This window comes from Lepisma saccharinum, chromosome 10, assembly GCF_977018435.1.
Source record: "Lepisma saccharinum chromosome 10, izLepSacc3.1, whole genome shotgun sequence".
NCBI classification, from domain to species: Eukaryota; Metazoa; Arthropoda; class Insecta; order Zygentoma; family Lepismatidae; genus Lepisma; species Lepisma saccharinum.
The window spans coordinates 28941732-29220918 of record NC_139238.1 but is presented as its reverse complement, the minus strand read 5'-3'; the positions used below and the strand labels follow the sequence as shown (position 1 = coordinate 29220918).

The window sequence follows — 279187 nt, the reverse complement described above, 5'->3', positions numbered from 1 at the left end:
TGGCGTCGCTCGGATCAAAATTATATTCCGGCGGGAAAGAGGGAAATCCGTTAGCCGCGTGTACAGCTTTATCCCTTTTGAGAGCGAAGGAATATCTTCATAATGGATTGTTCCTGTTTTCCTTGCGAATTAATTCAGTGAGCTCCCAGTTTCTGGGTTTGGCTGTATTTTTTAAAAAAGAGTTTTTGTTCTGTTGGAGATGACACCCTGAGTGGAGTTGAATGTTGTTATCGTCATTAATGCCCACTGAGGGTTATTTATTCACTACAGATCACACTCGTTTCTCAGTTCAGTAAAGGGCAATGGTTACTGAATAAGCCCATTCATTGGTCCCAGCAAACACGTCACTCCGTATCACACGACACGTCAGGGATATGCATGGGCGTCGCTAGATTTCTTTTCAGAAACAATAATCATTATTGCTATGGTTATAATTATTATACAATAATAAGTATTATAAACGAATACAAATAATTCAATTTTATTCATTTGACTTTGATACTCGATCCAACAGATGCGTGAATATCCAGCACAACTGTTTTCCATTATTTTTTTACGTTTCATACAGTTAGTGTACTGAAATTCATAGTTATTGAACTTAGTTATTAACTTTTACCCACCTCGTTCAAGTAAAGGCTATATAAAAGCTATGGTGCATGGAAAAAACATCATAAAGTTTATATTGTATGACCTCTCACTCACATAAAACTATATTTTTTGGAATTTTGGAAACTGTAAAATAATTTATTATTTGAATTGAATGGCAGAATATGAAAATATAACATGGTTTCTGTATTTTACACTGAACTGTGTCCATCTAATGAAGTTTTTACTTTGGTCATTCTGTTCGAAAACTAATTAAATGAACTTCATTTCTTTCATTAACAATAAAAATAACAAGTTTTCTCCATTTTTGTAACTTGAAATGAAATATGCCAATTTCTAGGGGGGTCGACGGATCCATTCGACCCCCCCCCCTTCCCAACGACCATGGCGATCAGTGACGTGCACTAAGGAGTAGCTAGTCTAGCAGAGATAGATCAATCAATCTCACATATCGAATTATATTCAAATCACAATATTTATTGTCTTGTTAAAGCCACAGTTCATATGCAACACTTTTTTTCCCACGCGCTTCTCGTCCATCGGTGTGATCCGCGGGCAAAACTGGCTGGATACCCTAGCTCGCTCTTCTTGCGCCTGACCAGTATCCAGGTAGAAACGGCCGGCCCAAGGAAAAGGAAGATTTCTACCTCTACCTCCCTTGCCCCCTCGCCCCCCGCTGCAATAGTTGAAAGCCCAGGCTTTCAGGTCCCCCAGTCTATCTCCTATAGGACAGATAGGGGATTGGTTTCTCATAATTTTTTTGTAAATCCTCTAAAGAACACAGGCTAAAATTTTCCGCAGTACTTATGTGCTTTGTATTTACACAACCTTTTATACGTTGTACAATATGTACGTATGTATAATATGGGATGTAGTTTTATTATTTATTAAATGGGAACGTGTTATGTGCAGACAATAATGTTATGCTTTCTTTCTTTTTTTCTTTTTCAAATATGGAATATATCATGATTATATTACAAATATGTGCTCAGGCTCTCTCTCTCTCTCGTTTTAGTAGTGTTTTATTTAAATATACTACTCTTTGCCTCTAACAATCATAAATACGGATGTATTTATTTGGGCAAGAGAACGCGTGTTCATACTAGTAGACCTAGTGGCCCGGTACCAAGTCATCAATTGGCGCTCGAATCATCATTTGGCGCTCGATCGCCTTAATGGATTTCTCTCGTAAGGCATGTGTTGCCAACTCCTTACCCGAAAAAATCACCAAGATTATGACGCTCGTCGTAGCTTTTTATGATGTACATTTTGAGGGCAGAGTTGGCAACACTGTGGGTTTACTGTAGCCTTTTATGAGGGGGGGGGTTTATTGCTTTCTGTTTGCATCTGGCAACACTACCGTAGATTGACAGTGTTGTTAACCTACTGGGTTTTTCACTGTAAATTTTCATCAAAGGGCCTGAGGGGGTCCATGTATTTTTTATGTCTGGCAACACTGTTGGGGGCCTAGTGTTGGCGACACTGTGGGTTTACTGTAGCCTTTTATGAGGGGGGTCTATTGCCCTCTGTTTACATCTGGCAATTTTATTGGATGTTTTGTTTGAGGCTCGTTGGTGTTACCTACCCATCCGAAGAAAATTCTACTATATGATTTTTCACTGGCTAAGCTAACCTACAAATAGGAGTTGGCAACACCGACGAGTCTTGAATTATTATTTGAGGCTCGTCGGTGTTGCCTACCCACTCTACAAAAATTCTACTATATGATATTTTGAAACTTTTGAATGCAACTTATCGTAATTTTCCAACTGTGGGACCAAATGTTTATAAATCGTGACTTTTGTAAACCTCTTTCGGGAACAATGTGTCGCACACACACACGTGCGCGCGCGTGCCTGTATTGTGACGCAAGCAAACAAAAAAAACTTTGCGTGTCATTACAAAAAAACACTTTGACCGTATTCTTAAATAACTAACAAAAACAATGAATCTTTTTGGCTTCCGCAAACAGATCAACATGGAGACTGCACCACCAAATTCCAATAACCTCTTACCTTCCGTGTTACCTAAACTCAACGGTCTGTTGATCATTCACCTCAACAGCATTTGGACGAAACTGAATGACGATGTGGGCAAGATGTTTTATGTTTTTAATAACAATTTACATTTCTACGAAATTCCGATCGACGGGAAACTTCAAATCACCGTGAATCCGGAAAACGCAGGCGAAATCAAAATTTCTACCGGCAAGAACATTTTTCGAATCAAGCACGACAAGATGCTTTCTAACATTACGTACGATGTGTCTGCAGGAGATTATTTTTACATGGAACTCCTCGGAGATTACGACAAACTCATTCCTCTCTTCGTAGAATTACGAATCGTCTATCCTATTATAAATAACCGTTAACCAAAAATGCCTAACGACATTTTCGGCAACACCAAGCGTGTAGACCACGCAGAAGAGATTCTCATGTTGGATATTCGAGTTAAGAAGTTGAGGACCGATTTGATCGCTTTGCAGGAAACCTTAAACAAAAGTTTAGAGTCGGAAATCGCTACGCTCCAAACGCAATGTCTCGACCCCATTCTGAAAATCGATTCCGAACTGAAAACGCTCATAAAAAATTATGTCGACGTACCTTCTTACGACAGCGTTCAAAATATACAGTTGAGCGTGGATTCGCTTCAAAATGATTTGGCCAAATTACAGCAATTTCAATCGAAAAATGAAGATTTGGAAAAATTGAAACTCGAAATCGAAGAACGAACTTCCGCAATAGAAAAGAATTTCTCCGAACTTCAAACCGTGGTGAACGATATAGACGCAGAACGCTTGCATGTTGTTGTTTCCAAATTACAAGAAGAATTCACCAGCACGTTGGAAGAAATTAAATCCAAGTTGCAGACTTTGGAAGATACAATGACGAACCTACCATCGTCGGACGAACTGCAGGTCATCGGTAAAAGCGTCGCGAACATAAAAATTCAATTGGAGGCCTATCAAGATTTCGAACACATTCAAACCACCATCGCTACGCTTCAGGCGTCCTTGGAATTGATCAACGAAGAAATTAAAAATATTCACGCTGAAGCGAGAGCGTTGACGAGCATTCAAGACACGTTGAGCACGGTTCAGCAGAAGATCGAATATTTAGAAAATTTGAACGTCGAAACGAATCTCGCTCATTTTCATCACGTACTCGACAACATACAGGGTGACTTGGAATCGTTACGGACGAGCGTACCTTCGAGCGAAGATTTGGAAAAATTGAAAACGGCGGTGACGGCACTATCCGATTCGAGCGACATCAAAAGTTCATTGAGCGATCTCGAGAGTAAAGTGGCCAATCTCCCCACCTCCAAAGAATTGCACGTTTTGAAAAGAAACATATCTCGAATGCTGAAACGACTAGAAACGGAAACGGCGAACGTGGAACAGATTCGAGACGAAATTAGTTCGCTGGTGTCGACGCTGCCCACTTCGCAGAGCGTCGCCGACCTTCACACGCAGTTTACAGAGATGCGAAGCATCGTGAACGATCTTACCGAGAAGAGCTCGAAATTGAATCAAGTCGAGAACCTTCAGAACATCGTCGTCAACATCAGAGATCAAGTTGGAGTGCTGGAATCCACGCAGGAATCGACGCTGGCCTCTTTCGGTGCCAAGTTGCAAGAACTCAACGAAAACTACAAGCAGTTGAACGTGGAAGTGAAAATCAAACCGTCGTTTTCTACCGTAACGGATACCATAGTCGAGCATTTGCTGCCCATCGAAAATAAACTCGGACAAGTTCACAGTAATCTGCTCGGCGTCGACACTAAATTCGCTAAACTGCATTTTCTGCAAGCCATCGAAATCAACAGCATACCCAATCAACAGAGAATCTCCACGTTCGTCGAAGGTAACAAACTGTACATGTTGCATCCTTATCATCCGTACTACAAGTTTCTCCTCGATGGCACGATTCAGATAAACGAATTTTCGTACTGGTCTCACGGTAGAAAAGCTAGCGTTCCCACCATGACCTTGATATCGAATCGTGGTGTCCAGAAAGCAGGAAACATTCCTCTGGCACGTTGGAACGAAACGCGCAACATATATGAAATACACGAAGACGAAGATCTCACCGTTTTCGACGTGAGTGCCGGCGATAAGCTGATCATTCAAAACACGAGCGAAGTGCCACCCTCTTTGAATCCCATCACGCTGGTGCTTCTCTTGAAACGTAATCTCTAAACAAAAAAATGTCTAGGCAGGCCATCGTCGAAGAATTGCATAAACCTGCACGCCGTAACTACGAACGTTTGGCTGTGGTAACCAAGGGCATCGACGACCTCTGGCAAAGCGACCTCGTGGAGATGAGTAGCGGCAATTTGAAAAACGTGCATAAATGGAACAAGGGCAACAAGTACCTCCTCACCGTCATAGACACGTTTTCGAAATTCGCATGGGCTCTACCTTTGAAAGCCAAAACGGGAGCATGCGTCACGGAAGCATTCAAGACAATTTTTCGCGAAAGCGGTGGCAGACGACCACGGTTTCTGCAAACGGACAACGGTAAAGAATTTTACAACGCCGTATTCCAAAAATTTATTCAAAAACATGGCATTCGACATTATTCGAGCTTCAGTCACATCAAAGCCAGCATCGTGGAAAGATTCAATCGAACCTTGAAAACACACATGTGGAAACGATTCACGCTTCGGGGAAATTACAAATGGGTCGACATCCTGCCGGAACTCGTCGACACCTATAATGATACGGTACACAGAACGATAGGCATGAAGCCAGCCGACGTTACCAAGTCCGACGAGCAGCGTTTAATTTCTACAGTTTACTGTCCAAAGTACACACCCACGACAAAAAAAGCTAAATACAAAATTGGAGACCAGGTGAGGATCAGCAAATTCAAACGCACCTTCGAGAAGGGATTCACAAAAAATTGGAGCACGGAACTTTTTACCGTGGTTCGAGTTCTACCCGGAAACCGACACACGTATATAATAAAAGATAGTAGCGGCGAGATTTTGAAAGGAAGATTTTACGAAAAGGAACTCTCTAAAACAAAACACCCCGACACGTACCTCATCGAGAAAGTATTGCGTAGGAAAGGTGACAAACTGTTTGTCAAATGGCTGGGACTTCCAGAAAAAAGTTGGATCGACGCGGACGAAGTGATCTTGTGAGTACGTGGAACGTGGTGAAGCGTCTACCGGATCCGGAAAGTCAAACGAAGAAAAAGAACGGCGAGTTGCTTCCCGACAGCATCCGCTGTCTGATCGTAGGTCCTTCGGGGTGTGGGAAAACGACACTGCTCGTGGACAATTTTCTCCTCGCACCGAATTGGTTAAATTGGAAGAACAGGCACCTGTACGTGTTCTCGAAAAGTTTGGAGCAATCCAAATACCAGCAACTGATAAAACTGTATGATGGTCTGGACATTGCAACATTCGCCTCGGAAATAAAACCGCTCGACGATTGTCGTGAAAATTCAGTCGTTGTGTTCGACGACGCCATCCTGGAAAATCAAAATGAAATTCGCAACTTTTTCACGCAAGGTCGTCACAAAGGAATGGATTGTTTTTACCTAGCTCAAACGTTTTCCAAAATTCCAAAACAGTTAGTGCGCGACAACGCCAATTTCATATGTTTGTTTCGTCAAGATCACACCAACCTCAAGCACGCGTACGATGACTACGTAGGCGGAGACATGAACTACAATCAATTTTCGGAAGGCTGCTCTACTTGCTGGAACGGTGACGATTTCGGATTTGTGACGATCGACATGACGAGGAAACCCAACGATGGAAAATACAGAAACAAAATCAACGACTTTCTAAACGTTGCGACGTTGTGAGAAACGACGTGTATAAATAACGTCATGACGAAACGAAAAATCGAAGACGAAAATCTCAAGCTTCGCGATTACCTCGCGAAACGCTTCAAAGGTTGGAAATCCGAGAATCGCGGATTCTACGAAGAGAAGAAACGTCAGGATCAACCTGTGATCGATGCCATCAGCAGTCTAGGTAAAGAAATTAAAAGTGTCACGGAACAAAATAAAAATTTGATTAATGAACTCGTACCGCTCGCAGCTAAAAGTTACGCCGTACCCACGCCTATTTCGAGCATTCCTTCGACGCCGTTCGAACTGAAGAATGCACCGGCACGACGTCGAGCCATAGGCAGCACGTCGTCGTCTTCGGATAAAATCGAGTTGGGGCCTTTGGCACGAGACTACCTGAGCACGGGGAAATTCGACAAGGATGAAGTGTTCGGATTGTATCCCAGCATGGAAACCAGCGAAGGCGGCGGTGTGGTGTGGAAGATTGGGAAATCGAAGGTGACCTTCGAAGGCAACGACATTAAAGTCAATTTAGGCGACAAGGATAGTTGGAACAGGTATCCGGGTACGGTTGGACTGTGGGAACTCGTCGCCAAAAAGCAGCCGAAAGATTACACCGACGAAGATTACCAGAGTTACAAGGAAATTCTGATCATGACGGATGCCTTGTACCAGAACAACGACGCCTCGCAGAATAGGGTGAAATCGAGCAGCGGCGAGAAGTACAGGAATCTCATCAAACCGATTTGGAACCAGGTCAAAACAGGCAGCGGCGTCAAACGCTACAACACGTTACCCAAAGAATTCGTTTGGGTGGACGACGTTAGGAAACTCGTGGACCGATTGTTGGTGATAGCCGGCGAAGAGAATGCAGGCAACCGTAATTTCTACAACGAGAAGGTTGGCATCGTGGACATGATCAGCACGAAACTTTCCAACTTCATCGTGAACGACGACAAGGGCATAGGTTACCTGATCAAAATCATCAACACGCTGCCTCCGAAATTTTGGAACGTGGCCGAAGGAAAGGGACTCGTGAACGACATCATCAACAAGTTACCTTTCGAGATGCATTTACCTGGCTACCAGTACTGCGGACCGGGTACCAAACTCGAGAAAAGATTGGAGAGAGGAGACAAGGGTGTGAATCTGTTGGACGCCGCATGCAAAGATCACGACATCGCCTACAACACCACGCAGACGGATCTGGACGCACGTCACGAAGCAGACAAAAAATTGGAGCATGCAGCTTTCGAAAGGTTCGTGAGCAGAGACGCATCGCTGGGTGAACGGGTCGCCGCACTGGGTACCACCATCGCCATGAACACGAAACAAAAATTGGGGTGGGGTATATAAATAACATACCGTAAAAAAAAACTTGATATATAAATAACACACATCGTAAAAAAATAATCTTCGGTATATATAAATAACACACATCGTGAAAAAAAAACAATTAAATTTCTCTCTAACACTCTGACAACTGAAAAAATGAGCGATCTCCAAGCATTAAAACAAATGCTAAATTTGTCAGTCGAGTATGTAAAAATTCAGGAATTGGAAGTCGACAAACCTTACACGATAACTTCCGGTTCAATCGTTTCTACCCAGTATGGTCCCAAGGTACGCCTGTTGCTCAACGCACAATACAGTCTATTTTTACCAGATCGATACGCTAACATGTTATCCGACGAGAAGCTATCTATTTTAATCGAGAACAAAACTCGAATCGTGTACAAGGGGACAAAGGAACTTCTTGGCAAGAAAACGAAGCACGTAATAGAATTTGTGTAACGACTGCGAGGCCTTGAAAATATATAAATAACATACCGTAAAAAAACTACACAAGAAAAAATCTCAGAATATATATATAAATAACATACCGTGAAAATAACACATAGAGCGTCAACATGAAGCCCAAGGGTGTCGTGTACCAGATACCATACTCCAATCTGAAAAATCTAGGTGCCCTCGATGGGTTACTCACCAAGAAACAACGCGAGAAGAAACGTTCTTGCTTGTCGAAAGGACACGGAATGAAATTGCTGCTCAGCACACCTCAATTGAAAAGATTGCAGCGTTCGCGGAAACAGCAAAAGGTCGGAGGTTTCATATTCAGCATCCCGGCCATCCTAGCAGCATTGGGGGCCGTTGGAAGTTTGGCCGGTGGAAGTGCCGCCATCGCGAAAACCGTCATCGACTCGAAGAAGAACAAGGCGGAATTGGAAGAACAGAAACGTCACAACCTGGCCATGGAGAAGAAAGGAGGAAAGGGCGTGATGAAAAAGTTTAAAAAAAAGAAACAGAAGCACTCACCAACCGAGACATTGAATCTCTGATCGAACCGTTACGAATCAAACACTTCAGAGGAGTTTTCATGTCCGACTCGTTACCTTCAACCGTCAAAAGAAGAGAATGCGGAGTAGTCAACTTGGACGGTCAAGAAAATCCAGGCACGCATTGGATATGTTACCACAAAAATGATGATAAAGCATTTGTTTTCGATTCTTTCGGAGGTGTTCCACCTACAAATTTAATTTATTATCTGAAAACGAGCAAAACCTCTATATACTACAACGACGAACGCATTCAAAATTTCGGAGACGTGAACTGCGGTCATCTCTGCCTCTCTGTGCTCGCGTTTCTCTCTAAAATAAATAACCCTACGATCGAGGATTTCCAGAAAGTACTGTGGAACCTGAAACAGCATCACTAGGATGGGCGTGTTCCATCTCACGAGCGAATCTTCAATCTTGAAACTCACGCTGCACGACGACATCGTCTATCCTAAATCCGTGGCTCTGCGTGCATTCTACAGCATGTACCTCATACCTAACGTCACGCAGCACAACAACAAAATTAGCGTCGGAAGCGAACACATCGTCGTCACGCCAGGACAATACAATCTTTCCACTTTGCAAGCTCAGTTACCCAAAGGCACATACCTTTCTCAAAATTCGGTCACTCACAGAGTGGAAATCCTATCCGCGACGGAGACCGTGGACCTGGGCACCATGGGAGAACTTTTAGGTTTCGAGAACGACACCAAACTCGAAGCTGGCATCAAGCACGTAGCAACCAACATTCCTAAATTCTTGGCCATAGAGACTCTGAACGTACACTGCAACGTGGCGGAAGGCATGATCACGAAATCTTCGGACGGATTACTGGGAAGTCACAAGCAGACGGGAATCATAGCCACTTTCAAACCAAGTTCCGAGTTCATGGAACCGATCATCTACACGCCCTCTTCGCCGATCTATTTTCCAGTATGTCGCAACCGCATAGACGACATAGAGTTGGTGGTGACGAACGAGAAAGGTGACGTGGTGGATTTCGCAGGTGCCACTACGACGGCCATCGTGGAGATCAACGTATAATAAATAACCATACATGTAAAATGGAGCAAATCGAAAGTTACGAATTGCAATCTTTCCCTCCCAACCGTCGCACGTTCGCCAATCTGAACGAAGCGAACAGGGAGATCGAATACGACGTGGACGTAGGCGACGGGTTTATTCATCCTCACAGAGCGGACCTCTACCTTCAATTCGACGTGGTGAAGAAAGAAAGCGGAGACGCGTTTCCCGCAGCAGCAAACTTGATACTCGTGGACAACTTCGTGCCTCACCTGTTCTCGCAGGTGGAGGTGAGGAAACACAACACCGTCATCGACAGAATAGATTATCCAGGCATCACGTCGACGGCAGTGGGAACGTTGAAATTATCCAAAACGGACGCAGCGTACTACCAGGCCGGGGGATTCGAAGCCGGGACCAAAATATCGACGAAAAGTCACACGGTGCTCTTTCCCATGCGTCTGCTGCCTGGTTTCTTCTCGGACTACAAGGAGATCATGTGGAAGGGAGGACTGAGGATCACGTTTCGAAGAGCGGCCAACGACAACGACGCACTGATGCGATACGCTACTTTGGGTCCGGACGGCACCACGCCGATAGCCAACACTTTACCCGAAGCAGCGAAATGCGTCATCCAAAGCATGGAATTGAGAATGCCGGTGGTGGAATACGAAACGAACTACGCCCTCAAGTACAAAGCGGAGATCTTGAAAAATCCGCAGGTGCCGATTCACTTTCACGGTTACCAGTGCGTGCAGAAGATGGCGTCGGGAAGTCACATGGAATTCGACGTGACGACGCAGTTCAACAACATACAGTTCGACATGCCAGATTTCGTCGTAGTGCTCTTTCAGACCGGACGCGATAACGATCAGGAAAAAGATTCCAGCAAGTTCGACGACTGCAAGATCAAGAACGTTTATCTGAAGAACGGTAGGAACGAAGTGTTCCCGCGCGAGAATTACAACCTCGACATGACCAAAGACGATTACCTCAAACTTTACGAAGCTTACACGGCTTACAAACGCGTGACCGAGGGAAGCGTGGACGTGTACTACGCGCCCAGCGAATTCAAAGCACGGAGACCCATGACCGTCATCAACACATCTAAGAGGAAGCAAGTGGTGGTCAACGATCGTACCAACATCAAGATCGTCTGCGAGTTTCACGATGCCTTGCCCGAGGATACCCTGTGCAGTGTCATTCTTATTGCAGAGAAAACATTTGTGTATGACGTCAAGAATGAAAGAGTGACTGAACAGTTTTAAATAAATAAAAAAAAAATAGCACACAATAAGAAATGTGGAATTTTATATATATAAGTACAAATTGCAATTAGCAGTTTCCAGAAGTTTAATTTTGCTGTGCCATGCATGCATGTAATCGAGGAAGTGGAAGTAAATTAAAATTGTTTTTTCTCGCATTGCCTATTACTTTTTGTTGCACTCTGGGCAGGCCTTACTAGTTTGGAGGCGATAGTGGCCCCACGGAAGTGTATGGACCCCACATTCAAGAATACACCTCTTGTCGTCGTGTGCATCCAGAGCAACTTTCCTGACAATATTAGTTGTAAGCACATGATCGACGCTTTGGATACGATGCTCTTTTTGTAGAATGGGCGATTTTGTTCTGAGGCACTCGAGGTAATCCTCAAACTTGAGGTGCTCCCGAACCACTTGCCTGCTTACACCCTTTGCCTTTTTTGTTACTGAACCCTCAGCCCGGATCGCATAGGCTTTGGCACGAAGTCCAGCAAACTCCACAATCACATCCCCGTCTTTCTCGTCCTTGAGTTTGCCGGGTATTTTTTTGTTCCGGGGCAGAATTCCATACCGGTTTAGCTGGGGATAGCCCGATGTGTCGAAGAGCTTGACAAGAGCTGGAACTTTGGCCATATCACCATACGCATCGGCCGTGCGAACATGGTACACCAAGCTGTCTGTGTCTGTGTAGAGGAGCGAGATATTGTGGTTGTAGTGTGCACGTAGTATGCCGTAATATGTCTCGAACATGCACAACTTGCTCAGATCCAAAACTGCAGCTCCCACATAGATGGGCTTGTTGAGTAACACCTTGCCCCGGTTCATGTGAATCAGAGACATCTGTTCGTTGTAAATTGTTCGAGACCTGAACAGTGGGCTTGCAACAAGTCGACGACACTGTGTTTTCTTCGTCACCAACCTCACATCAACGCGATTTCGCACATTCTCCATGGTCTTCCCAAATACCGCATTGTTCATTAATTTGAAAAAATCGCGATCAAGTTCCGAAGTGGCATCAGTGCGATGTTTGGTGTTCAGTTCGATGTACGGCTTCAACCATGGAGACTGCCTGAACAAGAGCACGCCGTAAACTGCTTTGACCGAGACCCCTTGCTGCATTAACCACTGGAGGTTCCGGTAGTGTAGCACATAACGCTTTTTGGGCTCCAAGTCCATGACGAGCTTCGGTTGATCCGAGCCAGGTGGGCACTTCAATTCCGGAGCAGGCGAAAGGTCACAGAATGTATCCTGCAGCTTCTCGGGGAAGTCGAGGTCCACCTCGGCAAAAAACCCAAACTCGTCGCACTCTTTTTCGATGTCGAAGTTGGAGGGGTCAGCCCACTCAAACTGTCCTGTTGGGAGTGGCTGCATCATGGAGTGCCCGTAAAGATTATTCACGTCAGTGTACATGATGTAGCTTGATGGTTGGGAGGGGTCGTAACCAGTGGCCATGTGGGGATTGTTGGCGTGTGCGAAGCGTTGCGACACTTGGACCATGCCGCCCCGGATAGCTCTCTCGATGAAAAGCATGATATCATTATCGGTGATAAGTGAAAGTTTAACTTTAGTCAGCAGGAGCATGGCCGACCATGCCAGTCCAGGAAGGCTGTAAAAATATACAGGGTCCAGGTTGTAAATGTTTATCGCAGTCGCCCGAAACGCCTGGAACACATCGGCAAGAAGCGTCACATCAAGCTTCAGGTATGCATCGTGGTAATCACCGAAAGTTCGGCAACCCAACTCGACCCACATAGACTGAGCATGCTTGTACTCCTCGTCGGTAATACCAGAACCTCTCAGCTGGCTGTAGAACTTATCCTGGGGAGGCAGCAACTCTTCTTCGAACTTGGAAGGGTCTGTGACGTATTCGTAGGGGTAGACCCCTTTACGTCTGATGAGTACGACATCTAAGTTCGGGAAACTTGATGTGGTAATGGCTAGTTGGTCGTCTCTGAGCTTCCCAGCAAGAGCATCGAGGCTTGCCTGGAGGAACCTCAGAGAGTCGAGGAACCGAAGCTCGATGCTCTTGCTTGAGTTGGGGATCGGCACCCACTTGCTGATGCTAATATAACGCTCCTCGTTCTGCGCCAGGACATTGATTCTCGCATTGTCGTACCCTAGATGTGTAACCAAGTGATGGAAATCATATCCCGAGCCATTGTGAAAAAAGACCGGTATGAAGCGCGGGTCCCTGGCTCTCAAGTTACATCTGTTGCACCACGGGCCAATGTAGCTTCCGGTCCCATAATGGTCATGGTGGTGGACCTTTTTGTTATCGTCAGTGAAGACCGAGTTGCAAACAGGACAATTTAGAGCCATTTCGTGCTGATGCTTGTCTTCCGGAGACAGAGGCAGCATGGGCTTGGGGGCCAGCAGCACCTTCCCTATCTTGATGGCTTCCTGTTGCATTCTCTCCAGGAAGTGTTTGACCGGGTCGGGACCGCGATACACATAGGGCTCGGAGGCAATATGTTGGTCTCGCCACACCACAACATAGGAGTAACTCGAGGCCTCGTGGATTTGGAAAGGAATGGTAGAGGATGTTTCGGGGTTGGGCTCGCAGTTAGACAGAGGTTGAAGAAAGGCCTCGAAGTCTGCTACAATATAGGCAGGATGCTTCACCATAGCACTGTGCATGCGAAAGCACTCTACTGCACCAGGTTCGGGCAGGATAATTCGTGCAGGCTCGTTGGTACCACAGTAGAACATGTGGCGAGCTAGCTTCTCAGCAGCAATGTTGGGACCTCTGATGCGCCGGTAACCCTGCTGTTCTCGATTATTAAATGTAGCCAAGCACCTGCGACACACCTCGACGTGGTGACTATCACTGCTCCGTTGGGTCGAAACAAGCCGAGAGAGGGAACGGATAAGGGTGTAATGGTGATGGGTCTCGTCCTTGATGAGCAGGAGGTTGATTTCTCGTACCTCGTTGTTGTTGCTCACGTTGCTCACCCGGATGGGGTGGACCTCATTTTCATTCTCGGTGAGACCGTAAACATTGATGGCTAATTGTAGGCCCAACAAGTCACGAGCACGAACCTCAAACTTGCGAATATGCGAGACTTCTACAGGGTAGGCAATCCCGGCCATTGCATCCTCCAGTTCCGACTCATACTGCGTGTAGTGGTTAACACGGCATGGACTGTTTTTCCAGTGAACAGGGTGCAATGCTGCCAGCACCGACCAGAGGAAGCATTTGGTGTCTTTGTTCTGAATATTGAGAACAGCTTTCCTTGCTTCAACCTCGGGTGGCAGGGCAATATAGCTAGACCCTGCCAGTGGCAGGAACTTGCTAAGCGTCAGACAAAGTTCGTGGGGGTCGCCACACAGCGAACCGCCCGAGCCTTTAGCCTGATGCTCCTCGTGCTTTGCCACAAACTCCTCGACAAACTTGTCGTAGATGCTGTCGAGGTCAGTGATATCTGCCTGATGCAGTGTTTTTGCTTTTGTCGCATGGAAGAATTTATATATTTCATCAGATGGTTTCTTATACTTGCAGCATAGCACAGCATAGAATTTAGTGGAGTATGTAGCCAATGCATCGTTGAGGATGGATATTATCTTAGCTCGCTCGCTCTCCAGAAAACTACGCACATCGCAGAAGCTGTCTGATGTTATGTTAAAGTCTTCTAATAAATGCTCAAATGCAAATTGGTCTGCTTTCTTCGCCAGCTTGACGCGTTTGGCAGGTGGCGATGCATCGAGGGAGGTTACTTCTACCTTTCGCTTGGAAGGTTGCGGTAGAGATGTTCCAGTGCTCTTGCAAGTAAGCTGGTGTCGCTTGAAGTTGGCAATAGATTTATTTTTCCCACACTTAGAGCACAGTTTGGTTGCACATATTCGCTTTCCCGGCACACAAGTACGACAGTGCCTTTGAAAATGTTCACTTGACATAGCAATTTGGCACGTAGGGCAATTTTTTACAGAACGCATAATGCAGAGATTTTTTGGGGGTATGTTATTTAATACCAAATGCTGTGCAATGCAAAATATAATTGCTCACTTTTTTTTTAACTATTTTCTATGACCTTATTTGGGTTTTTTTCGCCAAATTATATGCTTCTAGTCTCCTATACAATACAATATACGTACAATATTGTCAACAGTATTATATTTGAACAGGTCGCTTGTCACCTAAACACTACAGCTCACAGGTCGGGAAAATCTGACATGAAAGCAGATAATACGTTTATGCCTTATTTATATGTAATTTTCACGGGGCGTTCAATATTGTCAACGGTATTATATTTGAGCGCGTCGCTTGTCACCTAAACACTACAGCTCACAGGTCGGGAAAATCTGACATGAAAGCAGATAATACGTTTATGCCTTATTTATATGTAATTTTCACGGGGCGTACAATATTGTCAACGGTATTATATTTGAGCGCGTCGCTTGTCACCTAAACACTACAGCTCACAGGTCGGGAAAATCTGACATGAAAGCAGATAATACGCTTATGCCTTATTTATATATAATTTTCACGGGGCATTCAATATTGTCAACGGTATTATATTTGAGCGCGTCGCTTGTCACCTAAACACTACAGCTCACAGGTCGGGAAAATCTGACATGAAAGCAGATAATACGTTTATGCCTTATTTATATGTAATTTTCACGGGGCGTTCAATATTGTCAACAGTATTATATTTGAGCGCGTCGCTTGTCACCTAAACACTACAGCTCACAGGTCGGGAAAATCTGACATGAAAGCAGATAATACGCTTATGCCTTATTTATATATAATTTTCACGGGGCATTCAATATTGTCAACGGTATTATATTTGAGCGCGTCGCTTGTCACCTAAACACTACAGCTCACAGGTCGGGAAAATCTGACATGAAAGCAGATAATACGTTTATGCCTTATTTATATATAATTTTCACGGGGCGTTCAATATTGTCAACGGTATTATATTTGAGCACGTCGCTTGTCGCCTAAACACTACAGCTCACAGGTCGGGAAAATCTGACATGAAAGCAGATAATACGTTTATGCCTTATTTATATATAATTTTCACGGGGCGTTCAATATTGTCAACGGTATTATATTTGAGCGCGTCGCTTGTCACCTAAACACTACAGCTCACAGGTCGGGAAAATCTGACATGAAAGCAGATAATACGTTTATGCCTTATTTATATATAATTTTCACGGGGCGTTCAATATTGTCAACGGTATTATATTTGAGCACGTCGCTTGTCGCCTAAACACTACAGCTCACAGGTCGGGAAAATCTGACATGAAAGCAGATAATATGTTTATGCCTTATTTATATATAATTTTCACGGGGCGTTCAATATTGTCAACGGTATTATATTTGAGCACGTCGCTTGTCGCCTAAACACTACAGCTCACAGGTTGGGAAAATCTGACATGAAAGCAGATAATACGCTTATGCCTTATTTATATATAATTTTCACGGGGCATTCAATATTGTTAAAAGCGTTAGTTTTTGTAGAGCTCTCTTTTTCCATCTTTCCTCTATACAGTAAAGTTGTAGAAGACACAATTAGCTAACCTAGCATACAACATACCTTCCTAATTAATATGGATATTGTCACACATTCCTCTTATTTTATACTGTTGTAAATGGAAAAGATTATGTACGGTAAATGTTTTGTACATTATAGGGAAAAAATGCAAAATATCCCCCAATTTTAATTCGATCCACCTCTGAATCGAATTTTTACATATTCTCACGCCACCACATATTGTCCTATTTGCTTCTTTTACTTGCCTTGCTTAATTAACTCTCGCTAATTAGCATTTTTTTGGAAGATGTCAACTAGAACAACATATGGCGGTATGAGAAATATGCAAATCAAAGAACATTTTAGCAATATATGGGCCCTAGCAATTAGCTTCGTCGACTAAGAGTACTCCTTCAAACATCTTCAGCTAGATCGTATTACTACGCGAGGACGTTTAAAATTTTTGGGTGTTGAAAAAGTTTGACGCTACTTTTTATTTCTATTGTTTGCTAATAGATGGCGCTAATAGTACCCCCTCCCCTGCCCTCTCCCCTCTTCTCCTCTGCTGTATGACAAATAGCACAAACATAAAAATCAAGATTTTGGAGAGCAAAACATAAAATTTGCATGCATCTGATATCGAACCGGGAACTTTTATCTTTCGGGGAGTCAACATTATTTTTTTACTCAGTCGTCATATAACATAAACACACGCAAAAATTCACATATGCTTTTATTATTTTGTGTTCGGTAAGTACAAGTATATTCTTACATAAATTATTGTTTAATTTAATAAATTGTAAACTTGGAGCCTGCTATACTAACACTCCTTCTGTATTTCATTAAACTATTGAAAGCGAATGTTGCGTGCATGCGGAAATAACACAGAAAAAATAGCGGATGGAAGCAATTTAAAATCACTGGGGCAAGGTCAGTATTACGAGAGCGTAAAAAAACATGTGCTTCCATTCAACTTCGAAAAATAAGAATGAATGTGTGCATACAGAACACATATGCTTTCTTTTCACAGTTGTAAAATCATATAAATTGTACATGAGGTAAGTTACGGGAAGGCTCTCTCAATTAGGTACAAGTATTGTACAATTAGGTACAAATTGTTGTACAATTATTTTCCCCAGTTGTCCAGTTGGAGTTGGGGGGCATAACACTGGTACTATTTGTAATCACAGTACTTACTCATGTATTTTGTTTAATATTTTATTTTAAATTCACTGTCAGAAACTAGTGTTACCTACTCTGTTGGTTGTCACTGTCAAGCTTCCAGTATTCGTACAGCGTAAAAAGCTATAACCCCCTCTCAAAATATATACATTGTATACGCCAAGATGCTCAATAGCCTAGCAACACATCATGAAAAAACATGCCAAGAGGACCCAGTTGGTTTATAAGTCAGTGCTGCCAATTCCTATTTGTAGGTTAGCTTAGCCAGTGAAAAATCATATTGTTACGATATAGTAGAATTTTTGTAGAGTGGGTAGGCAACACCGACGAGCATCAAATGATGATTTCAAGCCTCAAATAATAATTTCGAGCCTCAAAAAAAAGGAACATCCAATAAAATTGCCAAATATAAAAAGGGGGCAATAGACCCCCCTCATAAAAGGCTACAGTAAACCCACAGTGTCGCCAACACTAGGCCCCCAACAGTGTTGCCAGACATAAAAAATACATGGACCCCCTCAGGCCCTTTGATGAAAATTTACTAGTGAAAAACCCAGTAGGTTAACAACACTGTCAATCTACGGTAGTGTTGCCAGATGCAAACAGAAAGCAATAAACCCCCCCCCCTCATAAAAGGCTACAGTAAACCCACAGTGTTGCCAACTCTGCCCTCAAAATGTACATCATAAAAAGCTACGACGAGCGTCATAATCTTGGTGATTTTTTCGGGTAAGGAGTTGGCAACACATGCCTTACGAGAGAAATCCATTAAGGCGATCGAGCGCCAAATGATGATTCGAGCGCCAATTGATGACTTGGTACCGGGCCACTAGGTCTACTCATACTGTTGTTGGTTTGGTTTATTTTACTTCGCTTTTCTGCCACATTTGGTTATCGCGAAAATGAGGATTGAGTGATGATATGATGAAATTGATGAAGGGACCTCATATGAACAATCCAGGCCAGGACTCGAACCAGTGATGAGTGCGCATTCTTGTCCTATGTGTTGCAGGGAATAATGAAATAATTTGGAATGAAAAATGTATCTCAGAACTCAAAAAGTCAAATGAATATCATTGAAGAAACTACAAAAAAGTGTGCTGTGTTTTGTTACCTGTCACCAAATCAACCAACCCTGGGGCAATGGTTATCACAGCACGCTACGACACCAGGAGTTCCGGGTTCGAACCCCGACCTGGCCATGGGTGTTCTTTGTGTTTGTCCCTTCATTAATTTTATTGTATCATCTTCGCAATTAACCAAATGTGACTAAAAAGCGACGCTAAGTAACAAAAATGAAATCAAATCATTGATTGATTGCTCAATTTGCTTTATTTAACTTCGCTTTTCCACCACTTTTGGTACGATAAAATTGATGAAGGGACACACACAAAGAATACCCATGGCCAATCCGAGATTCGAACCCAGGATCTCTGGCTTAGAGTCAAATCAAATCGTTTTTTATTTTCGAATGTGGGTGGGGGTTACGTGTACTTTATTCTAGTACTCATTCATAATTTTGCAATCTTTTTCTGTTATTGACATTCTTCTTTTTTGTAGGAATACTGGGCCCTAAAGGGGGAAGGGTGTGACCCACACCACCCCCCCCCCTTGAGCACGCCACTGACTGCTACCCCAAGTGTCGACGTCATCGCACGTCACTGATGGCGATATGAACAATTCTTCACAGATATTTGATTTGATATTAGGCAGTGTGAAATAGGTACTCGTTGCTAACATTTTTTCCATTCTTGCTAGCCTGAAAGTTGGGAGATAAGGATGTTATCGCGACGAGACAAGACTTCTCGGTCTCGTCTCAAGTTCTAAATGCTTGCCTCATTCTGGTCTCAGTCACTAAGGGTGCTTTGAGACCGAAGCGACAGGCTACAAGCGACATGTGTTGCTTGAAAGCGATTCCCAAGGGAGAGCTTTTACACAGACGCGATAAGCGACACACGCGATGAATGCTTGCTTGTAGATTGAAGCGACCCGTGTCGCTTGTCGCTTCGGTCTGAAATATCGCTCGGTGATAAATGCAACTTTTCGAACCGTGTCGTTCGGTCTGGACCGTTTTCTCATTGGCGTGGATCGTGTTACCTCTGTCTGTTCGCGCATGCGCGGTGAATGCTTGCCTATAGAGCAGTGGTTCTCAATCTTTTTTTCAGTCCGGGACCCACCTTGAAGGATATTACACTTCATGAGACCCATACGCATGGGCGTCGGCAGAATTACTTGCACCCAGTTTGTAATCATATTTTTGCTAACATCTAGTACTTTAAGAAGCCCTCTTTTACGCTTGATTAAATAAATTACACATACTTCATTCTAGAAAAGTAAATATGTAATTTAAAATACTCATTTACTCTAGTCCAAGCCAACATTTAACTAAACACACATGCTGTGAAATTGATGAGTATGTTGGGTTCGATGATGGTTAAGTCATAATTCTGATTGTGCGCCAAGTATATATTTCTGTACTTGGTTTTCACTTTAATGAGAGATGAAAATCCCTTTTCACACAACTATGTGAGAACGACATGAACAGCTGTAATGCTTCATCTGAAAGTTCAGGATACTTATCTCTTAAAGATATCCAAAACCTTGTTAAGTCTGAATCTAAAAATTTAGTTTTTATGCCGGAATCACAGCTGATATCACACAGTTGTTTTCTTAGTTTTACTATTAGGATTTTAAGACATAGTAAATACATTTTCGAACCCGACTTCGCGACCCACTAAACGCTCCCTCGGGACCCAGTAGTCGGTCGCGCCCCATAGGTTGAGAAACAACACTACAGAGTGAAAGACCCCATGTTCTCTAGGGGGGTGGAAAAGTCCAGTTTTACGAATCGGCTATAAGGGAACCGATTGAGTAACTGGGGTTGGCATTCTTACGTTTTTTGGGCAAGACGGGAGACCTTGGAAGGTTCTCTCGGTGCCGGTAGAGTGGCTGTGGCTAGGCCTGTGGCTAGCGGCCACGGGTCAACCATTTATTTCATGGAACTCATGCAGTCTTTGATTCGTTTGGTGACAAGCCAACGCTTAGTTTTCGGTAGACATTGCTATTGTTTGTCCTTAGAGAAGCATCTTTCGAGCCACGTAAAGGCAGAAATTTCGTAATCGTATCCGAGTGGATTAAGGGAAGCGTTTATTATCAAGTATGCCTCTACCCGTTGGTGAAAAGCCAAGTACTTTGTTGCGCGAAATTATTAGTTTAAAATTGTAGATTCGACACTGTCAAGGTGTCCGTATATTTAGCTTTAATCTGGGATTAAAGGACAGGGGGTCAACTGAATCGACACAGTCTTATCAGAATTTCAAGAATAGCGCATAATTAGTTCTTGTAATTTCAAACAAGTTCAGTCTCTTTTTGCGTGGCAATTTTTATTACAAACAAGAAAGTGAGGGAATTAGAGAAACATGTCATGTATTCAAGTGACAAGCTTGATACATTTTTGAACTGGTACTGCTGGTCTAGGCCAGCGTACGAACCTCTCTTATATATATTATTTCAGATGAGAATTTCAGTGTTTTAATCAAAGAGGATCATGTTCTTTTTATGTGGGGGTTATGTCTTATGTAATTCTTTGTATATATTAATAAATGAAGTAAATAGTCTTGATATTTATAAACTGAACTTCTGGGCTATCATTCAAAGATAAAAGAACATAGTTCTTCCCTAATATCCATGGTAAAGAATATGGTAGTTATTCAACCTTTTATTTCGATTGAACCGTTTTGTTAGTTATTGAGAGTGTAATGCAACTTATTTGTCTGGGGAACTAACGAAAACAAGTAACAGGTCGAGCCAAGGCAGGTTACTCTCTCCCAAATAAAGCATAACATTGTAAATGAAGAACCTGGAACAAAACCGAGAATATCGGACACTAAGTCTCGTCTCGTCTCGTTCTCCTCTCGATTTTTTACAAGCTCGTCTCAAACTGTGCACCATCCCTATTGAGTGGTTGCAATTAAAACTTTGGATTAGCTCAGGTAACCAAGATAAATCTACTGATTGATTAATTTAGATACGTAGGGAGAAAATATTGTCATTTACTAATCGAATATTCATTGTTGGTTATTACAGGGAGGAGCGATGACTTAGTTGTAGATGTCACCTTTTTTTAGACGCCAAAGATATACCACTGTTTACGCTTATGTTAATTTACTTATTGTTAGTTCCCCGACCTTACCTTACTCCGCCCCTGACTCAGGTGTTATTTCTGGCTAGACTATATTCCGCAATGCCAAACTTTATTATGAACGGCTCCACCAGGCTGCGTTGCGTGCAAACTTCTCGGCCAGTTCCAAATCCAATATAACTTCCTTCTCCTCTCTGCTGAACTTGCTTATTGAATTATCGGATTCTCACTGGATCGTCAATTGTTTTGCGGAAAGGAGAATCGTAAATTATAAGCGGTTTTGGCAACAGCTGAGTGGAATGGAAGAGAATTGAGCGAGAACAGAGAGAGGTAGTGACGTTTTATGAGTGTGTGTGTGCGTTTTTATGATATCATATGATATGACTGGAGTAATGTAAATAAAAATACAAGACAAACAAACTTGTAAGTTAACCATCTTCACAACAGAGGAATCCTGAAGCCACACCCCTAGCTCAAACACTGTTTCCACTGCTCGAAACATATTTTAAACTCGTCTTCTCAGTATACTGTATGTAATGTTATTATTAAATTATGAGAAGGTTTTCAGTTTTGGTAAGAGAAGAATAACGTGGAGCAAAATCTGGTGAATTGGATGGAACCTGCTGGGTGTAAAGCTTCACGGAAAATGCTGCACAAGAAAAATCACAGGCCAGCTGCGTCTCTCAAGAATGTAATCAAACCATGACCTAATGGAGCAAATTCATAATGCGCATTTTCAGTAGAATGTAACCAGGTACGTATCTAGGAATAATAATAATAATAATAATAATAATAATAATGTTTAATTTAAAATAATTAAATTAAATCAAATTAATACTAATTACAATACATCAATTAATATTATATTATTATTATTACATGATTAGGTAAAAATACTGTATAGAATAGAGATATAACAGCGCATATTCATTACTTAGCTTACCTGTATTAAAGATCGGGATAATTTACATATAAACAAGTGGCATGGTAATGAAATTGATGTCAAATAGACGAATAATTGAATATTTATCGAATAACAAAAATGATGTTACAAGTAGTTGGAAAAAAGTAAGTTTCTGATTAATATCTTATGCATATTATTTTGAGTAGTAGTGTACATAAATCTTCTTTGTAATGCCATTCAAAGCCGTATGATGCCAAAATAATCCTTGCCTTCTAAAAAGTTCAGAGGAAATTAATAACCATAGATTATGCAACAAATATTAATATTTTCATTACTTAATTTTAGTTCTTGGTCAGTCTTTCGGGGGGGGGGGTCCGGACCCCTGGACCCCCCTAAATAAATATGTCCTACCTGTCCTTCAAAGCCGTATGATCCCAATATCATCCTTGTCTTCCAATAAGTTCAGAGAAAATTAAGCAACAAATGCTAAACGAGTATATTTTCATTTAATTTTCGTACTTCATGAGTCTTCGGGTGGGGAGGGGGTCCGGACCCCCAAAATACGTTTTCCCTGTTCTTCAAAGCCGTATGATCCCAATATAATCCTTGTCTTCGAATAAGTTCAGAGGGAATTATACCACAAGCCTAAACGAGTATATTTTCATTTAATATTTGTACTTAATAAGTCTTTCGGGTGGGGAGGGTGGGGTCCGGACACCCAAAATACGTCCTTCCTGTTCTTCAAAGAACATTCTTCAAAGGAAATTATACAACAAAGGCTGAACGAATATAATTTTCATTACTTAATTTTAGTATACTTGATAAGTCTTTCGGGGGGTCCGGACCCCCTGGACCCCCTAAATACGTCCTTGGATGTAACCATCATCTGGACAATAATTACCGCGGCAAAATGGTGCTTCTCTCCACCACTATACATTGCACCATGCCATGAAGACGTATAATGAGTGTGGAAGAATATGTGTTTGTACCCATTCTCAAGCTTGGCCTAGAGAGAATAATGTAATCTACGCTCCCCAGGGTTGCTGACATTAATTAGAGGCTAGGCGAACACCAGAGCTGCTTATGTAGGAATATTAACTGTAATAATTCCACCCGAGATCACTCACAGTGTGAATCAAACCCGGGTCTTTGCGACTTTCGAATATTTTATTTAATGTCTCGCATCATGTCCGTACGGTCTAATGCGTCATTCTTTGGGCTCCGGTTACAGGACGCGCAGAGGTTCGAATCTCCTGGGTGAAGCGTAACAACTTTTCTCCTGAGATTTCGGCCTGTGTATGGAACAGGTGGCCACCCATTATCGTGAGGTAATTGGGGAGCTACGAATGAGTAGCGTAAAACGGTCACGAAAACCTGCAACGACTATGGGTTCGTCAAGTTGACCAAACGTAACCCCATAACTGGTTGGATTATCTACCGCCTTGGCAGGAGGCCGGCAGTCGGTAGGAAGGCTCTGGCCCTCATGGGCTGTTGCACCACGTTTCTTTCTACGATAAAATTATCAATAGCGTGAGATTTAGACACTACAATATATGGAGGAGTTCATATGTTATGTAATAGATTATTCTTTAACTACACACATGCGGACATGGTGATATTTTCTTCCAATGAATTTAGATGATGCTTGAACAAACTCAAATTAAAAATTCTGGTGGGGGTGACAAGCGATACGGTCCCATCCAGTCTATAAAAAAGCATACAGTGCGCATGCGCTACACGATGCAGAGTAAACGGTCCATCCCGAGTGACACGTAAGCGACAAACGACACGTTCGGTATGGAAGGTCGCTTTTTTTTTTTTAATTGGTTTCCAATCGACACGTGTCTCTTTTCGCTTATCGCATGTCGTTTGGAAACCAACCATCGGAAATAAATGCAACCTTTCGAACCGAAGCGACACGATAAAGCTGCACGTGTCGATCAGACTGGGCCGTTTTCTCAATGGCTTCTTATAGACTGAAGAGGGATCTATATCAGTGGCGTATCCTGGATTTTCATAAAAGGCATGCTGTACGTACACATTTTTTTTAAAACATAGTATATATTATGGAATGGGGGATAGCATTATACGTATTCAGTAGTTGACGATTTACACATTAACATTACTAAATATTGCATAACGTATAAAGTAATGAAATATGGATAATACAGTTCAAAACTCACCAGGTTTGATGTCTGATGTGGAAGTCTTCATAAAATTATAAAATCACTTGATATTTATAAACAGTTTATATTTACATTTGAGATTCACAATTTAGGTTTGTTTCGCTTATGCAAATAACATTATAGTAGAGTCCTAAATTACAATCAGATATTCAGGAACAAAAGACCAGACTTAATTAAAATAATTTAAATGTAAATTCTGCTCTTCTGTTTTGAGTGGTAAATTCCCTTATAACATCTTCGTAAAATGAGGGCAATGCTTTAATTTTCAGAAGCAGCTCTTATTCAATGGATAATATACCAAGCGCACTTAATCTTTCTTGTGATTGGGTTGCTCTAATCTAATTATTAATTCTTCTTAATGCTGTAAAGATCGTTACACTGATGTAGTTGAAGCTGGTATTGATAAAATGAATGTAGCCAACTTGTAAGTTTCACTCATAATGTTATGAATATTGTTCGTGTTCATGTATGGTAATAGTTCATGTACAGGTTTATTTTCAAACTTAGGGGAAGAATAGAGCAATCAACTCATTCTTTAGTTTTACAAAGTCAAATAATAATAATAATCCTGTATCACACCCTCTGTTTCATTTTACGTCATTTTTAAAAAATATTTCGGGAAAATACTGCACTAAGCCATGTGGAACTTTAAAAGAAGCCCAGAAATAAAAATAAACCAAACTTTAAACTAAATGTGCATTGCACTGTACCTCCAAGGAAAAAAAAATGAATCGCTGCCACCTCTTTGTTCAACGAAACAACAAGCAAACTCTTCTCTGTAGCTGTCACCTCACAGCATGCAGCCAAAGCGATATTCACGCATTGTGAAGGGGAAGAAGCGGAAGGGGAGTGAAGAAGCACGGGAGCAGCGCTTGCCCACGTTAAAATCTTCCTTCGCTGATGCGGTACATCGGACAGCTTGCTCTGCGACGACATTAATGAGCATTTCTACATTCTAATTTCTTCATATAATTAGCTCTCTAGACTTCTTAAACTCGAAGGTTCATGGCTGCAGCAACACAGGCCTTCCATCTGTCCCTATCCTAAGCAAGATCTGTATACTCTTTTCCATCTTTTCCATCAAAGTTTTCCCTCCATCTTCGTCTTGGCCTTCCTACAGGTATCTTACCATCAGATTTCCCAACAAGAATCCTGTAAACTCCTCTTTCCTCTCCCATTCGTACCACATGGCCTTCCCACCTAAGTCTTCTTGATTTAATTATTCTAATAATATCTGGACATGAATACAAATTATGTAGTTCTAAATTATGTACCCTAGCTTCTCCACTCACCTGTCTCCTCATCCCTTTTAGGTCCAAATATTTTCCTAAGGATCTTATTTTCAAATACTCTCAATTTATGTTCCTCTTTCAATGTAAGGGACAAAGTTTCGCACCCATATAATACTACAGGCAAAATTACTGTTTTGTATATTTTAACTTTTAGTTTCTTAGATATTAAACGATAAGACAAAAGTTTATGAATAGAAAAGTAACATGCATTTCCTAAATTAAGCCTACTTTTTATTTCCTCTATAATATAATTTTCATTTGTTAATATTATTCCTAAGTATTTGAATTTGGAAACTGGTTCAAATGAGTTGTTATCAATAATTAGATTTTGATTATTACCTAACACTTGGTTTCGGCCTGTAAGCATATATTTAGTTTTCTCTTTGTTAACTTCCAAACCTATCTCTTTAGCAGTTTTGAAAAATATTTTAGCATTATTCTTAATTGTATTTATATCATCCCCTAATAAGTCTACATCATCTGCATATGCTAACAACTGAGTCACACCGTTTAATTTTAGTCCTTCGTTAGTTTCTTTTATCTTTTTAACAGCATATTCTAAGGCAAAATTAAAGAGCAATGGAGATAATGTATTTCCTTGTTTTAACCCATCATGAATTGTAAATTTGTCAGACACATTAATACCAACACGAATTTTACTTTCTGTTTCACTGGTGCATACTTTTATCATATCAACAATCTTCTTAGGTATTCCAAACTCGACTAATATATTATATAATTTATCTCTTTTGACCGAATCATATGCTTTTTTGAAATCAATGAATAGCTGATGGACATTTTGATTATATTCCCACTTTTCTTAAGTGTCTGTCTCATATGAAAAATTTGATATGTAGTTGATCTGTTACGTTTAAATCCACATTGATAATCACCTATAATTTCATTAGCATATGGGGTTAGTCTTGTTAAGAGAATGTTAGATAATATTTTATATGTTGATGAGAATAGAGAAATTCTACAGTAATTATTGCAGTTCATTTTATCACCTTTTTTAAACATATGAACAATTATGGATTATTTCCACTGTTGAGGGATTTCTTCTTTATTCCATATTAAACAAATTGATTTATGAATTTGACATATTAACGAATTTCCACCATATTTAATTAACTCAGCTGGTATTAAATCAATTCCAGGTGCTTTGTTATTCTTTAGGCTCTTAATAGCATCTTTAAATTCAGTCAAGTTAGGTTCTGGAACTAAAGGTTCTGCTGTGTGTACTTCATTTACTTCTGATTTATCTCCTACATGAACATTTAAAAGGTCATAAAGTAGTTCTTCCATCTATTTAAAATATCACTTGTGTCAGCCAAAAAGTCACCGTCTTTTTCTTTTATGAAGTTTACTTTAGGTTGCCACCCCTTTCTAAATTCATTTACAGCTTTATATAAATCTCTGATATTTTTTGTTTTTGCTGTTTGTTTCAATTTCGTTAATTTTGCTTTTCAAGTAATCTCTTTTTTTTACTTCTAAACGTGCGGTTAACTTCTCGCTTTATTCTATTATAATTGTTTAGATTTGTATCAAGAGAGTTATTTAACCACCTAAGTCTAGCCTGATTTCTTATTTCTGTTAGATTATGACATTCATTATCAAACCATGGCTTACTTTCTCTTGGTTTATGGTATCCTATACTTTCTTTAGCTGCTATTTCTATTGCATTACGTATGTGCTCCCAATTCTTATTTACGTCTGTTTCATTTATATTTTCATCATCATTTAAGTCCTGCAAAACATCAAATTTATTTGACAATTTAATTTGGTAATCTTTCTTAATTCTTTCATCAGCAAATTTTGCTGCATTAAATTTTATAACTTTTAGATTTTGTTGCTTATGATTTATCACTGTGAGTCTTTCTCTTAATTTAGCAATTACTAAATAATGGTCACTGGCACAGTCAGCACCTCTATGTGTACGAACGTCAATTATACTAGTATGCCTTCTCTTATCAATGAGAATATGATCTATCTGATTATGAGTTTTACCATCTGGAGAAGACCAGGTATATTTATGGATATCTTTATATTTAAAAGTGGTACTTTTCACAATTAAATTCTTTTGAGGTTGCAAAAGTAATCAATCTTATATCATTATCATTACTTAATTCATGAAGACTTTCTTTACCAATCGTGGGTTTAAATGTCTCTTCATTGCCAATCTGTGCATTACAGTCACCTAACAGAATTTTCATATCATACTGACAAAATTTATCAAAGACCTCTTCTAACTCTGCATAAAAATCATCTTTAGTATTATCACCTTTATCTTTATGTTTATTAAAATAATTTTACACCACCTACCCTGTAAAACTGCATATGATATCCTATCATTAAAAAATTCTACTGTTTTAAGGGCTGAGATAATTCTATTATTTATGAAGAAGCCTGTTCCAAAATTATGATTTTCAGTACCACTATAGAAAAAAGTATAATTTTTAGTTTTACAATTCCCTTCTCCTGGCCACCTAACTTCCTGGACAGCTACTACATCTAATTTATACTTAACTATCTCATTAACTGTACACTGAAATGCCCCAGGCCGGTAAAGGCTCAGAACATTCCAGGTGCCTAATTTAATATCCTTATTTCTAATGTAGATCTTATCCTTAGTCCAGGGACCTCCCAAAGTAGTCCCCACCCGGAGATCCGAATGGGGGACTATTTTACCTCCGGAATATTTTACCTTGGGAACATCCATGGCCTCATATTGCTGATTCTTGACATGTCTTTTTACAGTGCAGAGTTGTCAGCTCAACGCCTAACCCCCAATATGAATGGAGGACCGCACCCAAAAAAAAAGGTTTCTGGACCTTATTTCAATGTTTTTACTAGAGGTGACTGAAAAGTTTTGAGCCTCAAAGAAACCAAGGAAGATACAGATTTGACAATGCTTATATTTTAAAGCGAAATTCCGCTTAGGGGCTTCACACTTGCTCCAGTGGTGTTGAAGCATCTTTATCTCATTGGAACACAACTCTTCGTGTTGGAACCATAAGACTCCTCCATGGTTTCAATGATGACACTGTCTTTGGCAAACTAAACTGGAACCCGCAGTCATGGATTGTTGCCATGGCAATCACTGAGATGTGTGCGGGAGCATTGTCCTGGTGCAAGATGTTACCTCTGGTCAGATTCTTGGCCTCTTTTAATGGCTTTGCACTCTGAGACCTTTCAGTAGGTCAGAGTAATACCCGGGTGGCTACTCACCTGGAATTCCTTGAATTCTGGGAATATGCGTGAATTACTGGCAGGAAGTATGCGTGAATTCTACGTAAAATTTTCTCCGTAGACGTGAAAAATTCCAACTTTTATTAATCCAAATGAATTCATACATTTACAAATGCTCCAAGGCAAGTTTTTCACCGTTTATATTTAATTTTTATCGAGGAAGGAAAATAAAGTTGCGTGGAAAATGAAACAGAATTCTCTCAATCCATTTACTTTGTAGTGTCCTTTGTAGAACAATCTAACTGACAGGCAGTAGATTATTGCAAGTTAAGATATCTTGAAGTTGATTACGTAAATTTGAGTTAAATTCTTATACAATTAGCAATTTTTCGTAGATTAGTAAATCCCGCAACATTTGATACTTGTAGATTAGGCACACACAGGAGATGCACTACATAAAAATTTTCAGCGAAAAATGCAGGCTCGACCTGTGTCTCTGGCATACCGTCCCATTGCTCTACCCACTTTTTTTTTTTTTTTTTTTTATTTTTTTTTAAAAGGAAAGCCCCTATGCGGAAGCTTCCCCCATCACACTTCATTCACTCATATCATTTCATTCATATTTCAATTTCAAGACTTTTCAGGACAGACAATCACAAACATCCATGGCCGAGCCGGGAATCGAACCCGGGACCCCTGGCTTCCCACTGAGCTACCGAGCCGCCCTGGCCTCGCCTGATTTTTCGCTATCGCTGTTTTGCCTGCATGAAATCGTCTCTGCCAGTTCTACCGCAACTGGATCTGTTGCCTTTGAAACTCAGTAGACCTTGATGTTGCATGGTTCCTCCCAGCGTAGAGATGTTAATTATCATTAGTAATTTCTTCATATATGAGAAGTATTTATTTTACACGAGAGCGCTCAGCTAAGCTTTTATTAGATTTCTTGCATCTGAAGTGAAAAAGGTAATACTCCCTCTGTCCCATAATTATTGTCCGGTACACTTTTGTTTGTTGTCCCATAATAATTGTCCAATAGGCAAACTGTGACATTGGTGTATACAGAAGAAGAAAATTAAACACGGGAATGAGTCATACAACGTTATTACTCAAGGATCAGTACAAATTGGCCGATCAAGTATCCAAAAGAACATAAATAAAAAGTCACCATTTTGGCATACCGGACTATAATTATTCCTTTCCCACAATTGACGCATGCACCCAGAATACGCCTCTGGCTCTATTGCTTTTGCTTACCATTTCGGTGCGAACTAGCTTGTCGCGTGTCGCTTCGGTCTGAAAGCTTCTTAGAAGTATCAAAACCTACCTCAAATGTACGTAATCTTTGACCACACGACATTGCCGGGACTGACCTGCATGTAATCACCTTGCAAACGGACATTAAAAACAGAAACACGAATTCAATCAATCCCGTGGTCTAATTTCACCACAACAAATTCGTGACCGACTCTTTTTTCGGTGCCTGGCAGGGCGCAAGCTCCTCGCAGTGCAGCTGGGACAGAAATTTCCGCTCAATTAATCGATCTGAAGCGCACCCCCCACCCCCTTGCTCCAAGATTGCGTTTAATTTTCTTTTTATAGCAGTCGTTCAAAGATAAGGCGCCAAGTTCCAGAAGTTTCGTAGTTGAGGGCGAATCTCCGGGATCTAAACTTAACCCACTGAGGTTGTAATCTTGGTGTTGATCACGAACCCTCTCAGCATTGAGGGGGAATTTAGGTTTTCCGCCAGAAAGTTTCCACGGGTGAAGTTTCGAGGTTCGGAAATGAGACTGTAAACGGAGCTTATACTGCACCACCTCTATAAATTTGTAAAATTTTACCAGGAGTTTTGGAGGAGGTTAAAATGATGCTAAACTTTTGCCTTTACATCTCAGTACAGTTTTTACGTGAATTGGTTTACAAGTAGAAACTTCGTACATTTTCTGTTAAACTTAAAACCAGGGATCTATTACCTACAGGAAGTAAAGTGTGTAGTTATATATAGAGCTCGAAAGTTGATGACGAATCATCTTTTCTTCTGAGCCTTGAAAACATACTAAACATGATATCAGTAAGTTTCCCTTCGGTTAGAACCAGAAAACATTATTTCTTTTTTTGCATTTTTGGTCTTTGTTACTATTAGGTTATTTTTCAGTATTTTTTGCCGTCTTTATTTCATTTTTCTTGATTTTTGAGCAGGGTTGGCAAAATTTGTGTTTCTTAATAAAAGAAACAAAACAAACCGTTCTTTTTGTTTTAAACATGTTTTAAATGTTTTAAACAGCGTTTTAAACAGCAACCAAAAAATGTTTTAAACAAAAAACGTTTAAAACAGTGCCAAGAAGGCTTATTTTCTAAGAATAATGATTAAAAAGAATATCTTAATCATCCAAGGATGGGCTGTGTTCTTATTATAAAGTAAACGCTTCACTAAGTTCCTAAAATACATATTTATGTTAGTCTTAAATCTCGCATGTTGGCTGTTAGAGAATCACCTTCAACTAATCCACAGTTGCCAGGTCCCACTCATTTCATGTGGTAGCTACTGTGTTTTTCTTTCTTTTTTAAAAAATATATTTTATCGTGAATGCAACTGACATTAACAACTATGTGCAGTAGGTTAAGTGAGGAACAAAACTGTTTCATCCACATAGTATTTAATTTTAAAAGTGTTTTAAACATTTGTAAAAGAAACAGTCAGGTGTTTTAAACAGACATCACGATATGTTTCTTTGTTAATTGATGTATGATTTCAGATTTATATGCACAATAAACAAAATGACACGGAATGAATTAAACGGTAAAGTTACAAAACGCAAATAAACACAAACTATCAAGCATCAAGTATCAGAATGTGTTTTAAACAAGCCTGAAAAGAACATGTTTAAAACACTTTGTTTTAAACATTTGTGAAAAAAACAAAGCCGTGTGTTTTAAACGTTTAAAACAAGTTGTTTAAGACACTTTTGTTTTAAACATGCCAACCCTGTTTTTGAGGCATCTTTTCTTCTTCTTCACTTGTTTCATGAATTTTAAATGCATTTGCTAGCGTAACTTGCATATTTAAATTTAGTTCGCCATTAATCGAAAATATGGTCAATGGAAGCGTACAATACCACAGGGTAGTGTTCTAGGACCTCTCTTGTTCATATTATTCGTCGACGACCTTGCCGACCACCTCACAGTTCCCACTAGTAATTACCTTCATTTCGCGGATGACTAAATTTTCGGAGACATTCCCACTAACGCCGATACTCATTTACTACAGAATGACATAACAACATTTACTTCCTGGTGTCTGACATGGGGCCTTACATTACATCCTGAAAAGTATATCACTCTCACAATCTCTCTCAAGAAGAACCAGTTAAAATCATCTTACTCCATCTCTGGCAATAACATCCAAGCAGTATCTTCTCACAAAGACTTAGGCATTGTTTTCGACGAAAAGCTCACATTTCAGGAACATATTACAGTCACCACAAAGAAGGCAATGCGTCTCTTGGGTTTACTGTACCGTTTCTCAGCCCTCACTTTATACTTCAAGTCATTATTCATTTCCCCAGTAATAGAATACTGCTCTCCCGTCTGGTCCATGGCTTGTCCAACTCAGCTCTCTAGAATCGATTCAGTCTTTCACTTCTTCCTGGCTATAGTTCGTTATAGGGTCCCCTCTTTACTCAATTGTTCATCTCCGCATCTCTTGTCTTTTGTAAACTTACAGACTGCATCTCAACGCCGTTTGCAGAATGATTTTAGTTATATATACAAAATTGTCAATGGCAAAATTTGCTGCAACACACTCCTTGAGGAATTCCACTTTCGTGTACTCATGCGCAAAACACGTAACACAAGCTTATTTTACACAAAGAAACAAAGACTAAAAACTCAATAAAGATCTCTCATTTACAGACTTGCCACACAATTCAATGATCTCTCCTCAAGTATGGATATATTTTCCTCCGAGCGTGCCTTTCGGTATTCTATTAGAAGAAACGTTTGTAAATAATATCAAGTAGTGCAATCTTTTACTTATTTTTTGTTAATTTGCTATTCATTTTTGTGTTATTTTGTTATTTTTAATTATTATTATTGCTATTATTATTTGCTTTTTCATTATTGACAATTTCAGTGTAAAATGGCATCCTGTGCTGTATCTGAAAATTTCTCAATAAATACTAAATAAATAAATATTATTTTAACTGAAATGTTTGGCAATGCATTAAGTAATTTATTGAGCTAAATTTATTTTTCCACCGACAAACTTACAATACTTTGCGTGAAATCTACTTTGAGGTTCCCTTGGTAGCCTCTATTATCGTTTTAATGTGTGGTTTTAAAGAAAGATTAGTCACAATGTTCAAAAAAATATATAATCTGATGTATACGAAACATAAAGATGTTGGCCGAGGACTGTATCGTGGAAGGTACACTCTGAAAGAAGATGAATGACGTACAGAAACATTTTGCGGTGTACTTTATGTAACCTTGAAGTAAAAATAAAGAAAACAACATTAGCACATAATTGCTTTTATTCCTGTTGGTTCAGCAGTTTAAACCACTAAACAACGGGTTTTATCGAATTGAGGACTAAAAGTGGTAACCGTTGTAAGTGCCAAACGCGAAAGTGTTGGGAAATCGCATCGTTCCGTACGTACATCAGCCCGTAAGAACGTGCACACTAGTGACCTCTTTACACGCCCTTTGAACTACTTAGAGGGCTACCAGCCACATTTCACGTTTACCACATTATAAAGCATTGCACATTTCTCAGTTTAACGTGGATTTGAATTATTGTGGCACTTACAGCGTTTACCAATTTTAGTCTTCAATTATTTAACTGCCCTCTTGTAATTTATGAAAAAATCAAGCTTTCATTTTCAGAGCGAAAATTATTTTTAGGTTATTCTTAAAGAATTTTAAGGTTATTTGACATTCTTTAACCGATCCCTAGATCAGTTAAAACCTGCACTATGTCATCATACGCGTACCATAGTGTTCGAATGGACAAACATTTGCTGAAGGGCGGAGGGTCTCTTTCTCGTTTAGTCTTCTTCATTCTGAAGTGATGTGCGCTTGTAATTAAAAATAAGCACCTCACAAATAATTATTAAAATGTACATATCATGAAAATAACCACAGTAAGGAACTGCCACCTTTGGCTAATCGTTAAGATGAGGACGAGTAATGTTATGATGAAATGATACTCACCCAGGCAGGGACTCGAACCCGGTACTCATATTGTTGCCTATTTCATTCATAAGTGGCTAATTAGAAGTTAACTGCTGTTTGAGTGCGTAATGCGGGAAAATGATGAAAACTCTGTTGCTGTTCATCAATTTTAGTATCTATTTTGTTTGCCGATCTTGAGAGTTTTCTAGTGCCTATAGATCTTCAGCCTAGTAATAACTAGATCTCGGATTTTAGGTTTTTAACCTATTTTTTTCCTTTGCAGGTAAATAAGAAATAACAAGTTACGTCAGTGTTTCATTATAATACGCAACAATTGATGAAATCTTATAGTGCCTAAAATTACTTATTTTGCTTAGTATAGAACGTATTGTAGGTTTTTGCGCCCAAATCGAAACTTCTTTAAAGTTTTTTACATATATTTTTTAAGGTTTTACAGAATGTTTATATCATGCAGACTAAATTGTTTGAAACACACACTCAGTCAATTTCATATTAACAAGTAACCTTTGCTAACAGCAGAACTGTTAGTTGATAAATTTGAAATTGATGCATGAAAATGAAAATTTGGTTAGAAAATTAATATTTGGTGGTTATATACGCCTATTAAAAATTCTTACGATTCCTCTGAAATTTTTGTTTCTCACAATTGTACCTAATCAGTTTTATTCGGGAATTTTGAACCATTTTAAGTTTTTTGGAAACCTCAGGATATTTTTAGTATAATTTTTCTTACAACCTACTTTCGGATTTTTAGAACCTATTTTAGGATTTTTAGAGCCTAAAAATTCGAGATCTAGAAATAATATTTTTACGGGTTATTGTTATTACACGGAATAGACGTATACCTATTGCAATACACAAACCTTTGATCCACGAGGACCCTTTGTGATATATTCTACATATTTATGCCTGGTTGGAGACTGGCAGTGGATGCTGCAACTTAAAATCTTGGAGAGAAATCAGATGGACAAAGGATAGGAGGCGGCCCCTCGTTACACACAAAAAGATGATTGCTTCTGAAAATTTAGCCAATTTAGGTCATTGACCAGCCTGTTCCACGCGTGGAAACAGCTGTGCAATGTTCATGTGTCGAAATAGATCTCGGAACTGATTCGTCCTGCTTATTATATTTCGAGCTGGCTGCCCACATAGCTGTATCTTCTACTTAAAGGCGTTACATCACAGTGAACTAGGCAACCAACTAGAAACACTCCAACTAGCTACCCAACTTTTTTCTGTGCTAACTAGATGGTGTCCTCACAGGAGTAGCTAATCAGAACCAAGGACCAACATGTTGTTTGCACAGCGCGATGATTTGTTGTAGGGTGTCCTTTATATACAGCGTAATATATAATATATATACGTATACGTATATAATATATATATATGGACCTAAGAAGGTCAATCACATCAATAGCACCAGTAGCTATATGTCCTTGCAATATCCAAAAATTAAAGGTTTAAGAAGAAAATTAAAAGAACGAGCTAGTAATTGACTCGAAAGAAAATATGGTAATCAACATGATCCTTTATAAACTCAGGTATGTATTCATACATTCGTTCATTAAAAAAGATTTTGTTCAACTAAATACGTCAAATATTAAATACACTTGTAATAATAAAGAGTTTCATAATCGGCTAATAACATCTGCCGTGTACATATCTCATTGCCATGAATACATTCCTAGATATTAATAAACACTAATGTACCTTATTTTCTGCTTTTCTATATCGAGCAACGGACAACAATAACGCAACTAACACTAAAAAACCACAAACAAATTCGCATTTCCTTGCCCAACTAACATATTATCTTCATATGATCAAATTTTCTCTCTGACTAGATGTTATCACTGCATCTAGCAGAGAGGCAAGTTGCAATTAGAACATGGTCTAGTCACATGAGAAACCAGTCTAGCAGCTCTCATTTCCAGCCCGCTATCAACAAGGACGTATTTAGGGGTCCGAACCCTCCGAAAGCTTAAATTGAAAATTAAATAAGGAAAATACTTAATTTATTTTGTAGGACATCTGTTTTTACACAAATATTAGTGATTTTAACTACATATAAGCCAGATAAGGAATACCTACATTACTTTCTTTATCTGTTCATTTAATAACAATAATAATTATTATTATAGTTGACCCATTTAATTATAATTATTATTATTTTAATCTTAGTAATATATTGATTATAAACGTTATTATTGATATCATCATCATCATCATTGTAAGAGCACGGTAGTCTATAGATCGTCGGTAGATCGTCTGACTGCCACGTGGGAGACCTGAGTTCGATTCCCGGGGTGAGTTATATAAGATCGGAAATTTTCCGGCCTTGTCCCCGCATAAATCTGCTCTGGGGCTCATCCATACTCAAATCAATGGGTACCTGGGTGGGTAAAGGTGACCGGAGCGTGGTGTTGATCACATCCAAAAATGACCGAGTTCGAGAATGTGTGGGGCCCAACCCCCTCAGCCCCTGTATGTTCCTTCATGGCACGGTGCTATATGTTCGGGGAACTTTACCTTATTATTATTATTATTATTACACTTGGTTTGGACCTCACCCCCCCCCCCTCGGATATTTTATTAGAGATACGTGCCTGGCTATCAAGTCCAGCGCCAATAAGGTCATTCCAGTAGAAAATCCAGTTCCATGTGCCTTTGCACTCGTCCGTCATCCTCAACCTGCAAAAATTCTCAACAGATGGCACTGGCGACGCTATACAAGGCGGTATAAATCGTGGCGCTCTGGATCGGTTCTCTACGCTACACGACTGTGGACCGTCGCAGCACGATCACTTATTCATGCGGGCAGATGAATAATTCGGGCACCGGGAAAAGAGAAACGTCGCAGAGGGGAAGGGGGGAAAAGGGGAGGAGGAATCGGCGACAGCTGACAAGAAACGCCACTTCCCTCCCTCCCGCTTGCATGGCATTAAATTCGGACTAATTGACGGACGAGGGTCGCTTGCTTCCGGGGGTAAACATAACTCCGGGTGTTAATATTTACGTCCTCGCGCGTGCGCGCTGCCAAAGTTGCAGCATTGTTTGGCGGGAAGTGCATTACGATTTAACCACGCGCACGTTCAAACCCACAGGGATGGAATTTTTAACTTTCGAAAAGTTTCCCACTAACATTTCGCGAAATGCTCGTTACCAGTGGCCACTGGCGTAAGTAGGATTTTTTTTTCGGAGGGGGTGGAATTGTAAAGGCGGGTAGTACAGTTCCGGACATTTCACTTCTGGGTTGCAACGACCCTATTGAAGTAAGCCCTCGATGACTGACCATCAAGCGCCTTGTATATAGACAACCCAACCTACATTGCAGTTCTTCGGCTTGCATACCAATCACGGCTATACATATCAGTAAATTGAGCAGTGATGCCAAGGTACGAGATGAAGATTGTCGGACGTAATGTCTCGTGTTCTCGACATGGATTAATACTCGATCACGTTATGCTCCTTTATTTAATGTTGTTTGGAAACGATCGTGACGGACTTGCTTTATATGTTTACTGCTTGCATTACTGCAAATTCTATATTTAACAATTATATTAATACATTGAACGAAAATAATACGTAGAACAACATCCAACACACGTGCACACTACTCTTCTTACACACTTGCACGTGAAAACATACACACAAACAAAGTTTTAACTTCCAAATGTCCAAAGAACAGTAAATGGTATGGACCGTACAGTTTGTCTCGCAAGAATGATGGAATGTATATTACGAGATTTGCGAGGCAAGATCCTAGAATATTATGCTGACGATATTATTGTCATAAGTAAGGATTTTGAAACTCATTTACGTGATTTACGTACTGTTTTTGAACGTTTGATAAAATTCGGGGTGACAGTTTAAAAAAAAAAGTACATTTATGACTAAAGAAATTAAGTTTATCGGTTTCTTAATTAAATATCATAAAATAGAAATAGATCCTGAAAGGACTGAAATAATTAAGAATTTACCACGTCCCAAAAATTTACCTGCATTGCGACGTTGTCTAGGGTTTTTCAATTTTTTTCACACGAGCTTATTTCACAAAACAACACCGTTCCAATGGAAAACTATTCATGAAAATAGTTTTAATCAAATTAAAAGGTTATTTATGGAAAATGCAATTTTGTCAATTCCAGATTTTGAAAGAACGTTTGTATTAAATACTGATGCGTCACTTAAAAGTTATGGGGGCTGTTTGATGCAACCGGATGATGATGGGATACTCCAACCAGTTGCATTTTTTTTCTGAAAAGATACCAGAAAATTCCAAAAACAGAACAATTTATGAGCATGAATTAAAATATCTTGTCCTTTGCTTAGAAAAATTTTCATATTATCTGAAACACAAGAAATTTGTACTAAGGGTAGATAACATGGCATTATTTCATATGTTAAGAAAAGCCCAAAAAATTTCCAAATTTGCCAGGTGGGCAGAATTTATATCTGAATTTAAATTTGACTTGATCCATATATCTTCTAGTCGCAATATGGTTGGTGACTTTTTAAGTCGTCTATATGATCAACGTGACTTTGAGTGTGATGAATTATATGAAAAAGAAATTCCTTCAACATATTTGTCACTTTGGAATAATAGTACACTAATTGACAATATTCGTGAAGAACAAAAAAGAAACTCTGAAATGGATTGCATAAGATACAGGTTCAAAAATTAAAAGTTCCAAATTGTATTGTGAAAGATGACATAGTCTTTAAGTAGTGTAAAAGTATATACTATAAACTCGAGAAATGATGAACCCCTCTCAGGCAGATTTGGCTACACTTAAAACAAGCTCAACATGCCCATATGAGCTTTTTGCTCAAGTGTGGAACCCCGTCTAATCCAAGATTTTTGTAAAAATGCCCTCGGGAAGTTCCTGTGAAATGATGAGCCCCCTCAGATTGATTTGTCCACACTTACAAAAGGCACTTCTGTCAGATTGTTGTCCATAATCCTGTCAAAAATATGCCCCTCTTGATATTTTTTTTGCCCACACTTAAAACTAAGCCAAACGTATTAACACACACACACACACACACACATACACCCACACCCACCCACACATATTTACTTCCGGTCCACTTCCGGTTTGCCTACTTCCGGTCCACTTGTGGCCTATTTCTGGTTTATTTATATTGCATCATGTTTTGCAACAAATTATTACCCAATATTAAGCAATAAATTATTAGACATGTGTTATATTCTGATTGGCTTATTGTTTCAGATGTTTTCAATGCGGTCTGTGCTTAGGCTATATAAAGAGATTTTGCATTGCATATCAGCCAGTATTGTGAGAATTGTTGAAGAGTAATGGTGTGTTGTTGCAGTGCTGCTCATATTTTTTTAAACACAAAAATATTGCAGATTTGTATAAATTGAATTACAAATCTATTTGATTTAATAGACAGAATTTTTGACAACCTGTCATAGGTTTATTAAGTATAGAGTTTTGATTTGAACCCCAAGAAATTTTATATAAATACCAAAGCCAAAAATATTAACACACACACACACACACACACAAATCACACTGCTGAACCCAACTGATATTTTTTATTAAGCATAGAATTTTGATTTGAACCCCAGGAAATCTTATATAATAAACAACAACAAAAATGCCAAATCAAAAATATTGTAATCAATGCAATAAGAATATAACCAGCCCCAATTGGGCCAGGCATCAAAGGAATTGTAATCCAGACAAATGCAGGACTCCCACAAAAATATGCCCTAAATGCCATAGAAAATATAATCTGGAATATTTCACATATAAACATAAAGGTACTTGTTCTGCACAGTCATCAACATTGCCCCCACAACCATCTACATCTGGTCTGAAAAGGAAGCATGAAACACCTGTTAATGCTAGAGCAGCAAAGCAGCCACGCTATGAACCCATCCATAGCAGTTTTGCTGGCCAACTTAGGGATTACCGGTTTGTATCAGAGCAAAAATGTGGTATTAAGAATTTTTTGAACAGTATAAATCCTGATTTGCAGGCAATTCTAAATGCACAAAATGGCTCTTATAAGCTGTCCCTCAAATTGTTTACACAATATAAGAAGCCAAATGGCACAAAATTTACACAGCCCCACATAACAGAAACTGTACCGGCATATTCAAATGCAAATTCAGACAAAATAATAAGCAGTTTGATAGATCAATTGAATATTAAATACTCTGAATTTGCAGCAAAAGAGTCTGGATGGAGCCTATGCGGTTCTCCACACAAGCTCTATGTTAATATTTCTGAATTCAGCCCATTACAAGGTTCCACTCATGTGCCTTTACCTGCCAATATTAAAAACAAACGAGCCGTGGTTAACATAGAAAATACCGACCAGAAATGCTTTTTGTGGTGTATTTTAGCTGCTTTGTTTCCAGTTTTAAGGAATCCTGAGAGAATAAGTTATTATAAACAGCATGAACATATTTTTAATGAAGCAATGGAGGGTTTAGAATATCCAATGTCTGTTCAGAATATTGATAAATTTGAAAAAAAAAGCCAGGGATATTAATGGTAAACAATTATCTATTAATGTATTTACTTGTTCTACTGGCCGTGGCAATTGCTTGATAGATCCTCTCAGAATCAGTACATTTGATGATGATTCTGCTGTTCCGATTGATCTGCTCTTAATTGAAGAGGATGGCACATATCATTACACTCTGATACATAATCTTGAAGCTTTAGTCAGAACACAACTAGACAAAACTCATAAAATATTCAAGTTGTGCAGAAGATGTTTGTGTGTATTTGATGGTAAAAAAAATAATAAATGGGGTTCGGGAAGTGAATGCAGAAATTGCTAAAAACAAGTTAATTGAGCATCTGAAATACTGTGGCAACCATAAACCTGTTCATATGGTGATGCCTAATCCAAGTGAAAATGCCAAATTCAAAAAATTTGAAGCCTTGTTGGAACACCCAGCATATATAGTCTGTGATTTTGAATCTAACCTCAAACCTCTTGCATTCTGTAGCCCAGATCCTGATGAATCTTCAAGTACATCATACCAGTTACATGAACCTTCTAGTTTTTATTATGTGATTGTACAGGATGGTGTTGTTAGTAAAGAAAATGTATACATGGGAGCAGATGCCATCAAAAAATTTGCAGATGAAATAGAAAATGAGTGCCATGACATAGTATCTAATGTCTTATTAAAATCAAAACCCATGTTGCCTTTAACAGAGGATCAGATTGAAGATTTCAACAATGCAGAAAAATGCCCGGTATGTGATTGTGAATTTTCAGATGCAAATATCAAGGTGAAACACCATTCCCATACAGATGGTAAATTCTTAATGGCCCTGTGTAATAGCTGTAATATTAAGATCCAGAGACCAAAACTTGTTCCCATATTTTGCCAGGGTGCATCCAATTATGATTTTCATCATTTGATCAGGTACGAGGGGTTTGACAAGCAGAATTTAAATATTTTAGCTGAAAATAATGAAAAATATATTGCTATTAGCAAAATAATTAAAGTTAATGGTGTTCCTATTCACTTAAGATTTCTTGATTCATACAGAATTTTATCGGCTAGCCTGGCTACACTGGCCACTCAATTATCTGATGATCAATTCAAAATCACATGTGCTTTGTTTCCAAATCAGGACCTGAAATTAATTAGGCGGAAGGGTGTATATCCATATGATTATGTTACAGATTTTTCTAAATTTGATGAGTGTTCTCTGCCACCACAACAAGAGTTTTACAGCAAAATCAGAGGATCTGTAATCACTGATGAAGATTATCACCATGCCCAGTTGATGTGGAACAATTTAAAATGCCAGACATTTGGTGATTATCACAAGGCTTATTTAAAACTTGATGTGACCCTCTTAGCTGATATACTGCAGGCATTTAGAAAATCTTCCATGCAAAATTATAAGCTGGATCCAATGTATTTTTACAGTGCTCTGGGCCTAGCATGGTCTGCAATGTTTTTAAACACTAAAATGCAATTGGATCTGATCCAGGATCAAGATATGTATCTGTTTATGGAACAATGTATAAGAGGAGGCATGGCGCAATGTTCTCAAAGATATGCCAGAGCAAATAACAAATATATTCCTGATTATGATCCAGCACTGCCATCAAATTATATACTGTATGTGGATGCCAACAGCCTCTATGGTTATGCCATGATGAAAAAACTGCCATATGCAGGGCTTGAGTGGGTTGAAGATTTCAATATTGAAGATCTTAAGGATTTTGATGACAGTAACTATGGCCTGTTCTTAGAGGTTGATCTGACAATTCCAGATAATTTACACAACACATTTTCTGATCTGCCCCCAATTCCTGAGGTTAAGTGCTCACCTGGCTCTAAACAGAAGAAATTGATGATGACTCTAGAGCCGAAACAGGATTATGTCATATATTACAAAAACCTCCAGTTCCTGATGAAACATGGTGTTCAAGTGACCAAAGTTGGAAAAGTTTTGAGGTTCAGGCACTCAAGATGGTTGAAGCCATATATTGATACAAACACAGAGCTTCGAACATCTGCATTGAGCCAATTTGATAAAACTTTGTTTAAATTGATGGTCAATTCAGTGTATGGCAAAACAATTGAAAATGTCAGAAAACATATTGATGTTAAAATAATTACTGACCCCAGCCGGAGCAAAAAATTGATTGCAAAGCCCAACTTCAATTACAGAAGAATTTATGATGAGAATATGGCACTTTTCAACATGAAAAAAACAAAGATTAAGTTTGATAAGCCTATTTATGTAGGGGCTGTGATATTGGAATTGGCCAAATTACACATGTTAAAATTGTATTATGATGTGTTGAAGCCTTTTTATAAGGATCGTGTAAAACTGATGTACATGGACACAGATAGATTTGTTCTTGATATTCAAAAAGAAGATGTTTATCAAGATATAGCACAGCCTGAATTGTTTAAATATTTTGATACCACTGAACATTCAAAAATTAAACACGACAACAAAAAGGTGCCTGACAAGTTAAAAGATGAGACACTTGGTGATGTTATTGTGACATTTGCTGGGTTAAGGGCCAAGATGTACAGTTTTGAAACATGTAGTGGCGCTGTTGCCAAAAAGGCCAAGGGCATTGGCAAAGTGACTGTGGACAAAGAATTTGAAGATTACAAAAATTGCCTCAAATCATGTAGCACAATCAGAACATCAGAATCCAGAATTCAGAGTGTGGATCACTTGTTGACTAGCAATATTGTAAGAAAAGTGGCTCTGGACCCACATGATGATAAGAGATGCATTTTATCATGTGGCATACATACTCTACCATGGGGTCATTGTGATTTGAAAAGTGGCAATCAATGCCCAATTACAGAGCATGATTTGAAATAAATAAACATGCCTATGAACTTATTTGGGTTCAAAAAACAGGCTATTAAGGACCTGCCAACACCACAACCCTCTTCTGATATAATATCTAAACTAAGTGCTTTGTTAATTATTCATCTGAACAGCATACTTACAGATGTTGATGATGAAACAGGTAAAACATTGTACATATTTAACAATAATTTAAATCATTACCAATTACCTGTAGGTGGTCAATTGCAATTTATTACAACCCCTGAGGGTAATGTCAAGATTTCAATAGGGAGAAATATTTATAGAATTAAGCACTCAAACATGATTTCTGGCACTGTATATACTGTTTCTGCTGGTGACTGTTTATATATTGAGGTCCCGGGATCATATGACAAGCTTATACCTTTTTTTATAGAATTAAGAATTAGATATTCAATAATAAATAACCACTAAAACAAAATGCCTAATGATATATTTGGCCATACAAGGCATGAAGATCACAGTGATGAGATTCTGATGCTTGATGTCAGAGTCAAGAGATTAAGAAGTGATTTACAAGCTTTACAAACCACACTCAATGCCAGTCTTCAACTAGAAATTACAAATTTACAATCACAATGCATGGACCCTCTTCTTAAAATTGACTCAGAACTCAAATTATTGCTTCAGAAATATACTGACCTGGCAACATTGGATAATTTTCAAAGTTTAGAAGAAGCTGTAGCAGCTCTTCAAGCCAAATTTAAGACCCAGGCCACCAACTCTGAGCAATTGAAACAGCAATTGGAAGAGCAGATAAATAATGTCCAGACACAGCTCCAAACAATTGTCAAAAGCATAAAATCACAAGAAGATTTTGATCTAGTGATTTCCACTCTAAAAGAACAGATTCAATCACTCCAAATACCTAATCTGGACCCCTTGAACAATGCCATAGCCGAGGTTAAAGAAAAAATTGAGACACTTGAAAATTTTATGAACAACTTGTCATCTTCTGATGCTTTGAGTGCAATAACTCGGAGTGTTGCCAACATTAAGCTGCAACTTGAAACATATGAAGATTTTGGAAAAATTCAAAGTACCATAACCCATCTTGAGGGTACAATAGCAGCAGTGCAAAGTGATTTGACAAATGTACAAGAATCTCTAGAATCCCGCCTGCCTGGTATTGTAGACACACTTGTCAGTGTCCAGCAACAGATCACAAAGCTTGAAAACCTCAACACTGAATCTGAGCTATCTCATTTTCATCACTTGATCAATGATATCCAAACAAAACTTGAAATTTTACAACAATCAACACCCACTCAGGCAGATATAGCCCTGCTCCAAAATGCTATGCAAAATGTGGCTGATGCTTCTGAATTAAATAATGTGAAATTGGCACTTGAATCTTTGCAAAATACTGTAACAAATCTGCCTACATCACAGGAACTTAAAAATATAAAGAGGGCAGTGAATCGCATATTGAAATCAGAAGATATCAAGAATATCCAGACAGAGATCAAACAACTCACTCAGACAGTGGCCACTCTACCAACCAATCAACATATTAATGAACTGCATGCCCTGTTTGAGGATATCAGAAGACAGGTCCATGATCTTACTGCTCAAAATTCAAAATTGGCAGTTATTGAAAATTTGCAACAAATTGTAGCTAATATCAAGCAACAGCTAGGGACCATGGAATCCAATCAAGCAAATGCTCTGTCTGTTTTTGCCACCCAGCTTCAAGAGATTGTGCAACAATACAAGAAACTTGTTGTGGACATAAAAATCAAGCCAGGCCATGATGATGTTGTTAGGACCATCAATGAGAACCTTGAATCTGTAACAAGCAGATTGCTTACAGCAGAAAAAGAAATAACCGGCATAATCGAGAATCCAAAACATACAGTAATTCTTGAATTGTACAGCATCCCCAACAAAGAATATGATTCACCATTTACACCAGGTGGCAAAATATATATGCTGTCCCCTGCACAATTTTATTACCAGTTTTTTGTTGGGGGCACACTGAGATCAATCAAGATCAAATATTGGCTTCAACCACAGGCACACCACTACCCCACCTTATCAATAACAAATGCTGACAACAAACCAAAAATCACCAGTGTAGAGTTAGAGGATTTTACAGATCCCAATACATTAGAAACATCTTATGCTGAAGATGAAGGCTCTCTGGAATTTCATATACAAATAGGAGACAAACTGTATTTAGAAAATCCTGTAGTATCAGCTGCTGAACACCCCATAGTTGCAATATTCTTGTTTTCATATTATGTCTAGACAAATTATTGTTGATGAATTACACAGACAAGCCAGACATAATTATAAGAGACTGCCAGTAGTCACAAAAGGCATAGATGATTTATGGCAGAGCGACTTGATTGAGATGGCAAGTGGACAGCTGAAAAACTTAAACAAAATCAACAAGGGCTACAAGTATCTACTCACTGTAATAGACACATTTTCAAAATTTGCCTGGGCTGTGCCACTCAAATCCAAGACTGGAACATGTGTTACAGAAGCCTTCAGGACAATCATCAATCAGAGTGGAAGATCACCGCGATATTTGCAAACAGATAATGGCAAAGAATTTTATAATTCTGTGTTCCAACAATTTATTAAAAGCCAGTCAATAAAACATTACTCGAGTTACAGTGATCTCAAAGCCATAATTGTAGAGAGATTCAACAAAACCTTAAAAAATCTTATGTATAAACAATTTACACTTCAAGGTAATTATAAATGGCTTAATATTCTTCCAGAACTTCTACATAAATATAACAACTCGGTCCATTCCACAATCAACATGAAACCCTCTGAAGTAACTTCATCTGATGAGCAAAAATTGATCAGGACTGTTTATTATCCTAGATACCAGCCAACAACAAGAAAGGCCAAATACAGGGTGGGTGATCAAGTAAGAATCAGCAAATATAAGCACTTATTCAAAAGAGGCTTTACAAGAAACTGGAGCACTGAATTATTTACAGTGGTTCAAGTTAAACCTGGGACCCTTAACACATATATAATAAAAGACCACCGAGGAGAAATTCTCAAAGGCCGGTTCTATGAAGAAGAACTCAACAAAACTAAACAGCCTGACACATATCTCATAGAAAAAATCATCCGCAGAAAAGGCAACAAGTTATTTGTCAAATGGCTAGGACTTGCAGAACACAGCTGGATCGATGCAGACAAAGTGATAATATGAGCACCTGGGATGTTATAAAAAGGCTGCCAGAACCTGAACAGCAGATTAAGAGAAATGGCAAGTTGCTGCCTGAAAATATTAGATGTCTTATTGTTGGGCCATCAGCTTGTGGTAAAACTACACTAATGATTGATAATTTTTTATTGGCACCCAACTGGTTAGACTGGAAAAACAGGCACTTGTATGTCTTCTCTAAGAGCTTGGAACAATTAAAATATCAGCAGCTGATGAAGCTATATGATGGATTGGATATTGCCACTTTTGAATCAGATGTTAAGCCACTCCATGAATGTCTCGATAATTCTGTTGTTGTGTTTGATGACATTATACTGGATAATCAAAACAAGGTTAGAAATTTCTTTACACAGGGCCGACACAAAAACATTGATTGCTTCTACCTGGCACAGACTTTTTCAAAAATACCGAAGCAGCTGATCCGAGACAACAGCAATTTTATATGTGTGTTTCATCAAGATCATACCAACCTCAAACACATACATGATGAATATGTAGGTGGGGTCTTGAGCTACAATGATTTTTCCAAGTTTTGCAGTAGGTGCTGGAACCAGGACAGTTATGGGTTTGTCACAATTGATATGACAAGAAAACCCAATAGTGGTAAATATAGAAATAAAATTAACAATTTTCTAGACATTGAAACATATATAAATAACCATGAAAAGGCGAATCATTGATGATCTTAAATTAAGAGATTATCTTGTAAAAAGATTTAAGGGATGGAAATCACAGAACCGAGGAATTTATGAACAACACAAACAAACAGAACAGCCTATTATTGTTGCTATTAGTGAATTAGGTAAAAATATCAAAACTGTTACAGAGAAAAATCAAAATTTGATCACAGAGCTTGTACCTGTAGCTGCTAGGAACATATTAGATTATCCAATCACCCCACTTTCCAGTATTCATACACCTAGTCCTGTTGCTCCTCGAAGAATTGAAGCTACTCTGGATCCTATTGAATTGGGTCTTCTTGCTCAAAAATATTTAAGCACACCTAAAGACAACAAAGATGAGGTCTTTGGCTTATATGCTGACACAGAGCTTGATGGTAGCATCATACATAGAAATGGCAATTTCAGAGTAACATTTATGGGAGATGATCTCATTGTATATTCAGAATCTCATCTTGGAGAAAAAGGTGGTTTTGTTAAATATCCCGGCACACCTGGGTTTTGGGAACTGATGACTAGGAAAAGGCCTGGCAGCTATACAGATCAAGATTATGAGCACTACAAAGAAATATTAATAAAATCAGATGCTCTATACCAGAACAATGATCCCACACAAAAAAGAGTCAAGTCTAGCAGTGGAGCAAAATACAACAACTTAATCAAACCCATATGGTCACAGATCAAGACTGGCAGTGGAATCAAACAATACAACACCCTGCCTAAAGAATTTGTCTGGGTTGATGATGTCAGGAAACTTGTAGACAGGTTATTGGTGATAGCTGGGGAGGAAAATGCTGGCAACCACAATTTTTACAATGAAAAGGTTGGAATTATGGACATGATAAGCACAAAATTGTCTAATTTTATAGTGAATGACACTAAGGGGATTGGATATCTTATAAAAATTATTAATACTCTAGCACCTAAATTTTGGAATATTTCTGAGGGCCGGGGGTTGGTTAATGACATTATAAACAAGCTGCCATTTGAACTACACATTCCAGGCTATCAGTATTGTGGTCCCGGTACAAAATTGGACCATAGATTAAACAGAGGTGATCCTGGTGTTAATCCCCTAGATGCTGCTTGTAGAGACCATGACATAGCATACAACACACATTCTGATCTAGACAAGAGACATGTTGCAGACAAGAAATTAGAAGAGGCTGCATTTGGTAGATTTGTAAGCAAAGATGCTTCTTTCAGTGAAAAAATAGCAGCATTGGGGACCACCATAGCTATGAACACCAAACAAAAACTGGGGTGGGGGCTGTGAATATGTATATAATAAACCTACAATGAAGGCCAAGCGTGTTATGTATCAAATACCTTATGCAGGTCTTAAATCTCTTAAAACTATTGATAGTCTTTTAACCAAAAAGCAGCGCAAGAAAAAAAGCTCTTGTATTGCCAAGGGCCATGGTATGAAATTGTTGCTTAGTACCCCCCAATTAAAAAAATTACAACAATCTAGAAAAAAATCACATGTGGGGGGTTTCATATTTACTATCCCGGCCATCTTAGCAGCACTTGGGGCTGTTGGGAGCTTGGCTGGGGGATCAGCTGCCATAGCAAAAACAGTAATAGATGCCAAGAAGAATAGGGCAGAATTAGATGAATTGAAGCGCCATAACCTGGCCATGGAGAAACAAGGCAAAGGTGTTAAGAGAGCCATGAATAAGTTTAAAAAAACAAGAGCCGCTTACAAACCAAGATATTGAAGCTTTAATCAAGGCACTGGGCATCAAACATTTTAGAGGTGTGTACATGTCTGATTCTTTGCCAGAGCAACCACTCAACAAAGAGTGTGGCATTGTTAATTTGGATAAGTACAAAAATCAGGGCACTCACTGGATTTGTTATCTGAAATATTTAAACAATGAGGCATTTGTGTTTGATTCATTTGGAGGTGATCCACCTGAAAATTTAGTAAAATATCTAAAATCAACTAATCTTTATTACAATAATGCCCGTGTTCAAAACTTCAAAGATGTTAATTGTGGACATTTGTGTTTATCTGTTCTTAGATATATGTCTCAAATAAATAAACCATCAATTGAAAATTTTCAAAAGGCCCTGTGGTATCTGAAACATCATGGGGGTATTCCATCTCACCAGCCAAATTTCAATATTGAAACTCAAATTACATGATGATATAGTGTATCCCAAAACAATAGCTCTCAGAGCATTTTATGGCATGTACTTGATCCCTAATATTACACACCACAACAACAAAATTGCAGTAGGGGATCAAAAAATTGTCATCACTCCAGGGCAGTATAATCTGTCCACTCTAAATGCTCAATTACCCAGAGGTATAGTATTAACTCAAAATTCTGTCACTCACAGAGTAGAGATTGTATCTGCTACAGAAACAGTGGATCTGGGTACTATAGGAGAGCTGTTAGGCTTTGAGAACAACACAAAACTTGAACCGGCCATCAAACACACTGCTATTAATATACCTAAATTCTTAGCCATAGAGACTCTAAATATTCACTGTAATGTGGCTGAGGGTATGATCACCAAATCAAATGGCATAGGCACTCACAAACAAACTGGCATCATTGCAACATTCAAACCTAATTCTGAATTTATGGAGCCAATCATCTACACTCCATCCCCAACATTATATTTTCCTGTGTGCCATAATAGAATAAATTACATTGAGTTGATGGTCACTAATGAAAAAGAAGAATTAGTTGATTTTGCTGGAGCCACAACAACTGCAATCATAGAGATTAATATTTAAATAAAAATACATACAAAAAAAAAGAGAAAATATTGAGAGTTATGAGCTACAATCATTCCCCCCAAACAGGAGGACATTTGCAAATTTAAATCAACCCAACACAGAGATTGAGGTTGATCTTGATGTAGGGGATGGCTTTATACACCCCCACAGAGCAGATCTATACATCAAATTTGATGTTGTAAAGCTCGATGGAACAGATTATCCGGCAAATTCAAATATAAGATTGGTAGATAATTTTGTGCCGCATCTGTTCTCTGAAATTGAGATCAGAAAGCATGGTGTTGTTATAAACAGAGTGGATTATCCCGGCATTACCTCCACAGCTTTGGCCACACTAAAATTATCCAAAACCGAGGCTTCTTACTACAAAATAGGTGGATTTGAGGCTGGTGATAACATATTATCCAAGAGCCACACAGTGCTGTTCCCTATGCGCCTGTTTCCAGGATTCTTCTCAGATTACAAAGATATTATGTGGAAGGGTGGTTTAAGAATCACATTTAGAAGAGCTGCCAATGATAATAATGCTTTGATGAGGTACAGTACATTAAACTCTACAGGGGAAGTTCTGCCCAATACCCTACCTGATGAAGGCAAATGCATTATTCAGACTATGGAGCTAAGAATCCCAGTTGTTGAATATGAAGCCAGTTATGCTCTTAAATACAAAGCAGATATAATAAAAAAATCCACAGGTTCCTTTACAATTTTATACATATCAGTGTGAACAGAAGCCTGCCGCTGGTACTTATTATGAGTTTGATGCTACAAATTCATTCTCCAGTATACAATATGACATGCCGGATTTTGTGGTGGTATTGTTTCAGACTGGAAGACACAATAATCAGGAAAAAAATTCAAGTAGATTTGATAACTGCAACATCAAGAACATATATCTTAAAAATGGCAGAAATGAGGTATTTCCTAGAGAAAATTATAATTTAGACATGTCAAAGAATGATTTCCTTAAATTATATGAAGCATTTACAGCATACAAAAGGGTCACTACTGGCAATACTGACATGTATTACACACCAGATGAATTCAAAGCACAGAGACCCATGTTTGTCATCAACACTTCAAAAAGGAAACAAGTTGTGGTTAATGACAGGACAAACATTAAAATTATCTGTGAATTCCACGATACACTCCCTGATGACACCATATGTAGTGTTATTCTCATAGGGGAAAAATCATATGTTTATGATGTAAGAAATGAGAGAGTCACAGAACAATTCTAGAAGATTTACATTATCTTAATACTAGATATGCAAGTTGAGCCTGGTGCCCAATTGAACTTAAACCGGAAGTGGACCGGAAGTGGACCGGAAGTAGGCAAACCGGAAGTGGACCGGAAGTAAATATGTGTGGGTGTGGGTGGGTGTGTGTGTATGTGTGTGTGTGTGTTAATACGTTTGGCTTAGTTTTAAGTGTGGGCAAAAAAAATATCAAGAGGGGCATATTTTTGACAGGATTATGGACAACAATCTGACAGAAGTGCCTTTTGTAAGTGTGGACAAATCAATCTGAGGGGGCTCATCATTTCACAGGAACTTCCCGAGGGCATTTTTACAAAAATCTTGGATTAGACGGGGTTCCACACTTGAGCAAAAAGCTCATATGGGCATGTTGAGCATGTTTTAAGTGTAGCCAAATCTGCCTGAGAGGGGTTCATCATTTCTCGAGTTTATAGTATATACTTTTACACTACTTCTTTAAGAAAACAAAAAACAAAAATATGTCATTTAAAGTCCTTGTTCCAAAACTAATGATTAAAGCATTGGTTGATTTCTATCATAGAGGGAGATTATTTCCGTAACATCTTTGACAGTTATGCATTTGAAGCTTCGGGACGAGTCACAACTCTGGAAGCAGACAATTAACCAAGCGAGCCGCTGACGTAATCTCAACCCAGAACCTATCGCTAAGCCCCTTACTCAGGTTCCATACGCCCACTAGGTTCGCTAGACAGACTCGCGCAGCCCGCTGGAGATGTTCCGAAATTAATTCGACTCTACAAGTGCGTTAGGAGGAATACATAGAAATTGGTCCCGAACCCTGAAGAAACTGCAAAGATTTTATACTTGGGACAACATGTTAAATTATGTTAAACAAAAAGTAATGTCATATCCAATTTGTCAGAAGGCAAAATAAACTAACGTATCTCCTGCAAATGTATTAACTTCTGAAGTTATTAAGAAGCCTTTAAAGCGTATTTGCTGTGATATTGTGGGAGTTTTGCCTTAATCACTTTTGTATAAATACATTCTAGTAGTTGTAGATTGCGCAACTCGTTTCGTTTGGTTTCAACCTATACGGAAACTTAACGTCAAAAATTATAGCTGATCATCTGTTAAGATATTTTCTGCAATTTGGGTGGTGTGCTGAAATAACCACCGATAATGCAAGTTACTTTACATCAGAATATTTTGCAGGATTCTTATATGGCAGTGGTATAAGACATATCACTATCGGTGCTTATAATCCTCGTGCAAATTTAGCTGAAAGAATTATCAAGAATTTGAAAAGTTCCTTGAGATGTTTTTGCTATGATAATCACAATTCATGGTTCAAATATTTATACTATATTCAACTTGGACTTAATTCTATTTGGCATCAAGCCCTTAATCTTACTCCATTTGGTAACGTTAATCTGAGTGAAAAATGGAATAAGGCAATTCACAAGATAAAATTAGAATGGATTAAAAGAAACAGGCTATATCAAAGAAAGTTTCAAATACCGAAGTATAAAATACATGATATAGTTTTGGTAAAAACTTATCCAAGGTCTTCATTGCTAGAAGATAAGACAAAGTCATTGTCATTAGTTTACGAAGGCCTATACAAAATTGTTAAAATGCTAACCGAAAATAGTGTTCTTCTGGAAGATCCTGATGATAATACTAACATAAGACGTTGTCATGTAGATCAACGGAAACCATATATTGAATATAATTAGTTGGAAACCAAAATGCCATTTGTAATTTCTTCTTCTTGGGGAATAAATAGAAGAAACAAATTAAGTTTTTGTAAGAAATTAAAGGAAGAGGAAGTTAAAAATAAATGGGTATTATAATTTTGTAATGTCAAATGATGCTGGTATTGAATTTTGTTTCCTTCAGGAACATATCCTGGAGATTCCAATTGTGAAATGGAAGACCGTAGCCATAAAGCCTTACTCCAAAATCGACAGACATGGAAAAGTCGACACCTACCATTTATACCATCTGTCTGCGATCAACAATAAGGACTGGCCAGAAACGATTTACACTTCAATATTATTCTTCCATTATTAAGGTTTCATTAATGTTTGCATATTATTTTTTCGAGGGTCTCGCTCGCACTAGGTCCATGTTCTTGATTTCAAATGGGGGTAGGGGGGAAGTGTATGGACCGTAGTGCGCGCGTAGCTGTCATATTGTTATATTTCTGTTTCATTTGTGCCAGATTGATGGAGTCATTGTTAATTTTGCCACCAGAGGTCAATAGAATCGGTTACGCAATGACGTAATAAGGAAGCCTCGGTGCGACCTCGCAGCCCTTCAGGCAGCGCATTTTGGATTCTGACCCAGAGAGAGGAAGTTGTTTTCCTCAAGGTAGACACTTTCTGAAGGTGTCCGAGGAACCACGATATGGAGGAGAAGGATAAGTACTTTCCGTAATGTTTTAAGTTCCGAACTTGCACTCACTCACTCAATTATATTTTGTTCATCATCTTTCTCGTCTATACTACGTGAAGAAGTGACTTGACAGTCAAAAGACAGATTTAGTTCATTATTATTAATTAGTTAAACTAATATCCATCAAACTGGCCCAAGTGATAAGACAATGTTTATTTCAGCGAGTTTATCATCGAACAATCTTTGTTTATGCAGTCAAATTGTGCTGGCACATTATGTCAATAAACTCGCATAATTTGGAACAGTGTTGTATCTGTACATTCGAATAGCATAGCTGCCCCATAGCTAATAAGTAGACCTTTAAGGCGGAAATTTCCACTGCGCGCTTACTTCAAGGTTCGTATACATTAAACAAGCCAGTTTAACGTGCATAATGGAAAGGACGATATGTGAAACATGGGGTTTCTCACAGTAAGAATACGTCTATTTTTGGCATGCGTTATCTGTTAATAGACAATAAAACGATTATATGAGAAATAAAGATGCATTTTGTTCTCTACCAGTGAAGAAGTGTGTTGATTTCCAGGCATTTGACATAAGGACACATATCAGCCGGGAAGGTTCCTGCCACGGTTTTTGGGGATTTCAGAGATGTTATTTTAATTGATTATTTTCATGACAGAAGAACAGTGAATGCTGCATCTGACTGTCGACTCCTGGAAAGTGCTAAGGCAGCTTATCGGACCAAACGACGTGGCACACCCATCACAAATGCCCTGCTGCTTCATGGCAACGCCAGACCTCACACAGCTGCTGCAATCCGTGACAAACTGGAGGAAATTCATTGGACACCACTTGAACATCCTCCATACAGTCCAGACTTATCTCCCTATGATTACCATTTGTTTAGGCCACTAATAGAAGCACTGGGAGGTAAGCGGTTTGAGGATTATGCAGGAGTGGTGGAGTTCGTGTGCAACTGGCTGCGCACACGTAAGTTGACTTTCTGGGATAATGAGATTGCCAAACTCCCTATCCGCTGACAAAAATGCATTTCAGTTGCAAGGAGCTATGTAGAAAAGTACTGCATTTATTTTGTATTGTATCTTGTTTCAATAAATTGTGAAAATAAATTGCCGTTTATATTTGATTCAGCCTCGTATATCTATGAGTACCCCGCTAGACATTTGGCCGACACCACGTAAGTTTTTTTCAAATTTTACTCATCTTTCGAAAAACCGTTATGATATTCCAAAATCTGAAAAATTGCATATGCTTAGAATTATCAATAGTTTAATAGACTTCCGTAGCCACGAATCTATTGAGAATATCTAAGCAACAGCGAAAGCAAACCACACGAAGGTTCACGTGAATGTTCCAGAAGAATAGAATGTCATATCAGTTTTTCGAAAAGAGAGGAAAATTCCAAAAAAGCTGACGTAGTCCAAGTTCCAGCCGAGCCTTAAGGACACAATTTCCGATTCTGACTCTTTTCGGAAATTTTTCTTCGGATGTACATGGTCCTTACGGCGATTTTAAAAACAAAGTGCAATATTTAAGAGGAATTTGCCACCTCCGTGGCAGTGGCCGATCCCTGGTGGGAGCTCAAAAATGAAACGGACCGCGTTGAGCTTTTGGTGCTAAAAAGATGTCATTGTCGAGGGAGTGGACCTTCTTGAGCTTGGGCTGGAATTGCGTTTAAGGATTGAATAAAAAATTGTTAATTTATGAGTGAATATTTCTTGTTTAATAAAATAAAGCATTTAAGTTATAGGCCTATGAATATACAGAGAGAATAAAATGAAATAAATAAACATTTAATGAAAACCGTTCCCTTGTTCCATCATATATTTTTGTAAGAATATACATATATGAAGAAAACTTACTTGTATATTATGTATCATAAATATAACTAAGAAATTTTATATATTTATTTTATTACAATTAACGATCAATGTATGTAATTCGATTGCGAGAAAATTTCCATCAGAAAGTAACCGACTGTTACTTTTGAAGTACCAGTAACTGTATTGGGTTACTTTTCAAAATAACTTTCCAAACCAGAGAGTGAAATCATTGAAGACTGGTTGGGTAGAAAGATCTTAATTTACAGACACACACGTATACGTATATTATTAACTATATAAAGGTGTTTATTTATTACTTTTGATTGGCAAACTAATTCCTTTACTAATTGGTTCAAAATGTCAATAAATTGCTAAATAGTTGAAATTGTTTTAATTTATTTTTTGCCTATATTATATTTCATACTTATATTTGTCTTGCGTAGTTGTTTTATTTCTATTTAGCACATTTCTTTATTGGTGTAGATCTCTCTTGAAAGAGAGAAAAAGAGGGGGGGAGAAAGCATGCAACACTCACAAACAAACACAGATATTATCCTTCGTTCTCTGTATGCCTTTTCGATTATTTCTTAGCAAAGTATAATTGAAGTTTAATAAACTAATTGCTTATCTTCGTTCTTGTAACGAACTCTTCTCTGAAAATTTTTGGTGGGGGATTTTTTTGGACATAATATTTGGTGGGCGGAAATCCCCCAGGTTTTCGCACTATGTTCCAAACACTGACATACACACGAGGTCGGACAAAGAGAATTAAAGAGTTGGCGAGAGAGAGAGAGAGAGATAAAGTTGAAATCCCGTCTGTTTCGAGCCCAGCCAGAGATTCCGGACAAAGCTTTCCCCCGCTGTTTCGTCTCGCTTTGCTGTTTCTGCCAAAGACAGCAGTTTCCTTCTTCCCCTCACCTTCCTTTCTTGTTTTAGGGCGTACTTGAAATTTCCATTCTCCGTCTTCTGACTCCGCACTCAATCGATTAGGGTCCCGTGGTGACACGAATAAAAGAAAAGTGGAAGAGCTCGTTTCTCCATTTCTATTTCTCCCCCATCTCCGCCCTGTCGTCCCCTCTTTTTACACTAAGCTTGTTATTTTCCTCTCCTAGTGGACTCTGGTGGCGGGTTCTTGGAAATCTCATGAGGCTTGTAATACGTACCAACTAACTCACAGCTCCATTTCATATGCTTACTATATGCAGAGGTAGTGTTCGGGAAGTTACTTTCTAAAAGTAACTGACTTACAGTTACTTGGTTCAAAAAGTAACTAAGTTATACAGTAACAGTTACTAAGTTATACAGTAACAGTTACTCATTCCAATAAGTAACTGTAAGTCACTTTCTGCTGAAAACTTTCTTGCAAACAAATTACACACAGTCAGTGATCATCAATTATAATAAAAGCAACACTTGACAGAGATACTTTCACAAATGGTTGATTATATTGTATTTATTATTTATTAATATGTTGTATGTATCCCTATATGGACATACATATGTGTGTGTGTATGTATAATGTAAATATACTGTATATGGATGAGCTTATGGATGTGTGTCTATTAATATGTGTAGCGTATGAATTTATATCATTATTGTTTCTATCCTGTTATGGTTATACACTCATCACAAAAAGTTTGGAATATTGTTGTATTAGACATTTGGTGATTAGCACAGACTTGGAATGCAACAACACATGGTATCTGTCTGTCTGCTGGATGTTCTTGTTTTCGCAGACATATGCCACCGTGCCTATCACCTATTGCCTAGCAATATTCCAAACTTTTTGTGAGGAGTGCATTTATTCTGGACAAATCTAAATTAAAAAAGTATGTATTCATGAGAAATGTGAGATTAGACTATATTCTCTAATGATAATATTGGTTGTGGATTTATGGATAATGTATAATATATATTTTATGTGAGCACATCATTACCCTCCGTTTATAAGTAAACTTATGTTGTAGTCATTGCTATGTAATTATGTATGCATAGTATTTTACTTATCTAACTTATATTCATATTTACATTATTTATGTTATATTAATGCCTCTGTAATTGGAGATATCCTTTCTCTGTAGATGGCAAATAAATAAATAATATAAATTTAAGGTAATCCTTTCGCTACAAGACTCTGTAAAATGCTAGTATCTCAAAGGTCATGCATTTTAATTAGAACATACATATATGAATACATAGCTTCATTCATGATAAATACGTATTGGACGATTCTGGAGAAAATGATCCCGAAAGTTCTTCCGTGGAAAAATGGACATGGGTGGAATGCTGTTGCCTATGGCACTAACGGCTAAGCACATCGTTACCAAGGTGCCCCTCTCATGAGAATTAATTCCTCCAACTTGCTTGCTTCCCTTTGGTGCGACTATCTTGTCTGGATTAGGGGCTGTTGATATGCCTGTTTCATCGACATTGCAGATGTCTTGATGTTCGAATTGATATTGCTCCAAAACCTTCGATAGGTTAAAAAAAAAAAAATCTCTTTATTAAAGTTCATAGCACGCGACTCTGGGGTCCTTATTGCTAAAGTAGGATTTATCTTTATAAATGCGGTAAACCAGTCTGCACCAACCATTTGACGATCTGACCAGGACTCTGGAACCTTACACTGATTTTGGTTTGCATATTGGTAGGCTGTCTGACTTCTTTTGGGGTGAGTCCATGAAATATATTTGCACATGTCTTTATATACTCAGTTAACTGGGTCTCCATGTAGGTAGAGAACACTTTATTGTGTGGTTTATAACCCATTACAGGATTCCCCTTTTCTTGTCTCCTCTTAACAAAACGGGTCAATGTCACGTGACAAATATTGTGCGCTTTTGCTGCATGTCGGATTGAAACATTGCTTTCCAAAACTAACTTTGCATCTTCTTCCATCTGGTCTTGTGAAGGGCCTCGTTCGGTAGTTCTTTTTCTGTCTCTCACCATTCTGAAACATACAGAATGTAATAACTCAGGATGGTTGAACAATGTTTTTTATTAAAATGCAAGTGAATATTTTACATAAGAAACGCATAAGGCGCAATTGTAACAGTGTTACAACTGTCCCGGTTACATTTGTTACATTTGCCCCATCCTGACGCCATATTGTTTGCTGTCTTGCAGCTACCAAGCCCGGCACCAGAAATTGATCACAACCATCTTAACAAATACATCAAATACTGTGTATTGTGATGATATATACAAACCTTGATCAGACGACATAGCGAAATCACTATTAAACAATAAAAAGGAACCTTATGTTTTTACTCACGTGTTGAGCCGGAACAACCGCTAAGTAAGCACCACCGCCACATGAGTCACTCCCAACTGACGTCTTCTTTCTACAGGTTTGAATAGTTTTAAAAAAAAACCTCACGAGAGCAGCACAGTAGCGATTGTTACATTTGCCCCGTGTTACAATTGACCCCGCTCTCCCCTACTTTGTGGTGTTTGCTAACAGATGAAAAGGAACTTGAGTGTGGTGACATTGTCTGAATGCATGAAGAGCATTAACGGAAATGTGTTAATTGTGGATACTTAAAAAATGTAGCAAAGTTGGACTTCAATCGTTTGTGAAGATGTAGTAGGCTAATATACTAATAACTTTTGTTAGTGAAATATACAAATCATATTTATTCACAAACATTTAAACCATAATGCAATTTGAAAACAATGTTTCAGATTAATTCATTTTGTTATTTACATGGAGTAGGATCACTTTCCGTGGAATGCCTCACATGTGTTTTATTTATATTTTTGGTGTAAGTCTTCATATAATTATATATTTACAACAAATATATGTTAGACTTTGCATGAATGATTTTAATTCGATTTTTTTTACTCTGCCGGCCACGGTATACTTTGCATATGGTGGCAACACTTCCACTTGCACCCGTTTGTTTCACTTCCATTTCAATCTCGGCAAGATCCTCCGCCTCGATTGATTGATTCGATTAATTCTACTTCGCTTTTCTGCCACTTTCGGCAAATGGCGAAGAAGATGAGGATGAATGATGATAAAATGAAATTGATGAAAGAGCAGTCACAACCACACACGGACAAGACACAACACAATCCCCGCACAGGATTATGGTGGCTGCGAGTCCAGACGCCACGCCCGACCCTGTGGCCGAGTGGTTAGCACATCGCGCTGCGACGCCAAGGGTCCCGGGTTCGAATCCCGGTCGGGTATGGTTGTTTGTGAATGTCCATTCATCAATTTCATCATTTCATCACTCATCCCCATCTTCGCAAATTAGCCAAGAGGCACAAAACGCGAAGTAAAATAAACCAAATCAATCAATCAATCAATCAATCAATCCAGACGCCAGAACCTCGTTGTTATGCAAAATGCAGTCCAGCGTGATGAAACCAATCATTCTGTTGTAAATTGTGATAATTTATGGTGCAGTTGGCATGATGTTTTCTTTATTGGATATGTGTTTCCTAAAATTCATTTTGATAACTACATTATTCTTTAATTTCTACCATAGTGATTAGCCTATCATTATAAATATTCTACATTAGAATTCCTAAATGAAAAAAATAAAACCACACACCTCTTTCTCTCTCTCTCTCTCTGTCTATCTACTGCTTCATTGTAACTTGCAGTTTACATCAAAGCAATTTCCCCTCCGAAATTACTTTTACAGTTACTTTCTGCTGAAACTTACAGTTAATTCAACTATATTGTAATATTTACGTATGCGTTGTTCTATCGTACCTCACAAAACTAGCATAATCATGTACATCAATCTCAACATCCGTGCGTGAATGTCCTGCTCAGAAATGTTTAGTATGTGTGTGTGTGTGTGCCTGTGCGTGAATGTGTTTTTTTCTCTCTTTCTTTTTTATGTATTGTCTTGATTTTTTAAAATCTTGTCTTTGTTCTTTCCTTGTAACCATTTTTTTCTTTTTTCTTTTTATTGTATTTTCTTATCTTTTTTATGATTTTGTTTATGTACACCAGGTAAATGTCAAACAGGGTTAGGTGGGAGAACAGCCACAGGTAGTGTTGCTCACGGGACGGGACATGTCCCGTCTCGTCTCGTGTCTCGTCTCGAAAACGAGACGAGACATGAGACGGGACAAGCCTTTTGAAATTCGAGACGGGACGAGACGGAATGCCTTTCTCGTCTCGTTTTCGAGACGAGACACGGGACGGGACGGGACGGCTTTTGAAAAGTCTCGTCTCGTCTCGAATGTCTCGAAAAAATAAAAGCAAATTTTTTAATCAGTTGCAAATACTTGTTTGCTTGGAATAAAGTATTTCAATTAGAAACGTTGATAAGCGTGTATTAAGTCAAAATAAGAAGACTATTCTAGAGAGATTAATGAATGAATACCTAAACTTATTTCCTATACTCTTTCGAAACACAGCGTTACTCCCCATTTTTTTTAAAAAAAATATTCCAGGTTAATAACTTTATGTTACGATAGTACTCCAGATACTAATACAATTCTGAATAACTTCAAAGGGTGTACAGAAGTGATTGTTATTAGGAAGTAGGAAAAGCATTGTAGGAAACATGGCAGTACAAATTGTTAAGGAGTTGTTGGGAAAGTTATTAAGGAGTCCAAGATATTAGCAAGACTAAGAGAAAGAGATAATTAGGGACAAATAATCTTGCATTATCCCACTCCGAACAGCTGAGAGCTAAAGAGGAGGAGAAAATACGGGAAATATGGAAAGAAGTAATTTGGTGATTTTAGTGTTTACCATGACAAGATTTTACCACATGATTATTTGCACGGGTTGCGAAATTATTAGAATGTTATGGACATTTCGGATATGTCTTTGTTGAGATAATTCTTGTTGTTTACCTCAGGCATTCTGCAGGTGGTTGGATTCGATTTCTTTACGTCCGTTTGAAGATTATTTCCAATGCTTTTTTTTTCTTTATTTCTTATTTAAGGAGAATACTATTCCTTGGATTGTAATAACGAAATACTGAGGCTGATATAGAATAGATTTAAAATGAAGGAAGTGCACTAAGTTCTGTATAATCGTCGTAGAAGGAAACTTTGTTCTATGAGGGGACTCCCCGATGGTACAGTGGTAGCATCGTCGCCTTGTAATTAAGGGTCCCGGGTTCGATACCCGGTGAGGGCACATTGTGATTTGAATCCCACTTTAAACAGTGGATCCAGTCCCGATTAGCCTTTCTGTAAATCAGATGAAGGAATGTTGCAGCTGTTCTTTTTATTCTGTAAATTTAGCCTTCAAGTTTATGAGCAAAACACATGTAGTATCTACTGTCTACATTTTCACTCGTTATTAAACACATTTCACAAAGTAGTTTTATGGAACTTCAGAGGGAAGCTGACAGCAATGTCAGGGTGGCGGGAGCTTGTTTACGACCAGGGTATATTCCGAGACTATTTTTCGCCTTTCCCCACTGACAGAGGTTTCGCTTTGAACAATGGACACCGTTGCTTCAGGGGGCAAACACCAAACATAGGGCGAGGTTGACCTGCAGTAGCGGGTAAGTGCCATAAATTCAGGCCTAAAGTAGGAATGAAAGTTGATGCAAGGGAGGGGCATTAAAAATTCTGTAATTTGGTTTGCTTGCTGACAGGAAGTTTTGCAGGAAAAGCTGAAAAGGAAAACGGCAGACTTTGAATGAAAGAGGGACAGTGAACACAAGTTCTTTGTATTATTCGCCAACACAAGCTTCCATTTAGAAGGTGAGGCTATCAGCAGCGAAGTTATTAGAGGGTTGGAAGCAGTGACGACGCCAGAGGGGGCAGGGGAACGCCCCATGTCAGACACTTCGCCCCCCAACTGAAGTTAATTAAATATCGAATAATAAGAGAGTTCATTTATAAGAGTATGACGATTTTCACCTTTTCAAAGTGGTGTATTCTGCATGATATCACTTTCCTGCTTATAATACCAACTTGATTAACAAATATTAATTTGCTTCGTCCAAGATTCGAGCGCCGACCTGGGCATAGGTGATTTCTCATTCATTTATGTCCCGTAATAGCCGAGATTAACCTAAGTTTTAACCAGTCTTAAGAACTGGGTAAAAGTGTTGAATGTGGGTGGTTCTAAAACATCACGAATATTTTCAGAACCACAAGACATCATCTGTAGTACGGGCAAACTATTCTAATCGTGTTCGTTAGTGACAACGCTAATTATTAAAAGACATTCAAAGTTGATTCAAGATTTGGTTGATTGGTTGATTTGGCGTTTGAAGTCCATTTTATGCACAGTAAGGCTAATCGAGACTGGACCTACGGTTTGAAGTGCATCCACTGGGTATCGAACCCAGGACCAAAGGTGATCGGAGAAAACCCGTCACTACATGTCAGTTGTTGTGGATTCATCTCGGATTCTTACTATTCAGGGACTTGAATTTCGAGATGATGAGCCTGAGGAAACCTTAACAAAGGGGATTTCTTCGATAATCTTGAAACTAATGAGGGGATATTATTTGGAAATGTATTGAACGTGAACCTTGAAATGCAAATTACACTTAAAATTCGATTCAAAACATATCGCGGGCAGGTAAAAGAACGCTTATTAGGATTTGCCACTCTTCAATGATTAGATGCAGGTTCGCTCTTTCTCGTACATATCAAAATCGAAGAACTTCTTCCCACGAACTCCATAGGTGCCTGTAATTGGGTAGCACAGACATACGTTGGAGTGGTAGAGTAAGAGTAAGTATTGCCAGGGTCAGAATATTTCTTGAATTATGAGATAACTGTAACCTTTGTCTGATTTGTTATCCTGTGATAACATTTCCCTGAAAGGTGAAACACAAATTTTGCCCAAAACTCTTCAGCGTTACGAAGATGGTTGTCCTTAAAATCTTTGAAAAGGCTTGCTCGAAACAGGATGCTGGATGCAAACTGCCTCATTTGGCTGTTCTTGCCATTGAGAAGAAATGTCAAGTCCTGGACGTACCAAAGGTGCGCAATGTGTTCTCCAAAGCACATAGAGCAGAATTCTCCTACAGGAGAATTGCACTTCACTAAGTGCCTCACATTGTTTCTAATACTTAAGAAGATTCATTTCTCCCAATGTCACGTTTATTTTGCAAGAAAATTAAACTCTTAGAAGCATTATTTTCATCATTTATATTATTATCTTATAACTTAAATATTTATATCAGTAGTTTCATCTCAAGAAAGACGATGAATTATAAAATTATGAATGTCTTTCAATACTGAAATAGGCCACTAGAGACAACGCAACTTACCAAAAAAAATAATTAATCTCTTTATTAAAACGAATCATGTGGAGATAAATTCGTAATCAAGAAGTAAATTTAGGCAGTAAACGTCCACTCTAAATAAAAGACACACACAAAACACCATACATGAATATAATAATAATAATAATAATAATAATAATTATTATTATATAAGTATATATATGTGTAGTGTTTTCGGGCGTTTTAATGTGACTGCTCCCTTACAATATTTTGTTGCCAGCCTTCCCCCCCCCCCAATTTCCCTGGCGCCGTCACTGGTTGGAAGTAAATTTATTAGGACGAGGAAAGTAACATTCGCTGTTGACAGTGTTGCACCAAAGGACGTGATATGTGCTACTGTTTGTATAAATGATAGGAAATTTAAGCAAAAATTTATAATTGTTGAGACTTGAGAGTTGTTTCCTTCATTTGATCGTAGGAAGAGGTTTTCTGAGACAGAGTGGGATTATTTTACACATACATGGGAAAGGGTGGTTGTTTAAAGATAGAGACGTATTTCGCACATTTTTTAAAAGTTCACATAAAACGAGAATTTAGCCTTACTGTTATGAAAAGAAATAACGCAGTACGGGGAAGTAATAACTTCACATTTTTCGCACCTGGTGGGATGCAACACAAGAGTATTGCAGGAAGTCTATGAACGAAGATGAAGAAGGATATGTGAAATTTGACTTACCCGCGGGTGAATTAGTTTATTCTAATATTCTTAAGGTTGATATTGTTGTTTTTTTTAAGTCCACTTGATTCGCAAATAGGCTAAATCGCGAACCTACAGTTTAAAGTGCGATCCAATCCACTTTGTGCCTCCATTGAGTATCGACGCGAGGACCCTTCATTACAAGACCTCGACGTTATTACTACGACATCGGGGAGGCACCCAATTTACACAAATATGTTGATTCAAATAACACGTTATATGCATAATCTGATAATGATGCACTTTGGGTGCATCTAAACATATTTTTTTCAACTATAGCATGTCTAAAAGAATCATTGAAGTTAGGATTTTTATAACTTCAGGAGGCACGGCTCTGTAAACGTGCGATATAAAATTAATGCAGGTTTGCCTTCCATACGTGGTGGTTTTGTCACGTTTCTTCGCTTCGTAAAACACACACTTTTGCAGGAAAGGCTTCTTGCATCCTCCTGGGGCCTTGCTCTAGCTAAACAAAAAATATATTTGTTTAGCATAATCGAGGGTTACATATTCCTGCCGAACTTAATAGAAAACAAGGATTCTATTGGGATCATACTGCTTTGAATGACAGTATCAATGAAGTTTTATGTACGCTACTACTTATAATAATGAGCATAAAATATTAATCAGGAACTTTATTTTTCGTCAACTGGATGTAACATATTTTTTTGTTATTCAGCAAATATTCAATTCATCACCTTTTTTGACATTAATTTTCTTGCCAGGACAGCTGTTTTTATGCAGATTTTGACGATCTTAACTACACGTAAGCTAGATATTAGCTAATATTTGTGCTCTTATATTACTATTCTTCTACCATCTTTGTAACATGTCATGCAATAACAATAATAGAATTGATTAATTTACATATTCAAGTGAATAAACCTATGAATTATATTAATGCATTAATTTAAACATTTGCTTAATTGTTGTCGTTAATGTTATTAATATTATTATTTTCTGAAACACTTGGCTCAGACACCCTCCCCCGACATATATTTCTAGATGCGTGCCTGCCGAAGGATAAATTAGATCAAGCGGTGGTGGTACCGGACTTAGAGGCTAAAGGGAAAACAAAGAAGTATGTGCGTCATAAGCTGAGCATAAGAAACAGCACAATATCACAAAGAAACACTTGTTGAAACTTATGTCATAGAAGATGTTTAACAATATTAAGAACAATAAATGCTTTCTATTTGTAATATACTAAATATTGAAATTTTAAATAGTCTTTAGTGTTCGTACTACACATTCAAAAACTTTTTTGTTGCTCCCCAGCGCCAAGCTTAGAATTTAAAGAAAAAATGTACATTTTCATAGTGCACGAAAGTTCGACCTTCATAAAGAAAGATGTCTATTGGAAAACATTTCAAGACTTCCAAAAGGTATAGCAGTAATGAAAAAGAGCACTCACTTATACCGTGTTTGTTACAACCTGTCCTGCTTCCCTCGCTAGCTGATTGCTGGCTTTTCTAGCATAAACCAAGCGGTGTTGCTGTTGAAGACCGCCTGAACTCCGTGCTGGGGAAAGCCAAAGCCAGGCAGCAAATTAAAATACGCAACGTGGCAACAACGTCTACGTAAGCTCCTCTCTTCTGGCTTCCATTCGCTCCTCGCTGCCCAGCAGACGACTTTTTTCTCGTTTCTCATTGGCACCAAAACTGTCGAGCGATCGCTAGCGCGGGAAACGGGACAGGTTATAACAAACTTGGTATAAATGTACGATGGATAGACAGTTGTATGAAGCGAGAAAAACCACAATGTAGATTTCATAAGATACCTAGCAATCAGTAACCAACAAACTGCATTTTTAATATTAATGTCCTCATAATTAACGAACCTTATTTATTCTCACCACGCAATGGGTAAAATATTTGGAGCTTTATCCCACTTTCCGGAAAAATATTTCGTGTTTCTGCTACTTTTGACTTTTGTTGGCATGATATCCCGGATCACTTTTACGAGACGAGACGGGACAAAACGAGACGAGACGAGACAGAACCCTTCGAGACGGGACACGAGACGGGACAAACGAATATTTTCGAGACGAGACACGAGACGAGATAGCATTTTCACGAGACGGGACGGGACAGACCAAAGTCTCGTCTCGTCTCGTCTCGTGGGCAACACTAGCCACAGGCTGAACCTCGCCCTTTAATAAAGAAAATTTGAATTTGAATTTGAATTTGAATTTTCAAGTACCAGTAGCTGTAGCTGAGTTACCTTTTAAAAGTAACTTTCCAAGCCAGGCTGTGAAATCATTGAGGATTGGTGGGGGGAAGGGAAATGATAAGATCTTGATTTACACACACACACACACAAAGAGAGAGAGAGAGAGAGAGAGGAATGTTTCGTTGGAAATAGTATACCTAGCGGTAATTAATGTTACTTTCTGAGCAGAATTAAACATCTTGCATAATAATTTGTAATATAATTCCCATTCTCTCGCCTTTAGAAAGTTACTGCTGATAAGGGATGAGCCCCCCCCCCCCCGCCAAATTAAAATTCTGGCTACGGGGCTGCATCCAAGCTGCGATTTTACTCCGCTGAGATGTCAAACATGGCATTGTTGATTGTAGGACTGTTCTGTAAATAGGTCTAAAATGTTATCTCTATTGTCAACAATGATAATTTACTGCCGGGCATGGTGCGGTAGTTTCCACGTGCCGCTCTGTTGCTGAATATTAAAATCGAGTTAAACTTACAAAATGTTTGTAAATTACAGCATAGAATTACATTTTACTGGAACTATTAATGTATTTGCAGTTTTGCTGAAGTATTATGTATGCCTAAACTCTAATTTTGATATCAAATTGAACACAAAATCAACTTAATTCTAAGTTAAATTCTAAAATTAAAGTAGAGGTCTAAGAAAATTAAGATTTGCACTTGCACAAAGATTCGGAGGAAAAATACTAATTTTCACTACAAACGTACATATGATTGATTGATTGATTTGCTTTATTTTCCATCGCTTTTGGCTAATTGTGCCACTTTTGGCTAATTTGCGAAGATGGGGATGAGTGATTATGATGAAATTGATGAATCGACACTCACAAACATCCATGTCCAGGCCAGGATTCGAACACAGGACCCCTGGCGTCGTAGCGCAAACGTGCATATGATAAGAGCAATAATAGACACTGGTTAACACTAACACTATATTTTAACTGAGTTTAATTCGAACATTGCTTATTTAAACATTATATAACAAACTTATGTTAAACAAAAAATCAATGTTTCATTATTTCAGATGGTATTCCTTTAATTCCAGTACTGCATTCTTGAGAACTCGAAAACAGAATAAGAATGAATAGCAACGTTTCTGTATTGCCAACGATATATAAGCATTATTCTATCTAAAAGAAAATGCATAACGATATAGGGCTACTTATGTATAGGAATGCTCTAAAGTTAACTGAATTGAACTGGGACCCTAGAAGTATGATGTAGTGGCCTGTAGTTTAGATATAAAGTGGGTAGGAAATAATTATCCATCCAGAGGGCAAGGGCGTATTTACGGGGGCGTGCAGGGGGACCGGATCCCCAGGAAAGACTTCCCAAGTACTCAAAATCAAATAATGAAAATATACTTGTTTTGCATTTATTGTACGTACAATCGAAGGTTATTTATTTTCGCTGAACTTACACAAAGGCAAGGATTATATTGGACTCACGCGGCTTTGAGTGACACTACTATTTATGATAATATGCATAAAATAATAATCAGGAACTTTACTTTTCATGAAATAAACTTTTTTTTTACTTTTTTTCCTTAATTTTCTTGCAGGGTAGTTGCTTTTATACATATTTTTGCAATATTAACTGATTAAATGATATCAACCCTCCTTCAAATCTCACCCTGGGTATAAATCTCATTCTCAGTTCTACAGATTTCCTTCTTTTCACAAAGATTTGGCCTTCTGGTAGAACAATTATTGCTTTCGCACTTGAAATCTGGTATTAGTAAATAACAGAAATAAGTGGGGCAGGATTATAGTCTCAGAGGGGAGGAAATTGTCATTCCCAGGTTGGAAACAAATTTAGAAATGTGTAGCCTGAGAGAGAAAATACAGAGGGGAAATTGCCTGCTTAGCCCTTAAATTCGATACTACGCACAGGCCACAAAGTCTCAATCATATCCGTGGAATGTTACAATGTCTCGGTTTCTATGACGTATCTGTCTTATGTCTGCTGTATGGAATGTGGCTATTGTCTTGGCACCCTGGAACCCTGGTGACGTAAATGGCTTCGTGTTTCTCCCAGCGTAGAACTGAAAATTCCATTACATTCTGTCTTGCTAACTCGATTGCGCTGGGCCTGTGCTCTCATAACAGCTACGATATTGCAAATTCTCAAATTACATCTGCTTAGAATTCCTTCCAAACGACGACCCTGATTTAACGGTGACAAGAAGATATCCATATTATCTAGACGACAGCTACAAAGTAAACCACACGAAGATAAAACTTGAATGCTCTAGAAGAAATTATAACCGGACGCAATTTCAAAATTCAGAATACCATATCGGTTTTTCGAATAGAGAGGAATTTTCGAAAACAACTTTGTTCTCGGTCCATAGTTACCTTAACTTCTGGTCAAGTCTATCCGAAGGTTTTAATTTGTTAGTTTTTAAAAGGTTAGGAATTAGCATTGAATTGGACAAATGTATCCCAAGAATATTGATTAAATTTTGGTTCTTACAATCCAATGACAAAGGAAGGGGTACTCGTACGCACTGATTTATTCGCACACCCCCATATACTCCCTAACCCCTCCTCCAAAATTTCGCAGAATGTCAATTTTTCTACCTTGCCCTAATTTGCCTTTCCACTCTACTAAGAACGCCCTTGCACTCCGTAGATGGAAACACTGGATAATCCCTTGCTTGTATACTGTAAAAAAGTTGACTGGAGAAATGACGACCTACGACAGCTTTTAAAAATATATTTATGGTGCATGCAACTGTAATTTATAATCATTATCTATCTTTAAGCATGATAACATTAATGCCTCGTTTTCGTAAATTTACAGGTAGACAGCTGAATTTTAACTGTAGAATGTAATTTTTACGGTAAGTTCTACAGGGGCGTAGCTGTACTGGCTTCCCACCAAAAGAGCAGACGACAGTAGGGAGCTGTGTCAGCGAAAACCAACCGCGCCGTCGAACCGGCCGTCGACGTTGCCAAAGCTGCAGCACACCTGTTGAAAGGGTCAATGACCTGTGAATGTTGTGGCTTTCTCCCTTTACTGGAGCTGTGTGGCTCAAAATAGAATGCATACGCGACATGCAAGGTTTGCTTGTAGCTGTGTTTGTTGTAATGCTAGTGTTTGTAGAGCGGATACAAGGGAGACGGTGGTGAAATTCCAAAAATAAATTAAAAAAAGCACAGTGCAAAAAAATCTTTCTATATAGAAAGCACTTCTGGGGTGAAGCAGACTGTATCCATGGACGTCGCCAGAAATATTTGTGTGGGGGGAGGATTCATGCCATTGATGGAACTTGAGTAGTAAAAATAGTAATAATAATTATTATCACGGTTATGATTATTATTATTATTATTATTATCATCATAAACTAAACAATTTTTATTCCAATTTTTTTATTATTATTATTATTATTGCTATTGTTATTACTATTATTATTATTGGGAACACTATTCTACTTTATCAACTTGATGACAACATCTGCCAACTATTTTGCATTATCTTTTACATTGTTATTGTGTTTTGTTTTTAACTTTTGCACACCTCGTTTAGACGAAGTTTCAAAAGTGAGACATTTTAGAGAGATTTCAGACCAAAGCGAAACGCAACACATGCCGCTTTGGAACGAGCCAATCAACAACAACGTTTCACACCGTAGCGGCATAACAGGTCGCACAAACCTGCGTTGGATTGGTGAAATCCTTGGTGTTGTGTGTCGCTTCGGTGTGAAATCTCCCTTAGTCTTAAAGTTTATGCTGATTGATCTCTCACAAAGAAAGCTGGAAAGAAATGCTTGGAAGGCCATCCACAACTTGGTGAAGGGATTTCTTGTCCACAAGAGAAGTGAAGCTCTTGATGATCAAGTTAAGACACTAATTGATAGATATAGAGCACTGGGCTGTAGAATGTCTGTAAAATTACACATGCTTCATTCGGATCTTGATTTCTTTTGGCAGAATTTGGGAGAGATAAGCAAAGAACACGGCGAACACTTTCAAAAGGAATTCAATACATGGAAGGCAGATAGCAGGGAAGATGGGACTGTGCCATGATGGATGATTACATTTGGGGATTAGTTTGTGACGAAGGGGAAGGGAGTGTTTCCCAAATAAGACAACGAACAACAAATATTCACTCTTGAGCATGTTGTCACATAAGATGAACTAAATTAAGGGACTGATGTGTAATATTAATGCATTCTGTTCATTTCATTGTTTTGCTTTAGCTATTTTTCATTGTTATACTGTTCATTATATATGTAATTTACTGGGTACTGACTGTACTGTGTTTGTAATTTTATGTTTTTCTACATAATACATATGACATATAGACTACACGTTGCACTTTCAATAAGAAGTAATAAACGACCCATATTATCCAAAAAAAAACTGACATTGCAGCAAAACCAATGTCATATTCGTGTTCAGCGGGTCCAAATTATGAAAATAAGACTGAAAAATATACATAAGCAGAAAGTTCATGAAAATTTGTAGACTAGTGTTATTGCAAATTTCCAATGGTACGTTCTGCCATCGCGGCAAGGTTAGGCAACACACACAACGTTATGCAAGATAGTGCGCATTTCAGGATATACATAGCTGTCCCATTTTCATTGCCGGTGACTATACCTAATCAGTATTTTTCAAGAATTTTGAACAATTTTAAGGTTTTTTTAACCTACTTCAGGATTTTTTGAGCCTAACTTAAGAATTTTAGAACCTATTTTAGGATTTTTAGAGCCTATTTCAGGGAACTAAAAATCCGAGTTCTCGTTATTCCTTCACCCCATAGCAATGTGCGACTTCCAAGACCATCAGTTGAGTTTCAGACACCCTGTATGCGGGGGTCTGCAGCAGACTAATGGGGTAAATGACGAGGGGTAATAAACCAAAGGAGAAAGACGCGCTTTCTCAGACGAGGCCTCTAATCCTGTCTCTGGAAGGCTCCCATCACTCCTCGGGCATCCTCCTTCTGAAATCTCAGCCGATGGACCAAGAGAGCGAAGAGCCGTCCAAGATTGGGAAAAATCGATGTTTTAACCCGAAGCAAGGGGGCAAGAAGTGGCCCCCTCCCCCGTTTTATTCCCCGGCAATAAATTCATTTCTGTCAGGGGACGGAGGGAATGGACAGCCCGGGATCCGGAAATGGAGTTTTATTGCAGCGAGGGACAGAGGGGATGGCAGGGCAGTGGCTTTATGGTTAATTTGTCTTCCCAGATGAAAGTTTTGCTCTCTCCCCCCCCCTAAAGAAAACGATGGACAAGAAACCCTACACGCACGAGCAACGTCTCGGAGTGGGTTTTCTGCTCAGACACATGCAAAAAAATAAAGCATAGTGGAGGGATAGATGGGACGCGACCCTTTCAATAATCCAAACTAACGTATCAACCTTATAGCTTACCAGTGCCTTACAAGAAACTTACTTACCTGAGGGGGCTTAGCGACCACACATTTTTATCACTAAACTTCAAGGAACCATTTTGTTACCGAATCCCTTCTTCCTTTATTGTTTATACATGTGCCAAGGACGTATTTAGAGGGAGGGTCCAGGGGGACCGGACCCCCGCCGAAAGAATTAGAAAGTACATAAATTAAATAATGAAAATGTACTTGTTCAGCATTTGTTGCATGATCAAGGGTACTATTAATACTTATTATTACTACTACTTTGTATGCATAAAATATTAATCAAGAACTTTACTTTTCGTCAGCTGGATCTAACATCCGTTTTTGTTATTCAATAAATATTCAATTCCTTATCTATTTGACATTAATATTGTTACCAGGGCAGTTGTTTTTATACAAATTTTGGCGATATTGAATTCACGCAATCTAGATAGTGAATACGTGCTATTCTTATACCGTTTTTCGATGCAATAATAACAATGCAACATTAATTAATGTACATACTTTATTAATATTTTAATTTAAACATTATTATTATTATTATTATTATTTCTGAGACATTGGTTTCGACCCCCTCCGAAATATGTTTTCAGATACGTGCAGTAATATAATAATTACAAAAATTACAATCATTAATGAAAAACAACAAGTTATTTCCTGTCTGAGTGTCACACACATTTTTATCATTGACTGAAACTAAAAAAAAAAACTGCCTCACTGCTTTTTTGTTTTATTTTGTTTATATAGAATAATACCAAAAAAAAATATCAATTATTCACTGTCACTTGCATGGGTATCATGGAACACACATCCGAAAGGGGCTGCTAGAGTTATCGCGCGAATTTTGCCTCCTGTGTACGATACCTTTATGATTTTATGAAGAAAATTAATACATTGGCATTGGTAACACCCTGGGGAATAATGTTATTTATCTTCAATTTTTTAATGAAGATGTACACGGGCCTAACAACTTCCCCCATCCTCCTCGAGTGAACTTCGATTAAGTACATGTAAGATAATGGTGTTTTATACCGAATGTCACCCCCAATAATTCAACGAAACAGTGATAGCAGCAGAAAAAATGAGTGGCCATAATACTGTACCATACACAACATGTACAATTTGGGCTTAAAAAAAGATAATTTGTTTGTCGATGCGTCAGCACTCAGATTATTTGCACCTGTCGCATTACCCGTCCAGCCTCTTACCGTAGCTGAAACCAATATCTGCCTCCGAGGTCTAATATCTGAAGACGTAAAGGGGACAATCAGCACATATATGGACAAAACACAGAACAACACACAACTATACAGACGATTATAGTGGCCGTAGGTCAGGTGCGGATCCACGAGGAGTGCGATAGGGGCGATCGCTTCTCCCCAGTTGTTTTTTTTTCCGGATATATTTTTTATGCCTAACTTTTTTCAATACTCAGCTGTTCTGACTTTTATCACAAAGTTTAACAGTTTTGAGAATATTTATTTAAAGTTTGATTTAGGCCCACTTTGTTCTCATGATAGACTAATCGGAACTGGACCTACAGTTTAAATTTGTGTCCGAATCACAGTGTAAGATGAAGTCAGTCATGAAGCTTTCCTGGCAATGAATGATGAAAAGATTCTCACTTCTTCTTCTACCCTGAAGATGAGAGTGGTATTAGCTCTCGAAAGCTTGGAATCTTTTCCACAACTCACCTGGTCTATATCCCGAGAGACTCTTTTCACAGTGTAACATGCCTCAAAAGTGGATCGAACCCGAGATCACTGCAGAGAATGTGTTTTTGTTTGTTAGTTTATTCGTCTTACTCCTTATATCTCATCGTCCAGATTACCGTGACAATGAGAGGAATTATGATAATAACGACGTACAATAATAACCATCTATTCCAGCCTTGGACATACGTTACGTATATACTGTAATCTACTGTACCACTAATCTCTAGAACTTAATTTGTTCCTGCCGACAGAATCCTATATTGTTTATGTAACACTGAAGTAAGCCCTCCTCCACCCGCATACATTCAAGGGTATGCGCTTGTTGTCCTGGTGCCTTAGAATATACCAGGATGTCAGTTCCTATGAATTTCAACGGTTCCCCAAACTTTATTTAACTATTTGTTATGTGAGATTACAAATATAATACATATAATAAATACATATAATCAAAAGGAAATATTGCATGTCTAGACACAAGTGTGCAATATATTACATGAGATACATTTTCTGTTCTGGTGGCGTTCGTGAGTGACGCTTTGATCTAATGTTTAATTGTAGAGTGACATTAGTGACATTTTCAATAATTATTCCAAGATTTACATTACATTTATAAAGTTTACAATTACATTTATAATTTTTACATTAGTGACAATGACAGTCACTAATGTAAAAATTATAATTGTTCCTGTGTTTAAGAAAGGTGATAAAATGAACTGTAATAATTACCGTGGAATTTCTCTACTCTCAACAACATATAAAATATTATCTAACATTCTTTTAACAAGACTAACCCCATATGCTAATGAAATTATAGGTAATTATCAATGTGGATTTAAACGTAACAGATCAACTACATATAAAATTTTTCACATCTGACAGACACTTGAGAAAAAGTGGGAATATAATCAAAATGTCCATCAGCTATTCATTGATTTCAAAAAAGCATATGATTCCGTCAAAAGAGATAAATTATATAATACACGTATATTAGTCGAGTTTGGCATACCTAAGAAGCTTGTTAATATGACAAAAGTATGCACCAGTGAAACAGAAAGTAAAATTCGTGTTGGTATTAATGTGTCTGACAAATTTACAATTCATGATGGGTTAAAACAAGGAGATGCATTATCTCCATTGCTCTTTAATTTTGCCATATAATATGCTGTTAAAAAGGTAAAAGAAACTAACGAAGGACTAAAATTAAACGGTGTGACTCAGTTGTTAGCATATGCAGATGATGTAGACTTATTAGGGGATGATATAAATACAATTAAGAATAATGCTAAAATATTTTTCAAAACTGCTAAAGACATAGGTTTGGAAGTTAGCAAAGAGAAAACTAAATATATGCTTACAGGCCGAAACCAAGTGTTAGGTAATAATCAAAATCTAATTATTGATAACAACTCATTTGAACCAGTTTCCAAATTCAAATACTTAGGAGTAATATTAACAAATGAAAATTATATTAAAGAGGAAATAAAAAGTAGGCTTAATTCAGGAAATGCATGTTACTTCTCTCTTCATAAACTTTTGTCTTCTCGTTTAATATCTAAGAAACTAAAAGTCAAAATATACAGAACAGTAATTTTGCCTGTAGTATTATATGGGTGTGAAACTTGGTCCCTTACATTGAAAGAGGAACATAAATTGAGAGTATTTGAAAATAAGATCCTTAGGAAAATCTTTGGACCTAAAAGGGATGAGGAGACGGGTGAGTGGAGAAGGTTACATAATTTAGAACTACATAATTTGTACTCATGTCCGGATATTATTAGAATAATTAAATCAAGACGACTTAGGTGGGCAGGCCATGTGGCACGAATGGGAGAGGAAAGAGGAGTTTACAGGATTCTTGTTGGGAAACCAGATGGTAAGAGACCTGTAGGAAGGCCAAGACGAAGATGGAGGGACAACGTTGAGATGGACCTAAAGGAAGTCGGTAGGGATGGAAAAGAGTATATAGATCTTGCTCAAGATAGGAACAGATGGAAGGCATGTGTTGCTGCAGCCATGAACCTTCGGGTTTAGGAAGGCTAGAGAGTTAGTTAGTTAGTTAGTTAGTGACAATGACAGTTTGTGAGTAATAACAGTACGCGATTAATTACAGACCAAGACATATATTTCCCACCAAGCTCAAAGCGTCACATCGACGTCGGTAATATCTAGATAAATTAACTTTAACAATTTCCCAATTTGAGTAGTTACCAAAATACAATTCGATATAGATGATGTGTTGTGAATTGATTATTAGTTCTTAGCATTTTAGGCAATTGTAATATTTATTACTGATTGTTCCATGTTTTTAACTTGGTGCCATCAATTATTGGCATATTGTAGGTTAATGAAGCAGGTGTGCAGTGTACCGAGGCGAGTCCCAATTTCGACTGTTCTGGTGTTCCAGAGCAGTTTTCCGTAATAACTGTGTTTATAGAACACAGTCCAAATCTAGGGTAGAATTGATTCTCGATGTGGTGGGGTACTCGACTGAAATTCGCCCGTACCAACTGTAACTTCTGCTTCCGCCACTGCCGTAGGTCCAAGCGCTAGAGCCTCGATGGCCTGGATGACTGCAGTTACAGGGTGAACTACTACGAAAGCTTGACATTTGGGTGTCTTCTCAAAAGGTCACCCCTCACATCCCATTCGTCACTGTTTTAAAAAAACTGTACTGTAGCTGACTTACTTTCCGAAATGAACAATCGTAACAAAGTTACTTTGAGAGTGGAGTATGAAAAGTAACTTTCCGAATCCTGCTACTTTAGGTTCTTGACTCAACTCGTACGTGTTTCGGCGTCGTCCCTGCGACCACGTGTGCAACGAATCAAAGCGCAGCTGAAATCCCCCTTGCGCATGAGGCGAATGCAACCAGAGAAGGAATCGTCGCATCACGTACTGGAGACGCGCAGGAGATGATATCATCAGAAACCTCTGCGAGCAGCTGACCACTGATGGGATGCGTAACCTTGACTACAGAAAATTACCCGGGTCTTCTGTTTCTCACGGTCGAAAGCTGCGGCAAATGACGACGGAGCCCTTGAACGTTTCCGTTTCTAGCTAAACGGTAGAAATATTGTACGAGGAGAAATTTCTGGCTACCAGTCGATGTTGCTATGCTTCCTATATTTTGCTTGATATTCGTGGGTCTGCGGAAAAAGTTGGTGAAGCCCTTGAACAATTTCTTTCCCAGCAAATCGGTAAAAATATTATACAAAGCTAAATTTCTGGCTAACACAGTCAAAAGTAAATTTACAAATATGTTCACAAGTATGACTCATTTGTCATTTGTGAAAAATTAAAGGTTATACGTAAAGTAATTTTATGGTTCATTTTCAAACTATTTTAGGTCTTCTTATAGTTTATTGGCTTCAGTTATTTTTGGTAGATGGTGAAGGCGACATTATTTTTCTGCGTAGCCAGGGGCACAGCCTTACGAAGACAAGGTCAAGGTGAGCAATATCTAATCTGTGACGTGCTAATTAATCTCTGCGACTTGAAGCACAGATTATATGAATTTCTCCACGCTCTTTGCTCACATGGCTTGTTCAAAACAATCTCTTGAATTCTGTTGAAACCATCGTTCCTGATGGATAATCTTATCTAAAGGTCATACACACATTTTAACAATTGATTCCCTTTTGATAAACCAAATGATGGACTATGCTTCCTGACTCGTTATTCCCATCGTAGAGCGATAACTGCGATATTGTAGTTATCGAAATGTGATTTGTTCTCTCAAGGTCTCTTCTTCGCAGCAGTACCAATCAAAACTATATTCAGCTATTAGTCCAGTCAATGAAGCGAAAGAAAGATCCAATGGCGTACCTTTGATTCAAATACATTAAAGTTTATATCTTTGCGAAAACTTATGAATTAGACTACAACTCTTGTTCCAAACAATTTCCTGTCGCTTAATTTATTCAAACGTTACAACTTCAAAAAGTGCCGAATGTGTGAAAAGTCACGCAACTGAAATTTTGAACGTACGTAACTTTTGTAGAAAAAGTGATAGAGGCGTGAAACTTACACTGGGTATTAACTTTGTCTGTGTGGATATCTTTTAAACATTAAACAAGAAAATCATATGAACGTTCAGCATGAAAAGTTACTAAGGTGTAAAAAAAAAGTTTCTGTACGAATTAAAAAGAAACATGGATAAAATACATCTGTGGAGTTGCTTGCAAATATTTTAAGTATATCGATGGTCTGTGTGGATAGTTATCGAAATTATAAGAGAACGATAATCTTTTGCGGATTTTATGCATTACAAACATTTTAAGGGGTTGTCCTCTGTCCTGTTTGTTGAGCGCTTCTTTACAGCCTCAGCTTCTAACCTATAGGTAAGGGGATTTTAGTCCCAAGGAAGTTTCTAATAGGCAACCTTTATTTTCTTTTAGGGGCCTGTCTTTAATTTTGTTTTAGTTAAGGGGCATGACAGGCAAAAATAGCACATGTGCCGATGTGTCCATACTATCAGAACCAATCAATAAATCAATATCCATAACAGTTACTTATGTATGGGAATATCAGAGCTCAACTGTAGGCATGAGAAATGTATGTGAGTGTGTGTTTATATGTTCATGACTGTGATAGGTTAATCTATATATTCTTTGTTGAAGGCAAATAAATAATTTTGAATGATTATTTCTACTATTCAATTTTATATCAACGACCCGCCCCCCCCCCTCTTCGCAGATATCTACCGAGGTCCCTGAAATCAGGGATTTATCCAGAATTTTAATCTGATGGTATAACGTCGTTCTTCAGGGCCTGTAAAGGTAAATTTGATAAATTTGATGTCAAAATGACCATGCACAGTGTCTTCGTGAAAAAAATAAGATTTTTGAAAGAATTACATCTATTTGGTGGGTTGGGGTGAAAGGATAAATTTTTGCATGAGATTAAAATTGTTCACAAAGACCCAATTTATGGTCATTTTCGCTCTAAATAAACCCTCCTTCTTAAAATCTTATTAACCTATTAATAAGATTTATTTTATTATTATTATTATTATTACATGTGAATAACTTGGTTCGTACTCCCCTCCCAAAAAATATATCTTAGATATGTGCCTGCACCTGACGTGAATAATGTAGCACATCGCGCTACAACGCCAGGGGTCACAGGCAGGCACGTATCTAGAAATATGTTTCGGGGGGGGGGTTCCGAACCAAGTGTCTCAGAAATATTAATAGTAATAATAATAATAATAATAATAATAATAATACTAATGCTTAATTTAAAATAATTAAAATTAAATCAAATTAATACTAGTTACAATACATAAATTAATATTATATTATTACACGAATAGGTGAAAATACTGTATAGGAATAGAGATATAACAGCATATTCATTACGTAGCTTAAGATCGGAATAATTTACATAAAAACAAGTGCCCTGGCAATGAAATTAATGTCAAATAGACGAATAATTGAATATTTATTGAATAACAAAAATGATGTTACATGTAGTTGGAAAAAGTAAGTTTCTGATTAACATATTATGCATATTATTTTGAATAGTAGTGTGCATAAATCTTCTTTGTAATGCCATTCAAAGCCGTATGATCCCAATATAATCCTTGTCTTCCAATAAGTTCAGAGGAAATTATGCAACAAATGCTAAACGAGTATATTTTCATTTAATTTTCGTACTTAATGAGTCTTTCGGGTGGAGAGGGGGTGGGGGCTCTGGACTCCCAAAATACGTCCTTCCTGTTCTTCAAAACCGTATGATCCCAAATTAATCATTGTCTTCCTATAAGTTCGGAGGAAATTATACAACAAATGCTAAAGGAATATATTTTTCATTACTTAATTTTAGTATTTGATAGTCTTCCCCCTAAATACGTCCTTGGTCCCAGGTTCGAATCAGGGCCTGGGTGTTCCTTGTGTGCCCCTTCATCAATTTCATCATTCATCCTCATCTTCGCGCATAGCCAAAAGTGGCAGAAGTGCGAATTAAAAAAAAATAGCATATCGATCAATCAATCAACTGACGTCAATGAAGTTAAGAAACTGAGTTTTTTAGTTTTCTGGAGATATTTATTCCCGGTTGGAAACACTGCCACCGATAACTAAGGACTCCAGAGGGGCAAGGGAGGAGGCCTCGCGCTGCGCACGCGCTCCTGTGTCCAGTGAATGAACTGCCTCCCCTCCGTTCCCCACGTCCCGCCACGCCAAGTAACGTGCCGAGGCGCCGTGGTGTGGAGTCCGCAATCAGCATCCTTCGGCCTGCAGACCGCGAGTGTGTGTGTGTGCATGTGTGTTCCGTGGAAGACAGCTGACGTGTTTTCTTCGCCGTCCGTTTCGGCAGACGCCGGTTTCCTTTCGAGTTAAAAGGAACTGAAGAATTGCATTTCGGATGTCCCAGTCGGACGTCGGTGGTTGGTGTTTCTTTGTTCGCTGATTTCTGGAACGCATTCCTCGGAAGCAGGAGCTTGGGACGAAGCCCGTGACAGACCGCAAGGGCAGCTGTGAGAGTGAAAGGTAAGTTCCTAATCCATTGTCCGTCCTTGGCACAAGGACAGTAGCGCCAACCTTTTGTAAAACATTGGGTAGGCTGAACACTGAACTCTTTATTTGTTTTACAATTCTATGCAATAATATGTCATTAGTAGGCTGAGGACTTACCCTAAAATGCCTTTATGTTCCGTGGTCAGAAAATGTAGACTTTTACTAGTGGCGTGCCCAGGATTTTCGAAAAGGGGGAGGGGGTTACGTATATATATATATATATATATATATATATATATAAAGTTCCAGTACTGAAATACCATTTTATACTGAAACTGTAGCAACAGGAAAGCAACAACAGCATTCACAACAAAACAAGACAATTCAACATGGCACAGAAAAATTTAGATACAAGTACATTCTTAACGATTGTCGGAAACTGCGTTCTGACAAGAAAATTTCAATATATCCAAGCATGTTATTATATAAGCGGGGAAGCATATGGAAAAGAGACCGCTGTAGAAGGAAGAACCATTGTAGTGGGAATGTGGAAGAGCTTTTTTTTTTTAGTAGTCAGCCTACATTTTGCCATCTTTCCCTGCCTTTCATGTTCTATTTTTTTTTGACTGGGCCAAAGGTGGAGTTATGACCCCCCTACTTGGGTTGGTTGGTTGATTTGATGTTTTAAGTCCACTATATGCACAGTAAGGCTAATCGGGACTTGACCTACAGTTTAAAGGGGGATCCGAACCACTATGTGCCTCCACCGGGTATCGGAACCCGCCTACTTGGGAACACCACTGACTTTTACCTTTAAAAACCCTTTCAGGCAATTTCTGAGAGGAATACAAGAATTTCCAGTGGCTGATCTATTTGCCTATTTTAGTCAGTCATAATTGCCTATTTCCTTTTCAGTCCCTAATTAGGGAAAATTATGAAAAATATGTCGATACTTATCAGTTTTAATGCCTATTATGTACTCGTATTTTTTTGTGCTTTTTACCCTGCCTATTTTATGAGGGTTTTAAATTTAAGCCCTTGCCCTCTCTTACTTTCCTAATAACGATAATCAGGATATTATGTAACTTTATATTATAGTACGTATTCCCCAAAAGGTAAAAGATGAAGCTAGCTACTACCCCTCTTTCCCCCGGCACATGGCAACATGCCGTGTATGCGTATGGGGAATGTGGAGATAGGGCTCCACACATTCATAATACAGGCCATTTGTGGAGGTGATGTGATCAGCACCACATTGCCTGAAAATTTTTTACCTGGAATCAGCCGCACCGGGGAGCTTATTTACAAACCTGATAGTGCTGCAGAACCAGAGGTATATAAAGCTTTCTTATTGGCTGTGTGCACCGGAAGTGTTTATGTTCCGTGTCGATTGTTCCTTGTTTCTTCGTATGGAAAAATAAGACTCGTGATTATATAGTAATAAAGTTTGTAATCAGATTGTCGAAATTATGTTAAGAAATATTCGTTTATAAAATAAATATAATGTTTAAAATGATATACGTTGAACATTCATAATTTCTCAATTGTCATTGGAAGTTACAATGTTTGCACTGATGTGACTTTAAATAGAAAAATCATTCACTTCAAGAAGAGTTCTGATTTCTGTCTTCTAACACATTGATTTAAATAATTGTTCTAAAACATCAACCTTAGTATAAATGGGTTTCTTATCTTGTTGGAATGGATATTTGAAATCTACACTGTTAATTTGAACCCTGCCATCTAGCGTTGACTTGAAGGAACGCTGCATCAACTTCCGGAATGGCAGCCAATCAGAAGCCAAATATCGCTGGAGGTTCTACAGTACTATAGGGTTTGTAAATACGCCCCCGGAGAAAGAACCCGGTCTCCCGCGTGGCAATCAGACAACCTACAAAGTGTCATTTGCAGGAGGGTGTATGGGTAATTTTAGTTCCAAAATGAACAAAAATTGGGCTTCTGTGAACAATTTTCAGGGTGTTGGAAAATTTGTGTGAGGGTTGTTTGGGCATCCCCTTTATAAAACCACCCAGAGTATATATCCCCAGCTAGAACTTGAAGCAAAAATTCTCATCCTTTTCCTCCTGTACATCTTTCTGTTTATCTTATTCTTCTATCCTTTCCCTGTTCTTTTTTTCGTTCTATTTCTCTATTAGCTGTTTCTCCTTTATATTCCTCTATGCTCCAATTTCTCCTCTACGTTTTCCTGTTTATCTCCCTTTACCACTCTTGCACTGTTCGTGTTCTTCATCTCAATTGATTTTTCCCATCTGTATTTTCTGTATTCTTTTTTCTATCTTGATTTAATCTTCCTATTTTTATTTGGCGTCGCTTTTCATCCACTTTTGGCTAATCGCAACGAATGAGGATGACTGATGATATGATGAAGGGACGCTCACAATGAACACTCGGACCGGGCCAGGATTCGAACCCGGGACCCCTGTTATTATAATTCGGTAGATACAGGTACTTAGAGATGGTACGATGGGCGTACATGACCGGCACGTAACATTACTTTCTTTCAAGCTTTGTTAATTAGTACCTTAAAATCCAAATATTTACACATGAAACAAAGCAATTTAGATTTAGGCTAAATTATCGTGTAACTCGCATCCTAATTCACCGAAGTCTCGATCAAGACGAGATCCTGGAACAACAAGGTCTCGTTCTCGTATCGGTTATTAAGCAGTGGTTCCCCGCTCTGGTTTCAACTTCGTTAGGCTATAAAACAGTGCAACTTCTTTATTTTGAAAGGGAAAAAGTTGCTGTTCTGATCGGGTCAGACTGGATCAGTTGACCCACGCCGACAAATACAAAGTCTAGGACGGTTATCTGAAAGGCAATTTTTCATAATGGGAATCCAATAGGCTCGGAAGACTTGTATTGGTTACCGTCTTTTATGAAGAAAAGGTGGGGATATTCTAAACCATGCCCGTAGCAAATATTGAAAGGTAGTCACATCACACTAGTCAGAGGAATTTAAAATAACAACAGGAGTTAAACGGGGAGATATACTATCACCATAGCTATTTATAATCTTATTAGATGAAGTAATACAGGAATGCCATATAAAAATGAAACAATTTCATGTAGGATACTGGAATATGAAATCAATTAAACTAACAGAGCTCATATACGCTGATGATATTATACTAATAGCTAATACACAGGCTAGTTTACAATATAACCTAAATATTCTTAATGAAGAATTAAAGAAAAAGAATATGGAAATAAATATAGAGAAAACTAAAACAATGATAATTAGCAGAGAAAAGACAAAACATAAGATTAAATTGAATAACAAAACTTTAGAACAAGTGACAAATTTCAAGTATCTTGGAGTAATTATAAACAGTCAAGGAAAAGAAGAGGAAGAAATAAGAGATAGAATCATGAAGACAGGAAAGCTATATCAAATGATAAATAGGGGATTTATAGGCAAAAAAGAAATATCTACCCAAACAAAATTCACTGTATATAAAACAATTTATATACCAACACATATAGCAGTGAAAATTGGACAATGACTGGAAAACACCTGCAAAGTGTACAAACAATGGAAATGAGGTACCTTCGAAGAATAAGTGGGAAAACCAGGAAAGATCGGATAAGGAATCAAATCATTCGGCAATCTTTAAATGCTCAGCCACTACAAGAAACAGTTGAACGTAATCAACTCAGATGGTTCGGCCATTTGAGCAGAATGAGTGAGACGAGACTGCCAAAGCAGATATGGGAAGCACGTCCACAAGGAACAAGACCAAAAGGAAGACCAAGAAAGACATGGAATATGAGTGTTAAAGAGATTTTGGAGAAACGAAGCATAAGATGGAAAGAGGCACAGGAAAAGGCGTTGGACAGAAACGTCTGGAGAGCTCTCTGTAACCCCTCGACACCGGCAGGTAGAAGAGGACGCGACTAAGTAAGTAAGTCACATTAAAAAAAAAAAAAAAAAGATTAGTCTTAAAGGGTTGGAATCGTGTGAGTCATGATTACAGGTCACTGTCGAAATGTTTGAATAGGTAGATAGGGGTGGAGGAGAAATAAGAATGTTCCAGAGAGAGCGAAACAGAATAAAGGAATACGCGGAAAACAGGAGAAAATATGTAATAAAAGGAATAACCAACAAGAAAAAGTAAGCTAGATTACAGAAATTCTGAGTAAGCTCTTATCCCGAAATGACACACCCAAGCGACACGTGGACACGAACGTTCAGAAATAAATGCAACCTTTGGTAGCGGAGTGACACGACAAGCTACACGTGTCGCTCGAGCTTGGTGATTTTCACAATGGCGTGTATTGTGCTGTCTCGGTCTGTAGTTCGCACATGTTAAGAGAATGTTCTTGTACGTACGTACATACAGACTGAAGAGGCCCATGTTGTTTGTCACTTCGGTCTGATTGATTCATTGATTTGGTGTTTAAAGTCCACTTTATGCACAGTACGGCTAATCGGGACTGGACCACAGTTTAAAGTGGGATCCGAACCACTATGTACCTCCACCGGGTATCGAACCCGGGACCCCTTGATTACAAGGCGACGACGTTACCACTGCGCCATCGGGGAGGCCTACAAGCGTCACGTTTCTCTTGGAAACCAAAATTCAGAAATACATGAAACCTTTCGAACTGACGTAGCATGATAACTTACTTGCACGTGTCGCTCAGATTGGGCTGTTTTCACAATGGCGTGCATTATGTTGTTGTGTCGGTCTGTTGTCAGGTGTCACTTGTCGGTTGTCACTTGTAAACGAACCTTCATAAATAAATACAACTTTACGTACCGAAGCGACACCACAAGCTGCAAGTGTCGTATGCCACTTGCATGTCAACCGGACTCTGTTTTTTCCAATAACATCGGCCTGGTACCTTGTCGTTTGTCTCAAAGTTCCCTTAGAAGTAGGAATTTGAATGTTGTTATTTAGCGTTGCTTTTCTTCCACTTTTGGCTAATCACGACGATGAGGATGAGTGATGATATAGTGAAATTGATGAAGGGACACTCATAGAGAACACCCAATGCTGGGATTTGAACCAGAGACCCCTTGCGTCGTAGCGCGCTGTGCTAACCACTCCGCCACATAGGTCGGAGAGAAAGAAGAAAAACTGGAAGAAATAATTAGAGATTAATAAGAACTTAAGATTTTCCTCATTCGACCTTTCCTTCGACCCCTATGACACCTTCCGTTGGCACCCATAAATGCCAATATATCTGCATCTATAACAACCTTACGTGAGGTTTGCTTCACAAAAGAACCCTACGGCAGCCGCAGGAAGTAGCAGTGACCGAATTGTCATTGAACGGTTCACATTTTCAATTAAGACAATGACGTTGTTTTTAAAATGAGTTTGTTACACAAATAACACCTGCAATTTCCTCGGGCAAAGAGACGAGCGTCAGTCGTATTATGTTCAAAAACAAATTTGTCCATGAGTGAGGTCTCGCCTTTGTTACTAACCTGAAGCGCGTTCCACAAGACCATTGCGAGGTAGTGACTCAGCTGTTGATTATAAATAAAATCATTTCCTGAAAAGCAGGAATTCCTATTTAGTAATGAAGGACACTTAAATTTTGAAGCAGGTTGGTGAGTTTAAAACTATTTGCTTTAAACTTTTTACACCACACTGTTTTTACGACCAAAATATAGTGAAATGTTCTGGAAATCCTTCGATTGAAGGGTTGCTTAGAATAGAACGAAATAAAATTGAAAATGTTAATGCTATTGAAAATTTTAATAGTAATATAATTAAGCCTTGTTTCCATATTAAAATTAAATTCATCCTGGAAAAAAGGTTCCTGGACCGAATTGAAATTCATCCGGATAAAAGGTTCATGGACCGTATTTAAATTGATCATGAAAAAAGGTTCCTGGACCGAATTGAAATACGTTACATATAAAAAGGTTCTTTACGGTCCAGAACCAATTTACGCTAGCTGATCTTTCTCTCCTGGACCGGAATTGACTTCATTAATAAGTATATTAATAGAAAGCAAATACTTATATGTAATAAAATAAAACCATTTCAATTATTTTGTATTGACATATTAAATATTTAGTGATTTATTTTTGTAAAAATAAAAAATAAAATAAGATCTCCCCCAAGCAGTCTCCAATAATTGCACACCCTAGAAAAGATCTCCTTCCCCAGCAGTCTCCAATGATTGCACACCCTAGAAAAGATCTCCCCCAGCAGTCTCCAATGATTTCACACCCTAGAAAGCTGAGGCTGTAAAGAGGCACTCAGCATACAAATGGACAATATACAGGACAACGCACAGCTCCAGACGGAAGTACACTGGCTGTGGGTCCAGGCGCCAAAGCCTCGTTAGGTTGCAAGAGTGTAGTTACCTGGGTGAAGTGAGTGGAAGAGTATGACATTTGGGTGTCGTCTCACTCTCAGCAATCTTTGACCACACAAGCAGAGCCCGGACGAGATTCCCCCACTTCGAGCACTGATTGATTGATTTGCTTTATTTTACTTCGCTTTTTGTGCCACTTTTGGCTAATTTGCGAAAATGGGGATGAGTGATGATATGATGAAATTGACAAATGCACACTCACAAACATCCTTGCCCAGGCCAGGATTCGAACCCGAGACTCCTGGCGTCGCAGCGCGATGTGCTAACCACTCCGTCACGGGGGCGGCACTGCTCAGGACACACCCATGTGGAGGTCATCCACATGCCAATCGGCACCTCCCCCGGAACAAAATCGTTAATACGCCACTGACACGAGATCATGCTTGGTTGTTGGAAGCCTTTGGGGCACCAGCGGCTTCTGTACAATTTTTGTCAAGCGGTAAACGATTCGGCGCTTTAGGCAAACCGACATTTTGTAACTGTGTTCCTTGTGGGTATACATTTCTTCGTTTTTGCACGAGGTAATTAAGTTAATGTGCACGTTGACCCAGAAGTAATTGTTGCAAAAAACAGCAGAATTTCCTCGTTGCCTCGATTAAAAAAGAAGCCGAAGGAGGTAGCTTACGCCATTAGAGGTTTATGACTTAACAGCTTTTAATATGTGGAAATTGTTTATCGTTACCTTTGTAAGTAGGTAGCCCCCGTTTTTTTATCTTGTTTATCTTGTAGAGTTCAATGCTCATTAAATCTATACTTAGTTTCTTCAAGCAATAAAAGAGAAGACAACAATAAATGTTACAAGCTGCAGGCTTCAAGCATGGCGGATTCACTTAGCTACTTTAACTAAGTGCACTCGAGATAATTCAAAGAAACTATATCTTGAAAGCATGCCCCAGTCAAAAACGAGCCATTTTCGTCCAGAGGCAGTGGAGAATAAGACGCTTCAATCGCCTTGAGAAGCATTGTGTGTAACCGTCTAATAGTTTAGCAGCAGTCCACCAGAGGTATCTTACTTTAGACGTTGTTCTTTTGTCGTTCAAATGCATTGTTATAAAGATGAATGAATGAACTCGTTCCTTCCTGGAAGTTCTGTTATTGTATATTTGCTTCGGACTGTTTTGAAACCGGTTTTTAAGCACAAAAAAGATGTAAATTGTCAATCTGTCATGCCTGTTAAGAAACGATGTAAGCACAGCTGTCGTTTGGCAGAACTGGCGATCGTGACCCGACTCCCGTACATAGGCGTGCGCAGACCCTCTGATTAAGGGGGCAAAAGCCTTGATGAAAGTTCAGTCGGGAAAGAAAAATCTCATTTTATCTCACTCTTTTAGTTTTATGCCATTGATGGGTATACATATGTGTGTATATAAAACATATTATTTAAATACATTACACAATCAATTCATCCGCCCCAAAATAAATTGAAAACAGTATTGATTTAATAGCACGCAAATAATTCCATGGGATGCCATGGCATTCTCTTTTACAATTTTTCTCATTCAGATCGTTCGGCGTAGAGGGATATCTCTCGCAGCCCCCTAGCTTCTACTGCTCTGAACTTGACAATACTGTAAGGAAAGCAGATATTACGAGCGAAGGGAGCAAGAACATTTTATGAAATTAATTTATATTTGTATAAAATTTGAAGTCGAGTGGGCAATTGCCCCTCTCTGACCCCTGCAGGTGCTCCTGGCTGTCTGGAAGAAATAATGCAAGAAAGACGTGAAAACTAATTCCATCTTCAGTATCCTTTTGTTCTGTTACTCTTAGATTCTGCTAATCTTACATTCTTTTACTTCAATGTTTGCCCCCCTAGAATTGATTTCCTTCTAAAGTTGGGAGAAGGCAATGCCCCCCCCCCTGTCCCCTTGTGGTTGCACAACTGAACCAACTCCCTTTCCCCGTAGTTGCTTCGAACTTTCATCGGCTTCAAAATACTTCATTTTCTTTAAGAGTATAAAATCGTTTAATAACAGCAATAAGATTCCTCTACACTAAATTTCTAAGGGAAAGTATTATAATATAGGGGCATGGAGCGTCTGGAAGGAGGGGCAAAAATGGCCACCCCTCCCCCTTTGAAAACGAATGTCAACCTAAAAGTATATGTTTTACACATATAATTTGATTTCAGTCATAGGAATTTACATTAATAATGAAAATTACTATTAATAACATTGTGCGCACGCCTATGCTCCCGTAGATGCAACTTTCAGGGAAAGTCCTCCCGCCAATTACATTAAAAAACTTAGAACCAATCAGAAGCAGCCTCTCGTTTACTGCTTGGAAGTAGTTTCGCGCTTGACCAGAGGTGGCGGCACTGTGACATGCTTCGATATATTGGGGGGGGGGGGGGGGGGGTATTTGGTAATCTACTTGTCTTTTTCGCTGCATCGTTTTTGTTCAAGTTGTAACAATAAGAGAAACACCTCGGCCAACTAAAGTGGACAGTAATTTGTTTAATCTTCTCGCTGTCACCGCTACGAAAATGTTCACCTCTCTTGTGCCCGAGTGCCCCCATGTTGTCCTATTTATAACTTCCCCCCCTCTTGCTTCGTTGTAAAAAAAAAAGGGGGTGTAAGGGGTACCTTCCACGTAGGGGCCCAAAAGTCAACCTCATTTCCACGTAGTACACCCTGGACTGTAGACTAACGAGGCTCTGGCGACTGGCACTATGGCCAGTATAATTTTGTATGTGTTGTCCTGTTTTTTGTCCTTGTGTGTGCTGAGTGCCCATTTACAGCCTCAGCTTTTAACAGAAGTCAGAAGATTTTAAGATTTTAGTTATGCAACGTTAGAGTTGTCATTTGTAATGATAAGGGGCTGGCCCTCTATAATGTGACGGGTGCAAAATAGCCTAAGTGCTGACGCACCCAAAATTTTAAGTTCAAATTCAAAAATTCGTTGTCAAAAAAAAATCTACAAGATTACGTCTCTCCTTTCGCTGTGTACGGTTCTTCCCATCATGATGATCAAACACTTGGCATTGAATAAAGGTAACATATGCTGAAGAACGCCGAACATTTTGGCAACGCAGGGGCAGCGCACAACTGATTGCATCGCCTACGTCCTCTTTGCTTGCCTAGGGTTGAAAATTTGACGGAAGCACGAGAGGGTGTGCTACTGATCCCAGTGAATATACAAAAGGAGAAGTGGAGTGGAAAAATGAGTGATCAACTCGTCATAGATATGCTAACTCATTCCATGATTTTGTGATAAAGTATTTATCTCACAATCACAGTCCCACGGTCCCATTGAGTACTTATCTGAATGTTTTATCCTATATCATCGTTGGTGGCTAGGGACAATTGGAAGATAGCTCTGTGTCGTTTCCACCTCTTTCTATCTGACAGGTGCAACTACAATTGATTAGATTATGCAGTACGAAGTCAAGCCAGGAAATGAGTCATAAATAGCTATAAAAATATAACTAAAACGGACGCAAACTTGGGAAATCTTTTAATTCTACCATACTCATATATATCGCCCTATTTATTAAGATAATCCCCACGGATATTGGTGCATTCTTATTTCATCGATTTGCTATTTGCCCATACCAGCTGCATAAACGTCTCCAACTCAGCCGAACTCATGTTCAACTACTTTGATATCTGGACACTCACCGTAAGGCCTGCTTTACACGAAAGCTTTTATTAACATTTTTGCTAGCATAAATGCTTCCAGAAATATCTTATAGCATTTTTATAGCACACAATACTTTACAAGGAAGCATACGTTAGATAATACAGCACGAAAGGCATACGAGTTACGCGCTTTCCATTTAATAACTAATAAACTTAAAGAGAAAGAGATGCAATTTAAAATAAAAAAAATGTTATTTAATTTGAGATATAGTGTAAACAAACTGAAACTCTACATATACTCTTTTGGTAACGTTAAGTAACCACTAACCTCGCCTACATATTGAGATATTTCTGTTCATGGGACAGCGCCGGTGTTTACAATTGAAACAACTAATTTATTCTTCCGTGCGTGTACGTTATGCACTATAAAGTATGTGTTTTGTCAGCGCCATTAATTTGTACCTAAATCTCGTTCGTAGGAAACGTTATTCCTCTCGGTTGAATAGTTATCGGTTTTTAAAAATGTGAAGTGGTACATTGTTTACATCGCACTGGACCGCCACTACATCTGCACTTGTGACGTACAGCTCGCTTCTGATTGGTTATGCTACGCGAGATGCTAAGAAAATAAGACCAATTCTATCTGTGAAATATGTCGCATGGTATGGCATCAAAATGCTATAAAAGTTTTTCATTTTACACGGTAGAATTCGATCGTAGCATAAATATTAAGAAAAATGCCAGGGAAAATGCAATACAGCACGTAGTCCTTCCGTTGTGCACTTTTTGAGCCGCCATCTTTGATACGGAGCTGCGCTTGCGCAGGCAATTAGATAGCTAACCTATCATCAAGCTGGGATGTACTGTCATCTACTGAGGACTTTCGAAACTGCTAACCACCATTATCAGTTCCTCAATAAGTGTTTGTAACCTGTAACTGTGTGCATTTACCGACTTTCCCTCGTAGGAGTTGCAATTCGGACGTGAATGTTCCTGGTTTAAACTTACTCAGGATCTTGAGATCAAGCATCGCAGGCACATAGGTCGAGTGGGCGAGGATGTGTTTTAAAAGTTGGGGGAAATTTCAGTCATAGTTTGTTATGTTAATTGCCTCTAACATGAAATTCTGATTATTGTAATTTTGAAAAGTATGGAACCATTTATGCTTTGGATTACATGGTAGATATGAAGATGTAAGCTGGTTCCTGTATTTGACACATATATTTTTCTATCTAACGCAGTTGTTACTTTGGTTATTCTGTTCGAATGCTAACTGAACTTTATTTCTGTTATTAACAATAAATATAAAAAAATATTAGAATCTCTCGGGCTATCGACCAGGTGAGTTCTGGTAAGGTTTCCAAACTTTCGAGAACTCTAACGTCATCATCTTAATGGTCGATAGCCCGAGAGAATTATTTTCTTCATTAGTCGCCAGGAAATCTTCAAGACTTACTTAAAAAATAACGTTCTTTTTTCCCTTTTTTTGTTACTTGAAATGACGATGCCAGTTTCCAAGTTCGGAACCCACTTTATACTCTAGATCACGTCCTGATTATCTCACCTGTGCTTAAAATGGACTTAAAACCAAAACTCAAGCTGAAGGAAATTAGAGCAAAGACTGAATCTCAACGGGGTTTCTTGAAGAGGCAAGGCGTCGAGTAGCTAATTCCAACAATAATAATAATAATGCCCAGGTAGATGCCCGTAAGTAATGTATAATGGAAACTGTAAATATTCAGTGATTTAAATTATCATGATGATGAGAATTGTAGTTTAATAATAGTTTACGGTAGTCTAAATATACGCTAGACAAACGTGTTACAAAATACTGTAAATCAAAGGCCGTGTATGGTGGCCCTAATGACCCTCTTCTCGACCTATGCTGGGAAGAGCGTTGACATTGGGGGTCCACATCGAGAATCTCCTCACGTATTGTCTCACATCGACGTATCTGCTCGCATCTTGGCAGCGGACCTTAAAGCACAGGACACGTATAGTGAGATGCTGTTAGTATTGGGCATCTTAGGGGACGGGAGGCGTTCGCCCCTTCGTCTTCTCCCAGAGATAGTATTCAATTCAGGAATGAATGCAACCTTTCTAACCGAAGGAACACGACAAGCTACGCGTGTCGCTCGTACAGTTTCATTTTCTGAATAGTGCGCGTCGTATCGCTTCGGTCTGATGTAAGCGCATGCGCTGTGAATGCTTGATTACAGGCAGAACGGTACTCGTGTTGCTTGTCACTTCGGTGTGAATTCTCCGTGTCGCTTGTAGCCTGTCGTCTCTCGCTTCAGTCTGAGGGAGTTATCAGACCAGACCATGAGGCGACACGGGAACTTCCACTGTGTAGAAAAGTATTCAATGTGCATGCGTGATCAAGAGACCGAGACGACATGATGCACCCTATCGGGATATTTCAGACTGAAGCGACAGACAATAAGAGACACGTGTCGCTTGGAAACCAACCATTAGAAATAAATGAAACCTTCCGAACCGAGGCGACACAACAAAACTGCATGTGGCGCTCGGACTGGGCCCGTTTTGAGAATATCGTGCATCGTATCGCCTCGGTCTGTTGTTCCCGCATGAGCAGTGAATGTTTTGCTTTAGACTGAAGGATCCTTTTTCGCTCATGGCTTGCCGCTTCGGTGTGAAAGCTTCCGTAGAGAAAGCTGCCCAATGTGAGCGACACGCAGGCCTCCCCGATGGCGCAGTGGTAGGGTCGTCACCTTGTAATCAAGGGATCCCGGGTTCGATTCACGGTGGAGGCACACAGCGGTTCGGATCCCACTTTAAACTATAGGTCATGTCCCGATTAGCCTTACTGTGCAAAAAGTGGACTTAAAACACCAACTCAACAACATCAAGCTTATTAAGGTTAGTTTCCAAGTAACGCATGTCGCTTTTCGCTTCGGTATGAAATATCGATCCCTTGATCTGTACATGTTCTCTGCAAGCCTCACATCAAATATTCAACCTTGAATGCACCCGTCATCATCTTGCAAGGTCTTCTTCATTTGTCAGCCCAGACATAACTCCCCCCCGGAGTGAGCTGTGACATGCAACGCCCTTTAACCGAATGCACACAGCGGCGACACGTGACACAATCGAGAACTTCCGGAGACGCAAGTGTACTGGAACATGTCGCAAATCACGTTTACCTTATTTTTCCTAGGAAGCCTGGAGACTTGACTCAAGTGTGCGGTGTGCAGGAAATTCCAGGAAAACGAGGAAATGTGTAATGACGAGGCGATGCGGGTAATTAAACTGCGTGCGATGTTCACGCGAAGAGACACTGGCGTTCGCAGAGGGGGAGCTAAAGGGGCTACAGCCCTCTCCGAAATTTTGAGAAAATCAACATTTTAGAATGAAAGCCGTGAAGAACTTTGGAAAAACCTGAATGGTAATGGAAAATTGCCTTAAAACGACCGCGAATTGCCATTTTTTTTTTTAGAGTGGAAGGATTTTAAAAAGTTTTAATACGAAATATCTTATTGTGTATGTCGCGCCCTAGAAAACAGCTACGCATTATTCACCTTTACAATTCCAGCACCTCCTGAAACAAAATCCTGCGTACACCAGTGCGAAGAGACAAGGGTGTGAGAGAAGCCAGAGTCAGCCGTTGTGACAGGAATGGTTCCGAGATCGAGTCGGACTTGTAAAAACGAGACGGGCACGAGAAATTACCTTCTGAGGGTTCTCCGTACGAGACCGAGGCAGGCTGTAAAATCTAAACGATACCGAGAGAAATACAAACTTCTGTAAAATCCATTCCAGACCCAAGAACGAGACAAACCTAATCGAGACGAGAACGAGATGGATCTCTGTAAAATCGAGACGATACCGAGAACGAGACAAACTTCTGTGAAATCGAGACCGAGAACGAGACAAACCTTTCTAAAATTGACGAAACCGAGACTTTGGTGTGACATTTGAAAATTTAATCTAAACCAAATTTACTAAACTATGCGACCTTTTCAGACATACGGAGCGGATATCCGCCAGATTATTTATAGATGGGTCATATTTTGTTTATAGCAATTCCGAGGTCAATCGATTTGCGACAGTTGTGAGCTTGTGCTACGTGGTTGCGTGTATTCAGGATAAATGGCGTCGAAACGAGGTGTCAGCCGGAAGAAAGTTATCAAGAAAAGTTGTTTGCCTTAATAATCTCTATACTCTATGGAATTGGGTGTGGTGACTTTATATACCTTTAATCTATTTCAGTCTTCTCCTATCATTATTTTCTTTCTTCTTTCCCTGTTTGTCTATCCTTTCCTTCTTTCTATCTTTCTTTCTCCTTCTCTACTCGTTCTTTCTTCCAGTTTTCCTCTTTTGTTTGTTTATTTGTTTGTCTGTTTTTCTCTCTTTGTTCATTAAGAAACTGTCCCTAGTTTCATGATTTCTATTCGTTATGAAAGTTTGTGCGGTGATTGATTTGCTTTATTTTACGTCGCTTTTCTGCCACTTTTAGCTAATCGCGAAGATGAATGATGAAATTGATGAAGGGACACTCACAGAGAGCACCCATGCTCAGGCCAGGATTCGAACCCGAGACCCCAGGCGGCAGTGGCGTGTTCAGGATTTTCTAATGGAGGGTGGCCATATACTTATTTTTAGGGCTGAGCTGATACCACTTTGAACCGATACCGATGCCGATACTCTCACCGATACCCACCGCGATACCGATGCCGATACTCTCACCGATACCCACCGATACCGATGCCGATACTCTCACCGATACCGATGCCGATACTCTCACCGATACCCACCGATACCGATGCCGATACTCTCACCGATACTCTCACCGATACTCTCACCGATACTCTCACCGATACTCTCACCGATACCGATACTCACCGATATCCATCGATACCGATACTCTCACCGATACCGATACTCTCACCAATACCCACCGATACCGATGCCGATACTCTCACCGATACCCACCGATACCGATGCCGATACTCTCACCGATACCCACCGATACCGATGCCGATACTCTCACCGATACTCTCACCGATACCGATACTCACCGATATCCATCGATACCGATACTCTCACCGATACCGATACTCTCACCAATACCCACCGATACCGACGCCGATACTCTCACCGATATTCACCGATATGATGCTTGAAAACTGTAACAATTAAAAGTTGCTCAAAATATATTTTAATGTTAGTGATTCCACTCTAATAATAATTATATACATCAGAATATTAAATTACATATTATTTTATCCCAAAATTAATTTTTTTCACGCAAAACTTGTGACGTTTTTTGAAAAAAACAATTTTGCATAATTTCCAGGATAATTAAAGTGTCGCACGACATTTTGGTCTTTCGCGGAGTCCTTAAAAATGCCGGAAAAGTATCGGCAGATATCGGAAAACAAATTGCAGACGATATTTTCCGATACCAATACCACTGATATCGGCATCGGCTCAGCCCTACTTATTTTAGTAGTAAGTGAGCCATCTGTTCTTGCCTTTGACGTACCTTTTTTTATGAATACTGGGACAAAGAGGGGGGTTATGACCCCCCACCAATCACCCACTTGGGCACGCCACTGTACTCTGATGTGGTATGGAGTCGTAGCTTGTGTGATTTCTCTAAGGGGCAGGGGTTGTCAGCGAAGTTCGTTAACCACTTTTAGACCTCCCCTCCAAGGATATTAACAGTTGCGAAGTGAGCAAGAAGACAAGAAGGTTGGTTATCGAGCGTTTCTTTCGTCGACGAAAAATTGGGTGAAAAGGCCACCAGTGGTTGGCCGGGTCTCGCGTCATTGAGGTCAGCCGTCATAAATCCCCGGGTCGGCCTTCGCATTTAGAGGCCGAAATCACCCGGACTCTCCAATTTTAGAACTACGCTCGCAGTGTGGCACCGTTCGATTTTTTTTTCTTATTTTGGTAGCTCGTCGACAGTGAAATATTGCATATTAAAAGAGGCAGGAAGATATGTTCATTAACAACAACTCCTCACTATGTTTGCCAAATTTCAAGAATGAATTTTCGGGAGATTTCAAACCCATTAAATCAAAATGTTCTGGAAGACTAATGTCGTGAATATCAGGTATCAGAGGCGGCGATTGGGCTCCAAAACTGGGGGGGGGCAAGGGCAATTTACTTCCCCTCTATACATAAGGTTTAGCATAGTGCGAGGGCAAAAGTAGCAAAAAGTGGGGGGCCCACGCCCCTTCCTAATCGCCGCCACTGTCAGGTATTATCTGTTTGTGGTCTTGCTACTGTGAATACAAAATTGAATCAACTTTATCAACCAAAATTTGTAAGTGAACAAAACAAAATCAATATACAGATGCAGACTCTTCTGAAACCTGTAACAAAAATCATCAAAATGAAATGCCATAAATTTATTTGAATCAAAAACTAAATTTAAAAATTAGCGTTTGAAACGCACTTAATCCCCACTGAACTAAATCTATAAACTGAAGCAAAATTGGGTGAAAAGAAATACGTGTCTCGAGACTGACGCAACTTTGTTTTCTTGTTTTTTACAGATAGACGCTTTGGCGCAACAATGTGTTTAAACGTTCTATTTCTCCCCTCTCCCATTTGCTTAAAAAAATGACTCATTTTTCACGATCTTCATAATATTGTGAAGTGTAGTTTTTTGGTTTGCAATGGCATTTTTTTCTTCTCTCTGTAAACACACACTAAACAAAATTATTACAATACTAACTCTCCTCATTCCGGGAGATAACAAAGTTTCTCCGGGAGAGTGGGTTCGATTCCGGGAGACTCCCGGCCATTCCGGGGAGGGGGTTGGCAAGCCTACTTTTCATCGAAAGGTGCTTCTATTTTGTTTATTTCGTATCACTCTTTACGTGTCGCGCCAGGAAGTCTTGACTGTCACGCGGAAGACCTGGGTTCGACTCCCGAGGCGGGTTATTTTAAGTGGAAATTGTTCCAGAAGTGTCCATGTGGTTCTGGGGTTCATCTAGCTTCTAATAAATGGCTTCCTGGGGCATTCCTTGAGGGTAAAGAGTGCCGAAGCGTGGTGGTGATCACATCATCTCCTGTATAGCCGAGAACGTGTAGGGCCCTCCCTCCTTACCTCCATGTTTCTTCATGGTTAGCTTTACCCAGGGACTGGTCCCCCAAACGTCTACGTGACTCAATAGGCCATATTGGGATATATGTTAACCTCCGAACATCATGGGCGTATCCAGCGGAGGGCAAAGGGGGAGGATATTCTCCCATGGAAAATTGGTTGCGCAAAATTGTCTGCAATGGCAAACTTTCTAATTCCGTTTCAATTATCTTGACCGCCCATTTGAATGCCAATTTTCGTCAAACATTAAAATGAGAGTTGCGCTTCTAGCTGGAAATAAAAAAAAGAAATGTTTAAATTTGTAAATATTAAAAATAATGTATTTCCCCCCTTGGGAAAACGCCAAGTATGTTCCTGTCTTTACTTTTTTAAGTGGCCTCCCCGATGGCGTAGTGATAACTTCGTCGCCTTCTAATCAAGGGGTCCCGGGTTCGATACCCGGTGGAGGCACATTGCACTGTTGTTTCGGATCCCACTTTAAACTGTAGATCTAGCCCCGATTAGCCTATCTGTGCACAAAGTGGACTTAAAACAACAACTTAAACTTTATACAAGTGTTTGGGACAGATTAGTGTATGTATTATTATTTGTGTTATCAATGTGTGAAAATTTGTGTATCTTAAGTATTCATTATACTTGTCGCCACTAGGTGGCAGGACAGTGCAGACTCTGCTTCGGAGACTGTGCAGGGCGTGGTACTTACCGGGAAATACCCGTACTGTACGAGAACAGCGAGAGACATTGCTACACGGTGGGTACTCCATTCCAATGTAGTCCAGTGTCAGTGTACATTAAATAGTGTATATAATCAGTCCAGTGTTTAAATAAGAAACGCAACATTTTATGGTCATCTCCGGGCAGGATTAGTTTACCAATCTCTGTGAGATATGACGTGTTACGCATCAGAACAAACGTCTCAAGACTCGCCCGCCATGGAAAGAACGAGTGCTTTCGCGCGGTATCGAAGTGACTTTGTATGCAGTGTTCCAGTTACAGATGTGTACTGACATTCGTACTTACGTCAATATATGGTTGCATGTTATGTGCTCAATCGTAGAACTTTCTGTGTCACAGTACTTATTACGTATTACGTGTAATTTTCAATCATAACCGTTACGCGTGTGGTTTGAACAGACATTCCGTATTGTTATATCGTGCGTACGTCGAGTGTTTTGTTACAAGACCGAATTATACACGGTTGTATTCAGTGGACAATCAGTTATCTGCTACGATAACTCATCACGGGACTGAGTATCATAAATTTGGACAGTTTCAAGCCTCCACTACAGTATCCTGCTGTCGGCTGAAGTGACGTCATCGCCAACACCCAGGGAAGCTACAGGTCAAGGTCAGTAGTTAGCTAGGCTCGCACCATATTTTGTTTACTCTTTCCTCACGTACTATTTCCTACACATCTTGCCCTCTTTCCTTCGCGATGGATGAAGAAGAGAAAAGAGTGTTGATACGCAAGAGAGCTGGATTTAGGGGCCAGTTAACACGAACACAAGCATTTGTTAATTCCTTTGAAGATACGGGGGAAGTTCAAGAAGTAAGGGTCCGTTTACAGAATTTAACACCTTTGTGGGGAAAATATGATGACGTTCAAACACTTTTAGAAGTAGAAGATATAAACGAAAATCATGAACCTCACAGGGAGGATTTTGAAGAAGTTTACTACAAGGTACGGGGTAAAATGGAATCCATTATAGAGAAACATAAACAAGCACAAGCAGCACCTACAGATTGTTCGGATGTTGTAAACAATGCTTCATCATTAGGCACCAAGCACATCAAATTACCCACGGTATCTTTACCCACGTTTCACGGTAATTATCAGGATTGGTTAGCATATTCAGATGCATTTCAGGCTATGGTTCACACAAATGACAATATTCCTAAAATACAGAAATTCCACTACTTGCGTTCATCATTGGAATCTGAAGCAAGAACACTTATAGATACTTTGCCCCTGACTGATTCAAATTACGATATTGCATGGCAATTGTTGAAAGATAGGTATGAGAATAAACGACTGATAGCAGCAAGTCATGTCAATAACATCTTGCATGTGAACGCAATTAACAAGGAAAATGCCACAGAATTACGTCAGTTCATTAATGACATCACCAGTAACTTAAATGCTCTTCGAGCCCTTGAATTACAAACACCGTTAGAAGATGTTATTTTGATACATTATTTTTTGGCTCAACTTGATTCTCACACAAGAAGGGAATGGGAATTAAGCCATACCGATCAGTCGTTCCCTACACTAAAGGAACTGTTCACCTTTCTAGAACAAAAATGTCAAGCTTTGGAATCAATGAAGTCTGTTCACGTAAACAAAAATGTCAATGAACACAAGGTTAGCCCTAAACAGAAACACATCCGTCAGTCAAATTCTTACCTGACAACTACAAATACACAATGCTATTTTTGTAAATTAGCACATTCCTTATATTCATGCAAGTCTTTTGCAGGCGCAAGTCTGAAGCAGAAACAAGAGTGTGTGCGCAACAACAAACTTTGTTACAATTGCCTCAGATCGAATCATAATTTAAGAAACTGTACTTCAGGTAATTGTAGACGCTGTGGATTGAAACACAATTCACTGTTGCATCCAGACGAAGGCGGTAAACGAGGAGGTCCTCTAAGACAAGACCAACCAAGGAATGACTCACCAGACACGAGGAATGAAGGTGCAAGGACAACTTCAGTACAATCTTCATACTGCACATTTAAGAGTAAACCTAGATCACACGTTCTGCTATCAACAGCTTTAGTAGAAGTTATCGATTCTAGGGGACAGCAACATACATGTAGAGCTCTCCTGGACAGTGGGTCTCAGTCAAATTTCATCAAGGAAGATCTTGTTCAGAGACTACAGTTACGAAAGCAGAAAAATCATATTCCAATCAGAGGAATCAATAATGTTTCATCGGAAGCCAAGCACAGTGTAGACATTCAGCTGCGCTCAAGAGTGTCAGACTTCCAGACTTCACTTACTTGTCTGATACTCCCACGCATCACAGGGAACGTACCTTCTCAAGTTATTCATCATGAACATTGGAACCTACCAACCGACATTGAGTTAGCAGATCCAGATTTCTACATACCAGAAGGGATAGATCTACTAATTGGATCGGAACTTTACTTGCACTTACTTCTTCCTGAAAGACAAACGAGAGATGAAAACTATCCAGTTCTTCAAAATACTGAATTAGGTTGGATTTTACCTGGTCGGATGGAACAGCCTGTACAACCTAGTACACCCACAGTAGCATGTTTTGTGCGCATGGAGGATAATTTGGATTCTCAATTACGGCGTTTTTTCGAGTTGGAGGAAATGTACTTGAAACCAAAAACAGCTGAAGAAGTAGCTTGTGAAAACCACTTCAATCAACACACCACCAGAGATGAAACAGGGCGTTTCATTGTTCGTCTCCCATTTCGATCAGATCATACAGAGCTAGGACATTCATACAACCAGGCATTATTCAGATTACATCAGTTAGAGAAGAGGTTTCAACAACAACCAGAGTTGAAAGAGGAGTACGGCAGAATAATCGAGGAGTATGAAATGTTGGGACACATGAAGCTAGTACAACCAGATCTAAATGAAGATGATGACTTGTCATACTATTTACCACATCACCCAGTATTCAAACCTAGCAGCAGCAGCACGAAGACCAGAATTGTTTTTGATGCATCAGCAAAAACAACAAATGGAGTCTCATTAAATGATATACTGATGGTCGGTCCAACCACACAAGACGATCTTCAGTCTATAGCTCTTCGCTTCAGAACGCACAAGGTTGTATTTACGGCAAACGCCGAGAAGATGTTCAGACAAATTCTGATTCATCCAGATGACACTAAGTTTCAACGCATACTTTGGAGAAAATCTACAGATATGCCAGTACAAACGTTCGAGCTCACAAGAGTCACATTTGGTTTGGCATCATCACCATTTTTGGCGACCAAAACATTGCAGCAGTTAGCTGAAGAGGAAGCAACCAAGTTTCCGAATGCATCCAAAGTTTTACAACAAGATGTTTACGTTGATGACCTTCTCACTGGAGCCAACAGTATTGAAGAAGCTAGACAATTGCAAGGAGAACTAATCGATTTATTGAATTCAGCAGGATTCACTTTGAAGAAATGGTGTTCTAATCATCCAGAACTTCTTGAAGCAGTACCAGCTACTCATAGAGAAATGCAACTACCATTTCAGTTCGACAAGGGAGCAAGCGTTACGGCTTTAGGCCTCACGTGGGATCCAGTCACCGATAAATTGCAAGCAAATAACAAGGAGATAGTGTCATGTTTTGAAGACAACATCACTAAACGACAAGTAGCTTCTATTGTCGCATCAATCTTTGATCCTTTGGGACTAGTGAGTCCAATAGTAATTTCTTACAAGATATTTCTACAACAATTATGGTTCCATAACATGGAATGGGACGATAAGTTACCAGATAAGCTCAACATGGAGTGGAAACGTTTGTTTCAACAGTTACCAAACATTAATCAGATACAAGTTAACAGATTTGTGCTAGTTCAAGGAAAAGTGGTTGACATTCAACTCCACGGATTTTCAGATGCATCGCAAGTTGCATATGGCTGTTGTTTGTATCTTAGATCAACAAATGAAAATAGTGAAACCACTGTACATTTACTTTGTTCACGTTCGCGTGTGGCACCTATAAGAAGGATCACTCTTCCTCGTCTTGAATTGTGCGCTGCCTTGTTGCTGGCGAAACTAACACACAAGGTGTTACAACTACTACAATTGGAAGTCAGTAGAGTCAATCTATAGACCGATTCGAAGATCGTACTGGCATGGCTTGCATCACCTGCAAGACGATGGAAAACCTTTGTAGCGAATAGAGTTTCACAAATTCAAGAATGTACTAAGCCTCAGTACTGGAAACATGTAGTGTCAGCACAGAACCCCGCAGATTTAATCAGCAGAGGGACAAATGTAGACTCACTACACACCTCTCAAATGTGGTTTCATGGCCCTGATTGGCTATCACTTCCAGCAACAGCATGGCCTTCGAGTCCAACATCGTCAAGGGATGATGACTTCGAACTCGACGAACTTGAAGAACAAAGAACAACTACAGTAAGTCTAGTCACAAATGCACCAACAATAGAATTTATCAGCAGATTTTCGTCGTTATTGAAACTTCAAAGAGTGATTGCATATTGTTTGAGATTTCTACACAATGCGAGGAACAAACAAGAGAAACACATAGGATCATTGTCAGCAAGTGACTTAAGATCAGCATTGCATACTTGCATTAGAAGCGTGCAACACGAAGTTTATGGCAAGGAAATACGAGAATTGTCTTCTAACAGTCAGGTGTCAAAGGATAGTCAACTTTTAGACTTGCATCCTTTCTTCGATGACAAGCAAGTACAGCCGGCAGCCGACGAGAAGATCGCTGAATGAAGGGAGACGGGGCACAGAGGGAAAGGGAGGGTCAGGTTCATTTGCAGAATTTAGGGGTGGTTGGAGGTGGTCGGGGAGAAGGAAGTCTTGTTTTCTTCTTGGCGGGTCATTGTCAAGCTGACGAGAAGAGTTCTGGCGGAAGAGCACCTCCCCCACGCGAAAGAGTGGAGTCGCCTGGCAGTACGTCACACCTCTTCTGCCAGCGCTCTTCTCGTCGGCTGCCAGCTGTACTCAGAGTTGGAGGAAGACTTAGACACTCGCAGCTACCATATGATAGCAAACATCAAATCATATTGCCACCGAAACATCATTTAACTGAATTGATCATTCTTTCAGAACACCACAGGCTATTACATGCAGGACCGCAACTCCTTATATCTTCATTACGACAGGAGTACTGGATACCAAGAGCCAGACAAGTGGTCAGAGCTATTCTGCACAAGTGCCTCATTTGTTTCAAATTAAGAGCATCTATTTTCAACCAACTCATGGGACAATTACCACCATCCAGAATACAGTCCACTAGACCATTTCTAAACACTGGAGTTGATTACGCTGGACCAGTTATCATCAAGCCGTCAATCACCAGAAGCAAATCAAGGTTGAAAGCATATGTAGCAGTATTTGTATGCTTTGCCACCAAGGCTATACACCTAGAATTGGTCGGAGATCTCAGCACCAAGTCATTCATTGCTGCTTTGCGAAGATTTACGGCACGCAGAGGAAAATGTTTGAACTTGTACAGCGATAATGGAAGAAATTTCGTCGGTGCCAATCGTGAATTACAAGACTTGAAGAATTTATTCCAATCATCAGACTTCAACAAGTCTTTAGAAGACCATGCAGCTCAGGAAGGATTCAAATGGCATTTTCTACCACCCAATAGCCCAAATATGGCTGGACTTTGTGAAGCAGGAGTGAAGTCCATGAAGCATCACCTGAGGAGAATCGTAGGGAACTCTGCTCTCACTTTCGAAGAACGTGAAACACTCTTAGTTCAAATCGAAGCCTGTCTTAACTCCAGGCCCCTCACAGTATTGTCACATGACCCTACAGATCCCAGTTTTATAACCCCTGGCCATTTCCTTATTGGTGCACCCCTAACTAGTTTTCCTGAGCCTAGCCTAACTTACATCAAAGAATCCAGTTTATCCAGATGGCAGAAATTGCAGCAGATGTACCAACAACTATGGGACCGTTGGTCAAAGGACTACTTGCATTCCCTGCAGCAGAGGACCAAGTGGAACACCCAAAAGAAGAATTTGGAACCAGGAACAGTGGTTTTAGTGAAGGAAGATCACCTACCTCCACTTACATGGAAACTTGCTATAGTTGAACAAGTGCATCCTGGTGCGGATGGACTAGTACGTGTTGCAACTGTTCGCACTTCATCTTCAACTTATAAACGTCCAGTTAACAAACTAGTGCCTCTTCCAATAGATCATTAGTTGTACTTTTGTTGATCGACTCGATCAAGAGGGGGGACTATGTTTGGGACAGATTAGTGTATGTATTATTATTTGTGTTATCAATGTGTGAAAATTTGTGTATCTTAAGTATTCATTATACTTGTCGCCACTAGGTGGCAGGACAGTGCAGACTCTGCTTCGGAGACTGTGCAGGGCGTAGTACTTACCGGGAAATACCCGTACTGTACGAGAACAGCGAGAGACATTGCTACACGGTGGGCAACTCCATTCCAATGTAGTCCAGTGTCAGTGTACATTAAATAGTGTATATAATCAGTCCAGTGTTTAAATAAGAAACGCAACAACAAGAAATAGAAGAAACGCACGACTATATTTCAGCGACCAGAAGGGCTTATAGCCCGTGGACAGACGGACTTCTTGAAAAAGTGACACAAAGTTCACGATGGGGGTTCATTTCGTGATAAGTGGAAGACCTTTCGGAACGCGTCGCTACAGAGAAGGAAAACCAGGGAACACACACATAAAGCAAAGACACGCATTCCCCCCTCCCCCCTTTCAGCATCAAAAAGAAAGGAGAGAAGAGAGAGTTGTCGGTTCATCTCCAATCATTGCCATGACAACGGCTGAGGTGTCGACAGGACCCTGACAATACATCCTTTCAAGCTATACAAACACCATTCAGAGATCGCCGGCAACTGCGTCACACTAACTCCTGTAGGGCCAGTAGCGCCAACCATTCGAATACGTCTCTAGGGCATCTAGTCATCGCTCATTTAAAATTCATTGATTGATTTGGTTTGCCACTTTCGCAAATCGCGAAGATAAGGATGAGTGATGATATGATGAAATTGATGAAGGGACACCCACAAAGAACACCAACACCCTGGCCGTGGTTCGAACCACGGAGCCCTGGCGTCGTATCGCGATACGCTAACTACTCCACCACGATTTATATATTGTGGTGGGGCAATATGTAAATAACATGAAATTTGTTCTAAAGATTATTATTGATCTTAAGAAAATATGTATATTAACCCGGCATAGCTCATACAAATACAAACACAAGTATTAAATAACCTTCATGTATCTTATGGCCATAAGTAAATGTTTGTTGGGATCCCTTACCTTTTATTGTCACTTATGCGATGCACTTCCTTACACACACTGCTCCTAGTTTAGATTGAATGGGATGGCTGTGGTTCGTTGTTGAAGGGGATAAAAGAGGACTGTTCACGGCTTCAGGTCAGGCTGGCTGATGTTCCGGTCACATAGTGTGATCCTATTCATGTATTGTTCAGTAACCACACGGAAGTAGTTCCATTTACACAAAATTAAAACACAGCTCTTCTTGCTGCATTGTGCTGTCAGCTGTCACAAATCGCACTTCACCTACTTTGGTGGCTGATGCTCTTGCGACATGTTGTGATTAACACGGGGAAGTAGCTCGAATTACACAGGAACAAAACACCGCTCCTTCCGCTGCACGGTGCTGCCAGCTGCTCAACAGCCACACTTCAAAATACTTTGGTAACGTGTCTCCTTGAATCGCTGCATGCCATACGCAAAGTTTAGCCACACTTCGAAATACAGCTCCTCACTTCTCACCTCCATATCCTTGTGTCCCGTCTTTCCACAAAGACGCTCAAACTTCCCCTGTCTTCTTCCAATGTTGCCGGTTTTAGCCTTGTACAGTGGCTCTAACACACACACACAAACACACAAATACCCAAAAGGAAGAGAAAACTAAGAAAAGAAAAAAAGGACACCCTAGCCAGTGTAACTTGCCTGAAGAGCCCGGTTCTCCCTTTCGCCATGCCAAGCAAGGGACTGGGTGCGACTTTGAAAAAAAAAAACTAGTATACTAACTGATAAAAGAAAAACGAAAAGCCAAAATTATAAAATAAAAAATAAAAAAAAATAATAAATTTAGGGTGGCACTACAATATTTATTTATATATAATACAAATTTATTTATCCCAGTCTTGTATTAGACAGGAAAATAATGAATTCTAACTATACTGTAAAATCTAACAAATTTTAATAAATGTGATCGTGAATGTCACCAATTAGCTTAGCGACTCCGAAAACTATGGATTCGACACTAATCTAGATCATTTGTGGCATTTTTTCCCACCCCCTCTCACCCCCCCATGCCAATATGTGATGAACTTGGAGTTGAACCGCATTGGGAGTGTCACGAAAACTATGGATTCCATTCGCAACACAGCCTGAATGTTAGACAACCCGAGAAACACTATCGTTGTTCGGATTGCATAGAGTCACGGATGTTTGTTTGTGCTGAATTTAATATTGGTGGTTCTCGATTATTTTTACATGTCACCCTTTCCGACCCAACCCCTAGTGGTGCCAGGGGTGTCTTAACCGAACAGTATTTATTTCCAGATTGCAAGTGATACGTGTACCAAGTTTGGTTGAAATTGCTCCAGGCGTTCGAGAGCAAACAAACACACACACATATCCATTTTTATATATATAGAATTGGAGATAATAGTTTGTATTGAATTTTATGATAATGGCGTGGGCCTCATAGCCTACCATAAATTCCTGCAATGCCCATAGTTCCTACGCGTACGAATTATAGACCGCATTTATTGATGCAGGGGCGATTTTTTTTTGGTAAAAACTTTAAACTGGAGGTGATTTTTTAAATGGAGAAAAATAATGCTAAAAATATATTTTCTAGCTCTTCTTAAATGTAATATGGAAGTAATATTTTGAACCCAACGATTTTATTAGAACCAAGCGAATGAATATTGTATGTACAGTTACCAGCAATAAAAATGAGACACCATCCTGAAATAACTGGTTCCCTACAAGGTGCTATGTGTGTTGCCTAACTCTACGGCGATAAAAGGAATGTAATAGCAAATTTACAATGAAAACTTGTAGAGTTAGGCAACACACATAACGCCTTGGAGGGAAGTGAGTTTTTTAGGATTTAGGTGTCCCACTTTTATTGCCGGTGACTGTACATATGGGAAGTTGCCGGGGTGGTCCAGTCTAGGTATAGGACGTCTGTCTGTCACGCTGGAGACCCGGGGTAAGTGATTTCGGAAGTTTTTTTTCTCACTAAGTTGACTCTGAAGTTCACCCAGCCTCTCAGATTATATTTTTCATTTGTTAATGTTACTCCTAGGTATTTGAATTTATAAGCTGGTTCAAGTGAATTATGTATAATTAGGTTTTGTTTGATTGATTTGCTTTATTTTACTTCGCTTTTCTGCCACTTTTGGCTAATCGCGAAGATAGATTAGTTACCTTGTAATTGTGAGGGACATATAGTTTGTGTTTATTTTTCCTATCTCTTTATTGAATAGCCGGACTTCGTGGCGGAGTTGTTATCTCAGCGCGCTAGGATGCCAGAGTCTCTGGTTCAAACCCCCTGCATGGGTTTATGTGTGTGTATGTTTGTTCCGGCATAACTCTCGAACGTCTGGAGCAATTTCAACCAAACTTGGTACCCGTATCACCCTCATCTTCACTATTAGCCCAAAGTGTCAGAAAAGCGAAGTATAATAACATACCAAATCAATCAATTAACCTTTTTTTAAATAAATTTTTACATTTCCGTTAAGGTCTAGGCTACAATGGTGACAGCTTGTCCTTGTTCTGCCTTGGCTTAAGATTTGGTTTTAAGCCAACTTTATGTACATGAAGGCTAATCGGGACTGGACCTACAGTTTAAAGTGGGATCAGAAACACTTGTGCTCCTACCAGGTACAGGCTCGTACCCCTGGCACTGACGTCAGGCCCCTTGACATTAGGCAAAACTATTTTGTGTAATTTGTTTGCAGTGAAGAATGAAAATGTAGACAACAGATATTATTTTGCTCATAACTTTGGTGAAGGATAAATTCAGAGAACGTGGACAACAGCTAATACATTTCTTCGGAGAAGTGTAAGTAGCGGCAAGTATTTAGGAGATTCTCTTCTCTAGACTCTAGACAGTTGTTGCACAGGGGAGCTTCTTTATCTGTACCTTCGCTGTCCTTGTTGCAAGCTGTGACTTTGAAATAATCATGCAAATTCCCTCCGCATCTGTGTCAAAGGTCAACAGCTCCCAAGATTTCGGAACGAAGGGAAGTTTCATTGCTTCGGCCGGGGGTGGAATGTACTGTAGGCACTATGATTGAATATTGTGCATTTTTTCCTTGTGTCATATAAATATCTGTTTCATCAAAAGTAGTATAGTGTGTGCAGACAACACTTCAAAAATCGATGTTTTAAAAGATATAGAAAAAAAATGTAGTATTTGTATGATATTTCTAAATTTTTTATAACTCATTAACCCCCCACCCCCAAACACATAATTTATTTGTAATCTTGAATTTTATTTTATTTTAATTTTAATCTGTACGTTTTGGGATTAGGTGGTAGACCAGCAACAGCGGAAACTCTCCCAGCAATAAAGTCAATTCAATTCAATTTACCTTCATTTAATACTCTTAAACTTTTGAAAATAGGACTTGGTTTACAAAGCCGCCCTGATAACTCGCGAGCCCCCCTGGATATCAATTCTAGCTACGGGCCTGACCAGGTATCGAACCCGGGACCCCATGTTTACAAGACGACGACATTACCACTACGCCGTCGGGGAGGCCGTGCTGCTTTGGAGACTGCATCTACATTTTACAGCAGATCCAGAGTTCGAGTCCCGGCATCATGTTTGCTTATGAAGCTTCATTCATGAATGCATTTTATTTGCATTATTCTTGACATATCTACAAGGTAGACATGAAAAAACTGCTTGACTCTTTTAAGGACATTTTACACGCATCTCTGGGGGTATCTCCCAAACACAGCTAGCAACACTGGTCAAGGGAGACATTCTGCTGCAGTGAAAAAAAAGCTAGCTTTTCCAGAAAACGTCTGGCATTTTCGTCTCGGCGCTTTTCAACCGAGGAGGCATTCTACGCCAAGAGACCGCGACAGGTAGACTTGACATTAGGAAAAGCTCCTGGGTAAGGCTTTTGTGAGGAGGCCGTTGTCATGCTGAAGGCCAATTCAAGAAATACCAGTCTTTCCTCTGTCCTACGCCTTTTGTGTTCGCCGAATCTCCTACTCGCCATTCCACAAAGTCAGGTACTCTGTGGCTCATATTTGGTGAAAGAAACCTCATTTCTGTTTTTTGCTTGTTTAAAAAGGCCTTTTCATACAGTCTTGAGGACATCAATACAACCGTTTTATCTGAAACCCTCCACCATTCCTACCACGGCCGTCGTTAGTGGGGATAGGGGAACACGTCCCCTCAGTAATCCGTAAAAATGCATTGTATATATGGATGATATTGGATTATAATATACCTCAGAGGTAACGACACTTTTTCCCACGTTTTCCTAGAGAGGGGAAGATGGGGTCTATGCTTTCGGCATTGCCACAAGTTTGTACTTCAGTACCACAAATAACTACATTTGGTAAATTTGTGCAATCAAAGGAAACAAGCCGCCGGCCAACTCCTTACAGAAATCAGCAATGACTTCGCCCTCAGACAAGATTGAGAGGAAGACGAAGATCGGAGTTTTTGTTTTTTGAGTCTTAGGACCGCTTTAGACGTAAGCCCTTTTCATAACATGTCTGCTACGATCGAATTATACCGTGCAAAGTGTAGAAATTTGTTCATTTCGATACCGCAACATTAAAAAACAGGAACCTGGTTATGCTTTCATGTTCTACCATATAATCCAATGGATAAATTCTTCCACAGTTTCCAAAATTCCAAAAATTAGAATTTTATATGGGAGGTCACACGACATAAACTTTGTGGCTAAAATTCCCCCCTAATTTTTAAAGCTTTTTTTTTAAAAAAAAACGGGGTCTGTAAGAGTTAACAAAATATTATAACTATGCATTTCTGTGCACTAACTGTATGAAATGTAAAAAAAGTAGTGAGAAATCAATTGAGCTGGGTATTCACTCAAGTTTCTCCGAGGATATAATAATAATTATTATTATTATAAATTTGGACAAAGATTAGTTCATTTTATTAGTTTATAACAGTTATTATTGGATAACGATAACTAAAACCATGATAATTATAGTTATTGTTTTTATTATTCTGATTATTCAAGTGTATCAGTGGCCTGACCCTCTACAAATATTCTGGGGACACCCATGTCTCTATCTATAAGTAATCATGATGGTAGGTCTTTTCTACAAAGAAAAGTTACTTTAGTTTTCAAATATCACACATACTTGCTCACCAAAGTCTCGAACGTAGACTGCCTCTTTATATCTCAAAGGATCGGCTCTGCTTCATGTCCCGGCTTTATAAAACCGCCATCCCTAGGTAGGTAGATACAGGGGTGCCCATCCCCACTAAGACCCTAGACGCAGTCTCCCCCCCCCCCCGAAATTCGTTCATCATAATCTTCCCCCCAAATGATTTTGACAAATATATAGGAACTGATTTTAATTGTAATGCAATAGCCTGTCAAGTGGTCGACAGTTTTATCTTAAAAAAATTGTAAATTTTCGACACGCAGAAAGCTAGCACGTTGATTGGTTAGATAATTTGAAATGCCAGAAAATTAATTCTGTACAAAGAGTGTTTTTGGGACGGGGGATAAATGTTGAAAAGCCCGGAAGTTAATGATAATATTGAAAAATCCATCATTTTGCCTTTTCCCCGAGTTTTTTTCTGCTTTCATTTGAAGAATTTAATTTTCTAAAAATTTTAAGAGCTGCAGCACCATCAGCTCCCCCCTCTCCAAACCCTGCGTACGCCAGTGGGGCACAACAAATATTCGTACTGCTGTTGTCTTAACCAAAACTGTTTTGTTCGTGTGACTGATTCAATTACTGTTTCATACACAGAGCCGTAGACTGGTGCCTACTGCTGCAAATGCTTCTTCTATGCTTAGTGTTTCACAGTCAAAATTTTCTGGATTGTATCTCAAATGCAAAATTCACTTCGTGCGACAAGTTACGTTATTTACTATTTGTATCGGGTTATTTCCAAAGCGTACTATGTAATATATTTAGTAAAATTGTTACAGTGTAGGGAATAGACAATGCAGTAGTATATCTAATAGAACAACGTCAGACCTCCCCGATGGTGCAATGGTAGCGTCGTTGCCTTGTAATCAAGGGATCCCGGGTTCGATCCCCGGTGGAGGCACATAGTGGTTCGGATCCCACTTTAAACTGAAGGTCCAGTCCCGATTAGCCTTACCGTGCATAAAGTGGACTTAAAACACCAACTCAATCAATAATAAAAAAAAATCGTTAAACTAATGCACCTGCAGGAAGAAATCGCACGGAGCAAGTCCTGTGAATAGGCTGGATCGGGAATAAAATTGAAACAAAATTTGTGCAATTATGTCATTGCGACGCTCGATTTGTGGGATTTTCTGTTGAAGAACCACTTTTTGGGCTGCTGGGAAAGTGATCTATTGACATAATGACCTGCGGTGTCATATCCTGAAAAATGATTTGCGAACGAAGCGAGCAGAATTTTTTTTACATTTATTTCTTTGCAAACTTACAAGAATATTAAGTTGATTTAATTTAGCGTCAACATTTTCACAGCGCGCCAAAAACAAGAAGAGTGCATCACTAAGAAATATCTCTCTCTCTGAGTGGAAAAGTGGTACAATATCACGTAAATGGTAAGACAATTCAAAACTCTTAATTACTTTTTCGTATATAATACAGGGTGAGACAGTCAAACGGGCAGATTAAAAAAAAACCACAAAAAATAGAGATAGCAAATATCGTATTTATTTTTTGAACGTGAATGTACTGTAGATGAATTGAAATTACTAGTGTACCTGAAAAATTATCATTTTTTTTAATATGGTGTCAGTAAGATGGCGTCCTTGGTTTTGCACACATTCTCGGAGTCTCAGAGCAAATCCTCCCATGACGTGGCGTAGTCTCTCCAACGGAATGTTGTGGATCTCTTACCGAATTCGCTCCTTCAAATCATCCCTGGTTCTTGGAGGGTTGTCCTTGAATACTTTGGATTTGAGGTAACCCAAAAGAAAAAAGTCAGGAGCCGGCAAGTCGGGTGAACGGGCAGGCCACGGAATATCGCCGAATCGGCCGATGAGACGACCAGGAAATGCGAGTCTAAGCACATCCATAGACACCCTGGCAGTATGGCTAGTTGCACCATCTTGCTGGAAGCATGGAGCACGCGGGGGTAACTGAAACTCTCGAGGAAAGCGTGTTGATCTCCAACAAAACTATCCGAGTTTTTGTAATACGCCTTTACAGCAATGTGTGCAACACCAAGAAGACACCATATTCAAAAAATGAACATTTTTCAGGTACACTAGTAATTTCAACTCATGTTCAAAAAATAACTAATATTTGCTCTATCTATTTTTTGTGATTCTTTAAATCTTCCCGTTTGATTGATTGATTGATTGAATTAAAATTTCTGGGTGCGTCGGCACTTAAGGCCATTTCGCACCCTTCTATTCTTCCCGTTTGACTGCCTCACCCTATATTATGACAATAAAAGGGAACCAAGAAAATTATCTACCATCATGAGTAAAAAATAATACAGGTTTTCAGGAGAGCGCCCTGTTCCCCCATCCTTCGATTAGCCATTGCGATTTGCGAGTAACACTGCGAGTGAAGCGAAAAAGAAAATTTTTAGGGTTTTTTATTTCGAAACTAATAATACTAATACTAGTCAATATTGTTACAAGGGATTGAGACCTTTACTCCTTCGAAATTTTTCTCTTTTTGCGGCTTCAGCACCTACTTTGCCTCTTGGCATCTGGCGGCATATTTCCCCTTTCCTTCCTCCGTAGTTAATGCTATGTCATCCTCGTTATTCTAAAGTAACATCGCCAGGGGTCCCAGGTTCGAATCCTGACCTGGGCATTGATATTTGTGAGTGTCCATTCATCAATTTCATCATATCATCACTCATCCCCATCTTCGCAAATTAGCCAAAAGTGGCACAAAAAGCGAAGTAAAAATAAAGCGAATCAAATCAAATCTAAAGTGACAGAAAAGTGGCGTAAAATAACCCATGGACTTCTTGTTTAGTAGTCGGTGCTATACGTATTTTACTTCCTTACTTTTTCATGTATCCAATGTTTGTTTTAGAAGTGAAGGTACAAAGGCCGCTCAGCGAAAAATTCAGAGTACAATCCACTTGATACCATACGATTTCCAAATGGTAGAGAAAAATTACAACCTAAATAATGCTCATCATACGAATTTTATACCAAATGGCTAAATATTGCTCCCCAACCACAACTTTAAAGTTCGATTACCCCTTACTATAGAAATTCTGTACCAATCTAAAACTTAACATTGATATCTGGATATTCCCCCTCGAGAGTTCCCCCCCTTCATCTTAATGCTCAATCACCCCCAGTAGAATTCCCGTGATAATTGATAGTCAAGAGTTTTATAGTGTTCCCCCCCAAAAAAAATTAATGCTTATTCTCCCCACAAGAATTCGCCTGACAATTTAGAACTTGGCGAGAACTTGGCACTGACCCCCCCCCCCCAAATAATACTTATTACTAGAGGCACATCTTTTTTGGCAAATCAAAAAGCAAAATTTCGGTACAAAAATAATTTCGGGTTCAAAGGCTGTAAATAAAATAAAATTTCGCTGTTATAGCGGTAAAAAAGTGGCATATAAAATGACATTTTGGTTTTAAAATTTTGAATATAATTCCAAATTTGATTTCAAAACTGTAGTTATTACACAAAATAAACATATCCCTTCTAATAACACATTTATGTTGTTATTATGTTGTTAAGTTTATTCCTGTATAAAGGGATCAATTTTTGATTTGGTTGGTTGATTTAGTCCATAAAGTCCACTTTATGCACAGTATAGCTAATCGGTACTGGACCTACAGTTTAAAGTGGGATCCGAATCCACCGCGTATCGAACTCGGGACCCCTTGAATTACAAGGCGACGACGCTACCACTGCACCATCGGGGAGGCGAGGCGGTCCATTTTTGCTTCTCAAATATTTACAGCAAAATTAATCAATTTTCCGTGAATTGCATAACTCACAGGATAATTCTGACTTCAGTTGGTGTCGCGTCGGTAAATGAACTCTAAATTTCGTGTTTAAGAGTTCATTACGCATTTTGCAGTTCATTTATTATTATTTGGTGACAAAACAGGGTAGGAAAATGCACCTCACACCTTTCAGAAACATTAAAAATTAACATTACAATGTGTTATTACACATTTCGTGTTTTCGTCAAAAACGAAATATGCATGCCTCTACTTATTACACATCGCGTAGCAATATAGGAAGTTCAGCTTCTGTTCAATGCCGAAATTTTTATTCCGTCAAATTTGCACCATCACAAAAAATGCAAATGAACCCCCCCCCCAAAAAAAAGTTGGGGGGACACAACCTGCGTCCACCAACCCGCCCTTTGGCATCCCCGGGTAGATATTCTGGGAAATAAGTAATGATCGAGAGGCGCAAACTAAGCCAAGCTGCGCGCAACAATGTTGCACCCTGCGTTCATGTTGCTGTCAACATTGTGGCTAAGTCATGTCTTCATGGACCGTGGGCGTCAGATGGCTGGAGATCACCAGCAGATGTTCGTGACCGGGCTGCTATTTCCAGTAGGCTCATGTGGGCGGAAACCATTTCCCCATCTAATGAAGTGCCAGGAAGGAGACCATCATTCCTGTCTGTCACTCGTGCTTTTCGATCGATGCTTGCTTACACAACCCCGTGCCATGCACCCGATGCTGTTGAACCCCGGGTTTGTTATTGGGTTCTATTTCTTGCGAGGGTGACGTTAGTATTTTGGTTACGTGCACCTCCATGGTTGCTGAGCTTCCTACAAAGACGATCTATGTGCTTCGTCTCGAATCTTGACACGTGAGATATTGGGGAATATACCGCCCCTGAACCCCTCTTTGAGCACAGCACTTTTTTTACATCATATTTTCACCAGTCAGTCGAGCAATTTCATACTCCAGAGTCAGTTGTGTTGACTGCCTGTATTGCCAAAAGGTTTCGAAATCGCTTGTGTCAAAAACATTTGGTAGATTCTCCTCTGCCCCTTCCACCTTTCTATCGGCTCATTAGTCGTGAACAAGGTTCCATGGAGAGCCGACTGGGGGCTCTGTAGGACTGCCAGGTCAAGAAAAGGGAAAAATACTTTTAAAGAGTAAAAATAATTCATTAATTTTCGGAATAATGATGCAGTAAATGAAAATATCAAAAAGTGATTATCTAGAAGTACCGTTTCTCAGTCCTCAGGTAAAATTTGAAGTTTTTTTGACGACTAGTTCTCAAGATAATCGTGACCAAAATTACCCCGTAAACTTACACAGACTCGACGAGGAAGATGCTCAAACTTTCGCCAGGGCATGAGTTCACCTTAATGCTCAGATAAGCTAATCGGTTTGGAACTGGACCTACAGTTAAAGTAGGATCCGAACCACTGCATCATGTGCCTCCTCTTTGGATCGAACCTGGGGTAGAGTGAGTTTATTTTCATAACATCTCTAGCAGTTATGCATTTGCAGATTAGGAGCGAGTAGCAACTCTCGAAGCATCCAATTAACAAGAGAGCTGCTGACGTCATCTGAACGCAGCACCAATCGTTAACCCTCTTGCTCGCGCTGTGCACTGCAGATAGAGAGCAGCTAATTACAATAAATTTAGTTAGTCGGCCTACGTGGTAAAGTGGTTAGCACTATGACGCCAGGAGTCCAGGCTTCAAATACCGGCCTGGGCGTGGGTGTTCTTTGCGAGTGTCCCTTCATCAATTTGATCCTCATCGTTGCGATTCGCCAAAAGTGGCAGAAAAGCGAATTAAAATAAAACAAATCAATCAATCAATTTAATTACATATCGGAATTAAAGACCAATTCAAAAATATTAGTGGTTTATTAGTATTATACGTAATTTGATACCTATCATGTTTCTCCTGAGAAATTTGATACACCCCCCCCCCCAGAGGAAAGTGGCTGCATTCAACACTGGTAACTTCAGTCTCGATTAGCCTACGTGAACATAAAGTGGACCTAAAATAACTTTTGAACCAGAGAAATTTTCGTGTCGCAGACAGGTCCTGAGAAACCTGAGACTATCGAAGCTGCTTTCGTAACAGATGTTATTACCTCAGTTGAAATCTATTTTTAGCGCTAAGGTTCAATTTGGCAAGGTCACGGTAAATCAATTCTTTCTTCCCGCTGCGACGCTATTTATACACTGCACTTCAGCTCTCCCAGTGGAGGGGCGATTTCCCATGATGCACCGCATGCACCTCTGTGCACTCCGTTCTAGCATCCAGTGCAGTGTTGCCAACTGAGGGAAAGTCCCAACGCGGTCCAGGTAAAAGGTATCGACCGTCGCTTTTTTTCTTTCTTTCCATGTCGATTATTTTACTTCGCTTATCTATTTCTTGGGTTATTAGCGACGATGAGGATGAATGATGAAGCGATTAAATGAATTATGGGACAAAGTCATGGGCATGGGGAAGGGGCAAGAAGAGCCATACTCACCTGGAAAATGAATGTAAACCTAAATGATTTGACTTGATTTTTGCTATATAGCATCGCTTTTCTGCCACTCTTGGCTAATCGAAACGATGAGGATGAAGAGACACTCACAAAGAACATCCATGCCCAGCCTGGAATTCGAAAGCGGAAACCCTTTCGTCGTAGCGCACTGTGCTAACAACTCGCGTCAACTTAAAAGAAACATTTCACACACAGTGTGCGAATTAAACTTTTTGGTGGGGGGAAGGGGGGATGCCCACTCAGTGGCGTATTTGTGATTTCATTTCGGAATGTTTTTTTGGGGAATTCAAATTTGTATACGCTACCTGTCCCTAAACGTAGCCTAACTATTTATTGCCTTTCAGTTCTAAGTACCCTTAAAACAGTGGTTCTAATCTAGGACATTAAATCTATAACATTAGCACGTAATTTAAGAACAGTATATTTACGTTCTTAGAAAACTCGAACTCGTACACAGAAGAGCTATTGAACTAGTAACACCAAGAAAACTTACCAAACTTCTATTTCCGGATGTGCGGTGAGATATGCAATTTACCTCCAAAGCTGACGAAATCATAACTTGCCATGGCGGTAGATTTTCGCAGCTTATTAAACAACTAGCTGATTACCCGGCGTTGCCAGGGGTATTTATTTATCCCAATCTTGTATTAGACAGGAAAATAATGAATTCTAACTATAGTGTAAAATATAACAAATTTTAATAAATGTGATCGTGAATGGCACCAATTAGCTTAGCGACTCCGAAAACTATAGATTCGACACTAATCTAGGTCATTTGTGGCATTTTATTTTTCACCCCGTCTCACCCCCCATGCCGATAGGTGATGAACGTGTAGTTGAACCGCATTGGGAGTGTCACGAGAACTATGGATTCCATTCGCAACACAGCCTGAATGTTTGACAACCCGAGAGACACTATCGTTGTGCTGATTGCATAGAGTCGCGGATGTCTGTCTGTGCGGAGGTTCTCGATTATTTTACATGTCACCCCTTCCCACCCCACTCCTAGGGGGTGCCAGGGGTGTCTTACCCCCACAGTATTTATTTCCAGATTGCAAGTGATAGTGTACCAAGTTTGGTTGAAATTGCTCCAGGCGTTCGAGAGTTATGCCGGAACAAACAAATATACACACCCACACACACACACACATACATCCATTTTTATATATATAGACAGATAAATAAATAATAGAGAAGAGATGGACAGAGCAACGGCGCTAGTATGGGAGCTTTTTGTAAAACCGGCCTCCCCGATGGCGCAGTGGTAGCGTCGTTGCCTTGTAATCAAGGGGTCCCGGGTTCGATACCCGGTGGAGGCACAAGTTGTTCGGATCCCACTTTAAAACTGTAGGTCCAGTCCCGTTTAGCCATGCTGTGCATAAAGTGGACTTAAAACACCAACTCAACTCAACTTTTTGTAAAACCTGTGACGCGAAGTAACATTCAATTGTTTTAAATCTTAAATAACTGTTTTGCCGAATGATTTTTTTCAGTGGTGTTTCTTCCATAGTTAAGAAGATTCCATTTTCCTTGAGGGGGGGATAAAAACATCCCTGGTAGGGATTTATATAAAAAATCTTCTGCCCGGAATAAAAGTTTATGTGGGGGGAGGGGGGATCCCCGGCATCCCGCCGTTAATTCGCACATTGTTCACACCGTAATTTTATTTCAGTCACATTAACGTTAAAAATTGAAAGGAGCTGATAATTACAAGTACGATTGGCACAGGTTACCGCAGAAACTTAAGCATTTTGGGGGATGCCCCCCCCCCCCCACCTTTGCCTTACGTGGCCTCCACTTGGAAGAAATGCTGCGCACGTCCATTTCTTATAATATAGATTCACCAACCCATCTGAACCCTGGAGCGGGACCAGTGGCGCTAGTGTCGCTAGTTAAAGTTACGGAGAAGCCTGTAGTTCGCATATTTTCCGAAGTTTCAGAAAGCTTGGTGGATCTATATACCCAGAGACCTCCGTAGCGTATATTACAATGTGTATATATTAATAGACATGTTAAAAATTAAACAACCCTTTGGTAGCAGGTGAACAATTGGGTCGAAATACAGGTCGTCTATGTGGAACTACAAGTATATTCAGTTCGCGCGTATTTGTGGTTCGCGTGTCTAGCCACCTCGGTTGCCGAACGCGTTGAGCCGTCGCATTATGATCACTCCATTTTAGGTGCCAGGTTCGAGTCCTGCCCTGGACAAGGGTGTTTCCATCAATTTCATCTTATTATCATCCATCCATACCAAACGATAACTGGTGACGACGAGGAAGGGGATACCAGTTAAAGTTCGAGTCCTGATTCGAACGCCACTTTACTTCAAAGAAAATTCCAAAAGATCAGTTTCCCTCTGACAACCGTATGTCAAGTCCACGTGGAGCCCAGTATATCCTCCCCTCAAACCTTTCCCACCAATAGCGTCCGCTGTAGGAACTGACAGTATTTGTCAAGTCCACGTGGAGTAAACGAGATGTTGCCAATTCTGTTTCTTTAGAGATTCATACCGTGAGGTTGCGGTTATGTTTGCTATGTTGTGTTATTGTGCTGTGTTCATTTTTTTTATATCTACAATGTGGAGACCTTGGGAATGTAACGTAGTCACAGTTCGTGTTGAATGTCTAAACAGTGCAGGTAAATGTGACAACAGCGCATCTAAGAAAAACATGCGGATCGAAACCAGATACGCGTCCAGTCGGCTTCCTCTCGAGCTGTGTCAAAGATACCGAACTGGCGTTCCAATCAGGACCTGAACCATGTGAAAGAATGAATATATTTTACGAAGTGGGGTTGCTACACTGAGGGAAGCTAGCTGCAAATGCAAAATCCCACGATTCAGCTTCACGTGTAATAAAGCAGGAAAATAGGACCAGGCGTTCTTTGCTTAGAGTGCGAATTTGCTCTGCGATTTACTGACGTAAAGGTTTTTTTTTCCCCGTTGGGTAGAGCACGTTTGCACAAGGTAACTTGATGTTACCGCTCAGCTATTTTGTCTCCCTTATTCTAGAACATTTCCCCCGACACGCAAGTTGAAAGTACCCCGCACTCAACCTCGCACTGCGTTTAAAAAGAGACAATTACCTAATCTTTATGGCTCATGCAGTCATGGATCTCTTTCTCTTTGATATAAACTCTACATACCCATTCCGAACCGCTGCATTTCCTGAAAAATAACTGTCAATAAATCTTCTGTAATAATATTGATTCAGACAAGGTGTAGTTTTAGTTACTCGGCTGTATTTGCACTTAACGTATTTTACATCCGGTTCTAACTAAGCAAATACATACATGATGCACTGATGGTATAAAGAAGAAAACGCAGAACTAGAGTTAGAGCACACTGCCTAGGAGACCAGTAGCAGCAAACTTTAATAATAACATACTTCTTTATCTGTAGGGTTTTTCACTAGAATATTACAAATACATCTATATGTGGCCTTCAACAGGATGAGGCAGAAATTTAAATTTGGCGCCATACCGACAACTTAGCAGGTGGCGTGGTGAAACACACATCCCTGAGTACAGCGGTTTAAAGCCCATCGAGTGTTTGCTAGAAAAGTTCTGTTGAAAGAATGACCCCACTACTGCAACTCAGCGTGTTTTTCGACGAAATTTTGACATCGGAAGGAATGGAAAGGTTTCGACACGCCAAATAATATTGAATTGGGTTACACATTTCAGGACTACTCCATCCACTGTCAGTAAAAGGCTTCTTGATCGCCCTCCGGTTGTACGAACCGGATAACGTGTGCCGAGTTACAGAAGCATTTCAGCGTTTCCACAGCAAACGCTCCATGCTCTTCCTACCAACGCTGCATGATGACTGAAGGCTGTTTAAACCGCTCTATTCAGGGATGTGTATTTCACCAGGCCACCTACAAAGATGTCGATGTGGCGCCAATTTTAATCGTCTAATTGTTTTTGCCCCACCCTGTATGACAGCTGGAAATGCAACAACAAAACCAAAGCTCCCATGTGTCAAGATCTGAATTTATGCTTACTTCTAGACAGTGGCGACGATTGGCTGCCAAAACCGGGGGGGGGGGGGGGGGCAAAGACAGTTTACTTTCTCTTGGTAGACACACACAAGCTTAACATTATAACAGGTCATAGTGCGAGGGCAACTGCCCCCCACGTCCCCTGTATCGCAGTGGCCCATGTCCCCTGTATTGCAGTCACTGCATGATTAAATGAATAATATAAGACCACGTATTCTGACAAAGATGCGGGAAGGACAAGCTCCAAGAAATAGTCTCTGTTAGAACTTAACGTGAAATTTACATTATTTTAAAGTTCAAATTTAGCGTAGCTGTAAAAGACGGGACACGACCGTCTTTTATTTAAATTTGAATATTTTATCTTGTGATAATGATAGCTGTTAAAATTAATTTGATTAATTATGCAATTGCCTTAATACTTTTTAACGGTCATGATATATTTTTTAATGTAGTTGGATGGTGGTGGGAATTGACAGTCTTAGACCGATATTTCTCAGTCGACGTTTTACAGTTTATTTATTACGAAATCAAGATTGTTAATGCTATAGAGTAATAACTTTTCGATGTGAGATTTTGAAGCCGACGATTAAATTTTTACGGTAGAATGTACATTTTATGGTAATTTCTATTAGATATTTACCTTACCTTAGCAACTGGCTCTACAGCTCTGGGTGAGCTTTGTCCTCCTGTACTATCAGCCTCCAAGCATCTCGGTCCAATATCTTCTCCCTCCATCCATGGACTCCCATTCTTTGTAGATCTTGTACGACACTATCCCGCCATCTTAGTTTGGGTCTGCCTCTTCTTCTTGTGGAATACATTCTCTCATACATGATTCTTCGCGCATTCTATCCTTATTGTTTCGACTTCTCCAAAAATCTCCATCCTTGATTGGTCCATATATTTTTCTGATTCTTCTTCTTTCTGTTTTCCTTAATTGATGTTCATCTTCTAAACTCATTGTCCATACCTCAGCACTGTAAGTTATTACCGGTCTTATAAGCATTTTGTAAATCAATAGGTTTGTATATCTACTAATTAACTTGCTTTTTAGTAATTGTTTATTGGCATAATATGATTTGTTCTCTGTGTTTATTCTTTCTCGAATTGTATGATGCATATTATTTTGGTCATTTATCGTCATCCCAAGATACTTGAAGTTTGTTACGGCTTCGAATTTCTTGTCATCTATTGTAAATTGGTGGGAACGTTTTTTACCTTGTTTTGCTGTCAGTAGTATGAATTTGGTTTTGTTCATGTTTGTCTGTAACCCAATTTTATTTGCTTCTTCTTCTAATGTTCTGTAAGTTCTCTTTAATTCTACTTCTGTTCTGGATATTATAACTACGTCGTCCGCATATGCGTTAATTTGGATAAGTTTCGTAAATATTGTTCCTCTTTTGTCTATTTTGCTTATTATTCCATGTAGTGCTATGTTAAATAAGCATGTAGATAGCCCATGTCCTTCTTTTACTCCTGTGTTATATTCTGTTAATTCACCCATACCGCTCCATATTTTGGCCTTGAAATATGTGCGTTGCAGTGTCATGTTTGTTAATCTAATCAATTTCTTAGGTATTTGTAATTCTGTCATAGTTTGCATTAATTTAGGCCTTTTAATACTATCAAAAGCACTACGAAAGTCTATGAATAACATATAGAGATTTGTATTATGTTCATAATGTTTTTCCATTGTTTGTCTTATTGTGAATAATTGATCTATGGTGCTTCTAACATGATACCTCTATAATTACTACATTCTGTTTTGTCACCTTTCTTGTGTATTGGGCACAATATTCCATTATTCCATGCTTCTGGTATGTGTTCTTCTTGAAGCATGGAATAATGTAATATTGTTATTTATTTATTATTAGATATTTGGGCAGTTTTTAATATGTAGAAATCCGGGATGGTAATTATTATGTATTTGTTTCAATATTTCACGCAACGTTAAAAGAAAATGTCTTTAAATAAAGGTTTATCTAGAAATACATAGAATAGAATGTCTTCGTTGGTTTATCAGTTTTGAACTCATTTCTGGCACAATGTTGTCGAGATCCAATCGAGTTTGTTAGATGCACCCACAAACTTGTGATGGATGCAGTATAGCCTACCTGTGATGACGTATACATTATCATTTTGGCAAATCAAACGGGTACGTGGCACGCATCCCTTTATCATTTTCAACAAATCAAAAGCATAACACGACAGCGTCTAGAACTTGAAACGTGCCGAGTTGGTCATCGCAATCCCCTCTCAAATTGGATAGGAACTGGCGGAGAGTATCATGTATGATTAAAAGACACCGCCCTGCTTCCATGTCTCGTTAAAGCTAACGCATTGCAATCATGCTTCTCGATCTTCTTTTTTCTTTTTTTGTACACGTCGTTTTACTTTCCTCTCCAAGGATTGTCGTGAAATCAGCTCCACCTGTTATCTGGAGCAGTGTTGCCCCAACCAGAGAGCTATATTTCCCTTTTAGAGGTGCAAAATTCCCGTTTTTCGTTGAAGGTTTCCTTTCCCTTCTTATTAGATTTGATATTTGTTATGTAGCGTCGCATTTCTGCCACTTTTGGCCAAACGTGACGATGAGTATGAGATATGATATGATGAAATTGATGTAGGGGCACTCACAAAGAACCATGACCAGGCCGGTATTTGAACCCCGGACCCTTTGAGCTGTAGCGCGTTGTGATAACAACTGCGCCACGGAGATTGGCCCTTCTTATTAGAAAAAATGAACCCTGTGATTACATAACTTCAAAACACCAATAATAATAATAATAATAATAATAATAATGATGATATCATTAGTTGATCCATAGAAAACTCCAATTGGTATAAATAATAGCCTTCCCGATGGCGTAGTGGTAACGTCGTCGTCTTGTAATCAAGGGTGATGAGACACAATAAAAGACAATTAAAGACTCGTAATTGATATCCAGTTGTAGATGTGAAAGTAAAACAAAATACGAGAAATTGTTTACAACAGGCAGCATTATGTTTCTTGGATAATGGGAATGCATTATCAAACTTAATACATTAATTGTGGTTCGTATTTGTATTTTTGTCATTTAGCGTCGACTTGCTGCCACCTTTCAGCTAATCGCAACGAGAGGATGAGCATTTATGTAGCTAAAACCTTCAAGGCCCAGGTGCTTGTCATTATTTTGCCATAGTATTTTTACGACATGAGGACGGTATTATAATCATGAATTCAATACAAACGGTGGTGATAATCCTTTTTTAAGTCCCTGTTCAGGTTAAGAAAGCAGGAAACTTGCAAAATCCACATAATGTGGATCAAAACAAAAACAACTATGAATGTATTCTTAACAGATCGAATATTCAAGAAATAAGTAATAATGTATATTCAGCACAGTTAATAATAATAATATCTTGTAATACACTCCTCACAAAAAAATTGGAATATTGTTATATTAGGCAATAGGTGATAGACACTGTGGTATATGTCTGCGAAAACACAATAACGTCCAGCAGACAGACAGACAGGCAGATAACAAGTGTGTGCCTACGACCTAATGCTTAACATAGCAATATTCCAAACTTTTTGTGAGGAGTGTATTATCAGATATTATTATTATAATTGATTATTTCATATTATAACGCTGGATTTGGGCCCCGGTCGGACACCGAGCGTTTGTATTGGGGAAGGATATAAATTTACGCAACAAAAGAAATATAAAATTATTTCACCCTTCAAAGAGCTTGAATCCAATATGCGAGACGAGATTTTCAAATTTCCATACAATATTTGATAATTTTAATAAAATTTATTTTTCTTTCGCGCCTAACTTTCCCCTCACCAAGGCAAAATTTCCCTTCGTGTGACAACACTGATCAGCAGATGGCAACTGATAAGCGAAGGCTTAATATATTTCGCCTGTCGAAGAAATTCCACACTGAGCACGAAATCCGTCCACAGATAAAGAATGCAAAAAGAGTGCGCACACTCATCATTTATAGAGAAGTGACAGCGAAGTCGTTAGTGCGCGCGTTGTTCACCGCGGCGCTGTAGTCGCTGTAAGGAACTCCCTGAACTTTAATGTAATGCATCCACTTAATATTATCGAGAAAGCTACATGTTAAGTCACTTTTTTTAGAGGGGAGGGGAGGTGGGTTTAGCCCCAAGCGGGCGCACTGTATATGTTTAGCAAGAGACTGATGGTTTTTAATAGAAGTGTTCTTGTTGAACAAATTGAATGAGATAAAATACTTAACTTATTTTTTTATTCCGCCTTTGAGTCCATTGTAGAATGATGCTACGTGATTGTGACATGTTAGAAATGCACGTGCAACCGAGGAAAACTAAGGTGTGGTCATTGTTGAAATTCTATGCACGTTCTGTAATGCTGAATCCCCTAAAGCTTACAGGTTGTTGAGCACTTTCTGCAAATCATTACGGCTTACATAAGAGGCTTGTTGGAGGCATGCAGTGGGTGTCATCAGTATGGGATGACAAAGTAATCATGCACCCAATGTGCATTTTTTTGTGCTTGGGGGAGGGGGCCATTGAGAAGGTGACGGTTTCTACGAACTACAAACTTTTACAACAATATTTTTTATAACACGAATCAGTCATATTATTGAATAATTACAACATGCATGGATGAATGCACATAGTACACCTATAGAGGTAGCCCCTTCAGAAATTTTGAGAAAATAAAAATTTTCAAACGAAAGGAGTGAAGAACTCGGTGTGGGGGGAAACCAAAGTGGTAAATGCAAACTCTCCTTAAAATTACCTTCGATTACAATTTTTGTCTTTGAACAACTTTTAAAACGAAGTATATGAAATATATTATTGTGTATCCTGCCCTTCCATAGAATGCAGCCGCCTCTACATTTCCGGCCCCCTCTGAAAAAAATCCTGTTTACGCTATAGAGCGACCACAAGGGGAAAAAACCCTTGGACGAAAAGTCCCCGCGCAGTTTTCTTCCGTTCAGTTCGGCCCATAAGGAAGCATGGTCCACTCTCCTCCTCCCCTCCACACGGTAGTATGGTGCACAGGAGTCGCGGGTCTGCGCAGGTTTCCTTGCTTGTGGTTCCACTATAGTGGTGATAGCACCAGAAGTGGCAAGAAAAAGCATCCCCCTAGTCCGCCCTTCTCATCGTTCTAACTAAATAAGTGTTATTTAGCCTAAATATGTCTTTTCGTATGGTGTTTTAAATGCGGCGGCCCCGAACGATCTGTAATAGATGATTACCTTGTACCCAAGATACTGCTCTACCAAGAAGAGAAAACCTTCAATCCTAAATGAGCGAAGGGAGTGTGGGTGATGCAATCAGTTGCTTGCCATGTAATCCTGCTCCTAGGATCCAGATATGTGTTTGTATCATTCCACAGATTTATAACTTCGGAAAAATGTACACAGTGAAAGCAGAAACGTAATATTTAACGTTGTTGATTTTATTTTGACAAAGAAGCTAAGGAAGTTATAAATATGTGGAAACTCTGGCACAAATGAAGGGGTGACTGCGACAGGAGAAAACATGACTGTCCACTTTACTTCGCGAGTTAGCCGCAGTGTGTCTCTTTGGTACTATACTGTGCAGTAAATGCAAGAAATGTGGTAAAATTAATTTTCCTCGCTTGTGATCTGACAAAATCAATAAAGTTTTACCGCAAATATTGAAATAATTGTGAATAGCAAGAATTTTGTCATGAAACTGGGGTAAATTTATGCTGGAAAACCTGGAATTCTATGTGATTTTCGTTTTGGCTCGAAAGTGCCCCAACTTTAAATATACGCCAAGAAGAGGGGCCAACGTTTGCACAGTAGCGTGAAATATCGTGAAAAATCTCGACCTCACAAAGCAGCCGTTTTTTAATCCGTGCCGGGAGATATTAAAAGGTCGCAAAAGAGCCAACTCTCCGCTCCACGGACATGAGTTAGGAGAAGCACGCTATCTTCTCTCCGGGAGTCACGTTCCTGGCCACACGGCAGCAATTATCGAGTTTTAAGACGTCACAAATCAGCTAAAAAGGAAATTTACGGCGGCCATGAAAAAAACGAAAAGCCGGGAATCGCAGGTAATGGTTACGCGGCAACAAAAGTAAATTATGTCTCAGGAGGCAGTTTGCACGCGTTTTGCATGTTTACATCTGCGGTTACCTCAAAGGACCTACCTTTCGTGCCGCTGAAGGAAATATAGTATTTTTTTTTTATTTTCAGTGTAATTTCGCGTGTGGTTGCCGCTGAAATTAGTATTGTTTACACGTAATAATATGATATCGGCGTGAAGTTAGAAGTATTAGGCAAGAAGTTATATTTCAGTATCATCGAAAGCTAACCAAGTTAAGGGCGGTATCGGGAAGACACAAGAATGGCAGTCTCGATGTTGTCTCGAGTTGTAAAAGCCTGTCTCGTTCTCGATTTCGAAGATACATTCTCGGCCTCGTAACCCCCTCCCCCCCCCCCACACACACACAACGTATAACATATCACCGCTCCAAGTTTCACGGCATATAGAGTTCCTCAAGACAAACGCAGTTTCTTATTTTTCTGTTTGATGCCTCGTTTTGACGCTACAAACCATAGAGCAGTGGTCTTCAACTCGCGACCCCCTGGCTGTAATTTAGCGGCCCGCTAAATCTCGTAATGAAATATGAGAATACAGTGAACTCAAAATATGTGAAAGAGTCAGAATTGTCTATTCTGTGCAATCATGCCATATTGACTGCCTTCTATTCGATATCCCTTACGCCTCCGAACAGCTTTTTTCCAAAATGAAGAATGTGGAGTGAAATCAAACATGAAGAATCACTTGACCGACACACGTCTTCAAACTGTCTGCTATAGCAGCCTCATCAAACTTCAAAGCAAATATTGACATGATGGTGGGATAAAAAAAAAATTCTTCTCATTGAAGGAGTAAGTGACAATTCTTATGCATGAATGGTTAATGTGCTTTTTTCTTAACAAATATCATACAACCTTGTTTCATTATGCAAAAGCAAATAAGTTGCGTTTCAGTGACTAACCTCAATTCAGAACGTGACAGTGATCTTTGCAATAGTTACGTTATTCTCTCACAAGAAAAATAGTACAGTAAGTGAATGTGTATTGAACAACTGAAACCATGCAGTTATTTGTAAAGGTGAACGTGTGACCCGGAATCTAGACGCAGCACAGGGTCATACTTGCCACTAATTTATTGATTTTTGTAATTGCTATAAACGAAATAGTTATCTATAAATAATCAAGTGTATATACATTTGTTAAATTTGAAGAAGTTGCATTGCAAGGTAAATTTGGTATTTTGGCAACTTTATCAATATCGTACGATAGTTTTGATCTATGTAACATCCATAGGCGTGCGCACCGGGGGGTGCCTGGTAACTCCCTAATATGTGCTCAAAAAATGAGAAATAAAGAAACTACCATTAAAAAAAATACCTGTAGATACATAGTCTTATATTTTATTATATTTATTGGAGTTGGTCATTCTGTACGAATATTGCTTTTCAATTGTTTACTTTCAGTTTAAATACAGTAAAACCTCGTTAATCCGGACTTCGCTTAATCCGGACAGGCAAAAGGCAAAGGAAAAAAAGCAGAATGCAAGGTTTTAAATGTGGCTAGAAGTCGACAAGAAAACTTCCCAAAGAAAAGGTAGCCAACCACTGATGAAATTCTGTTTCCCGCAGACTTTGTACTATAGCCTACTGTATAGTGTATTTAGGCCTATGCCCTTTAAATACACCATAATAAACGTGTTTTGTTGCTATGAACGGAGTTATAATGCACTTGCTACTGTTCTTTTAGGCTATTTCAGTTAATCGGGACTTTCGTTAAACCGGTCAACTTATCCCCCATTAGTCCGGATTAACGAGGTTTTACTGTAATATAAATATCCTCACAATAATGGGAAAACATCTAAAAGTGATAAAACAAATACTCAAATTATAATGCTAAAATGTTATCTTCATATGCCTAATAGGTTGTGTGAAAAATGGAACATTGAGTTACGACAATTACGCTAACATTGTCCAGATACGCAATTGACACTCCCCTAAAGGCATTTCCAAATAAATTAGTTTACGCGCACAACTCTTATTATTATTCGGTTACACACGACTCTTCCTTCCTTACACTGGGGACGTGCATGTAATCATGAAAGCAGTGACACAACGCAAGAGAACCAAAGTACACGGGGCCTCCCCGATGGCGTCGTCGCCTTGTAATCAAGGGGTCTCGGGTTCGATTCCCGGTGGAGGCACATAGTGGTTCGGATCCCACTTTAAAAACTGTAGGTCCAGTCCCGATTAGCCTTACTGTGCATAAAGTGGACTTAAAACAACAAATCAATCCAATCCAAATCCAAAGTACACGTGCATAATGTACATACAGTCACGGACAGTTATGGGATGTAACGATCCCATTGATTTCAATGGTATCGTTACAACCCATAACTGTCCGTGACTGTACAACATAGGATCTCAAGTCTATTTGTTGTGCTTCAATTTATTTCGCGAGTTTGTCTCAGATAGGTTTAACGGATAACCGCCCAGTTAGAGGCAATTCTGTTTGCAGCACGGCGACGGTTAACTTTCGTAGCGAGTAAAGAGAAAAAACTCGCTCACTTTAATTTTAACCAGCGTAAGACCCTTGTAAACAAGAACTAGAGATTTATACATCTACATACTTCAGCTTTTACAGATACTTTCTCACATGTAAAAAGTAGTAATTTATGCTTCTAAGCACCACCTTACCGCTAACGGGTTACAAAGCAATATTTATAGCCTACGTAAAATACGAGTCCTGCGAAGTTAAATACCTAGAAGAGGCTGCTTGTGAGAAGAATACGGTGCGTGCATTTCTAATAACTCCTGATCAACGCTGTAGACCGGCGCTTCCAGGTAGCAGAAATGAAGATTTCCTTTTCTTTCGAGTGTTGCGAGTCTTTTAGCTTAGTCAACACAGAAGTTGGTTTTGTGTTTAATCACAATCCTTACAGTACTTTTTGTACTGAGGTAGAGTTGTGTAGGTGGTGGTGGGGGGGGGGGGGTAAGCATAGGCGTGCGCAGACTTATTTATTTGGGTGTGCCTGAAAGGGAGTTTCGATTGTCTGGACAATGTTAACCTAATTGTCTTCACAGAAACTACTACAGGATGTCTACCAAAATTCATGACTTTTTCTTGACCTCCCCCTATTTTCTTAACATTTATTTAATCGCCACTTAAGAAAATAAATATTTTTATTCAATGAAAACCCTTACCATAAGGCCGGTCAAGATGAAAACTAAAGCTGTACTTTAACAATAGATTTAAACTTGCTTTAATTATTATTAATGCATGTAAAAATTAATGCTTCAGACTTTGTCCTGGATGGGGAATGGCTACATTACTTTATTTAATATTTTTACAAGGTTTCACGCATACAAGAATGTAACTTTTAAGAAACAAGTGAACAAATCTTAACCACAACTCAATACAATTTTAGATTTCCAAATATTCAATTTTATCAAATCCCAGTACAGGTATGCAACAATTTGAATTCACTATATTGTACTCCCTCTGTCCCATAATTATTGTCCGGTACACCGTTGTTTGTTGTCTCATAATAATTGCCCGACACTCAAACTGTGACATTGGTGTATACAGAAGAAGAACATGAAACACGGGAATGAGTCAATACAACTTTATTATTCAAGGATCAGTACAAATTGTGCTTTCCATCTGCCTCTTCGTCTGTCATTCCTATACTACCATTTTGGCATACCGGACTATAATTATGGGACAGAGGGAGTAAAAAATAGCAAAAGTTCTTAACTACAAACACAATTTCTTGACTTTCATGACCTATATATTGATTTCTTGACTTTCTCTTGGCTTTCTTGACATTCTCGACTCGTAGACACCCTGTATTAGGTACATGAAGATGAAATTTTAACATTATAGTCTCTGAGTATTCCCTATCACTTTAGGACAGGTCTTCCTATCATTGACGATATTTATATAATTTAAATAATGAGAGTAAACAATTGAAAATCAGTATTGGTACACAATAGACAACTTTTCTATTTCTTGTGGACACGATTTCGATTGCTACCTCAATCTTCATGTTATGCATAAATGTAAATAATGTAGAGGCGCTCTATGTGATTTATAAAGTGAAAATATCTTCTTACTGATTATTGTAGTAAACAATATCGCATTGTTGTGAAGAGAGGGGGAAGCGAGGGAGACGTCCATCTCAACGAAACGAAACGCCTTACTTTTTTTTTAAAAAAAATATCATTTTTATTATATTAATGTTACTTTCCACATTTTTATTTCTACGGAACACATTAGGAGGTGTGTCTGAGGGTGAAAGAGAGTGTGAGGTGAGGGTGAGGGAGAGGGCGAACCGCGAGGGTGAGGGCGAGAGAAGTTGTTTGAAAAATGAACACCTCTGCTCCTTGCTCAGTTTACATCCCAAACTATAGCGGTAACATATTTGTATATGTTTCAGCTCTAACTTCGTATGAACTTCCTATGTCGTCTTCATCAAGGCCATGGTAAACACTTTTTGGACGCAAGCCATGTTCATACACGCATCTGCTTGTGCACGCACAAACTATAATCCTCACTTACTGCTTGCTCCTTGAACCAATGATGAATTCAGGGGGTGGCCATGTTCACTTTACCTTTTTTTCATTCACTTTAATTTAACATAGAACGTATTTTCCCCTTTCTTTTTTTCCGTAGTAATAAACACTGATTCAGTCCTTTTTATAATCAAAAGTGAAAATAATGAACGAATTTAAATTATCGTCCGTTTTGATAACTGCTACATTAAGAAGTGTCCTCCTCCGTGGCCATGCGGTCTAAGGCTCTGTGCTTTGGGCTCAGACTGCGGGACGGCATGGGTTCGAGTCCGCCTGGGTTCATTCTCTGAGTTTTCGACCCATGTATAGGACCGGTGGCAACCCACCATCGTGAGGAAATTGGGGAGCTACGAGTGAGTAGCGTAACCCGATCACGGAAATCTCCTATAACGGCTGACGATTCGACGTGCTTACCCACGTCACCCCATTACCGGTTGAAGATCTCCACACCTCTAGGTGGAATTGTGGGAGGGAGACTGGCAGTCGGGAGATTTGCCTAGGCCCTTCAAGGGCTGTAGAGTCACGGGGGGTTAATATTATTAAATTAAGAAATATGATGGATTAGGATACGATTCAAGCTTCTGTGAAGGTGTCAACTTCTGAGGGGGAAGAGTGACCTAATGACCTAAAAATTTTACAAAATATGCACTGTAATTTGAAAAATATGCCCTTAAAACTAGACTGTTTCAAACATCAATATCTAACTTATGCTGAAATATTTTCGTATACATACTGTTTTTAGTTCACTTTATTGGCTCTGATGAGTTGAAATGCACAATGAACACTAAATTTTCAATTAAAAATTAAAAAGATTTTGTTGCAGTCAAAAAAACAAAAAAAAACGAGTGAACATAGAAATGAAAACGAATCCACTTGGAAAATGACTGTATGTTTCTTCAAAAAGCGAAAATATGCTGAATATGACCGAAAATCCATCAAAATATGCTTTATCACGTAGAAATGGCCAAATATGCCAAAATATGCCCTTAAAAAGCACCATAATTCAATTAGTTTCTTCACAATATGAATTTATATATATTTAGGGAACACATCACCCTTACCAAAAGAAATATGCTAAGTTATGAAAATCCTAGCCATACTAATTACACTTAATTTAATTTACATATCAGAAGTAAGGTGTAATTTAAAATATTAGAATTGTTTTATTGGTATTATAATTTGATGACTATGAGACCCCCCGACACTGTTCGTATTAAGCTTTTTGCTTTGAGGGGGATGCCCACTCAGTGGCGAATTTATGTTTTCCTCTCGGGGGTACCTTTTTTTCCTTTTTGAAAGGGGGGAATGCAAATTTGTATCTGTTACCAGTCAGTAAACTAAACTATTAACTGCGATAGGAAATTGGTTCGAACCTAGGTCATTACATCTTGTGATAGCATTTAAAGGTATTTTGGAAACCAGTACATTTACATTCAAAGAAAACACAAACTCGCACACAAAAAGAGCTATCGAACTAGTAACACTGACAACTTGAGTAAATTTCTATTGCCAAATTCAAACTCCATGTCCATCTAATCTACAGAGTGATCACAAAGTCCCATTACCCCCTATCGCGTGTCCACATCGTCATAGATGGTCGCATTGTATTAATGTGAGATATGGCAGAGGACAACTCGGAGGTAGTGTGACTATTCGTTATGATTTAGTCCAGAGCGTCTGTGTGTACACAATCGTTTTCATAACAGAGTACGATTCTCCGCCATGTACGATGGGAAATTCTCCTCAACATTGCTGACGTGATGGCAGTAAATGCACGTCGAACAGCATCCTTAAGTTCGTCAACTGTCTCGTAACGTGTGGCAGCAACCTTCTGTTTAATGAACCCCCATAATGCATTGTCGCAAGATGACAGATCAGGACTTCGGGGTGATCACCCCAAAGGCGCAGGCAAATGGATAGCACCACGTCCAATCCATGTATCAGGAAATACCTCATTGAGATATTCCCTCACGGCAATAGCATAATGGGCTGGTGCTCCATCTTGCTGGAACCATACACGACCGAGCAGTCCCTGTTCTTGCAGATGTGGAATAAACCAATCACGTAACATGGTGAGATACGACATTTGATTCACAGCACCGTCAAAGAAATATGGACCCACAAAGTGGGTTGCAGACATTGCAGCCCAGATCATGACATGAGGTGGGTTGTGTTCAAGTTGTTCATAAAAATGTGGGTTTTCTTTACTCCAGAAATAAATGTTTCTCGCTTTTGCACTGCGATATATCGCACACTCGTCCGAGAAAAACACTTTACCCCTTGAAGGAAGAGTTGTAAAGACATCGAGCATTCGCCCACAAGCCTGATGACGTTTTTGCATGTTATTATCACTCAATTCGTTTACAAACGAAGGTTCAAATGCTTTTAACTTCAAATCCTTCTTCATATGTTTTTGTAATGTCGAGTATGGAACTCCCAATTCCTGTGACCGCTTACGAATGGACTTTTTTGACGAACGTTCGACAGACGCTGGCCGCTGCAGCCTCCACACACGTTTCCAGTCGTGTTGATGGTCGTCCTGAGCGGGGCTTATCTTTTATGAAACCAGTTGCAAAGAGCTTTTTCTCCCACCGTAAAATTGTTGGTTTTGGTGGGGAAGGTTTCTGAAACCTTACAGTGGAATCATGCTGAATATCTCCAATTGATTTTCCTGTATGGGGTCGTTCGTGAGCCCACGTGCTCATGACGATGCTTTCCTCCATGGTGTAAGTGGACTCATCAGCCATGATTTAGATGTAGATCCTGCAACAATAAGAAACAACAATTCATTAACATCTGTGTAATACATAGGGGGTAATGGGACTTTGTGATCACTCTGTACATACAAGTTTCTTGCGAACACTTTAATACTTGTAATATATCAGCACTATGCCACCGAAACTTAAATGAAAAACAACCTGCTGTTGCCGCGGCTGGGTGAAGCTAGTCAGTTTCAGAAAGGTGTTTCTCTTTAATCCACAAGGCTGCATACTTTTTTCCAGGTTTTTTATTTTTCATGACTGGACCATTAATGGATATGGTATACTATATGCTTTCAATCTCATTTTCTTTGAAGGGGATAAAACATCCCTGGCAGAGATATAAATAATTCTCCTCTGGTGGGGGTGAAATTTTCTTGGGAGGGGGCGATCCGTGGCAGCTCCCTCGTTAATTCTCACACTGTCCCCGGAGGAAAGTGGCTGGATTGAACATTGCCTTGAACACCTTTCCCACTCCCCCTGATAAGAACCGCGATTGACTCCACAAGAGTAAGGCGAAGGGTAATGATTGATCGTCTTGACAGGAGATAACGCCTTTGAGTACCTTGGGAGAAACTACGCAGATGGCTGTGCATATCCTGGTCATGCTTTCGAGACGAGATGTTTGCAGAGTTGTCACACACCCAGAGAAAATCTAGCGTAAAGTTCAAGGTCCATTAATAACCTGCGTGCGACAGCATAACACATCCGCTTCTCTTGTTATCTACTGTTAAGATGTGCGAACGGAAAAACGTTAACACGTGGCTGTGATGTAAATGAATCTACGAGGGGAAGTCAGTAAATAGGTTACAAACTGATGTGAGATAGCTGAAAATAGTAGTGATTAGTTTATAAAGACGTCGGTAGGTGGCAGCATAATCCTCACGATATTCAGTTAGCAGTCGCTAGCAGATACACTCATGGGTAGCTCAGTTTAAAAATGGCGACCCGTACTCGATGGTACGGGTGGAAGAGATAATTCGAGCCAGTGGCACAGGAACGGGGGGGGGTTACAGGGGGTACATTGTACCCCTCAAATTTTTGAAGGGGGTACTGTACCCCCTAAATCCGTAAATCCAGTTGTACCCCCTGTACCCCCCCTTTTAGATAAATTGACAGACGCAAGGGGGTACTGTTGAAAGAACCAATTTTGAATTCGCTCAATAAAAAAAGTGTATATTGTTTATGACTTATAAGCATTATCTTCCTTACCACATAAATTCGAACCATTGTAAACTTATTCTATTGCATTGTGCTTGCTACTAGTTAGTTCATTGACCTGTGTTCTTGGAAACCTCTTTAAGGAGATGAAAATTGTTTAAAATGTGTGTGGAACGATGGAATCAGATAATATTTACTCTCAGGAAATCACGCTGTAGACACGGCTCTTTTGCGTAAGGGGGTACACTTTTCTAAAGAAGTGGTCGCATGAAAGCAATGTATTGGGGATCTAAGGAAAGAAGAAGAACGAACTTCTAAACGATTTCTCTAATCTCGCATTGAGTTGTAGAAATTGGTAGATTTTGGATTGGATTCACAAGGTCTTTGAGGTAAAGGTAAAAAGATAAAGTGTTCCCCTGTGCTTAGCACCACGCCATGAAGGCATATAGGGGGTGTGGGGGTAATGTGGGAATGTTTGATTGATTCATTTGGTTTATTTTACTTTGCATTTCTGCAACTTTTGGTTAATCTCGAATATGAGGATGAGTGATCATGTGATGAAATTGATGGACACTCTCAAATAACACCCATGCCCAGGTCAGGATTCGAACCCGGGACGTCTGGCGTCATAGAGCGCTATGCTTACCACTCCGGCACGGAGGTGGGAATGTGTTTTGGATTTTCTTTGTTTGCGAAAATTTTTAACTGTGACACGCACATTTGTAATATAATTAAGCCTTGTTTCCATATTTAAAAACACTAAGTTGCTGACCAAGGCAATTTATTATCTTAATAATAAATTGCCTTGGTCAGCAACTTAGTGTTTTTAGACACGCACATGATTTTGCTTACATGAAAGTTCACCTATTCACATAATCGAGGAATTTACATGTGACCCTAAAGCACACGCGTGTATCTACCTTCAATACCACTACATACGAAAAGAAACCTTGGTGGCTCTTCATATTGTCCACCAAAGATTGAAAGGAAGAAAATACTTTCGAGCGTATGGATTTCCTTGTTTGCTTTGAGATCTGAAGGATTTCGGTCTTGTACATGTAAAGATAGTACTTTTAGTGCTTGAAGAGTGCCATTAGGTACAGACCATAATATATTTCAAATATATGCATTTGTCAAATGTTTTACAAACATTCCAAAGTTGGACCTCTTACGAGTTGATCGGGAACCATCTCAACTAAGTATTTATTTTTATTTTTAACACAACACCCTATAGATGTCTGAGAAAATAACGAATGCATGGCTTCTAAAAGGCATTGGATGTGGTACACATCTACATAAATTGTTTAAAGATATTCTTATATGTAGCTAAGGGACTTGAAAATTAAAATGAACTGAACTGAAGTGGAAACTTATGACTATGATTCATATAATAATACGGTTTCCATATCCATTGGGTGGGATATGATAATTCCTGGTTGGGATGGCTCAAGATAGAGGAGGGGGAATCCTCATCCCCCTTAATCTCACCCTGCATTTAAATAAATAGATGTATCTTTATTCACAATTTTCACATTTCGAACACCTTATTTTCCGTTCCGTTAAATTCAAAATGAGCACAATACAAAGTCCAGAGCTTTACATGTTTCGCAATTGTTATCTGGTCTTAAAATATGTTTTTAAAATAACCATAAATTCTAAGTAAATCAAAGAAATTAAAATTATTTATGCAAATTTTGCATTAAAAATAGGAAAATCATGTGCGCTATTCTAAAATAGAATATTTCCAATGCCTTTACATTTACCTAGGTATAGGTAGCTGCGAAGTGTGTGTGTGTGTGTGCTGAATTTTGTACCCCCCACAAATGAAAAACGTTCCTGCGCCACTGATTCGAGCTGACAGACGAGTGACGATAGACAGAATAGCAACTGCAATGGGATGTTCTCATGGTTCATCCTGCATGATCGTTTGAATTTCTGAAAAGTGTGGCATGGGTGTTCTTTGTGAGTGTTCCTTCATCAATTTCATCATATCATCGCTCGTCCTCACCTTCGCGATTAGCCAAATGTGGCAGGAAAACGAAGTAAAATAAACCAAATCAGTCAAACGAGTTTGCCGGGGTTTTGTCATCTTGATTGTGATGTAAGTACCAGCCGTATTATCTAATGGAAAGAACACACAGTATATTGCTTATACAATTTCAGGTGCGCACATCTCCGTTTCAAGTTGTGTGATCGCGGCGTAATACACACTTGTCGCCATCCTGTCAACGGAACACTGATGAAGTATCAACTTGTCACCACCTGTCAGCACATTGTCGCAATCATTTCTCTCGCTCCACCCATGAACAACCCGCATGTTTCTCTCTTGACCTTGGAATTAACTTTCACAACAACCGAGTTACACGGGTATAATAATCATTAGTGATGGTTGACAGTGAGAAAGGCAAGAATAGACACCACGCTTGGTACAGTTTACTCACCTAAAGGATTGAATTACTACACTGTATGCAGTTCCGGATCTATAAACCGCGAAACCTCGCAGTGAGGGAGGATGGGGGGTATGAGCAAGTCTTTAGGGGGCCCCTTGCCACGCACTTTACATACTCAAATATGTGTATGTACAACAATGAACGTAGTTACTTGTCCAGCACCGCAGAGCACAGAAGAAAATGCCACCGAAATATTGTTAGGTGATTAGATCGATTGATTGACTTGGTGTTTTAAGTCCACTTTATGCACAGTAAGGCTAATCGGGACTGGACCTACAGTTTAAAGTGGGATCCGAACCACTATGTGTCTCCAACGGGTATCGAACCCGAGACCCCTTTATTGTAAGGTGGAAAGATTTGTTGTTCATTTAAAGTTGGCTAAGAAGATGCAATAGTTTTTGGCTAGTAACTTTTGTTTAGTGCTTCATACCACTAACTCCACTAACTGAACATTAATTTATTTCTAACCGCAAGTGTTTCTTCCCTATAGATCTGTAGTGTGGAATTAGGATTAGAGATTCTACTGTGCGGGTCTTACTACATGGCGGAGTAAGGGACGAAAATCCCGTACCTAGAACGAAATTACTGCTTACTTTGGAGGCCCTCAAACCTGTTTTGCTTACCCAAACACTACAGAGAACCTAATGCATGACGAACTGATAGCAAAATCATGACCAATTTCAGAAATATTATGAAACAGGTTTTGGTCCGTCATTACCAGTTGAATTGTTCCCTCTTTAAACAGCTCAGTGATTCATCGAAAAGTTTCATCTCCACATGATTTTACAAAACTTCTGTATGAAAAGTACAGATATCCCGCCCTCCGTGGCTGACTGGTTAGCACAGCGTGCTACGACGGCTGTACCGGGTTCGAATCCGGGCCTGGGTGTTGTATGTGAGTGATCCTTCCTCAGTTTAATCCTATCATCATCCTCATCGTCGCGACTAGCTAAAGTGACAGAAAAATGTAAAATTGCTATGGCGTAATTACGGAATTTTATGTCATATTTTCTTTTGCATATCTTGGTAATTTTTTTGACGCCATAAAAACCTTAGTCCTTATAATTGTAGTTCCTTACTATGACAACCCGCGAACTGTAACAGACGGATTAAAACATCTAAGCTGACGTTCCTGATGAAATCAGGAGGATAACACGGTGAAAAAAGATAAGAAATTCATGTTGTCGAAACTCAATACAGAGACTACCCCACCTTTTCCTCACCCGATAAAAGCTCTGGATTTAATCCAAGGCAGACACCACTCGACAAGGAAACCTACTTCGGGATCTAACTCAACACGGAACTTCCGATGTAGATCGCGGCTTCGTCCATTCAGTTTTTTCTATCCCCCCCTCTCATTCCCTCCCCCGTTTGGGAACAAGTTTCTTCCATTATCCGTGCCCATTGTAACTTGCGAATTATTGACACGTGCGGATAACCTTGTTAGGGATTCTCTCTGTTGTGATCATTTTTTTACCTTTTTTAAAAACTCCCCTCTTGGTGATGCTTTAAAAAATCACTAGCCGTGAATGAAAAATCACGCCCACTGCAGTGAGTGCTTTAACGTAAGTACAGCAAAATGCGATATTTAAAGTGATCACTGTTCTTGTCACCATCACGGGAACTGAACAGTGAATGACATCATCTTCAGGCACGTATCTAGAAATATATTTCAGGGGGATGGGTAATAATAGTAATAATAAATGTTTGGATTAAAATAATTATATTAAATAAAGTAAATACTACTTAAAATATATAAATTAATATTATATTTTTATCACACGAATAGGTAAAAAGACTGTTTAGGAACAGATATAACAGCACGTATTCATTAAGTAGCTTACCTGTATAATTTGTATAGAAACAAGTGGCATGACAAATAAGTTAATGTAAAACAGCTGCAAAATTGAATATTTATTGAATAAGAAAAAAGGATTAGATCCAGTTCGCAAAAAGTAAAGATCCTGATTAATATTTTGTGCACATTATTAAGAAGCGGAAGTTGATGACCTAAAAAATATAGGTATATGACCTACAGAATGTCCTAAAAAATTAGGAAAAATGACGTAAGAAATGCAAAAAATGATCATTAAATTTATGAGTTAAAAATTGAAATGAAAAGGAAATTAAACAAAATGCAATCTTTCTTTAAAAAAAGGCAACAGATGATATCACATGCACATTCAATTAAAATATGCAACGAGGATTTCCAATGGAAACAAACGAATAATTTTAAAACAATTTAATGAAAAAGTCGTAGACACTGAATCAAAAATATTACCAAAATGGAAGAAGTGACAAAATATGACTAAACAATACACCGAATATTGCAAAAAATGCCGAAAATCGGGGAAAATGACCTAAAACCTGAAAATTGGCAAAAAATGCAAACAAAATGCACTTTAAAATTACCTTTTTTGGGTTCTAGACGAAGTATAATATTGTGTGTATCTAATGGGCATCGTGTCAGAGATGTCAAAAAAAAAGATGACATTTCATCAACTTCCGCTCCCTACATATTATCAATGGTGAACTCTGAAGACGCCCAGATGTCAACGTATCTTCTACGTAGTACACCCTCGCAAGGGGGTAGGGAGCTTATGGGACTACAGCCCATTCCGAAATTGTGAGAAAAACAAAGATTTTCAAATGAAAGCAGTAAAAAAAACTCAGGGAAAACGAAAGCAAACGCCCTGTAAAATGACCCTCGATTACCATTTTTATCTTTGAACGACTTTTAATGACCTAAAAATCACCAAAATATGCAAAATAAAATATGCTCTTATGACCTAAAATTTACAAAATATGCACTATAATTTGAAGAATATGGCCTTATAACTGGACTGTTTCAAACTTCAATATCTAAATGCTGAGATATTTTCACATACGTACCATTTTCAGTTAAATTTGTGAGCCCTGATTAGCAATGCACAATTAAATTTTCAAATAAAAAATGAAAAAGATTTTGCTACAGTCCAAAGAAAAAAGACTCTCGAGTAAACATGCGAGTAAGAACGAATCCACTTTGAAGATGACTGTATATTTCTTGAAAATGCAAAAATATGCTGAATATGACCGACAATCCGTCAAAATATGCTCTATCACGCAGAAATGGCCAAATATGCCCTTAAAAAGCACCTTAATTTTATTAGTTTCTTCACAATATGAATTTCTATGTTCTGGTAACACATCACCCTTACCAAATAAATAAGCTAAGTCATAAAAATCCTAGCCTTACTCATCATCATTCATCCCCATCATCGCGATGAGTCAAAAGTGGCAGAAAAGTGACGTGAAATAAAACCTAAATCCAAATCCAAATCCAAATTCCAATCTCATTCTGATGTCAGTATGAAACTACGTTCTAATGATTGATTGATTTGCTTTATTTTACTTCGCTTTTTGTGCCACTTTTGGCTAATTTGCGAAGATTAGGATGAGTGATGACATGATGAAATTGATGAATGGACACTCGCAAACATCCATGCCCATGCCGGGATTCGAACCCGGAACCGATGGCGTCGTAGAGCGATGTGCTAACCACTCTGTCACGGGGGCCGGCAAAACTACGTTCTAAAGAAGTCTTTTAAAACACTAATAAAAAACTGTAATTGCATTGTGTCAGATATTTTTGTTTTTGTTTCGGGTGTTCCAAATATTTTTGCGAGTAATTTCAGTTTTTTTGTTTGTATAAGTCAAACAAGTTTTTGTGAAAGAAATGTAAACATGTGGTGCAGTTTCCTGATTTCCTATATGCTGCTCTCCCTACCGACAACAGCAAAGATAACAACACAGATACGTTTATCTGTGATGATAATAGTAGGCAAATTGCCCATCGTTATTTTCATTCCTTATTCTACATCCTGCGTTGTTTCAAGAAAATGGAATGTTGATGCGAAGCAGATCTTGTCCTCTGCTTATTAATGTTTTTGCTTCAATTCACAATCACATTGTGGAAAGCAGACTGAATAAACCTGGTGGTGGACACTTCGTCAGTGATTAGAAGTAACTAGTTCCTTGAAACAGAGTTGCAAGTAACAGTTACTATCTGAGGAATTATAACTGTAACTATACGTACTTTTAAAAGTACGCAGCTGTAACTGTAACAGCCATTTCTTTTCAATGGAAGTAACGTTATCAACAATTACTGTTATAGTTACTTTACGACACTTAAATTCTTAAATTGAAATTGTGTAACGTGGGGAAGAGCTAAATCTGGCAACTCTGTTTCTGTGTTTTCTCTGGATGCTAAAGCAAAATAATTTTCCTGGAATCTCCTAGGCAAGGAAACTAGGCTCCGTTCCATGCTAAATTTAAAACATCCATACTTTATTGCAATTCGTTATTATAAGTTACACTCTAAGACTTCAATTTAATGTTCTATGACATCATTTATTTGTTATAATAATATAAATATTAAACATGTAAGTTTTCATATGTATATTTTATTACAATGGATGATCATTGAGTGAGTGACATTAGTTTGCAAAATAAAATCCAGCAGAAAGTAACCGTAAAAGTAACTAAAAGTAAGTGTAGTTACTTTTAAAGAGTAACTTTCGGAACTGCACTTTGCCTATTATTTTTGCCGTTGGGTGTACAAATTATATAGGCTACTTATTTCATGTTTATTTTTCTTACTTTCAGATTCCATTCCTGCATCAAGAAAATTTCAGAATGCAACTAGACAACCAGTCAACATAAAGGCACCATCTCGAAGAAGTACCATCTTTGAATATGGGCAAAGCAAACATCATCGTCCTGGTCAGTTTGCAGGTACTGTTTCTGCTTCTAATCGTGAACTCCCGAAGGGTTCCAAGGAACAATCATGGTATCGGAAGGAGGTCACATGATCTCCAGGAGCCTGCAGAAGAGGAAGGTGTTTCTCCGTTTGAACAGCAGAGGTCACCGTCGACGCCAATCCGGCAGGACAAGCGGAGGAGTCACTGGCGCGAATCCCCACGACGACTGCTCCCATATCCAAAGGAACGCAAACCGAACATCATTCTCATCTTGACTGACGATCAAGATGTTGAACTAGGTAAGTTTCAAGCTAAAACAATGCGCAATTAACACTGAACATATTTATTTTTAAATTGTGATACTTACTCAAGGGTGGGACACACACACCCAACACCACGGCCATATACAGAGCGATCCATTGAAGTGTACACCGCCTCGTCGGTGTTTCCGCTATCGGCAAGCGAAGCGCTCGCGGCCGTATGTCGACACTGTAGAGGTAAACTGTCCGTGAATCAAGCGCGCAAGTTTCCGTAACTAGTTTGTTTATTTACCAATTTATGAAAGAAGGTGCTGAAACTGGCTGCCTTCGTTGTCCACACATTTTTAACACCTCTGGATGAAGTTACCCATAACTCGCTGCAGTTCCCGTTGATTATTGTTGGTAATTTCTTGGTTGATTTTATGTTTCAGTTCTTCCAGTGTGTGTGGATTTGATTGTATACAGCATTTTTAAATCTACTCCAGAGTTAAAAATTGCAGGAGGTTTGGTTCCTTAGGTTGAAAACTTCCCGTCTCCTGAAATTTAGTATACAGACATGTTTGACGACATGGAAAGTTTACACCCGGGAATCTTTTTTCAAATAGCCTTTGAGTTAACACATGTGAATCATAAATATATACACGATGTGCAGTAGAAAACATTTGCTGAGCCATAACACACTTTGCTGTTGAATACACTAGGGTGACCATAATATTTTGTTCCAGAAACGGGACATCCCAAGGTCAGTTTACACTCCCCCCCCCCGCGCTTTCTGTTGTTAAAGTATGGATCCCATAAATGATACATCATAAACAATAAATGAAATATGATCTCCCGTTGTATTATAATTTCGGCATGACTTACATAGTGTTTCTGATCTCTGACGCTGAAGTTAAGAAAGGAGTGCCAGAAGTATTCATAAGTAGATGATTCCATCTTCGTCCTGAAAACATCTTCATTCTTTACCTACAGTTCATAAAACTCCTCACATATCAGCAGTGTGGTATTTAAGAAATTTCCAGAGGAGGGGGGGGGGGTTTCTACTGACTGTCTAGAAACAGCATGAGATAATGCTTTATATATACACAGAGCATTCCCTGACATTCGCTTCGAGACTCGGCGGCAAGCGGCCCGGCATCAGTACTTGTCTTTCCCGGTGAACGGGTCCGCGACAGTCACTAGAGTCGGTTATTAAAATTACAGTTTTCATATTGTGTACTAACCTTGACTACAGAAGGTGTTGAAAATGATGTCCCTCTGCCGCGAGTGCTTCGCTTGCCGATACCGCAAACATTTACGCGGCGATCTACACTTCAATGGATCGCATTGTACGTACATTGCGATCCATTAATGTGAGGGTTTAACCGGGTTCAAAGCTTCAAACTCCTTCCATTGGTTTAACTAACATTTTGCATTAATTGAATAATCGTATAAACATTTGATCAATCAGTATAATATTTAGAATCATTACCAATATATCAATATCATTGTCGATTTGCAATGGTGGACAAGTGGTAATAGTGAACAAGGAGAATAATAATATATACCAAAGAAAGATGCATATCTGACTACCACGTGCAAAAAATCAGTTGTAATCTATCAAGCAGCTGTTTACTTCTCGTGATCGACTGACTGATACAACCAACAAAACCAAGTGAAATGAGGAGAATAATAAATATTAGAAATATAGTAGGGTCATTCCATGTCAAATCATCCAGAATTTTCTGAAAATGTCACCCACCATCCCCGATTTTGATGAAATTTTGTATACTTATAGAATTTTTAATGCTGAATACAAAAATGACAATATTTTTTAGATTGGTCAATGGGTTCAGAAGTTACGCACTTTTGAAAATCTCCATGTACGCCACTTGCGGCTCCACTTCGAATGACACGCATTATGTTATAAATGGTAGTATCTTCCCTCAGGTTTGCCGTAGAAACTTCAAGTTTCTTTTCTTTTGTTCAAAATAGTGTAAACTTTCATTTTAATAAGGTTTCAGATGATTGTATTAATAACCATGTATTTTTATGTATAGTTTCATGTATTTTTTAGAAGAAAAAATTACTAATTTCAAGAGCAAATTTCGTGCAATGCCCCCCCCTTCAATTCCCCCCCAATTTTATATGTAGGTAGCTCAAAGTGTGTACTAATGCCTGATGGAAAAATTGGGATGGGCGGTTCAGAGACAGGGTGATAAAAGAATCATTTGCATCAAATGACATTAAAAGTTAATCTTATTAAAAATGCTTATGTATTTAGCACAAAGACTGAAGTGCAATATGTATTAAGGTATAATATTCAAAATTTCTGTTCACTATGTGTGAAGATAAGCATAGGCGTAACCTGGCGGGGGCAAAGGGAAGCATTCGCCTCCTCCAATATTCATAAATTAAATTAAATTTACAAATAATAATTGCAGCGGAACCCCGATTTCAAGTTCCTTGATTTTATATGAAGTTAGAATTAATAATACACATTGGTGCTGATTGAAGTTTTTCCATGGAGATTTTGCCATGTACCACAGAAACTCTTGTGACGGCCTAGTTGGAACAGTTGAAACAAGTGCGGCAATGATGTACCAATTAGAAATAGTATTCAAGGCATAAATTTCTTATTAATCATGTAAGGTGCAATGACAAAACGCGCAGTACGATTTGTCAGCGATTGCAAAGTACTAAACAACAGAACCAGGAAAATTAAGTATGCACTATTTTGAACTTAGGCTACAGGTTCGGTAAGTTACTTTTTACAAGTAACTGAGTTACAGTTACTCATTTAAAAACTAACTCAGTTACAGTTACTGGTACTTTGAAAGTAATTATGAGTTACTTTACAATTACTGTGAAAGTAACTTACAGTTAATGATCATGAAGACTTGAGTGTTTTATTTATGTTTCTAGTACATAATATGCCTTCATATATTTACATTACTGCTGCAAATAAATGTTGGAACACAGAGTCAGCTTTGCTTGAATGATTTTAATTAAGAAATCATTAGTATGCTAACCACGGTATATTAAATATGGTGTCATTGATTCCACTTGCACCTATTTCTTTCTCCTCCATTCCAAGATCAACAAGGTCCACTCCTTTGACAATGACATTTTCCTTGCTTGAGAACCACATTCCAAACGAACGCAGCAGACCACCAAAAACACTGAAGTTTTCACATGTAATTAAAAATGAATTGAAGTAAAGCGTGGATGTTCTAAAGTCAGCATGCAACAAAGCATAGCTTTCAGGCCAGCAATTCCTAAATAAAAAGTAACTGTTACTTGCAACCAGTTACTTCGAATCACTAGTTGTTTAACACTCAATGCAAAAATAATAAGAGCTGATGAAATAAGTTTTGTGTAACTGTGTGGTTTGACTGTTGTGAAGAAGTTTCTTTCTGAATTCCAACTCTAAACAGTTATGTAGTAGCTTGTGTGTGTGACTAAAACTTGTTTGTAAGATTGCTTCAAAAGTCCATGGGAAAAAAAGGAAATGCAGCAATTAAATTCTTGCATCCACTTGGCCCATCAACTTCCTACTACTGGCCACAAAATATTCTGCGTCCAGTGGACATTAACAATACAAATGGAAGGACATACTGTATCTACTTAGTGATAAGTCAAACACTTTAGAGTGTTCGAAATGGTCAAAATATTCCTCTAAAATGTGAAGGTCACAATCCTACATGAAACTTTGGCAATGCATAGAGTACAATAGTGTAAGTATTATTAGTACTATATTCATGGGCGTAACTTGGGAACTATCTTTGGGTTGAAAGAATCACAAAGTTCTCCATCCCATAAAAATAGTGTCCAAGATTATATGCTAAATACATTTGAAAAATCACAATTATTACTCTTTATTTGTTTGTTCCTCAAGTGCCAGAAGGTTCACAATATATATTTAACTGGCAAAATTCTAATTAATCTATAAATTTTGGAGGGGCCAAATGCTTCCCTTTGCCCCAGCCAGGTTACGCCTATGCTTATCTTCACACATAGTGAACAGAAATTTTGAATATTATACCTTAATACATATTGCACTTCAGTCTTTGTGCTAAATACATAAGCATTTTTAATAAGATTAACTTTTAATGTCATTTGATGCAAATTATTCTTTTATCACCCTGTCTCTGAACTGCCCATCCCAATTTTTCCATCAGGCATTAGTACACACTTTGAGCTACCTACATATAAAATTGGGGGGAAATTGAAGGGGGGGCATTGCACGAAATTTGCTCTTGAAGTTAGTCATTTTTTCTTCTAAAAAAATACATGAAACTATACATAAAAATACATGGTTATTAATACAATCATCTGAAACCTTATTAAAATGAAAGTTTGCACTATTTTGAACAAAAGAAAAGAAACTTGAAGTTTCTACAGCAAACCTGAGGGAAGATACTATCATTTATAACATAATGCGTGTCATTCGAAGTGGAGCCGCAAGTGGTGTACACGGAGATTTTCGAAAGCGCGTAACTTCTGAACCCCTTGACCAATCTAAAAAATATTGTCATTTTTGTAATCAGCATTAAAAATTCTATAAGTATACCGAATTTCATCAAAATCGGGGATGGTGGGTGACATGGCCTGGATGAATTGACATGGAATGACCCAGTACTCTCTCAGTACTTTGCGTCGTACTTCAGAATTTATCTTTCCTTTGCACTATCTGAATTTTATTCGTACTATCACTGCAGTCGCTGAACGCTTTGTATTTTACTTTTTACAGTTCTACATATTGTTCATATAAAACAGTGCAAGTGTAGGTTAGAATTGATTCTCGGTGAGATTAGGTACACGACCGAAATTTGGCTTTCCCAACTACAACTTCTAGATCTGCCACTGTTTAGATTGCAATATCAGAATGAGACAAGACAAAATTGTGTGAAGTTTCATTTTCATGCATACCCTATTTTCGATTGATTGATTTGCTTTATTTTACTTCACTTTTTGTGCCACTTTTGGCTAATTTGCGAAAATAGGGATGAGTGATGACATGATGAAATTGATGAATGGACACACAAACATCCATGCCCAGGCTGGGATTCGAACCCGGAACCCCTGGCATCGTAGCGTGATTTGACACTGGGCTGGCCCTTAATTTCGAGTTTGTCATATTATAGGTATGGAACTATTTATTTGGATGATCACTTCATTAATAAATAACACTTCTAATTCCAGGTTCAATGAATTACATGCCTCGAAGTTTGCGCATTCTGAGAGATGGAGGAGCAGAGTTTCGTCATGCATATGTAACTACTCCAATGTGTTGTCCCTCTAGAAGCTCACTGCTAACTGGCATGTATGTACATAATCATGGTGTCTACACAAACAATGATAACTGCTCAAGCCCTCAGTGGCAGGCCACACATGAAACTCAGACATTTGCTACATACTTATCTAATGAGGGATACCGCACAGGTAAGCTGCTAGTGCCCAAAATATATATTTGCCTCATTTAAAATACATACCTTTATTTATGTAAAAAGACTACACTTAGATATCTTTAATTGTGAGACTTGTGTAATGTGCAAGTTACAGACCTCTAACTAGGCAGCCATGGGCCTGGCAAGTTAGAATGTTACGTTCGAGCTTATCCAATGTCGATTGGAAGATACCAGGAATATTTGAGATAATAGAGAATCAGTTTGATTTTATTCACTGGCTAATACTAGTACAGAGCTGTATGTTAAGTAAGACGTGCAAAATGTTGCAATGTTGATATTTCTAAGGTAAAAGTGCACACATTTTAAAAATAACAATTTGATTCATATTGTGCATGCACGTTCCTTCTGAAACAGAGTGAAAGAAATCTTGATTGGCTATGTTTATCATGACTGTGGAAATGACGGGAGGGGCTTTGTCAATGGATGATATTCAGTGAACAACTTTCCCATACAATTCACTGCACAATATTTCAGGCATACAGATCAGATTCTGCATTGAAAACATGCCAGGTAAATATTGTGCATATGGTTTTTGCCAAAATGATTCAATGTATGATTATCATGATCGTGTGATGAATGTGTGCTCTTTACCTTTTCCAAAGCACTACAGAAACTGTGAAAAGTGTGTAAAGTGGTTAAATGCAAATGTTCTCACTGTAAGAAGGCTTCTCATACACTTCTCTTAACACACACAAATCTGTTTGCCCAATTTATCCCAGAGTACACTGCATGATGCCCTGAAATTGAATATCATCCATTTAATTTAAGGTGGCTGAAGGGTGGACAAAATATTTTAATGTGTGTTCTGCTTCAATGGTCATGACTAGGCACAGTGAAATTTCTTGAGTGGAAAGGCCCAAAAATTGTGACTACAATTAAAAATTGTGTACAAGCTAAGTTTGCAAGTACTAGAAATAAAAGAAAGAAGTTTATATGTTGGATAGATATGGCACATTATTTATTTGTATGAAAAATAATATATTTTCCATCATAAGGCATTTATGTTAGACAATTTGTTATTGGTTTGGTTCTACAAATGGATGCACACATTTACATTCATGATAAAGAAGAATTGTCTGTCTTTCAGGTTACTTTGGGAAATATCTGAATAAATATAATGGCAGCTACATTCCTCCTGGATGGCGAGAATGGGGAGGTCTTATAATGAACTCTCGTTTCTACAACTATACAATTAACAGAAATGGCAAAAAGATGAAGCATGGTTTCGATTATCAGCAGGTAATGCAACAGAGGAACTGTTAGAGAGCAGGGTAAATGTTGAATTCAGCAAGTTGTCTTTTACCTGTAGGAACTAAATACCTATATATCAAACATGCGACATGAACTACTTACTAACTTCATTAAAAAAATGTAACTTTACATAATTATATATATTCATTACATTTTGTACTAATCAAGCAGTTCTTGTAGTTCTGGAATTAAACTCTGGAAATTAAGTATTAAGTCTAAGTTTCTAAAAAAAATATTTAAAAAACACTAAACAGTGATAAGATCGAAAAACTGAAACTCAAAATATGTAAACGTCCACTAGCAGTTTTAGCATAACTGTTGAGATATTTCAAGCAGAACAATACTGAAGGATGTATATGGGGGGGGGGGGGGGTCTGTACTTGTTTGCCGCACCTGCCAGAGTGCAGGAACACAAGAGGAAACACAGCACACATAAAAGTTCTGATGTGCCAACTGATTCCTGCTGGCATTGTCAAAGATCAAATGAAGCTATGGGCAGTAGGAAGTGCAGGAATATACTGGTCTTCCATCGTAGCCAGTGGCGGCACCAGGATTAATTATCTAAAGGTGCTGAGGGGGTTTGGAATGAAACTTAGGGGGTGCGATGTTGATTGATTGGTTTGGTTTATTTTACTTCACTTTTCTACCGCTTTTGGCAATTGCGAAGATGAGGATGAAATTGATGAAAAGACACTCACAAAGAACAACAATACTCAGTCTGGTATTCGAACTTGAGAACCCTGGCATCGTAGCATGGTATACTAATCACTCCGCCACGGAAGTCATCTGGTGCGATGTTGAAAATAAAGAAAACATGAAACTTTCATGCATGCATTATTTCAAATTCCAATCAACTTTTAGTTTGCTTCTATGTATGAAAGTGTGCCAATGAAACTGAAGACTACCAGTGACTTGCTTCATTTTTGCTTGCTTTGACCACAACAACCACATGTTTTGTAATTGTAAGCGAACAAAGCTTGTTCAAGGCAGGCCAATAACATACATTGTGTCTTGCAAGAGAAGAAACAATTTTTAACAATATTGCTGATGAAAGAAGATGACATGTGGTGATTCTCTGTATAGACTGCCCCAGTACAGGAAAGTAAATGCGGCTTCTCTTTCAGATTAATGACAGTGGTCTCATTTCAATACCAAACTATTCTAGGCTCATGGCGTTAATTGCAAAATGACATTTCAAGTTAATAGGGGTTCTGAAGGGGTTTTGGAAGAAAAGTAAGGGGTGTGCAAGCACCCCTTTGCACCCCCCACTCCTGGTCGTAGCAAGCCTCACAGCTGATATCTGGAAGTTGTGAAGAAGTTCTATTTTTGTGTGTGCTGTGATTCCTCATGTGTTCCTCCTCAAAGACAGGACATGGTTTTAGAAGTTATATATGTAAAATGAAATTTACACTTGTATGCACACTTACACACTTTGTTTTATAATATGATATTTGTTTTCTGTGGATTTGATTTGATTTTGTTATTTAGCGTCGCTTTTATGCCACTTTTGGCTAAATGCAATGATGAGGATGAAATTGATGAAGGGACACTCACAAAGAACACTCATGCCTATGCTGGGATTTGAACCTGGAACCCCTTGCATCAATGTGCATTGTGCTAACCACTCCAGTTCAATAAACTTATGTGAGGAAAATGATTTTGTGTTGACAGTATCTATGAATATTAATGTATAAGTAAGGACTTGACTTTTCACCAGCTGTAACTAAAAGTAGTTTTGTTATGCTATAAATTTTCACATCAATTTCATTTGCAGAACAGTTCTATCCTACAAATTTTAAGGACTTCAACTAGAAATACGCTACATATATGAAAGTAGGCTGTTATATGTATATTTTTGTGTGATTATTTTACCCCTTTTTGTGCGAATATTAAAATAATAGTTTAATATTATTATTGCATCTGATTAGTTTCTGGAATACTTCCATAAATATAATTCTAAATACATGCCTGACATAGACATCATTAGAGGAGGTTCACATCCCCCCACCAATAATAATAAAAAAATGTGTTATGTATATGTAAGATATTGGTGTATTATGCAGCATGTCACCCAAAATAACTCAAAGGTAACAATGTACATATGCCTGCTAGTACTTATCATTAAGCACTCTTGTCTGAAACAGTCTTGTGTTACATCACAAATATTTGGTCAGAATTCATAAGATTATTCTCTTGAAAGCTCTCGTGTGGAATTTAAATAGTTCTAATTACACAGAATTTATATCTTAAAGACTTTCATAAATTCATTGCAGTGATGAACATTCTAATTATTAGTTTATAAAACCCATTAGTTATAAAGCTTTGCTGTGTATCGTGTTTTGCAAATGAAGATATATTTTTGTGCAATAAAAGAAGGAAACATGTTACTCAAGGGAATAACTTCAAAAAGTATTTTTCTTATCAATTTTGCAGGACTACTACCCAGATTTGATTGCTAATGATTCAATCACATTTTTACGGCAATCAAAACAGTACTTTTCCAAGAAGCCTGTTATGCTAGTGCTAAGTTTCCCGTCCCCACATGGCCCTGAGGATTCTGCTCCACAGTACAGCAGTATGTTCTTCAATGTTACCTCGCACCAGTAAGTCTAATTCTTAATGAAAGCTCATTGCTGAGTTGTATAGCTGCCTGCAACAACTGCGAGTTGTTTGTTTCCAGGGTTGGGTATTTATTAGGGCTGATCCATCAGTATTGGAAAGTATCAGCTGGATTTTATGTACCGATGCTGACTGATACTTATTCAGAATTTTGGTCTTTTGCAAAATTTGAAGTTTCCACATATTTCACACTGATATTGTGTAAAAAACTGTATTTTTATGATTACATAACACATATTATAATATTTTTATGTAATTCTTGAATATTTTAAATGAAACTAGTAAATTAATGCATGTAGTCGAAATCCAATATTAATTAGTACTTTGAACAACTTTTAATTGCTACAATTTTCAAGCATTGCTATTGGTATCGGGAATTGGTAAAACAGTATCACTGTCAGTATGGGTATATGTTCAAAGTGGTATTGACACATCCCAAGTATTTATGCATACCAATACATAGCAATGAAAATGAATAGATGATTATGGTCTGAAACTACCAGGACGAATGTTTACACATATATTTCTATGATTATTGTCCCATTGAAATGGTATTTGATATTCTCTATATTCGAGCATATCATGCTTGAGCGTGGGAGATTCGATAGAGTATTTTCGAGCGAAAGTGGTCCAATGCAGTACTCTACCGTGGAGCAAGGCTGTGCATAGCAGAAGATAAGGGGAGAAAGTGAATTGGCAGAGCAAAGCAGTGTGTGCTGCTGCAAATGGCTGGTAGCCGCACTCACTTCCATTCTGACGAGATGGTCACCACTTGCACAGAGACTTGATTTTTTGTTTTCTCCCTCCAGAGATTCTCGGGACAGAGTATGGAAGGAATTCTAAGGATATGTAATTTTTCAGAATTTGGAATATTATAGGGGTTTTTCCGAAACCATGGGCCAAAGGTTCAGCCAAGTTAATAGCAACACTGTGTGCTCCTCTACTCTTTGGGGGAGCCACTGCTGATTATTCCTAAAAATAAATATTTATTATGAAGATATTTGTGCTTATGTTTTCATAAATTTGAACAAGAGAGTTAATTATTTTCTTTTATTTAACAGTACTCCAGCCTACGATTTTGCTCCAAATCCAGACAAACAGTGGATTTTACAGGTTACTGAAAGAATGGAACCAATACATAAGAAATTCACAGATATTCTTATGACTAAGCGGCTTCAAACACTACAGAGTGTAGATATAGCTGTGGAGAAGGTAAGCTCGATTTCATCTTTCTATTATTATTTTTAGAAATAATAATTCCATAATGTATTTTGTTCTAAATAATAATATTTGAGTGGCTCAGGGGTAAAACTTGATAACTCACACTTGTCTTGTCATCTGTGTAGTACCAAACGGTACGTTTCCGGACATGGGTTCCTTATCAATACTTGATCTACTAAGTCCCCTCTACAACCCCTAGAAGTGTGTAATAGGAATTCTGAATCACCCTGTAGATATCTGCGTAATTTATTTCATCATTATCTGAATAATTCAGATATCCAGATAAGCCTCGTTTGCGTCACCCCCGGAATAGATCCTGTGGATATCCATGGTGTAAGACACACCAAAATGTCATTAATTGCTGTGTAAAACATAACTTGCAGTGCAAAAATGAGCGATGGATTTTCCACTGCACTGACAAAGGAATAGTGCCAGCAATAAATGGTTCAGTACGTTAACAGCATTGATCATTGTCAGTATATAGGATCTCACCGGCAAGAAAGTTTTCTGGAATTACAATTATTTTTGCGATAATAATTTTAAATTCAAAATTACTATACATCTAGAACACTCAAGTTTACACGATTTTCTTCAATATATTTTATCATACTGTAAAAAGTACGTTCGAGTTATTGACTGCAGAAACGACAATTTTCTTTATTTATTATACATACTTTTCAAATTTATGTATTTTTCCTACTTTCGCGTCACTTTTCTGTAACTTTTGCTAATCATGACATCATCATCATCATCATCCTTCGCTTTTTCCTGCCTCTGGCTGGGTCGGCATAGAAGTCAAGCCTCTCCATTTTTTCCTGGTCTTCCACCACTCCTCTCGTTCCACGGGGTTCCAATCTTGTTCTCTTCTCCTAACACTCTCCACTATCTGCTCTTTCCACCTACATCTTGGTCTCCCCCTTGGCCTTATTTCCAATCCTTGTGCATTGTATGCTCTTACTGGTAGTCTTTCTGCATCCATCTTCTTCATGTGTCTGAACCATCTCATCTGTTCCTGATCTTCTTCTCCTGAAGCTTCACCACCCCCACTATCTGTCAGATCTCCTCATTCCTTCTTGTCTTCCCCAATATACTCCTTAAAAATTTCATCTCCACTGCCTGCATCTTTCTTTTATCTCTCTCTGCCATTGTCCAAGTCTCTGCTCCATATGTAATGATTGGCACATAGTATGTGTTATATATTACCTTCTTGCATTTCATAGGCACATCCCTGTTCCATATTAATCTTCGAACGCTTTGATATAGTCCACCACCCATTTGTCCTCTTCTGTTTACTTCCTCATCTAATCTTCCACTTCTCTCAATCATGACAATGAGGATGAATGGTTTATTTAATTATTCTCTTATCTGTAGTCGCTTTCTGCCACTTTCGGCTAATTGTGAGAAGAGGAAGAATGATGAATGATGAGCAGTGGGAAAAGAAGGAGCAGGAGGATCCCATCCTCCCAACTTGGCGCCTTTCCTAGTTTTTGTTTTGAGTACATTTTATGCATAGATAAGTTGATCGAGACCGAACCACTATGTGCCTCTGCTGGGTATCGAACCTGGGGCCCTTTTGTAATCCATTCAAAATGCTGCTTTCATATCAGTCTATAAAAAATGAAATATTTATTCTCAAGAAAAATATGTTGATGTGAACATAAATACGTAATCCTACCAATTTTTATTTGTGCATAGTTGTAATCATTAACTTGGGTAACACCCTAATTGCAATATTCATACATCAAATTTGAATTGATATGCCACTTGCATAGGTACGTTATTCTCAAAAATTATAGTAAAAATAAGTAACTGAAGTAACAGTGCTATCAAAATTATCGAATGACGGAAATTTGATAATAAATAACAGAATCTATTTACCTGTAGTAGGGGATTTTTTAACATCCATATGGTTGTTTTTATGTTTTTTTTTATGCAGAAGTAGCGCAAAAAGTAGCGAGGAGTGAACAGGAGTAGCGTAGCAAGCTACTTTCTGGTAAATGGAGCCATAGCTGTAGCGAAGCTACTTTTAAAATGTAGCGTTCCGATCACTGGACAGAACGTAATGGACGAACTTTCACTTGCATTTTTCTCGGATTCATTCTTTTGTGGGTCATGAAGTTTTACTCCCGAGCTGCTCATTCAAACTGAAAGTTGGTTATGGTTTTATTTCCAATGTAAATTTACTGATCACTTCATTTTCAGTGTCTTTCAGACTATGCTGCTTTATACTGTGGCAAGATTATAGTTTACAAAGCAGTGCTGGAAGTGAGGGGGTGCAGGAGGAGCTATCCCAGAGTTTAAAAAAAATCTCAAAAAGCATTCCTCAGCTACTGCATTGTCTCCATGTTGATCCATAAAAGCACACTTATCCTGAAACTCAACCATGCATCCTTCCAGCTAGGAATTTCCACTTTGAGCTCTGTTACAAAATGTGAGCGAGTTGACAGTATGTGGACATGCATTCAAGATACCCATCTAGGAAGGAGTAGCCAGGGAGAGGTTTATAGAGAGTTGGAGTTTCAAAATTAGAATTGGAGGAGAAAGCAGAAATAACCACAATTTTTTTCTAAGTATAATTTTAGTATCATCAGTACTTGCAATTGAAGATACACATTGAACTGAATTGATGTGGAAGTCAAAACCTTCAAAGAAACTTTCATTTGGATGGGGGAATTGCCAGGAATTGAGTCCCATCTAGGCTGTTGTATGGAGTCTGCTACTACTATTCATTCAAGTTGGTTCCCAGTTGTCTTCACGATGCTGAGTAAACAATGATGTTTTGGAATTTTCACCAGAATTTGAACCTGTAACCTCTCACACCGAAAGATAAATGTACTAATTGTTGATGTAGTGAGGGATGGGTTCACTGAGCCTGAGCCTCTCCTGAAATTTTGAGAAATGACGCTTCTCTGCAGTGAAACTTTTGCAGAAACAAGAGTGGCATTCTTTATAGATTCTGGGCTGCTGAAGTAAAAAATGACCTTAACTTTTGTTGATTTGTGTTATGCCATGATATTCAACTGAAACAACTAGCAAAATTTATCATTTGTAGATACCTCTTTTTTAAAAAAAATCACGATAACACCAAAAAGCTCTAATCATTTCTTGAAATTGCTTATAAGTGGATGTAATAAGAAGGCTGAACAGAATTCTCATGCATACAAATCATGAAACAATGCAAATTTTGTATTTTAAATTTTTGTTTTCCTGTTAATTTCATATTTTGTAAAGAACATAACAAAAATTGTAAATTTTCTGGTATGCGAGTTTGATAATGTTAATGACACAAACACTGGTGCGTTGCAAGTTATTTCAGCACTATTTCAGTACATGCCACACACCTGGATGTGTTATAAAATTTGATAATTACCTTTTACTACACAGGAACGTTCTATATATTTTAATTACATAGTATGACAAGACTTCAAACAAATTGCACTAAGCCACTCTCAGAATTTCTACATTTGGAAAATTTTTCTTTTCAGATATACCATGAATTGAAAACCCTGGGAGAACTGGATAACACATACATAGTGTACACCTCGGACAATGGTTACCATCTTGGGCAGTTTGGTCTCGTGAAAGGAAAATCGTTTCCTTTTGAATTTGATGTCCGAGTGCCCCTTCTAATTCGAGGCCCTAACATCGAAGCTGGAACAGTGTGAGTTCATTTCCATTTATCTCATTGTACATACTTGTTTTCTTGATAGCATATTAGCATAATGATTAATATTGGATTGTCACCTCAAGTCTTCATCTCTTCTTCCACCATTTCTCTCTTTTCACCATGTCCCAAAATCCTGTCCTTGTCTTTTCACACTGTCCTTTCCACTGACACATTGATCTCCCTTTGACCTATTTCCTTCTTCTTCTGCAGTGTATACTCTCACGCATTCTTTCTGGCCCCATTCACATGAATTATCCAAAACATCTCAACTTTGCTTCACTATCCCCATTAGAGCGCATCGGCAAGAGCTTTTAACTTGAGAGTCCAATTGTTCACACAGACGATACTAAGCTGTGCGTCAAGTTAACTTTGCAGCAAGTTTTCACATATGTAGACCCAAACGTTCGCACAGAATGTAGTTCCACTGAGATAGGTTCTATTCCGACATAACTGTGTACTTGCCACAAAACGGTTATTTCATTTGTAATATATAGACAAAATAACACATACATTAACAGGTATGGACTTGATTGGTTGCAATCACTGAGCAGACGAACTTGGAACCGCAGATCCGCAAACTGGGCTGTCGGTTACGTGAAAGGAACACTTTAAATCAAAAGCGAGTCGAGAGGGACTGGAACACATTGCATAGTGTTGGAGTCAGTGATACCAGTGTTGCACACCCCACTATTTTCACCCTGTATTTATCATGATTCGTTGCTAATCGTGCTGCACAACGGCAAGAATGGATGAATTGTGGTCTCCTGTTCAGTGCATGGCTTTGCCTGAGTGTTACTTTGGGAAAAGCTCTTCAAAGTCAAGCAAGTTGTTTTAAATGTATATTCCTCCTTACGGCAACAATATCAAAATGAAACAGAGCTTGAAGTGAAGAAAATAACACCAGTGCTGACAGGTGTCAGCGAACATTCCATTCCATTCCATTTGTTTTTTTTTCAACATGTAAGATGAAAACACCATGCAAGAAGAGGGCTCTTGCTGTTCCAGAATGATGGTATTTAATGATATCTCTGCATGACTGATTTGGAAGAAAGTGCACGAGGTTTATACTCCACTGCAATGAACTTTCAAATGTCGCAGCCAAGTGAGAGTGATTTGACAATGTGCACACGAACTGCATCTCGGGTGTTGAATGATTTAGTGGTTTGTTTGCGTGCAGAATAAGGAAACGATTATTTGTTTGCCAACACAAGAATCTCCGGGGTATTAAAAGATATTGCCGTGAGAAGAAACATGTTTATTATTTGTCGATGCAGTGTACATTGAACAAGGCGTGAGAGGATACCACCTTGCAAAACCACTGCCAGTCTTTCATTGAAGGGGCTGAGGAGTGGCACTGGGTTGACATACGGGAATGGTGGAGGGGGAAGCTTATTGTCTCACACATTGACAATATTCAAGCCTTTGTTGAAGATGCATGTTTACTGTTCCATGTGCAAAGAAAGGGAAGGGTGGATTATAACCAAGAAATGGAACAAGAACAAGATTTGAAGCCTGTTTTAGCGAAGTGATTCATGAATTGAAACCAAACAGAGTAATAGTAGCAGACAATAGACACTACATTGTGTAATATCACCAATAACAAATCATTCTTTTCTTGTGTAAACTTGAAGTGCGTGTGTCTTATAGTAACAGGTGTATTTCGAACGAAGCAACCAAGTTTTTCACAAATGTATTTATTTCTAAACCAAAAACAATAACTCACCATTATATTCAAGAGGGGCCTGTCATTTGCTTTTACATGTTTTTTTTTCGTTTTTTACGTGCTCTACACATACCCACACGCCCTCGTGTTTCGAAGATATTTCGCGATTTATATTAAGCAATGACACAATTATTACATAAGTTTTTGCACAGAAAGTACTTTAAAAAATGTATGGTTCAGGAAACAAAAAGACATTCCGCTTGACATGCATGTACGGGTTTTGATCTGTTGAGCGGTTGGCAACACTGCAGATTTTCTCATTGTCTGCGATATGAACAGCTCTGCGGTTGAGGCAAGACTGGCAGGGAAGATTCTGAGCACTGTTGTCGCGGAGATTAATACATAAAACCTGCTGCAAACTTAACCTATCGTGGGGCATAGATAGTATATGGAATTGAGATCTCTGTGCTCAACAAAATGTTATGAGTAAATAACGCTTGACCAGGCAAAACAAGTGACATACCCAGGGACGTAGCTAGGTTGATCAGTTTGGGGGGGCCCAAAGCTAAAGATTTTTTCCTATCAAACCATTAAAAACTAACAAACTATTAATATACCATATTGGCCTACATATATGTACAGTATGTGTGTGTGTGCTTTATATATATTATATATACATAAAAAAATTACAAATATAGACTCGCGAAATCCACAGCCATTATTTGGGAATCTAAATGCAGAATGAACTCATTAACTTAATGGCATCTAGACGGTCTTTAAAAATCCATGTATTTTCTCTTATGTTAGATTTGAGACACCAAGATCAATGCCATTAGTCCTTACTCCTCAGATATGTAAATTTGATCGAAGGAAATTGAGAAGTAGAGAACACTGTGGCTTTTGTTTATAGCAGAATCGAATCCAGCGCCCTTTTGTGCAAGGCGACACCGTTAACCACTACTCTATGGGACATGCCCGAGTCTTTGTGGCGGCGTACTGTACACATTGGAGAATGATGACTATATATAAGAAATTTTATGCACACATCTAATTTCTTAAAAGTAATCTTCTTTGTACATGCAAAACTGAATATATGATGGCAATAGAAATGACAAAATTCCCGCGTGCTAAAAATATTGCGCTCTGTCTTTGTTACGACAGATTCAAGGTTCGATCCCTGGTAGGAACTCCAAAATTTCTGTGATGGCCCAACATCGTGAGGACAATTGGGAAGCTACTTGAAATCAATATGTAAGCATTCAATCTCATCGTCGCATTTAACCCAATATGTAGAAAAGCAGCGTAAAATAACGAAATAGAAATGATTGATTGACTTGGTTCATTTTTACTTCACTTCTCAGACACTTTTTGGCTAATCGTGAAGATGAGAATGAGTTAAGATTAAATTGATGAAAGGACCATCACAAAGAAGACACATGCCCAGGCCGAGATTCAAACCCGCGACACACTGCTTCCTAGCGTAACCTGCTAACCACTCCACCACGAAGTTGACGGCGCAAATAGAAATGAAAATTAGAAAATGCCATCTTGAATTTGCAGGAACTGAGTTCATCACCAAGGGCAAAAGATTTTCGCTCCCACTAGGATAGGTAAATAACAGAATATGCTTGATAAGTAATTTGACTCTCCATATTTCATGATATTATTATGTATGTAACTATTATTCGTTATATAACTTCGGATTAATTCTATTTGTATGTGTACTCAACTTTCCCGCCTAAGCAGCAGCCACAAAGTCTGCATTTGCGGGTGGAGGCCAGGGTTGTTAAAGGTATAGGAATTTTAAATAAATTCAATTCCAGTCCAGGAGAGAAAATCAGCAAGTGTAAATGGGTTCTGGACCGTAAGGAACCTTTTCATGTGTAATTTTCAATTCGGTCTAGGAATATTTTTCCAGATGAATTTAAATTCGGTCCAGGAACCTTATTTCCTGATGATTTTAAATACGGTAAACGAACATTTTTTTCTGGATCAGTTTAAATAGGATCCAAGTTCCGTATTGAACTGAAACAATTGGCAACTTCATACGAATTTCAATTGTGCGAGAGAAAAGGTTCCGGTCCTGTTACGGAACCCTGTAGAACAAATTAGAATGTATGCGTTTCTTGATCTTTAACAATGCCAGGGTTGTTAGAGTTCCAGGAATTGTAAATAAATTCATTTCCCATCCGGGAGAGAAAATCAGCAAGTGTAAATGGGTTCTAGGCCTCAATTCGGTTCAGGAATTTTTTTTTTGCGCATGAATTTAAATACTGTGCAGGAACTATTTTTCCGGTTGAATTTCAATACAGTCCGGGAATCTTGTTTGCGGCTGAATTTAAACACTGTCCAGGAACCTTTTTTCACGAATCAATTTAAATTCGGTGCATGAATCTTTTTCCAGATCAATTTAAATACGATCCAGTAACCTTTTTTTAATGGAACAATACACTACTTGGACCGAATTTATATTGTGCGAGAAAAAAGCTTCCGGACCTGCAACGGAACCCAATAAAACCCATTAGAACTTATTGGTTCCTGGACCTTTGACAACCCTGGTGGACACTAAATGAAGAAAAATCAGAAAAAGTCGTAAAAATATGCAAAATTTGGAAACGTAATATTTCTAGAGCATGCACACTACTATAAAAAGTTGACTACTTACGTTGTTTCCTTCCATGAATGAAACGTGACTTATTCTTCATCACATGTGAGATCAAACATGTGGTTGATCAGTCGACCCTACTTTAATTTTTTCGAGAGGAAGACAAGCTGGCAGCTTCGCCGGCTTCCGTGGCGGAGTGGTTAGTACATCGTGCTACTATACCAGGTATCCCGGGTTCGAATCCCGGACTGGCCATGGGTGTTTGTAGTGTCCATTGATACATTTCATCATATCATCACTAATCCCCATCTTCGCAATTAGCCAAATGTGGCAGAAAAGCGACGTAAAATGAACCAAATCAATCGAAATTTCACTCGCAATGCATGAAAATGAGATCTCAAGCACTCCGTGATCCTACCGGAATCTCGCGTTTACAGAAGCTAACTATGAAACCACTTCTCGGATCAAGTTGTTCTTCGAACTAGCTGACAGTCATCAATTGTCGACCAATCAACACAGTAGGGCAAAATGAAGCAGATGTTTCTTGAAACTGAGTGGAAAGTTACCAAGGAAGGATATATAAAGTCGGTACATTACAAAGGCTTATTATGGCCTTTCCCTTCATTGCAGGTTATGAGCACAAGTGTTGAGTGTGGGAACCTGAAGGAACCGCGACATCTTTGTCATTCATCTCCCGCCAGAAAAAAGACGAACAGTAGAATTTTGTCTCTTGCAATTTGAAAAGCCTATGTCCATGCTGAACCAGAAAGTAATTAACCCAGAAAGTCCTAGCTACCTGCAGTGCGTTTCGGCGCGGCCGATAACCAGAGCCAGATGAAGAGAAGATTTTGTGGGAAGGGGTGACCTGGCTTAGGCCCCCTGGTGTGCATGAAGGGAAAGTGTGTTTTCAAAAGGTCCCCGACTTCCCAGAAAGGGACGGCCCATAAAATCACTGCATTTCCTACCAATGCATCTGTTTGTGTTCAACCAAAGTGTATGTCACCGTAGGATCCGAATTCTGTCGGTTGCGGGACTTCTTGAGTCTTTTGTCAACATGGTGTCAATCAGAGTTTCTTTCTGCCAAGGTCGTTGCACCTATGAATCGGCTCTTCAGCTTGAGTGGCAAAAGACATGTTGTACGGAGGAAAGTAGCACCGGAAAAATTACCTTCTTAAATACGATGAAACCTGTAAAACATCCACAGATATTTATTTGGGGGTGGTCCCTCTGACAAAGTACCAATATTCTCAAAATTCTTCGAACGGACTGTGTAAAACATTGCAATACTCCAAAACTAAACCTGCTCTGCAAGACAAGGAAAATGCCTCATTAAGCAATCAATGTGCCTTTGTTAAGTTGGTATGTTCAGTATGGCACTATATTTTAATTAATGCTGGTGGAATAAATCAATAAAGTTTGTTAAATGACAACGACTCCTTACCAAAAGAATATAATTATTCTTTACGGATATCCCCTATAACGGTTGGGGGTTCGACGTGCTGACCCCACGTCACTCCGTTACTGGTTAAAGATCTCCACACCTCTAGGTAGGATTGTGGGAGGGAGACTGGCAGTCGAGAGATAGGCCAAGGCCCTTCCAGGGCTGTCGAAAAACGGGTTATTATTTATTTATAGATGCTTAAATATATGTGCAACCACACATATCTTTCCAGTGACTTATTGCAAGGGTTGGTTATTGTACTTGACTCAATAAAATAAACTTACTGTGTGAGGCAGATTCATACGAACTGAAAATAGCCATAATAATAATAATATTAATAATTTATTTGAAAATTACGAAAATGTATTTACTTGTTGAGGAGTTGAGTTGAGTTGGTGTTTTAAGTCCACTTTATGCACAGTAAGACTAATCAGGACTGGACATACAGTTTAAAGTAAGATCCAGACCACTATGTGCCTCCACCCATGCATGGAACGCAGGACCCCTCGATTACAAAGCAATGACGCTATCACTGCGCCATCGGGGAGGCATCGTTTGTTAAGGAGGATTCTCAAAATCTGTCTTCACGAAATCGAAAAAAATATGCGACTCAAGAAATCGTACAGTTTGTGAAGATAATTACTTTTAACATGTTGCGTGTTTTAGACTGTTTCAATAGTAGAATAGTTATTTGATGCGAGTAATACTACTTGCAATGAGATATAATAATCTACATAGGCATCCTGCCACCATTAGCCCTATACTTATTTTATCGTGTATTGCGTTCTGATTCGGCACCACTTGTAACTGTTTGCATATATGTGGTTTACCGCTGGCAAGCGATCGTTCTTCAATCTGGTCACAAACTACTCAAGCTCGAAACATTATTTGGACGCAACGGTAACAACCAACGCTCAACCCTGCCTGTTGTTGACCTGCGACTGCGAGTGGTGGAAATATCGCTCCTTCAAAATTCCGAGAAACATCGAAGTGCTAGATTCCTACACTGACATCCACTATAGCTAGAACCAGGAAAACAAGAAAAAATGTATTGTTTGGGGTTCGTGCCACTCACATTCAAGAGCAGTGTTTCAAACTGAAAGCAAATTTACTGAAACACTATTTTGCAATATTTGTCATGAAGGTAAACTTTTCAGCAAGTGTAGAACAGTTTGCCGGGGCCACGTGAATGTTTCGGGGGACCAGTGCCCCTCCGTGCCCCCCCCTAACGACGTCCCTGGACATACCCTCGAAGCCTGAGTGAGCCATACACAGCTATATATGAAAATGAAATACATGGTTGTGGGCTGAGACTACCAGGGCGGATATTTGACGTATATACAGCATGTTTCAAAATTATTTGAAAGATTTCAACTCCTTATAATTTATTAATTGTGCAATTTACTTAAAATTTTACACATAAGTACTATAAGAGTCCAAGTTTCAGTGGTAAAAATTGTAAAACAGTAACTCACAAATGATCAATGTGAGGCCCCCTTTGTTACCCTGCATACATCAGTTCGGTAGTCCAATTCCTCCCAGACCCCTTTCAGCATGTTTTCATCAACAGTTTGCACTGCAGCAGTAATGCGCTCTTGCAGTTCACGGACATCTTGGCGTAGAGGTGGTGTGTACACAATGTCTTTGACATGTCCCACAAAGAAAACAATCGCAGGGGGTTGAAGTTCGGTGATCTTGGTGGCCAACGTAAAAGCTATTGATCATTGTGAGCAGTTCGCCCAATCCAGCAGTGTGACAGTAACTCATTTAGGTAATTCCTAACATTGCGAAGAAAGTGGCAAGGGGCTCCATCCAGTTGAGCACTGTCATGTTCAAGCTGTGGCATAAGCCACTTAGTAAGCATGTGTAGAAATGTTTCTCCAGTGACAGTTTCTTTGGGAAAGAAGTACGGACCTTATACTTTGGAAGATGTAATGGCACAAAACACATTTTTTTTGGTGAATCATGCATAATTTCAACTATTTTATGAGGCTTCTCAGTCCCTCAGATACGAACATTTTGTTTGTTTACTTGTCCCATAACATGGAATGTAGCCTCATCAGTGAATCACACTTTGTTAGAAAAATCATCATCACTGCACAACTCTTGGAATGACTCACAAAATTCATTGCGGGACTTGTGATCATTAGGTGTTAAATGTTGTAACAACTGTACTCGATAGGGATACATGTGTAAATGCTTAAGCACTACGCGCCACACAGTTGTTCAAGACATTTGAAGTTCTCGACTAGCTCTCACTGTAGACTTGTGAGGGCTGCGTTGAAAACAAGCTCGAACTCTCTCAACATCTGCCTCAGACGTGGAAGGCCTACCAGACAATTTTCCCTTGCAAATGCACCCTGTTGTCTTGAATTGTTGATACCAATTGCGAATGGAGTTCTTTGATAGTGGTTCTTGACAAAATTTGGTATGAAACTCACGTTGAACACTCACAACAGACTGACTAACGTGAAATTGTAGGATGCAAAATGCTTTCTCTGCACCACAGGCAGCCATCTTGCAACTTATTACTCTGCCACCTGGTGGAAGAACTTCGAACTACTACAACCATGTCAAACAAAACTTGAGAATGTGGTTGAAAGAATTTCAATACAATTTTAATCGTTGATCGTGTTTTAACGCTCATGGAACGATTTCTTATTGTTCAAATCATTTTGAAACATGCTGTATTTCTACGATTATTGTCACATTAAAATTATATATGATTGTATACACCAGAGGCGAAGATATAGTACAAGCAATGCAAGCACTGCTTGCATAATTCGAATATCATTTAATGTACTTAATGTTCTAACCGTATTTAGTTTCCATCGCACTCGATTTCGCGAAAAAATGCGGCCGCAAACTCCCCCAGCAGCTCTGTAGCAAGCACCAGCCTCAATGCTTGCAGCCGTTCTGCGGGAAAATAAGGCCTCAGAAGGAGTCGCATGGCGAAGCGTGAAATTCTGGTGGAACCCGTCCACAAAGCTTCTACAAAAAGCTGTGCTTTCCGAGCTTGCGTGATTCCCGAAAATAGCCGAGTTCAACCGAAAGCAGAAGGATTCATCTATGGGTACGTTGCCAGCAAAAACTAGTAACGAATATTTGTCTTCATGAACACGTAAACAAGATCACAAATATAATAATAATTGTTAGTCATAAAATAACTAAAAGAAGTTATTATCACTGTTCTAAATTCCATATATATCATATTATATTACAAATTATTTTAGATTTCGCGAAATGTAAAACGCGTAAAAAAAGTTGACATTGGGAGTTGAGGCAGTGGAATTTCTGCACCCCCGTGAAGAGTTTTCTCGGGGAGGGAGGGAAGATTGGACGGACCTTGGAAAGCGCGTGGGATAGTGTGAGTGTTTGTTGCTTCGTGTTTTGTGCTGTGAATTTATCGGAATGAACGCGTATTTAGGAACGGTTGATGTGAAGTGGGGGTGTATTATTGAGCAATTGAAAATTGCTTCGTTTAGCTCGAGAGAGATAAGTGTTAAAATGAAAATTGTGGAAGGGGGTCGACCAACACCAAGAGTTTGAAATTTATTGTGGTGAGTACATCGTCTATGCATGTGTTTCTTTGCTTTAAAATGAATTTTTTATTGTTTGGTTTAACTTTTTATTTAGTGTTTAAGTTACTCCAATGCAGTTTTTAGGGTGCCCAAAAATACTAAATTACATCATGCAGCGTAAAATAAACAAATGATTCCCATTTTTTTTATCTAAATCGGTTTGGTCACCGTTTGACCATATTAAATAATAATGAACAAATAAAGGTACTAATAAGTAAGTAAGAAATTCCGTCTCCCTTTAGTCATATGCGGAAAGTTCGCATATGCAAAACGTTTAATATCATATGAATAACGTTACCTGGATTTTTTTTAAAAAGTAAATGTGACGTTTGCGGATCATATGGTTTATTTTTAGTACAGTCACTTTATTACGATATTTTGACAAATCCAGCAACTGGGTAAATGAGGCTATAAACCTTGAATCTTTCCCCTCGGCATGTCGTTGTACTACATGTTTTGTTGTACTGAAACATTGCTTGCCTCCTTCGTAAGACTACGCTTCGCTACTGGTATACACTCAAGTGTAGCAGGCTTGAGGGTGGGAGACTCGTATGATTACAAGTGAGTGAAAGTGGTCTCAGACAGTACTCTAATCCCCATTCTCTGACGAAGCTCCTAATTGTGTATTTTGTGTCCTTTTTAAAGTTTGGCTAGACCTTTTACTGATGCCAGCAAAGCCATTTTTGAAATATCCTATTCTTTAAAAAAAAAAAACTACTATGATATTTGAAATTCCAAAATATTACACATGCTTGAAATTCGTTTTTGAAGATTCACATGACTTTTTGTGTCATTTGCTTTTGCAAGTTTGTTACATGTTTACAATAGTTCCATGGTTACATAAGCCTATTATGATGGAAGAGATTGAAGAAAATTTGCTATGGGACATCAAAACCGAACCAGAAATGTTGGGAATGAATGAGGGAATGACTTCGAAGGGGATAAATTGCGTAGCAAATAAAAAAAAAAATATTTTAACCTTATATGAGATATTCATAATATGGAAATTGTATTACACATATTATTTTTATTAAATTATATAAGTACACTTAATTTCAAAATCCCTTTTTTCCTACACAATATTAGTGAATGATAAATGCAAAATATGAATTTCACATAATTTGTATAATATTTAGACTCCTCAAAAGTGTCATGTGATATTGGAATGTCATACTTTCTCATACCAATCCCACTGATATTGCCTGATATCAATATGTCAGTAATGGTATTCACTCTGCTCTCGTCCGTTCCTAACTGACAACTTTCTTTCATGTTAGAAATTCCATGATTAATAAAACTATTTGTATTGTGACAACAAAGATTTTTTTGCCACAGACACTAATTAGCATTATCAAATGTTTCAAAATTTTGAAATATTATCTTCTAAACATTATTTCTTTCCCTCTTTTCCAGTATAGATGATATCGTGTTAAACCTTGATCTTGCACCAACATTTCTTAACATTGCTGGGATTGAGATTCCACCCAATATGGACGGAAGGTCTTTTCTGAGGCTACTGCCTAGAAGGTAAGTATTTGTTATGATTGTATATTATTTGTATTAAATTGTGTAAGTACTGTCACTAATCATACTTATATAATTTAATAAATTACCACGTATTGGGGTTGTAATTGATTAACAACATCCAATTAGTATTACGAAATAAGCTTGCCATGGAACAGCTCCCATCTGCATGTTTCACGAACACCAAGACCGAAGTTTCAATGCATTCAGTGGTAGGACAAGAAAGTGGGTGTTATGTGATCAACCAGCTGAACTTTGCAGAAAAGACAGCAGTCCAAGGTAAACGACCACCTATCCTAACTGAACAAAGAACTAAAATGAAATCGTACCCAAGACATCTCTGAAAACTGGGTATTCGTCCAGTGGCAAATTATATTGTTGTCCCTGTATGTTGTTCGTTAGCAAGAAGGAAGTTTGGAATGGTTCGGAGTTTTGTGACAACTACTTCCACAATCTAGCAGATGTCATGAAAAATATTGGAGCCATCTGTATACCTTTACTGCATTCACATTTGGACATTTGTATTTACAAGAATTGATACTCAACTCGATGAGCAATTTCGAATTTATCTACAAATAAAGAGATGAGACCGGTTTTGACAAAACATTAATTTCTTCTCTGATCACTCATTTATGACTTTTATTAAGTCATAAATGATTTATGACTTTTATTATTATTAAGGCCTCCCTGATGATGCAGTGGTTGCATCCTCGCCTTGTAATCAAGGTGTACTGGGTTCGATACCCGGTGGAGGCACATAGTAGTTTGGATCCCACTTTAAACTGTAGGTCCAGTCCCAATTAGCCTTACTGTGCATAAAGTGGACTAAAACTCCAAATCAATCGATCAAATCAATGACTTGTATTAAATGTTTCCTTGTTTTGCATCACCAGAGTATTTGTTTTTAATGTTTTCTTTATATTATCTCATATTTACATTAAAATTATTATTGCCATATAATATAAATGTGTCTCATATATGTCACTTCTGACAATTTGTAATATATGCATTTTATATTTGTGATTAGTTTAATTTCCAGTAAGGGTCTAATTTTACTTGGTCTACTGCTTTACATTAACAGACACGCATACCTGTTCTGCCTGATTTAACACTGCACGCCACTGATATATAACATACATTTTATCCTTCAGTCTTAGTTGCTGAGATGTTTTATCATAATGACTGTTATGTGGAAACATTTTATGTAAACATTGTATTTCAGGAAGTTAACTTTGTGCAGTTCTTAAGCAGTGGAAGAAAATGATGATGGATGATTTTTTTTCATGAGCAAAATGTTGTCAGGGAATTCACACGAAGTTCTCAAATACTTCATTTCATTGTTCAATATTTCACATGTTAGATAAAACTTACACAACATCTTATTGCTCTCTCCCCTGCCACACACCCATTAAAAGTTATTGGCATTATATTACGAAACAGAAGGTAGATGCTCTTTACTTTCACACAGTATATCATTATGATCTTTCATTAGTCACAAAAAAAGAGCAAAACTCAATTTCCAAATTCATTAGCAAATACAGCTCTGTACTGAACACAAACCATACTATGAAAGAAAGACAAAATCATTGAATTAGGGTGGAAGCTTTAAAGAAAAGCCAAAGGTAAAGTGACCTCTCTCATTCAGTGCGAATACTTCGCATTGTAGTTTGTTCTGCCCCTCATGAAGTAGACAGACACCTTTGCGTGATAATAGGATACATAGGATCCTTGTTTAGGACCCTTCTATGATGGCAACACGACAGGTTACTATGTAACATATAAACAGGTTATATATAATGAATGTAGTTGCTTGAGAGAATAGAATCCCAATTTTTAGGTGCGATTTAGCTCTTTTCTGCCAATCCAATGTGACAACACTGGTCTGTTCCGCCAGACTTGAATCGGAATAATCACATAGCACTCTTTGTCCTAAACCCCAAAAAAGTCTTCCCTTGCATTGTACTCTCAAAGCCCATCTCGTCTTATCTCTTCAGGGTAAACTAAACGGCCTACCTCTTCGCTTGTGTCGGCTGCATAAAAACATGTCTGCTTTCAATATCTATTCGACAACAGTGTTAACGCATTAAATAACGTTTCAACAACTTTCAAATTTTTCATGTTTTGCTGTCACTTGCCACTGCTACTTGCAAAGGAAAATAGAGTTGAAAACATTTTAGAAATGATTGTTACAAGAAGGAAACATGAAAGAACAAAAGTGGGTCTTACCTTATCGATAATTACATCTTCACTCAATTAAGAACTCAATTGTTCTTGCATTTCAGTCCAGCACTTTCTTGCATAAATCTGATCGCTGCACACGAAATGAATCACAAAGCTCTACCGCTACAAACCTCGCACTCCGAGCTCCCTGCCTTGTAGCTTTGTGAGCAGAGGCAAATTTTCACAGGCAGGGAACAAGCGAGGGAGCCCCCATTCACGATAAAAATAAATTATTCTATTTCCAGTGAAAGTAAAACTACTTTGTAAATACAGGGCGTAACTAGCATTTTAATATACATAATTTGGTATGAAGACTTACTTTACAAATATAAGTTTTTTAGACTTTCTGTTTATGCTACGGTGTTGGGTGAATTGACAAGACCATCAGCACTCTGACAAGAAAACGAAGTCAGAACTACAGTACTCCTTAATTTTCAATTTCACTTACTCTTGTCGATGAAAGGAAGGAAAACTTAAGTTTCGTATGAAATAGAAATCTCTCTGCACAAACACAGGCTAATGTTTATATAAAATGCTGGTACACCACAAATTTCCAATCCTGGTGAAAATGCAGTGTTGCTGATATTCTGTTCGTCCTAGTGGGTAACAGCGCAAGGCCGGCCTCACAAGCATGTTATAAGCATACGAACAGTACTCGTAAGATTAGACTTCCTGCATATACGACCATACGACAGATGTGAAGAGAAGAGGCCCCAGCAAAAGTGCCTCACTCCGTGGAAAGTTTGTATACTGGACAGGGTTAGAATTTTTTTGTAATTATCATAAATGAAAATTCCAAACTCTTGCATTGCATTACATATGTTTTGAAGAAATAAGTAAAGACACCTTTAAAAGAGTAATGATGTGGGTAGGCCCAGCATCCTGGCCTCATAGGATGCTTCGCCACTGATAACAATTGTGCTCATTCCTCAAAATGTTTCTACAAAAATTGACTGTACAGGAGTAATGTGAAAAATTTTCCTCGTGTATGCAATGTTTTGTATTTATATTATTATTTTTTCTTCCTTCTTACCCTGAAGTAGAGTACAAAACTGTTAAGATTAAAGTTAACATGTGAAATATTATGCAGTGAAGTGTATCAAGGATTTCAAATGAATTCTCCTGGTCAGAAGTTCTCAACATTTGCCAACCATCAAAGTTGATGTGAGTAATTTTATTTTATGGAGAAGAAACAAGGGTTATTTTAATGTTATCATCCTTTGTCTCACAGTCCTGGTATGAAACCATATCAACAGAAGAAAATAAAGTGGCCAGACACATTCCTGATCGAGAGGTAAGCTGCGTGTTTGCACATGGCCTGATTTCAAGTCTACCAGGGTCTTCTCACCAGTAAGCATGGCCTCAAAAAGTACAATAGCTGCACATTGTTTGAGACTGGTTGCGCTTTCTTTGTACACAACTTCTGTTGTCTGTGAATTTGAAGTATTCAGTATTGTTTTGGCTTATCAAAAAGAAAGGTATAAAATATTTTATGTGTGTGCTTTGCACTATTTGCCACTCTGCAGTCATTAATGCTAAAATATAAGCATGTTCACTGCTTTAAGCCGAAAACGAAAGATAATTCTATTAGCAGGATTCATCATATTTTTCTTATAAATGTTTGACTGTACAGGGTTTGTTCAAATAAGTATCGGGACTGAAGTCATAAAAATAAATTTATTGAAGATATATGTACAGTGTGTTAATATTCTTCAAAATGTGACCCTCCTGCATCAATACACCGCTGCCAGCACTTTTTCCTCTCTTCATATGCCCCCTGGAAGTCGGCAACTGCAAGGCTGTTCAGGCACCCCGTCGAAGCCGCTTCGACCTCCTCAATCATAACGAAACGATGTCCTTTCATGCTCCTTTTGATCCGAGGAAAAAAAAAAAGAAGTCGGGGTGGGGGGGGGAGCCATATCTGGACTGTAGGGTATTGTGCACAATGTTTGGCCAGTGCCTTCCTCACAATTAGCAACGTGTGACTGGGTGCATTGTCATGATGAAGCAGCCAGGAATTGGCAATCTCCCTTTGGACACGGCGGACCCTAATCATCATCGTTCACAATTGAATGAACAGTGCATTTCAGTAAATTTAACTCCTGTGCTATGAAACGAACACTTAACCGGTGATTACTGTTCAGAACTTCTCGCACTTTGGCCATATTTTCAGCGATTCGGATCAATGTCGGACGTCCAGCATGTTGTTCGTCTTCGACGTTTTCCCGGCCATTTTTGAATGTTTTATGCCACTCAAAAACATGCGTTCTGGACATGGCTTCATCCTTGCAAGCCTCACGGATCATATCAAAAGTCTCCGTAGCAGATTTGTTCAGTTTAACGCAAAATTTGATGGCACAACGCTGCTCGATGGCTCGCTGCATCTTGACTCTTGACGCGAGCACTAAACACACTGTCACTTCAGGCGCAACCTACACACTCCAAAGGCTCAGAGGCAACTGAGCTGGGTCTCCTAGATCATGTGACATCCCACAACACTGATCCGACCCATAGAGACTGCCCTCCACCCCTTCCCATTGGCTGGACAAAATCAATCCCAATACTTATTGGACAAACCCTGTATGCCTCGCCATATACAATTGGTTGGCCGATACGCACGGCACACAGTTGAGAACCACATGACTGCGACAGCCAATCTTCATCACTTATACAGTGGGATGCATAAGTATTCTCAAGCAAACTGTCCACCACCATGTATATTCTCTTTGTTTTATGCAAGAATTGAAGCAAAACACCAAAAAAGTTGCTGACAACCTCTACACCAGCATACGTAAAATTCCAATCCTTAAAAAAATCAATGTAAAGAGTCATGGATTTACAGATCAATACTTGTGCATCCCACTGTACTGAAGCTGCTTCTAGCAAAGGCATGGCTACCAGGAATTCTGGCAACACTGCTAGCATGTGTCGTGCAGTGTTCCTCTCACTGCCTGCACAGTTATTGGCCAATGTATGTGGTGACACTTAGAGGAAAGGTTTCAAGGCTGCAATATCATGGCACTTTGTTTTCTTTCTTTGAGATATAATTTATATGATTTAAGATGCTATTTATTATGTTACATCCAGATACTTACAAAGGAAACTGCTACACAAGCTGTGGTCTAACATGTTGTACTTCCTTACTAGTGTTGGTTCAACAGTTCCTGCACCAATTGCAAGTGAGAAAATAGTCATGTGCCATGTGGGAAGGAGATAATGGAATCCATAGAAGCTATTCTTAAGCAGATGCTGTTGCCATATTCTGGTTAAACTGTCATGTGTTCTGTTTCTTTTTTCTTGTATGTACGCATTGCTTGCATGATAGAATTATTTTCCTGTAGTTTACGGTTATTACAAGCATAAGAAAACAGTTTTTTCTTTGTGACGTTTCAGGAGAACACACGCTCCTTTCATCAGACATTTATTTTCATTTTGACTAAAAATACAGTTATAACAATGGTTAGTAATTTTTAAACAAAAAGAATCTGTTATATAATGGATGTTGTCAATGTTACATTGTTGTAATATAGCAACTTAACTGTGAAAAAAGCAGTCTATTTTATTTTTATTTTAGAATTTTTTAAATTATGAATCCCAAATATCATCAGGTAATTCAAATTCATCATTGTTTTCACAAAGTCTCTTGATGTTTTCTGTTACATTAAATTTTAAAGATGGTGGCTTACTCCATTTGTGAAAAAGAAAACTCCACACTGGATCTATGTTACCATTTTCATTATTTAATTTATTCCAGTGTTCTTCTGCAATGAACGAGGCTTCCCAGACATTCAACTCTGTGTTTCCCGTTAATCTTTTTAAAACCCTTCTCTTTTTAATCAAATGCTTCTCTTCGATGATATGAGTTGACAAACCTGTTCTTGGGTTTAGATTTATAATGTCCAAATCATGTTCGTGCCATCTTATTGCCATTTTCCTTGCTGTTTGTCCCACATAACACATAACATAAGCATTAACAATTGGAGATTCTATGTAATGAAGGAAAATGCTGGAGATTGTTAATGCGATAGGTGCGGATATCAAACTCTACATCAGATATGTAGATGATGTGCTAATTATTGCTAAAAATGAGAACACCATCATGGACGTATTTAAATCGTTAAATGAATCACATCGTCGCATAAAATTCACTTGCGAACCCATGAATAACAATGTAATTTCTTTCCTTGATCTGCAAATTAAGACAACTGACTCAACAATTCAAACATCAGTCCATAGAAAAAAAATTAGCGGGGGAAAAATACATCCATGCCAAATCAGAACATTCGCGTATAACAATGGATAACATATTTTTAATTTTTTTCCTGAGAGCACAAAGACTATGTTCTAATAATGAGGATATCAAAAATGAAGAAAAAAGGCTCTTTAATATAGCAAAAGAAAATGGCTTTCACACTAACAGAATAAACCAAATCAAAAAACAAGTTGCAAGAAAACTAAAGGAAAAGAGAAATACAGACAAAGATGAAAAATCTGTTGAAAAGAAATTTGTGTGCATTCCATTCCACAAGGGATTCTCACATAAAATTGCAAAAAAATTTTTAAAAGTTTTAATTTCAAAATTGTTTTTAAAGCACCAAGAAGTTTGGAATGTACATTTAATGAATTCAAAATGAGAAACTCGCTTCCAGATGTGGAAACCACAGGAATATATAATATAAGTTGTTCATGTTCAAAAGATTATGTGGGACAAACAGCAAGGAAAATGGCAATAAGATGGCACGAACATGATTTGGACATTATAAATCTAAACCCAAGAACAGGTTTGTCAACTCATATCATCGAAGAGAAGCATTTGATTAAAAAGAGAAGGGTTTTAAAAAGATTAACGGGAAACACAGAGTTGAATGTCTGGGAAGCCTCGTTCATTGCAGAAGAACACTGGAATAAATTAAATAATGAAAATGGTAACATAGATCCAGTGTGGAGTTTTCTTTTTCACAAATGGAGTAAGCCACCATCTTTAAAATTTAATGTAACAGAAAACATCAAGAGACTTTGTGAAAACAATGATGAATTTGAATTACCTGATGATATTTGGGATTCATAATTTAAAAAATTCTAAAATAAAAATAAAATAGACTGCTTTTTTCACAGTTAAGTTGCTATATTACAACAATGTAACATTGACAACATCCATTATATAACAGATTCTTTTTGTTTAAAAATTACTAACCATTGTTATAACTGTATCTTTAGTCAAAATGAAAATAAATGTCTGATGAAAGGAGCGTGTGTTCTCCTGAAACGTCACAAAGAAAAAACTGTTTTCTTATGCTTGTAATAACCATAAACTACAGGAAAATAATTGTTCTGTTTCTTATTAAAGAAACTTGCCATGCAAAGATTTGTGGTGGTGGGTAGTAGTGTACTGTAAATTGGTGTAATCCTATATAGTTAGCAGTGGCGTATCCTGGTTTTAACTAGTGGGTAATCTCCGACACTTGATTCATCCACCCACTCCTGAAGTCTCCCTTCAAATTTACCTCAACATCCATACAGGATTTATGAATATATGTGATAAAAATGTTACCTTTTTGTTGCGACCACTGTCGAAAAATTGTTGTGATTGCACTTGCAGTTAATCTACGTTTAGAATTTCAAATAATAAAACAAGAAAATATAATAAATCTATAAGAAAAAACCTGTAACAAAGAATATGAAAGGAATGCGGTAGTGAAATAAAAACCCTCAATATTAATTGAAGTCTAAAATTCAAGTTACCCCAGTGTCCAGTTACTCGTGCATTCCCGATTTTTGTTTGTATACATGGAAGTTTAAGTTCAAGACCTGTGTACAAGAGATGTTACTGGCCTACCTACATTAACTATTTCCAATTTCTCCGGAAAAGATCCCGTTCCAAATATTTTCACACGCAAATATTGTATTATATCCATTGCCTTTAACTTCAGTAAACACAGCACTAGCACGAACACTAAACCACTAACAGCTAAACAAATATTACATTTTCGAATCGCTAATAGGAACAACAGCACAAAGCCACCTACAACACGCATTCAATTCCCTGCGCCAATCTTCTATTGTGGTTCCTTACTTCTTGACTCAGAATTAAATTCCCTATGGATGCTGAAAAATTCCCTTTCCCAGCTTTAAATTCCCTGCGATGCGCAAGGTTCTATAAGTTGGAATCATTGCTTTTTTTGTTTATATATTTTATTCATACATCTTTTATCTTTATGATCATTATTAATCTAAAGCGGGGGAAAAACAACTTAAATTAACTAATTTATCTGTACGTATATATATATAATTTATTTATGATAGCTTTCCCTTTTAAAAATTATTCATTTCTGTGAAAGAAGTACTGGTTTTGAAGGCTACAAAGAAAGTAATCACGCATCTTAAAATACAAAAATGAAAAAAGTAAGCATATAGTTTAATTATTTCATTAATCGATTGATTAAATTGTTATTTGACGTCGCTTTTCTGCCACTTTTGGCTAATCACTATGAGTGATGATATGACATTGATGAAGGGACATTTACCAAGAACTCCCAGGCCGGTATTCGAACCCTGTAGCTCTGGCGTCGTAGGGAGCTGTGCTAACACTCCGCAACGGAGGTCGGTGTAATTTCTTGAATTTCTAGTTCAAATTTTAATTTATTTAATTACCTTCATTTTCAATATTAAAGTTTTTTTTTTTCCTTTTACAATATCTGTTGAAATAGCAGAGATCAGTAAGACAGAAGCAAATGTAAAATGAGAATTAACATAAAATTGGTTCGCAAATGTTGTTCAGATTTCCCTGTTTCTCGCGCATTTTCAGATGTATTTTCTCTACTTTCTTTTTCAGTACGCAATTTGTGAACCCAGAATTCTGTTTTTTCCCGAAAAATTTCCCTGTCGTAAACAACACAGCTCCTACGATACAAAGGCCATCGGGGAAGAATGGCAGAAGAGGGTGCCACTGCCAGCCGAGGGAATGGCAAAGGCTCTGGGGTGGAGAGTGCGACCGATGGACTCTCTCCAGAAGGAGCTTACCCTTGCCACGGAATAACCGCGCCTGAGAAGCAGTGTTTCCTTCTCCTCCCGTCAAGGGATTTAAAGGGAGCCGGTGGAATCTCACCCTGACGTCACCAGATTCCACCAGCTGGAGAAAAAGCCTCACGGACATTCCGCGGCAAACGGTTGAAAACATTTGCGGGCTGGAAGCAAAGAAATATGTGACAAAGATTGGTTCGGAAGAATATTGTTAAGAAATAAAAAAACAACTTTTTAAAAAAATATAGCCGGGTCATCTCCGATTACCTAGGTGATCCAGAGTATACGCCGCTGATAGTTAGGGTTACCAGATCGCTACAAGGGAAAAGTAGGACATTATGTTCCAAAATGTATGACTTTTAGTCAAAATGTAGGACACAAGTCATTCACAATATATAATATACATTTCCAGAACATATTAGAAAGTAATATAAAATTGACACTTTTCAGCTTAATGAATTCTTAAATGCAAAATTTCCAAACTTGTAATCAATACTACACAATACACTTTACTACTTGTTCTAACTGATAATTCTCAGAGAAGCCAATTTTTATCAAAATTTCAGGTTTAGTCAAAGGAAATTTTTGAGAGACTGAACAATCAAACTCTTTGAAATTATACAGAACCCCAGTAACAAGCTTTTTACAGACTATTTGGAAAAAAAATCAAAATCAAAAAAAAAAATCTCATGACTCCGTTGTGCTGATGGTAATGAAAGTACTTTCTTATTATGACCTGGAATAGCAAAGAAATATTATATCCAGCAATTATGGTAATTTTAAATGGTTTCAGAAGGTTCATCTAGGGTAGTTTCTAGTTCAATAACTTTGTTCTCTATGCCCCCTGCTTTACAATCAAAATATTGAATGAGCATGGGAAACACCTTGTTTCATCAGTATAAACACTGAAGCAAGAAATTCCACTCAGGCACTGAACACTGACATCATCAGAATGTGGCCCCAAAAATTCAATCATTAATAGCTTCCATTATTGTTCTAACAGAAAAAAAGACAAATACTGTATCAAAATTAATTTCACTATTGAGTTTGGGAGCGCAGTTTTTCTGTGTTTAACTGAAACACACATCTTCCTAATTAATATTATGTGACGCTCAAAATGTAGGACATATCCAGGAAAAACCAGACGTCTTGTAAGCCTATATATAGTTCATTCATAAACTTGCTTCCTGACATATGGGGATGACTCACTTGGTAACAGTATTGTGTGTTTTCTGCTTGGAAGATGGTTGTTTGGCAAGCATGGGAAAGACAATACGTTAGACCAACAGCAGTTTAATATCCATGAAATGATGTTCTTTTCATCAAATCTAAGAGCTAAAGTTGACAGCTGGTACAATACAACTCAACATAGAAAATCACTTATAATGTAATTATAAGACATTATTAAGCTATACTACTAAGTGGCAAATGCACTAGATTCTATCGTAGTATGTTCCTTCACACTGTTTTGTGAATTCACCAAGTGGCATGTTTGTGGAGCCACTCACACTACATAGCGGACAAACATCCCACAAAAGTGCTACAGTAAAACCTCGTTAATCTGGACTAATGGGGAGGATACGTTGACCGGTTTAACGCAAGTCCGGATTAACGGAAATAACCTAAAAGAACAGCAGAAAGTGCAAAAACTCAGTTTATAGCAACAAAACACGTTTCTTGTTGTGTATTTAAAGGGCATAGGCCTAAATACACTATACAGTACACTACAAAGTCTGCGGGGAAACAGAATTTCATCAGCGGTTGACTGCCTTTTCTTTGGGAAGTTCTCTTGTTGACTTCTAGCCACATTTAAAACCTTGTATTCTGCTTTTTTTGGCCTCTTACCTGTCCGGATTAAGCTAAGTCCAGCTTATCGGGGTCTGGATTAACGAGGTTTTACTGTACTTAGTGGATTTACTGTCCACTGTGAGGCAACGTATCCTACAACAGATTCTAGCACATGAACATGAAACTTGCCACAGACCATCCACAGATGATACACAGACATGTTGCTACTAGCTCCATGTGAAAGGACCCTTGCCTCCTGCAAAAGCTAGCCTGTTAATATATTATTATTAACATCATTTATCTTTATGCCATTTGGCACAGGCCACCAGTATTTTGATATTAATTTGAATAAGGCAACAACTGCAACTTTGGTATTTAATATTCAATGAACATCAATCATTGGATGTTAATGTTCTTTGTAAGTATTGGCACAGTAGCAGAGTTTACACAAACTTTTGAACTGTGAGTTGCTGCTATCTTATTTTGAATGTTGTATCGCTAGCAATTTAGCTTTTGTATTTTCTTGCAATAGGATCTGATCTCTTGCATTGTTAATTTCTTCACTTTTTAGCAAAATTGTAAGTTCTGAATTAGAAATAAGAAAAAAATGAAACACTTGTGGGAAGTGATTGACAAACTTTGAACATTTCTCTATTCATCATCATAGTTCAGCCTCACCCTCCTCATATTTCATAAACACAGGCTTTAGCAATTTGCTTCCACTTGTGGAGGCCAGTGTGAGCTTAATGCACCTCAAGCATGGCCATTGGTGGGGGTTGAACGGGTCCATCAACACCCTTCCTCCTCAGTAAATTGGCATCATTCATTTCAAGTTACAAAAAAGCATAAGCTTGTTACTTTTGTTAATAACAGAAAGTTCATTTACTTAGTATTCAAACAGAATAACCAAAGTTAAAATTGAATTAGATCAAAATAATTAGAGTAAAATGCAAAAACCATGTTATATTTTGTTCTACTATTTAATAAGGTAAAGGTAAAGGTAAAGTGCTCCCCTGTGCATAGCACCATGCCATGAAGGCATATAGGGGGTGTGGGGATAACGCCCCACACTTTCTTGATCCGGTCGTGAGTGGGGGTGATGTGACCCCTGACCACCTTTACCCCCCAGGGTTTCCCCCAGGTACCCATGTTATTCGACACTGGGTGGGCGCCGGGGCCGCTTCCATACTATTTAATGCACAGAATAAATTGTTTCAGATTATAGTTTTATGTGAGAGGTCTCACAAGTTTGAGTAAAATTTCTTGAACGAGGTGTGTAGAAGCTAATAAGAAAATACAGTAACTCTGAAATTCAGTACACTTATTGTATTCAAATGTGGAAAAATAATGGAAATCAGTTGTGCTGGATATTCACTCATCTGTTGGATTGAGGAGCGAAGTCTCCCCACTTATACAGTGATAATAATAATAAGAAGAATAGGACTAAATTTTGAATAAAATTGTTTTTTATTAGTTTACAATAGGTGAATTATCATGATAATAATAATTATTATTGTTATTATTTCTATTAATGAAATTTTATCAAAGGTCTGACCCCTTACAAAAATTTCTGGTGACTCCCATGACCTCAAGGCCAGCAAGCAGCAGAGTAGGATTGGGGGGAAGCTGCTTGCATTGGGAAGTAAAAAATAGTTCAGGGTAAAGTACCATCCTTTTCACGAAACCACCCCCTTATTCTTGCCATGATTATAATGTCAGACTGCGCTGTTACTCAAGAATCAAGTAATGAGAGGATTGATACTGCACACACCTTACGCCTCACCCATTGCCTTCTTTCTGCCCATCTTACAATGCTACAGTCAGTACCACTGCTTGCTCTGCAGTCCACGTGTGCACACGTGTTCGTTCCTTCACAAATACGGTGGGTTGATCAGGCCTGCATTAACATATTGCATAATTGGTGGTTTGGTTGATTGCAGCATATCCAAATTATAAAAAAAAAAACTCCCGAAGTTATTGAACTGAATTGTTCTTCTCACTGAAGTACTTCCAAGAAGCTGAGCATATATCGAGATGGTGCTATGTGTTTTCTTTATTCTTTTTCTTGTCTGTTTTCTTTAGCAGTGGACGTCGTGAGCTATCAGATAACAAAGAGAGCTCTGAGAGTGTGGATACCCATGATGTATGGTGGAGAGACAGCTTCCTCATAGAGAGAGGTAAGCTAACCATGCCTCCGCAAACAGAGCATAAATCCGAGAATATAGAAGAACACGGAGATGCCAACAGGGTCGCAAACAAAATAGAGCGCCTTGCCATCGAATGCCAGAGGCCAGAGTTCCAGAGTCCGTGCAAATTGAATCAGAAGTGGGAATGCATACCAGATGGGGACAGGTGGGTTTGTGTTTACTGTATAAGTGAGAAGAATTTGTTGTCTGTGTCATTTACTTACATCTCTGGTGTGAACATTTCACTTCAAGCTCTATGTATTCTAGAATATGTAAGCTGTTTTACGTTTTGACTGTATGATGACTTCATGTAACGTATGGATGGTACAGTGAATGAAATATATGTTACAGTGAGGCAAGGAGGTAATTAAGAAAAGAAACAAATACAGTATGCAAGTAAAGAAGAGAACGCATGTCTAAAAATGGGAACAGAACATACTACAGGTTCTTCTCTGTATTGTTCAAGAATTATTTCTGGTTACATTTTCAGCATTACTAGGAAATAAGACATTAAAATGGTTAAAAGTAAAAAAAAAAAAATATTAAGAAATGGATATTTGGCTTTTGGTCTATTATTTTTCCATTTCCCGAGGAAATATAGGAACATATTTTAATGGATATATTTCTCATTTTAACCCAATTACTCTTAACTGTTTGTTTTAATTTATCCTGAAAAGACAGAATTCACTTTGGAGAAATATTGAAAAATACACAAGTGAGCAAATATTGGTGTTAATTAATTAATACACATATTCAATAATACAGCATGTCCACAAAGTCCTACTATCATTACAATGAAACTTAACTCCTAAACTATATGAGATAAAGACATGCGGTTTTTTGCAACGTGTTCTACGAGGGTGGTTCAGCATGCTCCGCCCCTGACATAGAAGGAACCCTCGTAGGAAAACCAAATCACTGTCACTTTTCAACATAGTCCCCTGCAACATTAACACAATTTTCCAATCGGCCTTCCAGTGCTTCAATCCCAGCAGAAAAAAATTCTTGTGGTTGGTCCTGCAACCAAGCATTCACAACATCCATAACCTCGGAATCACTGGCAAAATGTTTTCCACGAAGGTGTTTCTTCATGTTCGGCAACAGGTGGAAGTCACTAGGGGTCAGATCTGGAGAATAAGGGGCATGAGGGACAATTTTGAACCCTGCTGCATAAATTACAGCCACCGCAACTTGGGAGGTGTGGGTGGGAGCATTGTCACAATGGAACAACACACCACGGGCCAACATTCCGCGGCGTTTCTCCTTGATGGCACTACGTAATTCTTCAATTAGGGTTGCAAAATAAACACCTGTGATTGTCTTTCCCTGTTGGAGATAATCTATCAAAAGAATTCCTTCTGCATCCCAGAACACAGATGCCATCACTTTGCCCTTTGATGGTTGAACCTTGAATTTCTTTGGGGGTGGAGAATGGGGGTGTTTCCATTGCATGCTTTGGCGTTTACTTTCGGGATCGAAGTGGTGAACCCACGTTTCATCCATTGTAACAAATCTCTTCAGAAACTTTGGCGTGTCAGCCTTTATTGTCCGCAACAGGTTCTGACTTCTCACACAACGTGTCCTCTTTTGGTTGACCGTCAGCATTCTCGGGACCCAACGTACAGAGATTTTTTTCATTAACAAATGATTATGAATAATTGAATGCACACTGCCAGTTGAGATGCCACATGTGTCTGCTATATGGCGGACAGTCACTCGCCGGTCTGCCAAAATCATGTCATGCACTTTTGTAATCGTTTCTGGTGTGGTCACCGTTGCAGATGGGCCACCACCATGCTCATCTTCACAGGTCTGCCGACCACATTTAAATTAACGGCACCATCTCTTCACTAGATCATATGAAAGGCTAAAGTCACCAAGAGTTCCCACCATATCTGCATGTATGTCTTCCCGTGTTAGATTTTTCTTGAGTAAATATTTTATCACTGCTCGGACCTCAGATTTTCCCATTGTTTCACATGTGGCTACACTTCTTACTGATCATCAACGTGTAACAAATAGAGAAATTGTTGTAAATTCTTGAAATTTTGTGGATATTAGTCTAAAGAATGAACAATGTTACATATAAAATTACAGGTCTCTACTATCACTGGAAATGGGTCAGGGGCGGAGCATGCTGAACCACCCTCGTACAGCTCTCAAAGTTTTATTTACAATTACAACACTTCCACATGAGCCCCGTTAGTATGCCACCACACACATTGTGCCTTCTCCTGTGCTGTCGTCATTGTCGCTCACAACATACTCTGCAAAAAAACAATAAAAAATTTAATAATAATAATAATAAAAAATACTACTACTTATTAAAACTTTGAGAGCTGTAGAACACGTTGCAAAAAACAGCATGTCTTTATCTCATATAGTTTAGGAGCTATGTTTCATTGTAATGGTAGCAGGACTTTGTGGACATGCTGTACATTTACCTTTTGTTGCCACATGGTCACAGAGTCCTGGGTTTGATATCCGGTGAAGGCACACAGTGGTTCAGATCACACTTGAAACTAGATTTCAGTTGCAATAAGCCCATCTGTGCACAAAGAGAACAAAAATGCAAACTCAATAATGCATTTATTGACTCATTTTAAATTTTGTTTAAAATTTTGATTGTTTCCCATGAAATGTTCCTTTTCAATGGTTATTAACTCCTTCCAAAAAATATTTTATTTGAGTTTGAGGTGTTTTTATCAAGGTGAGGACATTATCACTGCACCATTGGGGAGGCCCAAATACTTTATTTGAAATATGGCATTGGTCAAAAACATTGAAGAATGTTAAGATTCTATTAAGTGGTAGAAAGATATTTGAGATCCTTACGTTACTTTATATTTTAGGTGGAGAAAACATAAGTGTAAATTCCAAGGAGTGCCACTCCTAAAGGAAAGGAGAAATTGTGCATGCTACACTTCATCCGGAGTTTATTTTAAACTAGATCCTAGTGAGAGAAGAATGCAAAGGGCTTTCCTGAAGGAACATGTGAATAAAGGTAAAAGAAGTCAGTTGAAAACAATCAGATTTATTGCACTGGAGAAGTTCATATTCCACATGGTAAATTTAATAGGTTTTATGATTAATTTTGAAGGTCCACTGCCTTCATTGACAAAGATTACAGCATCTATGATGGGGGATGTGGGGGTAGTGCATCACTGCTTTCATTGTTGCTAGATGGCAGTAGTTTCAATTTCTTACATTTAGCGGTTTCTTGGCTTGAGGCTCCTGCTGTACTCATGGTTCGCAGTATTGCTCTCATTTCTGTTGTCTGGTGATGCTGGAGGGTGGCGATTGGCAGATTGAGCTGTCTGCTGTGTTGTGCTGCTTAGTGCAGTTTGTTTTGCGTTCCTTGGGTGGGTGGTAGGAGGTTCTGCAGGAGGTCTGCATTCTTTCTTGCGGATTTTTTTAAGTATGGGGTGCCAGGTCAGGTCAGGTGTTCTTAGAGATATGAATATTTTTGTTTCAGATAGAAAAAACACTGTAATGCTGATTTTAGTGATTACAAAATGTGGGAAGTGCATTTCCCTGCCACAGTTTGTCACAAAAGAATATTACATTATGCACGAGATAAACTCTTAAATAGGGCATTTATAATTCAGTAATGATGCCACAAGTTCCTGAGCCTGGATTATTCTGCAAGTTATGCAGAAACCCTGGAACTGTAGGAAAATGTGACTTTAATAAAAGTCATATACAAAAAAGAATGCACTTTAGAATCCATGTAATTTCCTGTGGATGATAATTATGAATATGCCTATAGAGTGGGCCTTTTTATTTTGTGTAATAAGCATACAGTTTTGAAATGAAAGTTGAGATTTTATTCACTGTAATAACACTAAAATGCCATTTTATATAAAGTAAAAACTAAACTCGTGGTGCAGCAGCCCATTGAGGGCCAAGCCCTATCAAATAGCTTTTTGTTGTGTAATGCATGCTAAGTATATCAGATCCCATCATCTTAACAAGCTGAGATAAATTCACTCCCATTGAAGTGGTTTCTAGTTCTGTCCTTAGTTTTAGCTTATGAGACCAGACCTGCTAATATTGCTTTCAAGTAGCTCCCCAATTTCCCTCACGATGCTGAGTCAACACAAAAAATTTGGATGTATTACCAGGGATCACACCACGGACAGCTCACACCAAAGCTTAGAGTGCTAGGCCTTTGGCTTCCTGGAAGCTCTGTCGTTTTAATCATACAGATAAAAGGAATACACTATACTTCAGATAAAACAATAGAAAGTAGCAGGTTGTGTAATGAATGAAATAATACAATGAATGCTGTATAATTAAATTAGACAATATTTATTTTGTATTATCAATCTGATATTTACGTATAAGTTGCCTGCGAGATGCTTCCACAATTCTCCTATTTTGTTATATGCTTTTCTAAATACATACTGTCATTTGCAAGGGCTGCATCAGAATGTACCAGAATACATCAGAGCATTCTGGTTTCATACATTTATGAAGGAAGTGAATATCACTGATGTTGTGAAGTACATATTCATATCGGATTGATGCAGTTATTATGTCAGTTCTCTATCAGTATTGGTATAATTTTTATTTTGGCCCACCCAATTTATTGTAATTTGACAGTAAGAATTTAGTGTTCATTAGAATTTGGTCAGTTTTGTTGCAAGAAGTTTTAATTTTAATTTTCTGTCTTCAGATATTCGTGAATATAAACCGAGATTTCTCAAGGAAGTCCGAGCAAAGAGGAACATAGCTGAGGAGAATATACAAGATGTGGATTCCATAATGGAAGATATACAAGAAGAATTACATGGCCTTGAGGTATGACATGGGTATGTTAATATCCAGTTTCCTTCATGTTACTGTAAGTTAAAAATATATCAAGTTATAAATTCTAAATTTCTCAGCATTTTATTTTTAAAAAAAAATATGAAAAGAGATTCTATACTTATAAGCAGGTAATGAGTACATTCCCCCCATTTTTTCTTGTTTATAAAATTACCTACAGCAGTTACGTGAACAATTAATGCAGTATTGAATGTCTCAGAATATGGTGTATTTTTTATGTGAACAGTAATCCCAAACCTTGGACAATTATGTAGTTCTGTTCCAAATGCAAACATGGTGTAATGGCTGCATATCATGTATCAGCGTGATTGGTTTATTTTACTTTGCCTTTCCGCCACTTTTGGCTAATCATGAAGGTGGGGATGGGTTATATGATGAAATTGATGAATGGACACTTACGAAGAACGCAGGCTGGGATTTGAATCTGGGTTGGCATGCTGTGCTAACCATTCTGCAAATCAACTTGCTGTGCAGACATGGGCGTCGCCAGAAATTTTCCTAGGGGGGGGGGGTCGAATCGAAGATGTCGAGGACACCCCCCCCTCCCCTCAAAAATATTCTGATACAGACCAGTTTCATATGCAGAAGTTTGTCAAAGAGGGGTTCATTTTTAAAATTATTGCATTATCGGTATTTTAAGTTATGTTGTTGTTGTTATTATTGTTATTATTACTATTACTATTACTACTAGTAGTAGCAGTAGCAGTTTTAATTTAGTTTATTTTAGCATCCAATAACTTTTTATATGAATAATATAGTACTTGTTACAACCAAGATTACATAATAGTTACTTCAAACATTAGTAGCAGTAGCAGCAGCAAACATAGTAGTATAAGAAGCTTCAAAACGTGTGAAAGTTACAAATTAACAGTTTCAGTGTTGCAAATTATGAAAGTTTCGTACGAAATTCAATATCTCAAGACTATTTTTAAACAATCATGCAAAATGAGGTGAAATAAAGTGCTTCGTTTATAAATTGCCATAAATTGAAAAAAAAAGTAGATGGAAATTTTCTGCCGACGCCCATGTGTGCAGATTGTCTTCATCAGATTACTACATGGAAGGAGGAACATGTAATAGGGGACAACCTGTTCAGATTGCATTTTGAACAACAGACTTGTTTGATATTTTCTGATGGCTGATATACACATAATAGGGTGTTGGGCTTTCTCCTGTAAGATTGCTGCAAATTCCATTGCCAACCTGTGCAGGGTGACCAGAACTTTCGGCTCGGAAAGTGCTGCAAGGTGATGTATGTAATAGAATTCCTGAGTGTAATAATCTTTTTATGCAGCAATCTGAAGCTAACCACTAATTTGTTATTTCATCAGTGACTTCAGCACTTCCATTCATTATCTCATCGATGGATTCGTCACAGTCCATTTCTTCTGCCACATAGGTGCTGATGAACATGGTGCATTTTAGGAATTGTGGGTAATTGTAGTCTGCTGTAATGGCGTCTGACATGGGAAAGCTCTAGGTTGTGTGATTTTATGCTAGATATGCATGTTCTATCATGCTTTGTTTCTTCATCATCCATCTTCATTGTTGCGATTAGCTTTTTAAAAAAGTTATCGGAGGAGTGGCCTATAATACCTAAATACAACAACATGTTAAGTTTTTTCTGTACAATCTATCACAAATTTATTCAGTTACAATCTATTTCTGTTATTAAGATTAACAATAATTTGAGGAGGAGACAGAAAAAAAAATGGAAAGGACATAAGATGATATAAATATTGCTTCCGATGAGTAGTCATTGCCTCTGCAGGAGCAATAAACTCCTCTGCTTTTGCTTGCTTTTACGTGACCTGCTGCTCAAGTCATGTAGCAGAAGCTATGGGCAATGCTTGCTGTAGTGCAAGAAACCAGACTAGCTTTTGCTTCCATTTTGAAATAAGACATCCATGAAAAAAAAATAATGGCAGTGATGTGACAGGTGATGATGTCAAAGTGATGCTTTCATCACTAAAATGCAATGAAATTATGAATGACTGTATCCATCTGCATTACAAGCTGATATGTATAATCAATGGTGGATGCTTAATACGTGCTACCGTGCTATAGCACATTCTCAATTTACTAAAATGGAAAGAAAGAAAGGGACACATTTCATAGATTGAAGAAGTTTAATAAAACACTGCAGTGAAATGAAACTTCTCACGTTAAGAGGCTCAAAAATTTGCAGCGTGCTATGCATTTTTCGCACACTGTTAAGCTACAACGAATTCCATGCTGTTGGCTTCATACCACGTTTTCACCACCTCACGGCATGCCGAATCTGGCCGAATGTCCCTGGGTTCTACGGGGAGGTAGGGTCGAAGCCAATCAGCTCGCGAAATCCATCTGCTAGCGTGCTACAGAGATCCACAGCACGGTAAGTGTTGTCATCTCAGTATAAGAAGAAAGTTTGCGGATAGCTTTACAGAATCAGACACAATTTTTTTTTGCGAGGTTCGTGGTCATGCGCATGGCATATGGAGCAGTCATTGTAAAGGACAGTTGTGCTCTGTTGTTCCAAGCAGTGGCGTACAAGAGGTTGGGGCTAGGAAATTGATGGGGGCTACATCCCATCTCCAAATTTTGAGTTTCGGATGAAAGCAGTAAAGAACTCGGAAACAAAAAAACAGTGTTAAATGCAAACACCCCTTAAAATGATCTCCGATTACCATTTTTGTCTTTGAATAACTTAAAATGTTTAAATCGGTGATTGCAAAATATTTTATACTTTATTCTGGCCGTACGTAGAAAGCAGTTATGTGATACAGACCTTTACAATTCCATACCTCTCAGGGGAAAAAAACCCTGGGTACGCTAGCAGCTTCCAAGTGAGTGTGTAAATTTGTATGTTTTTTTTGGGGGGGGGGGTAATTGTAAATGCAAGAAACAACATCTACCTGTAACACGCATCTGTGAAAAGTCACGAGCCGCCGCTGTGTATAATATAGTCATTACATTTCTTCTAGGGAAGGTTGATGTACAACTTGCTACTTTAATTTACACTGTGTTGTTCTTCATAATATTTTATTTTTTAATAACATTCTTCATTTATGTTAGGGGATAAAAGACACAGTTGATAGTAATTAGATGTGAGTGAGTTACTAACTTTTCCCATGAAACTTACTTGTAGATGTTCTATTAATTTGGTGGCCTCTGCCACCATCCACTTGGAAACTCGTTGACGAGTTATGTAGATATAAATTAATAGAACATCTACAAGTAAGTTTCGCAGAAAAAGTTATAACTCGCTTATGTCGAATTATTAACATTCTTCATCTTAAATTACAAATTTCAATTTCCACTAAGTTATTTAACATTTATTTTATTTTTATCTTTTTTGTCGTAGCTGTTCAACTTTCAATAGTTCAAGGATAGCAGTATTTTATATTTATCTTAAATGAATCAAGAATATATTTCTTTCTAAACAATTTGGATATTTACCTGATGTACATATCATCCATAACACCGAACAAATGTTACAGTTATGGCAATGTTTATAGATTAGAATTTCAATAGTTAATTAATAGAAATTTCAATTGCAGGAAGTGAAGAACCACAATTCCTCTAGCTCAGGTGCTGCTGGCTGCACAGTAACTCCAGAATGGACAGTGAACTGCAGCCGCCTTGTCTATCAGGATCCTGACGTGTGGAGGCTGAGCAAAGAAAGCATTGATGATCAGATTCGGCGTCTCAGAGCTCAGCTCGATGGATTGAAGGTTAGTTAAGTAATGAATGGTACTGGGTACTGTAGGGGTATGTTAAGGGGTACATCAAAACATCAGGGATGTTGTTAAATAAATATATTTTTATATTTATTATGGCACATCTATAAACTTTCAGAACTTCAAAATTTGCCACATATATTGTTAATATTTATAATTTCAATCAAAGGTGTTGCACGAAATTCAGGAATCCAATGTAAGACATATGGAGCTTCAGGAGAAGACGACAAATCTGAAAACTGATGTTGATAACTGTCATATTTATGTTGGAAAAATTACTTTAACGTTTCAGAAACCTCTAAGAATAGTAATGGTGAATATTGTAATCACCATTAAATAATCAAATTATCTTAAATTGCTCAAAACATGTTTTTAATCTGTCTGCCATAACTACAAAATAAAACCTCAATAGTCAGTTTAGGAAAAAAATACATAAAAAGATGAGTATGTATTTATTGACAAAAAATAGCTAAAGTTTATGTGATTATCATTATCAGCTGGTTTGTCGAAGTCCTCTGTTCAACTGATAATATCTTATTGCTGAACTGCCTTTTGTAGCATGTTAAAACTCCCTATGCACACACATATGGAAATGGATGATAGATAAATACAAAGACCTCACCCAAGATTCGACTGATTGAATGATTGATTTCATTTATTTTACTTTGCTTTGCTGCCACCTTTGCCTAATCACGAAGAAGAGGATGAGTGATGAAATGATGAATGGACACTCACGAATAACACCCATGCACTGCCCAAAATTCGAATCTCGGACCCCAGGCATCATAGCGTGCCAAGATTCAAACCTCTGACTTCATAGCATGTTATGGTGACCACTCCATCATGGAGTCAGGCTTACAAACGACTATTAAGAAAGATACAATGCATAAATACTAGATGCACTGCTCCACTGATTGTTACATGTGAGTTCATGGTTCAGTTCTTGAGATGGGAATTTCCAACAGTGTCCAAAATATAATCAGCTCTGGAGCTCACCCAGCCTCTAATGAATGGGTACCTAGGGGCAATTTTGGGGAGTAAAGGTGGCTGAAATATGATACTGATCACGGCACCTCCACTGTGGCTAGCATCAAGAATGTGCCTTCAGGAGAACACTCTACCTTTTGTTTAAGTTTATAAATGTGTCAACACTAAGTATCTATTTGTTGCAACAGGGACACATTAATATAAAATCAATGCATTTAGGCTTGAATGGACATTTGGCTGACACCAGTGAAGCCTTTTTTTCATATTTTCCTTTCTATCTAAAAACCGATTGATGTTTGCAATTGTTTAATAGGCAACCATAGCTTCAAAACAATTGTGAATATCTATACAACAGCAAAAGTAAACCACATGAAGATTCATATGAATACTCTTGAACAGTGTTTCTCAACTGCCGGGCTGTGGAACTGCAGACAATTATACCAAGCCACAAGAAGTTCTGAAGTTTGCAGCTTGTAATCCAAGCAGGCAACCACCTGGAAATATGATTTCAACTGCAGTAACCAGAAATCTTTCGCAACAGTGGCAGTGAACGATCAGATACTCTAGTCAGGTGGCTCATTCCTTCCTGCTTCCAATATTGGAAGTTGGATAGGTCAATTTAATTTGCACATCAATTTTTATTAACAAATATAGTGAAATGGAAATATTTTGATTAATTGGATTTTTTTTGGTGCTGGAAATGGCATCACTTACCAAATTAATTTAATGATGTTGGACAGAGAAACTAAAAGATTCCATTAAATCCAGTAGTTGTCAACTAATTTAGAACAATTTATATTTTGTCAAAAAACCTGGACATAATTGATTATAGATGCCATAATTTATTTATTAATATTAAATTTCAAGGGTACATATTAATTAATGTAAAAAGTTTTTAAAAATTAGTAAGCTATTTACAAGTAAAATTGTTGGGATTGGGTCATTGACTTTTAAAAAACAAATTTCCCGGCTACGGGTTTACAAAGGTTGAGGACCACTGCTCTAGAAAGAATTCTAAGCATATGTAATTTTTCAGATTTTTGGAATGTCATAGCTGAGTCCAGCTGAGCCTTAATATGAACAAATGTGAAGTGTAATATCGAAATGAATGCTTAGCTTTCTTCTTGCAGGAAATCAGAAAACATCTGAGACTGAAGCGGCCATTTGGTAATCTTCAAGGCAGAGAAGAAGAGGATTATGACTCAGAAGAAGAACAAGATGGGAGTGATGGAGAAGAATATTCACTACAATTCGAGACATCAGAAGAAGAAGAGGAAGATACAGAAGATGCAAGTGGCGAAGAGGATAACGATAATGACGAATTAGATGAATTTGATCTTGATGAGAACTTACATCACTTATCACCTTTTATTACAGAGAGGGTGCCATTGCGAACACAATCTCCTGAGCAAAGCACACCTTCCAGCTCCACAACGGATTCTTTCATGCACGTTCACTCGGAACCATCACTGTCTCCCTCCACGGAAACTACCCAAAGCCATTACGATCAAACGTCCACATCAGAGTTTCCATATAACTTTTCCTTGTATCAAAACTTTTCTTCTACAACAGAAGGTTCAACTTCAGTGAGTCACGAAACAGAGGAGGAGTACACAACAAGGAATTCATTGTTGATACCTAACAAAACGCGACACAACCATCACCTTAGCTCAGTGAAATATAAGGAGTGGGCAGGAGGAAAATATAAGCCAGGGAGAATCCACGTTACTGTATATAAACCAACAAGCCGGCTAAATAACAATACAACAAACGAGGAGAAGAAAATCTGGGAGGATGATGGGGAGACAAAGTGCTATTGTGGTGAAAAGTAAGTCTTACATTATATTAAGAGCTGAGCCAATATCGTCAATGTATCAGTATTGGTCGATACCAGTGGTATCGGTATCAAAAAGTATAAGTAGTAATTTATCCACTTTGACTATTTCTCTGAGTCCACAAAAATGCCACGTAACACTATTGATATCCTGGAAATTATACAAAATTCAAATTTTTAATTTATTTTTCACCATAGTGTTGTGTGAAGAAATGCAATTTGTGCTTAAATTCAGCTGTTTTAATATTCTGTTGTAATTCTTGAATATTTTAAAGCAAACATCTGGTAAATTGATGCATATAATTGCAGTGGAGTACTTATATATTAATATTAATGAATATTTTGAACATTTTTTAATTGTCACAGCCAGTATTTGCCACAGAGGTTGGCAGTATGCTTACTGATTCCCACAGAGTGGTTAGCACATGCTGCAATGCCAGGGGTAATGAGTTTGAATCCCATTTCGGCATGGGTGATTTTGTGAGTGTTCCTCATCAATTTCATCACATTATCACTCATCCTCATCTTCACAATTAGCCAATAGTGGAAAAAAGTGAAGTAAAATAAACCAAATCAAGCAATCAATAAATCCAAGAAAGAAAAATGAAAATGGAGTGATATGAAATTTTGGCCCATACCAATAAATTGCCAGTTTAAAATTCACCAATATCAATCAAATTTAAAATTCCAAATGGTCTTCGAAGAACCTGAATTGGTCATTGACTTCCTCAATAAATGTATGTTACCAGATGATTGCAATGGAAAAGAAGCTGCACATTTAGACATTTACATTTTTGACAAGTAGGGAATGGAGATATTATGTTTATATTCATAAAAATAATAACAAAATGGCAGAATATTGCATTAAATTATAAGGTATTTATCCCGGTCACGGAAACTTACAAATGACTAGGAGTTCATCGTGCTGACCACAAGTCTCTCCCCCTTAACTGGTTGGATGGTCTCCCAGCTCAGCAGGTAGGAGTGAAGCCAGTAGTTGGTAGGTAAGCTGTGGCCTTCACGGCTGTTGCTCCACGGGCTATTATAAGATATTTATAGATATATCAGATTGATAAAGTTATTAGTAATTTTATTGATAAACTGATAAATCTTATGCCCATATTGGCTCATACGAATAGAGTACCAATTAATCTGACACATCCCTACTGAAAAATGCCGGCCCCCATGGCAGAGTGGTTAGCACATCGCCCTTCGATGCCAGGGGTCCTGGTTTCGAATCCCAGCCTGGGCATGGATGTTTGTGAGTGTCCATTCACCAATTTCATCATATCATCACTCATCCCCATCTTCTCAAATTAGCCAAAAGTGGCACAAAAAGCGAAGTAAAATAAAGCAAGTCAATCAATCAAACCTAATGAAAAATATTAAAAAAATGATTGCTCGCTCATTCAAAATATCAAACTGAAAATATTTTAAAAGATTATTGTAAAATTGAGTAATTTTTCTTCTTCAGGTTAAGAAACAAACTGCAAAAGGAGGCAGAAAAAGAAGCCCGAAGGAAGCAAAAAGAGGCAAAGCTAAGGAAGAAAGAAAGGAAACTGAGAAGGAAAGCAAAGTATGGTGACATGTGCACATCGGAAAGAATGAATTGCTTTAACCATGACAATGACCACTGGAAGACAGCACCATATTGGAAAGGTAAAGTCTAATATTCTCTCTTAGTATACCTTAGTCAATTGCAGCCACCATGGTTCAAGCCTAGGGAAGAAGGTAGATCCCGTCACACATTTTATCTGTGGTACTCCGAAATTTAATTATCCATTCCTCTTCTGAAATGAAATGGTGTCCTATGATTTTCAATTTATCCTGTTAACCTTTTCAGTCCCAAGCATCTCGATAGAGATACCCAAAAGTAAGCCTCACGGTCCCAAGCATCTCGATTGAGAAGCTGTGTCAAGGTCGTAGTTTTTACGTTATAATGTTTCTATTTTTGGCTAGAATTTCGATTTTTTTTTATATTGTTCCTAACACATGTATTTAACAGAAATGTTTTTTTGCATTTTTTTTTGTCTTCATGAAAATGGAGGAGAAAAGGCGGGAAAAGGGACTTCTCTTTTGCATCTCTTTTCAAGAGAAAATTTTTGCCGACAAAGGAAGACCGGCTTTGTTGTTCTAAAGCAATGCTTGTTTATCAGTATCCGATGTCAAAATGAAAGTTTTCAGTGATGGCGCAAGCAGGGGGTGAGGGAGGGGGAGGTAGAAGACTGGTTGTTGAATCTGCATTGTGAGAATGGAATTTCGAAGCGCGCTGAAGGAAGCCTTTGTTCATTTAGCACAAGTGTCCACAAGTTGCAACAGGGGTTACCCTGCATTGTCTAAAAATAGAATTTCAAGCAGCTGCAAGAATCGGCGCTCATATTTCACTGCGTTCAAGCTTTCCGTCTGCGAATGTTGTGCGTAGGTGTCGTTTTGTGCCCAAGTGCGAGGACATTTTTTGGGTGAAGTGACAATTTTTTAAAATAATTTTTTGGGGTTTTCTCCCTTCCCCCTCCATATATGTGCCAAATTTGCAGAAATTTTGCATTTTGACATTTTTTCGGAGGGGGGGGGCAGGGGGAAACACCATTTTTTTTAAGAAAAGTATTTTTGAGGGGATTTCCCCCCTTTCCCCCTCCATATGTACGCCGAATGTGCATAAATTATATATCGTCTGAGTCTGTGATTCATTCTGCGTACAATGGTATATCTTTCATATCTCTAGGACATTTAGTTTCTGAGCTATAGTCATTTCAAGGTACCGCTGCATTTTGAAGCTTGAATCAGCGACCATTCCTTTTGGGGGTACAACTCAAGTTACATTGGTCATACGACAATGATGCAAATATTTTTCTGTTTCTTACATGCCAGCGATGATTTCTATGTGCATTTTGAACTTTTCATATCCTTTTCTTCGGGGGGCGGGGGGGGGGGCGAAACCCCATTTTTTTTAAAAAGTATTTTCAGGGGATCTCCCCCCTTTCCCCCTCCATATATACGCCTAATGTGCATAAATTATATATCGTCTGAATCTGTGATTCATTCTGCGTACAACGGTATATCGTTCATATCTCCAGGGCAAATAGTCTCTGAGCTAAAGTCATTTCAAGGTACCGCTGCATTTTGAAGCTTGAATCAGTGGCTTGCCGACCATTCCTTTTAGGGGTACAACTCAAGTTACATTGGTCATATGATAATAATGCAAATATTTTTGTGTTCCTTACATGTCAGCGATCATTTCCATGTGCATGTCGACACTGTCATGTACTTTTTTCTTGGGGGGGGGGGGGTGGAGGAACCAAATTTTTTTCCGAAATTTTGGAATTTTGAGAATTAACCCCCTTCCCCCGCCACATATACGCCGAATTTGCATAAATCTCTGGTTCATTCCGAGTACAACGGTATATCACTCATCTCTCTAGGGCAATTAGTCTCCGATCTACACTCATTTAATTGAAACTCTGCATTTTGCTCAAAATCGGCTCAGGACAGAGAGGCTTACTTGTGAAAATGGCCTTGGGACTGCAAAGGTTAATGTATGTCCAAAGAACTGTAAATAATCGTCTACTTCCTTTCTAGTGATTCTTTGCAAGGTAAAATCCTAATTTTGTGGTTGTTGCAAAATAGTGGTCATCTGTTCCAATATATGTTTTTAAACAGTGGTGTGCGGTGCTAAATCAGGCAGGGGAACAGGTGACATGCACTTGCACCCTCCCCTCCCATACCTATCGTAATATAATACAGTAGACCAATGAAAATTCAACCCTTGTTGAAATGAACGAAATAAACATACGAAACATATGCTAAAAAATTTCAGAAGTCACATACATGAAGCACGTTAAAATTATGAAAATACCAATGTTAAAGCAAATATGATATAATGTAAAGAAAACATTAAAAACAAAATTATTGATGCGCAACATAGGAAACATTAATAAAAGCAATTTATGAGTGATCAGAGAAAAAAAAAATGTTTTGTCGAAACCGGTTTCATCTCTCTATTTGTAGATTAAGTTGACATTTTTTTTTATAGTTGAGCATTGTCCCCCCCCCCCCCCGGAAAATGAAAGTCAACCAAAAATTATATATTTGTCACATATAATTTCATTTCAGCCACAATAATATGTTAATTATTGCATGAATATGATAAATTCAAATTTAAGCAATGTTTTTTTTTTGCGGGTACAACACTATTATTGGGGAAAAGGTACCTTGCTTGCCCCCCCCCCCCCTGGAAAAAATGCTTTCCTTTGCTTTCCCTGGAAAAAATCCTGCGGACGTCCATGCGTCCACTAGATTTGTAGAAATTGTGACAAAACCCAAACTGTTCCAAACTCCCTTCTCGGGAACAAACAAGGACAACAATAATTTGCCACTGGAAGAGTATACAGTTACAGAGTTGTAGTAACTTGTTTGAAAATGCCTTGTGTACGATTTAGTTTTAGTTTTTAATTCGGTTAGGATAGGTGTTGGTTTGCTGTCTTTTCTGTAAAGTTCAATGAACTAAAATCTTTCATCTTCAGCCGGTCGATCATACAACACTCGCAACATTCGCTTTGTCCTGCCGCTGCGTGCGTCTTGGGGCTGGTGGAACAGGTGGATGCGAGCTGTTCCCTCGGAAGCTATTTCGCAGCATTTAGCCAAGGCATTTAGCAGACGCTTAGACTGTAGAAGATTTTTCCAGTTCGTTATGAATGACAGACGCAATTTTGCAATGAGATTAGGAAACTATAGACTTACTACACTCAAAACCATCACTACGACGCAATTAAAATTTAGCACATAGCAAAAACTCGAAGGAAAACGAATTCGCTATGTCTCTCATAGGGAACAGCTAGAGAGTTCAGCTTCCGCGGCACCATGAGGATCGTTTATCTTCGCGCGTGGTCGGAAATACTCGGCAACAGACAGCAAAGGATGGGACGACGAGGGTAGGTGAAGTAAACAAACGTCCAGTCACGGTGAAAGTTTTTCTTCTGCGTGTTGATTTCTGAAGAAAGAAGTGTTCTTATTAGATAATTTAAATAGCTAAAAAGGGCGATAAGTAGAAGGGAACAGCCTGTTCCCTCTGTTCCATGGAGGGACCGCCACTGTTTTTAAACCATAAATGCCGAGACGTGAAATATGTCACATTTGATTTTTTTTTTTTTTACTTTTGGAGCATACTGCGACTTGTGCAATGTTAACAGATACATGTCTTGAGTGCTACACAAAGAGCCTTAAGCATCCTATTAATATTTAGTAAAGTTCAATTTGATTCTGAATGTATTTGGGGGGAGTGGGTGCAATTTCCCCCCCCCCCCCCCAATACTGATTTTACATGAAATATTATATTTTTTCTCCGAACTATCAGAAGCAAGTCTCTCTGCAATTCTTGCCACGAGAATAAAACACATATCCGGCAATATGAAGGTTCCGTTTTAAAACATCACGTTCCGGTGTTGCCTACGTTGGGGCCTGATGAAATTTAAATTTCATAAAAATATAGTTTTATTTAACTGTCTTCTTCTTCTACATGATAAATGAAAATTAAGTTTATTCGACCATGGGTGTACTGTTTAGTGTGTACGGAAGAAAACGAGATATAAGTTTTAACTCTAGGATTCATAGTTTCAGAGATAACAATTTTTAGAATTTTGAATTTCCAGTTAAACAGCATGGCTTTTTTATTAGAAAATATTTTTCTACGAAAGTATCATCAGTAAGTGCACAATGCTTGCTACAAGAATGAAATACATATCAGGCAATATGCAGGAACTTTTGAACACTCACGTCCTGGCGTTGCCTACGTGGGTGCCCGATGAAATTGAAATTTTGTAAAGAACAAAGAAACTTATTAAATTTCGTCTTCTTCTATTTGGTTAGTGCAAATTGGATTCTTCCAACAATAGGCGTGTATCTGAGACTGTACTGAAAGAAACAAGCTATAATTTGTAACTAGCAGTCGTAGTTACAGAGAGATAAATATTCATTTAAAACCTTGCGCAATTTAAACTTCCCACTGAAAATGCTCTGGGCATTTAAGGGTCTACCTTTACTGTGCACTAGCGCCTTGCAATAACAAGTTGAAATTTTGACACACATTATAGCAAGGTCTAATTATGTAGTGTATGCAACTTGGTTTGGATATCTCTTGTCCCTTTTGTGCTACACCATATCAAAAATCCACCATTTTCTGGTGATTTTTCAATTTCTTGCACATTCAACCACATATAATATGGATTGGGTGATATATATGTAGATGACATAATGTGTGCATACTGAGCTCACATCAGTTACTAGAAAAATTAATGCAACCTTCCTGGTTGTATTACACTTGTAACAGCAGGCACACAAAATATGCATTTTTTGACACGTAAGGCTTATTAAGGCATATTTTGGGGTATTTTATTTGCTAACGTAAACAAGCTGAGGGTATTTTGATGCAATACACGTATTCCTTGGTAAGTGGTTTGTTTGGTGTGTAAATATCACTAGGCTGTGATCAATAGTTCCAAAGTTATTGATTTGATTTGATTTGAAGTTAAAATTTTGGGAGCGTCAGCACTGGGGCTATTTTGATCCCGTCACATTATACAGGGGCCAGCCCCTTACCATTACAAATAACAACTCTAATGTTGCATAACTAAAAAATTTAAAATATTCTGACTTCTGTTAAAAGCTGAGGCTGTAAAGGGGCACTCAGCACACATAAGGACAAAAGAACAGGACAATACACACAAAATTATACTGGCCATGGGGCCAGTCGCCAGAGCCTCGTTAGTCTTCAGTCGAGGGTGCACTAACGTGGAAGTGAGGTTGACATTTGGGTGTACTACGTGGAAGGTCACCCCTTACACCCCCAAAGTTATTGAGTCCTGAAGTTAGCTCTGAGGCTCATTTCTCAGATTTGGGTCACATTTTCTGTTGCGCACCACCTTCTTCAACAGGCTATATCTCTAGAACTATTTCTCTAATATTTGGAATAGAAGCCTTTCAAACATGACTGAATTTTCATGCCAAATTTCATTGAAATAAAAAAAAAACATGATCTGGAAGCCCTGCTCGATCTGACGTGGAATCACCCAATACTCAATTTTTGAATGATTTTTGGGGGTATATTAACTGTGACCTCCCAAGAAAATATCGCTCCCCTACGTTCCCACTCATCTTTTCTGGCATCTGGACAGATTGTGAACTTTTGTGATCAAACTGTAAATACATGTTTAAAGGAACAATCTCTTTCAAAATATTATATTTCTTCATCTTTATTTTATCATAAAAGGTGTCTAAAATTTTACTCTTTTTTTTCTTTGCAGATGGTCCATTTTGCTTCTGCATGAATGCAAACAACAACACATACTGGTGTCTACGTACAATCAACTCTACTCACAATTTCTTATTCTGTGAATTTGTCACAGGTCTTGTAACCTATTATAATTTAAGAGTAGGTAAGAGTGCCCAAAATATTAAATTTTTAAAATAAATGTAATTTAGTTTAGGGTGTGTGTAAAGACTGTGAGATATATATTTTGCATGCTACTTTAATTAAAGAGAAAAGTTATGGAGAGATTGATTGATTGTGATTACTAAAATAGTCAAGTTTGCTAACTATGAATAGTAATGACTAATTGCAACCGTAAAATATATTAATTTGATCATGTGATTGGAAGTGAAACAATGACAGGTCTTCCTATGCCATATGTTCTTACAGATTCTCGGCACATCTATGAACATGCTCATTATGTTGATAGTATTAGGATCAAGTTAATAGTGATGCATTGGGAGCTATAATTTCAGATTCAGTCATTGATACTGACTGATTTCACTAGTTAACATTTTGAGAAAAAAATTTCAGATGTTTTCAAATCAAGGGGTGTTTCTGGAAGTATTTTCAATGCTGATCACGTAAATAACATCCATTTTTCCCCATCACGTCAGTTTTTTTCACAATCAAAATTCTCATTCGCAATTACATTGCATTTATTACATAATGTAACAAAAGGGAAATTTCAGTCGTTTTAAAATCAATAAGTAATTCTGGAAGTATTTTCAATGCTGATGCCGGAAATGACATTCATTTTTTCGCATCATGACAGGATTTTTCATAACTTTACAATCAAAATTCTCATATTCGCCATTACGTCACATTTTTTACACAATAAAATAAATTTATACAAGGGAAATTTTGGTTGTTTCGAAACCAAGAGGTGATTCTGGAAGTATTTTGAATGCTGATCATGGAAATAACATCAGTTTCTACCCATCATGTCAGGATTTTTTTCAATGTCACTAAGTTCAATCAACCCACCATATTATAACATTGAGGATTGGACATTTTGTGAAGGAAATTTTCATGGCAGATTTCAAAAATAGAACTACGTAATTAAAGTCAATATAATTTTCATGTGAAGGTGGATTAAATGCACACAATTTTACATGAATTTATGGTTCAAAATTAGAGGATTTGTATTGTAGAAAATTAATATGTTATCACCATCAAAACAGAGTCATCTAGTGAGGAAATAAAGGAACTACACATTTTATTGTGAAATTGTGAAAAATCCTGACATGATGGAAAAGAAATGGATTTCATTTTTGGAATCAGTGTGCTGAAATTATTTAGAGACAACTTTCATCTGCAATACATCAAAACCCATGTCGACCAGTGTATTCTTCCAGAGTCCAGGTGTTTGCAAAATGTTGAATGACACTTTTGTAGTTTAAATATCTTGGAAATTATGCAAAATTCTTAATTTTCAGCTACATTTTTACATTTTGCGCCAATAGTTTGTGAGAAAATGGATTTCATTATTTAGTGATAACAATAACCTGGGGTGTAACAGTCTACCTATCGATTGCCGGCCTCACTCCCACCTGAGATCATTTAACCAGTTATTGAGTGTTAGAGTGCCACACACGTAAATTTGCCGTTGCGTAGAAACGAATTTTCGTTTCGTCTCCCTCTCTCTTAGCATCATGTGTTCTACCCTGCTCGAAAACCTTCGCTATTGTTGCCACATTGTCATTCCATTCCTGGACACACTCGCGCAAACATCATTGAAAACAATTGAATAGCGCTCCAGCTCGCGGTTCCCACCGTTCGGTAGGGACGCTAATGTGGCAATATAGCACGGCGTAGTGCTTGCTTCTTTTATGCAGTGCATGTTCATTGGCTAGCTAGTAACTAGTGTTGCCAACTGTAATAATGAAGCACTATTTCTGTCACGGAAGGGGAAAAGGCAGGTAAAGTGGCGGTGAGTTTTGTTGGATTGGAAGCACCATATTTTTATTTTATACTAAGTATTTGACCGGTTTGACGTTGTGTGCGTGTATTGCGTGTGTGTATGTAAAAGTGTGTGTTTGCTAATGAACGTTAAATTCCATAATGCCTCCAGTTCTGTCGAAGTTGAAATCAAAAACCTTGCATAGCCAAGCTCGGGAAATTCTAAGCAACGTGCACGAGTTCATGAAGGAGGAAGCCAGTCATGGTGTTAGCATCCCAATAAAGCATTTTGGCAAGAGAGCAGCGAACAGCAGCAACAAATTGTTCATATTTCATAATTTTGGAATTATTCAAAATAAATAAATTATGTGGCTCCAACATCATTTCAACTCTGGCTCCGGCACGTGTTCTTGTAGAAATTGCATAGAGGAGGCTGTCATTTTTGCTGCTTAATGCGATACATATTGTTTTCTGTGTTAAAATTGCCATGCTTTGATGGGTGACCAAGTTCATAGCAGGGCCGGCGGAAGGGGAGGGCGAACCGAGCGGCAAAATTTGAAGAGAAGAAAAAAATAAGCCTATTGAAAACTGTGATCGAGCGAGATATTCTTTTGCGCTGAATAGTATTGAAATAGCATAAGAAGTCTCATTATTTATTTTATATTTTGATGTTTTAGTTAGGAATATATTGATATTCAATTTTCCGTTGCTGCGTAATGACCGGGGGGGGGGGGGGGGTCGAAATAGAGCGGCATCTGCCGCCACCTCCCAGAGAGGCAAAATGACTAGCGCCGGGCCTGGTTCATAACAAAAGAAAAAGCCGCGCAGCTTATCGTCTAGTGGCAGTATATGTACTTGTTATTGTTGTCGAAGCCGGCATCCTTTGTAAATGTACAACAAAGGCAACCGACTGTCGCAGATCTCAGAGAGGAAATAATAATACTGTTTGAGGAGGAGTGTTATGGTGCAATTGTAGCGGTTTAACACGTTGGCATGTTATTATCTGCCGTTGCAGTTCCATACCAGTGTATACGGGTTTTGGGAGTGAAAAGTTAGAACGCCACCAGTGCATTAATGCAATGAAAAATAATATATACGTATATATTTTTTTTATTTTGTTTGAAATCACTCAAATAAGGAATCGTATGAAGAAGTCTTCTTTGCAGCATTTTTGGTAATTTTACTTATGTGTTAGTTCATATTTTGCGAATTTTTAGTTCATATGTATGTAGCTACATACAAAGCCACTTGTTAGTACATATTAATCCTAGTCCTGGTATAATGCATGACGTTTAAAACTCAACGTTAGATAGACCTGAATTCTCTAATTTTATTGTTGTACGTAACAGCTGTGCATCGGAGCACTGCAGCGATTTTTCTATCTGCTCCATTAGCAACACTGCTTCTTTAGTTGTTTCGCGCATCGCACGGCAGAATTAACTGTGCTGGACTCTAGCTAAGTTAATATTATAATTATGTTATAAAGAAACTGACACATACTGTATTCTCAACTAAAACTAAATTAGATTGATATGGTACAGTTCAAATAAAATACTTATACACAGGCACTTGCAAGTTAAAGAATTCACATGAAACCGTGGAGACATCTGACCACTACCACACCTGTCAGACATGAGTGGTAGTGCCCAGGGCTGGCAGAAGGGTTGCAAACCAGGGTGAGAAATCATTTAAGACTGGTGGGGGGAGAAAGATCTTAATCTACAAACCCCCTCCTCACAAACATAGCCTACATATAAATTATATGATATACATATTTATAATGTTATTAAAAGTAAAAATAAGTTACTAAATTAAATTATTAAATTAAAAACTGCCCAAAAATAAATAAATTTGTTACTTTTAATTATATCAGATATTATAAAGTAGCAAACTACGTCCATACTAACTGGTTAAAGATGTTAATAAATTATGAATAGTAGAAGTCATTTTATTATGTGTAAGTTTTTATTAAGTTTTTGCATTATGTTAATATAAATCAATTAGATTTTATAGTTATTATTGTTTTGCATTCTTGTTTTACTTTTATTGTGTGTAATGATGTAGATTTGTTAATGATCTCGTGAGAGAGAAAAAACATTGAACACTCACAACCATACTATTTTCTGTGTGTTTTCGATATTATTCTTAGTACAGTATATTTGAAATTAAAAGTAAATTGTTTATATTTTGTTTGTTGTAACAAAAACTCCCCCCCCGAAAATGTTTAGTAGGGGGATTTTTTAGGCCAAGATTGTTGGTGGGGGGAAATCCCCCCATCCCCCCAGGATTTTGCACCCTGGGGCGAACCATGGCACTGCCCAGAGTGGCAAAATTTGAAGAGAAGAAAAAAGTAAAGATATTAAAAACTTGAAAGTTATAATATTATATTATATTATATAACTTGGAAGTTAATATATGCCAACCAACCATTTTGAAGGAGCATATCAGTAGTCTCACTTTAAAAGCACCGAGTGCCACAAGGTGGGAAAGCAGATTTGATGCCTTAACTCTGTTGAGATATCATGTGGAAGAGGTCTATGTTGCTCTCCTTCAAATAATTGGCGACAATAAAACTGTCCAAATGGTCATGCATGAGGCTCAGTATATTGCAAACCAGTTGCCTGGCTTTAATTTCCTTTGCTCACTAGTTATTTGGTATCTGGTTCACTCCACCCAATGTAATGAGCAAATGTCTTCAAAACATTAATCTACAATGTGTTAGATGCTGGTATATTTCTTGGAAATATATCAGCGCTTTGAAAAAAGCAGCAGTGATGAAACATTTCAAAGTTTCTTAGATGCCACTTGGCAGCCTGGCAGGTCCTCCCTCCCTACACTTTTGGAGGCTTTCGGGGGTTGGCGACCTGTAAGTCCCGGTTGATGAGAAAGGATTGGCATCGAATTTAGATATAGATAATCCAAAGATAGGCAACACTGTACAGGTTTGAAACCGAAAGAAGAATCAGTCTCAGTATGATGAAACTGTTGAAGATACACAAAAATGGTACAAAGTTGATTTTTATTACCAGGTCCTAAATGATTATTTTAGCTCTAAGAGAAAGATTTGAGCAGTTTAAACATCATAGTGCCATCTGATCTTTTGTCTGAAAAGTGTAGAAAGCTTGCCGGTATGTAAACAAACATGAAGGCTACCGATTTAAAAGATGAATTAAAAATGCTTTGGGCTATAATAAAGGAATTACACCAAAGAAGACCTTAAACTGATTTTGCACCTAATGTGAGTGTAGAACTTCGAATTTATTAACTTTGTTGTTAACCGTGGCAAGTGGCGAACAAAGTTTTTTTTGGAAATTAAGGCTAATGAAAATACTATATTTGGTCAATCATGTCTGAAACATGCTTGTTTGCATTTTATGCAAGATAGCATTATACGAAAAAGAATATTACATAATATAGAAAAGGAAAGTTAAAAATTGTACTTACGTATGTGAGTATAGTGCTCTTATTGTAGAACCTACAATAAGAGCACTATACTCACATACGTAAGTACAATTTTTAACTTTCCTTTTCTATATTCTGGATTTGTGAGTAACACGCGACAAACCTATAAAATGCTATAGAATATTACATGCAAAGGTAAATCTAAAGTTCCAGCTGCATATAGCACCATGTCATGAAGGCACATTTAGAGGATGTGGGGGTAGGGCCACACACATTCTCGATCTCGGCCATTTTGGAAGTGATGTGATCACCACCACTCACTGCTCTGGCTGCCTTTCCCTACCAGGATTGCCCCCCAGGCACCCATTAATTTAAGGCTGGGTAAACCCCAGAGCCACTTTATACAGGGACAATGCAGGAAGGAATTCAGACTTTAGATCACCCATACGGGAGATCCGGAAATATTACATGTAATTATTTTAATAATCCAATCATATCCCATGCTAAAGGTCCTGGGTTCGATCCCTGGCTGGTTCAAATCCGGGAACTTTTCTAACGATGGAAGCGGCCCCGGCGCCCACCCAGCGTCGAATACCATGGGTACCTGGGGGAAACCCTGGGGGATAAAGGTGGTCAGGGGCGTGATGCTGATCACATCACCCACACTCACGACCGGATCAAGAAAGTGTGGGGCGTTACCCCCACACCCCCTATACGCCTTCATGGCATGGTGCTAAGCACAGGGGAACACTTTATCTTTTTACTTTTTTAATCATATCCCAGACCTACATCGGTAAACATATGAAGTCAAATCTTAATTTCTTTCCTAATACTTGCTACATTTAAGATACGTTTAAGAGAGAGGGAGAGAGAGTTTTCATAAAATATAATAATAACATAAAATTAGTGTCACATTTTTTTCAAGTTTAACTGTGGTTGAGCGAGATATCCTTTTGAGCTAACTGAAATAGCATAACAAGTCTCATTATTTATTTTATAGTTTGATGTTTTACTCAGGAATACATTGATTTTCAATTTACCGTTGCTGTGTAATGACCAGGATTGGGGGTGGGGGGGGAGCATTCGAAAGGGAACGGCATCTACCGCCACCGCCCAGGGTGGCAAAATGACTAGCGCCGTCCCTGGTAGTGCCTGCGGAGGCAATATAAAAATTACAAAAAATAGCAATTTCCAGACCAATAAATTTTATTATAAAGTTATAATTAATATATTAAATAGAAGCCAAGCCAACCCCAGTGGTGGAGTGGTTATCACATCGTGTTACATCATCAGGGATCCCTGGTTGAAATCCAAACCTTGACATGGGTGTTCTTTGTGTGTGTCCCTTCGTCAATTTCATCTATCATCACTCATCCTCATTGTTGCACTTAGCAGCCAAAAGTGGCAGAATGTTATAAGTCCACTTTAAGCACATATAGGCTAATCAGGACTGGACCTACAGTTTAAATTGGGGCCCAAACCACTGTAGAATGTGCCACCACAGAGTACTAAACCCAGGACCAATTGATTACAAGGTGATGACGTTAACAGTGTGCCATCAGGGAGGCCTCCCAAAAAAGTGGCAGAAAAGTAACCATAGGCAACAGAGATACAAATACAAGCACAGAGTATCAAGACGTTCCAATAAGAACGAGTGCTAAATTTAAATTGTTACAGGGATCAAGTATCAGCAATAGTATAGATGGGAATCTGTAAGACTAATAACTTCAGTAATGGGTACTGGCATAACCATTTGTTTGATCTCAGAGAAAAAGAAAAGAAAAATAATTTATTAGGAAAAAGTGCTCTTTATGAATGCATGAATGTCATGGATACAGTGTACTTACTACAATCTTTATCTTGGTTATATCATGATTGAACTTTTGCCTCTTACAGATCCATTCCAGTTGAGGAACATGGAACACACGCTGACTCATGCTGAACGTTCTTTCCTCCATGCTCAATTGAACCAATTAAAATCATGTCGTGGAACAAAGCAGTGTACAGTTGGTAGAACAATATCATCGCAAACACGTTACAAAAGAAAAAAGCACAGAAGTAAGTGGCTATATCAGTGAACCTTGTCAAATATCCTCCCACCTTATTCTGTACCCAAAGATTTCAACTAATTTTAAAATTTCAATTGTGCTTATGTGTGTGCGTGTGCTTGTGCTTGTAATATGTATTACCATAATGCACTGTAAAAGAGATACTGTATCTCAGTCTTGTATTTTGTGATTTCCTCCATAATCATTGATCCCAATAGTAGATACAATAGTAAAGCTATGTGACATAAAATAACAGTTAAAAACAAGAGTTATTGTCTATTGTCCACATTGCTAGAAACATTACATATCAGACCTGCATTCAGGATTTGGAGGCGAGGGGGAAGCAGATTCGAAAATGTGGAACAAAGAGAAGATCCAAAATGCTGTTGGAGTATTAGATGTGACCACTAACATTATGGTAGCATTGCATCTAGATGTGCAATTATAGAGTTGCAATATTATGGTCCACACTAATGGAAAGAAATCAATTCACCAGTAGACCCGACAAATAATCAGCAACACAGTTGCTTACAAAGGCCACCACATGGCAAACAGCTTGTTTCTTATTGTTTACTTTCAATTCTCAGAAGTATTCAAGCAATACTGTATTCTGCAAATTAACAGTTTTCGAATTTCCTTTTCATTCTCTTTAACCAGTACTGCTGAACAGTCCTGTTTCTATGTTTAGAAAATAATATATATATATAAATTAAATGATACGTGTTAGCAATGATTCTTACAATGAAGAACATCTATGAATGTGAGTTAACAAAAAAAAAGGGGGGGGCATTTTCACATCATGACTGCAAATTGAAAAGTTGGGACAGGAATTAAAAGCAATGGACTGTTCCAACTAATTCTGGATGTCTGGTAGCCTTACATCAATGGTTATAAAATTAAAATTACCAAATATTGCAGCCTGCAGTGCCTCTCTCCACAAACAACCCATTCATTTAAACAAGGACAATATCAAAATATGAAAAATCGTTAATGTTACTGTTATAGGTTTTTATAGGTTCATATTAAAGCATTTCATAGTTCGAGGGGAGAGGGATATGGTACTCTTGGGTACGGGCCTGTTATCTAATATATATATAAAATTGTATGTATGTATGTATGTATATATGTTTGTTCTGGCATAACATCTTAGCAGCCCCGAAAACTATGGATTCCACACTAATATCAGTTGTTTTAAATGTCACCCTCTTCCCACCCCCACTCCTAGAGGTGCCAGGGTTGTTTTGGAGTTGAACGGCATTGGGAGTGTTACTATTCATGTTAGCGACCCCGAAAACTATGGATTCAACACTAAATATCAGTCGTTTTACATGTTACCCCCTTCCCACCCCCAACCCCAGGGGTGCCAGAGGTGTCTTGGAGTTAAACGGCATTGGGAGTGTCACAATTCATCTTAGCGATCCCGAAAACTATTGATTCCACACTAATATAGGTCATTTTTTTATTATTTTTACATGTCACCTCTTCCCACGCCACCCCTAGCGTTGTCAGATGTGTTGGAGTTGAAAGGCATTGGGTGTGTTACTATTCATCTTAGTTACCCCTAAAACTATCGGTTCCACACTAATATCGGTCGTTTTACATGTCACCCCCTTCCACCCCCACTCCTAGGTGTGCCAGGGGTGTTTTGGAGTTGAACGGCACTGGAAGTGTCACTATTCATCTTAGCGACCCCGAAAACTATTGATTCTACACTAATATCGGTCGTTTTTGATCATTTTTACATGTCACCCCCTTCGCACCCTACCCCTAGGGGTGCCAGAGGTGTCTTGGAGTTGAACAGCATTGGGAGAGTCACTATTCATCTTAGCGACCCCGAAAACTATGGATTCCACACTAATATCAGTCGTTTTCGATTATTTTTACCTGTCACCCCCTTCCCACCCCCCTAGGGGTGCCAGGGGTGTCTTATCCCCACAGTATTTCTTTCCACTTGGTAAGTCATATGTGTACCAAGTTTGGTCATCGTGAATGTCACCAATTAGCTGAGTGACTCCAAAAACTATGGATTTGACACTAATCTTGGTCATTTTAATTTTCACCCCCTCTCAACCCCCATCCTGATAGGTGATAAACTTGGAGTTGAATGGCATTATGAGTGTCACTATTCATCTTAGCGACCCTGAAAACTATGGATTCTACACAAATATCAATCCTTTTCGATTATTTTTACATGTCACCCCCTCCCACCCCCACCCCTAGGGGTGCCAGGTGTGTCTTATCCCCACAGTATTTCTTTCGAGATTGAAAGTGATACGTGTTCCAAGTTTGGTTGAAATTGCCGGAACAAACATATATACACACATACGTACATACACACACATCCATTTTTATATACATGGTGTCATTTTAATGGTGCCAACGGACCACAGATTCATAGAGAGGACATGAAAACAAACAACTTTTCTCAGTAACATTTTTCTCTTTGGTGGGTTGATTCGACACTACAGCCATTCAAAAAAAGACCATTTTGCCACCTGGATGCTGGCAACCCAACACAACATTTGATCATATCTGTGACGTCATATCCTGTGGTGAAACAGCACATGGCAGGGTTACAAGGAACACACATATTTTGTGAAAATGACAAACTACCAACCCCATTATTAGCTGTAAAACGAAAGCAAGAAACACGTCCAGTAGACCGAACATCATAGCCTACCAGCCTGAAGATCAGCAGTCATCTCAGGGGAAGGGGGAAATGAACCAACAATATGAGAAATGGTAAAAACGTATTAAAAATGAAGTGTCAATATCGGATTTTATCTCATCCTACATGTTGTAGCGATTTATTGCAATTTTGAGCGCAAAATCGTACAACTTCCAACTCTGCATGTTGGAATTTGCTCCGCTCAAAAATAAGTGATAAAATCACTCATTATTTAATTCCCTGAACTTCCGACAGATGGCACCACTGACCATTTGCGAGATATCTCGTCGTAATCACACCATCTGGAACACGACGTAACCAGGAAGTGAAAGAGTAGGAGTATGTGCGTGTTCACACAGAACAGTTGCATCTTGTGCTTGATATCGCCAACAGTCCTTATTCACGTGCTCCACTGCAAATGTTTCTCGGGGACATAGTTTTGAACTTTATCATCTGGTTTGTTCTTCACAACTCGCGATGAATTGCCGAGGTTTGTTGAATATAAATCACAAGGCTTAGATGAAAAATATGGGTCGCAACATTTCAAATATGGTACCAGTTGCCTAATTGACACATGGAATGGAACGTGGCATTTAACAGTTTGGAGCAGGAGTGATATTGGAAATGGGCAAATGAGCTACTTGAGATTCTAACCATGAGATACATGCACCCATGTTGATTTGTCTACCGAAAATTGAAGGAAGTCGTCCCCTTTCAGAACCTGGAACTTTACCGCACATAAAACGAAGGTAGGCAAATGGATATTGTTGTCTGGTGAATTGTAGTGCGAGTGAAAAATATCAACAACAATAAATTTTATTGGACTTACAGCTTACATGAGGCTGTTTACTCCCAGCTACATGTCAAATATTTGCAAATCTCATTGCAAGGTTGATATCTACAGGTTCGTGTCCAGATGCCTTGTGGTACTTTTGTGCTGATAATGGAAGTATCCAAGGTTCATGCTGTTACATTGTGGCTAAAACACGTACAACCACAGTAACAATCTAATTATGAATCAGTAGCGAATATACTACCCAGTTCACAGTTGCAAACTATTACATGTGTATCCGGTGCATAGATAACACAGTCGTCGGAGAGCTTGTATTACTACTACTTATATCGCTGTATTTTCAACCATTTTTGTTGCTTGCCTCATAATGCCCTGAATATACATTATATTATGTGTTGCTTAAGTTTGGAATTTCGAGTTCTTTAATTTCTATTTTGTCATCTGTTCAGTGTGTCACAGACAACTAGTATCAGAAGGACGAAGTGGATAGACTAAATTGTAGATGCCAACTTGGTAACTACATTTGCAAATATTTGACATGTAAGCTGAGACAAAATTCGATATGACCACTTCCACTTGAATTCTATTTTCTTTCTACCATTTTTCGTATCGTTTGTTTACTTCCTGTTAGGTTACAGAACATGTTTTCTCGTTTTGTTTTACTGTACATAATGTGGCTGATTGTAGCTATGTCATTTTTCACATTGTGGCAACCCTGGAACGCATCGCTTCACGACTGGATATGTCATCACAAATGCAATCAAATGTTGTGTGTGGTTGCCAGCATTCAGGGGACAAAACTGGCTTTTTTGAACGACTGCAGTGCAGAAACGATGCACCAACAAGAAAAATGCTACTGAGAAAAGTTGTTTGTTTTGATGTCCTCTATACGTTTTCGTGGTCCGTGCGCACCATTAAAATGACACCCTGTATATAGAGATTGGGATAAATAAATACCCGGGCAATGCCAGGTAATCAGCTAGTATATTAATAAAATCCTAGCATGTAGATACTATTGTCTTGAAAACAGATTTCAGGAATTCAAACATGTGCCTTTCCCAAGGGTTTGGTGTGGTGCACATCCAGCTACTAACACTTCATGAAAATCTGTTTCTCAAACATGCTGATAGCGCCAAACTTAACCCTCCTAACCAATATACATGCATTATTTAGGTTTAGGGCTGTTAGCAACCCATTTTTGCAACATGTTAGCAGCTGGCTGTGCCTCTCACTCTACCTCTTTCCCCAAGGAGAAGCCCCTCTTCTAAAGAAGAGAGCACGGGAGCTCTATCGCCAATAATCACATGCTTTTTTATGTTGCTTAACTAATTGTTGCTTAATAACCAGATCTGTGTTCCTCTGTACTAAACATACTTTTTTTTCAAACTAACCATCCATGTTCTCACACTTCCAGACCTACATGCTTCCATGACCTCTGCTTTGTTCCTGGAGCGTCAGGCAAACTTTTCAGCTGCAAATAATTGGAAGAAGTTGCCCAAGTGAGTAAGCTCCTCCCAAACTGTCATTCTTCAAACAGTAGATTTCTACAAATAACAAGATGTCCTGTTGTTGCATGGGTGGTCAATTTGTCTATATGTGTGGTAAAAAGTTAGTTGACGTTTTTGTATGCATGAACGTTTCTTATACATATAGTCTCTTTCTATATTCATAATAGCATATATATCAGTGTTGGATGCATCTGTCATGTCTACTATTATGTCACAGGGGGTTGCTTAGCCAAGTGGGATGTTGGATTTGAGTGTGATTGGTTTGTCAGAGGGATTATGAATTAGTAACAGGAGGGAAGAAGTGTTAAGGATAGCATGGGGTATGAGGATGTTGTATGTAAGGAGTGTTTCCTGAGAGGGTGTGAGTAGGATATTGTGGGGGAGAGGGGGCAGTGATGGAAACTGGAACATATGTTCCAGTTCTGGGTTTTAGGGTTACCTTTTCTGGGATTGTTACTAAACTGTGTTGGTTACTGGAAGGGTGTAGTTTAGGAAAAATTACATCAGGGATGGTGTAGGTGTGTGATTTTGTGGGAAGGTTATAGTTCGGAATATGGCCTAAGTGTCTAAGAGTTAACAGGTTAGTACTGAGAGAAATGTCACATTTCTGTGTCTTTAAGAAGTCATTGCCAAGGATGGGAGGTAGTTCTTTGGATTGCACAACTAAAAGGGTGGAAGTACCTATATCTTCCTATGTGAAGGGGGAGTATTACAATTTCTGAGATAGGAAGTCTGTTACCAGTGACGCCTTTAATGATGCTGTGCATTTGAATTTTCTTTGCATTGGGTGGAATTAAATGCTCAGGACAAATACTAATCTGGTTTGCATTGTCAATCATAATTTCTAGAGGGGGGTATTATTTACATGAACTTGAATAAAGAAAAGGTTGTTTTTTTCAAGGATAGGAACTGTGTCAAATTTTGTCTTGCGTGCGGATCCGTTCCCTTGATTCACACAGCGTTTCAGTTAAAATCGCCCTTGTTTTCATTATTTGGATTATAAAAGCAGTCCCTGGTAGAGTGATTTGAACGAAAACAAATCTGGCCTGTGAATTTTGTCGTTGCCCGACTGGATTATTATTTCCACCTCGATCTGAAATTACGTCTTATGCCGCTAGTAGAACCTCTGCGATTGCTATTCCCATGGCTGTAAAAAGTAGGCCGGGTCTGAAATTGATTGTATTTGGTCAGCCATGATGTGACTTGTGGTAGTGTGGACATGTTATACTGCACGTTCTTTCAAAATGTTTTCTTTTTCATTGATGCACCTTTTTCCTTCATGTAGTAACTTTGAATTTAACTGCCAAAACTTAAGGTACCAGTACAGCAAATTCACTCTTTTATTGTATTGTCATGTTAAATCATTTCCTTCTTCCAGATAGTTTGCTTTAGTTCTGATGCAGTAGCAGCACCAGAAAGAATTTAGAATGGGGGCCATATGTATTCTATGCCAATTAATTATATTTTTTTAATGTGACTTTTTATTTTGTCGTGTGAGAACTAGAGGAATGTAAATCTGAATATGCAGTGTTCGGTTTTTATTTAAGTATCAGCTCACATGAACTGTGTTATGTTCCCCGGAATATTCTCAAAGGATCAACTTACGTTTAATCCTCAACGGCGATCATGAGACTTCTCAGCCTACTTTGAAGCCCTCAGGTAGTGGGAAATCAGATAAGGGTATGTTTGCATAAACCTTACTAACTTTCGCACACAAAAAATATATTTAGATGCCAGTTAATGTTAATATATTACATTTACACTCGCAATTAAACTCCTTATTAGAAACAAAATTGTATTAAGATCATAATTGTTCTTGATACACAAATTAACACATTCGCATTTTTCAAAATCACTTCCATTATTCCAGCAACATCCATAATAATATCTCTCACCTCACAACCCACAATCAAATGTTTTTAGGTTAGTCTATAACCATAACAGACTACCCAATTGAACAAAACAAATTACGTCATAACAAACAATTAACATATTAAACATATCAAACACTTAAAATGATACAATAAGTGGGTGCATATCATGGCATCCTCCCACAAACAAAAAGAAAATTAACAAAATGAAAATGGAGTAAATTTTCTTTTTCAAAACTCTGGGGCTATCCAGTCAACTCAACAACAGCTTCTCAGTTTCTTGCAGTGTAGTTCGGGGCAGACGTATTCCAAATGGTAACATCTAATAGTTTAACACTAGTTTCTCCACTATCGAAATCTTCCGTCTGTGTAGCACTTTCTTTCTTCCTCCAATTGTAGTTACCTCTATACAGGTTATTGCGATGTGGGGAGAAATTATTATTACCATACAAACTTCTTCTTCAGAATGGCGTTCTTCTTTCTTCTCCAGAAGATCGCTGCGATCCCTCGCAGTTCCTTCTTCTGTAGAACCAGCTTCTATTTTATTCTCCTGAGGGATTGTTACTTTGTCGAGCACTACCACTGACGTTCTCATTATCAGATCTTCCGTTACCAGCACTCACCTTCGCTGAATTGGGTTGATTTCTGGAGAACGTCAATTGCCTAACTCTAGCTTGGTTGGTTCTTCTGCCCTCGAATCTCGGGTTTTCTGTCCTCCATCCGTCGAGTTGCTCCGAGGCTTCATATCTTCCCAAGAAGCTGGTAAGTTCATCCATGTTGCGTGGATCGCGAGTAAGTACCAACTGACGCACTCGCAGCGGAAGTTGACTAATAACCAAGTTTAGAGCTTCGCTTTGGTCAACGCTATCCACAAGATTACAATAAGAGCCATATGTGTCCCAGCAATATTCTTCAAGTGAGAGGCCACAGCTCCTCGAATACTGTTTGTTTCTCAGCGTCTGCATTTCAATTTGCTTGGCATCAGCAGAGGCATATTGTTTTCTAAAGGCAGCACAAAAATGTTCAAAAGTCTTCCACTTCTTCTCATTTGCAACAAACCACGCCTTAGCCTTCCCTACCATAAGAGAGGGCAATAACTTCAATCTAAAAATCATAGGGACATTCATTAGATCCAGGTATGTTATTAGCTCTTTTAAATATCTCTCAGCAGAGACAGTATTAATCTCTCCAGTAAACTTTGAAAGAGCGTTAACATCAGACATGCGAAAAGATTTGTAGGAACTATTCTTATAGGCATTGTCACGAGATATCTCGTCCTGTTTCCATCTCTCAGACTTTCCATTATTACGTCTCTTCCTGGGCTTTATAATTTTCCTAGTTTCAGTTTCCTCAGAACTAGAGGAAACTGTAGAGCAAGAACTTGATGAGTATCGATTCCTTTTTCTCATCTTCCCCTTGGAATCACCTCTCGTTGTTGCACAGTTCATTCCCGGTTGAAATACAGCTTCACCATTTTGAGAAGGTTCTAGAACCCGACAGCCTGCCATTAACATCTGTAGTTGATCGACCTGCCTATCTACAGATGCGACTTTCTCCGTAACTTCTTCAAGTTTCTTTTCTTGCCTTCTCTGATTTAGCTCTAAATTTTCAAGTAATTCTGAGGAACTCTGTGTTGCTTCTGGCCTTGCAATTATTTCAACACTCGCTATTCGTCCCCTCAATTTCTCAATTTCATTTTCCATTTCCTTTTCTTCAGCTTCTCTAGATGTTTTCTCCTGTGTCAAATTTAAGTTCCACTTTTCATAGTCCTCCTTTTGTTTTTCTTCCAGCTTTAGTATTAATTCAGCTACTTGCTGCCTCTCACACGCAATTTCCTTTCTCAGAGTCTCCTTAATTTCTCTACATTCCTTTCGCCCCTCTTCTATTCTAAATAATAATTCTTCCTTATCTTGGCTGAACAGCTTCATCAATTCTACTCTTTCTTCATTCCTTTTTCTTTCTTGTTCATTTCTTATCCTTTCCTGTTCCTCTTTATCTTCTCTTCTGATTCTTTCTTGTTCCTCTTTATCTCCTCTTCTGATTCTTTCTTGTTCCTCTTTATCTTCTCTTCTGATTCTTTCTTGTTCCTCTTTATCTTCATTTCTTTATCTTTCTTCTTCATTTCTTATCCTTTCCTGATCCTCTTTATCTTCTCTCCTGATTCTTTCCTGTTCCTCTTTATCTTCTTTTCTTATCCTTTCCTGCTCCTCTTTATCTTCTTTTCTTCCCATTTCCATTTTCTCCATCAGGGTTTGAAACAACTGTTCCCAAGAAGGACTTCCTTTGTTACCCTTCTCTTTACAAATAAGACATTTCAATTCTTCCCTCTCATACTGCGATTTTGGCAAAGAATAACCAGCACAATGTAAGTGGAAGCTTCTTTACAATCGTTGCACTCGACCTCTTCATCATCAGCTTTCCCTTTGTCGGAACAGCAACTTAAAGTATCCATTTTTAACTTACGACGATCACTTCTTAAATTACGCTTCTGCATACCCTACTCAAATGAATTTATCGAGTCCCGCGTTGCGGCGCCAAAAAGTTTACACCTGTTACGTTGCCCGGAATCAAAGGATCAACTTACGTTTATTCCTCAATGGCGATCATGAGACTTCTCAGCCTACTTTGAAGCCCTCAGGTAGTGGGAAATCAGATAAGGATATGTTTGCATAAACCTTACTAACTTTCGAACACAAAAAATATGTTTAGATGCCAGTTAATGTTAATATATTACATTTACACTCGCAATTAAACTCCTGATTAGAAACAAAATTGTATTACGATCATAATTGTTCTTGATACACAAATTAACACATTCGCATTTTTCAAAATCACTTCCATTATTCCAGCAACATCCATAATAATATCTCTCACCTCACAACCCACAATCAAATGTTTTTAGGTTAGTCTATAACCATAAGAGACTACCCAATTGAACAAAACAAATTACGTCATAACAGACAATTAACATATTAAACATATCAAACACTTAAAATGATACAATAAGTGGGTGCGTATCAACTGCTCGATTTGGAGTCCGATCCAAATCGATGTATCTTCATCTCTTCTCCCTTTTCTGGTAAAGTGGAGTTACACATCTCCAAATTACTGCTTTTTTTGGCCACACGCTTATATTACTCCAAATTGAGCTCTTCAAAATGAGTAGACACATTAAAAAAAATTGAAGTTACGTTCCTCTCCGTATCCATCGATCAACGTTCTACAGTAATAAATACATAAAATAAAATAAAATTCTCAGAAGTTCAGAAGATAATGCAGAATAAGATGACTACATCAAAATATTGTTCTAAAAGCTGACACGGGGAGGGGGGCTGTGACTCACCCTCACCCCCTTTAGTGTTGCCACTGGGCTGATGGCTGCGGTTTCAAGATATTTACTTCCATGTTACATTATCATCTGGTAATGCAGAACACTTTAAGGTGTGCAACTTGGTAATCTTTTTTATCTTCTGAGTCCTTGCTTTGACACCCTAACCCCCTCCAAAAAACTGAATTTTTATCCTACATTTGTGCAACTACACAACACAGAACAGCATCAGAAAGGGTCAAGGAGAACAGATTCTCCTGGTCGAAAAGTCTGCTCCCCTTACCACACCACAACAATAAAACAATGAGACGGAAGAAGACCAATAATTATTTGACTGAAAGAAAACATATTACACCACAATAAGGTAACTTGTTTTAATTTCATTTTTATATTTGGTCTAGGAATTAATTCGTGCGCCTGGACAAGAGATGGCGTAACGAGCGTATCGTCCCACAGTTCCGTGTATCCACACATGCGTTGAAAACTCCTGTCAGCACGCATTGTTCGTAGTATAGGGCAGTTGATTGACGCATCAACAACAGCATTTTGTAGTCAACTGAACATTGCGCAGTTCGTGCCAGATAAAGTATTTTTGCGGGGTGTTCTGCTTCATTACTTTAACATACAGAAAAGTGCTACTGAAAGTCATCGTATTTTGGTGGAAGTGTATGGTGACCATGCGCTAGCTGAGCGAACGTGTCAGAAGTGGTTTGCACGGTTTAGAAGTGGTGATTTCGGCCTGGAAGACCAAGAGCGACCTGGACAGCCAAAAAAATTTGAAGACGAAGAATTGAGAGCATTGCTCGATCAGGATTCGTGTCAAACGCAGGAAGAACTTGCAGAAGCATTAGGCGTTGATCAAACAACAGTTTCCAAACGCCTCAAAGCCATGGGAATGATTCAAAAGATGTCATATTGGGTTCCACATGAATTGAAAGACAGAGACGTTGAAAGACGAAAATCCATTTGCGAATTGCTGCTTCAAAGACAGAAAAGAAAGGGGTATTTACATCGCATTGTTACTGGCGATGAGAAGTGGATCCATTATGAGAACCCGAAATGAAAAAAGGCCTGGGTGAAGCCAGGTGAACCAGGTCCATCACAACCGAAACAAGATATTCACTGTGCAAAGGTTATGCTGTGCATATGGTGGGATATGAAAGGTGTGGTGTACTATGAGCTGCTGCAACCGGGTGAAACTATTAATGGAGAATGTTATCCACGACAATTAATGCGTTTGAAGCAAGCTCTGGCCAGGAAACGACCAGAATGGGAGAACAGACATGATAAACTTATTTTTCAACATGATAACGCTCGCCCACATGTTGCAAAACCGGTCAAAACGTATTTAGAAAATGTCGGATGGGAAGTTTTACCCCACCCGCCGTATTCACCAGACATTGCTCCTTCGAACTACTATTTGTTCGATTGCATGAATAACGATTTGATTGGACAGCGGTTCACTTCTTCAGAAGATATCGAAAAATGGGTCTCTGACTGGATCGCTTCAAAGGATGAGGAATTCTTTTGCCACGGAATCCGTAACTTGCCTGACAGATGGGCGAAAGTGGTGGCTTGCGATGGACAATATTTTTCTTAAGGTATTTATGTATTTTGTGTTTGAACTACAGCTTCAATGTGTGCGTATCAACCGCACGAATTAATTCCTAGACCAAATAAATTAGTGATTGCTTGTGGTTACACTGATGATTGTGAAGAAGATTTGTTAAATTACCTTAACATGTAAAATTAACTAGTTTCTCAACTGCATAATACTACTCTGCTGTTTAATACTACATAGGGACACAATTGACCCATTGATTACATCATATACAAAGTTCTCCCTTCATATTATAATAGTCAACTGTTATCTTAACTAGGATTTAAATATTGTGTGACAAAAAAAAATCTACCGGCAACCATGAATCTGTGCTGTGTGATTGCATACATGAAGGATAAAACATACAGTTTTCAAAGTCTCTTAGCATCAAAATGGGGCTTTGTTTAACCTTCTGTTAGGCACATGGGGTACAGGTGTCCCCATCGATTTTCATTGTAAGATTGCAACACTATGAACTACACTACACATAGGTGCTTTCGTGTAGCTGAACATTCTTTCTTTTAAGTTCAGCTGTGTTGTTCTGTTGCACTTCTAAGCCTCTTAATATTATAAAGTTAAGATCAGTTGCATGCTTGGGGGACTAAATACGAAACAAGAAAAATATCAAAGCAAGAAAAACCGAGCACAGAGCAGATGTTATATGGAATTGGGCTAGTGAGGAAGGGGAAGAAGACACATAGATATGTGTTAGCGACAAAAGTGAACATGAAAGTGACCACATGACCAAAAGTGAACAGGACACTGCTTCAATTGTTACGTATTTAGGCACATGGGGGACGACCGTCTCCCGAGCATGTGACTGAAGGTAACTTTATAATATTATGTCATTTACGAAGTGTAGCAGAAAATTGCAGCTGATCTTAGAAGAAAGACAAAGAAAGAACATTTCAGCATGCATGCGCAGATTAATTCACGATGTATTTCATACCTTAAATATAGTTAAAGGTTTGGTGCATGTTACAGAAAATGGCATGCCTAATGCAGTGTTAAAGAAAAATTACTAAGAAAAGTTGTTCACATCGATAACCCTCTACTGTGAAAGATTGTCACTGTTGCACAGCAACACAATGTATATAAATTATTATTAAAACTGTTCATATTTTCAGAATCTGGAGAGGACACAAGGTATGGAAGAAACAATGGCGACACGTCAGAAAGAGAAGACAGCACCATAGACAACACTGATGTAAATTAGCAAATTACCCAAACATTTTCTGTACTTTTCCTCACACAGTGTGATAGTATATTTGTATATAGAGGAATATATAATTGCTGCTAATAGGAATAGATTAAGAACAAAATAAGTGTATGTCTCCAATTGTATGTGTTTGTGAATATGTGCTTGCATATATGTGTGTGTATGTGCCTTCATTCGATACAACCATAACTTATTTGTATTTGTAATAGATTAGTATAGTGTTTGAACAGACAGTAGTGGAAAACATGTTTGTGTGGATGATTGCCATTTGCAAAATATCTTTCTGCCTTTTGAAATGCTTTTTTTAAAGTATATTTTCAAACTAGTATTTTATGTCATCAAAGATTGTAAAATAAACATTTCAAACCACGTACGATCCAAGACTGATTATGACTCCATGATGTGGGTGTTATGTATCTGTAATGCTCATTAAAAATGTTTGTTTATACTTAATTTTTCTACCTTATTTTACTGTATTGGAGTGTACTTCTGGTATGTATATTTTGTTGGTCAAAGATATCTCTGAAAATTTTTGAATTCTGAGAAGTGTAAATGATTGCAGCATGCATGCTTAATTTTTATGTCATTGTGATCTGTAAAAAAAAACTAGTGCACAGAGAAAGAGATTGCATGAGAATATAGCAGTGAACTTCTTTGATGTGAAGCGAACAAATTTTTAACCCACATACTGTATTGTTTGTCATCTCAAAATTACAGTATTATTAGTTTGAAATATAGATCTACAGAAAAACTTTTGCTTTTGTATTTCCTCATTCCCCTTATTTTAGAAAAGCAAATACTTCATACCTTTTTTTGCTGCCAGTGACAAAATTACAGGAAAAGCAAAGGAAATACTTCTCTTCAGCAGTGATGATACTAGAAAAAAAATAATGAAGAGGCAGTGGGGAGGGAGTAACTTAAATATATTCCATTTACGCATAGTGTAAGTGTAAATACAACATAAAAATACTAGGCTTAAAACACCATTTACTAATCTAGTTTTTCTTTGCCCCCTGCCTCCCCCCTTCATCTGATGCCTTCGCTGCTCTCTAAACATGGGTATGAAAACTCTTTCACGTGAACACCCAGCATACAAACATCAAATTCCCTATGGAGACCGAGACTAATGGGAGTCTCCTATTCCTGTACATCTTCATCACATGGAAGCGGGACAGAATATTAGGCCTACCGCTGCCCCCCCTCCTGTTTGGGCAACAAACGGCAACCTTAGAATCCCTCCTCCCTGAAGTGGCCAGCAGGGAAACAGGATTTTGTCAAAATAACTTTTCTCTGCTGTGAATGGGGGGTGGGAGTTAGCATGACCCAGGTATAGATGAAATAATTACCCCCACACAGCTTTTAGGCAGAATAAATACTTGGAAGGCATCATCAACAACACACTAGAGGAAGTCATGTACAAGAACAAGAAACGAGGACACCTCAAGAAACGCAGACATGCCAGACAACCAAGAGAAGATAGTCATCATTCCATACACTAGAAAATTAATTATCTGCAACTATTAGTCATTCTTTCAAATCACATCATCAAGAAGCAGACCGTGAACCCTAAAGGATAACCTGAAGACACTATGGTTTACAGTACCACATTACAAAGGTTACATCAACTACATAAAGAATTTTCATCCAGAAATATCGGTGTTTAGCAGAACCACTGGTGTGCCCAAGGAGGGGTTGGTGGGGGTTATAACCCTCCCTTTGGCCCAGTATTCCTAAAAAAAAAAGAATGTCAAAGGTAGGAAAATATGACAAAATGAGGGCTGACTACCAAGAAAAATTATATGTAAAATTTTGAAAATTCTGGGCACGCCACTGAGCAGAACATTTCATCAATGGAGGCTATTGAACTGACTTCACAACAAGTAAGATCATCAAGAAGTCATCCATTTACTGGCACAGCATTATTATTTGCATTATCAAAGAAGCAACAGCCATCCATGGGGGAAAAACTCAACAGGGACACAGGACTTGAACTGGATCCAGTTGGGCCGGAGCTGATCAACTAAAAGCATGGACATAGGAGAGAAGACTCCCAATTGGTATTATAATATATATGTATCTGTGTGTGTGTGCAGCAGTGGCGTGCGGTGATAAATCAGGCAGGGGAACAGGTCACCTGCACACTCCCCCCCCACTGCATGGGTGTCTTAATATAATACAGTAGATCAAGTAAAATTCAACCCTTATTGAAATGAACCAAATAAATATACGATATATATACTGTATTACAAATTGTCAGAAGTGACAAACATGAGGCACGTTAAAATTATATGACAATAATAATTTTAAAGCAAATGTGATATAATATAAAGAAAACTTTAAAAATAAAATTGTTGATGCGCAACAAAGAAAAATTTGATAATGTAAATTTCTGAGTGATCACAGAAAAAAAATAATGTTTTGTCGGAACCTGTTTCATCTATTTATTCGTAGATTAAGTTGTTTTTTTTCTTTCATAGAGTTGAGTATTCTTGTAATTCAAACGCAATAATGGCACACAGATGGCTGAGTTTTCTTCATGACATTGGCTAGATTAGTAGAAGTTGTTAATGTGACAAAACCCGAACTATTCCAGACTCCCTTCTCAGGATCAAACAAGGACAACAATATAATTTGCCACTGGAAGAATATCCAGTTAATAATTTTACAGAGTTGTAGTAACTCTTTTGAAAATGCCTTGTGTATGATTTCGTTTTAGTTTTTAATTCATTTAGAATATGTGTTGGTTTGTTGTATTTTCTGCAAAGTTCAATGAACTAAAGGCTTTCATCCTCAGCCGGTCGATCATACAACACTCGCAACATTTGCTTCTTGTCCTGCCACTGCGTGCCTTGAAACTTTGGTCTTGGGGTTGGTGGAACAGGTGGACGCGAGCTGTTCCCTCGGAAACTATTTCCCAGCATTTAGCCAAGGCATTTAGCAGACGCTTAGACTGTAGAAGATTTTTCCAGTTCGTTCTGAATGTCAGACGCAAGTTCTCAACGAGATTAGGAAGTTATAGACTTTTTACACTCAAATGTATCACTTGTGACGCGATTAAAATTCAGCACATAGCAAAAACTGTAAGAAAAGCGAATCCGCAATATATTTCTCTGAGGGAACAGTTAGTGTTCAGCTTCCATGGTGCCGTGGGGATCGTTTACCTTCGCGCGTGGTTGGAAATACTCGGCGTCAGACAGTAGTGGGTGAGAGCCATGATGCGTTGGAGGTAGGTGACGTAAACAAATGTCCAGCCACGGTGAGAGATTTTCTTCAGCGTTACTTTTGGAAACGTTGATTTTGGGAGAAAGAAGTGTTCTTATTATGTTTATATAAATAATTTAAATAGCTCAAAAGCGCAATAAGTAGGAGGGAACAGCCTGTTCCCTCTGTTCCATGGAGGGACCGCCACTGATATACAGTAAAAAAGGAAAGAGGAAACACTCGCCAGACACTATAAAAACTCAAATTTTCATGGCTGCAAGCCACATAGTGTGTTAGAAAAATGGCAGAAGAGGAAGTTTTTCTACCACTGTCCATGCAGTTCGCGACTGTAAATTTGAGTTTCTCTAGTGTCTTCTGAGTGTTCCCTCTTTCCATTTTTACTTGTTATTTAGCCCTTGTCATCCTCCTTCCTTCCACACACATCTTAGAAACATATCCGGAACTAACCGGGCTGGTATCCCAAGAGAATCTCTCCAGAAACTTTTCTTCCTCTTGGGGAAGAATATGCTAGGATATACAATTTCTATTTGGAGCAGATAAATGCATGTTATTCATAGCAGCAGTAGCAGTAACAACAATGACTAGAAGAAAGCATTGATGTAATTGACAACTTAATAATAAACAATTAATTTGCCCACACTAATATCTTCTCTGAACTTTCACTATTTTGCTGTGGTTCTATTGTATTTCTATTTTCCATATATTATTATTACATGTAGAATTTCAACCAAAAGTGCAGGCTTGACCAGGACTCAAACCCCGGTCTTTGGCATACAGTGCCATTGCTCTACCAACTGACATACCAAGCCAGCCTGGCTTCGCCTGATTTTTCGCTGCCGCTGTTTTACATGTGTGGAATCGTCTCTGCCATAGTGCTACCGCAACGGGATTTGTTGCTTTTGAAACACTGTCGATGACTCGTTCCTCCCAGTGTCATCATCATCCTTCTCCATTTCCTGCCTCTGGCTGAGTCGGCATGGAAGTCAAGCTTCTCCATTTTTTTCTGGTCTGCCACCACCCTCTCTTTCCACGGTATTCCAATCTTGTCCTCATCTCCTAACACTCTCTGCTATCTGCTCTTTCCACCGACATCTTGGTGTCCCTCTTCTAGTCTTCCCACTCCTTGTGCATTGTAAGCTCTTACTGGTAGTCTTTCTGCATTCATTCTCTTCATGTGTCCGAACCATCTCATCTGTTCCTGATCTTTCCTGTCCTGAAGCTTCACCACCCCCACCCATTGTCTGTTAGATCTTCTCATTCCATCCCTTCTAGTCTTTCCCAATATACTCCTTAAAAAATTAATCTCCACTGGCTGCATCTTTCTTTTGTCTCTCTCTGTCATTGTCCAAGTCTCTGATCCATACATAATTATTGGCACATAGTATGTGTTATCCATTACATTCTTGCATTTCATAGGTACATTCCTGTTCCATATTAATCTTCGAATGCTGTGATATAGTCCACACCCATTTGTCCTCTTCTGTTTACCTCCTCACCTATCATAGGTGCCGACTCCATGGGGCTTAGGGGGGCTCGAGCCCCCCCAATGTTAATGATGTGGGGGCAGAGCCCCCCCCCAATAATTTTGCTTAAGAGGATCTAATGTATTATTTTTCTTCACTTGTAAAGTTTACTCTGAATTTTGCCACATGAACTTAACTTTAAATACCCATTTGAAATGTTCTATACAATCAACTTTGGGGGGCTGAGACCGATAAACCATCAACTTTGGGGGGGCTATGACCGGAAACAGCAAAACACAAAACTTATAACTATATACTAAGTATGTATATAATTATTATTTACTATTATACATATATTAATCAGAGACATAATGAATTTAGCCAACGACTTGTTAAAGACTGTTTGGGAATCCCCTAAAAGAATGCAAATATTTAGGAATATTATTGATGTGAATGAGAAGGCTGGCCATACTGGACTGCGACCACTTTGCCCTCGTCGGTGGACGTTGAGAGCCTCCAGTATGCAACAGATCTTAAGGAACTATGAAAACCTTCTCAATTTTCTTGAGAATTTTTCTGAAGAGGATTCTACTGACGCAACATTAAAATGTGCTGCATTCCTGGAGTCAATGCTTCACTTCAAGACATTTTTCTTTCTCTCCCTCTACTGCCATGTGATGGGTCCAATAGAAGAGGTAAACTGTAAGATTCAGTCTCAAAGCATTGGTTCTACAGAAGTAGAATCAAAACTAAAATACTTGACTGACATCTTTCAAGAAAAGCGAATGTGTTTTGAGCAGTTCTGGCTGAAATGCACAGAGGGCAAACCGAGCCTCGTTGAGCCAGAATTGCCCCGGCAACGTCAGGTCCCTAAGAGACTTGAAAATCCTGATGCTGCCAAACATCACAAGTTCTACACTCCAAAATAGTATTATAAATCAATATACACTGACGTGTGTGACACAGCAAAATCATGTGTTAAACAAGGACATGAATCTACAGGACTACAAAAAGTAACAGCCGTAGAGAAAGAATGCATCTCAGCTGTGAACAGTTGCACAACAAAGTTTCAGCAAACGCGAGAATTATTTCGCAAAGATTTGGATGCCGATAGGCTCTCCTTACACATGTCCATGCTTGGTGATATTGCCAAACAGAAGAAAGTGGTTCTAACTACCATGCGTGACATAAGGAAGTTTCTTTTGGAAGACAGCACCCTCCAGGAGCCAAATTCATGATGGTCCTCAGCACTGTGCCAGTGACGACAGCCACAGCCGAAAGGTTATTCAGTGTTATTAGCCGACTAAAGACATATTTGAGATCTACAATGAGGTAGAAGAGACTAAGCAGCTTAGCGGTACTTCACATACATCAAACTGTGCTTGATAATTTGGACCTGAGACCGCTCGTTAATGAGTTCATAAAAAATAACCCACTGCGTAGAGCAACTTTTGCTTTATTTTTAGATCATGTTCATATGTTTTTGTTGTGTATGTCAATTTATATCTTAGTGTACATGCTATTTGTTTTTATTACTGCAAAATTAAATTTAGAAAGTAAAATATTGTAGCAAGAACAAAAAAGTAAAACCATTTTCCTGCGATTTGTGTTAGCATTTATGTAAATAATTAAATAAAACTGTTAAATATTGTTTATTTTATGGGTTATTTGCAACCCTTCACATGTCTGTTGCGGACATTAAAACACGCCCATGCCCTCGCCGGGACTCAAACCCGAGACCTCTGGATCAAAGTGGGTTGAGTCTACCACCCAACACGCTCGGCCACCGAGGCCGGCATAAAAGTTTTAGGTTGGTCTCTTAATGTAAGTACATACTTTTCAATAAAAATGTTAATTGTTATCTAAAAAACAAATGAGCAGACACAATAGACATAAAGAGACTTTGAAACATTTTCTAAACGTTTTTCATGTTACATTTCATTTGTATGAGGAATATAATAGCTGCTTAAAAACTGCTATACGAAGACGTATTTTTTATTTTTTAGAAAAGAGAGGGAGTGAGTCATCATTCATTTATTTCAGTGATCAGAGCCCCCCCCAATAATTTTGACAAGTCGGCGCCCCTGTCACCTATTCTTTCACTTCTCTCAATTATGCTGCCTAGATATTTGAAGTTCTTCACTACCCTCAACTCTGGTGTCCATCTTTATCCTTGGTTTATTTCTGGCTCCCAGTGTAGAAATGTAAATTCATTGTTTCCAAGGCAGTAATGCTGGCAGAGATGATTCCACACAGGTAAAACAGCAGCAGCGAAAAATCAGGTGAAACCAGGCTGGCTCGGTAGCTCAGTTGGTAGAGCAATGGCATCGTTTGCCAGAGACATGGGTTCAAGTCCTGGACAAGCTTACATTTTTCACTAAAATTCTACATAGTACATCATCTCTCCTGTGTGTGTCAAATCTTAATGAAATTATTATTACATATTGAAACACTTAGTGGTCTAGGAGTCCAGTTATGAAAGACAGTTAACTATTTTTCTGGAACTAATATCCTTTGAATATTACTTGAGCTCAATAAATGAACTTCTGAAAATAGTCCAAGTGCTTCATCTTGTACATGCATCTCATGCATGAATAAAGAAATAAGAAGTTTTCCATTAAATTCACACCTTTTAGTCCATTTTAGCTAGGACTGAACCGATACTACTTTTAACCCATTCTGATACCACTGCTGATACTCTTTCCAATTCCCATCAATACTGATGCTTGAAAATTCAAACAATTTGAAATTTGAATATTTACAAATTTTAAAATGCAAGTTTTCCATTGGAACTATACCATAACAATCAACCAGAGTTTGGCTTTTAAATGTTCATAACTTCACACGAAATATTACTTAATCACAAGATCCATTTCCCCTCACAATGTTCTTGCATGTTTCAGTCACTACAACAACCTCAACTTTTAGTAAGCAAATAGGAAATATGGTAATGGAAACTGAAGACTTCTATATACTTGCATGATTTTTGCTTTCTTTGAACACATTCAGATATTTTGGAACAAACGGGCTTGAACTTAAAAAAACCAAAGAAGAAACAATGCTGACAAAAGAAAGACCAACAGCCCCTGGCCTTTGTAGAGACTGTCTCCAGGAAGTATATGCAGCTTTTCTTTTAGATGAGGATCAATGGCTTGTCTCTTGCATACAATAACAGCAGCCTGACTTCAATACCTAACATCCGCATTCAATATGACATGGTTTTAATAAGACACAGCTTAACATGACACTGCAAGAATTATGGGTGTTTTTAGTTGGATATAGGTTATGAAAAGAAGGCGTGGAAGAAAATTAAGGGGTTTATAAGCAGCCCCCTACCCAGTGCTATCTTTGTGCATGTTGCATAATTTCCAGGATATTTAAACTACACAACATATGGTTGCACTTTGACCAGGAAAAGTTATCGAGCCTTGTTTCATTCCATAGGTTTCCAAAGAGAGAAAAAGTGTGTGGATTCAACTGGTATGAAGAAAGGATTGACACTTAACTCAGAAGTTGTTTGTAGAACTTGCATTATGTTACAAGCATGTAGATGGTTTATCTGCATTTAGTCTTGTAATGAAAAACATGCCTCTTAAATGCACGGCCATGAAACTAGGCAGGTGGTAGAAGCTTGCACTGTTGCCACGTCAGAACACAACCCTTTGTGTTCGGAGCTTTAAGAGAAAGAAAGATCTTGTTGTAGAGTTGGTCTCTGTAATCCATGTGATAATAACTGACAGTATTTGCTCGAAACGTCAGGGATGACACAAAAGTGCCCCGGAGAAAGGTCAGTCTGACGCTCGAACTGGGCAACGCAGTTTGCTTGACGTTGCCACATAGTGTGTGGGAACCAGCGACTTTTGTCCTGCTCTCGTTTTGCTTTTCCCATATGTGGCACCAGCACAATTCTGCCCAGCTACCTATTTTCATGGCCGTGTGTTTAGGTAGATTTCAGACTGAAGCAACAAGTAACAGCAGGAGTTCACACCAAAGTAAAAAGTGACACACGCCCCTTCAGTCTATAAGCAAGCATTTACCGATTATGAGCAAGTAACAGGCTGAGGCGACAGGATGCACACCATGTCATTGAGAAAACAGACCAGTCTGAGAGAGACGAGCAGTTTGTCGTGTCACTTTAGTTTGAAAACATCTCATTGATTACTGAAGGTTCGCTTCCAAGCAGCATGAAGATTTCACACCGAAGCAACAAGGGACACTGGTCCCTTTAGTTTGGGTTTTGGTTTTAATCTACTTTATTCCCAGCAAGGCTAATTGGGACTGGACCTACAGTTTATAGTGGAATTCGAACCATTTGTGCCTCCACTGGCCCATTTAGTCTAAAGCGAAACATTCACGTTCACATGTGTGAACAACAGACCAAAGCAACATGATGCATGGTGTGGAGAAAACTATCCAATTCAAGTGAAACATGCAGCTTGTCATGCCACTTCTGTTCTTTGATCTTTCAGACCGAAGTGACAAGTCACATGTCTCTCTTGGAAACCAACCTTCAGAAATAGCAAAACCTGCCAAACAGAAGTAACATGTCAAGCTGCTTGTGTCACTCGGACTATTGTATTTTGTGTCAATACTGTGCATTGTGTTACTTCTTCGGTCTGTTGTTTGCACATGCACAATGAATTGTTTGCATTAGAGAGAATTTATGCTGCTGCGTTGTGAATCGTTGCTGCTGATTGGCTTGCTCTCAACTCCCAAGCACAATGTGTCTAGTGTCCCTTCAGACACGCGACACATGCTGCTTGGGAGTTGGGAGCGAGCCAAACAGCAGCAACTGATTCCGTTCCTACTGCAGTGACAGAATAATTTTTTTGCCTAGTTCCTTTAATTAATTAATTAATTAAATATACTAATAGAATCATAATTTCTAAAAAAAAAAAACTATTAAAATTAGGATGTGAATTTCAGCAACATTTGAACTTTGAAGGCATATTTCTCAAGAACCAAACGAAATATCATCGAGATATTTATTTTGCACATCTCATTTTTGTGTCATTATCCGTAAAATGAATGGATTTAAAACGTATTTCATGTTGTAGTGGAAATGTCCATTGAATCAGATATTCACGTACCGGAATGCCGCTCTGGCCTGCTCCAGTCCATTTTGAGCTCCAACCCTCGGCTTAAAAGCGTGGCAGGTGCAAAAGCGAAGTTACTTCTCCTGCAGATTTGTTGGCTGAGCTCCAAGGGTGTCCGCAGAGAGAAGCTAGGGGGAGGCAGTTACCTCCTGAGATATCTGGAAAGACTTCATATGATTCAAAGTTTGAAATTGTAGCGTGAAAACATGGATGAGGGGTGTCGTGAAAGACAGCAGATTAAGTGCCTATGCAAATTATTCTAGTGTTGCCCCCCCCCCAACACACACACTCTGAGAAAAAATCCTGTGGGCGGCATTGCCGAGCTCACATCAGCATACACTGACACTAGTATAACGTGCGACGCCAAGGGTCCCGGGTTCGAATCCTGCTCGGGCTTGGTTGTTTGTGAATGTCCATTCATCCATTTCATCACTCATCCCCATCTTCTCAAATTAGCCAAGATGTACAAAACGCGAAGTAAAATAAACTAAATCAATCAATCAATCAACTAGTATAACGATATTGACGTTTTTTTTGTATTTTTTTTAGGAATACTGGGATAAAGGGGGTTACGACCCCCACGAACCCCCTTGGGCACGTTACTGTTCTGTGCTCTTGAATATCGTTGCACAACTGCTAAAATTAGTGCTCATTTCTGTTGATGTTTGCGTACTTTACAAACTGTCGGGCCCTCTCCTCCAGAAGTTACCTTAGGAGTGAGCATAATATGTATGATTTGCTCCCAACTGTGAATGTGAGTAAAAATCACCCTAAAATTTTTGGCCATGCATAAACGCGGTTCACCGAGTGGGGTTACACAGGTGGTGGATGTTTATTGTGTGGTGTTATTTATTTTGACAAGTAGGGTATTTTGTTCTGTAGACTTCAAGGCACGCGGACCAGAAGGTAATGTTCGAAAGTGATCAGAAACATAAAACTAAATCAGTCATTTACTTAATAATCGTTGATAATTATTAACGAATTGGGTTAACATAAATTTGATTAAATTAGTGACTGAGTACACAAATATATTATAATAGAAAGTAACTTAGAATATTTTGGTTAATATAGAGTAGAACGTGATGATTCAAATTCAATTTCATTACGTGTGCACGATTTTCAGATCTGCGCGTCTTGTTGAATATAGCAATGGACTTGGCATTCATTCCATCTAGGAAGGCTTAGCTATATTGCCTTTTAATAAATGTAACGTGTACTTTTATTGGTTACAGTTCGTTATATCGGAGACACTTTTCTTCGAATTTCTCCATTTTGTTTAACATTTGGGTAACATTATCGTATGGGCAAAACGGATTCCTTCAAATTTCCTTCAAATTTACAGGAGAAAGTACTTACGGAAATCATTTTCTTGAGCGTTTTGGAAGTTCCTGAATGTAGATTTGATCCATTTTAATGTGAATGCGTGTTGTTTTCTGCGAAAATCTCTGTCCGACACGCTGTTTCTCCTCACGCCATTTGCTTTTTGCATGAGAGTGCAATGTTCCGTGTGTTAAGACGATGCAACCCCGTAGCCAGTGTTTCAGCCTCGCCGTGTTTTCACTAGAACCACCTGTCGAGTTCGGAACAAGCCATTTTTTCCGAATTGGTGTCACTTATCGCACAACATTGTAGCAACATTGTGTTCCGACGTCACAGGAGAGAGGTTTTTTTATATTTTTTCTTTGTAATTATGCTAATGGAACCTAACCTAACAGGCCTAACCTAACCACGTAGGCATTCCTCGTCTGACGTCAATATTCAAGGTTGCAACATGGTTGTACGTAAAGCAAGAGCATTAACAAATTTCGAAAAAAAGATGGTTCCGACCCGAATGGGTGTCACTTATCGCACAACACCCTAGCAACATTGTGTTCTGACGTCACAGGAGAGACCGTTTTCATGTTAGGCAATACAAAGGTAACGCGTCTCTTAGCGAAAATATTATTTTTTCTTTGTATTTATGCTAATGGAACCTAACCTAACAGGCCTAACCTAACCACGTAGGCATTCCTCGTCTGACGTCAATGTTTAAGGTTGCAAGAGTGTTGTGCGTAAAGGAAGAGCAGTAACGAATTGCGAAAGAAAGATGGTTCCGAATTGCGAAAGGAAGATGGAAAATGAACGTGGTAAATCGCAAGGTTATTTCACAAGTTCTACACGTAAATGCGACGTATTAGCATAATTTCAAATAGGGGCACGAAAGTAGATATTTTCCGGTGAACGAGGTTGCACCACTGCATAAATCGACAAAACACTCTCAGAACGCCCCCAAAACCAGTATGCTATCACGGCCATAATGTGTTACAGATTCGAAACAACAAGTAACAGTAAGTACTCGTAAATAGAGAAAATAAACATTATCTTAGTTAGAAATGCATTATTTCGTCTTAAGAAATGTTCCGCAACACGTTAGCAATGTAAAGAAGTCCGAAATATATGATTCGGAGGTGTTTTGCCCATACGATAATAGTACCAAAATGTGGCATACTCACTAAATTAGGGCTCCTAATCACGAAGCTGAAGTTAAAATTTGGCGCTCACGTGTCAAACTTGCAAAATAAGAGGGTCAGTCATCGCAACCGAAAATGCACAATTGCTCATTATTTATCGCAAGATTTTCCGTTTCGAATACTTAAAGAACAAAATATATATATTCCTGATATTACTACGACCCTAAAATTTTTTAACTATGTTTCCTAACCTAACCACGTGCCAATGGTTTGTGGGGCTAGCCATAATTCAGGAATTTCTATACGTGAGCGCCAAATTTTAAGTGCAGATTCGTGATTAGGAGACCCAAATTAGTAAGTATCCGAAATTTCAAACAAATTGGAGAAATTCCCTGTATTGTTAAATTATACCGAAAGGACTTACGCAAATCATTTTCTGTAGCGTTGTTGATGTTTGGGAATGTAGTTTTGATCCATTTTAATGCGAATGCATGTGGTTTTCTACGAAAATCTATTTCCGACGTGCTATTGCTGCTGCCGCCATTTGCTTTCTGCACGAGAGCACAATACGCTCTCGTATTGTCCGTATATGCTAAATTGAACGAAAGGAGTGCATGGAGCCTAACCTAACTTAGTAGGCATACCTCGTCCCCGTGATGGTTCGTGGGGCTATCGTGAATTTTTGGGATAATGTCAATGGTTTTTGGGGCTACCCGTGGATGGTTTGTGGGAAATAAGGAACAACAGTAAGTACTCGTTAATGTAAGAAATATACATTATTTTCGTTAGAAATTCATTATTTCACCTAAATAAATGTTCCGCAATGCAGAATAGTACGTTAGCAATGTAAAAAATTGCGAAATAAATCATTGATAGGTGTCTACTTACGGAAATCAGTTTCTGTAGCGTTGTCGAAGTTCTTCGAGGTATTTTCTTTCATCTTTCAATCTATATCAGCCGGAAATCAATTCCCGTTGCTTCAATTTAAGCGAAAAGGTAACTACGCAGTTTTTTAACTGTTTGCTTAATCGGTACTACTTCGATCTCGTGAAAACACCTATAACTCATTTATTTTGTCCTTTTTAACATTCCTACTTACGTATTCTGCATTGCAGAACAATCTTTAGGATGGAATTATGCTTTTCTCACGAAAATAATAGCGGATAGCCCCAAAAACAATTCACGCATAGCCCCAAAAACCATTCACGGTTAAGTTAGGTTCCGTTAGGTTAGGCAAACATAGTTAAAAATTAATTTTTCTAGAAAAAAACAACATGAATTCACACTAAAAAAGATTACACGACGAAAGAAAATACATTGACGAACATTGATAATGCTATAGAAACTGATTTCCGTAAGTAGTTTCTTCTGTAAAAATGAAGAAATGTTTTTTAACTAGATCAAAATGTTACCACCTAACCTAACCTTCTGTGACTGATCCGTGGAGCTATCCGGGAATGGTGTTTGGGGCTATTCATGGATCGTTATATGATCCCAAATGGTTTTTGGGGCTATGGGTGTTGTTTGTGGGGCTCGCACCATGACGTTCGTTCCGTAACACTTAGAGAAATGGCTTATTTTAGTGTAAGAAATGTTTTTAAACATGTGAAAACCTTAATGGCACCTTCAAATATGGTCCGCAATACACAATTGGAAAGGACGAACCATACGAAACACAAAATATCCGATTTTAAAGTGTCTCCGATATAATGAACTGATACCAAAATTTCTTCATGATGGCTTTCTCTTAGATGCAATTGATTTTATTTAGATAGGAGTATTAGATTTAATGGTGTTAGTAATTTTATGTTACAAGATTAGGAGTGTTAGGTGTATTACTGTTAGAATTTCAGAGTTTATCATAGTGCACAGGCATTTTTACAGGGTTCGATTTTTAGTTATGTCTGTTAACACATACTTCAGAATCTTAGTAATTACTGTCTGACCAGCGATCCGAGAGCTCCAGTTGGCAAAGTGCCAAGAAAAAGGGGAAGTTGGCGATAGGAAGGCAGGCGGGAGAATGCCGCTCGCGGTTGCACGTTGAACAGTGTTACCAATCTGCGAGGATGCTTATCCACCAGAACATAAGTAACGAAAACCAAGGGACATGCACAACCATGCCGTTTGTCCTTCTTACAATTTAAATAGAAGGATAGGAGGGTAAAGATTGCAGTTTCACTTATAGGGGCATCGTTAGAATGGTGGTCGGGGTTCAGGGTGCGAAATCCTGGGGGGGCGAGGGAGATTCCCCCCCAACAATCTTGGCCTCAAAAATCCCCTCACCAAAATAATTTCCGGGGGGGGGGGGAGGGGGTAGAGTTTTTGTTATAACAAAGAAAAGATAAGCGATTACTTTCAATTTCAAATATACGTACTTTACTAAGAATAATATCGAAAACACACACAAATTAGTGTGGTTGTGAGTGTTGAATGCTTTCTCTCTCAAGAGATCATTAACAAATCTACATCAATACGCACAATAAAAGAAAAACAAGAATGCAAAACAATAATAACTATGAAATCTAATTGATTTATATTAACATAGTGCATAAACTAAACAAAAACTTACACATAATAAAACCACTTCAAATATGTTATAATTTATTAACGTCTTTAACCGGTTATTAAAAGAATTAGTTAGCTGCTTTACACTATCTGATATGTATGAAAGTAAGAAATTAATTTCTAATTAATAATCATCATAATTATTTTAATTTAGTAATTTATTTTTACGTTTAATAACATTAGAAATATGCACATCGCATAATTCACATATGTTTGTGGGGAGGGGGGTTTTAGGTTAAGAACTTTCTCCCCCTCACCAGTTTTCAATGATTTCGCACCCTGGTGGGTTGTGAGGTGTTGCAGTTTACAATGCCTTCAGTAAGGTGTTGCGACGTGTCGTGATCTCCGATGAAAAAATAAAAACAGCGAGTGACAATATATACCTGAACACATCGCATCTAACGAGACTTGTTAGTGGCTTGTGATACCAGTAGTCTAATTACACATCAGGCTACCATACACTTCAATTGGGTTACAATTATTAGAATAAAATAATAATAATATTGCAATTTATAATAAAGGCTCTCACGAGTATAGTAAGATAAAAACTGCAAGCATACCCCTCAATTTAATATCCAGTCTCCCACTAAAATTCCTATGTCAATTTTAGGTTCACTGTTGGTATTGAAGAGTTGAATCTCGATTAGTGTTATTGAGCTGTGCTATTTTTTTTATATATAATATAAAGACCATGGGAGTAAAATGTCGCAGTGAATAAATGGATGTCTAAACACTGCAGGCAAAAGTGACAACAGCGCTTTACGGAAAAACAGGTGGTGGCCATGGACGTCCGCAGGATTTTTTTCCAGGGAGGGGAAAGGAAGGTATTTTTTTCCAGGGGGGCAAACAAGGCACATTTTCTCCAAAAAATAGTGCTGTTCCCTAAAAACACATTGCTTAAATTTGAATTTATGGTGATCATGCAATAATTAACACATATTATTGTGGCTAAAATGAAACTATATGTGCGAAATACATAATGTTTGGTTGACTTTCATTTTTCAGGGGGGCGTCCCCACCTTGCCCCCCCTTCCGGGCGCCCATAGTGGTGGCTCGAAACCAGATACGGGTCCAGTCGGCTTCCTGTGGGGTTGGGTCAAAGATGCCGGACTGGCGCTACGTTCAAGACTTCAGCTTTTGCAAAGACGCCTCTCCACGGCCAGAGCACTTCCAATATCTTGTGTCAATATTCTCCGGTTGGCAACATTGCTCTCTTTCCCCACGTGACACTCGCGCTGCTCGCGTTTCAGAGAAGCGGTTCCGCAAACTCCCCCAATTTATGACTGGACTCTTCTACTTCGGGCATGCGCAGAAAACTCGAGAGCTCTCGAATCGCTGGTCAAACAGTACTTACTGCATGTTTTCTGGTGAAAGATTTTTCCCTTCTGTATACTCCTACATGATTGTTTGCAAGCAGCCATTCGTTTAATGTTGTCTTGGATACAGATGACTGCTGCCATATACTTCACGTGTGAGGGGGGGGGGTATTTTGTTGCTAAATGCTTTCTTTGTTAAGTTAGGTAGTTCATGTGTAGGGTTCTTTGCATTAAAATAATGTCCCTAAATGCTTTAATCACCTGATCGTGTAATATCAGGCTTTGAGCACAAAACACCCTTTGAACCCCACATGAAAATCTGCAAAATTTTGTGTCTAAGTCGACCAGAAGCAATCTACATTTCATATCATAATTTCTTAATACTTCATAAATAATACTTAGTGGAGCTTTTAACTGTGCTAATCAGTTGCTCCAAGCTTTCAACTTACTCCCACAATAGTTTCCAGTATTCTAAAGAACTTTCTAATTCTCCTATAAAACTTGCAAAAAATCATTAAACATTCTCCATGTGTTTTAACTTGTCTTCATGCAACAGTATTTCGAAAAAAAAAACCTGTGATTCAGGTCCAACTTTGGGGCTAAATATATCAGTTTTTTAGGGTTTCTGTATCTTGAAATATATTTTATGTTTATTAAATAAAACAGTTGAAATTTTCCAGGGTGTATGATTGGTCACTGGCCCAATTTGTAAAAATATAGGTTTTATGACTGGCAATTTTTCATTTAATTTATAGTTGTTATGACCATATAAATACTTTTTCATGTAATGTTTTGGGAGAACACACACTCCCTTCATCAGACATTTATTTGAAATTTGTTTCTAGAGTTGCAAAAAAATTACTTTTTTGATTGGACTGGGTTTTTTTTTCAATAAAAAGCCAGCTTTTTTGGGAAAGAAACGAAAATTTGGGCTTTTGGATTTTTACAAATTGCGGCTAACCAATTTCACTTGCAGTGTTAGTTAAGAGTTTTGGAATTAGCTATATAAAATTTCACATGGTGTAGCAGCCAAAATAGGCATATTTGCCATGTCTTCTACAGGGTGTCCAAAGAGTCACGCAACCGAGACTTTGAACTTACATAACTGGAAAAGGCTGAAGTTAAAAATATTAGAAGGGGATAAAATTTTTGAGCAGGGCATGAACTTTTATGAAATAGTGGTCACACAATGGTCGACAACGACATTAGATAGCCAATCTATGACAAGACTTGCTCCGTGACCAAGTTTACCAGCCATTAAGTCAAATTATACATGATGCACTTGAAAGCTAGAATTCAAATATTTTATGCTAAATACAAATGTAAAGGTGTTTGATACTAGATTTTCTATTTTAGATGTAGTAAAAGAAAAAAAACGTTGAGAGTACATTTGATAAGTGTCAAAAGATGTAGCACTATTTTCTTTCTTTTTTTGCTTCATGTACATGTCAAATTCAAACGATGAAAATTATATCAAACTATTAAATTTGATTTACAAAATATATACAAAACTACTCTAGTTATGTGAGTGTTTATATACTACGTAGATATATTTAATAAACCTGCTAAAATATGAAAACACCAGCCATTCAAAAAAGCAGGCAATGTTGCATCTACAGCTTGTGACTAGTTATAAATTGCCAGTGGCGTAGCATGGACATTTCGGGTGGGAACGCCAAGTCCGAAGGAAGGGTCGGCTCTTTCTTGCTTAATGATTTACTTATGGTATTAGTCGCCACAGGTATTGTTTATTTGCTTGAAGTCAGCTGAGTTTTCAATAATACATAATCCATGCATGTTTTAGCTAGAAAATTAGATGTCTCACTATGCCACAAATGTTTTGAACTTGTGTTTTATACCTTTTTTATATCTTTCTGCATGACGCAAAACCTACCTGAATCACAAGCGCCGCTGCACAACAGTAGACGTCATTGTTGTGGGTGATCCAACGACTGCTTGATTTGGTTTATTTTACTTCGCTTTTCTACCACTTTTGGTTAATTGTGAATATGAATATGAGTGATGATATTGATGAAGGGACACTGACAAAGATCACCCGTGCTCACGCCGGGATTCGAACCAGGGACCTCTGTTGTCTTGGCGCACTGTGCAAAGCACTCGGACACGGAGGTGGGTGGATGATCCAAATATCGTACACTCTACTGACGTAACAGTGCCGATTAGTAATTCAGACCACTGTTTATTACATCTTGAGAATGCTGATAAACATTTAAAAATAATTTTGTCCAGAGACAATTCGTTGTTAAGAGTTTTCAAATGAATGCTAAACATTTCCATTGACACAATATAAAGCAGTTAGATAATAACGAAAAAAATAATAATAATTTTGCGGGTTAAGTGGTAGAGCAGCCACAGGCTGAATTTCTACCACGAGGACTTCACCAACTTATTTGACAAAAACTGTGTTGATCTTTTAGTTTCTAATGCACATCGCTGTTCGTGCGATAAATTATACAATGCAGTGGCCATTAAGAAGCAGTATATTTGAGATTGGTAAAGTTGCGTCAGTCAATATTGCATATTGTAGCATCACATAGCACGAGTTGCATGAGCGCGAAGAACCAGGTATGAATTCTACCGCTGTTGTCTGCTTCAGAAGGCAGGAAGGGTCACATGAACCAATCACAGTAGACCTCTGCTGTTCCGTACGCTGGCGTATGAGAGCATTTACGCGTGTACTGTATAAATCGAAGCTTTCCCTTCAGAAAGGTAGCAAGGAATATAGAGTTCTTTACGCCGAACCTGCTTGGCGTCCGGCCAGGAAAGGCATTGAAAAAAGATGCTAGAACGAGTATTGAGAGGAGCGTTGCAAGCGGATTGCGAAAAATAGCTATTATAATGCCATGAAGGTCAAACATATATGAAATTAGTCAAGTTTTACTTTATATTCACAGCATTTACGCGTTTTTTAAATTTTAAGTCTGGGAACGCCGGGCGTACTATAACGCTACGCCACTGTAAATTGCATGTTGAAAGTTGTATTTTCAATTTAGATATTAGTGTCTTTTTGCAGTAGAGAGATAAATGAAAACTGTGGAACAAGAAAGATGCAGCCAAGTAATGTATTTTCATTGATTTGAAACATTTTGGGGAGAAAAGCCGAAATAAGCTGCGGAAAAAACTGTTTTATTTTCCAAAAAAAAGCCATTTTTTTCCCTGACCACTTCCAACTCTATTTGTATCACACAATGTCAAATTACAAATTTGTACAAATAATACATTAAAAAAGTATTTACTTGCTTGTAACAGCTGTAAATGAAAAGAAAACCTAGAATGCAAGGAATATGCACAAACAAGAATGACTGACATCTGTTTCATGTTCCCATTTCACTAGATAAAATACACAAAAACACAGTTTTCCATTTTCCTTCTCTTTAGCAGTGGCAGTTTGAATGTTAAGAAGCATAAGTTTTTAACTTTGACAATGAGTAATTATATCTCATTTTATATTTCCACTAGAATATTTGCTTTGTGGACAATGTGGATCGGGTGTAGGAGATACAAGCTATGTGGACAATATAATTAGTCCACTTGCCCTGTCTCATGCTAACCAGACGCTGTTTGGAGACAAGGTTCTAGATGTCCAAATTGTGAAAAATCCTCTTGGCATTAAGTTTCGCCTGGTGATCCTCTCAAAGGCAGATTGCATTGGAGTGGATGAGGTAAATCATGTGTACTTTTATTGAAATAAAGGGTTCAAAATTAGTCACGAGTTGTGAAATTGCTTTTTCTTTGAACTTTTGCAATTTCACAATCCTTAACAAACAATTTCATTTTCAAATTTGTGTTTAAGAACTTGCATATGATGGCTAAAACTATGACATGACATATTACATAATCACAAAAGCATAAATAGTCATGTGCAATGTACCAAATTTGTCCATAACCCATACCTAGTTGAATCTCATTTCTGTGATAACCAAGTCACAGATCAAAAGTAAAACAAAATTCGCCACATATCCATTACTCAGCAAACTGCTGTCATCATTTGCTTTTGATTTATCAATCCTTCAAATTGCAAAGTGAATAAATATTTCTAATAAGACTGAAAATTATATTGGTTCATGTGATCCTCTCATACTACCAAGTTAGGTTAGGTTTAGAATTCATAGCTGTTACAACTACATGCAGTTTTGAATATTATACCTAGTCATATCATAAATTCTGTGACAAAGTTTAGACAGGAATGTCAACACTGGTTGGCAAGGTAACCCCGCAATGTTGGATCAAACAACAACCAGTATCATTGGCTGTGGTAGTGGAAAGGTGGATTTCACTGCGAGTCGAATGGAGTGGGGTGTATACGAGAACCGTGTGGCAGTAATCGCACTGCACAAAGTTAGCAAAATCACCATCGGACATTTTCAACACCCTGAAAAAGCTGAATATCAGCAGGATGTTTGTGCATCAGACCATCAACAGATACTGTGACACAGGGACAATTGAGGACTGTCCCAGGAAAGGTATACCTTGCAGTGTGAGGAGCCAGAAGCTCGTGAAAGCAGTGGCGGCGTGTATTTGACGAAATCCTGTCGGGAAACAAGCAGATGGCTGGAGAGATGTCTGTCGATGTCGCATGTGCTTCGAAGTGACCTAGGACTCCATGCTTATTGGCGAAGTACTGGTCACTTCCTCACTCCACAGCTTAAGGTCCAGATGGAGCAGAAAACAAAAAGACTCCTTCAGCTTTACACAAATGGTGGCCACAGGAGGATCCTTTTCATGGACGAAAAAACCTTCATGATTGAAGAGTCTTACAATCGTCAAAACAACCATGTTTATGCCTCGACATCCCAGGGAGCTCGTGAAAACACGCCACGGATCCTCAGTGGCCATCATCCCACCTCAGTGATGGTTTGGTTGGGGGGGGGGGGGCTTCGTAGGATGGCACAACTGATCTCCACTTCTGTGAACGTGGTGTGAAAACATCTGCAAAAGTGCACAAGTTTCCAGCAGGACTCAACACCGGCCCACAAGGCAAAGACCACACAGGAGTGGCTTCAGAGAAATGTGCCTGATTTCATTGCTCCGGCTGATTGACCCTCCAGCAGCCCCGACCTCAGCCCGTTGGACTATAGGTTGTGATCCGTTTTGGAGGGCATAGTCTGCAGGAAGAGGCATCCAAACCTTGCGAGTCTCAAGCATTCTCTTGTGAATACAGTGGCGGACTTTCCCCTCAAGACCGTACGTGCTGCGATTGATGACTGGCCTCAGAGACTTCGGGCCTGTGTGAAGGCCAGAGGTGGCCATTTTGAACAGTGATTGGTGCTCTGTGTTGGCAAGACCTGTACCTTTGTAACATCCAAATATTAATACATTGGCTTGCTCACTGTGCCTGTAGTGCATTATTAACTTTGTAACAGAATTTATATGACTAGGTAGTAACCATTCTGTGTGGTCCTGTTTATTCGAGGGGTCACATATAATAAAATACTAGACATCCAGTATTCTATAATTTGTTTTTATGTCATGTGAAAGTTTAGATTGTATAATTTTATGTAACATTGTATATAATGTAATGTGTATTAGTATATAAGAAAATATGTCATTGTTGCATGTTAAGACATAAAAACTATTATTTTTACATTCCCGTTCAGTGTTTTTCCTGAATTAGCAGGGTCAACCCAGGACAATCCTCGACTGTTGGAAAGCATTTAATATTGTAAACTATATTATTGTATATTTTTTAGTTAATTTTACAAAACTGTTGTTAAAAATCTGTATTACAAAATTAGAAAGAAGAGTATTAAAAGATTCAATAACAAAACAAAGTGTTCATATTTACATATTATCACAATGAAAAACTAAAAAGTATGATGAGACAGAAATAATTAGCTATGCATTATTAAAAACTCATTTAAATATTGTCGGAAGTAAAAGTGTTTTGTGCTCACATAAAATGAAATTTTAACTGTCAAAGTTACTGCACAACCCCCCCCCCCCACCCCCTCACCTCACAAAATATTTCTTACTGTTGGCAAACTTGTGTTCTTATTAAACATTTCCATCATGAAAAATGCAGATAAGACAAAAAAAATTTACTACAATCCACTTGTGCTTCTGGCTGTACCATTGTGTGAAACTTTTTTTACAGCTCTGTAGCTAGGTACAGTGTGTGAAGTCTAACAGTACCTTTATGCTCTTTCAGTGGCACAGTGAACATTCGTGGTTTCCGGGATACTTGTGGAAATTTTGTTTGTGCTCTCACTGCGGACAGCATTTAGGGTGGTGAGTTGATTCTTTTTGGTATTGATTTTATTTTAATTGACTGAAGGGTTGATTTGCATTAATAATTTAAAAACCGTAATTTTGCATGATTCACTCATGGGGATAGAGGAAAGATCCTGACATCAAACTCTTTAAGTTCTCGATAAAACCTGGACCCCACTTAAAACACCAAACTCAATAAAACCTACATCATTGAAGCATTCAAAAATATATAAATCACATGAACATTTTGAACCCCCCTTCCAGTGTAACAGACATTATTAGCAAAATAAGAGTAATAGGTAGGGGACAGATTTATATGAATTAAAAAGGGCTAAATATACACTAAAGATTTAGAAATGTTCCCTAAAATTGTTTATTATGGTTAGTGTTGCAAAAAAGCAGGCTTTTATTGCTTTTTTTGGGGGGGCCAATTGCAGATAATCTATTTTACTTGCAGTTTCTGTCATAGCATGAGTTTAGAGATTTTTTAATGCCAGGTTGTGCAACTATTGTTCCTATTTTAATTACTTTATTTATTTTGCCGTACCCAATGCATAGTGTGATCAAGGGGTAGCAGGTTCGATCGCCAGTGAAAACATATTGCATACAGGTTCAGATTACATTCTTAACTGTAGATCCAGTTCTGATTAATATATCAGACCATAAAGTGGACTTAAGCTTTTACCTGTTTTTGCCTTACATGTCCAGTTTAAATGTGGAACAAGTGGTAGTATCATACTAGTAGATGTTTCAGAACAATTAAAAATCTTTACTGTTCACACCATGTATGCAGAAGTACACCTATTACATGAATGTGTATATACATGGTTTAATACTTAACAAGGTCTGTTTGTTATGGCAAGAGAGGTTAAGATTTAACTTAGCCTGTAGAGTCCAGAACCGAAATTGTGAGTACTGTTGTTGGTACTGTTCTGCCCCATTCTCTCAAGACATCATCATGAAAATAGACAGATCCTCATGTCCCACCTTATATTATAGTGCATTTGAAATTATATACTGCAGTAAATAATATATACTTATTTCTCTTGTAGTCTACGGTTATTACAAGCATAAAACACAGTTTTTCGTGGTGATGTTTCAGGAGAACACACACTCCCTTCATCAGACATTTATTTTTAGTTTGACTAAAGATACAGTTATAACAATGGTTAAGAATTTTTTAAATAAAAAATAGAATCCTTTATACAATGAATGTTGTCAATGTTACATTGTTGTAATATAGCAACATAACTGAAAAAACAAGCAGTCTGTTTTATTTTTATTTCAGAGAAAAAAATTGATCACATTATTTTTATTAAAAAAATATTATGAATCCCAAATATAATCTGGCAACTAAAAATCATAATTGCTTTCACAGAGTTTCTTGATGTTTTCTGTTACATTAAATTTTAAAGATGGTGGCTTACTCCACTTATGAAAAAGAAAACTCCATAGTAGGTCTATGTTACCATTTTCATTATTTAATTTATTCGTGTTCTTCTGGCCTCCCCGATGGCGCAGTGGTAGCGTCGTCGCCTTGTAATCAAGGGGTCCCGGGTTTGATTCCCAGTGGAGGCACATAATGGTTCGGATCCCATTTTAAACTGTAGGTCCAGTCCCGATTATCCTTACTGTGCATAAAGTGGACTTAAAACAACAAATCAATCCAATCCAGTGTTCTTCTGCAATGAACGAAGCTTCCTAGACATTCATATCTATCAATCAATCCAATCCAGTGTTCTTCTGCAATGAACGAAGCTTCCTAGACATTCATATCTATGTTTCCCTTTACTCTTTTTATAACCCTTCTCTTTTTAATCAAATGTTTCTCTTCGATGATGTGAACTGATAAACCTGTTCTTGGGTTTAGATTTATAATGTCCAAATCGTGTTCATGCCATCTTTTTGACATTTTCCTTGCTGTTTGTCCTACATAATTCTTTGAACAAGAACAACAGAAAACATGAAGAAACTCTTGTGAAAGCAATGATGATTCTGGATTGCCTGATGATATTTGGGATTCATAATATTTTTTTAATAAAAATAATGTGATCAAAATTTTTATCTGAAAAAAAAAACACTGCTTGTTTTTTCACAGTTATGTTGCTATATTACAACAATGTAACATTGACAACATCCATTGTATAAGGGATTCTCTTTTTTATTTAAAAAAAATACTTAACCATTGTTATAACTGTATCTTTAATCAAACTAAAAACAAATGTCTGATGAAGGGAGCATGTGTTCTCCTGAAACGTCACAATGAAAAACTGTGTTTTATGCTTGTAATAAATGTCACAACGAAGAACTGTGTTTTTATGCTTGTAATAACTAGGGCTCGGATTTTTAGGTAAATAAATATTTTTTCTGCGAGTAGATATGACCTCGTAAGCGAGTTACAAATTCTGATCATAGTAACTGGAGCCTATATATCAAATTTTATTTCACATAAAAGAACATATTTTCCAATTTTTTTTATGTAAATACATATTTCTTAATATTCGCTCATAAATGCATAAAATGAATGTTTTGTCCCAAAAATTTCACATAAAATTTCCTATCTACTTAAATTTTCTTATCTTTTTAAGATTTCCCAGAAAAAAATCAAAAGTTTTTTTTTTATAGTCGCTGTATTTATTTTCTCATCTTAGAGAGGGAAAAATTTCTGCAAGACCTGGCAACAGTATCCAGTCTGGATGTAATGAATTGTCCATACTGAGAGGTAAAACGTAAGCTCAACGTTCAGTAGTGGACAGATTGTTCCACAGTATTTGCTTTGCGTGGGAGAAGCACTAGTGTGTTTCGTTCGAAAGGTGCGAGTTTTCTGTAAGTGTGTGCGTGTTTGAAAATGCCGAAAGTGAAATCTGCACCAAGCTATCGTTTGCAGCAATATGTTGCAGAATTCAAGAACACATTTACTACTGATGGAAAGCTACTCTTTTGTCAGCCCTGTGGAAAAGCCATAACAGCAGAACAGCGATGTCAGGTAACCCAACATGTGAATGGCAGTAAACATATTGCTGCAGCTGGGCGTGTGAAAAGCAAACAATCCTTTATTGGTGACCCCATCCCAAGTTCGTCCCAAGAACCATCCAAGTTTTCTCGTTATTGTGCGGATTTGTGTATGGCTTTTGTTTCTGCTGACATACCGCTTTATAAGGTGAATCATCCTCAGCTGCGAAATGTTTTAGGCAAATACACAAACATTGACACCCCAGATGAGTCTACTTTAAGGAAATGTTACCTCCCAAAGTGTTACGAAGAAACGATGCAGAAAATTCGTGATATCTGTGAGAATGAAAAAATCTGGGTCAGCATAGATGAAAGTACGGACTCAAGTGGTAGGAAAGTGGGAAATGTAGTTGTTGGGTTATTTAAAAATGATGAAACAATTTCAAGTAAATCTTTTTTTTAACGTGCCAAGAACTGTGTGCCACAAATCATGTTACAATTGCTAGATTGTTCAATGAAGCCATGCAGATATTGTGGCCAAGTGGGGTGAAGTTCGACAATGTTTCACTTTTGCTCGCAGATGCTGCAGCATATATGAAGAAAGCAGCAGAAGGTCTTGCAGTCAGTTATCCTAAAATGACTCATGTTACGTGAATTGTTCATGGATTGCATAGGGTATGTGAAGAAATCAGAAATGTATATCCTAATGTAGATAAATTGGTTTTGAATGGAAAAAAGGTGTTTGTGAAATCGCCAACAAGAATTGAAATCTTCAAAAAGGAAAATCCCCAAACACCGTTGCCACCCACACCTGTAGTTACGCGGTGGGGAACTTGGCTTAATGCTGTTGCATACTATGCAGAAAATTTTGAAGAATTTTCATCTGTTGTTAATGGACTGAATAAAGATGATGCTTCTTCAATTGAAATTCTTCAAGGTATGTTGAGTGACTCTACATTAAGAAATGACCTGGCTTATATTTCTGCAAATTTGAGTTTCCTATGTAATACGATCAAGAAACTAGAAGCAACGGACATTCCTTTGTCAGAAGCAGTTAAAGAAGTTCGTGAAGTGGAGAGCAAGCTCAACAAACTTAATGGACCAAAGGCACAATTGCTTCGCAGAAAACTCCAAGATGTCATGGCAAAAAATTCCGGCTTTAAAATGATGTGTAACATTTCGAATGTATTGGACGGTGAACAGGAAGACAATAAATATTGGATATTTAAGCGTGAGTGAAATATCATGCCTTAAGTATGCGAGGTTGACTTCATGTGATGTAGAACGAACATTTTCGCAGTATAAGGCACTGTTTCGAGACAATCGTCAGTCCTTTGTAATGGACAATTTGAAGATGACAGTTGTGGTGTATTGTAATTCACCATTTTTCAGCAAAACATGCTAATTTCATCTGGTGAGTAGAGCTGTTTTAAGCAGAAATTTTCAACATTTTTAGCACATAAAAATGCACATTTTCCATGTTTAAGTACATAAAGTGTAAATATTTTCCATATTTTGAGCACATAAAAAATAAATATTTTTCTGATTTTTAGCACCTAAAAATCCGAGCCCTAGTAATAACCATAGACTACAAGAGAAATAATTCTAGAATGCAAACAATATGTACATACAAGAAAAACTATTAATATATACTGTTTATTCAACAGGATATTTGAGCCAGAATCAACAGCTACAGCCAACCGTAATTTTCCATCGATACAGGGGTTCTACGCATTGATAGCTGATAATATTTTAAGTGAAAGTTGTAAGTATTTATTTTATGGCTTCTTGTAGTATGTAAAACACAATTACACCCTCCCGTTACTTGTACCAGTGGTCCTTTTCCTGGAAGGGAGGTTATCTTATTCCCTATTAATAGTGGGCAGTTATGCACATGTCCAGAAGGCCATCACCAGAAATTTTTATAAGGGTGGTCTGGCTGGTGATGAGAGCTAATATTGAAAGTATTAAGTGTTAACTAATAAAAATAAACTTATTTTGCTACAAAGATATTATATTCCTGGGGAGCCTCTTCTACTTGATACACAGACTATATGGTACAAGTGCTTTTATTTATTCTTTCACATGTTATGCTGATATACCAGACATCTTCTGACCTAGCAGCTGTAAAGCTATGGATCTGTGATCAGTTCTATTTGGCTGTCTGCATTTGCTTACATGTCCCATGTTTCCTAACCTGTAGTAAGCTTATAGTTTCCTCCCTCCTGTGGTTGCAGATGCAAGGATTGTTGAAGAACCTTGTTACAAGAGAACCCCCATGAGCACAGGGAGAATAGCAAGCAAGGGACCTTGACTCACTGTACTTTTGTTTAAATGTGCAAACGTAACAAACACCTAGAACATTCACATCACTGATATTGCTACCTGCCCCAGAAACCCCCCCCCCCCCCCCCCCGCAAGAGGATTGGCAGAAAGAAATAGCTCCCAAGGTCAGCAGCTTGTTGAAAAGTATTTTTTTTTAAAAAAAACAACAACTTTATACACCTCATTCATGAGATATCTGTACAATTATGGGATGATTTACATTGAGGTTTACATTGCCATCTTTAGAATTTGCATAACTCAGGGGACCACAGTGGTCTAATTGGTAGGGCATCTGGCTGCCACGTGGGAGACCTGAGTTAGATTCCCAGGGTGGGCTTGAATATTTCCAGCCTTGTCCCTGCATAAAGTGACTCTAAGGCTCACCCAGCCTGAAAAAAATGGTTCTCAGGGTAGTAAATGCAACCAGAGTGTGGTGCTGATCACATATCCTCCAAAATGGCCAAGATTGAATAATGTGTGGGGTCCTACCCCTACATTCCCCATATGTGCCTCATGGCATGGTGCAAAGTGCATGGGGAACTTTACCTTACCTTACATTGAACCATTTAGTCATTGGATTAAGTGGTACAAGGTGAAAATATTAGGACCCACCCTGATTTCTACCTTTTACACTCTTATGTTTTGAGCTAGTTTTTACCTATGATAATTAGAATTGGAAATGACCGGGGGCAAATTAAAAAAGAAATCCATAACTTTTTTGGTTGGGAAATGTTTTTGCTTTTTCCCTGCATTTTTCTTGTTTTTAAACTTTTATTTCTTTATCTAATGCAAAGTACACTTTTCTGAATTTTAAATACAACTTGCACCATGTTATTCATGGCTAGACATGAACTAGGGCTGAGCCAATGGACTGGACCTACAGTTTAAAGTGGAATCGTAACCAATATGTGCGTCCACCGTGTATTGAACTGATAACTTACCATTAATCGCCCTCACCCAGGCTCGAACAATGTAGCAATTACAAGCTGTTTGGAATGTTGATTAACATTACAATGGAATATTTATATATAAAAGTTTTGCTATAAAATATACAAATAATTACATTGAAAAATGGCTGTTATTTATAGGAAAGTACATATTTTTACAAAATATTGGTGCAAAATAAATTAAAATATTGAATTTTGCTTAATTCCCATGATAGTGTCACTCTGTATTTTTGTAGATCCTGTGAGATATCGAGACTCCAGATAGCATGGCCATAAAAAAAATTCTAACGTTTTCCATATGCTAATTTGATATATTGGTAGTTCAAAATGAACCTATGCTGATTTCTAATAATATTTATTTGCAAGTGATTTTTTTTGTTATCAGAAAAAAAAACATCAAGTAAATAAAAAGAAGCTTCTCCCAACTCTAATGGTTGTTCAGCTGGTATATCCTCACTCCCATCTCTTTGTGATTTTCATGCATGCCTACTATATTCATTGGGGTGTGATTTGCTTAATTTTAGATATAACAGGAGATGATTTCCATTTGCATTAATGCAAGTATAGCAAATTTCATCATAATCACGTCATCAAAATGCCAAAAACACATTTCTCGATTTTGAGTTTCCAATTTTCTAAACTTCTCTGCACATATTATTAGTCATTGCTCAGTACCTTGTATGTAATGTTATGTTCATGATTGTTAACAAATTGTATGCAATAAAAGTAATAAGTAGTTGATTCAGGAACTGCTTTATTGTAAGTGAATAGTGTGTCAGTATTTTCAGAAGGAGTCTTAGTGTTTACTTGTTCCCAAATTATAGCCATATTTATTGTATTCGTATTTTTACACAGCTTTTATGCCACCTCTGCCTTATTGCAGTGTTGTCAATGAGTAATGATTAGATGTAATTGATGAATGGGATCATAAAGAAACATTACCATGCCAATATCTGAACCTGGATGGGACTGTTGTTTGCAAGATCATTAGTCCAGTACCAACTCATACCTTTTTAATCAGTTATCACCTGAGTTAAAACCCTACCAAGGTAAACAAGAATCGGTTGTAACCAGAAAAACCTCAAAAATCAATATAATACCCATGAATAAAGTTATAAATAATGCACTAAGTAGTGACAAAGAAATTTACTTTGCATACATTTTCAGAATCTTGTTAACAAGTTACCGAAACACGCCCACCTCAATAAAGACAATATTATTATTATTATTATTGTTATTGACAAATATGCACAGGAAATACATTCGTAGAATGTTTCATCTCACAGAGTAAAATCTTTACTTCCAGATGCAGATTCCTTGTTGATTATACCCAAGTCCTTCAAAAGTTGACAGAGTTACCAAAAATTAAAAAGTAAGGTTTATTATCAAAGGCTAAGTTATGACTGCAGAAGAAACTCCTGGTTCGTCGGGTGGAAGCACAGGCTTAATGAACATGCAAGAACAACAGGAATTTCTGAAATTGTGCGATGAAGAATTTAAGGATCGCTACACAGAAAATGACAGTGAATTTGAGTCATTCAAAAAGCAACCTCAAAAAGGCCCCCCTATTATGGATCCTTGGTACAACAAGCCCCGAAGAAATTTTGAGTGGTCGCAGAGAGGTCGATATGGCTGCTACGAAGGTCAAGGAAACCAATCACAGTGGAGAAACAGGAATGATAACAGATACGGTCACCAGCAAAGATACGGAGACAAATTTTATAGCCCTCGATACAAACCATATTGAGGGATTCGTACAAAAAGAGTGACATACACTAGTGGTATTTAAGTAACAGTCGAATATGATTCAAGGATTTCACAATTATGAGCTGATGCTGTTTTCAAAACAAATTTGTCTTATTCTCTTTATTTTTATCATCTTTATTTGACTTATAATCATATTGTTAGATCATGTCTTTTTCTATCACATGAGCTATGTACTGTTAATTTGTAGTAATTTTTTTGTATATTTATGAACCACATATAGTTCAAATAAAGTTTTGTAGCAATTTATCAGTATTAAGTTGTCAAGATTGTTACATTCCTTTATTCCCCCTTTATTATAATGTATTGTGTATATTATAATACAATTGAACTGGTAATGGGTTTGTTTTCTATTTGCTTTTGTATGAGAAAAAGATATTAAAACTGGAAAAAGTTTCACAAATTATTTTAATTATACTTTTATCTTTTACCAGGTGTAGAAGTATGAAACCGGAATTTGTTTGCAAGAAGTAAACGGCTGGTGTTTGCAACTGAGAAACAATATTTTATTCAAAGTAAGCTCCATTGCTAGTTACACATTTCTCCCACCTTTCCGGCAGGTTATGAATGCCACGCCAAAAAAAACGTTCTTCTTTTGAAGCGAACCAGTCCACGAGCCATGTTCGTACATCTTCATACAAATTGAAGTGCTGTTCTGCAAGAGCGTGTCCCAGTGAGGCAAATAATGTGAAGGAGCCAAGTCGGGAGAATACGCCGCATGCCCTAGTATCTCCCATTTGAACGCCTCGATCGTTTCCCGGACCCGTTTTGCTGTGTGTGGTGAGCCGTTGTCATGGAGCAGGATGACCTTGTGTTGCCTTGATTCATATTCCGGCCGTTTGTCACGTAATGCTCGATGTAAATTGATCATTTGCTGTTGGTAGCAATCTGCGTTAACGGTTTCACCGGGTTTTAACAGCTGATAATAGATGACGCCCCGCTGATCCCACCAAACACAGAGCAGTGTCTTTTTTCCAAAGCGATTTGGTCTTGCAGTGGATGTCGATGGTTCGCCTGGATTCACCCACAATTTACGATGCTTAGGATTCTCCAAATATATCCATTTCTCATCGCCGGTCACTATGCGATGGAGAAACGACTTACTTTTGTATCTGGCGAGCAGCATTTGACAAGTGGTCTTGTGGGATCCTTGCTGTCTTTCATTCAGTTCATGCGGAATCCATTTGCCCGCTTTCTGAACCTTTCCCATAGCTTTCAACCGAAGAGAAACCGCTTTCTGCGTCACATTCAATTGTTCCGCTAGCTCCTGCTGCGTTTGGGTATCATCTTCATCCAATAAGGCTTGCTATTCGTTGTCTTCAAACTTTTTTGGAGGTTTCCCACGTTCCTCATTTCGCAAGTCAAAATCGCCACTTTTGAATTTCTTGAACCACTCGAAACACTGTGTTTTCCTGAGAGCATGTTCGCCGTAAGCTTCGGCGAGCATTTGATGTGATTCTGCGGCAGTTTTCTTCAAATGATAACAGAACACCAATGCTGTCCACAAATCGTAGTTCGTAGGCACAAAACTCGACATGTTCCGGGTGTGCAACACCTTCCTCTGTCTGGCACTTTGGTTACTGTGTTCCGATATAATGTCCTCGGGAGTGGCGGGCAGCAGCTGGCGCTGCTTACGCGATCTTCTGTGCCCTCCACTGCCGGCTAGCACCATCTATCGGCCAATTCCGGTTTCATACTTCTACCTGGTATTTACAATATTTCTTTCATCAGACTAAGATAAATCTGTCCTAACTAAACTTAGCTCTGTGCCACAGCAACCCTTAGCTGGGACAGTCCCTTTTTTCTTTTGAGTCTGTTTTGATTTTTTTTAGCATAAAATGGATGCCAAAATGTCTGTTTTCTTGTGACAAATGTCTTATCAGCATGGTAACATTCAGTTATTCACATCTGATTCCAGCGTGGTTTGTGTTAAAAGTATGCACCACTATAGTTATGTGCAAGCATCATTTTTAGTAAAGGATCCTACAGATGGAGTTTATATTGAAATGCAAGAACAGGTTTGTCAACTGAAGGTTGATAACGATTGTGCAGAGCGTGGAATTGCTCTCATTCAAAAATTCAACTCTAGTGTTACAAAGGATGAGAAACAAAAACAATATCTCCTCCGGCTGATTGATCTACATAGAAAACAATTTCCTCTTGCTTTGAAATCTAATGTGATGACAATGACTTTAACCAACTAACTCACTCTCTAGCCTTCTTAAACCCGAAGGTTCATGCTGCAGCAACACAGGCCTTCCATCTTTCCCTATCTTGAGCAAGATCTATATACTCTTTTCCATCCCTACCGATTTCCCTTAGGTCCATCTCAACGTTGTCCCTCCATCTTCGTTTTGGCCTTCCTACAGGTCTCTTACCATCATTTTTTCCCAACAAGAATCCTGTAAACTCCTCTTTCCTCTCCCATTCGTGCCACATGGCCTGCCCACCTAAGTCTTCTTGATTTAATTATTCTAATAATATCTGGACATGAATATAAATTATGTAGTTCTAAATTATGTAACCTTCTTCACTCAGCTGTCTCCTCATCCCTTTTAGGTCCAAAGATTTTCCTAAGGATCTTATTTTCAAATACTCTCAATTTATGTTCCTCTTTCAATGTAAGGGGACCAAGTTTCACATCCATATAATACTACAGGCAAAATTACTGTTTTGTATATTTTAACTTTTAGTTTCTTAGATATTAAACGAAAAGACAAAAGTTTATGAAGAGAGAAGTAACTGCATTTCCTGAATTAAACCTACTTTTTATTTCCTCTTCAATATAATTTTCATTTGTTAATATTACTCCTAAGTATTTGAATTTGGAAACTAATATTACTCCTAAGTATTTGAATTTGGAAACTGGTTCAAACAAGTTGTTATCAATAATTAGATTTTGATTATTACCTAACACTTGGTTTCTTTCTGTAAGCATATATTTAGTTTTCTCTTTATTAACTTCCAAACCTATCTCTTTAGCAGTTTTGAAAAATATTTTAGCATTATTCTTAATTGTATTCACATCATCTCCCAGTAAGTCTACATCATCTGCATATGCTAACAACTGAGTCACACCATTTAATTTTAGTCCTTCTTTAGTTTCTTTTACCTTCCTAACAGCATATTCTAAGGCAAAATTAAAGAGCAATGGAGATAATGCATCTCCTTGTTTTAACCCATCATGAATTGTAAATTTGTTAGACATATTAATACCCACACGAATTTTACTTTCTGTTTCACTGGTGCATATTTTTATCATACTAACAAGCTTCTTGGGTATTCCAAACTCTACTAATATATTATATAATTTATCTCTTTTGTTTTTCTTGTATGTACGCATTGCTTGCATGATAGAATTATTTTCCTGTAGTTTACGGTTATTACAAGCATAAGAAAACAGTTTTTTCTTTGTGACGTTTCAGGAGAACACACGCTCCTTTCATCAGACATTTATTTTCATTTTGACTAAAGATACAGTTATAACAATGGTTAGTAATTTTTAAACAAAAAGAATCTGTTATATAATGGATGTTGTCAATGTTACATTGTTGTAATATAGCAACTTAACTGTGAAAAAAGCAGTCTATTTTTTTTTTATTTATTTATTTATTTTATTTTTTTTTTTTTTTTAATTATGAATCCCAAATATCATCAGGTAATTCAAATTCATCATTGTTTTCACAAAGTCTCTTGATGTTTTCTGTTACATTAAATTTTAAAGATGGTGGCTTACTCCATTTGTGAAAAAGAAAACTCCACACTGGATCTATGTTACCATTTTCATTATTTAATTTATTCCAGTGTTCTTCTGCAATGAACGAGGCTTCCCATTCAAGAAAACTAAAGGAAAAGAGAAATACAGACAAAGATGAAAAATCTGTTGAAAAGAAATTTGTGTGCATTCCATTCCACAAGGGATTCTCACATAAAATTGCAAAAATTTTTAGAAGTTTTCATTTCAAAATTGTTTTTAAATCACCAAGAAGTTTGGAATGTACATTTAATGAATTCAAAATGAGAAACTCGCTACCAGATGTGGAAACCACAGGAATATATAATATAAGTTGTTCATGTTCAAAAGATTATGTGGGACAAACAGCAAGGAAAATGGCAATAAGATGGCACGAACATGATTTGGACATTATAAATCTAAACCCAAGAACAGGTTTGTCAACTCATATCATCGAAGAGAAGCATTTGATTAAAAAGAGAAGGGTTTTAAAAAGATTAACGGGAAACACAGAGTTGAATGTCTGGGAAGCCTCGTTCATTGCAGAAGAACACTGGAATAAATTAAATAATGAAAATGGTAACATAGATCCAGTGTGGAGTTTTCTTTTTCACAAATGGAGTAAGCCACCATCTTTAAAATTTAATGTAACAGAAAACATCAAGAGACTTTGTGAAAACAATGATGAATTTGAATTACCTGATGATATTTGGGATTCATAATTAAAAAAAAATAAATAAATAAAAAAAAAAAAATAGACTGCTTTTTTCACAGTTAAGTTGCTATATTACAACAATGTAACATTGACAACATCCATTATATAACAGATTCTTTTTGTTTAAAAATTACTAACCATTGTTATAACTGTATCTTTAGTCAAAATGAAAATAAATGTCTGATGAAAGGAGCGTGTGTTCTCCTGAAACGTCACAAAGAAAAAACTGTTTTCTTATGCTTGTAATAACCGTAAACTACAGGAAAATAATTTTATCTCTTTTGACTGAATCATATTCTTTTTTGAAATCAATGAATAGCTGATGGACATTTTGATTATATTCCCACTTTTTTTCAAGTGTCTGTCTGATGTGCAAAATTTGATCTGAAGTTGATCTGTTACGTTTAAATCCACATTGATAATCACCTATAATTTCATTAGCATATGGGGTTAGTCTTGTTAAAAGAATGTTAGACAATATTTTGTATGTTGTTGAGAGTAGAGAAATTCCACGGTAATTATTGCAGTTCATTTTATCACCTCTTTTAAACACAGGAACAATTATGGATTCTTTCCACTGTTGAGGGATTTCTTCTTTATTCCATATTAAACAAATTAATTTATGAATTTGACATATTAATGAATTTCCACCATATTTAATTAACTCGGCTGGTATTAAATCAATGCCAGGTGCTTTGTTATTCTTTAGCCTTTTAATAGCATCTTTAACTTCAGTCAAGTTAGGTTCTAGAACTAAAGGTTCTGCTGTGTGTACTTCATTTACTTCTGATTTATCTCCTACATGGACATTTAAAAGGTCATTAAAGTAGTTCTTCCATCTATTTAGAATATCGCTTGGGTCAGCTAGCAAATCACGTCTTTATCTTTTATCAAGTTTACTTTAGGTTGCCACCCCTTTCTAAACTCATTTACACCTTTATATAAATCTCTGATATTTTTATTTTTGTTGTTTGTTTCAATTTTGTTATTTCCGCTTTTGAAGTCATCTCATTTTTTACTTCTAAACGTGCGGTTAACTTCTCGCTTTATTCTATTATAATTGTTTAGATTTGTATCATCAGAGTTATTTAACCACCTAAGTCTAGCCTGATTTCTTATTTCTATTAGATTATGACATTCATTATCAAACCATTTCTTACTTTTTCTTGGTTTATGGTATCCTATACTTTCTTTAGCTGCTGATTCTATTGCATTACGTATGTGCTCCCAATTCTTATTTACGTCTGTTTCATTTATATTTTCATCATCATTTAAATCCTGCAAAACATCAAATCTATTTGACAGTTTAATTTGGTAATCTTTCTTAATTCTTTCATCAGTAAACTTTCCTGTATCAAATTTTATAACTTTTAGATTTTGTTGCTTATGATTTATCACTGCGAGTCTTTCTTTTAATTTAGCAATTACTAAATAATGGTCACTGGCAGTCAGCACCTCTATGTGTATGAACGTCAATTATACTAGTATGCCTTCTCTTATCAATGAGAATATGATCTATCTGATTATGAGTTTTACCATCTGGAGAAGACCAGGTATATTTATGGATATCTTTACGTTTAAAAGTGGTACTTTTCACAATTAAATTCTTTTGAGGTTGCAAAAGTTATCAATCTTATACCATTATCATTACTTAATTGATGAAAACTTTCTTTACCAATCGTGGGTTTAAATGTCTCTTCTTTGCTAATCTGTGCATTACAGTCGCCTAACAGAATTTTCATATCATACTGAGAAAATTTATCAAAGACCTGTTCTAACTCTGTATAAAAATCATCTTTAGTATTATCATCTTTATCTTCCGTTGGTGCATGTATGTTTATTAAAATAATTTTACACCATCTACCCTGTAAAACTGCATATGATATCCTATCATTAATAAATTCTACTGTTTTAAGAGCCGAGATAATTCTATTATTTATGAAAAAGCCTGTTCCAAAATTATGATTTTCAGTACCACCATAGAAAAAAGTATAATTTTTAGTTTTACAATTCCCTTCTCCTGGCCACCTAACTTCCTGGACAGCTACTACATCTAATTTATACTTAACTATCTCATTAACTGTACACTGAAATGCCCCAGGCCAGTAAAGGCTCAGATCATTCCAGGTGCCCAATTTAATATCATTATTCCTAATGTAGATCTTTGGACTTTGGGAGATTAAAACCCACTGAATACTGCAGAATATAGACAATTTCAGGTCATACATTTTGATTTGTTTTTCTCTCTTTCATGCATTAACACCACAAACAGCTCTTTTCTTACTTTTCACCTTACTCCTAAAAGTGATCAATCCTAGCAACCCCTAAATATTCTTCGATTTGGTAGAAATTTTACAGAGGGGTAACTTATGTAATCTCAAAAAAAGGCAATCTTGTGGAGAACAAAAATTCCAAACTTAAAAAAAATGGACCACCCTAGTGTGCATTATGCTTCTTTTATTACTAATATACATGATAAGGATAATTTCATAATAACATTTTGTACATTAAAAAGTGCCACTGCATCTAATAGTGTTTTAATGATGCTCATGTAGAATACAGTACAACAAACTCGTTTCTACAAGAATAAGACTGGTAGGAGTCTCATTGCAAGAACACGAGAATTTCAGCAGCTTTTTGAAGGGATAAGAAGGGTTTTGGGGAGTCTTATTGTCCCTTCCTGGAGAAAGACTCTGAGAATATCGATGCCTGGAAGCCCATATGTTCCCAAACAGAAAAATTTGTATGGAGAAACACAATTTAAAACTAGCTAGGTTTTCTTAGAATTTAACTATGAAGTAATTCACTCACCCCATTCTTTGGATTTCCACAACCCACTAGGTAAATGATCCAATGAAGTTTGAATGCACATTGTCATCCTTCCTTCCTACATGAAAAATAGAAAGACAATTGGTTACTAACTAGCAACTTTTTAAAAAGTAAGATGCTGTATCTAACATTTTTTTTTTTTTGCAGTAGGAGTAACATTAGCAAGACTTAAATTGTGAACTTGAAAATTTGTAACGTGGGAAAAAGAGATAAATTCAATTGGGTAGCTCCATTTAAACTATGTTTATTGCCTGGATACTAAGATGAAAGAATCACCTATGGCAAGAAAGCTAGAATTTGTTGTGTGCTAGATTTATAACATCCACGCTCTATTGTATTTTGATATTTCTAAATGAATGAAAAATACTTGTTTACTGTTGTATAATATGAAGTTGATTTATTTCCGCAGAACTTACATAAAGATAATGATATGATTGTACAGCTTTGTGTTGCGTTTGCCTGTGGAATTTATGCCTACCGCTACTAATATCAGGGACTTTTCAGCAGCTAAACCTAACAACCTCTTTGGTATTCAATACATAATCCATTTAAAATTATGCTTGACATTGTTTTCTTTTGTAGGACAGCTGTTTTTAAGCAATTTTTAGTGATCTTAACTAGACATAAGCTATATAATTTGCTGTTATACCTCTATTGTTGCATCCTCTTTTTTACCTGTTCATGTAAGTAATAACAATTAGCCTATTACTTGACCAATTATAATAAAAAATATTGAGACATTAATCTTATTAATATATAAATTATAAACTGCTATGTGAGACACTATGTTCAGACCACTCCCGAAATATAGTTCTATAGGTGCCAGGTTACAACCCCACCAACCCCTCCATCCATAGGCATGCCACTGTCCAGGTTTATGTTTTTCCCGAAGCTGTACCATTGTATGCTTTTTCTCCGTTTCCTTATTTACCTGGCATCTATGTGTGTGTGTGTTTATATATATATATATATATATATATATATATATATATATATATATATATATATATATAAATGGAGGAGATGGGGTTCAGCTGGCGATTAAAATTATCCATTAGCAATAAAGAAAACTAATCTCAATTGATGCCCATGATAGCATTGATCCTGAATAGATATTATTTTGTATTTTTGTTATGTAACGTCACTCTTCTGCCACTTTCGGCTAATCGCGAAAAGATGTGATAAGATGGAATTGATGAAGGGGAGACACACCTCAAACACCCATGCCCAGGCTGGAACCAGGCCCGTAGCTAGAACTGACCTCCAGGGGAGGGGGGCGGCTTTGTAAGCCAAGTCCATCTTTCAAAAGTTTAATAGTATTAATTGAAGGTAAATTATGTGTGTCGGAGTCATTAAGTTAATTTAAAATATAAAATGTAGAAATATCATACAAATACTAGTTCTTTTTTTATATTTTCTAATACATCTCTTGAAGTGCTAATGACTGCTACTGACACCATTCCTTAATACACACTCCATACTATTTTTGATGATACAGATATTTATATCATACATGTTAAAATGTACAATATTCACTTCAATCATAGTGCCTACCGTACATTCCATCCCCCGCCAAAGCAATAAAACTTGGGATCTGTTGACATTTGATGCAGATGCGGAAGGAATGTGGATAATGACATCAAAGTCACAGATTTCTGTCAACCGAGAGGCTGCAACAGGGGCAGGGAAGATACAGATAAAGAAGGCTCCCAAAGAAGGAACTTTCTAAAGTATAGAGAATTTTCTAAACACTTGCCACTGCTTAGACTTCTGCTCATAAACAAGATGAACGAACAAAGTTGTGAACAAAATAATATATTTCCTCTACATTTTCACTCTTCACCTTAAACAAATTATAGTACAAAATAGTTTTACCTAATGTCAAGGCGGCTGGCGGCAGTGCCAGGGGGGGCTTGCGACCCTGTCAGGAGGGGCTGAGCCCCCTTGGCCCCTGCCTGGCTACGGGCCTGACTGGAACTCCAACCTAGGAACTTCGGTGTGCGAATATCATAAAAAAATATTTCTCCATCAATGAATAAATTCCACCAGATAGGATAAAACCATTCTGATAGAACACAATTAGGTTTTGTACTGATTATTTTATGCTAAATGTATTCAGCAGTGGCACACTTGGGAATAGGAGTTATAATCCTTCCTTGAAATTTGATTATGTTTTTATCTCATACTATTATCAAGTGGAATAAAAATACAAAACTGTCTCAAATGCATTTTGAAATAATTCAAATAAGTTAGAACACTAACATAATGGGCTGGGAGTGGGAGGATGTACGCCCTTTGTGAAAAACTGTATTGGTTGTAGGGCAAGGTCGCCCACCTGTGACCCCTGAAATATCTGGGAAAAGTTTATGTAATTCGAATGGTGAAATTGTAACAATATTTTATTACAAAGAATGTTTTCATTGATGTGTAGGCTATCAGTTACAGCAATTAACTGCCATGTCCAACAATATAAAAGAGAACGTTTTCACAAGAGACAGAATCATGTTGACTGCCGTAACTAAGGGTGTGCGGGAAGGAAATTTTTCGTCGGGACTGAATAGAGGAGAAGAAAATATTAATAATCCTGACATTCGAAACTGAAAAAATCTCAATTTCCCAACCAGGTCTGGAAATTTTCAGAATTTCGCGATGTGGTAAAAATCTCGAATTCCCCTTCCACCAGTCATTTTTTTTCTTCACTTCTGGAATAAAAACTTAACTTCAAGAAATTTCAGACACTTATCGTGCAGAAAATATCAAGAATGAACCTCTTTTAAATAAGATCCTTTGGAATTTCTCGGCTGTTCGTGATCACGGACCTTGATTGCCTAGCCCTTTGAAGGGCTGTCGAGCCACGGGTTATAGATGATGGTAGAAAGGAAGCAAGGCGATTCCACTTTCTGTCTACTGGAGACTGAACTTTTATATAGCGCCAAAGTATGTCCAATTCAATTTGAATTTTATGATTTGTAAAGTATAATAATAATAAAGTTTGTATGACTGAAGGGCAAGATCGTATGAAATCCTGTGAGCGCCCTTGGTGTTGGGGGTGTAGTGTAGATAAATCATTGGGAGAACAGACGCAAAGTGGTGGGGGTCATAGTCTCCACTTTGGTCCAAAATTACACTTTTTTTAAAAAAAGAAAAGAAGATAAGAACGCCAAGTGCTCGAAATTCGGCAAAATACAACGCTATAACAGTATTAAAAAAAGACATAACCCACATTACAGTTAAATCCCCTCTTTCGAAAATACTGGACACGCTAGTGCGAATACCATCTCGGACAAGTCTGGCCACAAGTAAACTAAAATATATGCTGTTTTGGCCCCATTTTGCAGAATATATTTAGGCTATATGCCTTCTTGCATCAACGCCCATTTATCTGGTGCAATCATTACTAATGATTGGTCGACTATCGTGGAATCCCCGACCCCACCTGCCGACGTCATAAGGATTTGTTTTCTAACAACAAGCAAGATGTATGCAACTTGCACTTATTTATTTCAATAGAGTTACCGTGAATCCATCCAAACAGAAATCTGTAGTGGTTTATCGTTGTCTCAATAGATGGCAGGAGCGTGCTTCGGAGCAGCACGACTCTGTTTTCTTCTGCTTTTAGCATAATTTCGTCACAGTTTTCATTAATCTTGAATGTATATTGTTGAAATAAGATACCAATTTTGAATTTATTACGTGTTCATTCTTGAAATTATAGTATTTACTGAGAAAATATAAAATGCAGGGATTGTTTATGCTGCGTAGCGGCAACCAAAATAGAGGCTGGCTGTTCTTTTTTCCGCCCCGTTCTTTACAATTGAAGTAAGAGTTGTTTCGATCGGATGCAGAAGTTGTGCATATTTTTACGAGTTTTTTGTGAGTAGTTATTACTGGGGTTGTAATTATTTTGTTATTGCTTTATGCTTGTAACTAACGGTTATTGATCGAATGCAGAAGCAAAGGGGGGACGGATCCAGGAAGTAAGCAATGTAAACAAGGTCAACTTCACTACGATATGACGTCACTGCAGGGCGTTCTCCTTTGGGAAACTTTTGATACTCCAACAAGGAGTGCACCGGCAAAAAACAATACTTTGCACAATTTGCAGTAGGGTTTGTATGACAGTTTCAGCTATAAAGAACGTTGATTCTACATAGCAACACCTGACAATATAAAAACAACGGAAGCAGCCAATAGAAAATCTAGGTCAAAGAATGATTACCCAATGAGAAGCCCACTCGTGATCACGTGGCATTGTTGTTATCTGTCAGCTGTTGTACCAGCCGGTAGCCTGTGTCAGGGCAGCAGCTGATTTGTGTTGACGTCTGTTTTGCTTGCGCGTTTGTGTGCACGCATTATTATGTATTTTCGCTGGAAATACTCTCATAATACAATATCGGGACTTATTAGTCAGTTGAAAAAGCCGACAGCAGGTGCAGAAAACACTCTATTGTGCCCGTGTTGTTCGTGTGTAAGAGATAGTTCGCGTTTCGTGTCGTCGACTTGCATAGGAAAGGACGTGTTTGATTTCTGTGTGTTCTGAAAGTGTTTTTTCTGTGAGTTTTCGTAGAAATGTCGACTGGTAAAAGACTGGCGAAACGTTCTATCATCGGGACCAGAGTGTGTGCCCCTGGAAGCGACGGAAAATTTCACACCGGAGTCATCCACGCGATGAAAACAACCGAAGACGGAGTTTCGGAGAACAAATACGCAGTTCGCTTCGACGGCACTCGCGAAGTGAGAGAATACAAAGAACTTGAGATTGTCGGACCTGGATTCCAGAGTATCACGAGCTTTAAGCTTAAAGTGGGACAAAAGGTTTTCGTAACGTACAATGGACGCGAAGTCTCGGGGACTGTTGTGTACCATCGGCCTCAAATTGATGAGGTTCTGATCAGTGTATCACCTCCTGGGCAAGAAGTAAGTATATATTTGCTTTTTCTGAAATATTCTAGGGGGTGTGAAGTGAAAAACAGCCATTTTTACGTCGGGGGGGTTTCTGTGAACGCTTTTCTTTGTCACTGCCTATGCGTCACTACGTTCGCTTCTGCGTGCTAGTGTTACGTAAGATGGGTTGCCAAACAGAAATATAAGCCGCTTTCCTACGCCATGACAGCTTAGGTGCCCAAAATGAAACCCTTCTGCTTAATCTAACTAGCTCTTCGTGAACGGTAGAGCGTTACCGGCAAATGACGCAATAGCAGAATTTCTTTCTGCGAACTGCACATCGCGACGCTTTTTAATCCTTTTCATATCAATTGCGGTACTTTGCGTTAACGTCGATCGTAAAAGTACAGTAAATAAAGGTACCGGAACATTCTCATTTGAGTGCCGGAACGGGTATATAGTGACAGCTCATACTTTGTCGCATCGCAGCGTAGGCCTATGACGTCGGAATGGGCGCTGACGTCATTCACACGGATGGGTGAATCTGCTTACGTTATGGGTGCCGTGTTTGTTTTTCCTGCAGTAGAACAAGGACAAGGAAGTTGCCGGTTTCCGATTCGAAGGGAAAAGCTCTAAGAGGAGAGAGGTCTCTTCCCTCCCTTAACGTCTCTCTCTCTCGAGAAATAATAAGACGTGCCTCGCGGCTATCGTATTCTTCGGACATTTTGATCCGCCTGACTTTCACCATTAGGTAAGACGGGAACCTACGAATGGAAAGTCTGAACGGCGAGTTGTGTCAGCTACGAGGATTGGAAAGTTGGATACTTTGTTGTCGCTACTAGCACCGGACACTTTTCTTTTTCCCAACTCGGAGCTCGGGTCTATTTGTGTAACGCGGTCCGCCCTTGTCCTCCATTTGCGACCAAGAACGGACCCGTATGTATGTGACTAATGCCACAGGGTCATGAAGAGAATGCCGGTGTGTGTGTGCGCGTGATCGTGTTTCTTTGTGCTTGTACGGACGCAAGGAACAGAATGCGCTCAAGGAGATGAACCGCTAAACAGTGACGTACCCATGGATCTATACACCTTTAGCATAATCTAGGCGTGCGCACGGGGGTACCGGGGATGCGCCACCCCCTCATAGGCACTCAAAATATAACAAATGTAGAAACTACATTAAAATAAAGAAAATAATATCCGTTAAAAAGTAAGGAATTTCTTTTCATTGAAGATCATTTCATTTTCAATTTCATTTCAATGATGAATATTCATTTTTCTTCAATTTTTTATTGGCAAAAAAGTTGTGACTCTGGACCAAAAAGTATGAACCTCTTGATAAATTAAAGATTTCCTCTTTTACAATATTAAGGATGCTTCATATTTATTTTTATTTGCAAGCACAGAAACAGGGAACATTGTAGCTGAACAGGAAAACATTGCCCTTTGTGGAAAATCCCATCAACTCCATCATTTGCTGTATTTTACTTCGCTTTTCTGTCAATTTTGGCTAATCGCGAAGATGAGGATGGGCAATGAAAGTGATGAAGGCACGCTCACAAAGAACACCCTTGGTCAGGTCGGGACCCGCAGTGTGCTAACCACTCCGCCACGGAGGTGGGCTCCACCATTTGAACAATGATCCCCGCTTACTTACGAACTTCCTAGGTATACTATCGCTATCAGACTAAGAAATTTTAGAATCAGGTTGTTGTTTTTCTGCTGCTAGAACTACCCAAGAGACATAGGTGGACCGAAGTGGAGGGCGGGGGGGGGGATAGAAACATCTAACCTAATAAAAAATCGTCAATTAAAACAGTAAAGAGCGACAGTGTTGATGTCAAAAATCACTAAAAACGTCTTAAACTGACATTACATCGTCAATAAAATAGCTAAGAGATTAATGCGCCACTGTGATCATTGCATACGTAAGTGTCAGCATGGGCGTCCGGAAGGGGGGGGGATGCCCCCCCCCCTCCCCTGGAAAATGAATGTCAACCTAAAAATTATATATTTCACACACAATTTCATTTCAGTCACAGTAATATATGTTATTATAAATTCGTTGAAGAAACATTATAATTTCAGACAGAAATATTTTGGAGGAAAATATGCGTCCTTTGCCCCTCCCTGGAAAAAATCCTGCGGACGTCCATGAGTGTCAGTTATGACAAACTTATAAACAGAAACGCGTACCAATGCCGATAATACCGGCAAGATGTTGCAGTGTCGGATAATACGAAGGGGAGTCGTGAGAAGAAAAAAAAAGCACCACTTCTTTGCAACCTACCCGGGTATTAGACAGCAGACGCGGCAAAAGTTGGGATGGGGGGGGGTAAAATTGACTAGCCATTTTTTAAATGTATAATGTATATTTTTCTTGAGGAATTTTGGGGAGGTGGAGACTGTCTTGCCCCCTAAAGACGGCGCCCGCCTATGCGCTGCATTCATCCAATCTGTGTAATCCCACCACCATATTGTCACCAATAGAGATGATACCGTCTGAGGCTCTGATCTTATTACACATATAGCAAACAATTGAAATTTCCATGTGAACCAAAGTTCGGACTTGTTTTGGACATACGAAGGGGGTGGCTAACTGATTATTTAATATTAACATGTATGTTGTTTACCGTAATTGTAAAGGTAATTCATTGGTGGCATTTGTGCAGCGCGGTTGCATACATAGAACCCAAAACGTTTTCTTCTCTTTTTAAGGGTTCGTATTGCATCGAAACGAATCCTCAAAGAGAGAAAAACGTTATTAGAAAAAGTTGTTTGCCTTGATGCGACTTCGCATAATTGAGTAGTTGGCATTTAAATTGTGTTTGGTTTAAAACAGAATAGGCCTACTGTTCAGGTGTTATGACGTTAATTCTATTAGATGACCCAATCGTGTAATCTCGCAGAGTGGTTGTTCGGAGTGGTTAGCACAGCGCGCTACGACGCCAGGGGTCCCGAATCCCGCGGGCATGTGAGTGGCCCTTCATCGTTCATCCTCATCGTCGCGATTAGCCAAAAGAGGCAGAAAAGCGACGCAAAATATCAAATCCAACAGAGTGGTTATTGACTAGTGTTGGGCTATATATCGTCACGATATCGAAAAAATATCGTATCGCATCGTTTGTGACGATATTTTCTTGAGACATAGCGATATCAAATTTCCGATATTGTCCATCCCTATTATTGACCGTGTTCAGTTTTCAAGGGATTTTGACAACTGAAATCGAAGAATGATTGGTCGATATTAATTTTATTATCATTATTTCTTTTCGCGTTTCTTTTAAAGTGTCGAATATTACTGCTAATATAGCTTAGAGCCGAACGAGAGAAAAACTATGTACTGTAGCAGTGGCGGCGATTGGGTGCCAAAACTTAGGGGGCAAGGACAGTTTATTTTCTCTTTGTAAACAAGGTTTAAAAAATCATAATGCGGAAGCAAAAAGTGAAGCAACTGCCCTCCCAAATCGCGGCCACTGTACTGTAGCTATAGTTTTCACCACGCATTAGGTGGTCTCAGAGTAGGACGTTTGGGACTCATTGTTCGTCGCTATTATGGGGAGCAAATAGTCACTTATTAACTAAACGCCTAAGAAACCTCGCAGCCTTATTGACCTCTACGTTGCGAGACACCTTACATTACATTTCCAGACGAGACCGAGAAACGAGACTGACCTCCTCGCAAACGAGACTTGTCTCGTCTTGTCACCGTCCCTGGTCACCGGACACATTGACTATAACTTCCTTTGCATTGTTATTGGCCGACTCTCCTCGTTTCCCGGCATGCCGTTGTCCTTAGCAGCTTCCCACGGTAGCCTCCGTTAATATGCATATATGGCCATATGCTTATACGAACCTTTCCCAATGCATTCAGATGCTGAATACATACACGGCCTATTTCCCATATGTCACTTTACTTCCTGCATGCATAATAAGGCAATGTATGCATAAATAGTATGTGCATTATAAGAGACCTGACTCGTATAATTATAGAACGGTTATCGGAAAACTTGCAGTGGTGGATAAACAGCTATTTCTTGGGGGATGCTCGCCATTTACTTTTATGTTAAGTGACCCCAAAACTTATCTCTCTCTCTCTCTCTCTCTCCTGAGAGATAGAATGAAAGAAGTGAAATAGAAAAGGCAGGAAGAAAGAAAGAAGGACCTCTCTCTTCTTCTCTTTTCTATTTCTCCCTCTTTCCTTCTTTCTCAGAGAGAGAGAGAGAGAGAGAGAGAGAGAGAGAGAGGGAGAGAGTGAGAGTAAGAAAGAAAGAGAGGGTCTGTCTCTCTCTCTTTCTCTCTCTAGAGCAGGGGTTTCCAACTGGCGGCCCGCGGGCCGCATGCGGCTCCCGTTGCCTTTTTCTGCGGCCCGCGAAGCCAGTTTGCAAAATACATTAATTTTATTTATTTTTATTAAAATACGTTCTTTTTTACTGAAGGAACGGAAGAAAGACAATATCACAGGTAGAATTGATTTTGCAGTCAATAATGATAATCAGAAGAATCTAAAGTGACGTAACTTGCTCTTCACACCATGCATTCCATCCCTTCGCTATGTGGAATGAACTCGCCTGCATCCGCGAAGGCTTCACTCTTTGTGTTCAGAAACAAACTGCAGAGAGGCGCTATAGAGATCTGTTTTACTACGCACGAAGTACGAAGAGATTTCCAGTGTCCCAACTCGGATTGTACTGTGACTGATTGTTAAAGTTTGTGCAAATATCGAAATGAGCGATATCTCCAAAAAACGTAAGATTGAAAATTAAAATAGCTTCTCTCCAACTTGAATTGCGTGATTTGCAAGGCGATGTGTTCCTTCAAACTAGGCAAGAAAAGAAGCCAGAGTTTTTCAAATACCTTTCAAAAGAACGCTTTCCAAACCTTCGTAGTTTTGAGCAAAGAATGACATCGATGTTCGGCAGCACATACACGTGTGAAAATGTTTTTTCATCAATGAAGTTCATCAAGAACCGCTACAGAAGCAGACTGGAAGATTCTTCACTGCTTCACCTTCCGAGACTTTCAAATACAGAAATTCAAATACAACTTTAATAAAAGAAGCAGATCGGGCTCAATTTTCACATTGAACACTTACTATGAAGGATTCTTATTTGTATGGTGTGTCTTTAATTTCTTTCAATTCATCAATAAGTATTGGGTTTTTGTGAAATAAATTGTAATTATACAATTTTGATTTGTAATTCCATTGTTTTTATTGCCTCATTTTAGAAATTTAGGTCATGCGAAAGTACTACATTTTCAGTTCAGTACTTACAATTTTTGTAATTTTTAATCCCCCCCCACCCCCAAAAAATACGGCCCGTCTATCAACTGCTGGATATAATTTTGGCCCTCGGACCTTTCGAAGTTGGAAACCACTGCTCTAGAGGAAGGGAAGAGAGAGAAAGAGAGATGAAGTTTCCATATATTCCTCTCTCTCTCTCTCTGACTCATTCTCACTCGAGAGAGAGAAAAGAAGAGACGGAAGAAAGAAGAAGAAGGGAGAGAGGGAGAGAAAGACGGAGAGGGGCGAAAGTAAGACTCTCTCTCTCTCGCAGACGCCCCCACGCCTTCAGAGAAGGAAGGAAGGAGGGAAAGAGAAAGGGAGAGACTCTTTCTTCTTCTCTTTTCATTTCTTTATCTCTCCTTTCTTCTAGAAAAAGAGAGGAAGAGAGAAAAGAACAACCCCTCTCTTTCATTGTACTCACACAACCCTGTGGGTAGGAGGGGAGAACTCTCTTTCCTTCTTTCCAAGGGGGGGGGGAGCTGCTCCCCCATCTCTCTCTCTCTCTCTCTCTCTCTAACTCTCTCTCAGGCCAGGGGTGTCTGTCTATCTACCTTATTATTATTTATAGAAAAGTCACACATGATGTTTTATTAATTGCAAGATAATCCATTTGTGGTAATTGTGAATCTGTGCTGCGTGATTGCATATACAGGAAAGGCGTTGTGTGTGTTGCCTAACTCCACGGCGCTGGTAGAAGTTGCCATTGAAATTTTGCTATTAGAATCCACAGAGTTAGGAAACACACATAGCACCATGTAGGGAAGCTAGTATTTCAGGACCTAGGTGTCTCAATTTTATTGCCGGTGACTGTACATTCAGAACAAAATACATACATATACCGGTATGTTGCTTATCGAGAAGCCACAAGTCCTTATGTTCTAACCCTGGTCAAGTACGAATGTATCGTTGTTTACCCATTATCCATTCCATCAGCTCATTATTTATTCTCAACGTCGCGATTAACCGAACAGATAGATGAGGGACGTAAAATGACCAAGATAGTAGTTGTATTAAAAATATAGAAGCTTCCAGGTCTCGTCTCCTACCATTATTACGTGACAGAGAAAAAGAGAGTAGGAGAAGACAATGGGGAGATAGAAAGAAAGAAACAGAGGAAAATAATAAATAGGAAGAAAGAGGTAGACACCCAGAGAAAAAATAAATAGAAAGAAAGAGAGAAAGAAGAATAAAGGGAAAGAGGGAGAGGGAGGAGAAAGAAATAGGAAAGGAAGGAGAGGGGGAAAGGTAAACAAGAAGAGAGAAAGAGAAAGGAAAGAAACACACACACACACAGAGGGCGAGAGAGAAAGAGAGAGAGAAGCAGGCTGCGAAAGCATTGACGATTGGTATAGGGATCAAGATACGAGGGTCACTATTTATATTTTGAGCCTTGGCAACACTGATTGAAGTTAGGCGCGATTTGACGTTTGCACGGAATCGTCTGGCATTATTGACCATAACGTACTTCAAATGTTTTGTCAATAGCTTCATTTGTGTTGTTTATGTTGCCTTGGAGATTGGGCGACAACAATAAAATGGAATTAACTCGTGAACATTTTCGTGCGATGATTTTTTACGATTTTCGACGTGGATTATATCAAGACAAGAGTGCATCGATCAACTTACTTCCACATTTGGCGATGAAGCCCCATCCTTTGCCACTGTGAAACGCTGGTATAACGAATTTAATCGTGGCCGCCATTCGCTCACCGACGAGATTCGCGAAGGTCGTCCAAAATCAGTTGTTGTTCAAGAAAACATTGATGCTGTGCAAAACCTAATACTGCAAGATCGTCATGTGACATACTGTGAGATTGAGGCAACCATAGGCATCAGTTCCACCAGCATATATAAAATATTACATGATCATTTAGCTGTGAGAAAGGTATGTTCTCGTTGGATCACACACAATTTGACAAAAACTCAAAAAGACGCTCGCGTCAATTGGTGCAAACAAATGCTCAATAAATACAATCGTGGTGCTTCAAAAGACGTATATAAGATTGTAACAGTTGACGAATCATGGATATATGCATACGAGGCGGAACGTAAACAGCAGTCGACTGTATGGGTGTTTCAAGATGAATCCAATCCAACAAAAGTTGTTCGCGCTCGAAGCACATCGAAACAAATGGTCGCCTGTTTTTTCGGGAAAACTGGTCATGTGGCAACTGTGCCTTTAGAGGAACGTAGAACGGTCAACTCTGAATGGTACACAACAATTTGTTTGCCAGAGGTCTTCGGTCAAATACGGAAAACAAACAAACGCCGTCGGATCATTCTTCATCAAGACAATGCCAGCTGTCACACATCTCGTCTAACAACCGACTTTATGAACAGTCAAAAAATCGAATTGATGGGTCATCCGCCGTACAGTCCTGATTTGGCACCCAATGACTTCTTCTTGTTCCCGAATGTCAACAATAAATTTCGTGGACAACGATTTTCGTCGGTGGAAGACGCCGTTGATGCGTTCAAAAACCATATTATGGAGGTGTCTCAAGAAGATTGGAAAAACTGCTTTGACAAATGGTTCGAACGAATGCAAAAGTTTATTGACCATAAAGGAGAATACTTCAAAAAACAATAAAGCAGTTTTCAATGCCAAATTCCTGTTTTTTCATTGTTAAATATTAATAGTGACCCTCGTATTAATTTACACACAAACAAATTTACATGATATATACCGGGTGGGGTACTTAAAAGTACTACAGCGAATAGTTCTGAAACGCGAAGGTTTACGGCAGTTCTGACGTCACCGATGTAAATGTGGTCAAGGGGCCCAGTGGACAGAGCATGTCGCTGTGGTACTTTTAGGTCTCTTGAAAGAGAGATTGAGACAGGCATACAGAGAGAGTGAGAGAGCATGGAACACTCACAAGCACCCACGCGGACAGAAATTATCCTTCATTCTTTCTATGAGATTTTGATTTTTCTTAGGAAAGTACTCGTATAGTTGATGTTGATGTTAAAACTATTTGCTTATCTTCGTTGATTTGATAAAAACTCTCCCCCCTCTGAAAATTTTAGATGGGGGATTTGTAGGGCAAGATTGTTTGGGGGGGGGGAATCCCTCTGTCCCTCCAGGATTTCGCAAGCTGGAGAGAATTCTCGAGATCACGAAGTCCTGCCAATGGTGAATTGAAGAAGAGGGTATCAATTATGGAGATGGCTGTCTTCATTATGAGCGGCAGCGGTCCGGAGAGGCATTAACGGAAGTGAGGGAACGTCACAAAGACAGATTAAGCGTCTTGCTTGCGCGTGAATCGTCACTTTCACCGCTTCTGAAAGCATCGCTTTCTTTTTTTAGCCTTTCACTGCGGAAAACACTAATGAGCATCTAGGTGAAGCTACCAGTTTACGATGAAATGGATGTTAGCGTTGTAATCGACATGGCGAAAATGAGAGTGCACGAATTTTGGAGAGTGCATTAGGTGTTTATTTAGATCTTACCATGTAATGTGGTTACGATCAGCCCATGCAGTACCTTCTTCTAAACATTACAAATGCAAATAATTGCTTCATGGCCCACATTTTTTTATTCTCCCCCCTTTTTGCAAATTGATTACGAGGGGATGTGGAGGGAGGTATGACTCCACACATTCATAATTTAGGCCATTTGTAGAGGTGATGTCCCCCAGGTACCCATTTATTAGACGCTGGGTGATTCCCAGAGCTGCTCCATGCAGTGATACTGTTGGAAGAATTCCTACCCGAAATCACCCACCCTGGGAATCCAACCCAGGTCTCCCGCTTGGCAGTCAGACTCCCTACAATTCTCACTTTATGGTCCACATACTTTAATAAAAATACATAAAACTAGGTAAACTTAAATAAAATATGACTGACTGATTAATTGATTTGTCTTTTTTTACTTCGCTTTTCTGCCACTTTTGGCTAATCGCGAAGATGAGGATGAGTGATTGCCATTGATGAAGGGACACATTCAAAGAATGCCAAGGCCAAGTCTGTAACCCCTGGCGTCATAACGCGCTGTGCTAACCACTCCGCTTCAGAGGTAGGGAAATAGAATATGCCATTTGTGAGTGGCTGTATTATAAAGTACAGGAAGCGGGAAATTGCCTGCAGGGATGGTAACAAGGAATTCCCGCAATGTATATTTTGCACCCCTTTTTTTTCTGGTTGGTATATTTATTCATTCTGGTTCGGGTGAGGGCACCAGAAACATCAGTGAGGAGTTGAGGGGGCGATGTTTCTTTGGAGACTCACATTTAATACACCCCTAAAGATCACACAACAATGTTATTTTTAGGCTGAAAGGGTGTTTATTGTTTATTTATCTATGCTTTCTTGTATGCTGGGAAGCCAGTAAAAAGGAAGGATTGGTCGATCGCGGGGCACCTAACCTCATTTGGCGCCGTCACTGGGAGAGGAGGGAGAAGAGGAACTTCTAGAATTAGTAGGAATTTGATAACTTCTCCCTTCGTCATTCTTTAGAAAGTAAGGTTAGCCAATACAAATTATGCTGTATCTTTGTTGCGTTTCTTCCGTCATACATAATGCATAGACATAAGAAACTTAAGAAATTTGTTCTTGAATTTGTGCAAGTCTGATATGTATGTACAATTATGCAATGCTTCATATGAAGTCACTGGAATTCCCTCTCCCTCAAACAGCACATTAATTTTTTAGAATGATGGGAACTATTGCCGTGCGTTGCCATCTAAATAAATGGACGAGTTTAATAATCAATAACATTTAATTATGAAGAAGCCAACCGGCGTCACATTAATCACACGAATCACTCTAACGTGTACTTAAGTGTGAAAATAATTGTTAATCAATACTTTAAACACATAAACCAGTCCAAGGTGTCTACTTCACGCCTTACTGAAGTCTTTCTTTACCGTTGTCAAGGAGTCAATCACAGGAACACTATACGTCTGTTTATAACTTTGTAGCCACTTCTGTATGTTCATATGCAGCGTGTGTGTGAGTGTGCGTGCCGCGCGTCAAGTATATTGTGATTTCAATTTAGGATGACAGAAGTGTTTAATTCTTAATATAAAATATGTCTCCCTCACCGTGACGCTTCCAGGGATTTCATAAGTGGAAAATGGTTTCTTTTTTCAGCAGTCAGTGCTGTCATCTTTACATGTATTTAACTTCTTTTTTTTTAAATAAAGAAAGGAGTAACTTGAGATAATCCTTACAACCTCGTCACCTGAGCATGGCACTATTTACCAACAAGTTTTGGATAAAATCGTGTGAAAATATCTCAACAAGATTGACCAGGCTTGATGAGGGGAAAATCATACCTTGAATATGATATAAGACCACTTAAAATTTTAAATATGAGGAAACATGATAAACGAAAATGATAGCAACAAACAATTACTAGCACGTTAATGTGAACAATTCTTTTGAAAGTTATCATAAAAACTAATATCAATCAAATGACTTGTTTGGTGAAAGATTTTAGTATGTTGATAACAGAGAGTATTGAGGATACCGAGCCAGGTCTCGAAATTTGAGACGAAATACATAACAAGACAGGCATTCTCAACTCGAGACATGACCGAAACTCAGCGAAATCTCATTTCGACAACACTCCTAAGGGAGCTTTCAGACCAAAGCGACACATAGCACTTCGAAACGAACCTTCAGAAATAAATGCAACCTTTCCCGAAGAGACAAGACAAGCTGCACATGTCGCTCGGACTGGGCCGTTTTGTCAATGGCGTGTATCGTAGTAGCCTCGGTCTATTGTTGCGCTTGCGCGGAATAGACTGAAGGATCTCTTGTCGCATGTCGTTTTGGTCTGAAAGCTTTCTGAGAGCTGCCTAACGGAGAACCTTGGACAACAATCTTGTATTGGTAGTTTGCGTGTTTCTCGCCCTTTTATAAAACAAGTCTCGTGCCTACTTATATAAATATGAAATACATCAAGAAGTTGCTTCTTATGTTAAGCAGATAAATGACGTAAAAAATCACTTTCGGTTCAGCGAAGTGATAACCGCCGCTGCGCTTAAACTTGCAGAACGATTATCAATGCAAATAATATTGCTTAATTAATCGTTAGATTTAAACAAAATAAATTACAGGCACAAGAAATATTATTACTTCCATCACCATTTTTGTACTTATTGATTTCTGTTACTATGTTTACATTAATTAGTTTTCTTCTTTTAAATACAGATTCTCTTTTATACAGCGTGATAATGATAATGTATAACAGTCATATACAAGACAACATTATGAACATAAATAACATTAACAATGAGGGCCACCCCGATAGGGCAGTGGTTGCGTCGCCTCCTTGTAATCAAGGTGTCCCGGGTTCGATACCCGGTGGAGGCACACTGGTTCGGATCCCACTTTAAACTGTAGGTCCAGTCCCGATTAGCCTTACTGTGCATAAAGTGGACTTAAAACACCAACTCAATCAATCAATCAAACATTAACAATGAACATTACAGTTTGAGAATTAGGACAGTCTCAGAAGGAAGATGCCCACTCACAATTGTATTACATTTCCCAACGCTGGCCGTTTGCTTAAAGGAATTTACATCCTCAGAGGTTATGCAACCCGGTAAATTTCAGTGGAATTTTGGTTATCTGTCTCTAAGGATACAAACCAAGAGAGTGCTTTTAGTGCATTTCCCCAAGGAAAATCCGGCGTTCCGGAGACCCTGGTGGTATACGCCTTTCGTAATGTAATGTTGATATGTTGGACATTCTCAAATTCAACCATTCTCAAAGTTTTTACAGTTTTTAACGCAATTATGTTCATCTACCAGAAACTTGCGGTTGTATTTGTAATCTTATGCTTTTCTGATAGTTTTGGATAGTCGCAAATGAGGATGGGTGTTGCTTAGATGACGAAGGTATCCTGACAGAGAACACCCATCCCCCGTGGCTGGAAGCAGAAACTTGCTCTCAAGGTACTGCTACTATATGTTGTTACAACATGTTTGTCAAGGTGGGAGTATTGGCGCATTGCGATCACAAGGTCCAGGGTTCGATTCCCAGTGAATGCACTTTACCTACTGTAATTTCTGTCTCGATCTGAACGAACTTTACAATCTTCCCCATTTTTAAGTATTTAAAGGTATACCCTCGCACACTGCAACCTGCCATGAAGACATGTGGTGGAAGGGCTCCTCATGTTCATAATCTGGATGAAGGTGATGTGGGCAGCACCACGCTCTGGCTGCCTTTAACTACCGGGTTTGCCACTGGGTATCTATTTCATTAGATTTTGATTGATTGATTGATTTAGTTTATTTTACTTCTAGTTTTGTGCCTCTTGGCTAATTTGCGAAGATGGGGATGAGTGATGAAATGATGAAATTGATGAATGACATTCACAAACAACCAAGCCAGAGCGGGATTCGAACCCGGGACCCTTGGCGTCGCAGTGCGATGTGCTAACCACTGGGCCATAGGGTCCGGCTATTTCATTAGAGGCTGGGCGAACGTCAGAGCCAATCTTTTCTCACCTGAGATCACCTACCCTGCGGGATCGAACCTTGATCTTCGTGGTAGTCAGACGCCACATAACCGCAACTCTTCCATTTACGGTAAATACTCCAAAAACAAGTTTTATATTTCATGTGTGCTTACACTACACTACACGCTAGAAACAAGCAAATGCGAAATAAAAATTGCAAATGAACATAGAAATAAGCATTGATAGAGAGAAAGAAACAAAGATATCCCTCATTCTCTCTTTCATCTTTCCTTTCTTCTTGCTCTCTTTTCTCTTTCTCTCTCTCTCTCTCTCTCTCGAAGGAAAGAAAGAATGAAATAAAGAAAGAAAAGGTGGGGAGAGAGGGGACCTCCTCTCTCTTTAAAGAGAGAGAGGAAGAGGGAAAGAGAGAGAAAAGAAAAAGAAGAGATGAAAGAAAATAACAATGAAGAGGAAGTGATGAATAGAGTAAGGAAATAATTTTCTCTTTCTCTTTCACTTCTCTCCTTATCATTTCTCTACCTTTCTCTGAAGGAGGAAGAAAGAAAGAATGAGAGAGAGAGAGAGACTGCTTTCTCCCTTTTCTTTTATCCTTCTCCTCTGAGAAGAAAGAAGAAGAAGGGAGAAAGAGAAGGAAATGGAGAGGGTTAGTTGGTTCGATTTTTTAAAATTTAGCATCGCTTTTCTACAGCTTTTGGCTAATCGCGACAATGAGGATGAATGATGATATGATGAAACCGATGAAGAGACACTCACAATGAACGCTCGTGCCGGGATACAAACTCTGTACTCCTGGCGTCGTAGCGCGATGTGCTAACCACTCTGCAAATAAGCAATGGTGTAATCTGTTAATGACACACATTTTTAGATTCGTTCCCCCTCTCCTGCAATGCATGATTCACAATAGGGATGGCCAAATGCAGATTATTTTCTATCCGGATATCGGATAGTCTTGTTTCCGTATATACGGATTATCCAATTTATCCAGATATCCGAATGAATGCATTATCCGGACAGTTTTATCGTTTATCCGTTTTACGGACTATCCACATATTTTCTTTTATTCGCCATTTTCATATTTTACTGTACGGATTTTGTACAAATCCTTCATAAAATCTGTTGTATCCTGATATCCGGATTATCCGTTGCATCCGGATATTGTGGCCATTCTGTCTCCACAATTCCTCGAGCTTTGGATATCCCCTTGCCGAGAACATGCTGAGCTGATCCTGCTTGGGGTTTATCTGCGTTTTACCTCAGTAACTCCGCGCAAATGATGGGTTAACCTAACGGTACATCGACCAATCAAACTAATCGACGTTCTGTCGAGGCGCGCCCTTCGTACAGCGCGGTGTCTATAGTCAATGGACGCGCAGATGATTCAATGTGCGTTCCCTGCACTGAACTGACAAGGAGACCGTTACCATCGCCTCGAGGTTCTGGACGTGTCAGGCTCTCCTAAGAGAGTTAAAGGTTAAGTTTAGGAGGAGCAGGGATTGCGGTCAACGAGCCTCTCCATCCGACAAGCATCTAGGCGCCTAGAAGCCTGGAGCCAGCAACGAGAGAGAATCTTCGTAATTCCGAGTAAAGGGATTGCCCAAGTGGTTCCACAAGGATGGAGATGGTGAGCAAGAGTTCCCGGAAGTGCAAGGTCTTCGCCTTGTTACGGCGTTACGTGGAAACAACGAATTTCGCACCAAAGCGACAAGTGTCGCGCCTCATTTCAGGACCGATCAATTGACTCCAGGCTTAACGCATAGTGCGAGACGAGACCAGACTTGGATTTCTGTCTTATCTCAAGTCTCTGCTTGAGTTTCATTTTTTATTTTAAGCCCACTTTATGCACAGAAAGGCTAATATCGACTGCAAGTGCATTGAACTTAGGATTCAAAAATGAAGATAGATTATCCTTTTTATAGTAAATGATATTAGATTAATTTATTGGGGTTATTTCTTTTATTATTTTGGTTGTGTGTTTTTGATTAGAGTTGCCTTTTTTACTTTGTTTGAGCGCAGGATTTTAGGATATATTCAAATTCGTAGGGGCCCTAACAGGGTTGGAGTTTGTGGTATTTTTCAGCCTTTTAAAGTGGGATCCGAACCACTGTGTGCTTCCACCGGTTATCGAACCCGGGACCCTTTGATTACAAGGCGACGACGCTACCAGTGCGCCATCGGGGAGGCTTATCTGAAGTCAAATAAATAGTATAAACAGTATGTACAGCGTATCACCGCACGAATTTTCATTAAGGAAAACCAATTTCGTTCATTAGGCTTTTCTGTTTCGGGCCTCGTTTCGACGCTGCGAACCCTCTCCCCTCGCTTCCAATTTGGTTTTGAAATATCATAAAATTTTCCTATTGCCTAGCGGTAAAGTTATCGCCTTGTAATCAAGGGGTTCCGGGTTCGATTTCGTTCCGTTTTTTTTATTTTTCTATACCGTAGCCGTTGTGATTTCACGTTAAACCGTAAGTCCAGTCTCGATTAGCCCATCTGTGCATAAAGTGTACTTAAAAAACCCAAACGTTATAAATTATGGCTTACCATCTCGCTGCTTTTAGTGACTACGCAGAATATAAACGTGACGTGTATCCATGATCCTTTTTTTATGTAAGAAGTTTGACTATTTTAGGCTTTCTGGTAACTGGGCAACGAGCAATTTCATTTACATCTCCTTGGCCTTCAGTATTCGGTATTTTGATTATTTTGCGTCACTTTTATGTCCCTGAGCCAGTCTCTCTTCTTTATATGCACAATGATATCCTTCATGGTTATGCAACCCGTACAGCATGCCCGTCATTTGGTTGCATAGATTCAAGGACCTTTGCTTATCACAGCTTCGCAAATGGGATGAAAGTTCATGAATAGTGCTTGCAATGAAGACATGGAGAGAAGCAGTGAGAGATCAAGAACTTATATGGGGAGGGAACTGCAAACAAACAGAAATAATACTTACAAGAAGACCATGTAAGGAGTGAACAATATCAAAATATACTTTTTTGTCGAATTTGAGTGTCATTTTCTAAATTTCTAAATTTTTTAGCGTCTGCAAATATACGGGCTGTAGAAACGATAAAGTAAAAATCACACACCCTTGTTTTATTTATGATTTGAACCTAAGTCCCTTGGATTTACAGCACGATCACGAAGGCCAATTAACATAGCACCTGAATGAGTAAACTCAGTACCTTGGAACTAAACGTTAAAGGTTCTCATGATAGGAATTAAAATCGACCAAGGACCAACTGTGGTACAGGCACACTGATTTCATGGTCACCTTCGAAGTCGTTTGGGGCAGGAACATTTTCTTTCCTATTTAGGTTAAGGTTCAAGGTTCTATCGATTTGTGATCGTTTGCAATGAGTGCTCTGTGCAAGAAAACCAAAAGGCGTGATTTTTATACAATTTTTAATGATATGGTCCTGTATATGAGTGTGAGAGCCGAGAGTGTATTTATAAGCAAGTGTTTGTGTAGGTATATTTGTAATGTTCATATATATAATTTTATGTGTATGGGGGAGGGGGGTAGCACAGCGCGCTATGACGCCAGCGTCCCGAGT

At 38.5% G+C, this 279187-nt stretch overlaps 4 protein-coding genes across 8 annotated transcripts in view; all 4 read left to right on the top strand.

Moving 5' to 3' along the window:
* Nucleotides 1-80512: 80512 nt before the first annotated feature.
* Nucleotides 80513-220945, top strand: Sulf1 (Extracellular sulfatase Sulf1). Of its 5 annotated transcripts, none has more exons than XM_083129679.1 (19): nucleotides 80513-80808; nucleotides 142814-143207; nucleotides 148353-148592; nucleotides 149706-149857; nucleotides 152303-152472; nucleotides 153550-153700; nucleotides 157195-157370; nucleotides 168080-168193; nucleotides 171642-171704; nucleotides 181304-181570; nucleotides 184257-184408; nucleotides 186083-186207; nucleotides 189777-189950; nucleotides 192074-192771; nucleotides 194252-194436; nucleotides 200073-200204; nucleotides 207278-207439; nucleotides 212305-212389; nucleotides 220325-220945. In XM_083129679.1, exons 2-19 carry the CDS (start codon nucleotides 142904-142906, stop codon nucleotides 220401-220403), a joined length of 3429 nt encoding a protein of 1142 aa, XP_082985805.1. In that variant the 5' UTR covers nucleotides 80513-80808; nucleotides 142814-142903; the 3' UTR covers nucleotides 220404-220945. The 5 variants fall into 5 exon arrangements, with proteins under 5 accessions (XP_082985805.1, XP_082985804.1, XP_082985807.1 ...); XM_083129678.1 differs by having other exon boundaries at nucleotides 181301-181570; XM_083129681.1 differs by lacking the exon at nucleotides 171642-171704.
* LOC145994041 (uncharacterized) lies at nucleotides 99230-104697 on the top strand. Its single transcript, XM_083130124.1, has 3 exons — nucleotides 99230-99923; nucleotides 100416-102293; nucleotides 103586-104697. Exons 1-3 carry the CDS (start codon nucleotides 99230-99232, stop codon nucleotides 104695-104697), a joined length of 3684 nt encoding a protein of 1227 aa, XP_082986250.1.
* Nucleotides 220946-230959: 10014 nt separating the features above from the next.
* Nucleotides 230960-250471, top strand: LOC145994288 (uncharacterized). Its single transcript, XM_083130392.1, has 5 exons — nucleotides 230960-231103; nucleotides 240009-240211; nucleotides 242698-242777; nucleotides 247379-247476; nucleotides 250290-250471. The coding sequence occupies exons 1-5, from the start codon at nucleotides 230983-230985 to the stop codon at nucleotides 250331-250333; spliced, it is 546 nt and encodes a 181-aa protein (XP_082986518.1). The 5' UTR covers nucleotides 230960-230982; the 3' UTR covers nucleotides 250334-250471.
* An 11853-nt stretch (nucleotides 250472-262324) lies between these two features.
* Glut4EF (Glucose transporter 4 enhancer factor) overlaps nucleotides 262325-279187 on the top strand; it is a 123042-nt gene continuing 106179 nt past the window's right edge. Inside the window, exon 1 of the mRNA XM_083129677.1 lies at nucleotides 262325-262941. Within this exon, the coding sequence (XP_082985803.1) occupies nucleotides 262594-262941 (348 nt within the window). The 5' untranslated portion in view covers nucleotides 262325-262593. The remainder of the gene's footprint in view (nucleotides 262942-279187) is intronic.

Excerpts from the sequence above, each read along its gene's own strand:
- LOC145994041 (XM_083130124.1), top strand. The coding sequence starts at position 99,230 with ATGGATGAAGAAGAGAAAAGAGTGTTGATACGCAAGAGAGCTGGATTT. Across the intron at positions 99,924-100,415 it reads GTTCATTAATGACATCACCA|ACGAAGGCGGTAAACGAGGA; the intron begins GTAACTTAAATG and ends TGTTGCATCCAG. Across the intron at positions 102,294-103,585 it reads GCTCAACATGGAGTGGAAAC|AACACCACAGGCTATTACAT; the intron begins GTTTGTTTCAAC and ends TCATTCTTTCAG.
- Sulf1 (XM_083129678.1), top strand. The coding sequence starts at position 142,904 with ATGGGCAAAGCAAACATCATCGTCCTGGTCAGTTTGCAGGTACTGTTT. Across the intron at positions 157,371-168,079 it reads AACATCGAAGCTGGAACAGT|TATAGATGATATCGTGTTAA; the intron begins GTGAGTTCATTT and ends CCTCTTTTCCAG. Across the intron at positions 171,705-181,300 it reads GACACATTCCTGATCGAGAG|CAGTGGACGTCGTGAGCTAT; the intron begins GTAAGCTGCGTG and ends TGTTTTCTTTAG.
- LOC145994288 (XM_083130392.1), top strand. The coding sequence starts at position 230,983 with ATGCATAAACGCGGTTCACCGAGTGGGGTTACACAGGTGGTGGATGTT. Across the intron at positions 240,212-242,697 it reads ATTGCATTGGAGTGGATGAG|TGGCACAGTGAACATTCGTG; the intron begins GTAAATCATGTG and ends ATGCTCTTTCAG. Across the intron at positions 247,477-250,289 it reads TAATATTTTAAGTGAAAGTT|ATGCAGATTCCTTGTTGATT; the intron begins GTAAGTATTTAT and ends CTTTACTTCCAG.